Consider the following 243,793-nt stretch of genomic DNA (forward strand, 5'->3'; position numbering starts at 1 on the left):
ATTGCTGAATGAAATGTTTGACGCACTTTCAAGTTTATCAGAAAATCTATGAGCAGGGAATTGAGGATTCAAGGGTCATCACTTTGCCACGGTGGAGAGGCTGGTGAGTTCCTGAGGTCACAGAAACAAACCTATCTGAAGCTCACACTTTCTCCTGGTAGGCTCAACCTTGGCAGTAAGGTCGGTGAGGTGGTTTCAGGCAAAGAGCCCACCAATCAAGACCTCAGCAGTGGAGTTGGCAGAAGGTATGACACATCACCATGGCAGTGAAGGCAGAGGAAGGCTGCAGCAGTGAAGGGTCCCCAGTCATCTCACATTCCTTGCCACTGGACCCTGACCCAGATCTGTCAAAGACCGAGTGGCAGCTTCCCATGCTGAACTCGGAGTCTCTCCTATGCACAGGGCAACGTGGAGGGGCAGAGGGTGGGTGATGGGAATCTAAAGTATCACCTTTTTATCAACTTGTCATCGTTTTACTCAGTCAGTGCAATCTTTGCTGCCAGGTAGTAAAAGGGCATAACACAATGCAAGCAACACTCTTCCAGTTGCTGAGGAGTGAGGCTACTGATTGGATGGCGGCTACATTGACGGGAGTGGGGTGGAGGTGTACTGAGTTGAAGAGTCCGGAACACGTCCCACAGGAAGAATATGCTTTATACATGGGGGTCACAGGGTGCTGCAAGGCTTCCTGGAGGGAGGTTGCTAGGGAAGTTTCCACAAACATATGCCTGCAGAATACGAATGCCTGGACTTTGGGGAAATGTGCAGTCTAGGCAAATGTCTATGTTGCCTACTCCTGTGAGTTGAAGGAAAAAGTTGATGAGGTCTCTTTTGTTTAGCAGGCAACAGAGATCAGCAGCAGCCTGCATTGGCTTTGAGGTTTTGAGACGGAGGGTGGCAAGCGCCATTCTCTCTGTGGACAAAGTAAGGAAAGGGTATACTCTGACTCTGTTTGAGTTTTAGGAGGTCTCAAATCTCAGTGAAGAAAAAGGACACCATTTAGTGCTTCTGGTCAAGGAATAGATGTTTATCAGAACGTAACAGAGAACTGTCTTAATCTTTCTTTGAATGCACCTAGTCACTCATCTAAGCCACATTCATTCTGCAGTGAAGTGAACTACCAATATTAAATGATGTGCTCAGGTTGCTTGAGTGAGATTCGAACACTTGACTTCATGACTCAGTGACAAAAGCACGACCAACTGTGCCCTTCACCAGACAGCATCAAGATAATTAAAGTTAATTAATTGAATGAAAACTATAACAGGGAAAAAGATCAGGCACAGGATGAAACAGGGCCCATTTTCTAGTAACAGCTGAATTTAATGTGTTCTGCTTTATGACTAATCAGATCTGGACCTCACAGATGAGCCCTTCCTGCTGCCCTCAGCCAGGCAAACACAGCCAGCTGTGCATCAAGCTCAACAGAAAGACAGTCACAATCCAGCTTGATGATTTCTTATACTATTAACATGAGCACCTGTGAGCTACATGGTGCTGGTAAAGTCAGAAGACCAACGTTTTAAGGTAAGCTTAGACTGAAAATGCCAGTGGATTCTAACTTCATGGAGGATGCTTCAGAATTTCACGCTATTGATTTCATTGGAAATGATAAATTATAATAAGTCATTGAAATTAAAGGCCATTAAAAACATAGGAGCAAGAGTAGATCACTCCCTCCCCTACTAACTGAATATGACAATAGTTGATCTGCATCAGGCCTCAACTCCTCTTTTGTGCCACTACCTCACAGCAACTTACTGAGGCAAAATTCTAACTCAATGTTTCAGGTCGAGACCCTCTATTCGTCCTGTTTCAACCTGAAACATTGAATTTGACCTTTTATCAGAGATGCTGCTTGATCCATCGAGTTTTTCCACATGTTATTTCCTCTGGATTGCAGCACCTGCTGTCCCTTTTGTCCTCACTTCCTGTTATGTTCATTTCCAGTTGTGTGGCACTGTAGGTAGCAGTGCCACCTTATTTAATTTTGATTGTTTTGCAATTTTAGGCCACTTCAGTATAGGTAATTATGGGTGAATGAATGGATTAAAGTTTTTGTTTCATTTCACATTCTTTTCTCATAACCTACGTGCTGTTGGCCAGGCCAGGATTTATGGTCAACCCTTAATCGCTCTTGGGGTGGTGGTGGCCAGATACCTCCTTGAGTCGCTGTAGTCCTTCTGGAAAATGTACCCCATCGTGATGTTGTCATGTATGCTGCAGAATTTAGACACGGCAAAGTCAGAATACAAGCCCCAGAGGTTTAGATGACCTCGGGATAATGAACAGTGGCCAGGATTGCTTAGAAGTAGCCAGGGATTAGAATAGGAGAGTGAAGTGGTCAGTGTAGGCTATGGATAGAGTGGGCGAGGGGTCTATTATTGTGTTGAGCTACTGATGTCCATCATTCTAATTGCAAGGATAAGTGTTTTAACAATGGATAAGTAGACAGGGCAAAGTCAGTTGGATTATTCAACTTTTAAGTCTGCCAAAATGAGTCTGAAAGTCAGCACAAGATCAGATATGACACCATGGTTGTAAATAATCTGTGTCTGCTTCAGACAGTTGAAAAGCAACAACTGAAAGATATTAAAATACTAATCCTGGTCCTTTATCTACCAGCTAGTTTTTTCATCCAGGAGTGTAAATGTACCACTCCTGTACCATTCTGAAGCAGTGGAATAGATTTCACCTGAGGCAAAGGAATCAAGGATAATGCTGTGTTTATTATTTTTAGCCAAAAGGACACCTCACGTTCATGGTAAACTGCTCTTACCTGTTGCAATTATCTCAAGACATGGTAGCTAATGGAAAGGGAATATGAAATGTGTCACAAATGTATTCAAGTGGAAGAAAACAAGCTGGTTCTTGTTTATTAATAAAAAAACAGCATGATTATGAATCACAATGGAAACTCTGTATAACAGTGAATGATCAACCTTGTTTGTAAAACCACAATCATTCAATTCAGTTTTCAAACTGTAAGCCATAAAAAAGTACTTACTTATGACCATTTTGGAAGAGGCTCCTTTTAAACATTAGTCACATTTTGCTGGTGACATTTTATCACACTGGAAATTTTAATTACATGAATTTTCCCCATTTGGCATTCTAAATTCATCTAAACGGATTCTAAAAGATTAGGCTTACGCGATTGATCATGGGAATGAAAGGGTTTGATGGCTCTGGGCCTGTACTCACTGGAGTTTAGAAGAATGAGCGGGGATCTCATTGAAATCTGTTGGATATAGACATATTGAAAGGCCAAGATAGAGAATGTTTCCTATGTTAGAAGAGTTTAGACCTGAGGGCACAGCCTCAGAATACAAGAACATTCCTCTAAAATAGAGATGAGAGGTAATTTTTGTTTAAGTTCAAAGTAAATTTTATTATTCAAATACATATTCTGTCTATCACCATATACAATCCTAAGATTCATCTTGCAGAAACTTATCAAATCTATAGAATAGTAACTATAACAGAATCAATGAAAGATCAACCAGACTTCAGAAAACAATAAACTGTATAAATGCAAATATAAATAAATAGCAATAACTAACAAGAATATGAGCTAATGAGATAAAGAGTCCTCAAAGTGAGATCATTGGTTGTGGGAATATTTCAATGATGGGCCAAGTGAAGTTGAGTGTAGTTATCTTTAGCCAGAGGGTGCCGAATCAATGCTGCTATAGACAGCTGTGGAGGCCAAGTCATTGGGTGTATTTAAAGCAGAGGTTGATAGGTTCTTGATCAGTCAGGGTGTCAAAGGTTATGGGAGAAGGCAGGAGAATGGAGTTAAGAGGGTTAATAATCAGCCATGATTTAATGGCAGAAAAGGCTCAGTGGGCCAAATGCCTAATTCTGCTGTTATGTCTAATGGTGTTGTGGTGAAATACATATACCTGTTCAGACAGGTATATGTAGTTCACCACATTCACCCCCCCCCCCCTTGTTTTAAAAGAGAGTCCCCATGGGGCGAAGTTTCTTACAAGTATATTTACAGCGTCAAGTGGGCAGCGGAGTCTGTGGAAGCAGAGTCCTGGGCTTTGGCTAAGTGGGCTTCGGCGTAAGGGGACTTCGGCAAGCCTGTGTGATTGCTCGCTGAGGGGAAGAAGGTAAGGTCGTTAGGTGCTTTTTAGACTTATTCTATTAATCCAGTTCAGGTATGGGGGAGACAGTCAGAGCAGTGGTGTGCTCCGTATGCAGTATGTGGGAAGTCAGGGTCAACACAGTTGTCCCTGATGACCACACCTGCAAAAGGTGCATCCAGCTGCAGCTCCTATCAGCTAGGGAGTTGGAGCAGGAGCTGGATGAACTACGGATCATTCGGGAGGTGGAGGCAGAGATAGATAGGAGTTATCAGGAGGTAGTCACACCAAAAAACCAAGAAGTAGGCAGATGGGTGACGGTCCAGAGAGGCAGGGGGAGCAGGCAGAGAGAGCAGAGCACCCCTGCGGCCATTCCCATTAACAATGTATACCGTACTGGATACTGTTGATGGGGATGACCTACCAGGAATGAGTTGTAGTGGTCCTGCCTCTGGCACAGAGGTTGAACCCTCAACTAGAAAGGGGAGGAGGGAAGAGAAGAGAGCGATAGTTTTAGGGGACTCTATAGTTAGGGGGGCAGATAGGAGATTCTGTGGGGCAGATCGGGAGTCTCGGATGGTATGTTGCCTCCCTGGTGCCAGGGTCCGGGACATCTCAGATCGGGTGCAGGCTATTCTTGAGAATGAGGGCATGAACCCAGATGTAGTGGTCCATGTAGGGACCAATGATGTAGGTAAGGTGAGTGAGGGGGTCCTGCTTAGAGAGTTCAGGGAGTTAGGAGTGAAGCTGAAAGGCATGACCTCCAGGGTGACAATCTCGGGATTGCTACCTGTGCCATGTGCGAGTGAGGCGAAGAATGGAATGATTATGCACATTAATATGAGGCTGAGAGCATGGTGCAGGAAGGAAGGGTCCAGGTTTTTGGATAATTTGTCTTTGTTCCAGGGACATTGGGATCTGTTTCGAAGGGATGGTCTACATCTGAACCGGAGGGGTACTAACATTCTTGCAGGAGTATTTGCCAGTGCTGCTCGGGGGGGTTTAAACTAGATGTGCAGGGGGCAGGGATCCAGATCCAGAGGGTTGGTCAGAAGGTGCATGGGGTTAAATGTGTACAAGGTTTGGGTGATCTTGAGAAGGTCATCAAAATTCAGGGTGCAATTTGCCCGATGGAAGTTCAAGGAGCTGGGTTAGGTACAGTAGACAGTGTTTTAAGCAAAGAGAGGAGGAATGGGCTAAGAATTCTGTACTTGAATGCGCGTAGTGTCAGAAATAAGACAGATGAGCTTGAAGCTCAGATGAAAATGGGGAACTACGATATTGTTGGGATAACGGAGACATGGCTGCAAGGGGATCAGGCCTGGGAATTGAGTGTACCAGGGTATACGTGCTATCGTAGAGACAGAAATATGGGAAGAGGGGGTGGGGTGGCCCTGTTGGTGAGGAATGAGATTCAGTCCTTAGCAAGAGGTGACTTGGGAACAGGGGAAGTAGAGTCTGTGTGGATTGAGCTGAGGAACAGTAAGGGTAAAAAGACCCTAATGGGTGTTGTGTACAGGCCCCCAAACAGTAGTGTGGATATTGGGTACAAGTTGATTAGGGAGTTAACATTGGCATGTGCTAAAGGTAATGCAGTCGTTATGGGAGATTTCAACATGCAGGTGAACTGGGAGAATCAGGTAGGTGCTGGACCCCAGGATAGGGAGTTTGTGGAGTGTCTAAGGGATGTATTTTTGGAACAGCTTGTGCTTGAGCCAACCAGGAACGAGGCTATTTTGGACTTGGTGATGTGTAATGAACAGGAATTGATAAGTGATCTTGAAGTAAAGGAGCCATTAGGAAGTAGTGATCATAACATGATAAGTTTTTATCTACAATTTGAGAGGGATAGGGGCAGATCAGAGGTGTCAGTGTTGCAATTAAATAAAGGAGACTACGGAGCCATGAGGGAAGAGCTGGCCAAAGTTAAATGGGCGGATGCCCTGGCAGGAAAGACAGTGGGTCAGCAGTGGCAGATATTCTTGGGCATAATACAAAAGATGCAAATGCAGTTCATTCCAATGAGAAGGAAGGATTCAAAGAGGGGGAAGGGGCCACAGTGGTTGACAAAGGAAGTCAGAGATTGTATAGCATTAAAGAAAAAGAAGTATGACAGGGCTAAGATGAGTGGGAATACAGATGATTGGGAAAGTTTTAAGGAACAGCAGATCTTAACTAAAAAAGCAATACGGAGAGAAAAAATCAGGTATGAGCTCAGTCTAGCCTGGAATATAAAAGGGGATAGCAAAAACTTTTTTAGCTATGTGAAGAGAAAGAAGATAGTTAAGAACAATGTTGGCCCCTTGAAGAATGAATTGGGAGAAATTGTTATGGGAAACAGGGAAATGGCAACAGAATTTAATGCATACTTTAGATCTGTCTTCACCAGGGAGGACACAAGCAATCTCCCAGATGTATGGATGGGCCAGGGTCATAAGATATCAGAGGAATTGAGACAGATTGACATTCGGAAAGAAACTGTGATGAATAGACTGGTAGGACTGAAGGCTAATAAATCCCCGGGTCCAGATGGTCTGCATCCGAGGGTTCTAAAAGAGGTGGCTCAGGAAATTGCGGATGCATTGGTAATCATTTTCCAATGTTCCTTAGATTCAGGATCAGTTCCTGAAGATTGGAGAGTGGCTAATGTTGTCCCACTTTTCAAGAAGGGAGGGAAGGAGAAAACGGAGAACTATCGCCCTGTTAGCCTAACGTCAGTTGTGGGGAAGATGCTTGAGTCCATTATTAAGGACGAAATAGTGGCACATCTAGATGGCAGAAATAGGATTAGGCCGAGCCAGCATGGATTTACCAAGGGCAAATCATGCTTGACTAATCTGTTGGAGTTTTTTGAGGGTGTAACAAGGATGTTAGACAAGGGTAAGCCAGTGGATGTTGTGTACCTAGATTTTCAGAAGGCATTCGATAAGGTGCCACATAGGAGATTGGTGAGTAAAATCATAGCTCATGGCATTAGGGGCAGGGTTTCAGCATGGATAGAAAACGGGTTGGCAGACAGAAAGCAAAGGGTAGCAGTGAATGGGTGTTTCTCAGACTGGCTGGAGGTGACTAGTGGGGTACCACAGGGCTCTGAATTGGGACCACAGCTCTTTACGATTTATGTCAATGATTTAGATGAGGGCATTGAAAACTATATCAGCAAGTTTGCTGACGATACTAAACTGGGTGGCAGTGTGACATGCGAAGAGGACGTTAGGAGAACACAGGGAGACTTGGATAGGCTGAGTGAGTGGGCAGATACTTGGCAGATGTCATTCAATGTGAATAAATGTGAAGTTATCCACTTTGGAAGCAGGAACAAGAGGGCAGAGTATTGTCTGAACGGTGTCGATTTAGGTAAGGGAGAAATGCAAAGAGACCTAGGAGTCCTAGTTCACCAGTCAATGAAGGTGATTGAGCAAGTGCAACAGGCAGTGAAGAGGGCAAATGGAATGTTGGCCTTTGTTACAAGGGGAATTGAATACAAGAGCAAGGATGTTCTTTTGCATTTGTACAGGGCCCTGGTGAGACCACACCTGGAATATTGTGTACAGTTTTGGTCTCCAGGTTTAAGGAAGGACATTCTGGCAATTGAGGAAGTGCAGCGTAGATTCACTAGGTTGATTCCTGGGATGGCAGGGCTGTATTACGCAGAGAGATTGGAGAGATTGGGCTTGTACACGCTGGAATTGAGGAGATTGAGAGGGGATCTGATTGAAACGTTTAAGATAATTAAAGGATTTGATAGGATTGAGGCAGGAAATATGTTCCAGATGTTGAGAGAGTCCAGTACCAGAGGGCATGGATTGAGAATAAGAGGTCAGTTATTTAAAACAGAGTTGAGGAAGAGCTTCTTCTCCCAGAGAGTTGTGGAGGTGTGGAACGCACTGCCTCGGAAGACGGTGGAGGCCAATTCTCTGGATGCTTTCAAGAAGGAGCTGGATAGATATCTGATGGATAGGGGAATCAAGGGATATGGGGACAAGGCAGGGACTGGGTATTGATAGTGAATGATCAGCCATGATCTCAGAATGGCGGTGCAGACTCGAGGGGCTGAATGGTCTACTTCTGCACCTATTGTCTATTGTCTATTAGAGGTTAAGTCTATCAGGTGGTCGAATCTGTCGCTGCGATCTACGTAGCACCGGCTGTGATTGCACAGGTGCTGGTGGTGATTGCACCGGAGACGGAGGTTGTGCTGGTTCTGGCCTAACTGGAGGGGTCAGCCCACTAGGCGTCAGTGATCCCTCATGCATGTACGAGGCGCCTGGTATATGCGTGTATGAGACGCCCGGTATAGGAGTGTCGTGAGGAGTCTGTGTAGGGCTCGGTGTGCGCGGTGTCTCCTCGGATACAGGGTTCATAGTTACCATGGAGCGTTCAGGGTGGTGGTCTGCTGCTCCTGCGGGCGCCAGGTAATGGACGGAGACCGTGTCCTCCTGCCCATCAGGTAAGACCACTTAAGCATACAGGGGGTTCGCATGTAGAAGGTGAACCCTCTCGACCAGCAGGGAGTATTTATTGCTCCTCACATGTTTCTGGAGCAGCACTGGCCCTGGGGACGTCAGCCAAACTGGTAGGGTGGTCCCAGTGGCAGACTTCCTGGGAAAAGAGAATAGGCGCTCGTGAGGGGTGGCATTGGTGGACGTACATAACAGGGAGTGGATAGAGTGGAATGCCTCGGGGAGGACCTCCTGCCATCGAGAAACCGACAACCCTTTTGACTTAAGGGCTAAAAGTGTGGCCTTCCACACAGTGGCATTCTCCCTCTCCACCTGTCCATTTCCCCTGGGGTTATAACTCGTGGTCCGACTAGTAGCAATGCCCCTGGCCAGCAGGTACCGGCGCAGCTCGTCACTCATAAAGGAGGACCCTCTATCACTGTGGATCTAGCAGGGATATCCGAACAGAGTGAAGAGCTGGCGCAGGGCTTTTATGACAGACGTGTTAGTGGTGTCGGGGCAGGGGATGGCAAAGGGGAACCGTGAGTACTCGTCAATAATGTTGAGAAAGTAGACATTGTGGTCAGTAGAGGGAAGGGGGCTCTTAAAGTCAACACTCAGTTGCTCAAAGGGATGGGTGGCCTTGATAAGTTGCGCCGTTTCAGGACGGTAGAAGTGCAGTTTGCACTCAGCGCAGACTTGGCAGTCTCTGGTCATCGTCCTGATGTCCTCAAGGGAGTACGGCAGGTTCTGGGCTTTCACGAAATGGTAAAATCAGGTGACCCCCTGATGGCAAAGATGTGCATGGAGGGTGTACAGCTGGTCGAGCTGTGTGCTGGCACACGCTCCCCAGGATAGGGCATCAGGGGGCTCATTGAGTCTGCCAGGCCGGTACAGGATATCATAGTCGTAGGTGGAGAGTTCTATTCTCCACCGCAAAATTTTATCATTTTTGATTTTGCCCGGCTGTTGGTTGCTGAACATGAATGCAACTGAGCGCTGGTCGGTCAGCAAGGTGAACCTTTTGCCGGCAAGATAGTGCCTCCAGTGCCTAATAGCATCTACTATGGCCTGGGTTTTGGCCACTTGGGAAAATCGTTGGAGGTTGACGTTGTGATCCGACCAGCCGTGACCACAGATGGTGATGTTATCCAGATAGGAAAATGTAGCCTTCAGTTGGCACTGGTCCACCATCCGGTCCATTTCCCTCTGGAAGACCGAGACACCATTTGTGACACTGAATGGGACACGCAGGAAGTGATAGTGCCTGCCGCCCGCCTCGAAAGCGGTGTAGGGGCGGTCCTCTGGGCGGATGGGGAGCTGGTACCTCCTGCTTTTAGTTGCCACAGGTTTACAGTCGGGGGTCAGGTTGGCGAACAGCGGTGGGGGAGCCGATATCTCGCCTTCACGTCTCAGAGAGAGTTATTGATGGTGCATCAGGTGTTATGTTTTACAATTCACTCATTCCTAGCTGCAGTTCACAATGTGATGTTAAATAGATTAAGGGTTAAAAAGCTGGGGAGTTAAGGATATAAGAACTAGGAACAGGAGTAGGTCTCATTTGATTCTGTTCTGTGATGTTATGATATAGCCTCTTGAGAACTAGAGAAGATCATCTGAAACTCAGCTATATGGGAACAGGCTCCCTGAGTGAGGCATCAAGGGAAGCAGATTTGTCTGATGGGGCATGCCAGAAGGAACTGCAGATGTTACCTTGCTGTTACCGGGTTCGGATATGGCTCAAGTGCAGAGTGAGAGACACTGAAGCAGGTCGATAGATCACAAACTTTAATACGAACAGCGTTAAAGGGAAAATAAACAATAAACGCTAGGCCGAACAGGACTGTTAGCTAAAACTCTCAAAAAGGAAACGAAGCCTACACTGTGGCTGAAAAGAACATCTGAACATTAAACGAGTCCCGCTAGTCTTCAGAATCAGTTGCCATGACAGTCCAACATCCCAGGGAAGGCCGAATGCGAAGCAGCAGTGAAGAGTTACTATGCTCTGTCCAAGTCTCGACAAGCACTACGATGACAAGTATGGAGTTAAATACTATCACGATTAAATAATAGTTAGCTGACACGTGTAAATTCAGAAGTGCAATTGCCGTATCTACTGTGCTGCCGAATCCGTGGTTGTGACAGCGGAAACCTCTCAATCCAATTCTAATAGGAAAGAGAGCTTAACATCAAGAAGGCATTTACTGGAGGTACTTTGGGAGTGTTTATGCAGTGTTAATCCCTGGGAATACAGAAGGAAACTTCGGACCTTGTTCCACTTGGCAGCTTGGTGCAGTGGTTTAGAGAGTGTATGATCAGGTTGGTGAATAGATCGGAGGGGAATAGGGAAAGGAAAGAATAGAAGCTGCTGAGGGCAAGAGGAAAGGGAGGGATACCTGGGGTGCAAAAGAGAAGGAGGAGTTCTGAAACAGTCATAGCTAGCAGGTCTGAGGGAGGGAGTATAGAGTTAAGTGGCAAATAGACACTGGATATGAATAAGTTCTAGCATCAGAGGGTGGTGGCGAGAGATGAGACCTGAGTCCAATCCTTGTGTGTGTGTTGTGTGTATGTGTATGCCAGAATCAGAATTAGGTTTATTATCACCAGCATGTGTTGTGAAATTTGTTAACTTAGCAGCAGCAGTTCAACACAATATATATTCTAGCAGAGAAAAGAAATAATAAAATAAAAATAACAATAATAAACAAGTAAATTAATTACATACATTGAATAGATTTTTTAAAAATGTGTAAAAACAGAAATACTGTATATTAAAACAAAAAGTGAGTTAGTGTCCAAAGATTCAATGTCCATTTAGGAATCGGATGGCAGGGGGGAAGAAGCTGTTCCTGAATCACTGAGTGTGTGCCTTCAGGCTTCTGTACCTCCTACCTGATGGTAACAGTGAGAAAAGGGCATGCCCTGGGTGCTGGAGGTCTTTAATAATGGTCACTGCCTTTCTGAGACCCACTCCCTAAAGGTGTCCTGGGTACTTTGTAGGCTAGTACCCAAGATGGAGCTGACCAGATCTACAACATTCTGCAGTTTCTTTCGGTACTGTGCAGTAGCCCCTCCATACCAGACAGTGATGTAGCTTGTCAGAATGCTCTCCATGGTACAACTATAGAAGTTTTTGAGTGTATTTGTTGACATGCCAAGTCTCTTCAAACTCCTAATGAAGTATAGCTGCTGTCTTGCCTTCTTTATAACTATATGTTGGGACCAGGTTAGATCCTCAGAGATCTTGACACCCAAGAACTTGAAGCTACTTACTCTCTCCACTTCTGATCACTCTATGAGAATTGGTATGTGTTCCTTCATCTTACCCTTCCTGGTCCACAATCAGCTCTTTCTGATGTTGAGTTTCAGGTTGTTGCTGTGACACCACTCCACTAGCTGGCATATCTCACTCCTGTACGCCCTCTTGTCACCACCTAAGATTCTCCCAACAATGTCGTCAGCAAATGTATAGATGGTGTTTAAGCTGTGCCTAGCCACACAGTCATGTGTATATAGAGAGTAGAGCAGTGGGCTAAGTACACACCCCTGAGGTGTGCCATTACTGATAGTCAGCGAGGAGGATATGTAATCACCAATCCAAACAGATTGTGGTCTTCCAGTTAGGAAGATGGGGATCCAATTGCAGAGGAGGTATACAAGCCCAGGTTCTGCAATATGTGTGTATGACCATGTAACAGCACCTTGGGTCCAATTACTCTGGACTCTTCATCCCACTCAAATTCTTGCTGAGACCGATAAGTTGCCTTACCTTTCCAGGAGCATTGTTTCAGGTAACTTAATCATTCTCCATTCTTCAAGCACTTGAATAAAATGAACAGTGGACTAATTACTTTGTTTAGGTTGTAGAGGAGAATGACAAATTTGTCTGACAAGAAAATTACTGATTCTTAACTCTTTGGTATGTAAATAGTGCGCAGTAAAGCTCTCCTCAGCCAGCTCCTGAAGTCACTGTCCCCCATTCACTGCCAGGTTGCAGCAACTGTGAACTTGAAGTAAGTGTCAAAATTTGAGGAATAGAAATGGATAGAGCCTCCCCAGAGGTAACTACAGGAGAGATCTCTGAGCATTCAATGGTCACAATGAGTTGATATCAAGGTTCCATAGATTTACTGAGCCAAATCTTAACACCCACCTTTACCCACCACTGACCATCGTCAAGTTGACTGAGATCAAAATTACCACTATGTAACTTTTTATTTATATAAAAAATGTTGCAAAGCTTTTAAACCTGATCTCCAAGCTTTCCTTCGACATTTATACCAGAAACAATCAAGAGCTGAACAATAGCGTTCCCGTAGTAAACTGTCCAAGAGCAGCCTCTAGTAGCAGGAGACTGGCACACAGTTGGTGTACAGGATGTACTTTCAGCCTTCAGAATCACTACTCTCAATAAGTACTTCAGACCAGGTACTTGACCTTGGTTGCAAGAGCTAACTCTGCAATGGAATTCCTTCAGTGTTGTGTGCACCATATCCATCCTTCAGTATCTTTTGACACACAGAATACGCGAGATTAGGATCCAATTTATTCAAGACTACACAATACAAATATCAGCTTTACTGTGGGCAAGTGAGACCTTCAAATAAAAACTTACATAGAAGATTTAAAAGACACAAAGATAGCTTATTTGACAAATTAATGACTTTCTCAGAAAAGTATAAAACTTTAAAAATTTTAATCTTTAAAATGTTAATTTGGCCTTTAGAAATACTAGTTATTGAAAGATCCATGCAAATAAAATTAAGTATATATAATACAATTTCAATTTAAGACAGTGCAGGGTTTTATTTTAACACTGTGATTTGTATTAGACTATCTTAATGCAAATGAAGTTGAGTAGTTTGGAGTTAATGATATCATATTTTCTACTTGGGATGTTTTTAAATTAGGAATCAATGCAGTATATTATCCAGAAAGAATTTTAGTATATTGTAAATGTTACAGCATGGGCCGACAAATTTCTTTATTTTGTGCCATATGTTGAAACTTCAGCAAAATCTCAGTTGAATGCTGAGTGCATCAGTAGTACATTTCTGAACTTCTGTTCCAGTTTTCCGCATGCAGATGCCCACGGTCAACTGCGGTCCCATTGAAGGATGTGTAATGCAAGTTTTGATTTCACTTGTCAAATGCTTCTTTGTGCTTGTGAGGTCCACTGAAGCTGGGCTTAATCAGTCAATGGAGTCACAATTCAGTAATATTGACAGGAGACCCAAAATTATCTGACTCAGTGAAAAGAGTTCCTGATTGTTCCCTTTCCAAATATGTTCTCCTTTACATGGTTTTCTTCATGGTTGCTCTCACACTATCCCTTTCCCCACTGTTTAAGTCCTCATGGAAACCCCTACACCACTCACTCATCCCAGTCACCAAAACTAACTAACCTGCTTTTGAAAACCAACTCAACTAATCCCCACTTCACTCCTGGTGAAGGGTTTCAGCCCGAAACATCGTCACTACCTCCTCCCATAGATGCTGTCTGGCCTGCTGAGTTCTGCCAGCAATTTGTGTTTTTACCCACTTACCTTTTTGTGTTCTGCTGATCACTAAATAATCCTCTCTGCACTACCCTTGCCTCTCTACCTTCCTCATCTTCTCTTCCCGTCCTGTAACCCTTGCTTCACCAACACCACACCTCTATCACTGCTCAACTTACTTCCTTGCAAGGGGTTTACTAGCGTTTCTGTTGCGCAATGCCTATTCCTTTGCATATACACTTTTGATTTCATATGCGACAGAGTAATCTGCTGCATAGAATCACATAAAACGTACTTATGACCACACTCCCTGTGTACCCCACCCCCACACTTCGCAACAGTGTGCATGAACATACATTAATGCATTCTCAGGTGTAGTCCAATTTCTAGCAACAGGTATTTCTGATGATGAATTGGAGGATATTCCATGTTATACTAAAACAATAATAATTTTAAGTTATTTGTAGTAATTGATCAAATTTTTAAATTAGATTGCATTGTCAGGATAGCTACAATTTTTTGGATGACAGCATGGTCTTGCACATTGCTTTATGGAAATTCTATATCAGTGAATTTGAACATTATCTCTTCATACATCAGGAATAGCAGCATAGTGTGGTGCTGTTTTAGCAGCATTGTGGAGCTGGCTGTGTCCTGTGATGCAACACTATAAGTTTAACATGTCATGTATTCACATTGGGAGACTATTTTGTGTACGTCGAAGGGGTGTGGTTCAGTGATCAATAAGAAATCAGTCTATTAGATTTGTCTACTCCTAGCAATAAATTGTGGACAACTTAATGACGGAACAACATAAACAAAAGTTGCCCCATCGGGCCTACTTTATATATGTTAGTGCAAACGAGTCCCACAGGAACTGTATGTGTTGCATTAATTAGTTTCAAACCACAAGTCACTTGAGACTTTTTATGGCAATACTTAGTGTTATCTATAGTGAATTAATAATCACAAAGCTATGTAGAGTAATAAAGAAAAATATTTTGTTTGCAGGTTAATTTCTTTCCTTAAGGGATATCAGTGACAACTGCTTGGAGAACAGGCAGTTTGGATTTACGTTCAGAAGTCAGTTGTGATGCTAAAAGTGAAAGCATCCTGTTCTGTAGTTACTTTATACATTTCAACATACAAACATACTATTTTGTCCTATCACACCAGTTTGATGTTGATCCCCTACTTTAGAACTATTTTAATCCTATTTTTCAATCCAGCTCTAATTTGCAATTTCTAGCTTTTGAATTTCTTCTCCAGAAATATTGATTGGAATTGATCAGCCTTACTCAAAATGAAGTCCTGAAAATTTATGAGGATATTATTGATCAGCAGGTTATAGAGAACATCAAATTTCATAAAATTAGATGATAGATTACATAATTGTATAATCTTACAACACTAAAAGACAGTTTAATGAATTAAAGCAGAATTGTATCCTGTTGAATCCCATTCTGATTTTCTTTTTTTTTTTGAAAACTTTTTTTTATTGCATTTTTAAATAGTTACAAAGTAAAGTATGAAAAAAAATGTATATAACCCTTACCCCCTCCCCTTAACCCCTCCCCCCTAACTACCCTATAGAAAAAAAAAGAGAAAGAAAGAAGAAAGAAAGAAAGAAAGAAAGAATGCCTGGTTGTTGGAAGATCTCCACATGCTCCATGGAATTCGTAATAACTTTAATATGTATATTTATTTCTTTCCCCTAATAACCAATTGTTTCATCTTCAGAGCATCTATATATTTAATCCTGTCTTTTGTAAATAAGGGCTCCAAATTTTCAGAAATGTTTCATATTTATCTCTTAAATTATGTAATTTTTTCTAATGGAATACAGCCATAGATTTCTTTCTTCCAAGAGTCTATACTTAAATATGTATCTGATTTCCAAGTAACTGCAATAGCTTTTTTGGCTACTGCCGGTGCAATTTTTATAAATTCTTTCTGATATTTATTTAGTTTGAGTTTCGGTTTTATCCCTTCAATATCACCTAGTAAAAGTAATATTGGATTATGAGGAAATTGTGTTCCTGTAATTTGTTCCAGTAAAAGTCTTAAATTTGTCCAAAAAGGTTGAATTTTAGAGCAAGACCATGTCGAATGTAAAAAGTACCAGTTTCCTGGTTACATCGGAAACACTGATCCGATAAATTTGGATTTAATTTTTTTATTTTTTGTGGTGTGATATATAATTGATGTAGAAAATTATACTGCACTAATCTTAACCGAACATTTATTGTATTTGTCATACTATCAAGACATAGTCTTGACCAATTTGTTTCTTCAATTTTAATATTCAAATCACTTTCCCATTTTTGTCTTGACTTATGGACTCCTTGTTTAATTGCCTGTCTTTGAATCAAATTATACATACAAGATATAAATTTTTTAATATTTCCTTTTTGAATTAAAATTTCTATTTCATTAGATTTCGGCAATAACATTGTTTGACCTAATTTTTCTCTTAAATAAGCCCTTAATTGAAAGTAACAAAATAAAGTGTTATTTGATATTTTATATTTATTCTTTAATTGATCAAATGACATTAATATACCTCCTTCAAAACAATTCCCTATATATCTAATCTCTTTTTGAATCCAATTATATAAAAGTTGATTGTCCATTGTGAAAGAGATCTCAAAGAGATCTTTAATTCAAAATAGACTTATTAGCAAAGAGATCTTTAATCCATTCTGATTTTGAATTTTGATTTCACTGAAAATCTATTTTTAAATATTACTAGAAGATAATTATATAATATATGTTATAATTACTTAGAAGAAGAAGAAGAAGAAGAAGCATTTAGACAGGGAGAAGCAGATCAATGACCTTACATCAGGAAAGTTCTGGTGCTGCCTTACCTGGTGGATTTTTCTGGCATTTTCTGTTTTTCTTTTTCAGATTTCTTGAACCTGCAAATTAAATTTGCTTTGTTCTTTATGAGCTTTCTTCAAAGTATCAAATACTGAGCACAAAAATTAATGTTGTCCTATCAGGAGAGTATGTGAAAATCAAGGTAGACCACAGGTATTAGTTGACAATCAGGTACTTTACCTTGGCTGCATCTGCAAGGACATGGAATGGATGTATAGAGATCATGTGCTGGTAGATATGCTGTTTAAGCTGGCATCATGTTCACTGCAAGCCAAAGTGCCTGTTCCTATACTGTATTATTCTGTCAACAAATTTTAACTCATTTCTGGCACTGTGGGTGAGACAAAAAAAAAACTATAAAGTCATAATCCTTTTCTTCATGACTCCCATACCCTTCTGAATTGCAGAAGTTAGTTTTACTTTTACTGTGTACTGTTTTACAAAGAATACCTCATTGTTCTGAGCATTACATACACTCATCACAAGGCTTCCTCACTGGAGATGAAATGTGTCTTTCTCATGTAGTGTTTTAGAGTTATTGCATACTTTCTCAGTACTGCTTTCTCTAATTCAGTATTTTGAAAGTACAAGGGTAAAGAATCAAAGTGTTGAAGGGAATCTCAGGAAGAACTTCTTCATGTACAGAGCAGTTGGAATCTGGATACATCGCAGAAGGCGATGGAGGAGACTGATACACCCAACTTGCACAAAGTTATCTCTGGAATTTGTTGCTACAGGCAGCTGTGGTGGACAAGTTATTTGGTATATTTAAGGCAGAGGTTGATAGATTCTTGATTTGTTAGGGCATGAAGGGATACGGGGAGAAGGCAGGAGATTGGGGCTGAGAGGGAAAATGGACCAGCCATGATGAAATAGTAGAACAAATTCGATGGGCCAAATGGACTAATTCTGCTCTTGTATCTTATGGTCTTATAAGTATCTGGGCAAGCACTTGAATCAGCAAAGCTCAGATGGCCATGGACCAAGGGCAGGTAAATGAGATTTGTGCTATATGTTCCCTATTGTTGACATGGGTATGGTTCCCTATTGTTGTTGAACAGCCACTTTTGTGTTGCATGTCTGCATAACTCTATTTCCCTATAAACTCACACTGTGAAATTTACCTCTCTTTCTGCAAGATTTTGATTTTTTTTCCAACTTTCCATCTCACAAGGCTTCCTGCAAAGCTTAATCACATTGGCCAGGGCTCCATCCACTAAAACAGCTGTAATATTACATGTATGCCTGTTGCAATTACACTGCTCTTTCAATGTATGCTCACTTTTCAGCTTAAAGTAACATTATCATATATGGAATTACGCTTTAGTATATGTATATTGAAAAATTGTCTTATATAAGTTAAGTTAGGTTCAATGGAAAATCAGGAAATGATTATCCAAATTTCTCATGCCAGAGCATAATTGAAGAAACATGTGAATATTTGATCCTCCAAGACCTCGTTGTAGGGTTTGGAGGCTTGCGTGTCTCAATGACCTGGAGATCTATGTTGGCAGGAGTCAGGGCTTTATTCTTTGGCTCTTGGTAGGGTCACCCATGCCAAATAGGTGAAAGGGTAGAGGCCTGGCTAAGAGTGGTCCACCAGTCCTCCAGGTTCAGGGGTTCAGCTCTGAGTGGTGAAACAATATTGCTATGGAAACAGCGATGAAGAATCATTCTACATCTGTATGCAACCGTGTTCCTGAGTCTCCTCTCGGAGCTGTGTGACTGACAGTGATAAAAAAAGTATCAACATGATGAAGGAAGCCCTGGACACTGTCAGAGACAGAGGACCTTCCTTGCTGCTCCAAGTGCCAGCGTTGTAGCAGGCAGTAAAGAGAAAGAGAATATTTGATGAGGATAGGAGTGGCCATATTAGGAAGAACATAGGAAATTTTAATTGAATACAGGTGATCCAACATTGAAAAAAATAATTCCTACTTAGGTCAGTGTATCTTAATCTTGTAATAAGAGCTATTGAGATGAAGAATGGAACATTCTTCAAGCTTATCCACTTGCTCACAATCAGCATAAAGGGGAACCAAGTTAAGAGGAGCAAAATTTAAAGAGAATAACACTTATCTTAACTTGATTTTCAGAAAAATCTTATGCTATCCCAGTCTTTCAAACAAGTCTTTGAATTTCGAGACCAGATCAAAGTAGTTTTCTGCTGTTAGGCTGAACCATGCTGGATATGGGAAACGGACTTATTCAGCTTCTTTACCTTACAGCTAACAATAAAAGTTAAATCATCCCTGAGCTCACTATAAAGTATATATGAAAAAATTCAGTTGCCAAAACCAACACATATAACCTTTTCATTTGTGACATAAGGGAAGGGATAAACATTGGACAGGATACCAAGGAAACTCTCTGCTCATCTTCAGAACTTCACCTCATTAACTTTTTCATGCACAGATGGATCTGAGTTTAATGCCTTATTTGAGAGACAACTGCTTCAACAGCACAAAGTAGCCTTCGTGTTGTACCAGGATGTCATCAGAATCGTGTGGTCAAGTCTCCAGTTCTTGAGACCACAACCTACTGACTGAAAGATAAGAATGTTTCTTATAAACTAAGGATGTTGGAGGCCAAAGTCAGACTGTTTTACAAGAGGGTGAACCCTCACAAGTTGGAGGGGCCCAATGGAGTACCTAGTAAGGTTCTGAAAACCTGTAAAAGCCAATTGACAGGGGTAGTCAAAGATGTTTTTAAACTCGCACTGCTGGATTCGGAAGTTCCCACCTGCTTCAAAAGGGCAACAATTATACCAGTGCACAAGAAGAGCAGGGTGAGCTGCATAAACGACTACCATCGAGTAGTATTTCCATCTACGGTGATGAAATGCTTTGAGAGGTTGGTCATGACTAGAATCAATACCTGTCTTAGGAAGGACCTGGACCCACAGTAATTTATGTATTGCCGCAAACAGGTCTACAGCAGATGCAATCGCAATGGCTCTCCACACAGCTTTGGATCACCTGGACAATGGAAATACCTAGCAACACACATAGGTCAGGAGCTTAGGAGGAATAATGGTGCCTAACAGCAACTCCTTTGCTGGCATCTTTGGAAACAGTTCTATTTCCATCTTTAATATCTCTATTTTTCCCTTTCAGGGTTCTTTTGAAGATCCTGACCTGGAGTTACACACTGACTATGGTTCTTTGCGGGACTGGGACTTGCTCTCGAGGTTTCGCTACTGGACGTTATTTGGCACATCAAGGGCTTGGCCCAAGAGTTCAGCTCGTCTTCAGAGGACCGAGATCTTGTGGCTCTGGAGACGAGGATCAAAGGTCGGTGTCACGGCAGGAGATCGGTGTATCATTGGAGACAGCAACCTGAGATTTTTGGGCACAGAACTCGGGGGAAAAAAGCAACGCAATGGACTTTTAACATCGTAAACCAGTGAGTAGTTTGTTATGTCTCCCCTCTCGCTGTGAAATGGAAACACCTATTTGTCCCTTATTAGGAAGAGAGAGAAAGCCTGTGGTATGTTGAATGCCTGGTGAACAACGTAGTCTTTGGAGACTCTGCCAGTCTGTGTCTTTGCTGTTGTCTCGCTCATGCTTGAATGCTCAGTGGCATGTGCCGATGTGTTTTTTTGCCGGTGGGCAGAGGGGGGATTGTTGCTTGCTACCTCTTATGGGCGGGAGGGAGGAGAGTGGTGGGGACTTTGGGGTTTTAACATTGAACTGTCATTCATTCTTTGGGGCACTCCTCTGTTTTTGTGGAAGGTTGTGAAGAAAAAGCATTTCAGAAAGTATGTTGTATACATTTCTCTAACGTTAAATGTACCTTTGAAAATATTGGAGGAACTTAGCAAACCCGGCAGCATCTATGGAAAAAAGTACAAATACCTATGTAAATGCAAATACCTATATCAGGATGCTGTTTATTGACTACAGCTCAGTGCTTAACACCTGCAGGCCTGATTAAAAAGTTTTAGAACCTACGCTTCTGTACCTTCCATTGCAACTCGACTTTCTAACTGGAAGACCATAATCTGTGAGGATTGGAAATAATATCTCCACCTTGCTGACAATCAAAACTAGTGCACCACGAAACTGAAAAAAAAAGATAGCAGAAATTACAATTCATAGAATTAGGGATCCAAGAATGAAAATGATAAAAAATAAGCTAGGTGAAATTCAAGAAGTTTTTGAGGTGTTTTACAAAACTCTATATTCCAAAGTTCCAGGGGGAGGCATAACCCAAATTGGCACCTTCCTGAATTCTCTAGAGTTACCAACTTTAAGCAAAGAACAAAATAGAACGATGACTGCTGACATAACTGAAGTTGAATTAAAAGCTGCAATTAGTAGGCTAAAATTAAGCAAGTCACCAGGATCAGATGGGTATACGGCAGAGTGGTATAAAGAATTTAAAAATGAGTTAATTCCTGTTTTACTCCCCACACTGAACTGGGCTCTAAAAAAGGCACAAATGCCACCCAGTTGGAAGGAAGCGATAATCTCAGCTATACGGAAGGAAGGCAAGGATAAAATGGAATGCAGGTCATTTAGACCAATATCCGTTCTTAATGTAGATAATAGGTTATTTACCTCTATCATGGCGAAACGATAAGAGGAGTTTCTAACCATACTGATACGTAATGATCAGACAGGTTTTATACGACAATGCCAAACACAAGACAATGTACGAAGGACACTTCACATTATGGATCATATACAAAAAAAATAAAATCGAAGCAATAGTGATAAGTGTGGACATTGAAAAGGCATTTGATTTGGTTAATTGGAATTTTCTTTACAGAGTTTTACATAGATTTAGTTTCCAAGATAATTAATAAAACTATACAGACACCATATGACAACCCTACTGCTAGGATTAAAAACAATGGATATTTATCAAATAGTCTTACCCTAGAAAGGGGCACAAGACAGGGTTGTGCATGGTCACCACTACTCTTCATGTTATATTGGAACCATTAGCTCAATACATCAGACAAAATGAAGATATCAGGGGAAATACTATTAAAGGGACAGAGCATAAATTGGCTTGTTACACAGATGACATTTTGATCTATCTAGGGCAACCAGCATACCTTTTACCTAAATTGATGCAATCTTTTGAACAATATGGTCAATTATCAGGATACAAGATCAACATAGATAAAACCCAATTACTTTCATATAACTATAGCCCACCAAGAGAAATTGAGAGTAGATATTCCTGGGCATGGCACACAGAGTCTTTCAAATATTTGGGCATCATTACGCCAAAAGATCTGGCAAAATTATCAGAATGTAATTATCAGCCTCTATATAAAAAAATTAAGGAAGATGTGGCAAGATGGAATCTGATTCCTTTTTTCAGTCTCAGTTCAAGGATTGAGTCTATTAAATGAATATACTGCTCAGACTGTTATATCTCTTTCAGACCCTACCAATAGAGATTAATCAAAATCAATTCAATATATGGAACAAGATATTATCAAGGTATATTTGGCAGAGTAAAAGACCTAGAGTTCGTCTCAAAACTTTGCAATTAGCAAAGGAAAAGGGGGGATGGGGCCTACCTTCTCTTAGAGATTATTATTTTGCAGCACAGTTGAGAGCTGTGATATGTTGGTGCAACCCATCATATGACGCTCAATGGAAAAACATTGAGGAGCGGGTACTTCCCATCCCCATACAAGCAATTTTGGCTGATAACAACCTGCAAAGGTACATAAATACTATTGATAACCCATGGGTGAAATTGACTCTTAAAATATGGAAAACTACTATAAAAGAATATAATCTAGAGGGAGATATTGCAATTCTTAAATGGTGTGCATATGACTTGGAGTTTACACCGAATAAACTAGATGCTAGATTTAAGGACTGGACAGCTAAAGGTATAACAGTTCTTTGCAACATAATGAAAGAAGGAACACTGTTCAGTTTTGAAATGCTTAAAGAGAAACACTTATTAGAAAAAGAAGATTTTTGTCAGGATTTACAGGCGACAATATGTTAATAGGATGCTTAAAAATGTAACCAAGGCAAGTATATGCTTGATAGAGCTCTTTAGAAAAGCAGATAATGGTAGTAGAATCATTTCAAGCATGTGTAAGGTTTTGTCAAATCTTAAAACACATTCGACTTCATACATTAAAACAAAATGGGAGAAGGAAGGAGGGATAACTATATCTGAGAAAGAATGGACAATAATATGGAGGTATCAATAGAAGTGAACCGGTTCACAGAAATGGAGGGAGTTTGGATCGAAAAACTTGATAAGATATCTTATTACACCCTCTCAGAAATCCCATTATGATAGTAACCTCTTTGTTTGCTGGAGAAATTGTGGAAATCAAAATGCAAATCATTATCATATTTTTGGGACCGCCCTTTTATCAAAGACTCTTGGATTATCACAGGAGAGCCCAATGTTAAATACATGGATGGAAATTACAATGGACATTTACAAAATGGAGAAGATAACCGCATCTGTTAATCATAAGCTGGAACAATTTGATTCATACTGGGAAAAATGGTTGAACTACATAATGCCTCATAGGCCTGATCTTATTCTCACAAATCAATGAATATGTTGTAAAAAAAGATCACTCCCTAATTGTACATAGTTTTTTCCTTTTGCTTGTTTTTTCTTTCCACTCTTTTCTATAAGTGTATACCTCAGATAAATACTATGTGGAGATTTGTGACATATATGATTACATGATATATATGTAGAATGTCTGAAATACATCTTATGGAAATGTTTGTTTGATGATGAACTTCAATAAAAAAATAAATTACAAAACTAGTGCACAACAAAGATGTGTGCTTAGCCCTCTGCTCTACTCTCTCTGTATGCTCATGCCATCTATACATTTACTGATGATACAACTATTGTTGACAGAATTTTGAACTGTGACAAAAGGGCATACAGGAGCAAAATATACAACTTAGTTGAGCGGTGTCGGACCAACAACCTTGTACTCAACATCAGTAAGATGAAGGAGCTGATAGTGGACTTCAGGAAGGGTAAGACAAGGGAACACAAACCAATCCTTGTAGAGGCATCAGAAATGGAGAGATTGAACAATTTCCTGGGTGTCAATATCTGAGGACCTAACTTGGATGCAACATATCAATCCAGTTATAAAGAAGGCAAGACAGCAGCTATATTTTCAATTGGAGTTTGAGTAGATTTGGTTTGTCATCTAAGACACTCAAAAACTTCTACAAATGTACTATGGAGAGCATTCTGACAGGCTGCATCACCGTCTGGTATGGGAGGGGGGGGGAGCTACTGCACAAGTGTTGGAGAAACTTGTAAAATTAGTTAACTCCATCATGGGCACTGGCCTCCGTAGTATCCAAGACATCTTCAAGGAATGGTACCTTGAGAAGGCACTTGCATCATTAAGGATCGCAACCACCCAGGACATGCCCTCTTCTCATTGTTACCATCGGGAAGGAGGTACAGAAGCCTGAAGGCATGTATACAGTGATTCAGGAACAGCTTCCTCCCCTCTGCCATTCAGTTTCTAAATGGACATTGAACCCATGAACACTACCTCAATACTTTTATTTTTGCACTACATATTTTAACTTAACTATTTAATAGCTATGCATACATATACATAAATACATACTGTACATTGGTGGTCACCAACTGTTTTAAGCCCAAGATCCCCTACCTCGGCCTCAGTGAAAGGCGAGATCGACCTCAGATCGATTAGTTACACACATGCGCACCGGGGCAGAAAAGACCGGAAGTAAAACCCGCAACCCGGAAGTAGAAATAATGCATAAACACCAGGGGTACCTACTGTTTTTTTGCACCGCGGACCAGTTTAATATTGATAATATTCTTGTGGACTGGTCAACGGGGTGAGGGGGGGAGTGTTAAACATGACGGGAATACAGCGATACTCGAAGCAAGTTCCTTACATCCAGTCTATTCCACAATTCAGTTTTCGCGGCTCTCGGCACTTAGCTGCTGTCCCACGCTGCTCACGTTTTTTCTGCTGAAAAAACTCAGTAGGCTTGTCTTTAAGTGCAGGGTGCTTGGACTCAGGGTACCAAAGCAATTTTGAGGGCTTCATTGCCTCATTAGACAGCCTCCTGGCCCGAACTCCAGCCTCTGCCCACCCGCCACCAGATGCCCTGGTCATGGGTGGGGTGAGAGGACAAGGTCAGGGCTGGAGGTCCCTGTGCCAGGGCTGCGGCGAGAGAGTGACCAACCGAGTGACTAATGCGACAGGCCCACACCCGCCCCCCTTGTAGGATCTATCAGCCGACAAAAGTTTGGCTGGAGGGATGACTTTCAGCAGATCACAGCGAGGTAGCTGCTCTGCTACTTATGAAACCTTGAGCCCGAATTAGGTCGTCTGCGAATATTTTAGCCCCGGGTTCCCCCGAACATTCGATATGCTAAACAGGTTTAGAGCCGGCACCCATCTGTTCGTGCTCCGGGCCAGTAGCATTGGGGGTTCTCACCGGCCACCCTTTGGGCCAGTAGCATCGGCATTTCCCGCCGGCCGCGTTCTGGGCCAGTGGCATTAACGGTTCTTACCAGCCGCACGAGGTGACCACTGGTGCGAGGGTATCACTGCAGTTAGGCGACTGATGACCTCGCATAGGTTCAAGTTCAACAGTGGGTGTGACAGGGAATGAGGAAAGGTAAAGCTGACTCATACTGTTTCCTCGTGGCCCGGTGGTTGGGGACCACTGAAGTACACTGTGTAGTGCGGGGGAGCTAAATATATGCGCACTGGGCAGAAAGAATGGAACTAAAACCCCACAACCTGGAAACAATCTCTCAACAGTATTTATGTATTTATTTTTCATTTTTTTTCGGGATCTACTGGGAAAGTCTCAAAGATCGACCAGTCGATCATGATTGACAGGTTGGCATGTGTGTGTTTGTGTGTGTGTGTGTGCGCACGCTTAATGTAATACAGCTTTTTTTCTTTATATTTATTTATCATGTTTATCATTGTACTGCTGCTGTAAAGTTAACAAAAATTCACGACATATTCTGGTAATATTAAACCTGATTCTGAACCTGAATCTGATGTTTCATGCTGAGCTACATCTTGTACTTAATTAAAATTTGAACAATGCACTTTCCTACAGCTAAGTAAAACGGCCTGGCATGCACTTGGAAAATAGGCTATATTACTGTTGAAATTGTAGCTGTCGTCATTCATGGGTGCATTAGGGATTAATATTTACTCAACCATTATATAGTCAGGATTACTATAAGAAAGATACCGTGTCATTTCAGTAGCACTTTTCAACCTGCCATGGTACTGCATGCAGTGTGAAGTCCAGCTAATAATTTAAGCCAAGAAGAGTTTTTTAAATAGATATTACACCAGGATGACCAAACATAATTCAGTTTTAGTCATGTATGATGTCCTTACATCATATTTCTAACTGAAATCCCAATGTCTGAATGTAAAAAAGGAGATCATTAAGAGTGACATGAGGAAAACTTATTTTATACAACGTATGTTTGGATTCTGGAACATATTACCTGCAGATGTGGTGGAGGCAGGTTCCATTGTGGACATCAAGAGGATACATGGAGAAAAAGTTGCAAAGCTGCAAAGAAAGCTGATGGATAGAACTGCTCTGGTGTTGCCATGAACACGATGGTCTGAATGGCAAATTTTCTGCACTGCAAGCATTCTTTGATTATATGATAAAGACAACTGTCCATATAAACGTGTCCCAATGGGATTTGTATTTTGTATTATAGGATGCTAGTGTCACGTGCAATGCCCATCACAGATTACTTTTAGAATATGGTACTGAACCAGGTATTCTGTTCCATTGTTGTCTGTATGGTAAAGTTATTCCTCTTGTGGAGTTCTTGGATTTTCACCAAACAATGATAAAGGAAAGGCAACATATTTCCATGTTGGGATTGTATACCTGAACAGCATTGGAATTCCATTGTGCTATGTGTCATCACCCGTAATCCTTCTTGTGGTAGATGTTGTGGATTTGTGAGATACTTTTGAAGAAAATCTTAGTAAGATTCTGCAGTGCATCTTGTAGCTGCTATGGACTGCAGCCATAGTATAAGGGTCATGGAAGGGGTGAATTTTTGTGATGGAGCAATGATTAGAAGGGCTGTTTTGTCCTTTCTGCTGTAATGCATTTTGAATGTTGTTGAAGCAACTGAAGAGTTATTTCCACCAATTATTCCCTTCTCCACTACAGGTACCCCAATGGGGCAGATACCCCATTGTCCTGAGATCAGTTGATATCTGTGCACTGCTTTTTCCACTATTGACAATGTTTAATTAAATAAAAATAAAGCTTTACTTACCTTTCACTTGACAGATGAATTGTGCCAGTTAACTTGGCACAGGTGTATAGAAAGGTGGGTGATTCACAGGAGTTAACAGTGGATATGTCCCTTGACTACATAGTCAACACATTCAGCAGATTTTCCAATTATAAACTTAACTAAAGGAGCTTATAATGTAAAGAGGAGATTTTAAAGTAGTGATAGAGCTTTTAACAAACAGTGGACATATCAGTGTACACAACTAGTTACATTATGGAACCTCTGACCTCCTTTTTATTATTGTCTTCATCAACAAAACAGTGTTGAGTATCCCTCAATTTCCAATCTGCCGATTCTCAGGAGAATTTCTTCTCAGTTACTGAGCTATTTGTCAGCCGTGTAAATAGGGTGCCACTCTTCAATTATAGGAGTACTCTGTACTCAGACATGCTGAATATATTTCATCTAAATATTCAGATTTTCAAAATTTCACTCAGCAAAACATTTTTCAGTAAAAGTAATGTTGTCTTACCAGGTGAGATTTTTCCAGCATTTCCTATTCTGAAACAAACAAAGGTTTCAAAGGTGCATTAATGTCAGAGAAATCTATACAATATATGTCCTGAAATGCTTTTCCTTGCAAGAAAAAGGACCATCATACTGTCATATAGCAATCGTAGGGAATCAGGATCAAATAGAATTGGGATCAAGGAATGCCACTGAAAAAGAAAAGCATTCTCAGTCTCTATTCTTTTTCATTTAGGTAGCACTAAGGTCTGTGCATTGCATCAAACCATGGCAACTGAAGATAAGCACGACATGTCAACAATGTCAACAATGCCATAAATGGACAGCCATTCATGTGATCGTTGGCATTGTTGTGTGAATAACTATTTCCTATCCTCTCTCATAGGAAGCAACCCAGGAAGGTAAGTTAATCTATTACCTACATCAGAACTGGGGAGATATATTTCACTGACTTCCCTAAAAGGTGGAATATTGGGATCCACAAGGATGAGTACTGGGACCATAATCATTCATAATTTACACTGATGATTTGAAATCAAAATAAACTATCTGGATAGTTAGTTCACTTTTTCAACCAGGCTTGGAAATCATCTTTAAATCTTTTCATCTGTTTGCCCTGTAATCTCATTTCATGAGGGTTTGGAACAGATTATTTGTTTTGTAAATGTATTGGGTGTGGGAGATGGCTTTCTTAATGGAGGTGAATAAATGATGTGGGGTTTAGATATGGGGTATAGGTTGCACCAAGGTTGAATGAAATATGACACCAAAAAACTCTGGAAAACCATGCAATATTCAGCAGGTTTGTAGAAAGTGAAATGAACGTGAATAAATGGGTGGTGACAAACACTTGTATGAAAAATACAGAACATGACTGACACACAAAGTAAGAATCAGATTGGATTGGAACACCAACAGAATCTGTGGGCACAGCCGAGCTCATCGCTAACAGCAACAACATAATGCAAAGAGATAGCCAATAGAGTTGGTATTTTAGATTATGATTGGGCTAAGCATGAGAGCTTTTTCACCTGTAGAAGAAGTTAAAACTCAGGTCTACTGATAGAGTAAAACTGAACAGAGATTAACTCAAAAAGAGAAACAAGAAGCCACTTCTCAGAGAATGTTTTGAGGAACTTGCAACCACAAGATGTAGTTGAGGTGAACAACCTAGTTGCTTTCATTAGGAAATGATGACTGCATGAGAGGAATAATCGCAGATGAGGTAGATCAAATATGGAGAGAGTATGAACACAATCTTAGACTAGTTGGGTGGCTTCTGTTTTGAGTATTCTCCAAACCCACTGGCAGGATAAACAAGCCAAAGTGTGCTCTCCCAGGCCAACGTTTCCATCATCAAGGCCCTAAATGCTCTTCATCACCTCCATTAAGAAAGCCATCTCCCACACCCAATACATTTACAAAACAAATAATCTGTTCCAAACTCTGTCATGAAATGAGATTACAGGGCAAACAGATGAAAAGATTTAAAGATGTTTTCCAAGCCTGGTTGAAAAAGTGAAGCATCTCCACTGAATCACTGCGAATCCCTGACCCATAACTGCACAGGAGAAGAGGAAGTTTCAGGTGCACAAGAAGCACAGAGTAAACAGCATAATGCACACAAAATGCTGGATGAACTCAGCCGGTCAGGTAGCACCTATGGAGGGGAATAAGAATTAACGTTTTGGGCTGAGACCCTTCATCAGAGTTAACAGCAGAAAGATCGCATCATCTCCCACAGTAACCATGTGTTGCCCACTTCCTGTCTACCTGAGACAGTCTGTGGATCCCTTAATTGGCCTGATCTGCCATTTCAGAACCCTCAGCAATGCAGGTCATCCTCAATGCTGAAGGACTGTCCCAGAAGAAGATAATTTATGTTTCCAACATCCATGAAAATGACTGAGAGAAATTAAGCCATCAAATTTAAACTTTGTAATTTCTGAAGGGAATTTTAAAACCGGAAATCCCTGGATGATCTCAGCATTTCTGTGGCTGATTTTTTTCAGGGCAATTCACTTGAAAAACAACAATTCCAACTAGAGAAAAGAAAAGCAATGCTCATACTGACCAATAGTGTCACTGCTGTGCAGAGAACCGCAAGGCTTGTTTTGGAAAGCAGATGGAAGTATAGCAAGGTCTTTAATTTCCAGAATTGTTTCATAATTAAAATCTGATGACAAATGAGATTTACATTGGCTTTAACAATTTGCAGAAAAACTGCAATACTGAAGGGTGGCTAGTGATGGCAATGCTGAGCTGTTACATCATTGGACCATCAGAATGTTAAAAGAAAAACTGGTCGAAATCTTTTCCTTTTAATTCCTCCCACTTTCTTGCTTGTCTTCATAATACAGTAAAACTCTGACAATTCACTATCCAACCGTTTAGAAACTGTTCACATCTGGCTCGCCAGGTGGTTCTTTGCCATGCTCCCTGACCACTCGCCGGAGACATGTTTCCGCTGTTACTTCCACACATTAGAGCGCAGGGTCCTCAACCTCCCTTTCATGTTAACTTGTCCTGTTGGTTGTGCTGCCTTAAAAAATTGCTAGGGCCTTGTTTTTCACACTTCCTTTAAATTCACCAGAAAAATACTATTCTACTGTGTATCCCTAAAGAAAAAGTGAATTAAACATTAGTTGAACCATCAAAAGTGCAACAATAATTTATAAAAATTGCTATCTAGGCACCGAGTGTTCAAGATTAACAGTTTTACTGCATCCTGATTTGATGAATACTATGTATTATTTCTTCCATTTGAACCTCGAACTAGGGATTACTATTCAAAGATAAAACAGGAATTTTCTTTTACCCTCAGAGGTTTGTAAGACTTTTTAATTTTAATTTTGATGTGAACAGAAAGGTGTCAAATGTTAGCAGAGTAACAGGAATGTAGGTTTGAGGTTGCAATTAGATTTACCGCGACTTCATTAAATGGTGGAGCAGTTTCAAGGAAGTAAGGGCTTGACTTCTGCTCCTAAATCATATATTTGCATGTTGGTGCTAATTTTGTTTGGAAATATCCACAGGAAACATAATCTCTGGACATGCTGTTGTGTGTAGTCTGTTTCTGAATCCTGACATTTTTACACCTTGCAATAATGTGCAATAATTTAATGAAACAAAATGTTTCAATGCTCTCTGCTTCAACATTCTCAATTCCACTTCATCGCTGAGGCATGTTAGGAGATATTTCTATCAGAAGCATAAGCAAACTGATAAGTTTTAAGGAGCATCTTGAAGCTAGCAAGAGGTATAAAGGTTAAAGAAGGAATGGCAGATTTCAGTGAAAGTCAAAGAAAATTGCGGATGCTGGTAATGTGGAAAAATCGTTAGGAAATACTAGAAACACACAGCAGGTCAGGCCTTTTCTCTGGAAAGAGAAACACAGTCAATGTTTCAGATCTGAGATCCTTTGATATTGGATTTGAAATATTAAGCAACATAACAAGGTACTGGAGGAACTCAGTGGGCCAGGCAGCCTCTGGGGAGGGAAAAGGAAAGTAGACATTTCAGGTCAAGACCATTCAACTGGACTGGGTTTGATTAATTACGTTTGTAAAGTTAACTCTGTTTCTTGTTCCACAGGTTCCATTTGACCTGCCAAGCATTTCCTGTTTTTAATGCCAGATTTTAATTTTGAGACAACACAGGGTGCAACCAAACCATGAATGGGGGAAGTAAATTGGGGGTGCTCAAGAAACTTTTAGGAAATCTTCAGTAATGTCCATCTCTGAACAAAATTTTGTTATTTGGTGATGTGCTTTGAGTACAAGCTCAGCACAATAGGGGCAGTGGCCTCTGCTGCATCGCTCTCCTGAAGAATCTAATACAACTGGTTTAAGTTTTGAGCATTAAGCATGTTTCCAAAGTCCTGGGCCTCTTTGATATATGTTAGTTTGGAAAGCTGAGGCAAGTAACGCAAACCAATGGTGGTGAAAGAATTCTGCAAACCAATTGGATAATGTATATGCCACAGTACATACGAACAAATAACTGCAACCAAAATGGAACTTATAATGGCAAACCATTTTTCTCAATCAAATAAATGCCACACTAAAGAATCAAGGGAATCTTGAGGAAACAGTACTGCAATTAGTCCAGGAGTTTCATCTTGGCTGCTGCTGTTCCACTAAACGGAGCCTTCGGCTTTTTTAAAAAAAATACATTGTTGGCAGCTAGCAGTATCAAAAAATTATGTAACATGCCCTGCATGTTGTCTGTAAGGAAGATATGGGGGTGGAATTGAAGTGATGCTAGTTGTTGGAATATTATCCCCCTTCCTTTTTTTTGAAAAAAGCAGAGCAAATGTTAATTTGGTTGCGGGCTCCAGTAAGTTCCAGCTTTGTCTCCATGGTTGCACGGCATTGCCCTCGCTGTGATTGGTGGTTGTGCTGTCGGCTGCTCGGCTTTGGCGCTGGTCTGCCGCCCGCCGGGCGCTGCCGCCGTGCCGTGAGCCAGGCTCAGAGCCAGCGAGAGAGAGACACACAGCCCGGGAGTCGGGACAGCTCACGGCACCCAGACCTGTACCCACACCCAGTCAGTCAGCTGCTGCCTCTTCCTCTTCCTGTCCCCTCCTCCTCCTCCTCCTCTCTGCCACACTGCAGCAGCTCTGCCCAGATCCCTCTTGCAAAAGAATAAAAGCAGTGAACGGTGAGTGTTCCTTCTATTTGGTGTGTGTGTGTGTGTGTGTTTAATATTAAACTCCTTTGTCCTGGTGGCTCGTGTGCTTTTTGCAGCCGAAGGGCTGGGTGAGTTAAGGCGTTCGCGCTGAGATTTCCTTCTCAATGTCTGGTTGCATTCGCAACAATTAATTTGCAACACTTTATCGCTGGTTTCGTGAATTCTCCAGTCTTTCCTTAGTCTAATTCGGATTCGTCTTCAAAACACGGGACAAAAAATCTTTTCGAATAGCACGCAAAATGATTCATTTTAAATTGCAGTGATTTTTTTTGTTTAATAAAACTGTTTCCTGTTGGAGCAAGAAAAAAGGAGAAAATGGTTTATTTGCTCCAAAACGGGGGAAAAAATCCCGTTTAATGACTTATTTGCACGCAGCATTAGCCCAGCTTCGGAAGTGTGCTGAGATAAATCTTTGATTTTAACTGTTAATGCACAGGTCAGAACGTTTTCAGACTGAGTTTATGTGGGAGAATATGATTTTTAAAAAAATATATGGAATTGTTTCCTGTGGGTCAGTCCTTCGCAGGCCCCTGGGAGTCGATTGCCCTGTAGTTGGTGAGAATCTTGGCAAAATGAATGTACAGTCAGAAAACTACAGGGGCTTGGACCAAAAGCTATGGAAAGAGAGGTGCACCCAACTCGAGTGAACATCTACAGAGGTTTTTTTTTGGGGGGGGGAGCAAATTGGTAAATTCACGCGTAAATATTCGTAAAACGTATTATTTCCAATACCCTCGTTTCATATTTCTACTCAATTTTATGCCAGGATGTTGGGAAACCCCATCTTCATTCTGAGAAACACGAACTACTGTAAGAATTGATGAGTGAGTCACAGTTGAATGTGTAACTATAGGTCTTTATGAGAATTACTCTACGCCTGAGGGAGTGAGTGAGGGGGGGGGGGGTTCTAACAAATTCAGTTGGTGACTGGGTGATGTGTGCCTTGCTCATTGCAAGTTCTGGCCAGATATATGACATCATCTTTCCCATGTATTGTGTGGGTAAATATAACCAATGCATCAGATGCGCCTGCAAGTTTTTTTCTGTGATGTTTGAAACTGTTTTGCTGATTATTCAGCAACTGTTAATAATTTAACTGACACGACGGATTGCACTCCTCACCTGCAATTGTTCGCCGACAGGAAACGTCCTGATTTGGGAAAACTACTGAGTTACAGAAAGCACGCTGTTGCCAAGCTCAGTCTCTCCCCCCACACCCAGTTGTATTTACAATGGTCCCCTATTAATACATAGTTGTATTTTTGTGACAATTTAACAATATCCACTTTGTTGCTTGTGCGGCATCTCCATCATTAATTAAACGTTTATACATCATGCCAATGTGTTTGTGGGTTGATTTATGGTTTCTGCTTAAAATCTCTTTGGAAATTGCGGAAGGTAGTTAAAGTATATTTTGTTTTCCTGAGTGTGGGGATCTTTAGAATTTTTGAGGTTAAAATCAGTTGTTTTCAGTTATGCATGTAGGGGAAAAAATCCTACTCGCTTTATAGATACAGAATTGTTTGGCAAATGTTAATTTGTTTACTAATCTGACACTATAAACCTGGAGTCCTTGATGTGTGATGGAGAGATGGCCACACACCTGGCTTTTCTGTTGGCTCTTGTTGCTGGTTCCCTTATCTGCTTAAGAGCCCTCTATTAGTCTAACCTTTTTAATAGCCATAATGTTGGCTTTTCTGCTGTTCAGAACCCGCAGTGACTTGTTGACTCCTGATCCAGCATGCTGCCTATGATCTTCACTTTTATGGTTGAGGCTTTAGAATGCTTAGTTCAGGGCTAACGTTTTAGAACTTGCATGCAGCATTTTTCATTTTGATCTTTAATTATGTTCTGAAGAACACCTTAACTGTTCAATTCCTGCAAGCTTGTAGTAGTAAAAATTGTTAACATTATGCATAATTTAAAAATGAATGAAAACATCTGATTTTATTTTCTTACTAGACAAGCCCGGAATTCTCGATTCATTCCTGGATAGTGACTGACAATGTGGGTGTACCCTACTATTTTCTTCCTGTTTTCCCATTCCGCAATCAGTCCTGTCAGCCTGTGCTGGGATACCAGCTCGTCAGCTTTGCCTTCCTTTCTGCTTATCCCCCTATGTGCTGAAACGTGTTCTTCCATTTGAAATGCCAGGGCTTGTCATTGCTGCCATGGCAACAAGCATCACAGATCCTTGTCAATTTGCACTGTAGGAGGAGTTCATTGAGATAGTTGCACATGGCCTGGTTTTTCGGAAAAATCCATCTCTGTCTTTTGTCTGCTCACCACAGATTCCTCTTCTATAAATTTGCTGACGATCCAACTATTATTGGCAGAATTTTAGCTGGTGGCAAGAGGGCGTACAGGAGCGAGATATATCAGCTGGTTGAGTGTTGTTGCAGCAACATCCTCGCAGTCAACGTCAGTAAGACCAAAGAACTAATTGTGGAGTTTAGAAAGGGTAGGACAAGGGAACACACAACAATCCTGAGAGAGATCAGAAATGAAAGTGAGCAATGTCAAGTTCTGGGTGTCAGTATCCCTGAGGATCTCTCCTGGACTAAACAGATCAGTCGATGCAGCTCTGAAGAAGGCATGACTGTGGTTATATTTCATTATGAGTTTGAGGAGATTTAGTATGTCACAAAACACACTTGCAAATTTCTGCAGGTTATCCTGAAGAGCATTCTAGCTGGCTGCATCATCTCCCTGTTCTAACCCCATTCTGGAGGACCTGCCTCTCATCCCCATTCTGGAGGATCAGTCCAACCCAACCTCTCACCATAACGATTATAATGGATAACCCAACCTTCGGGAGCATGTAAGGAATCAGCTCTTAGTCTCTGGTAAAGTCTTTTGGATTCTTATAGCAGAAAGCTTATAGAAAAAGAACTAAACCGTGTCTATCTAGGGCAGCGTTTCCCAACCTTTTAACGCCATGGACCAGTAGGAGTCTGTGGACCCCAGGTTGAGAATCCCTGATCTGGGGTGCTTTAGACACTTTGTTTTCTATTTCTATTTAAATATTTTTAGAGATACAGCATGATAACAAGCTCTTCTGCCCAATGATCCCACACCATCCAATTATACCCATGTAACCAATTAACCTACAAACCATGACTGGAGCATCTGGAGGAAACGTACACAGCCACGGGAATGATGTGCAAATTCCTACAGACGGTGGTGGAAGTGAACTTGGGTTGCTGGTGTTTTAATAGTATTGCGCTAACTTCAGTGCTAACAGATTGACACTGTTTCTGTTGTGTCCTATGCCTGCCTCAAACTTCAAATATTGTTTACTGTACGAATGGGAGGGGGATCCATGGCAGCCTGAACCTGCTCTTTTGCTCCTCCTTTTGCAGCTGCAAGTAGAAAGGTTGGGTAGGGATCAGCTCTGCACCTATATGAGGTATTGATCGTCCTGCTTCCAGAGGGAAAGGTCCAGCGCACATTCAGTCCTGGCACCCAATATGGGTGCAGCATCTTGTTGTGGTAGCTTGGCAGGCAAGACTACTGTGTCTCGTATACTTAATGGCATGAGGATGTGTTTGCATGACTGCTAAACTCTGCATTGTCTCATTTCACAGAATCTGGGAAATGATCCACAATGCCTTCAAAATGCAGAGTTAACATAAGGACAACATAGCAGAAAATTGCTTTTGCTCCATGTGTTTTGTTCATGCTATTTCTTTGGTTATTTTCTGTCCTGTTTAGAGTCATAACACTGTTTTGTTAAAACTGCTTTACTCTGGTATCTGTTTTCTCTTCAGATCGTGTAACTATTGTTTGTTACGGTACATCTTACTCATTGTTAGTGAATAACTGTGATCCTTCTCTACACCACAGGGGAGCAATGATTCCACAAAAATCACACTGCAGATCTGGCTCATGAGTAAACCTGGGGTTAGTGACATTAGTTGGCCATTCAGCCCCTCGAGTCTGGTCTGCCCTTGACCATAGCTCAGTGGTATCATAACTCCATTTTGCTCTGTTGCTTGAATAATCCTCAACACACTTAGCTAACAAAAATATTTCTAACTCAGTTTTTACAAATTTATTAGACCCCATCTCAATGTTTTTGATCAAGGAATTGAGATGCCTGGGGAAACTCACAGAGGAGGCATTTGGGCCTTTGACAAATCAGCTGTAGTTATATTGAATTTTTGGACAAACTCCAGTGGCCAAGGCACCCCACTGCTTCTATTCATTGTGCTCCTCTGTTAGGATCTTTATGTTATTTGATAATATCCTTGAACAACTTAGCCCTAATTCTAATTAACCCTAATTATTCAAAGATTTGGTTCAAGACTATACATAAGGACTGATGAAGGGTCTCGGGCAGAAACATGAACTGTTTATTCCCCTTCATATATGCCGCCTGACCTACTGAGTTCCTCCAGCAGTGTGTGTCTTAATCAAATCCTGTAATGGCTGCCATTTCGATCTCTGATTGACCATAAGAAGCATGGCCATGGGAGAGGTTATCCAGTCCGTCCTGTGACCCTGTCACACTGTCTTCAAGAGAAGTCAACCTTCCCTTGAAGACCAGAGCTGGCATAATCCTTCATCTCTATACTTGCTGATGTTCTAGGCCACGATGGCAACACTCGTACTCCAAACCCTTTGCAATAAAGACCTTATTGCTTGCTGTATCTCTGTGAACCATCACACTGAGATTTCTCCCTACACAGGTATTTAATAGTTTGTCATTTCAAATATTGTTTTGTTTTCCTTTCTACCAATGTGAGTAAACTCACCTTTATTCACATGGTACCCCATTTGCCTCCTCACAACCCGCTCCTATTCCTTTGTAGGTGTGTTGCAGGTCACTTACCCAGCTGTCTTTCTATTGGCAAACCTGGGCAGGTTGCAGTTAGTAATTTAATTGTAAAAGGAAGCGGAAAGCTGGCTTATCATAATTCATTATTTAAATCTTTTCATCTCAGGTATCATGGCTGCCAACATATTCTTCCTGAGGTCCAGTGTCCTAGAGAGCATCAAACTAAAACTTTTTATGTGTTACATACCTTCCATCTCTATCTCCAGCATATCTGGTTTAAAAAAGCATTGTTTTGTTATCCTATTGGGTTCTCACCAACAACATTATATATTTTGTTCCCCAAACCCCTCTGCTCCTGCTCTTCCATTCTTTCTTATAGTTTTTCATGGCCTGTAGTTCCCCAAACTTTCAGCATTGTATGTAGTTCCTTTTTTTTATTGAAAGCCCCGATCTTTTCGGAGGAATCTCGCATGGCCTGCTTCACCCATTGCATTTATTTTACAAACTCAAGACCTTTCAGCATGTAAGGAGGTTAAAATACTTTAGAAGTACAGTCTTCACTATTACACTGGAACCTATTAATGTCTTTGCCACTTTCTGCTCCCAATTGCTCTAAATCCATGTTTGAAACAGCTTTGCCAGCAAACCCGGATAGGCTGTATTCTATTTCTTCATCTGAGTCATGTGAAATACTGTTGGTTCCAATTTAGTGTAGTATGTACAGCCAACTGGAGTGTGCATTCTTTAATGCTTCATGCTCTTGTGCTTCATCACAACTTCCATGCCAGTGAGTTAGACCTCTATTTTAAAACACTTTCATTCATAGTTTCTGAGAATAGATTTATTTTCTGAAAGTTCATATTAATATTCTCTCCATGGATGCACCCTCATTAACCATGCTGGTGATATCGTTATAAAGTTGTCTTGGTGAATTCAGTGTAACCTTACAAATCCAATTTAAAGTCTCCATTTGCTTAAATATGTAGACACTGCTAATAGATGCAGGGAGAGTCCATGCACAGTCATAAGACCACCAGGTCCATACCGTTGATTTTGACCTATGTTTTAATATGCTGTCATTCTTGGTTTGTAGGAATAGATTTGCTTTCTGAAAGTTCATGCTAAAGCTCATTTAATTTCCTGGTTTTTTTTCTCTTATTCTTTCTTAATATTGAAGCAAAATGGTTGTTTCCCAACGTAAGGGAATAGAAGCTGTTCCTATATGAATGGTGCTTTATTGATATTTTGGTCTTCACCTTGCAATTTCCTCACCTTCCTACCACCTCCAGGTTAAAAGGTATCAACTGCTCTTGATGTCTGTTTTTAAGTTTCATTGTTTTTACTCTTACCGGCTTATAAATTAAATCTCCTACGTTCTGCTATTTGATTATTCAAAGAAGTTACGTTTGTCATTTGTCATCACACAAATGGAACTTCCCTTTTGAGAGTATGAATGGTGACATAAAAATTTGAATGGGAAGAGTTACTGAAGTAATTTGAGGTCACTAAAACATAATTACAAAGAACATATCCTATACATAATTAGAACAAGGTACATGGCCTTTGCAAGATTTTAAATATGTGGAGGTGTTGATCCTCAGTGCTATAACTGATTGACGAAAATCTGAAATTAATCTTTCCTTTCCGAGAGTATTGTCTATATTTGCCTAGTAATCTATAATATGTTCTATTTTATATTTGTTTTATAATCCTATTGGTTTCTGTTACCTGTACCTCTCATTCTTTTTCCTGAAGAAAAGTTGTTTATACAAGGTAGGGATCTGTGAGAGAGTTGATGTAAGACAGCGGGCATCAGATTGGCCTATTGTTTACAGTGCCCAATTTCTAATTCATCTGCAGTTGATAAAAATAACATTAGGCATTACATTTAATCTACTTCTGTTCTATTATTACTTGTTTTGTCCACACCTCGGGCCATAATTTTTGCTTCTTAATAATCTTTTTTTTAATAATCAGTTCTGCTTTGCTTTTGTGAAAGGTATTCAAGCCATATGGAGACACCAGAGAAAGCAGATGCGAGAACCTGAAGCAAAAAAATTAAACTGCTGGAAGAACTCAGCACGTAAAGTCAGAATCAGGTTTAATATCACCGGCATGTGTTGCAAAATGTTATTTTGCAGCAGTAGTACATTGCAATTCATTAAAAGCTATAAGTTACAATAAGTACGTATAAAAAGTTATATTAAATAAGTAGTACAAAAAGAGAAGAAAAAATACTGAGGTAGTGTTCAATGTCGATTCAGAAATCTGATGGCAGAGGGAAAGAAACTGTTCCTGAAGCGTTATGTGTCTTCAGGCTTCTGAACCACCATCTTGATTGTAGCAATGAGAAGAGGGCATGTTCTGGGTGATGGGGTATTTAATGATGTATGCCATCTTTGTGAGGCATCTCCTTTTGAAGATGTTTTTGATGATGGGGAGGCTAGTGCCTGTGACGGAGCTGGCTGTTTGCTGTTTTCTGCAGCTTTTCCCCTGTGCAGTGGCATCTCTATACTAGACAGTGATACAACCAGTTAGACTGCTCTCCACAGTATGTATATCTAGAAATTTGTGAGAGTCTTTGGTGACATACCAATTCTCCTCAAACTCCTAATGAAATACAGCTGCTGTTGACCCTTCTTTGTAATTGCATCAATATGATGGGCCCAGGATTGATCCTCAGAGATGTTGACACTCAGGAACATGAAACTTCTCCCTCGTTTCACTGCTGATCCCTCAGTAAAGACTGGTGTGTGTTCCCTTGACTGCCCTGTCCTGAAATCCACATTCAATTCCTTGGTCTTACTGACATTGAGTGCAATGTTGTTCTGCAACACCACTCAACTAGCTGATCTATCTCGCCCCTGTATGCCTCCTTTACACCATCTGAACTTCTGCCAACAATAGTTGTGTCCTTGGCAAATGTACAGTTAGCATTTGAGCTGTGCTTGGCCACAGAGTCGTGGGTATAGAGAGAATAGAGCAGTTGACAACACACGCATGCTTGAGGTGTGCCAGTGTTGATTGTTAGTGAGGAGGAGATATGACTGTGGTCTCAGAGTGAGGAAGTCAAAGATCCATTTGCAGACAGAGGTACAGAGACCCAGGTTTTGGTGCTTTCTGATTAGAACTGCGAGTATGATTGTGCTGATCCCTGAGCTGTAGTCAATATACAGCAGCCTAAATTAGCTATTGCTATTGTCTAGGTCAGGGGTCGGCAACATTTACCACTAAAAGAGCCAATATGGACCCATTTCCCACAGAAAAGAAAACACTGGGAGCCACAAAATGAAATAACACTGCATACAACGGGTTTTTTTTTTTGCCTTTATGCTATGTATAAACAAACTATAATGTGTTGCATTTTTGAAATTGATGAACTCCTGCAGAGAAAACGAAATTACATTTCTGCATGCAACAAAAACATTTTGAACTCCGAAAAAAAGACGTTGGGTTGAAGGTTACTACATAGGTAGCCTACCTTGGATCGAAGAATTAAAAGAAAGCGCGCACTGGCGGGTGTCAGGCATTGGCAGTTGTGATGTATATTAATAGCGATAAAAAACACGTTGTAGCGGTGTAGCGCTACACGCAGCGCTAAAATAAAGACTGCAGTCAAAGGTAACTTTATTCGAACTAAACAGCCTTGCTTTAAAGCCTCCCTCAACCCGTCCCCGTGGGCGCGGATGCTCCAAAAGACACGTACTCACAAACCCCCGTAGGCTATCTCCCTTAGTCGGAACGGTGGCTAATTGTGAGCCGGTTCGGATGTGCCAGGAAACGGTGTCTCCGCAAAGTTTTCATATTGTACAAGATCACCATAATCTTCAAATTTCGAATTACATTTCAAAAGCTAACAAACCACGGGGAGCCGCATCACAGAGATCAAAGAGCCGCATGTGGCTCTGGAGCCGCAGGTTGCCGACCTCTGGTCTAGGTGATCCAAGGTTGAGTGAGAGTCAATGAGTTTGCATCAGTTGTGGGCCTGTTGTGGCGACAGGCAAATTGCAGCGTGTCCAGATCCTTGCTTGGGTAGGAATTGATTGCAGCCATGACCAACCTCCCAAAGCACTTCATCATAGTAGATGTGAGTATCACTGGGGAATAGTTGAGGCAGCTCACCCTGTTATTGGGCAGTGGTATGGTTATCCTTGACCATTCTTGCCAGTTGGTTGGCACTGATTTTCAGAGCCTACCAAGTACACCATCAAGGCCTAATGCCTTGGGAGGGTTCACTCTCTTAAAGACATTCTCACGTCGGACTCCAAGACAGAGATCATCAGAAACTGCTGGGATTTGCATTGGTGTGGTTTTATTCTCCCCTTCAAAGCATGCATAAAAGACATTGAGCTCATCTGTGAGTGAAGCATCTCTGCCACTCATGGTGTTTTGCTTTGTAGGAATTAATTGTCTGCAAACCCTGCCATAGTTGACGTGCATCCGATTCTTTCTCTAACTTTAAACAGAGTTGTTCTAACACCCTTAAAATTGCCTTCTGTAGGTCATACTTGGACTTCTTATATAGTTCTAATCACCAATCTTGAATGTAGCCCTCAGCAGCCATGGTTCATGCATGGCTCTTGGTTTGGGTAAGTCCAATATGTTCTTGAAGGCACACACTCATCCACATGGGGTGATGTAGTCGGTGACAACTGATGTATTCATTCAGACTCAAAGATCAATCTCTGGATGTTGTCCGGCCCACAGACACAAAGGAAGTGCTCTTCCTCCTCCCTCGACCATATCTTGGTCCTCACCACTGGTGCTGTGGTCTTTAGTGTCAGCCTATACACTGGGAGTAGAAGTACAACCAGATGATCAGGCTTTCCAAAGTGCGGGCATGGGATGGCACAGTAAGCGTTCTTGATGGAGGTATAACAGTGGTCAAGTGTGTTGGCTCCTCTGATTCCACAAGTGATACTTTGGTGGTAACCGTTCAGAGATTTCTTCAAGCTAACCTGGTTGCAAACCCTCACAATGATAGGATAATCATCACGGTGCGCTGTTTCTTGAGTGCTGATTGTTTCTCAGTTCCTCCAGTGTTTGCTCGACATTGGTCTGAAGTAGAATGTACCCCACTATCAGGATGATGGCAGAAAACTACCTTGGCAGATAAAATGGACAGCACTTGACCACCAGGTGTTCCAGGTCAGATAAGCAGAACTGTGCACCAGCTTATGCACTGTGATGAATTGGTCATAAAGCATTCTCCACCTCCTTTGCCTTTAAAAGACTTAGCTGTCCTGCCATTGCAGAAAATAGTGAAGTAATCAGGCTGTATTGCTGCGTCCAAAATGGCAGGGTGACATTGGTGGAGGCAAAGAGATGGTTGATGTTCCTGAGACAGAGGCTGATAGGTACCGATGGTGGTGGAATCAATGAGTGGGAACGAAGGGCTGAGAAAGGGATAGGAGAAAGTGAACAAAGGAAGAGAGAGAACAAGATGGACCAGGTTACCTTAAACTGGAAAATACAATCTTTATAGCATTGAGTTGTCGGCTACCTAAGCAGCATATGAGGTTATTTTACTCATTTGTGTTTGGCCTCACTGTGGCAGGGGAAAAGACCAAAGACAGACAAGTCTGTGGAAATGGGAAGGAGTGTTGAAAAAAATATGTAGCTGGAAATCAAGGCCTTCATTATGAGTGGACCATAGGTGCTTTGTAATTGCTTGGTCTCGCTGATTTAGAGGAGGCCAAAAGTAAACAGGTGTAATACCTCGTTGTCCACTTGGTAGCCTACAAATCAACATCAGGCCTTTATTGAACTTTGTTCATATTTTGTATCCCTTCCTCCCCTGGCACCCTCCCTTTTTTGGTTCCATATATTGCCTACCTTTACCTCGTCCCTCCCTCTCACATCTGTATGCCAGCATTTTCTCTGCGCTCTCAGTTTTGACCAGAAATGTCAACCATTCCTTTGCCTCTATACTTGTGATTTGTATGCGAAGTTCCTCCAGTAGTTTGTCGTTTTAATTTGACTTTCCATTCACATTTGTTTTCTCTTCCTGTTCAATATCCCACGGCCAATTCAATATATCATCCCTTTCAAGTTGAGATTTAGATTTATTTATTTATTGAATAAATGATCTGTATAGATTCATTATTTGGAGATACTACCAAGGAAGGTACTCCATGCTTACTAAAGTAGAGGTGAATCTTTATTTTCTATTCTATCGATTAACCACCAGAATTATATTTGTCATACAAGTCTTGGGCAAATTATTTTTGTATGGTTTTCATTTTTCCTAATCTTTTGAATGAAATGTTGTAAATTTTTGATTTTCTGTTTATGAAAGCTTTCATTCCTGTGTTCTTTGTTCAGCCAGTGCAAAATGAACTGTCAAAATGATCCATATTGTTAATTTGGTGGGTGTTTCTTTCATTACCAAAGGGTTATATTGAAAGTGGAAATTTCCAGCTAATGCTACAAAGAGGTGACTGTGCCAGATGCTAAATTTCTTACTTTCAATAATTGCTCCCAAAGTAAGTGCCAATTGGCACCAAAGCCAGTTTTCCTTCCCTTTTTTTTTGGAAAGACATAACTTTGAGTGACACATATATCTTTTCCCAAGTGCATATGGAAATAAGATGACCACAAGTTTCCATTTGCTTCATAGACTAATTGTCCGTACTGCTGTCACCTTTGGAAGGAAGAATGTACATTAGTCGTTTTCCTGTGCGTATAAAGCAACTCTGTCTGAATTAAAGTGCCTGATAATTCTGGACTTTTGAAAGAGGGCCCTGTACCAGAGTGCATCAAATTCTTGTGGTTACATTTTGGCCATAATTTGGTGAACAGTATTTCTTCTTTCTTAGCTCCAATACCCAAGCACCTACCTAGGCTAATGCACTAGTGGTTCTGAAGAAGTATACAACTAATGAAAGTTCCCTCGTTTGACATTAGACCGAATGTTCGCAACCTGGGGTCCATGGACTCCTTTGTTAATGGTAGGGGTCCATGACATGACAAAGGTTGGGAACCCCTGCATTAGACTGAGGCCCCTGCTGCCTGTTAGGGTTGATGTAATACCGCGGTTTGAGGTTCCACCAGAACAGGTTGTCCTCTGTTGTTGTCCTCTGTGCCAGCTAAATTACATCAATGGTTACACTAAGTAATGACTGTGTGGAATACTTTGGGGTACCCTGAGGTTGTGATAGTAACCGCTGAGAATTATTTTTATATCGCAGTAGTTCAATCTTTTTATTACAGAATTCTGGAAAAAAAAATCAGGTCTTTCAATGTTCAAGGAAAATTACAAAACAAATTAAATGATCTTGCAAGTTTGTGCTAGGTAAATGTGCAGGACTAGTTTCTGTTGGTTTGTATCCGATTACACTGGCCTACAAAGATATTGCTTCCTGAATACTTCTGGGTGTATCTTATGGATTTTTGGTTTTGGATTATGAAAATCACTATGAAATTTCCCTATTACGCACCATTATTTTGAAATCAAATATATTTTTTATAATTCAAGTTGGAAAAATGATGCCAAGATTAAGGAGGGCAATTTTATTGGTCCACAAATCAAACAGGTCATCAATGACAGGCAATTCGAGAACTTCTAGTGGGACTGGAGAAAATCACATGGAAAGCATCCAAGCACATACAACTATGAAGTGCAGCGTGTCACTAAAGATTCATTTTCTGCATTCCCATTTAGACTTGCCTGTAAATGTATGATCTTCAGGTGAGAACAATAGTTTCTAAAGGAAACATGGCTAGTGAATTGCTGACATTTTTGTTTTGACCTCCCACACAACATGCTTATGTTCAGGTGTGTTGTTGGATTTGCCACGTGTCACTCAGATTACCTGAGTGCCTTTCTTGAGGAAGCAATGGGATTTTGAAAACTGGTTTGTCATGTTAGTCGTGGGTGGTTCTTGGCCAAATAGATTGCTTGGTTCAATTAGGTTACCAATTGGAAAGTAACAAAGATGGACACCAGGAAATGGTTCTGACATTCCTTGGTATGTAAAGCAAGCACACAAGAACAAACTACAGTTCTTTTATTTTGCATTAATTGTTTCTTGGTGTGAATCCCTCTTGATGCATACTCGGTCAGTTCCTGAAGTCAAGGAAACTGGCAAAAACCATTGTTAATAATTGAGGGGCGGTCCCAATCATACCAGTGACTATTTGTCAAAAAAGCTTTGTTGCCATAAAGGTCTCTGAGATTTTCTAAATGAGCCGGGGGGTGGGGTGGGTTTGACAGGGGAGGTTTAAATTACTTTTTTTGTGTGTGAAGGATGGTACAGGAACTTGGACTTCAGTTGTTACTTTCCAAGTCCTGAGATTGTCTGAAAGTCTGCAGGACCTTGTGAATGCCTTTTGAAGACTGTTATGAACAAACAGCAAATTTGCATGAAACACAAACTGGTGGTGAACAGGTTGTTTTAATGGTGGTTGAGTGGGTTACATTTCCCAGCATATTGCAAATGCTACAGTGTGTCTTTTCTTCCCCAATTGGGAATGTAGATGGGGCCTTGGTTTGGAAAAAGTACCTGTGACAGAGCAAGATGCTAGTAGACATTGCCAACCTGTGTTTGTCAATAAAGTATGCAATACTTGCAGGACCATCTCTGTGAGGCTTTGTTTTCTTTCCACAAGTGTGGCTGAGATTGGATTCTTGCCAGCATGTGAATAAGTCCTGCATTTCTCTGCCAGAACTCAGCATGGAGAAAGATTGATTAATCCTGTGCTGGAAGAGGGAGCCATGCCAACAGGTCAAGGAGTTGCCACGGCTGTATTTAAAGTATTGCTGCTGATTCAAGGATGAGTTCTCAAAAGCTTGTTCGGGCATTTAGACTAAGTGGCTACTGAGTGGCACGGCGGGACAAATGTATTACCTAGATTAATAATGAGATAACCAGAACTGGATTGTTGAGTGTGAGATAACTAGCTCTTGGTAAACAGGCTGCAGTAAATCTGAGCAACTGGAATAAAGAGCTTCAATCTATAAATTCATCAATGACACAGCTGTGTTGGCGCAATCTCAAATGGCAACTAGGAGACGTATAGGAGTGAGGTTGGCTGGTCGAGTGCTATTGCAACAACAACGACCAACGTCAGTAGGACCAAGGAATTGATTGTGGACTTCAGGAAGGGTAAGTCGAGGGAATACACATCTATCCTCACGGAGGGGTCAGCAGTGGAAAGGATGAGCAGCTTCACATTCTTTCAACATCTCTGAATATCGATCCTTGTACCATGCTATTGATGTAATTACAAAGAAGGCATTCCTGTGACTAGATTTCATTAAGAGCTTGAGGAGCGAACTGACTGACTCCGTGACTCTGGCTTGAGGCCATCAGCTTCTGGACTGTCCTTGGCGGCTTGTGGATGTGGACTCTCCTTCAGGGACTCTGCAGTTTGTTGTTTAATGTAAGTGTGTTATTTGCTCGCTGCTTGTTTTTTGCACAATTTTTTTCTTTTTTTTCAGGCGTTGGATGTTTGGTCCTTGTGTAGAATTTTTCTTTAAATGGGTTCTATGCTGTTGGTTTGTAGATGCCTGTGGGAAGACGAATCTCAGGGTTGGAAACTGTATAACATTGATAATAAATATACTTTGAAACCTTGACATTCGGTATATCTCCAAAGACCAGCAAGTTTCTATGTATGTACTGTTGAGAGTATTCTAACTGGTTGCATCACCATCTGCTGTGGGGCACCAATGCACAGGATTGGAAAAAGCTGCAGAGGCCAGTTCCATGATGGACACTAGCCTTCCCATCATTGAGAACATCTTCAAATGGTGATACCTCAAGAAGGTGGCATTCGTCATTAAGGAGCCTTGTCATCCAGGACATGCCCTCGCTCATTACGCAGATTCAGGAGCCTGAAGATGCACACTCAGTGTTTTAAGAATAGCTTCTCATTTTCCACTACTTAATCATCTAGAGTAACTTTTATATATTGCACTTTACTGCTACTACAAAACAATAAATTTCACAACATTTGTTAGTGTAAATAAACTTGAATTCTGATTCTGCTCCTGATGGCTAGTCTATATTTGTGCACTCCTGGTGGCATCGGAACCTGTGCAGCAGTGATTCCTTGCAGCCTTCAGTTTCTTCTGCTTGGTTAACAAAGGAGACGTTGCTGCTAAGGTCAGCAGAAGCAGACCATTTGGCTTTGGCCCTTGAAATGAGTGATCTGCAAATACATCTCAGAGCGTGGTATAGGCCACACTTCAGTACAGCTGGAAGAGCCACTGTCTCACAGGGCCAGAAATCTAGGTACAATCCTGACCTCTGTCTTCTGTGTGTAGTCTGCAGTCTCTGTGGCTTTCCTCTGGGTGTTTCGATTTCCTCCTGCATCCCAAAGCAAGTTGCTCCTGGTGTGTAGTAAGTAGTAGAATCTATCGGGTTCTGTTGCTAGAATGTACAGAGAGTGAGATTGATGTAGTTGGTGAGGACTTGGTGGGATAAAGAGTCTGATCCCATACGCTGTCTGTGATTTTAATGCCTCTGTTGTAGGGCTGGAGTTGATTAAAAGTCCGGCTGTCAGTACACTGAAGGCCCTTTATTGGATTTGAATGAACATGGATTGGAGTTTCAGAAATATGAGAATCCACAGCAACGCACACAAAATGCCCAGAGTCTGCGAAAATGTCACCTGTCACCTGCCACCTTGTATTTCTTTCTCCCCTCACCTCAGCTTATAGCTCAGACTTCTCATCTTTCTTTCCATCCTGCTGAAGGGTCTCGGCTGGAAACGTTGACCGTTTACTCTTTTCCTAGTTGCTGCCTGGCCTGCTGAGTTCCTCCAGCATTTTGTGTGTGTTGCCACAGATTGGAGTTTATTAGAGTTGGGTAACTCTGTTGTCCCCGTCAACTGAGTACTAAATTTTCTGGCTACTATTGTAGGATTTGAACTTCTGCTGTCACATCACGATCCGGGCTGGTGTCTGGTTTAGTTGTTCACTACGATGCTACTGTAACGTGTCAGGGTCTCCTATACAATACAGTAGCAGACCCTTGGCACACCATGTCAGACTAACTAAGCAAATAATGTTTCGTTAAACTAATTTCTTTTGATTGCCTATGGTTGGTATCTCAGAACCTCGTAAACACCTCTTCTGAATTTGCTTTCACCCCCACCTTGGCACTTTTCTGGCACCTGTGCGCTCTTTGTTTAGAAAAAAATAAATCAACTTGCCCTGCACAACCTGTTTTGAAATCCTACCCTCCTCCCACGTGAAGTGCATTCAAGATTCAAGATTATTTATCGTTATTCTTCAGTTCACTAGTGTAAAGGATCTGATGTAGTACAAAAACACAATAAGTATAAAGAACACAGAAATACAAAAAAAACCTTCAAGATAAATATAAAAGCAATCCTATAAACATACTGTTCCGTAACTGTCATGCACATAGACAGTACATACATAAAGTGATGCTAGGTTATGTGTAGGTAGTGTTGGTGGGATGGGTTAATGTTTGGAGATGACTTGAGGGACTTCATTGTTTCCCTATCTATTGTTCCTGGGTGCATGTTGTGTAGCCTCTTCTCTGGGAGTGGGAGAAGCAGGTTGCGTGTGATCCTTCGTGATATTACTGCTCAAAACATTTCTGTATATATGCCCTTTAGTATAAGATATTTCAATCCAGTCATAAAGATATCAGCTGTCTATGATATCCGTGCTTTTATGACATCCTGTCAGGTGTCCCTTCACCCTCCACTGCTCCAAAAAAAAGCTCAATCTCTCATTATAGTACATTCTCTGTAATCCAGGCAGAGTCCTGATAAACCTCTTCTATACCCTCTCTAAGGTCTCCACATTCTTCTTCAAGTGAGTCACAGAATTGAATGTAATAATTCAGATGCTGCCTAATGAGAGTTTTATAAAAATGTAATATAACTTAATGGCTCTTGAACTCAATGCCTCGACTAATAAAGATAACTATGCCATCTGCCACCTTGCCACTTTTGGGACTATCAGGGAGCTTTGAACTTCGACGCTAAAATGCCTCTGTACTGTTCAGCTGAGAAATAGGGCTCTCGGTTTATGGAGGCAGCAGGAAAAAGAACTAGTGCTTTCTAAGATTCAAGATTGTCATTTCTAGTATACAAGTATAAAGGAGAACAAAATGATTGTTACTTCAAGCAAAAAATCAATAAGGTAAAGAACACATTAATAAAAACCTATAAATATATAAGGTCGCTTATATATATTGACTGTATGTCCACAAAGTGATGCTAGGCTCAGGAGCGTCTGTACATGAAATGACTGACAGGAAATGGTGGTTGGAAGATGTGGAGGTGTGAGAAGTGTTGATCAGACTTGCTGCTTGTGGGAAGTAACTGTTTTTGTGTCTGGTGGTCCCGTTGTGGATGCTATGTAGCCTTCTCTCTGATGGGATGGAACAAACAGTCCATGAGCAGAATGGGTAGGATCCTTCATGATGTTACTAGCCTCTTTCTGGCACCTTACTGTATGTACGTCCTTGACGGGAGTTTTGACTACCCATTGTTGGGCCTTCCTGTCTGCCATAGTGCAGTGTCCACTGTGAAACTGTGCAGAGTTTCCACTGCTATGCTGCTAATATAAAGAGGTGTGTGAGTGGTGCAAATTCTCCTGAAGCCAATAACCATCTCCTTTGTGTTGTTGACGTTGAGCAAGAGGTTATTTGCCTGGCACCAGGCCTCAAACTCTTCCACCTCCTCTTTATAGGTGGACTCATCATTGTTAGTGATGAGCCCCCAGCACTTTTGTCTTTGGCGAACTTGACAATGTGATCACACGGTTGATTGGCCATGCAGTTCGTGTGTGAGTATGGTGTATGTAAGTGGGCTCAGCACACATCCCTGGGAGGCACCCATGTTGAGAATGATGGGGAGGCAAGAGCAGTTGTGCATCTTGACCCGATTGTCAGAAGTCTGTTAGTTAGGAAGTCCCAACACCCAGTCGCACAGTGCTGTAGTTAGACTGAGGAGTAGGGGTTTGTTCACCAAGGTCTGCGGGACAACGGTGTTGAATGCCAAATTGAAATTCAGAAAAAGCATTCTGGCTTAAGTACCTTTGCTTTTTTAAGGTCTCAGGGCCAGGTGAATGACAGATAATATGGCAACTGTTGTAGAGTGGTCCTGTCGGTAAGGACTACTGTGCAAGGAATGGAGTTTTTGATTTGTCCCGTTACCAGCTGTTCAAAGCACTTCATGAAATTTGCTGTCAGGGGCACTGGAAAGTACAGGCAGTCCCCGGGTTATGAACGAGTTCCATTCCTGGGTCCGTTTTTAAGTCACATTTGTACGTAAGGCAGAACAGGTACATCGGTAGTATTTAGCGTCAGTTATTCAAATGTTTGTCTTAGTATATAGTATATATTTTTCCTTTCTATGCATATAAAACACAATAATTGCATCTATTTCAATAATTAAACCACTGTGTTGCTTAGTAATAATTGTAGTTTTCATCAGGGCAGGGCCTTTCACATGCTCCATTATTCTCACTTTATCCTTTATCCTTTAAAATTGTTCCGATCGTTGACCGACTGTAGCCTAAAGCTTTTCCAATGACCGATGGCATTTCACCTCTTTTCAATCGCAATCGTTTTCCGTCAGTGGAACCAAAAACTCCAAATTCAGCAGCAGCCGCAGGCGGGCAGGTCCTCTGCTCCCCAGGGTCCTAAAGTCCACCTGCACTGAGACAGGTTAAATGGGACAAATGGGGGTGGTGCTCACTGGAAAAGACGGGGATTCAGGGCGAATCTTGCTAAGAAATATTTAAGCCAAATCAAAGTTACACACTCAACACAGTGTTAATGGCAATGACTTAAAATGGCGGACGGCATTGTGATCCGACTTAAAATGGCAGACGACGTTCTCCTCCCTTTGGTCGTAAGTGCGAGTTGTTTGTAAGTTGGATGTTCGTAATTCGGGTTCTGCCTGTAGTTGTTTATTTTTGAAAGTGTAAGAGTTCTTTGGTACTGGGCTGATGGTGGCCGATTTGAAGCCTGAATGATTGAAGCACAGCACAGGACCTCGCCAAAGTATCAAAACCAATGAAGTGCAAGTCCAGTAATATTGAAATTGCTGGAAGTATGTTTGCCTGGTGAAGAAGTTCCGGCAGCAGCAGCACTGAGATGTGTCAGCAGATAATTCTTCTCAATGATGTGAGTTCAAGAATAAATATTGGCTGAGGGCACAACATGAAATTTGTACTCCATTTCAAGTAGCACTGTGGCATCTGGGTGCAGGCTGTTCAGCCTTCAATTCAGAAAAATGTACCACGCTATCTGCGTGGATACTGAAAATGTCCTGCTGAAAGAAGAGATGAAGCTGTTAGGGTGGAGGCAAGAACTCTGGGGAAAACAAGAAACATTCTTTTCAGCAGTTTTTATTGTGAGTGTTTATGCTTTCATTTGTTGGTATATTTTTTATATCCCTTGTGTCAATGGAGTTTTGAATATAAGTTAGTGACCTCCTTGTTTTAACGGTGTTTGCAGCTGCTTTCATTATTATAGTCTCATGTAATAATTATGAATGGAGGGGAGGAGAAGACTTCTATCAATTCGAAGCACATTCCAGTAGGATTACTGTAGTTCACAGATGATTCATAATTTTTGACCCAAGTCGACTAAGAGAGGCTTCTGCTGGATAAATGCTGAGCTTCAGATGCTGCTGTTAGAATGTTGCAGTCACGAAAAGTTGCTTTGAAATGTCCACAGATGGCCTTAAATGAAAGAAACATTCTGTTATGGAAACAGTTGTTTTGCATTTGTCACTGCTGTGTTCCATTCATTCTATCTAGTTGCTTTTCTGCTCAGTGGGAGACTGGGCAATGTGGAGAATGGGAGGGATGTTTCCTAATAAGTAGGAGTTTTAAAAAAAAGCATCTATCAAGTTGGAAAATAGTGTGTCTAGCATTTGGATGTGGACTTTTGCATTTGCTACATCACAGTGGAGACTACTCAATGGAAAATATGGTGGATTCTGATTAATCAGCCTGTTGGTTAATTGCCACGACCTCTATTTGGGACAACTCTTAAAGAACAAAAACTAATCGAGAGAACTGCTGGGATACCTTTTGTTTATTTGGGATACTATCCTGCTTAATTGGCGCAGGAGACGGTTGTTGAACTGGTTCCAGCTAGCATCAGTCACGTGCACTTGTGTGGCCGTTAGACACTACACCGTGCTTCAAGTGAACAGTTCTAAAATAATGTCACTTGTATGTGCTTGTGTTCAAAAAGCAGTGATTTTTGTCACTGAGAGTTAGAGAGAAATGTGCAGTAAGACAATTCAGAACTGTTTTTCTCACTGCAGTTTCAGGCATTCAGACTTGGAGATGCCAGAGACAGCTGGGAGTGAAAATGCAACAATTACCTTGAATGTTAGAATGAAAATGAAAATTTGGAGTATGTAATCATCTGAAGCATTGTTTGAAGGCAGTCCATTATCTGCACTAATTTTGTTCATTTACAGTCAATCTAAATAACATGCCTGCATACACAGAATGAACTCCTCTGTTGATAATTATTAAGAACATAAAAAAAGTTTTATAGTACTGCGGTAGTATTGGTAGTGTTTAAATTTGTTCTTTATTTTATATAAATACATAAATTGTTAATTAGTTTGTCTTTTTTTTTAATATACCTTTTTTAACTTCTTCCAAGAAAATCAAAATCTGGCTAATTGCGGCAGCAGCGGTTTAATTGGACCAAAATGTACTGGTTCGAATTGTCCCAATTAAACAGAATCCATTGCCCTTCCCCTCCCCATTTTTTTTTCCTCTCTCAAGCTGCCATGCAAGATGCCACCATGATTCTTGCATCATCTGCCTCAATTAAAAGTAGTGCTTGCCAATGTTGTGGAGAGATGCGATAAGATGCTTCACAGATATTGTTTATTCTTAACTCTAGTACTTCCTGCTGTCTGGTGACTCACTGAACTATGAGGACTGTTAGCTTGCATTTCTACGCCTAACAAATGCAAGCTGACAGGTCGTCAGCCTTCCTCCTGTCAACAGGATCATGACTGAATATGCTTTCTCTATGTTCTTCTTTCTTGCAGCAGTCCCACATCCTTCATTCCCTTGATATTTAAAAATCTATCAAACTCTGCCTTGAATGTATTACACAGATTAGGTCTACATACCCAACAGTGAAATATTGCATATCTTCACTACACTGAATGAAGAAACTTCTCTCCTCTTTTGTTTTGAGGTTGTGACTCCTCCTAAATACGCCCATCGAGGATTATCTGCCTACTCCATCAAGCCCAGTAAGAATTTTGTACATTGGAGCCAGGAGCACTGGTTATTCCTGTAAACTCTGCTGAGTGCAAGCTCCAGTATGCCTAAGCTTTTGAGTCACTATCTTTCCCTCCCAGGAATCAGAATGATGGACCTTTGGAATATTCTCTCTCTTGGCAAGTGTTTACAGTCAGCCCTCATCTGGTTCTGAGACTCCTCGCGGATACCAAAAAACGCAGATACTCGAGTCCCTTATTCAACCTGTCTCAATGCGGTGGACCTTGGGTCCCAGTGGAACCCCAGGCCTTACCTAACCAGAGGACCGGGGCGGTGGAGCTCTGAATCCGCAGAGTTTCTGTTCACGAAAATAATCACGATCACGATTGAAAATAAAGTGGAAATTATAAAGCGATCGGAAAGAGGTGAAACGCCATCGTTCATTGTAAAAGCCTTAGGCTGCGATGATCAATGATCGAAGCAATTTTAAAGAATAAAGTGAGAAAGGCTCTGCCCTGATGAAAGCTACAATTATTACTAAACAACGCATTGGTTTAATTATTGGGTTTTGGGGTTTCGCGTTTTTGATCCTCCACATCAATCCAGCACGTTCCAGAGCCTGGCGCTGAAACAAGTGTTCTATATGCATAGAAAGGTAAAATATATACTATATACTAAGACAAACATTTGACTAACTAACGCTAAATGGCACATGTTCAGGGAGGCTGTAACCGATGGCGACTCTACCAACTTAGAGGAGTACACAGCATCAGTGACCAGCTACATCAGCAAGTGCATTGATGATGTTACTCTGTCCAAGACAATCACTATACGTGCCAACTAGAAGCCATGGATGACCGCAGAGGTACGTGCGCTGCTGAGGTCCCGCGACTCCAGATCAGGCAACAAGTCAGCTCGAACAACAGCAAGGGCCAAACTGTCCCGAGCCATCAGAGGGGCAAAGCATGCACATGCCCAGCTAATCCACAGTTACTTCCAGGACAGCGGTGACACGTGGCGCATGTGGAAGGGTATCCAGGACATCACCAATTACAAGACAACATCACCTGTCTGTGCAGGTGACGCCTCCTTCCCAGATGCGCTGAGTAATTTCTACGCCTGGCTTGAGGCGGAAAATGACGTGGCGGCGAAGAAGTCCACCCCTCTTACAAATGACCAGGTGCTGTGTCTCTCCATGGCCGACATGAGAAGAACCCTGTGCAGGGTCAACCCACGGAAGGCTGCTGGGCCAGACAACATCCCTGGTAGAGTGCTCAGAGGATGTGCAGACCAGCTAGCAGATGTTCTCACTGATATCTTCAACATCTCCCTGAGCAGCGCCACCATTCCAACGTGCTTCAAGGCTGCTACCATCATCCCCGTGCTGAAGAAGTCTTCAGTGTCCTGCCTAAATGACTACCGTCCCGTTGCACTTACATCCATCATCATGAAGTGTTTCGAGAGGCTCATCATGAGGCATATCAAGACCCTGCTACCCCCCCTCACTGGACCCCCTGCAGTTTGTGTACCGTCTCAACCGCTCAACAGATGACACCATTGCCACCACCCTCCACCTGAACAAAAAGGACACATACGTTCGGATGCTGTTCATAGACTTTAGTTCAGCATTCAACACAATCATCCCTCAGAAACTGATTGGAAAGCTGAGCCTACTGGGCCTGAACACCTCCCTCTGCAACTGGATCCTAGACTTCCTGACTGGGAGATCTCAGTCAGTCTGGATCAGGAGCAGCATCTCCAACACCATCACACTGAGCATGGGGGCTCCCCAGGGTTGCGTGCTCAGTCCAATGCTGTTCACTCTGCTGACCCACGATTGTGCTGCAACACACAACTCGAACCATATCATCAAGTTCGCTGATGACATGACCGTGGTGGGTCTCATCAGCAAGAACGACGAGTCAGCTTACAGAGAGGAGGTGCAGCGGCTAACGGACTGGTGCAGAGCCAACAACCTGTCTCTTAATGTGAACAAAACAAAAGAGATGGTTGTTGACTTCAGGAGGGCACCAAGCGACCACTCCCCGCTGAACATGGACGGCTCCTCGGTAGAGATCATAAAGAGCACCAAATTTCTTGATGTTCACCTGACAGAGAATCCCACCTGGTCCCTGAACACCAGCTCCATAGCAAAGAAAGCCCAGCAGCGTCTCTACTTTCTGCGAAGGCTGAGGAAAGTCCATCTCCCACCCCCCATCCTCATCACATTCTACAGGGGTTGTATTGAGAGCATCCTGAGCAACTGCATCACTGCCTGGTTCAGAAATTGTACCATCTCAGATCGCAAGACCCTGCAGCGGATAATGAGGTCAGCTGAGAAGATCATCGGGGTCTATCTTCCTGCCATCGCAGACATTTACACTACACGCTGCATCCACAAAGGAAACAGCATTATGAAGGACCCCATGCACCCGTCATACAATCTCTTCTCCCTCCTGCCGTCTGGGAAAAGATTCCAAAGCATTCGGGCTCTTACGACCAGACTATATAACAGTTTCTTCCCCCAAGCTATCAGACTCCTCAATACCCGAAGCCTGGACTGACACCTTGCCCTACTGTCCTGTTTATTATTTATTGTAATGCCTGCACTGTTTTTGTGCACTTTATGCAGTTCAGTGTAGGTCTGTAGTCCAGTATAGCTTTCTCTGTGTTGTTTTTTTTTATTATGTAGTTCAGTCTAGTTTTTTGTACTGTGTCATGTAAACGACGGTCCTGAAAAAAATTGTCTCATTTTTACTATGTACTGTACCAGCAGTTATGGTCGAAATGACAATAAAAGTGACTTGACTTGAGTTGACTTGAAATAATACTGGATGTACCTGCTCCGACTTAGTAAGAGAACTATCAATTTTTTTCGATCCCGATCTACAATAACCGACGCACATCCTCCCATATACTTTGAATCATCTCTAGATTACTTATAATACCTAATAATGACAAGAAAAACTGTCTGTACATGCTCGAACAACAAGTGCTGGAAGAGCACTTCCGGGTTTTCTCAATTCGCAATTGGTTGAATTCGCGGGTGCGGAACTCGCGATAAGGAGGGCCGACTGTACCTTGTGTAGAATAAACCTGCACAGGAACCTGCAGATGTAGTCTCAGCAGGCTTTACATAATTGAAGCACATTTCCTGTACTCCCAATTTTCTGCAATAAAGAGTGATGCACTACTGATTCCTTAATTGTTTACTCGTATTTAACTTAAAGCACGAGGAAACTCTGTAGATGCTGAAAATCCAGGCAACACACACAAAGTGTTGGAGGAACTCAGCAGAAAAGGACAAACTTGATGAAGGGTCTCGTCCTGAAATGTCAACTGTTTAATGCTACCTGGCCTGCTGAGTTCCTCCAACGTTTTTCTTGAGCTCCCAGTGTTCTATCTGCCGTGCCTTTGCTCAGTCATCTAGCCTTCCCGTATCTCCCTCACAGTCTACGCATACAGTATCGTATGCAAAGTTGAATATATTGTCCTTGATTTAGTGCTGTAGGTTGTGAAAAGTGTGTTTCCAACACTGGTCTCTACACTGGCCTCTGATCCCTCTCTTAATCCTAAGTTTGTGAGGCAGACCTGTCTTTCATTTAGCCAGTCCCCAAACCTCGACAGTATAATTGCCTTAAACTATGCACTTGAACTTTATTTAGTCATCTCTCTTGGGCCATGTAACCAAAGACCATCTCAGAATCTGGATGTATGGCACTCCTTTATAATTTCTGGTAAGTAAAGAACTCAGTTGAATTTTCCAATCCAATCGCCGGGCTGAAATTCTCCACTCTGGTCCAACAACACCTGTAATCTGACATGATTTGAACTGGGCACCTTAGTTTGCAGGGCAGCTGTATTTGAGGCATCAAACCAACAAGGTTTGTTTACTTGCAAAACTTCGGGCACCCCGGTCAAAATTTCTGTTACTGTGAATAGTTAAGTGAGTAGAAGATGAACTGATCTCCAAAAGTCATAAAGTTAAAGATGAAACATTCTTTTCAACATTTTAAGCAAGATTAGTGTATTACAGTCAACCCTCCTTATCCGCGGGTTCAGCATGCGCGGCGTTTGAGCATGTACAGACTTTTTTTCCTGTCATTATTCCCTAAACAATACAGTATAACAATTATTTACATAGCATTTACATTGTATTAGGTATTATAAGTAATCTAGAGATGATTTAAAGTATACAGGAGGATGTGCATAGGTTAATGCAGATAGGGAATTGAGAAAACAATCAGAAGTTATCTAAGTCGGAACAGGTACATCCGGTATTATTTAACTTCAGTTAGTCAAATGTTTGTCTTAGTATATAGTATATATTTTACCTTTCTGTGTGTATAAAACACTTAAGAAACGTATGTATTTCAATAATCAAACCACTGCGTTGCTTAGTAATAATTGTAGCTTTCATTGGGGCAGGGCCTTTCACATGCTCCATTATTCTCACTTTATCCTTTAAAATTGTTCCAATCGGTGACTGACTGTAGCCTGACACTTTTCCAATGACTGATGGCGTTTCACTTCTTTCTGATCACTTTTTATTTCCACTTTACTTTCAATCGTGATCATTTTCCATCAACGGAACAGAAACACTGTTCCATTGATGGAACACTGTGGGTTGTGGGTCCCGAATCCACTGCACTGAGACTGGTTAAATAAGTTCAGGAGCTCTACTGGGTCCTAAAGTCCACCGCACCGAGACAGGTTAAATAAGCTCAGGAGCTCTACCGGGTCCTAAAGTCCACCACACTGAGACAGGTTAAATAAGCTCAGGAGCTCTACCGGGTCCTAAAGTCCACCGCACTGAGACAGGTTAAATAAGCTCAGGAGCTCTACCGGGTCCTAAAGTCCACCGCACTGAGATAGGTTAAATAAGCTCAGGAGCTCTACCGGGTCCTAAAGTCCACCGCACTGAGACAGGTTAAATAAGCTCAGGAGCTCTACCGGGTCCTAAAGTCCACCGCACTGAGATAAGTTAAATAAGCTCAAGAGCTCTACCGGGTCCTAAAGTCCACCGCACTGAGACAGGTTAAATAAGCTCAAGAGCTCTACCGGGTCCTAAAGTCCACCGCACTGAGACAGGTTAAATAAGGGACTTGAACATCTGCTGTTTTTGGTCTGCGGGGGGGTTCCGGAACCAATCCCCCATGGATAAGAGGGCCGGCTGTATTTTTGTTTTGTACAATTTTAGAGTGGAAAAAAAGGAACGGAGCACCATGCAAAAGTTTGGGCACCCCAAGAGATTTGAGCTCAGGTAACTTTTACCAAGGTCTCAGACCTTAGTTAGCCTGTTAAGGCTATGGCTTGTTCACAGTCATCATTAGGAAAGGCCAGGTGATGCAAATTTCAAAGGTTTATAAATACCCTGACTCCTGAAATCTTGTTCCAACAATCAGTAGCCATGAGTTCCTCTAAGCAGCCACCTAGCACTCTGAAAATTAAAATAAATAATCCTCACAAAGCAGGAGAGGACTAGAAGAAGATAGCAAAGTGTTTTCATGTAGCCATTTCCTCAGTTCATAATGTAATTAAGAAATGGCAGTTAACAGGAACAGTGGAGATCAAGTTGAGGTCTGGAAGACCAAGAAAACTTTCTGAGAGAACTGCTCGTAGGATTGCTAGAAAGCCAAATCAAAACCTCCGTTTGACTGCAAAAGACCTTCAGGAAGATTTAGCAGACTCTGGAGTGGTGGTGCACTGTTGTACTGTGCAGTGACACCTACACAAATATGACCTTCATGGAAGAATCATCAGAAGAAAACCTTTCCTGCGTCCTCACCACACAAGTCAGCATCAGAAGTTTGCAAAGGAACATCTAAACAAGCCTGATGCATTTTGGAAACAAGTCCTGTAGACTGATGAAGTTAAAATAGAACTTTTTGGCCACAAAGAGCAAAGGTATGTTTGGAGAAAAAAGGGTGCAGAATTTCATGAAAAGAACACCTCTCCAAATGTTAAGCACGGAGGTGGATCAATCATGCTTTAGGTTTGTGTTGCAGCCAGTGGCACGGAGAACATTTCACTGGTAGAGGGAAAAAAATTCAATTAAATACCAGCAAATTCTGGAAGCAAACATCACACCATCTAAAAAAAAAAGCTGAAGATGAAAACAGAATGGCTTCTGCAACAGGATAATGATCCTAAAGACACCTCAAAATGCACAATGGACTGCCTCAAGAAGCGTAAGCTGAAGGTTTTGTCGTGGCCCTCACAGTCCCCCAACCTAAACATCATCGAAGATCTGTGGATAGTCCTCAAAAGAGCAGTGCATGGAAGACAGCCCAAGAATCTCACAGAACTAGAAGCCTTTTGCAAGAATCCCCCAAACAGGAATTGAAAGACTCTTAGTGCAGAAAGTGTTTACAAGCTGTGATACTTGCCAAAGGGGGTGTTACTAAGTACTGATCATGCAGGGTGCCCAAGCTTTCACTTTGGGCCCTTTTCGTTTTTTGTTATTTTGAAACTGTAAAAGATGGAAATAAAAAAAGTAATCTTGCTTAAAATATTAAAGAAATGTGCTATCTTTAACTTTATGCCTTTTGGAAATCAGGTCATCTTTTACTCGCTTAGCTATTCACAGTAACAGAAATTTTGACCATGGGTGCCCAAACTTTTGCATGCCATTGTATATGTCTTTTCTCTTAATCACTATTGTATTATATTTGGCATTGTGGAGGATCAGGGGGATCTTGGGGTCCAAGTCCATAGGACACTCAAAGCTGCTATGCAGGTTGACTCTGGTTTAGAAAGCATAAGGTGCATTGGTCTTCATCAATCATGGGATTGAGTTTAGTAGCCGAGAGGTCATGTTGCAGCTATATAGGACCCTGGTCAGACCCCATGGTGTACTGTGCTCAGTTCTGGTCGCCTCACTTTCAGAAGGACGTGGAAACCATAGAAAGGGTGCAGAGGAGATTTATAAATGATGTTGCCTGGGCTAGGGAGCATGCCTTATGAGAATAGGTTGAGTGAACTTGGCCTTTTCTACTTGGAGCAACAGAGGATGAGAGGTGTATAAGATGATGAAAGTCATTGATCGTTTGGATAGTCAGAGGCTTTTTCCCGGGGCTGGAATGGCTAGCACGAGAGGGCACAGTTTTAAGGTGCTTGGAAGTAGGTACAGAGGAGATGTCAGGGGGAAGTTCTTTTACACAGAGTGATGAGTGCATGGAATGGGCTGCTGGCGACGGTGGTGGAGGCGAATACGATAGGGTCTTTTAAGAGACTCCTGGAAAGGTACATGGAGTTTAGAAAAATAGAGGACTATGGGTAACCCTAGTAATTTCTCAAGTAAGCACATGTTCGGCTCAGTTTTATGGGTTGAAGGGCTTGTATTGTGCTTTAAGTTTTCTATGTTTCTATCTGTTTTGACAGCATTAAATACAAAGGAAAGTACAGTACTCTCAATTATAAGCTTTGTGCTGTATTCCACCTTTATGAAATAGCAGTTAATGTGCAGTGAATTGGCAAACAGAGCTTAGGCAGGGGATTTTGGGTTAATTTCGATGTTTGGACTTCTGTAATCTGGCACTGGTTCGGTCCCAGAGGTATCAGACTAGTGAGTTTCAACCTGTATTGGTTTCTAAGTGCTCTATTGTGCTTTTCATCTTCAGCTGTTACACTTTAAATTCTGCATTGTTATTGTTCTACCTCAATGCACTTTGTAATGACTTGTTCTGTATGAACACTCTGCAAGACAAGCTTTTCACTGTCTCTCAGTGCACATGACAATACTAAATTGATACCAATAGATTCCAGCATCTTCACATTGCGGTTACTTCCCATTTCTTAATAAGGGTTCCCAACCTTTCTTTAAGCCATGGACCAATAACGTAAAGCAAAGGGCCTGTGGACCTCAGGTTGGGACCTCCACTCTGGTTGTTAATATTGTCATTTGTGTAGCATTAAAAGTTGCATGTACTTTATGCAAGTTAGCTAACCTAATGTCTGAGCAAATTTGGCAAGTTGAGTTTTGTGTGTTTTCATGCACAGGGCGCCAGTCAGTGTCCAATACCTGTGATGTCATTGCTTCAGTATTCGAGAGGAAATATTCATGTATGTAAGGAACGGTGCGGGCTTCAAACAAAGCTTGCCTGTAAGGAGATGAGCTCTACGATGTTTACAAGTGACCTGAAGTCCTTCATCTCCACTGCAAACTTGTCTGGTAGCTTTGCGTCCCACCTCCATTACCCCACTTGGGCTCACCAGCCAGGAGTTCTCAACGTGTCAGGAGACTACTATGGTATTATCCCTGGTGACTACTTTGGATCTAAAAAGCTAGAAGTTAGGCATTCAAAGTAAATTTATACCAAGTTACATCTATGGGTGGCACAGTAGCATAATGGTTAGCACAAAACTTTACAGTTTGGATGACCTGAGTTCAACTCGTGCTGCTGCTTGTAAGGAGTTTGTACGTTCCCCATGACTGCGTGGGTTTCCTTCAGGCGCTCTGGTTTCCTCCCACAGTCCAAGGAGGTACCGGTTGGAAGGTTAATCTGTCATTGTCAATTGCCCCATGATTTGGCTAGGGTTAACTTGGGAAATTGCTAGGCTGTGTGACTTGAAGGGCCAGAAGGACCCATTTCATGCTATATAATAAATAAAGTAAAAAAAAATGTCACCATATACAACCCTGAGGTTCATTGTCTTGCAGGCATACTCAATAAATCCTTAGAATAATAACCATAGCAGAATAAATGAAAGACTGCACCAACTTGGGTATTCAGCCAGTGTGCAAAAGACAACAAACAGCAAGTAGGAAAAGAAAATAATAATAATCAATAAATATTGGGAGCATATATTGCTTGAAAGTGAGTCCATATGTTGTGGGATCATTTCAGTGATGGGGCAATTGAAGTTGACCCCTTTGGTTCAAGAGCCTGATGATTAAAGGGTAAGAACTGTCCCTGAACCTGGTTGTGTGATTCCTGAGTTTCCTGTACCACATTCCTGATGGTAACAGCAAGAAGAGAGCACGTCCTGGGTGGTGGGGGTCCCTAATGATGGATGCTGTTTTCCTGCGATAGCGTTTCAGATTAATGTGCTCACTGGTAGGGAGGGCTTTACTCGTGATGCATGTCATCAGGGAATTGCTCCCTTGCTCTCGCACAAAACTACTTTCAGTCCTTGCAGAGCCACTTCATTGCATCTCTCTTGCAAGCATGGGAAAATTTCATGTGTCCTTTGTTCACAGTTCATTTAAGAATCTATTCTTAAATGAAGTATTAGAGGGGTATTACTGTCTTGCAGACCATCACTGCTTTGAGGGGAAAGCAAAGTCGGGCTGCAAATTGCCTATTTTCCATCAGATTTTAGTGAGCTTCCTTTGCGAGTTATGGTGGAGTGGCTGGTCTAGACCAATGGAATTGGTCACCAGTTGTGTGCCAGTTTGACATTGATGCATTTCCCTCAACTCCCAGCAAGATACTGGACAGTTATGACTGAGTGACTGTTTCTGCCAAGAGTTTTAATATGTAACAGTTACCAAAGCTGATCCTGAATAGTTCTCTTTTTTCTCTCCAAACCCTCAGGCATGCATATCAGTTCTAGCACACCAACCTGGGTGAAACATGAGTTCAGTTGCAGAAAGATGGAGAACTAAGTAGTGCTCTAAATTAAATTCCTTAGCTGTAACAATAAACCTGTTTTCCATCCATTGTTACTGGGCTTCCTTTGGGAGTTACGTAAGATGCTGGAGTGGACTCTTACTGAAAGTGGCAACAATAGCCAGGAAGCTTCTCCCTGAACTGAAACAATCAAAGCGCCAACTTAAACCAAATGCTGAAATACTTTCTCCTGCCATTGCACCTTAAAGGAAAATAGTTTCTTAAGATGTTTACCTATGAATGAAAAAGAGAAATGTTTTGGCAAAGCATTTTGCTTCATGTTACAGTTGGGTATGTATAATGTAGGGAGGAAAATGTATTTTTGCCCCTTCTGGAATATTTCAAAGCACTTTATAGTGATTGAGTTGCTAACGGTGTTAGAACACATACATTGCGTTCAGCAGAATTGCACCAACCTTGTGTTTATAACCAGGTAATCAGCTTTCTTAATTTTGGTTAAGATTCATAGTTATAAATGACAAATTACTGGAAATACCCAGTATGTCTGGCAGCATCTGTGAGGGAAAAGGTATATAACATTTTGGGTCTGCACCTTTCAGCAAAACTGGGAAAGGGAGGAAAAAAGCTTGCCCAAAATGTCGAGAGCTCATTTCCCTCCATAGATGCTGCCTGATCTGCTGTACCTCTAGTATTTCTGTGCATTGGAAGATACCTGCTGCTTACCAGTACTTTGGTGCACACTCCTCTTTATTTAAGAGGCCAAAGGTTGAATGTCATGTGTAGTAGAAGCCAGCTTTAGCCTTCATTATTGCACAGAGTTATGAGCCTCTGCTTTGTACTCCAGATTCCACAGTGAGGTTTGAGCCATCGACCATTTGAAATAGGTGAGAGTGCCATCAGCTGACTGGAAGCTGAATGTGGGTGTTCTTTAAACTGCTCTGAAGTGCATCTGTTGTATAACATGTTTATGCACTGCAAATCCCTATTTATGTAGACTGAGGACATGGGCTGTCCTCATTGAGACAGGAAACAAGAATGGCGATAAATGGAGCTCTGGATGCTGAAAGCTTCCACTCCCGACTCTGTGATACGGTGGCATGACATGAGTGTCTTAAACAAAGAAATTGGGTGTTTCCTAATTATTGCAAGGCAAGTATCTTTTGATGGATATTTGCCCTGCGATAATTAATCATACATGTCCCTGTGGCATGCCTTAACAAGGGGAGTCATTGACCTGAGTGCTTCACAAGTAGTGGTTAACTATTTGGGGAAGATTAGAATTGTCTTCACTGAGTGTGTTGTATGTTTTGAAAATGTATCCAGAGAGTTGTGGATGAGCAGTAAATGTGTACAGTCAAGCATAATCAATGGAATCTTTTGGTTGGATGAGACACAGATGGAGGAATGTGGTGGGAAAGTATATTTGAGGTAGAGTATAGTCATAGTCAATAAAATAATATTAAATAACGAAGCAAGTACAAAGTAATACCACATATATCCCTACTCATTTCTTTTGCAATTATTGTATGTTATTTGTAGAAAGAGGTTTCCTTTTTAAATGTATGTGACGAAACCACTGGAGACAAGTGACTGCAGATGCTGCAACCTGGAGCTGAAAGCAAAACGCTGGAGGAGCTCAACAGGTCAGGCAGCATCGGTGGAAGGAAGTGGACATTCAAAGCTCTAGGTGGAGACCCTACGCCTGTACCAGTCTACTTGAACCACTGAGTTCCTGTAGTATTTTGTATTTTGCTAGAGGGAAATGTCTTTTACCAAAAAATGTAACTCAGAAGAAAGTCTTGCCAAAATGAGCCACACTGTGTGAAGAACCATTTGTCTAGCTTTCGTTCATTGACGTGGCTAAGGCACCAAGGCAGTGAGTTCAGAGACATCTGTCAGGCCTTGTAGCTGTACGGATCACTTGTAAAATCTTTTAAAGATCCCAGTTCGTATTTTAAGAATCTCTGAAGGTTGAAAAGAAAATTAAAAAGACTAATTGAAAACTCTGTGATCAAATTATTCTTGTTGTAGGGAGCATTTCATTTTGAAAACGTTTTACAATTTGAAAGATGCTCTGTCAACCTCTCTTGCCAAAGTGCTTCCATATTTCTCTTTTCCAAGTTGTTGGCCTGTTCAGCTCAACAACTACCTGACTGAACTCCACTGCAAGATCAACAACACCACACCTCCCCTCCCCCACCCTCCTTGACAGGTGGACCATCTACTCCCACCTGAGATTGCAGCCAGCTTTGACAGCATGTTGATAATTACGTTGATGTACTGACGGGATGAAATTTGACTAATTGATGATAGACAGTGATTGGGAGTCTCTTCAGAGTTGCTGCTGTAGTATCTCCAGTACAGGAGAGGGCAGGGCACCATGGGAGGAGTGGCAGCGGGGGGAAGTGATGGGCAGGTAAAGAGAAGCGAAAGGGTGAGGCAACCAGAATGAGGAATGGTAAAAGGAGGGGGAAGTGATTACCGGAAGTTAGAGAAATCAGTGCTTGTGCCATCAGATTGGAGGCTACACAGACAGAATATGAGGTGTTTCTTCTCCAACCTGAGTTTAGACTCAGTGTGGCATTAGAGATGGCTACGGACAGACAAGTCAGCATGGGAAGTTGAATTGAAATGTGTAGCAACCAGGAGATCCCTCCCTTTGTGGCAGTCAGAGCTCGAGGTGCTGATTTTTAAATTTTCTTCATCTCAGTTATGTCCCCTCTGCTCCAAAGAAAGTAGCCCCAACTCATCCAGCCATTCTTTTGGCAATGTCTGAGTAAACTCCTCTGTACCCTTGTGCTTATACACCCACCAACACTATCTGTTAAACACTCTAACTTCACTGGTCTGAAAAGCATATCCACGTCAGTGGCTGTACCAAACCAATAATTTCCCTGTATTGAGGCCCTAGTTATATTCTGTATACTATATTGGGTAGGCCACATTGTTTTAACATTGCACACCATACTCTGGAAACAGATACTCCATGATCTCTGACATGGAAGGACATTGCCATGTAGAAGGAGGAAAAGATTCAAGGATGTTTTCAAAGCTTCTGTGAGGAAGTGTAACATCTCCGTTGATTCCCAGTCAAAGTGGTGAAGAGGCTTTGGAGATGGAATTGAAAAATACAAGCCATGCATCAGATGCACACAGATGGCCTGCATACGTTGTGGAAGGAGTGAGCCATCTCACAAGCTGCTCACCTGCTCTCCTTGTTGGGTAACTCCCACCTCCATCTGTAGAACAGACTGTGGTTCCTACAGTGGCTTTCTCGTGACCTTGGAACCTACTAAACCTGAGTGGAAACAAATTCTTCTCAATCCCAAGGTTCTGCCTAAGGAAGAAGGTGAAGTACTTGATCCTTGGGCAAACCAGTGTTACACACAGTTGTAGCATATTAACCTTTCTACTCACGGATTCTTTCCCTTGGCTTATAAAGGAAGCCATCTTGTCTGCTTTTGTTACCACCTTATTGACTATTCCTCTAAGCATCCGTGGATATAAGCTTAAAAGTCCCCTGCCCTCCACACCATTTAACATCCTCCCACTTAATGTGAATTCCCTAGCCTTGTTCAACAATACTGGAGAGTATTGTCCAAGATTTTTCTGTGATTTTGATATGGACTTTGGACTATAGACTCTATTTTTCATTCTTATAGTTTTTATATTCTGTAATTTCCGTCATTTCTGTCTGATCTCCTCATTTTTTTGTGTGGGGAGAGGAATTTGGGGGTTGATGTGCCTGTTCCGTTTTTATTCGTGATTTTTTGCAGGGAGGTGGGATCTGGGGTTGATAATTGTGCTGCCTTTCTTTTTCTTGGTTTCATGGCTACCCAGAGAATTGAATTTCAGAGTTGTACTCTTTGATAATAAATGAGCCTTTGAACTTCTCCTGAAAATTCCCACCTACTCCTCTGCCTTGAGACACAAAGGAGACTGCAGGTGCTGGGAATCCGGGGCATCACTTGAAATACTCCAGGAACTCAGTGGGTCTAGCAGCATTTGTTAGGGAAATGGGCAGTTGACGTTTTGGGATGAGACACTTAACTGATTTCAGATTTCAACCTGAAAGGTTGACTGTCCATTTCCCTGCTTGGATGTTGCTTGACACACTGAGTTCCTCCAGCATTTTATATGTTGCTTCGGTGGATTGAGTTCCATTTAATACTTTTCAGTAAAGTTTTCCTCCTTATTGTCTCCCACACAGCCAATTTCAGTATCACTTGCAAAATTATTTTCAGGTTGACATGCGCTGATATTGTCTGTCATTAATATGCACTGCAGGAAACAGCTCGAGACACAGTACTGAGTACTGTGAGGTACCCCACAGATAATAACTTCTCAGTTATTAATGATTCCTCTTCTACCTGCTACTGTGACAATCTTAGGTTCAGTTTGCCACTCTTTCCATGGGCTTTTGTTTCAGCCAGACTAAGGTGGGACAATAGAATTTTTCTTTTGTTTAAATCTACATAACAGAATGAAATCCCCTGCCCTCAGTAGTTGCTTCTTGATAACTCTTTAAAAATAATTGAATTAAGCTGGTTAGTCCTGACGAGAATTTAAAAAGCAGCACATAGTTATAGAGTCACAGAACAGAACAGAGCAGACCCTTCTGCCAATCTAGTCCATGCCGAGATTCATTGGCCTACACTTGGGCCATAGACCTCCATACCTCTGCCATCCATGTACCTTTCCAAATTCCTCTCCTGTTTGAATCAAAGCCACATCCAACACTCGTTCCACACTCTCACCCGTCTGCGTTGTAGTCCAGTCCAACCTCAGTGGAAAATACCTTGCGTTTACCCCTCATAATTTTCTATACTGTACCTCTGTCTCCCCTCAATCTTCTATGTTCCAGAGACCTATTCAACCCACTACAACTCGAGTCCTCAAGTCCCTGCAACAAATCTGTATATTTTCTCTGCACTCTTTAAGTCTATTTACATCTTTCTTAGGTAGGTGACCAAAACTGTACACAATGTTCCAAATTAGGTCTCACCAATATCTGATACAATTTCAACTCCCATACAAGAAATGATGAAAGTGCAGGAAAAATATATTCCAAGAAAAAAGAAAATCATAAAATGAAAAATGACTCAAATGTGGCTAATGAGAGAAGTTAAGGCTAAAATAAAAGCAAAAGAGGCAGCGTACAAGAAAGCAAAAATTAGTGGGAAAACTGAGGACTGGACGAATTTTAAAAATTTACAGAAGGAAACTAAGAAAGTCATAAGGAAAGAAAAGATGAATTATGAAAGGAAATTGGCAATTAACATAAAAAGGACACTAAGTTTTTTTTAATTTATGAAGAGTAAAAGAGTGACATGGGTAGATGTAGGACCGATTGAAAAGGATGCTGGAGAAATTATAATGCATAACAAAGAGATGACAGAGGAACTAAATGAGTATTTTGAATCCGTCTTCACAGTGAAAGACACTAGCAACATACCTGAAAGCCAGAGGTCTCGGGGAATAGAATTAGGTACAGTCAAGATTACTAGAGAGAAAGTGCTTGAGAAGTTAAATGGACTAAAGATAGATAAGTCTCCCGGACCAGATGAAGTGCATCCATGGGTTCTGAAGGAGGTGGCTTTGGAGACTGTGGAGGCATTGGAAATAATCTTACAGGCATCAGTAGACTCTGGCACAGTTCCAGAGGACTGGAAGATCACAAATGTAGTTCTGTTGTTCAAGAAAGGGGGGAGGGAACAAAAAGAAAATTACAGACCTATTAGTCTGACATAGGTAGTTGGAAAATTATTGGAGTCGATCCTCAAAGATGAGATTATGAATTACCTTGAGGTGCATGACAAAATAGGCCCAAGCCAGCATGGTTTCATGAAGGGAAGATTCTGCCTCACCAACCTATTGGAATTTTTTGGTCTTTGATAAGGTGCTACATAAGAGGCTGCTTAATAAGATGAGGTCCCATGGAAATACAGGAAGGATATTGGAATGGGTGGAACATTGGCTGATAGGCAGAAGCAAAGAGTGGGAATACAGGGATCCTATTCTGGTTGGTCACCGTTTACTAGTGGTGTTCTGCAGGGGTCGGTGTTGGGGCCTCTTCTTTTTACACTGTGTAGCGATGATTTAGATTATGGATTATAATGGTTTTGTGGCCAAGTTGGCGGATGACACCAAGATAGGTGGAGGAGCAGGAAATGTTGAAGCGGAAAGGTTGCAGAGAGACTTGATCAGTTTAGGAGAGTGGACAAAGAAATGGCAGATGAGATACAATGTTGAAAAGTGTACGGTTGTACATTTTGGAAGAAGAAACAATTGGGGAGACTATTATTTAGATGGGGAGAAAATTCAAAAATCGGAAGTGCAAAGGGACTTGGGGGTCTTAGTGCAGGATACTCTAAAGGTTGCAGTGGCAGTAAGGAAAGCAAATGCTATGTTGGCATTCATTTCAAGAGGAATAGTGTATAAGAGAAAGGAGGTGTTGATGAGGCTCTATGGGGCACTGGTGAGACCCCATTTGGAATACTGTGTGCAGTTTTGGGCACCCTATCTTAGAAGGGATGTGCTGATGTTGGAGAAAGTTCAAAGAAGATTCACGAGGATGTTTCCTGGAATACAGGGACTAACATATGAGGAGCGTTTGTCAGCTCTTGGATTGTATTCATTAGAGTATAGAAGAATGAGGGGGATCTTATAGAAACATTTCGAATGTTGAAAGGGTTGGACAGAGTAGATGTGGAAAGGCTGTTTCCCTTGGTGGGTGAGTCCAGGACAAGAGGTCACAGTCTTAGAATTAGAGGGTATCCATCTAAAACAGAAATGAGGAGAACTTTTTTTAGCCAGAGGGTCGTGGATTTATGGAATTCATTGCCACATTCAGTTGTGGCGGCCCAATCATTGAGGGGTTTTAAGGAGGAGATTGACAGGTATCTAATTAGTCAGGGTATCAAGGGACATGAGAAAAAAGCTGGAAATTGGAACTAGACAGGAGAATAGCACATGGTGGAGTGGCAGAGCAGACTCGATGCGCCGAATGGCCTACGTCTGCTCCTTTTTCTTGCGATCTTGTGGTTACACCTTCATCTGGAGTCTTTTTCCACAACTGCATTAAATAGAACTGAATTTTCAGAATTGGGTTAATATCACTGCTTACACACGCAGACACAATATAAAATGCAAACATTTAATCATTTTTAAATGCCGTAAAAAGTACACTTCTAAGAGACTATCTTTCCCTCCCAGCTTTATTCTGAAGTAAATCCAGAACTGCCCACATCCTCCTCTTTATGGGCATAATGCCTGCAGTTTAGAAATTCTGCAATCTCTACGCTGTTTAAACTCACTGGATCCTGGTTAATATTAGGAGAAGTTAAATCTTCAACTATAACTGGCTTGTTTTCTAGGATTCTCACATGGATTGTTTAAAGATTTTATAGTACAATCCAATGTTGTGGTAGCTCCTTTAATGTTGTCACTCTTCATCATCAACATAGAACGAAAGAACATTACCGCTCAGAAACAGGCCTTTTGGCCCTTCTTGGCTGTGCTGAACTATTTTTCTGCCTAGTCCATAGAACATTACAGCAATCTATACCAGCGATCGCTCCTCCATCTTTCAGACCAGTTGAAGGGACTCGACCCAAAATAACGGCTGTCTGTTTCCCTCCACAGATGCTGCAAGTTTCTAAATTCATTGATAACTTTGACAGAATGCAGAGCCCTGCTCTCAGATTTTTCTCTGCATTGCATCACTTGTAGCCAAGCTGCTATTTTGATCTTGTTGTTTGACTCCTGGGTAAGTTGGAGGATATTGAGACAGAGGGCTGTGTGCCTAGTCCCAGTTAGCCCAGCTTCTTCAGTGACTTGACTTTGTGTAATACTGTTCATGTTAAGAGCATTGAGCTGTTTCTTTGCAGTAAAGATACTGTATAACTGCTTGTTATTGATGCCATATTAGATCAGTCCTTTGTACTACTAAGCCAACAGTATAAATGTTTCCCTCACACGTATACCATTTTCTTTCGGAACTATATACTGTATATCAGCTGCTTGTTCAAAATGCTCTTCCTTTGATGCTTCTCCAATGATTCTTTACTGCCCAATGTCTCTGAGGGTGGTGCTATGTTGGAAATACCTATCCATTTCTCCTTCACTACATTGCATTTGGAGCAGTTGAGTTTCCTTCATACTGAAATGATGCCCAAATTAGGGTTACAAATTTTGAATGGTGATGCCCATATCAACATCTCTTCCTGTTGTCAGCACATTTGGACCACACCTCATCTTCCACATATATTTTTCCCTTTATGATATATTTATCAACTTATTGAGAAAGCGTGGAAAAAGGCCCTTTCAGCCCTTTGAGCCATGCTGAGCAGCAACCCCCTGATTTAATCCTAGCCTAATCATGGGACAACTTACGATGACCAATTAACCTACCAACCGGTACGTCTGCAGGCTGTGGTGGTGGGGGAGCTGGAGCACCTGGAGGAAACACATGCTGTCACAGACAAACTCCTTACAGACAGCAACTCAATTGAACCTGGGTCACTGGTACTGTAAAGAGTTGTGCTAAATGCTGTGCTACCATGTTGGTTCCTTATCAAGGAATTATTGTAGGAGCAAGTTAGCATTGGCAGTTTCAATACTCTGCATATTGTCAGTCACAGCTTATTTACAGTTTGCCTGTTTACAGAATTGGTGGTCTTGTACATGTCTACCTCAGTGGTCCCCAACCACCGGGCCGCAAAGCATGTGCTACCGGTCCGTGAGGAAACGATATAAGTCAGCTGCACCTTTCCTCATTCCCTGTCATGCCCACTGTTGAACTTGAACGCACGCGAGGTCATCAGTTGCCTAAACGTAGTGATACCCTCGCGCCAGGGATCACTCGGGTAACCGGCTGCCTTGTGCGGCCGGCGAGAAGTGCCATTGCTACTGGCCTGGAGTGTGGACAGATGGGCGCCACCTCTAAACCTGTTTAGCACACAAAATCTTCGTGGGGAACCCAGTGCTAAAATATTCGCAGACAACCTAATTTGGGCTCAGGGATTTGTAAGTAGCAGAGCAGTTACCTCATTGTGATCTACTGAAAGTCATCCCTCGAGCCAAACTTTTGTCAGCCGATAGATCCTACCTACCTACGGGGGGGGGGGGGGGGGGCACCCTATCGCACTCCTGGCTCGGTCGGTTGCTCTCTCTGGACTGCGACCGCCATGGCCCCGGTACAGGGACCTCCGGCCTTTATCTTGTCCTCTCACTGGTGTGTTGCAGTGATTTTATTTATCCATGCGAGGAAAATATGTGCTGTGTGTTTAATTAGAATAAATCCTTTTAGAAACAAAATTGAGTGTATTAGCCACTTGGAAGTGACTTATCACCTATATTCCAGTCATGATTAACACATCCCCACCCCGGTTGGCCAGTCCGCCAGAATATTGTCAATATTAAACCGGTCCACAGTGCAAAAAAGGTTGGTGACCCCTGGTCTATCTTATCCAGCAGCTGTTAATGTGTTAGTTTTTTTCCCTAATTACTCAAGTTCATACTGAAACAAAAGCCGTGAAGGTTATGTCTTCATGTTTACCATTTTGTTCTTTTGGCAATTTGTTAAATGGACAAGTAATGTTACGTCTAAATCCTTGCTTTTATTTAAACTGAAATTACTTGTTCGATCCCTTTCTTACTGCACAAGAATACATCAAATTAATGTGTGTAGACTGCAAGGGGAAGGTATTTGCAATATGATTGAATTATTGAAATCAAAGCACGTCGGACGTCTAGAAAGGTTTTTGGGTGAATTTGTTCAGTGGTTTATTTTGTGAAGTATACTGCTTCCTGCAGTATCGTGGGGAGAAGGGGAAGGTATTTGTACTTTTTAAAAAATTTAAAATGCAGCCTATAGAGTAGGTGATGGAAGTTGGTTCAATAGCGTCTTTTAAAAGGAAATTGGATTAAGGCTTGGATTTGTTGACTGTTACAGCACAAACGGAGGCATTCAGCCTGTTCTGCCTGTTTTGGGTCCAATCAATACCCCGGCTCTTTTCTCCAAAGCCCAGTAAATGTTTACCCTTCATGTAGTTTGTCCAATTTCCTTTTGAATGTTTCCATTCAAACTGTTTCTTTTGCCCCAACTACGTTGCAACTCCACTTGGAGCAGTTTCTCTTTATTTACTCAAACCTGTTCATAATTTGCACACTTCTAAATACGTTTTTAAACCACCTTTCAAAGAGACCATCCAGTTTCTCCAATCTCACAACATCCCTGGAACTATTCTAATGAAACTCTAATGCGAGCTTTCCAAAGCCTCTGTCGTTCCCAGCATACTTTCCCATAATTGTCTTGAAAGAGAGAAAAAGGGTCTTTGAGGTGTTTTGTGGTAGCCTGCGAACACAGACAAGGGTGCAGAGTTGAGAGCCATATCAACTATTATTGTTTAGACGAGGTTTAAGGTGCTGCATAACCTCCTAATGTTGAGGGAACACTATAAGTGGCTTCATTCCCCCTTGAGTTGAGACCTTTGAAATGGTGGAAAAGTGTATCGTAATGATCCCTATATCACGACAGTGACTGCAAAGTGAAAACAACTCATTGATTGTTGAAGGGCTTAAGGGCATTTTGAGATAATGAACATGGCTGTGTAAGTGAGTGTTTACTTTTCCCATTTCTATAATAGATTTTGGTGACGGGCGGGTCAGGAAGGTTGAAAAGCTCACTCACTTTCTAGGCTTTTAATGCCTGTGAGCCCTTAACAATCTTAGCTCCTTTCTAGACTGTGGCTGCACATTCTACCTGCACCAGTAGGTCATTGTGTTTGAACCCATGCATTAGAGCAGTGTTACTGAGTTACAGAGGATGTTAACGATGTTGTGGAACATAGTATCATAGTGCTTAGATCAAAAGTATAGATCAGTGTTTTATTTAAGCATTTCTTTTACTGCACTCGACTTGGTATCAGGATATTCCAGTTAGGGCTTGTTGCAGTTTTAGTTCCTTTTTCCAAAGCCTCAGGTTGTCAAGATTGGGAGCAGAGAGGTACTTGAAAAGACGTGTCCTCCATCAGGGATTTCAGGGTGGCGGGGGTTAAATACAATTCCACAAGTTTACATATTCCACTTTTCCTTATTGTCACTATCCTTTATTCCCAGAAGGAAATGTGTGCATGTCACAACTTAAATTCAGTGCAGTAGTGAAACCTGGTGAATAGATATACACAGATTTTTTTTGAAGTATTAAAACAAGTGAATAAGGTGCTTTTTTCCCTCTAAATAAATATATATATATATACTGTCTTGGCTTAATAAACTGGTAGAGGACAAAAGCGAAAAGCTGTGTTAATCCATCTGTAAGTCAGTGGTTAGGTCTGGGTGCTGACTACTGTTCACTCTAAGCTGTGTGGGTCCGTGGCCGCACTGTAACTGAAATGCTCCCGCACACATAGCCTTCGTTGCTGCACAGCTGGAATTTTCTTTTGTTTAATGTGTCGTGCAGTTTTCAGGCCATGTTTTAAAAAAAAATATATTCCTTGCTCAGAGCAATGGTTAGTCTGCACAGCTGTAAAAAGAGGGAATGTAGGTGCTGACCTCATCATATTTTTGGAGGGATGTTGAGGGTTTGGAAGGCTTGCTGGAATTATCTGGAGTGAGAAGCTACTTTTATGTGGATAGAGTAGAGAAAAGAGAGCAAATGTATTTAACAGATGTGTTCAAAGTTTTTTTCAAGAAGAAGTAAGTGAAACTGTTTCCAGCAGTAGAACAGTTGTCTTTGGAATTATAATATTATCAGCATAATTACCAGAGAGGAAACAAGTTGATTTTCAATTGCAGTAGCGTGCTGTAGGAGTGATGTCAGTAACGACTTTCAAGGGGAAAATATGTGGATACTTGGAAGGAAAATTCTTAGAGTTGGACTAATTAGAGCCGGTGTGGCTCAGTGGGTTGAATAGCCTTTCTGTGTTTCATGATTGCATGAGATAAATATATTATCCAATATTGTCCTTGGAGGGAAAAAGTGTTTAGACTACATGTAGTTTTGAGTATTTTTAACAATATTGACACAAACATGGATGTTTACTTTTGGGTATTTTAACATTTACCATTTTGAATTTTCAGCTTACACAATGATTGGAATATGGGACAGGCAGTAACAGAAAAGTAGACTTTACATAGTCAACTATTGGAAAAATAGGCAAATAAATATCATTTCACCTCTTTTAAATTGTTGATCCCATTTTGCATTTGTGCCACATTTGTAAGCTGCAATTGAAAAGTATGACCTCAGGCTCTATTTTAAAAAAATTGGGTGATGGTCAGTTTGTTAATATGAATTCTGATTATCAACAGTGAAATTCTTTTTCATTGATCTGTGGATGAAATGGACGTTTATTGATGTTGGCTGCTGTTTTTAAACAAATGCATCCTGCTGAGTTGGGACGATTAAAGGCCATGAATTTGTGTGCCGAAATGATTCATTTTGCATGGAGCAGTCTTGGGGGGCCAAGATGTCGGTAGTGATATACAGCGTTTTGTGGGCAGTTCACACAACTACTAGATGATCTACTAAATATACTTCTGAACTGTCCAACGAAGCAGCGATTTTATAATCTTAAGGATTTGGCTTGACTTTTGGGATTCAGATGCAGCACCTTGAAGATGAAGGGTGGCCGTTGCTGGGGTGGACTTCACACCAGAAAGCAGAAACCGAACCATTGTTCAGTGTTGTCTGCCCGTGTTTGACCCATCTCCCTCTCTTGCTACTACCATCGGGGGAGTGTAGGAGTCAAGGGCCCTGTCTCGCCACCTTGGGGAGTGGTCACCTCTGCTGCCATCTGGCTCGTGCTTCACTGTTGAGCTGACTGCTGTAGCTGTGACTCACTTTCAGGGACACTCCAGCTCATCATGTTCTGTGTGTTATTTCTTTGCCTTTTCTATTGTGTGATTTGTCTTTTTTTCTGCACATGCAACATTTGTTGTTTTTTTGTGTGTGGTTTTTCATTGATTTTATCGCATTTCTTTTTTTGTGTGGTTTCCTGCAAGAAGATGAATCTCAAGGTTCAAAGCTCAAAGTAAATTTATTATCAAAGTACCTATATGTCACCATCTACAACCCGAGATTCATTTCTTTGCATTCAAAATAAGTGCAAAGAAAGAACAATAGAATCAATGGAAAAACTTCAAAGTATAAAGATGGACAACAACCAGTATGCAAAATACAACAAATTGTGCAAATACTAAAAGAATAAATGATTAATAATGAACAAATAAGCAATAACAATCATGAACATGAGTTGTAGAGTCCTTGAAACTGAGTCCATAACTCTGAAACTGTTGTGGAACAGTTTAGTGTTGAGTGAGTGAAGTGAAATTATCCCCTCTGGTTCAAGAAATCTGATGGTAAGGGGTGATAACTGTTACTGATCCTGGTGGTCTGGGACCTGAGTCTCCTCTACACCCTTCCTGATGGTAGTAATGAGGAGAGAGCATGGCCTAGGTGGTGGGGGTCCTTGATGATGGAAGCTGCTTTCCTGCACGGCACACCTTGATAATATGCTCAGTGGTGGGGAGGGCTTTACCTGTGATGGACTGGGCTTTTTGTAGGCTTTTCCGTTCAGTGGCATTTGTGTTTCCATACTAGGCTCAATGCATCCAGTCAGTATGCTCTCCACTGTGCATGTGTAGAAGTTTGTCATATTATTAGATAGCTTGCCAATGGCAAGTTTCAGAATTAAAGGTTGTATATGAGATGTATACTTTGGAAATAAATTTGCTTTGAACTTTGTATTTTTCAGTGCCAAGGTTAATGGGAACATTATCAGAGAAATCTTGTTGGCTTTTGCCAAAGTCATGTATACGCAAGAGTTGTATGGATGATCAATTGGATCACTGATCATTTAATGGTGTAGCGCTATGTCAGATACAGCTGTTGGTTCCATGTTTGGTCCATGTTTTGTGCCCAGAGAGCCTGACAACAAAACCAAGTTCATGTCATCTTTTCTGATATTTGCTAATTCTTTTGAGTACATGCTTTCAGGATTGGTTTAGAGTTGCATTGTATGTGCAAGGACAGGAAGAATCACTAGGACTCGGATATTAAGAAATAGTGATTAAGACGGGTGACATACCATTGCTGGCGTCTGTGGAGCTGTGCTCTTGCACAGGAGGAAGAGGGAGGATAAAAAGAAAATGAGCAAAAACATCGCTTCTTTTTGATTCAGGAGGTGACGAGGTCAAGTCTGTGCTGGCTTGTATTAAACACTGTCGTAGCAAAGCAACGTCCATCATCAGAGTTCCTCACCACTCAGGCCATGCTCATTTCTTGCTGCTGCCATCAGGTAGAAGTTACCAGAACTCAGGACTTGCACCACTAGGTTCAGGAATAGTTGCTACCCCGCCACCATCAGGCTCTTGAATAAAGGGGATCACTACATTCACTTGCCATCCTTTGAGACAACCAGTGACCTCTCTTTGAGGACTCTATCTTGCTATTTCGTGTTCTCGTTATTTATTGCTATTAACTTATATTTGCATTTCCACAGTTTGTTGTTTTCTGCACTCTACTTGATCTTTCATTGATCCCGTTGTAGTTACTGTTCTGTAGATTTGCTGAGCATGCCCACAGGAAAACTTACCTCAGGGTTGTATATGGTTGCGTACATGTACTTTGATAATAAATATATTGTGAGCTATTAAGAATGCTCTTCTTTCTCTTCATCCCCCCCCCCCACCCCCAATGGCTCCACAAGTTATTCTCTCTCAGCTCCCTGTTTCTTCTTTGAACAAACTGATTCTATTTCCGTCATTCCTAGTTAGTAAATTCCAGATCAATTGCTACTTTTTGCAGAAAGAATTTTGAGACGTAGAGTAGATGGGTGCTATCTTTTTCCCAGAGGTGAAATATCTAATACTAGAGAGCATGCATTTAAGGTGAGAGAGGGAGGTTTTTTTTTAAGCAGAATGCACTGCTAGGGGTGTGTTGGGGGAGCCCGCAAGTCTCACCACACATTCTGGAGCCAACAAAGCATACAGTGCTTGGTAGAACAACGCAGAGCACAACAAAACAGAACAGTCCAAGCAACAACCGTTTCACCCACCCACTCTGACCTTGACCAAACCATGATGTAAACCTTTAACAAATCTCTATTTTGCTTCACTGTCCTTGGACTTTACTTCCATTAGTGGCGACCAAGTTGAAAAATTCAGTCCATTTTCAGCCTGTAACAATTTGGTATAGAAGCATCTATTCATGAGGATGTATTAATTATTGTGTCTATGCAGTGCATGCCTGTTAGAGTATAATTCTTTAAAACTTTTGGAAAAAGTAAAAGATTCTCTTGGATGAATACTCCAGTGCTAGATAGTTGTCCTGAAATCCTTTTTGTTCCTTGATAAGGCAAGTGTTAAATAATCTTGAAGGCGTCAAGCTTCATAATAGCACTTAGAATGTGCATCCCCTTTCAAAATACCATGATTAAAATCACAAGACAGTACTTGTTTTCTTTTGCTATTTGCATCCTGAATAGTGGCTTTTCAAATATAAAATCAGAATATTTTCAAAACATCAGCTGTGCATTGATGGATCCTCTGAAAGATCTATAGAATCATGCTTGTCACCATGCTGTAACTACGCTCTAATAATATGCTGAGGGATTTAACCCGTCAATACCAAATCACATACCAGGTTGAAGAAACAGACTTCTCAAATGGTAAAGATTAAAGATTTGTGTCTTTTGCCACTGCAACCAACAGTGTTGGAGTTGGCATTTTTTTAAATCTTAAAAAATATTGAAGGCTTAGTTTCTTCAACTTAGATATATGATTGTGGTACGGAATGGTTAAAACCTTCAGTACATTTCAAACCTAAAACATTTTAACAAACATGCGTGATAATAAATATGATTTTGTAGTAGATCTGAATAAATCATTTACTGAACAGTAAAGCTGTTGTGTTTTTCACATTTTGAACAGTCACATGGCCAGGATCAGTGAATTGGTTTGAAGTAATCTAATGTGTAAGTTAGAGTCAAGTTGCCAAATGAGGACATTGGGTAGTTAGATAGATAGATACTTTATTCATCCCCAAGGGGAAATTCAACATTTTTCCAGTGTCCCATACACTTATTGTAGCAATAAGTTGAAAACTTTTTAAGAATTCTTAACTGTTTTAACCACTTATGGCCTCAGGTTTAGGCTCGAGAGTAGTCAGCTGAGTTTTTAGCCAGATGAATTATTGCTTTATGGGTTTTCTTTTCAGTTACTCATTCTTCCATCTAGTTACTGTGTTATAATTCTGTTTGGAATCACCATCTTTTGTTTGATGATGTGAACTCGCACTGTTGCCGATCTCCAGTTTCTTCAGATGTTACAATCTCTGAGTGGTGAGCAGTTCATGTGTTTAGTCCATTTGCAGTCTGCATCAACTTTGCACAATTAATATGGCAAAATCCTCTAAAAGCAATTCACATGGACTTTATTGACAAAAACTTAGCTGCCTAGCTAAAAGAATGGCCGACATATCACAAAGGTATGGGTTCAGAGAGGGACAAGGTCACAGGTGCACGGCTGTAGAGGCATAATGGAGATGTAAGAGATTGTAGATGCAGAAAATCTGAAAAAACACACAGGATATCAGTTGGTATCCCACTCTTCTCCTCTCAACCCCCCCCCCCCCCCCCATCACCTGTATCGTAACTTCATAATTCACATTCTTCTCCCCCCTTCACTAGGATATCATTCCACCCCCCCCCCCCCAATCTGTGTCCACCAACTTATACTCACTCGAGGGAGTTCCCCTCTTTCTATCCAGCCCTGATGAAGGATCTCAATGCAAAACAGCGACTGTCCATTTCCTTCTATAGATGCTGCCTGACCTGCTGAGCTCTTCCTGCTCCTCTATGTGTTACTCTGAATGTATAAATGATTCAGTACAAAATGGTGCAGCTAGTAGAGCCACTGCCTCACCGTGCCATAGATCGGGTTCAATCTGTGTGCTTTGTGAAGTTCACCAGTTATCCCCGTGATAAAAATTCAAAGTAAATTTCATTATCAAAGTACATATACAGATTCAAGAAGGGTTTGTGAACTCTTTGCAATTACTTGGTTTTCTGAATTAATTACTCATAAAATGTCTGATCTTCATCTAAGTCACAATAATAGACACACACAATCTGCCTAAATTAATAACACAAACAATTGTACTTCTCGTCATTACTGAGTAGAACATTTAAACAATCACAGTCTAGGTTCAAAAGCATGTGAACCTCTGGGGTAATGCCTTCTACAAAAGCTATTTGGAGTCGGGTGTTCCAGTCAGTGAGATGACATTGGAAGTGTGGTTTGTAGAGGTGACCTGCCCTACATTTAAAAAAAAAACACAGGTTACTGATGGAGCCTGCTCTTCTCCAGAAAGATCTGTTTATGTGCACCATGCCTTGATCAAGACAACATTCAGAGGACCTTGGAAGAAGAATTGCAGAGATGCATGAAGCTGGAAATGTGAGAAAAGCATTTCTAAAGATCCGAGTGGTCATTAGTCCACCCTAAGAGAAATTGTCTACAAATGGAGAAAATTCAGTACTGCTGTTACTCTCCCTAGGAGTGGACATCCAGCGAAGATCACACCAAGAGTACAACATGCAATGCTGAAGGAGGTGAAAAAGTACCCAAGGGTAACAGCAAAAGACCTGCAGAAATTTCTAGAACTTGCTAAAGTCTCTGTTCATGTGTCTACTGTAAGGAAAAACACTGAACAAGAAGGGTGATCAGGGAAGGATACCAGGGAGGAAAACACTGCTGTCCAAAAGAAAACATTGCTGCATGTCCCAAGTTTGCAAAAGACCACCTGGATGTTTCACAATGCTTCTGATCAATGTTCTGTGGACAGATGAGACAAAAGTTGAACTTTTCAGCAGAAATGCACACCACTGTGTTTGGAGGAAACAGGGCACTGCACAGTAACATCAAAATCTTACCTGAAGCATGGTGGAAGAAGCATCATGGTTTGGGTCTGCTTTGCTGCTTCAGGGGCAGATTAGCTTGCAGTCAATTGAGGGAACAATGATTCTATCAAAGCACTTTATAGGAGAATGTCAGGGCAGCAGTCCGTCACCTGAGGCTTAATAAAAGTTGGATGATGCAACATGACAGTATTCTGAAACATATGAGTAAATCAACAACAGAATGGTTTAAAAAGAAGAAAATTTGTATTTTGGAATGGCAAAGTCAGAGTCCAAAACTTAACCCAATTGAGATGATGTGGCATGACCTGAAGATAGCCATTCCTGCGAAGTATCCCAGAAATATTGATGAACTGAAACAGTTTTGTATGAAGTCTGAAATAGTCTAAAATTCATCCTCGCCATTATTCAAGTCTGATCAGCAGCTAGAGAAAATGTTTGGTGGAGGTTATTGCTGCTAAAGGAGGTTCTACCAATTAGTAAATACAAGGATTCACACAGTTTTCCAGTCTGTACTGTGAATGATTAAACAATGTGTTCAGTAAAGACATGGAAAGTAGAATTGTTTGTGTGTTATTAGTTCAGGCAGATTGTGTTTGTCTGTCCTGTCCCATGATCCTTTCCCTTCTCTAGCTCTGTATTCCTTTTGCCAATCACCTGTCTGGCTCTCAGCTTCACCCCACCCCTTCCGGTCTTCTCCTATCATTTCGCATTTTCCCCTCCCCCTTCTACTTTCAAATCTCTTACTATCTTTCCTTTCAGTTAGTTCTGACGAAGGGTCTCGGCCCGAAATGTCAACAGTGCTTCTCCCTATAGATGCTGCCTGGCCTGCTGTGTTCCACCAGCATTTTGTGTGTGTTGTGTTTGTCTATTATGTCTTAGATGAAGATCAGACCACATTTTATGAATAATTAATACAGAAAACCCGGTAATTTCAAAAGGTTCACTAACTCTTTATTGCAACTGTATGTCACTATATACAATTGAGATTCATTTTCTTGGGGACATACTCAATAAATTTACAGAATAATAACCATAATAGAATCAGTATAAGACCAACTAACTAGGGTGTTTAACCAGAGTTCAGAAGACAACAAAATATGCAAATACAAAGAAATAATAAATGTCAAGAACATGAGATAAAGAGTACTTGAAAGTGAGTCCATTGGTTGTGGGAACATTTCAATGATGGATTGTGAAGTTAGCCCCTTTGGTTCAAGAGCCTGATGGTTGAGGGGTAATAACTGTTACTGAACCTGATGGTATGGGTCCTGAAGCTCCTGTACTGCCTTTCTGATGGAATAAGTGGGTTTACGCCAGTTTCCTCCCATATCCCAGATGTGTGGGTGGTTCATTGGCTTCTGTAAACTGCCCCAGTTTGTCAGGTTGTAAAATCAGGGAGGAGTTAATAAGAACACAATGTGAATCAATAATGTGTTCGTCAGTTCAGTGCAAAATAGTGGTCAGTGTAGCCTCAATGTTGTATATATCTCTCTTGACTCCTTTTAGATTTATGTTTTTTGGTTTGAATTCAAGTAAATGTCTGTTTCTCTCTTACTGTACCTGTGTAGTAAATGGCTGTTGTGTGGTCTTCATGCTGGATGTTGATCCTGGGAGACCCAGACTCTCCCAGCGAACTACATCTGCGCGAAGTGCATCTCCCTGCAGCTCCTTGAAGACCATGTTAGGGATCTGGAGCAGCAGCTGGATGTCCTCCAGCTTGAATGGGAGAGTGAGGAGATCATCGATCGGAGTTGCAGGGAAGTAGTCACCCCGAAGTTGCAGGAGGTGAGTAGCTGGGTGACTGTCAGGAGAAATGGAAATGTGAATAGGCAGTCAGCACAGAGCACCCCTGTGGCCATTCCCCTCAATAATAAGTATACCATTTTGGATACTGTTGTGGGGGTTGACCTCCCAGGGGAATGCCACAAAGACTGGGTTACTGAGCATAGGTCTGTGATGCAGAAGGGAAAGAGGGAGATGAGGGGAGCGGTAGTGTTAGGGGACTCAGTAGTCGGGGTTCTTGGATCATTGAGATCTCTTCTGGGGGAGGTATGACGTTCAAAAGTGATGGGTTGCACCTGAACCCAAGGGAAACCAATATGTTCGCTGGCAGGTAGGATAGGATAGGTGGTAAAGATGGTGTGCAGTCAAACTGTCAGGAAGGGCAGGCAGATGATAGGACAAAATTGTAGCCAGCAGGGTGAGTGTCAGTGCATTAGGGATGCAGAATCAAAAAGGGTAGCAAATACAGCATCCAAAGTGTTATATCTTAATGCTCGCAGTATAAGAAATAAGGTGGATGATCTTGTTGTAATATTACAGATTGTCAGGTATGATGTTGTGACCATCACTGAATTGTGGCTGAAGGACAGTTGTAGTTGGGAGCTGAATGTCCAAGTTTACATGTATCGGAGGGATAGGAAGATAGGCAGAAGGGGCTCTGTGGCTCTGCTGGTAAAGAATGACATCAGATCGATAGAAAGATGTGACACAGGATCGAAGATGTTGAATCCTTGTGGGTTGAGTGAAGAAGCTGCAAGGGTAAAAGGACCCTAATGGCAGTTATATACAAGCCTCCCAATAGTAGCTGGGATGTGGACCACAAATTACACTGTAAATAGAAAAGGTGAGTCAAAAGGGCAATGTTATGGTAGTCATGGGGGATTTCAACATGCAGGTTGATTAGGAAAATCAAGTTGGAAATGGATCTTGAGAGTGTTGAATGCCTATGAGATGGCTTTTTAGAGCAGTTTGTTCTTGGGCCTACTAGGAGATCAGCTATACTGGATTGGGTGTTATATAATGAACCAGTGGGACTAGGAAGCTTAAAGTAAAAGAACGAATCCTTAGGAACCAGTGATCACAATATGATTGAGTTCAACTTGAAATTTGTTAGGGAAGAAGTAAAATCTGATGTAGCAGTATTTCAGTGGAATAAAGGAAATTACAGTGGTATTGGAGAGGTTGGCCAAAGTAAATTGGAATGAGATGCTGGGAGGGATGACAGCAGAGCACCAATAGTGTGAGTTTTTGGGAAAAATGAGGAGGATGCAGGATAGTTGTATTCCAAAATCAAAAATACTCAAATGACAAAATAGTACAACCATGGCTGACAAGGGAAGTCAAAGCTAATGTAAAAGCAAAAGGAGAGGGCATATAGCAAATCAAAAATTAGTTGGAAGACAGAGGATTGGGAAGCTTTTAAAACCCTACAGAGAGCAACTAAAAGAACCATTAGGAGGGAAAAGATGAAATACGAAAGCAAGCTAACAAATAATATCAAAGTGGATAGTAAAAGTTTTTTCAAGTGTTAAAACAAGGCATGAGAGTGGATATAGGACTGCTAGAAAGTGAGGCCGGAGAAATAATGACAAGGGACAAGGAGATGGCTGATGAACTAAATGAGTATTTTTCATCAGTCTTCACTGTGGAAGACACTATCAGTCTGTCAGGTGTTGAACAGTGCGAGGGAAGAGAAGTGAATGTAGTTACAAAGGAGAAGGAGATGGCAGATGAACTAAATGAGTAGCTTAGAGTATTTTCAGAAAGCTGAAAGGTCTAAGGTCACACAGACCAGATGAACTGTATCCTTGGATTTTGAAAGAGGTAGTGGTAGAGATTGTGGAGGTATTAGTAATGATATTTCAAAAATCATTGAACTTTGTCATGGTGCCAGAGGACTGGAAAATTGCAAATGTCTCTCCACTCTTTAAGAAAGGAGGAAGCCTACAGAAGTGGCAAATGAAATACAAAGTCACAAAATCTGAGGTGCAAAGGGAGTCCTTGTGCAATACGCCATAAAGTTTAACTTGCAGATGGAGGAAGGCAAATGCAATGTTAGCATTTATTTCAAGAGGTCTAGAATACAAGAGGAGGGATGTGACGCTGAGGCTTTATAAGGCACTGGTGAGGCCTCACCTTGAGTATTGTGAAGAGTTTTGGATTCCATCTAAGAAAAGATGCGCTGGCACTGTAGGGGCTTCAGAGGAGGTTCACAAGGATGATTCCAGGAGTGGAAGAGTTATCATATGAAGAACATTTGATAGCTCTGGGTATGTACTCACTGGAATTTGGAAGGATGGTGGGGGGAGATCTCATTGAAACTATTTGAATGTTCAAAGGCCTAGACAGAGTAGATGTGAAAAGGATGTTTCCCATGGTGGGGTAGTCTAGGACAGGAGGGCACAGCCTCAGGATAGAGATGCAGAGAAGTTTCTTTAGCCAAAGAGTGGGAGATCGTTGAATTTATTACCACAGGCCTCTGTGGAGGCCAGGTTGTTGGGTGTATTTAAGGCAGAGCTTGAAAAGTTCTTGATTGGACACAGCGTCAAAGGTTATGGGGAGAAGGTCAGGGAGTGGGGCTGAGGAGGGAAAAAGAGGATCAGCATGATTGAATGGTGGAGCAGATTCGATTCAATTAAAAGAAGAGTCCATGGAAAAACTCTCTTTTCCCTCTGCAGTAAGGGTATGTACACTTTGAAACCCTGAAAAGTTTTGCTTCTCCTTAAATGCTCCAAACAATGTAACTTTGAAGGAGGTATATGTTTTCTAAATATAAAAAATATAAAACTTAAGTCTGTGTCTGCATAAGTTTGTAGTTTTCACTCAACCAGCTAAGCTTTTAATATACTCCTTAAAAATATCTTTTAGATAGATGGTTACACTATTTAAAAATGGGATGGGGTGGGGAGAGATCAGAATCAGGTTTAATATCGCTTGCAAATTTGTTGTTGTGCCGTGGTACATTGCAATACTTAATAAGAACTAAATTATATAAAGAATATGTGTTTAAAAAGTTAAATTAAATAAATAGTGCAAAAAGAGAAAAGAAGTAGTGAGGTTGTATTTATGAGTTCAGTACCCATTCATAAATCTAATGGCAGAGGGGAGAAAGCTATTCCTGAATTGTAGAGTGTGTGCCTTCAGTCTCCTGTTCCTCCTTCCTGATGGTAGCAATGAGAAGAGGGCATGTTCTCAGTGATGGGGGTTCACAATGAGGAATGCTGCCTTTTTGAGGCATCACTCATTGAAGATGTTCTGAATGCTGGAGAGGCTGGATCTCTCAATCTGTTGATCCCAATGCATGTATGGGTTTGGTATGTGGTGTCGCACATGAGGCTTTCTGTATCTGGAATTCTATATCATTCTTTTCAAAACAAAGCAGTTGGTGTTTCACCCTGTAACAACTGAGTTATTCAGCAGTTACAGGTTTAGTAATAGGTATTGATACAGCTCTTCCTGTTGGACCAGGTATTGATTTTGCTTTTTTTTGTAATTCCGTTCCAAGAAGAAATCCATTAGTCATTGAAAGAAGTTCTTTTGGAAGATTCTTAAAAGGTGTGGAAGATATAAAAGAGAAGTGAGATTTTTTTTTAAAAAAGAGATAACGGTGCCAGCATCCTCCTGGCTGACTGAAATTTTAAAGAAATGGGAGCTGTCTGACAGCGTATGTCTGAATGTTTGCAAAGAATTGCTTATGCATAAGCTGTATATCTAGATGCAGGCTGATGAATTTGTTTCTAGGTATATGGATGGGTGTATGAGTCAATATATCCTGCTTTTTTTCATGAATCTACAGAGGTCAGTTGGTAGTTTTATTTTATAACTAACTTTACACACACACACACACACACACACACCACCCCCCCCCCCCCCACCTCTGCTGCAGTAGCTTTTACAGTGAAGAATGCTTAGAGATCGAGTTTGTCTTCTTCATACTACAATGGCATAGAAGTTGTCCTTGAGCCTGGGGATATGTATACAGGTTTCCCCTGCTATTCAAAGATAGAGCGTTCCTATGAAATGGTTTGGAAGCCAGAATGTCGTAAAGTGAAGAAGCAATTACCATTTATTTATATGGGAAAAATTTGTGAGCGTTCACAGACCCTAAAAATAACCTACCAAATCATGCCAAATAGCACATAAAACCTAAAATAACAGTAACATATAGTAAAAGCAAAAATGATCTGATAAATACACAGCCTATATAATGTAGGAATACTTTTCCACAATTGTCCACAGTTTTCCAGCACTGTCCACCGCCGTGAAAATCTCACACGAGCGCTCTTGGCAGCACTTGCGGCAAAAACAGATGGCGCAGGCGCTCTCAGCAGAAACACACAGCGCAAACGTTCCCGCCAGAAACACACGGCGCAAGTGCTCTCGGCAGAAATACTCTTTCTAGTAACCTTTAAGCTAAGAAGCTACCAAATAACACATAAAAATACACAGCCTATATAAAGTAGAAATAATGTATGCCCAGTGTAGTTTCACTTACCGGAATCAGGAAGAGAGCGAGCAGGCTGATGATGATGTGTTAGGGTGAGTTGTCGGAGGTTGGGGTGGTGGGAGGTAGTGGAGGCTGGGATGTCATCTCATCGCCGTCTGTTTCCATCAGGGCAGGCAGGTCACCTTCTTCTATGTCTGCTTGCCTTGATATCGAAGGTTGAGATTTGTCGTCTGCTGTGGCTGATGTAGAAGGCTTCAAAAACGACAATATGCTTCACTGCTTAGCCTCGAGCATTTTTCTATCATACAGTTCTTTGTAAGCTTTAAACCATCCTGCAAATATGCCCTAAACCTTACATACCCTTTCAAAATTAAAGTCACACTTTTCTGCAATCATTGCAGCGTTGTCAGTCGCAGCGAAAATCTCACACAATTACTTCCCGTCTGTTCCTGGACGACTTCACTTTCGGGCCGTTCGCTACTGCGTTCGGTTTCAATTGTTATCCTTTCCTCTTCATCAGCTCTTCATCTGTCAGTTCTTGGTCATGGGATGCCAAAACCTCTTCAACATCATCTTCGTCAACTTCCACAAACCCTTAGCCAAATTCACTATATTGTTCACCACAATCAAAACGCTTTATTACATCTAGTTTTACACTAAGTGTAACACCCTTACGCGCTCTTTTAGGCTTTTCCAATACCTTAGAACTCATCTTGCTAACGGGTAAACAAAATAAATCGACATAAAGCACAGATGCTGACAGGCACGTGTTTAAGCAATGCCGGCTAGAATGCAGTTCCAGGGGATGAGCTCGGCTGCTTGGTGCGCGTGCTACCTTTCTTCGTGTCCTACCTTTTTCGGGCGCTGCCCTTTTCATAACAGTGAAAACACCTTCTGTTAGTGAAAACACGTAACTAATGTATGTCTTTCGTAACAGCGAGTTGATGTAAAGCAAAAGTTCGAAAAACGGGAGACACCTGTATACAGATTTACATGTCCTTCGCTTGATGGGAGGGAGACTGACTGGAGGGAGGGTGGTGGAGGGGTCAGTGATGAGGTTGGCTGCTTTCCAAGGCAGCAGAAACTGGAGGGGTGGTTAATTTTCATGATGAACTGGGCTGCGTTTACAACTCTCTGCAATTTCTTAGGCAGAGAATTGCTATACCAAGCTTTAATGCAGGGGTTCCCAACCTTTTTATGCCATGGATCCCTACCGTTAACCGAGGGGGTCAATGGACTCCAGGTTGGGAACCCCTGCTCTAAAGTATATGGATAGACGCTCTCTACAGTGCATTCTATAGAGCATCTGCTTTAGAAAAAACTGGTGAGGTTCATTGAGGACCCATGAATTTCCATAGCCTTCTGAGGAAGTAGATGTGCTAATGTGCTTTCTTGACCCAAGTGTCTATATGGTAGAAACAGTACTATTTATTGGTGTTATTTATACTCAGGAAATTGAATCATTTATAGCCAAGTAGAGTGCTGCCATCTGCAAACTTGTAAATGGAGTTGGAGCGAAATTCAGCCACATAGCCCTAAACTTATAGGGAGCAATGTAAAGGGCCTAGGACACAGCTTTGCAAGGCAACAGTGTTGAGGATAATTGTGCTGGAGCTGTCTGTACTTACTAATTGTGGTTTTTTCATCAGGAAGTCGAGGATCAAGTCAGAGAGAAAGAGAGATGCAGAGTCCTAGGGGAGATCTTGGAGTACAGTTTGTTTAGAATTATAATATTAAAGGCAAAGCTGTAGCCAATAAAAAGGAGTCTGACATAAGTATCTGTCTTATCCAGATGTTTTGGAAATTGGTATAGGTCAAGAAGACGGTGTCTGCTGTGGACCTGTTTCAGTGGTAGGCAGATTACATAGGTTGATGATGTCTGGACGGCTGCAGATCGTGTATGTCATGACCTACTGCTCCAAAATGATGGCTGTCAAAGACTTCAGCTCGTAGTCAATGAGACACTTTATTTTTCTTTGCCACCAGATGATGTTGATCATCTTAAAGCAAATGAGAGTCTCCGATTTGAATAGTGAGAGGTTAAAGTTGTTTGCAAATGCTTCTGCCAGCTGCTCCCTGCTGAATCAGTGGACAAGGCCAGAGACTCCATTGGGCTAGCCATTAACTGCCCATTCTTATCACAGATATGAAAAGTATGAATTTACATTTTGTGGATCCTCTGTTGTGAAATCAGTCTTTGTTTGAAGACTAAGAATTCCACGAAGCCACTCTGCCATGGGTATGATTTCAGCTACTAATACCAATTTTGCTCAGAGTAATAGGTGAACAAAGGAATAGTGACAGCAGGGTAAACTGCACCACTTGCTTAGCCAGCTGCCGAAACTGTTCGAAACATTCAAAAACTATTGAACAAATACTCAGTTCATTGACCGTCTTAAATAAAAGATTCAAAATGAAATGCTCAAAGCACAAACTTGAATGTAAGAACATTTAAAAATACTGAAGGAAGCTATAAAATTATTCTCTCTCAGCCCCCTCTAAATCTCCCCTTTGTTGCCTTACACCTACACCCTCTGCTATGGGAAAGTGTTTCTCACTGCGACACAGTAATGTAGCGGTTAGCACAATGCTTTATGGTATCAGCAATCTGGGTTCAACTTCCACCGCTGTCTGTAAGGAGTCTGCACATTCTCACTGTGACCCCATGGGTTTTCCTCCAGGTGCTCTGGTTTCCTCCCACAGTCCAATGATGTACTGGTTGGTAGGTCGATTGGTCATTATAAATTGTCCTATAATTAGGCTAGGGTTTATCGGGGGTTGCTGGGTGGCGTAGCTCAAAGGGCCTACTCTGCACTGTATCTTAATAAATAAATTAATTCAATTTTATGGAAAAATTTTAAATTCTGCTGCTTTCCTACATAGCCAGTTCTCTCTAATTTGTAATTTGTGCTTCTCTGGCATACCTAACGAATAAACTCTTCTTGGGTTTCCAGCCAGGTACAGATACCAATTTTAACTGAAGTTTTGATGACTAACCCTGCCTAGAGATGATAACCAGGCATGTCTAAACCGGTGGTATATATCTGCCCCACTGTCCATCCCTCCTGATTTGTTAGTCCTCATCTAATCAGGTTTCTGCTGTCCCATCTTGTTTATAATTGAATTCCAGTACTTAGAGTAAAACCTTTGTTAAAATTCTTGACACCACCTATTGTTAATTTCTACATGGAGGACTTTGAGGAGAGGGCACTGAACTGAGCTCATCACTGTTACGTCTCAAATGCTTCTTCAGATACGTCGATGACACCTTCGCAGTGTGGCCTCCTGGACTCCAGTTCCATGACCACCTGAACAGCATACATCCAGTCATTCAATTTACGATGGAGATGGAGAAGAATGGTTAACTCCCATTCCTGGTCATTCTAGTATGACAGAAATTGGATGCTAGCCTCGGCCATGGTGTCTATCAGAAACCCACTCACATGGACTTGTTCCTTAACAATAACAATCACTATTTCGACTCCCCGCGTAGAGTGGTCCTTTCTACTTTGATTAACTGTGCAAAACTATTTCAGCAGCTGGAGAGTCTCCATGAAGAATTAAGACGATTATGCACAGCGTTCTTACAGAGTGGCTACAAGGTGAACAAAATCAATTGGGGCCCTTACAACGGCCAGCAGAAAAACCAGGAAACCGAACAATGAGGAGGAACCCATTGCTACTGCCTGTCTTCCCTGTATTTCCGTGGTTCCTGGGAGAATCACCAGGATCTTGAAGTGATACTGGATTAATACCATCCACAAACCCATAAGAAAGCTCAAATTGCAGTTTATGCTGGTCAAAGATGACCTGCAACTCAGGGTAGCTGGCTTTTACAGGATTCTCTGTGAATGCAGAGCAGTGTATATTGGCCAGACAGGGCGCATGGTGGAAATCTATATCACGGAACACAGGATGTGTATCTGTTTAGGTTACCAGGAGAAATCGTCCGTAGCAGAACATTGTATTCACAGTGGCCACAGGGCTGACTTTTGGTACCAATGGCTCTTGGGGACTGCCTGGTGAAAGAAGCCATTGAAATATAGCTAGACGATACGAATTTTAACAAAGACTATGGTCTTGCTCTAAGAAAGTACTGGAATTCAATTATCAACCAGGTGAGACAGTGGAAACCTGACTGCAGGAGGACTAACCAATCAGCGACAAATGACGGGGGTAGATGTATACCACCGGACGAAACATGCCCAGGCATCATCCCTGATGAAGATGGCAAGAGTTTATCATTGAAATATCGGTTAAAATAGATACCTGTGCCCAGCTGGAAGCCTGAGAAGAGTTTATTCGTCTCTCTAATTGAATGGACTTGCTTTTCCTACTCGAGGTCAAAAACGGAACAGATTCCTATGTGTCTAAGAGAATAGTTACACAGAGAAATTGAAAACCTGTTATCCAAGTTCATCTGTTTTTCCTTCATTATAACTGTTTTTCATTGAGGGTCATGCATCAAAACAGATGGAAGGGTATAGAGTGTCTATACTTGAGTGGTGTACTTGCGAGCTTGTAATTGAAATTTTTAATGCCGTTACATCTTTAATTACAGCCAAACAAACTTGGCACTCAAAATTAACCTTACAAATGTGGAGTCTCTTTCCTCTGCGTTTGAATTATAGTTTTAAACTTCAAATAATTCCTAACACATCTGTAGTTCATGCGACATTCGTCTTTCAGGCTCTCCACTGTGGTTTAGAAAACTGATTCGAAGTTCAAAAGTTCAATGTACACTTATTATCGAAGTATGTATACATTATTCAACCTGGAGAATCATCTCTTAACAAGTAGCCACAAAACAAAGAACCCATTTTGGAAAAAGACTGTCAAACTCCCAGTGTGCAGACAGAATTAAACAACAAACTGTGCAAACAATGAACACAAGCAAGTAGTGTTCTGAACTGCAGTCCACAACGAGAGACTGTCGACAGACGGAAGTTCAGCTCAGACCAAACAGTGAGCTGAACTGGCTGGTCCCTCATCTTGGGCCCCAGCACCCTGACCTTTTCAGTCTGGCCTGGTGTCTAAATTCTCATCCAAGCATCGGCTTCAGTCATGATATGTTCTGGGGCCTGGATACCCTTGCCTCGATTCAGCCTGTACCCAACCTTTCTGATTCAGCTCAGCACTTAAGTCGTTGTCCAAGCACTGGGTTGAGTCACTTCGATGTGCTCTTGAGCCTGTACCCCACCATTCAATTCAAAGGTACATTTAATGTCAGAGAAATGTATACAATATACATCCTGAAATGTTTTTTCTTCATGACCATCCACAAAAGCAGAGGAGTGCCTTAAAGAATGAACGACAGATAAATGTTAGAACCCCAAAGTCCCTCCAACGAGTAAGCAACAGCAAGCAACAAACCCCCTCCCCCCACCAAAAAAGCATTGGCACCCGCCACCGATGACTCATGCATGAGCAAAGCAATAGTAAAGACACAGACTTGCTCTACACCAAAGACTACAATGTTCACCCGGCATTTGACATACCACAGGCTCTCTCTGTCCCTAATAAGGGAGAAAGGTGTCTCCGTTTTCACAGCGAGTGGGGAGACATAACAAACAACTTGCTGGTTTATGATATTAAAAGTCCGTTAACGTCGCTTTTTCAAGCACTGTGCCCAAAGATCTTGATTGTCTGAGCACACAGCCGTAGACATTCCGGCCCCATGACGACACACAGATCTCCTGACATGATACCAACCTTCGATCTACCCCGAGCCAGAGCCCCAAGATCCTAGGCCTCCAAAGCCGAGCCAGACTATTAGGCGGAGCCCTTGGCGTGCCGAACAACCGGCCAGTTATAAAACCCAGAGAGCGGGCCCCATTCCTACATAGTCAGGGTGTAACTCCAGGTCAGGGTCTTCAAAAAAAGAAAAGCGATATTAAAGACAGAAATTAGAGCTGTTTCCGAAGATGTAAGTGAAGGAGTTGCTGTTTAGCACCATCATCACTCTGCTCCTAGTTACCCCGATAAAGGTATCTCTCAAGTTCTGTATTGTTTGTTAACTTTATATTCCAGTGCAAAATAAAAATGATAGCAGACCTTTGACTAAGCAGAGGTGTATTGAATGGATAGCTCTGTTCACTGACTGTATAATCTAAGCCCTTCTCTTGTATCCAAAAGCACATTCCAACAAGAATGGCTAAATTATAACAACATTCTCAAAATGCTGGTGGAACACAGCAGGCCAGGCAGCATCTAGAAGGAGAAGCACTGTCAGGATGAAGGGTCTCAGCCCGAAACGTTGACAGTGCTTCTCCTTATAGATGCTGCCTGGCCTGCTGTGTTCCACCAGCATTTTGTGTGTGTTGTTTGAATTTCCAGCATCTGCAGATGTCCTCGTGCTGGCTAAATTATAACCATTTTAACCTTTTAAAGGGCTGTGGTTGTGCTGAAGACAGCATGAAAGAGATTCAGGGCTTTTCTGCTGCACTGAACAGTTACTTTGCCTACTCCAATCAACCCATACCTGGACCATAGCCCTCCGTACCCCTCCTGGGCATCCAGTTACCCAAAAATCTCTTAGATGTTGATATCAAATCCACATCCACCACTTCCTCTGGCAGATAGTTCCACGCTCCTCACTGTGCTCTGAGTGAAGATCCCCCTCCGATTCCCCTGAAATATTTCAGCTTTCACTCTTAACCTAAAGCCTCTTGCTCTAGTTTTACCTTAATGGAAAAATCCTGTTTGCATTTGCCCTTTCTATACCACTCACAATTTTGCGTAGCTCTGAAATCTCCACTCGTTCTCCTATGCTCCAGAGAATAAAGTGCTAACCTGGTCAACCTTCCCTATAACTCAAGTTCTGAAGTTCCAGCAAAATCCATGTTAATTTTCTCTGTATTTTTTCAATCTTATTGATATCTTTCCTGTAGATAGGTGACCAGAATTGGTCCAAATTAGGTCTCACCAATGCACTTAATACAGCATAAAGTGCATTGGGGGTCTTTAGTTATGGGGATGCATTAGATAGCCTAATTTTGCTTTTCCTGGAGTGAAGGAGTCTGCAGAATGACCTGATAGAAGTATAAAATTATCAGGGGCAGTAGATGGTCAGATTGGTGGTGGGGTGGAGATGCATATTTCCCCAAGGAGGTATATGGTGCTCTTTCCCTCCACTACCCTGAAGGTCACCCTTGGGCAAAGTGTATCGCCTGCTTAACCCGAGCCACCTGCCCCCCCTTCCAAAATCTGGATCATGTAAGGGAGACTCTGGTGGATGATCATATGAGCAGCTGGTTCATATCGGTCCTGGTTATGCAACCACTGATGCCTAGAAGAAGGCAATGGCAAACCACGTCTGGGGAAAAGTTTGCCAAGAACAATCATGGTCAAAAACCATGATCACCCATGTTATGTGACATGGCAAGTAATTATGATGAGATGGTCAGAAGTTTTTTTAAACCGTAATAGGGCTATCAGAAAGAAATGACATAAAATTTATGCTGAGAGGAAGGCGTATTAAAGGGGAAAAGTTTTTTTTCCTCCCTTAGTGGTTAATACCTGGAACTCATGATCAGAGACAGCAATGGAATCGGATACAGTCGCTTTGTAGAGGAGGCACTCAAACAGGCAAGGCATATAAAGTTACAAACTTAATGTGGGCAAGTGTGTTAGTATAGTTAGGCAAGAAAGTCACCAGTGACTTGGTGACTGAAGTATCTTTTTCTGTGCTGCATACTCTCCATAAGTACATGTGATGTTTTAACATAGTAATCTCCTGGTTTGTTTTAGCAGATTTAAACAAAATAGTTGCAATTATGGTAAATGTCAGCAGTGAAGTTGATTTAACATTTAACAGACTCAGATTAATTGGAAAAAAATTGGAGTATAAAATTGTGCACTGAGAAAGCAGGGGATCAGTGTACTCCAAAGAAGCTGTTCACTGACTCCTTTTTAAACGTTTTCATTTTGAATCCATTCAGTATTTAAACAAAAAGCCTGCATCTATAACCTAGAAATTTTAAATGAATAATTTGCTAAATCATTTCAGGTAACTATTAACTGTGCATATGGAATCACCTAATAGTTCCGCTAGAGCAGAGACATTGAATGTGTTTTTTCCAAATTGAGTTAGATGAGATTTTACAACAACATGCTAATTTGATTCAGAGTATCCATATTTGATCTTATGGCTGGAGTCTGTGCAAAATTAAATCAGATAATTAAGATAGATAGAAACTTTATTGATCCCAAAGGAAATTACAGCGTCACAGTAGCATTACAAGTGCACAGATATACAAATATTAGAAGAGAAGTAAGAAGGATTAAAAAACAAGTTCCCTCAAACAGACTAACAGGAGGGGGGGGGTCATCACTTCGCCTGCTACAGGTTGATTCATTATAGAGCCTAATGGCTGAGGGTAAGAATGATCTCAGGTACCAGTCTTTCGTCCAAATTAAGTTTGCGTATTAGAAATGAGTTTACGCAAGAATGTTAATGCTTGGATTTGTTAGACTCCAGTAACATTTACAGGTTTGAGGCAGCTCTGGGAGAAACGTTGCCAGTTCAAACTCCAGATATGAGACAAATCTCTTGACCACATGCAGACTGATTATGGAAAGAAATGAAAAGCAATAGGATTGTTGAAATGGGTTAGTTTAACTTCCCCAATATTGACTGGGACTTCCTTAGTGCAAGAGGCTTAAATTGGATAGAATTTGTTAGGTGCATCTAAGAGGATTTCTTGAAACAGTATGTGAATAGTCCCAACTAGAGGAGGGGCCATATGATAAGACCATAGGAGTAGAATTAGGCTAGTCAGCCTATTGAGTCCTCTCTGCCATTACATCATGGCTGATTAGTTACCCCTCTCATCTCCGTAACCTTTTTTTTGCCTTGACTAATCATGTCCACATCTGATATGTGGGAGCTGATTAAAGATCAGCTGGCAGAGTTCAGACCCAGTATATTCCAGTCAGTAGGAAGGACAGGGATGATAAGATATGGGAATCTTGGATGATAGAAGTTCTGAATTTAGTCAAGAAAAAGTAAGTGTACATGATGTTTGGGAACTAAAATCAGCCTGGGCCCTTGAGTAACGTGAAGAAAGCAGGAAAGAGTACAATTAGGGAATTAGGACAGCCAAAAGGATCTATCAAATACTCTTGGCATGTAGGATTAAAGAGAATCCCAACACATTTTATACTTGCATTAAAGCCAAGAGGATCACCAGGGAGAGGGTATAAATACTTGCGTATAAATCAGGGACTTTGTACTTGGAATCGGGGACGTGGACAAGGTACTTAATGAATACTTTGTCGGTACTCACCGAGGAGAATGATATGGCAATTATTGAGGGTAGTGTAACACATACTGATATGCCAAGGCATTTTGAAATCAAAAAGATAGTGGTGCTGTGTCTCTTGAAGAATATTAATGTGGATAAGTCCTGTAGGCCATGATGGTATATATCCCAGGTTACTGAAAGAGACAGGAGAGGAGATTGTTGAGGCCTTGATGAAGATCTTTGTATCAGCACTAGCAACAGATGAGGCCCCGGAGGACAGAAATGCAGCAGGTGTTTTTCCTTCAAGAAGGGAAATGAGGATAATCTGGGGAATTGGTGGCTGATAAGCCTCACATACATGGTCAGGAAGATACTGGAGAGGATCTTTAGAGATAGTGATGATGTGTTTTTGGGAGGATGTCGCTTTCTCAAGGATAGTCAGCATGGCTTTGTGCGGGGCAGATCATGTCTTACAAAATTGAATTTATTTTTGAGGAGGAGTTGAAGGTGATTAAGGGTAGAGTAGTGATTGTTGTCTGCCTAGACTTCAGTAAAACATTTGCCAGGGGCCCTCATTGTAAGCTGATCTGGAAGATCAAGCTGCAAGGGATTGTTAATGACTTGGTAGGTTGTATTCAGAATTGGCTTGCCTATAAAAGACAACACATAGTGGTTGAAGGATGTCATTCTGGCTAGAGGTCTGTGCCTATTGGTGTTCCTTGGGAATTGGTGCTGGGACCTGGAGCCTCTGTAATATATATGAATGAGTTGGATGAAAATGGGGCAGGTGGGATAGTATGTTTGCAGACAACACAAAGATTGATGAAGTTGTGCGCCATGAAGATTGTCAAAGGATGCAACAGGATTCAGATTAGTTAAAGATGTGCATGGAAAAATAGTAGATGCCACTTAATTTGGGCAAGTGTGAGGTGTTGCACTTTGGGAGGTCAAATGTATGAGGAAACTATGCAGTTACTGGCAGGACCCCAAACAGCATTAACGTATCTTGGACTCCAAATCCAACCTCCCTGAAAGCGGCCACACAAGTATAGATCTGGTGGTGGAGAAGGTGGTTGACTTTGTAGGTTAGGATACTGGGTATTTGAATAAGGAGTTCATGTTGTAGGTATGTAAAACTTTGGTTAGGTTTCACTTGGAGTATTGTGTGCAATTCTGGTCGCCCCATTGAAAGAAAAGTCTAGAAGCACTGGAAAGAGTACAGGAAAGATTTGCAAAGATGCTGCTTAGATTAGAGGGTAGAAGTTTATACAGAGAGATTGGAAAAACTTGAGTTGTTCTCTGCGGTATGTGAGAGGCTGAAGGGAGACCTGAGAATTTCTAAATCAGTGAGAGGTACAGATAGACCAGGCATTCCCACCCTTCTTTATGCCATGGACCTCTACCATTAACCGAGGGATCTGTGAACCCTGGGTTGGGAGCACTTGGCCTAGGCAATTTTTTTGCCAGGGTATAAATATCAGGTGTAAATTGTCCTTCATTCAAGGTCAGTGGGGGCTGGGTAGTGTTTTACACAGAGACTGATGTGTGTTTGGAAGATGCTGCCAGGTATAGTGGTAGAGGCAGATACAAGCATGATATTTAAGAGATATTTACAAAGTCACATGATGATGCAGGGATAGGAGGGATATGAATCATGTGTAGGCAGAAGAGATTTGGTGTAATTTGACATTGTGGTCAGCATTGCTATTAGGAGATGAATGACTTGTTCCTCTGTTGTACTGTTCTGTGTTTTGTTCTATTAGACCATTGCTTCTGCCCATTGCCAAAGTGTTTACTCGCATGATTGTGTCTAACCTCTGAGTAGTGGTTAGGTCAAAACTGCTGAATAACTCCTAAGGCTGCTTGGAGAATCCTTGTTTCCTCTTAATTACAAAGTATACAGGAAGCTATTTTTGAGTTTTTGCTTGTTCAAAGGAAACCCAGACAGTTAGCACAGGTTGTATGTTATTGAATGTTTATGCTGTAACAGGAGTTATACTAAGTTGCTGGATAGCATGGGGATTGGATGCCATCATGAGTGTTAATAGATTGTCCTTTTATCTTCCAGGGCCTGAGTGTGGATCCTGTCCAATCTGATGGAACAAGTATCTGCTCTATGTCATCTGTGAAGGTCTAGGAGCTTAACCAGTTCTGAGCAGGTATGGATTGCTTGATTCTCATTCTGTGCTCTAGTATAGATCTGCACTGCCAACGCTTCATGTGATTTTTTTTTTAACTTCAAAAGCTGCAGATCTGAAGTAAAAACAGAAAATGCTACAATCATTGAGTCAGTGGCTGTGGTAAGAGGAACCATCAGCATTTTGGGCTGAGGATTCAGCTGGGAAAGAAACTGATTATAGACGTGGATTGGACAAGGGGTGTATCTGATAGGTTGATACATGACTGCAGTGGGGATTAACTTGTGAGGTCATTCAGTTGTTCAGTGGATGCAGTTAGATAGAGAAAATAAAGCAGCAGCTATGAGAGGAGAGCAGCAAATGAGAATACATCGAAAGATGTTTAAAGATTACTGAATGCATGGTTATGGAACATGGCCAACAAGTCGGGCTGAGGTAATGGAGAGGGGAGAAGCTGAGCAAATACCACAGATGGATGGCTTCTATCAGAAATAGACAGTTCTGACACAAACAGTGAATGCAAGCTACAGTCATGAGTATAGAAGGCTGCCCAAGACAGAAGGTGAGGTGCTCTTTCCAAAGCTTACATTAGGACCTCATTATTGCAGTGATGTTCTGATACGTCAGCGTGAGATGGGATATTGAAGTGGGAGCAACTGGGAATTCTGAGTTCAAGTTCTATTCAGTAATCACACTATCTGAGCTTGGATTCTCCAGTGTAGACGAGATGACACTGAATGCAGTACACTAGATTGGAAGAAATACAAGAGAATCTCTATTTCAGTTTGGGACAAAATCCATCCCATGAATGGGCAAAAGCAAAGTCTCTATATGTATTGTGGTAGATTTGAAACACTGTAGTAGCATCCTTATGTAATGGCCGCATACATTTCGCCTTACTTGCCTCAGTTTCCCTGTGTATTTTCATTAGTAAAATCTTTGAAAGAAAGATTCACTTATTTATAATTCACCATTAATGTAATATAATAATATTTGGAGGCCACTCTTAAAGCCTATTTTCACTTAGTGACCCTGATATCTAGTATTAAGACTAGGAAACCCAAATTATTATGACCACAATAAATGTGTTTCAGTGAAGATTTTTGATAAAATTATATGATACAGACTTTACTAGTTATCACACAATAATAATGCTCAAGTAATTTCATGTGATACTAACAGAGTTTGATCAAGAACATGCATGGAATGTCCATTATTTTATGATCCAGAGCTAATGTGTCTCTGGGACATCAATGGAGGGTTTTCCTTTAGAAGACCTCTCTTATTTCTCCCCACTAATATGAGTTTCTCAAGCTAATTTGCGTCTCACTTACCAGACTTGAGAGTACCATGGCCGAGGGCACCAGCAAGATAAAGCTGAGGGAACTCTGATTTTAATGCAGGGAATCACATCGCACCAGTTCAGGTGGGAGAAGTAACTATCAGAACACAGATCAAGCCATTCACTTTTCCAATATAGTGAATATCAACAGATACACTTACTTCCCAGCTTCTGAACACCTGACTTGCGTACATCGCATATATCCGAGCAAACTTTTGGAAGACTGGTGGTATGAATTTACTGCCATCTGCTGTGTGGAAGCTTGATACATGGCTGCATTTCTGGTTGCAGACTGTGTAAGAACCTTACTATGGACTGGGGAAGAACAACAACAATAAAAGATTCTTAATTCCCCCCCCCCCCCAAAGTGAAGTGATTAAAAACAATATAAAATTAATTTTTGATTCAGAGTCCCAGCTTGTTTCTCAATGGAATCGTGCATCACTGGTCCCAGTAATCAGTGGATAGTAATTCACTGCTTTCCTTTGGATGGTGACTGATTGTCAATGGTTGTTGCATCAATAGAGAGATAAAGTTCAGAGTATCTTTGAGGCTATCTTAACCTAAAATAATTGAAATTATTCTCCATTTTATTATAAAGATGGCCCAGTGGTTCAACTTGTGTAGCCACTACCTCATATATCATGCAGCCTAGGTTCAATTATGACCTTCACTGTGGGAGTTTGCATATTCTCCCTGTGGCTATATAGGATTTCCTTTGGGTACCAAGGTTGGTAGGTTAATTGGCTACTGTAAATTGCTTCTAATATTATGTTTGGTAACTTTGTAATGATGCTTAATCTCTAAATACTCTCTGTCTCTCTCAATCTCTCTGTCTCGGTCTCAAATATTACATACACAACACCTAGTATGAAAGTGATAGAATCTGGGAGTATTGCATGTGGGTAGAACAAAATAGGATTAGTGCAGAATTAGTTTAAAAAAAGTTTTATGGCTGGTGTGGAATTAGTGGGTTGAAGATCTTGTTTTAATAGCAGTGTGACACTGACTGCATGGCAATGATTCATAATAGAAATTTATTTTCATACTGAATTAAAATTGACAAAGATAAATGAAGAGGCAAATTTCCAAAGGGTTACAATGATTTGAGTTGAACATTCTCGGCAATTAATCACATCCAAATACTTCAACAAGCATATTCATGCAGGAATATTGGCAGCAATTAATCCATATACGTCAAGGTTTTTCTGAACTATGCTTTCTTTTCAATATGAGACAAACGAGAGTGAATTTGAAAAGTTCTTATGAACATTGAAAACCATAAATTCAGTAAATGTCTTAACTGACCAGAATCTGTAAAAGTGTAATGCATCTAGTGTATAAATTATTTGCTTGGGCTTCCTGAAGGCTTCAATTGAAGTTCAGTATTGATTGTCAATAGTTATTTAAATAAGTCAAGAAAATGTTTTGCAGTGACTTCATAGCTCTGTACGGGGAAGGGAATTGCCTGTAATTGAGAATTTTTTGATTGAGGACACTCCTGCTGACAGTTTTTGGTATGGAGGGATAAAAGAGCTTTGGGAAAGTCACTCTTTTACACAGCTTAAGAGACTCACTGTCTCTCTAACCTAAGAAATAGGAACTGGAAAGCTCTTACAAGTCTGTTCTGCCATTCAATAAGACCACTGTTGACCTGGTCACAAGAACAGGTTACAGTAACACTTGGTAGGTTACAAATACAACTTTTTAAATCACAGACAGATACATGGATGGGGGGAAGGTTTTTAATATTATTGGCAAACCATGGCCAAATGGAACCAGCTTGGATGGGCTTGGACCAATTAGGATCAGGGGCCTGTTTTCATGCTCGATGACTCTAACTCAGTGGTCTTTGTCATCAGGGTCATTTTCCTGCTTTGATTTTTCTCAGTCCAGAAATATTTCCATTCCCACTCAAAATATACCTAATGTCTTGCATCACATGTTTCTCAATTAAGGGATTCAAAAAAACATACAGTTCTCCGATAACAAATCTTCCCTAGCTAAATGGCTCTCATATCTTAATGTTACTTTCCACACACACTTTCCACTGTGAAACATCCATCTCTCACCTGCACCATGAGTTTCCCTCTGAAGTTGTTATTTTGGTAACAACTTTACTTGGGATCGAGGCATTGGAGGCGAGTCCAGATGGGTTTGAAGCCCTTGTCCATGATTATGGTTGGAAAGATGCAGTTGGTGAAGCTGGGATGTAAAGAACAATAATACATTTAGAAGATGGTTTCATTGTTCATCATGGTGGAAGGAATGCATGTTTAGGGTAGTGGATTCAGTACCTAGAAGCTGAGGTTTTCTGGTTCCAGTTGGTGGCCAAGTACCATTGGGGTTGCACAGATGTAGTTGTGGAGAATATTAAACTGATTTGTCTCCTGTAGATAATTAAAAGGTGGTGAGGCAGTTGTGAAAGGAGACCCAGTGTCTTACCTGCTTCTATGTCCATAGTATTTGGCTGTCTTGGTGGAGGTGATCTTTAAATAGAGCAATAGAGTGACAAAAACTCCCAAAGAAATAATGACTGGGAAAAAAATTCAAAGCAGAATTTTTTCATTTTCCATTTCTATTTCACATTTTGAGGGAGATTGGATTTCTCATTAGTAAGATCTCAACTACTATTTTGAAACTTTTAGAAATCATGACATTGTCAGATGAAGAGTGGATGTAATCCCACTCCTGCCATTTGAGGAAAGTGAAGTACTGAGATGTTTGCATGGGGGAAGGGGGCATTATCCTGGTTAGTGCTGGGTTAGCTGGTCTGGCACCTGGGATTGAAAGCAAATTGGTTACAAATTATGTTCATTATTTTTTAGCTCTTAAGTGGAAATGTGCTCTTAACAGTTAGCAAGATTGAGTTTGGGAATATTAAGAGTTTAGGATTAGTGCTAGTGTGCCTTCCCCTCTTCACCCCTCCCTCCTGTCTGTCTGTCTGTCAGTTTTCTTTCTCTTCTTCCCATCTACCACACCCTAACCCCAACCCCTCCAGCATTCTGTATGCTGACACCAGTGGAATAAAACATAGAGAAATTGTGTTGGAGATCATCTGAATCAGTTTTTCAAATAAATCTTGGCCATTTTATTATTATTCTACTTAGGTGTTACTGATATCAATGTGCTGTTGAAATTATGCAGTTGCCATTCATGATGCCTGGAGCTGTTTCACTAGTGCACTGGGAGTGGATAGAAGTGATAGTATAATTGTCTTTTCTAGTATTCACCAGTAAATCTGCCTAATGGCTAGGAGCTGGTCAGCACTAAGCTATTTGTACTACCTTGTTCGTTTGGCACAAAAGCAAATTCTGCTTATCATTTGCTGGTTGTTTTTCATAAAATGTCCTTAAGTTCTTGGCTATTTGCATCTCAGTGATAGGTAAATATCAAGTATGTGGATTCATGATCTGCAATTTTTATGCTACCTTTAATTATTGTCATGTTCCGCAATTGTTTTTCCTTTTCATTTATGGCCTTGTATCTCTGCATTTGGAGTGTTGCATCTTGGTGGAACACACTGCTCCTAATTACTAGCTGTCAATGACTTGGGCTTGGACGTTGGGTCATGGGAATCAGGGTTTCTTATTTGCTTTCTGTTTGTTTCAGGTGAACTTTGTGCCTTCTGAAGTGGCATTTTCATTTACAGTGCCCAAAGCAATGGGGAGCAATGACACTGATGTCCACATTCTTTTCCAGTGGGGGGGGGGGAGTGGAAGAGTGAATATATTTAACATGAAGATTTTAAGACTGTTTAATTCATTTATCCACAGGTTGCATCCATCTTACAGGGAGGGAGGAGATTTCATCTTAGAGATGATCTGTGGGCAGTGCACATTGAAGCCATTTGCGTAGAACTATGGGCTGTGCCTCAGCCAAGCATGTCTCTACTGTTCAAAATGAGGAGGAAGCGCAGAAGGGAAAGAACTACCAAAATGGCGATGTCATTGGGGGTATGTACTGAGGATGACTTGAGGGATACTTAACAGTTGCCTTGAATGTGTTAACCATTGACAGCTTAAGGCATAAATAGAACTGTTTACAAGAGCAGAATTAAAATAAGAGCTAAAATACTTGTGGGCAATTTAATGCAAAATTGTCGTGCTGGAGATTATGCATTTTGCTAATGTATAATGGCTCTGATCCATATTTGAAATGTTTCCCATGACTTTAGAGTCACTATAAAGCAGGTTAGAATTGATTTCTATGGTTTGCAAATCTTTAACTTATCTGTTTTAACAACACATGCAAAATATATATTTAAAAACATGGTTCTGTGCGGCTCTGGTAAAAGACGACAGCTAATTGTCATCTGTAACCGTGAGGGCTGCTGTGTAATACTTGAGATCAAGATTTAACCTCTTTCTAAAGAGATATTATAGCAAAATAGAATTATTCTATCCTTTCCTGTTGCTGGGAGTTATCCATTACTCATTTTAATAGTTTATTGGAGGCTGCATTTGATTTTATTGCTGAAGTTGTGCAATTCCTTCTGAAATCTGATCAGTTTGAGACAGTGTCAGTAAGCCTGGAGAATGAGCACTGATAGTACTGTGTGCACTGAATGGGAGTGTCTTTCCCTAAACCTGATGTGCATTTGCTGTCAGTGGCTTGCAAAGTACTCACACTCAAATTGAAAATCAATGGTTACCTACTGAGCGCATGTAGTGTATTTATACAGAATGCGAAAGAAATGTATACGTAATTTTGAGGATTTGTTGATGGTATTAAGAGCTATTTGTTAAAAAAGAATATTATATGTAACACTCTAGCTTCTCTTATGAACCAATGTGATAACTATATTGGGATAAATCTGATTAAACTTCATATTTGCATTATGCTGCTGAAACTACTGTGATCTTAAAATTCAAGTTCACATGGGGGGGTGGTTTAGAAATTTGAAAGTTGTTGAATTCATGAAAACCAATCAGAAGTGATTCTAATAATTCAGATCATGAAATCAAGGAGGTTCCTTGCTCTGTATGAGTTCTTAAATATTTTTCAGATTTAGTTCCCACTAACTTTTGATCATACTGAAGCAGATACCTATTGCTGTTCCATATGCTTTGGAAGTAAATTTGAATCATTCTAAAACTTGATTGCAAAGCAAGAAAATATATTTAAATGTGCTGTGTACATTATCCCTTGTGGAACAGAATAAATTGGATGTGAGTTGGATAATATAAAATTGTACGAGCTCAGAAAGCATCGCGATTAATTGAATTAATTTGATTTTATTTTCTCACATGCAGTTTTTAGTTTCAAGTAGTGTATTGTAGGTGGTCTATTTCCTATTTGTTATTGCTTGGTGCAATGAAGTTTATATGAAGTTCATTTAGGAACCTTGACAAGACTTCCAAGTGTTCAAATTTATGGGTGGCAGCAATATTGGTAAATCAGGTTCTTGGATTTGCCATATTTGGATCATTTGTCTTGAAAGATATATTGCATTGTTTGCACTGTCATCTAATCTGAAGATGTGCAATAAAATAGAAGGTCTGTGAGTACCACGTATAAAATCAAGTACTGTAAATTTGGTATCTAAGTTAGGTTTGGGATAAAGATGTGCAACACATTCTTCAGTTTTTCTAAAAGCCCCATAAGAGATCAACCTTAGTCCAAAAATGCCTAAATTGAACTTTCTCATTTGAAATTTGAGATTTTTTTTCCAGGTGCCTTTTATTTTGAGCAACTAAATATTTTGATGGACCTGACTTTAGTACTTTTGTTCTACCTGAACCACAAAAGTAAAATTGAAAAAAAATCTGTGTATCTGCTGGAGATCAGCTATGATGAAAACCAGTTAGACCAAACAAGAACGAAACAAGCTCAGTAAGGTATCAAAGAAATGTCTTGGATATTATTACTGAGGCTGCTTACAGTGATGAAGGAATCTTTTTTTTTGCTAGAATGCAATATCCTTCTTTAATAATCTACTTCTGACTAAAATTCGAAGACACAAAATATGGTGTCCTTGGCTATAGCATCATCAGACATTGCTTAGACAGTTTTGACCAGGAGAAATCTCCCATTTAACGTTGACAAATGTGGAGACTTTAACCTACAATGTCAGTCACGGAACTACAAAGCAAAATATTTCTGCAAGATTGAAAACTTATTGCTTAGAATGAATGCACAAACGCTCACAAAGCAGTAGATTATATGCTGCAAGATCTTGTACGTAATAAATCAATGGCAGGTGTTTTTGGTGGTGGGGGTGAAGATGTGTCTCTACCAAAGGAGGTGAAAGTAACTCTTCTCCACTAGTCTGCAGGCCACCTTTGAGCAAGGTGTAGCAATTGCTTAGCCCTCCCCTGATCAGGGTCACATGAAGCCACAGGAGGTGATGGACAGTAGTATGAGCAGCTAGTGCATATCACCTCCTGGTTATGCGACCACTGACAGCAGGCAGACAACCTCTGGAGGCTATTGGTTATGGCTGGGTAGGAAAACTGAAAAAAATTCTGGATGTATGCACAAAAAGGTGAATGCTCATAGGTACTAATTTTTGTACGCCTAGTGGGTGTTTGAAGGTGACAGATGGATTGATACTCATGAATGTGGATGGCCCACCAATTATGAAATCAGAAGTTAAGGCAGCAGTGGGGAAAATGAAAAAGAATATGACATTACGACCAGATGGCATTGAGATAGAAATTACTCAAGCACTGGAAGATTTCAGGAGTGAAAGATTGATGGATATGCTGAATAAAATGTATGATAGTGGGGAAATACCTGAGGAAATGGGCAAGTCAGTATTGCACAGCCGAATAAAACCCAGAAGAATTGGATGCAAGTCACACCGAATAATTATCTTGAGTCGTGTTGTGAGCCATCGTAACGAGAGCAGGAAACGACATGAAACAGGAGATCGCGCAAGAGCAGTATGGTTTCGGTAAAGATAATGGAATGCAAAATGCAATCTTCATCCTTCAAATGATTTGTGAGTATGCTATAGAGGTGCAGAAAGATCATACCTATGTTTTATTGATTATACCCAAGCTTTTGATAAGGTAAGACATAAAGAGCTGATGAGAATCCTTCAACACTTGGACATTGATGGGAAAGATGTCAGAATCATCAGAAATTTGTATTGGGAACAAAGAGCAGGAATAAGAATTGAAAACGTGATTTTGTAGGGATTAAGAGGGGAGTCAGACAGGGTTGTGTTCTCTTTCTTGACCTATTCAACCTTTATAGTGAGATGATTCTAAGAGAAATTAGCAGTATGCCACAAATGATCATTGGTGGATCCAATTTGAGCAACCTAAGTTACACAGACAGCCCAGTGCTGACAGCTACTTCTAAGAAATACTAGATAAAGTCTTCAAGGAAATTGTAAAGAGAGGATTGACCATCAACTGCAACAAGACCGAATAAATGGTTGTCACAAAAAAGAAATACAGAAATTGGAGCTTATTGGTCCTGGTTTTAATGCTGTGGTACCGTTTCCTGGATGGTAGCAGCTGGAACAGTTTGTAGTTTGGGTGACTCAGGTCCCCAGTGATCCCTCGTGCAGTTTTTACGCACCTGTCGCTGCAAATCTGTTTGGTGGGAAGTTCACATCCACAGATGTGCTGGGCTGTCTGCACCACTCACTGCAGAGTGAGGGAAGGACAGTTCTCATACTAGGCAGTGATCCAGCCAGTCAGGATGCTCTCAATTGTGCCCCTGTAGAATGTCCTTAGGATTTGGGGACTCATGCCGAACTTCTTCAACCATCTGAGGTGTAAGAGGTGCTGCTGTACTTTTTTTCACCACACAGCTGGTATGTACAGACCAAGTGAGGTCCTCAGGGATGTGTATATCGAGGAACTTAAAGCTGTTCACCCTCTCAACCCCAGATACACTGATGTCAATAGGGGTGAGCCTGTCTCCATTCCTCCTGTAGTCCACAATCAGCTCCTTTGTTTTTGTGACATTGAGGGAGAGGTTGTTTTCTTGAAGCCACTGTGTCAGGGTGATGACTTCTTCTCTGTAGACTGCCTTATTATTATTTGAGGTAAGGCTAATCAGTGTAGTATCATCTGCAAATTCAATTAGCAGACTGAACCTGTGGGTGGTGACAGAGTCATGGGAGTACAGAGAGTAAAGGAGGGGGCTTGAGACACAGCCCTGGGGGTCTCCTGTGTTGAGGGTCAGAGGGGAAGAGGTGAGGGAGCCCATTCTTGCCAGCTGCTGGCGATCTGACCGGGAGTCCAGGATCCAGCTGCACAAGGCAGGGTGAAGGTCAAGGTCTCTGAGCTTCTTGTCAAGCCTGGAAAGAACTATGGTGTTGGATGTTGAACTGTAGTCCAAGAACAGTATTCTCACATAAGCATGTGTAAGGACGGTGTGTAGTGCTATGGCTATTGTGTCATCTGTCGATGGGTTGTGTCGGTAGTTGAATTGTAGGGGGTCCAGTGTGGGTAGTAGCATGCTGTAGTTGTAGTCCTTGACGAGCCTCTCAAATCATTTGCTCGTTATTGAGGTGAATGTGACAGGGCACCAGTTGTTCAGGCATGTTACCTTGGTCTTGTTAGATACAGGGACAATGGTGGATGTTTGAAGCAGGAGGACACTCTACATTGAGAGAGGGAGAGATTAAAAATGTCGTCCAGCCCCACAGCCTTGTGGCAGTTCACTTACTTGGAACACCTGCCTACTTCAACCTCTGAGATGACCAAGGTGCAGGTAGCATTGGCGGCATTGAATTGAGCGTAAGAAAGATTTAACTCATCTGGGAGAGAAGCAGCGATGTCGGCAGCTCCACTGCGTTTAGCTTTGAAGTCTATGGTGGTGTGCAGACCTTGGCATAAGCTGCGTGTGTTGTTGATGGAGAGTTGTGTCTGGATCTTGTCCCCGTATTGTCGTTTTGCTGCCTAGATGACTTTATGTAGAACGTAGCTGCTTTACTTGAGTTCCTGTTGGCTACCGGTGGCGAAAGCTCTGTCTTACATGATAAGTGCAATGTGCACGGAACTATTAATTCAGGGTTTTCTGGTTTGGATGGACCCTGACTGATTTTTGGGGGACAATGTCCTCGATGCACTTCTGGATGAAGCTGGTGACCCCTACCATGACCTCAGTAATCTTCATCACGAAAGATATTCCAGTTAACATCATCAAAGCATGAAATAGATATTCTTGTAGTGAGTTGTATCGTCTGTAATTGAACCAAGGTCTTTGCAAATGAATGTTTAAGCTTTATGACTGAGTGATAAAAATTTCATGTCTCTTTATTTGCTTGTCCTTCCCCATATCATAGCAGTAATGTTTACATTATCAAATTTAAGAGTGATGTGGGTAAAAATTTATTTAACATTTGTTTACAGTGGCAGAGCAGCATGACATTAAGCTAGTTTGTAAATAATGGCAGTTTGAACATGAGGATTTGTTAACTGGGAGTATTTGCTCATTCACAATATAAGTATTTGTGGGTTTGTTTCTTTAGCACAATGTTCCCTGGCAGACCAAGAAGGCTTCCTGCAGAACCTCCTGACTTGAGTGGTAAGACTTCATCCAAGTAATGCTTTGAGGGAAAAGGGAATAAAATGTTTGCAGCAAAATTGGCAAAGTTATTTTATCCCTACTGCTGCAAACAGTAAGCAATCTATTAATGTGACTTGGTAATCAGCGAGCACTCATTATGTTGGGAATCATGGAAAGTTCATGGGGTTTGCATGGCAAGCTGTCCCAATTTGTTAGAGACAAAGGTGAAATGCATGCAAGGGTCAGGTTTTAAATAGAAAGCTGCAAAGTGTTGTCTGGATTTTAAGGAAAAATAAATGAGATTAGTAATGATTTATTTGGTGTAGGAGTTGAACTCAACAGACCAACTAATGTCCATGTCTGCTCCTGATAGTCGTCAAGTACCTACTCAAATCCAAACCCGCATCTGTCAAATTAGTCATAGGCTGGATAGTTAATGACCCAGATTAACATTTTTCATTTAAAATCTTGATTTTCAAAGTACGAGTAATATCCTAAAATTTGGCATTGTCATAGTGAAACAACAATGATTCATTTGAGTATTGCAAAAATCAAAGCTGCAGTTGTTTCCTGTGTTCTGTTCACTGACAAAGAACTACCGTATGGGAGCTCTTTTGTAGATCAAAATTATGCTTTCATGCATACCATCTGTCACACCTCAGATGCTAGCTATGGAAATAATTATTACAGTTATTTTGAAACATTGATTATACTTTGTTTTTGAAAGGCAAAATCTGATCTGATATGCAGACATTGGGGAAACCTTCCAGCTCCATTGACAGCAGATGCTTAATTAATCAACTCACTCAACACAGGCAAAATCTTTAGCCATTATGAAATAGCACAATTAACATTTAGAAAATAAGCTTTATATTGAATGAATTCTCAAGGATTCTGCACTTGGTACAATAACTTAATTTATGAATTCCTGAGTATGAATATCCTTCCCATTTCTAATGCACAGAATGGTTAGATACAGATAAACTGCAAACCAGAACTTTGATCATCAAAAGGCAAGTTAGACTAAGGCATGACATTTTAGGAATACTTTGCATCTGCAAGAGAGAGCTGATCAGAGCCGGTCAAGCTGCAAATGATCTTAAATGTATAAGAGTCCATGGTAAATCAGCTTGCCCAATGCGGAAGCAAACACAGTGAAATCATCTGCCCACTGATGTTCGAGGAGTATTTTTTTTACGCTGACTGTAGACAGATTAAAATTAAGTGTTCTATCTTTCTCAATATTCATATTAAGGTCAGACTGTTCAACTATCAATTAGCCTGTTTGTATTTAGTTGCAGAAGCAGAAACCAATTATAGGAGCCATACTAGATGAAGATAGATAAATAAAGAGTGATAGGGGCCACAATAGTTAGCGCGACAGACAGGAGATTCTGTAACTGCAAAAGAAATGCCAAGATGGTCTATTGCCTCCTGACTGCCAAGGTCAGAGATGTCTTGAAGTGGCAGTGGAACATTGTCAATGAGGAGAGTGAAATGCCAATGGTCACGGTGCACGTTGGTACCCGTAGTATTAGTAGAAGTGGTAAAGGACATTGAGTATACTAATCTGTTTTAATCCCTGTGTCACATGCTAGTGAGAGTAGAAATTGAAAGACAGCCTCGATCGGGGGCGGGGGGGGGGGTCCCAACCTCTTTTATGCTGTGGACCTCTACCGTTAACCAAGGGGTACATGAACCCCTAGCACAGATGAATGTGAGGTAGGGATTCAAGTTTTGGGATCATTGGGATTTCTTCAGGGGTATGGGTTACGTGTACTTGAACTAGATGGGTATCAATATCCTGGCTGGGAGATTTGCTACTACTACTCAGGAATGTTTAACCTAGAATATCAGGGGTGTTGGATCTGAGCAGTTGAGTGGTTGTTGAGAAATTGGGAGATAATGCTGTAACCATTGAGAATAAATGTATTCATCAGGAGCAATATGGAGAGGAAACACAATTGGTTTAAACTGCATTAATTTCAGTGCAAGAGCTTGGCAGGTTAGGTAGATGAACTTGGGGCATTGATTGTCTCTGATGACTGGCCTATCACTGCCATTACAGAAATGTGGCAGAGGGAGGGGCAGCACTGGCAGCTCTGTTCCAGGTTACAGATGCTACAGGTTTTACAGAGATGCAAGTAAGTTGTTGTGATGAAAACAAACTCAACAGTGGTCCTTGGAGAAGATGTTCTCAGGGGATCATTCAGTAAGGCCATATGGGTAGAAATACAAGGGACTGGTCACTCAGTGATTATTATAGGGCCCCAGTAGTCAGCGGGGATTGGAGGAGCAGATACATAGAGAAAGTGCAGCTAGTTGTAAACGTAGTTCAAAGATCACGTTTATTAGCAAAGTAGGTGCATCATATACCACTTTGAGGTTCATCTTGCAGGCAGCCGCAAAACAAAGAATCAGAAGAGAAACTGACAAACTCCAAATGTCAATAAAGGGCAAATCATACAATTAGTTTAAAAAAAAGTAAACAAATAATGCACAGACATGAACTGTAAAGTCCAAGAATGTGAGTTCACTGCTTAGAGTCAGTTCAGCGCTGAGGCGCGTGAAGCCCATCCAGGAGCCTGATGGCTGCAAAGCAACAACTGCTCCAGAGCCTGACGCCGTGGAGCACAACACTCCTGTATCTCCTGCCTGATGGTAGTAGCAAACACTAAGGGAGGTGGCTTAAACACAGGCAGGTGTTGCTGAACACCAATTCGTTTTCCACTTTCAGGTGTCGACAGAGTGCCCCCCCCCCAAAAAAAAAACCCTGGCAATGGCTGTATCTGCATTCTCGAGAGTCAAGTTCGCTGAATTCTTAAGGAGATCGTAAAATCACTAGTCCATTTAGATGGTTCAGAGATATTAAAGGGAATTTACAGGCTGTGGATTGCAGCGATTGTAGTTCAAATGTATATTGATTAAAGTATCTCGTAGTCTTGTGAGCTGCCTGCAAAATGTTACCATATACCAACAGCACCACCTTATTAGTGGAAGATTTTTAATTCCTTAATGTTAATTGAATTAACCTTCATGTGAAAGGCTTGGACTGAGTGGACTTTGTGAAATGTATCCAACAAAGATTTATTTATCAATTGCAAGAAGGACCAACAAAAGAGGTATGGCACTGGACCTCCTCTTGGCAAATGGTGATAGTGTCTGTTGGTGAATACTTTGTGTGCATTCATCATAGTCTCTTAGTTTCAAGTTAGCTATGGAGAAAAATATAGTTGGTTCACAAGTTCAGTTTCTGAACAGAGGCAGAGCTAATTTTGGAGCCATTAGGTGGGATCTTGCAGAGAAAGGAGTGTCTGTCATGTGGGAGGCCTTTAGAAGTCTGATCTCCTGAGCTTGGCCTGTATGTTCCTGTTTGGGTGAAGGTCAAGGCTGGCAGGTTTAGGGAAACCTGGCGGATGATATTGAGGCTCTGGTTAAGAAAAAGAGGGAGGCACATGCTGCACGTAACCAATTGGGAACGTGAATCTCTTAATGGCTACAAGAACTGTAGGAGTTCATTTAAAAGAGAAGTTCAAGTAGAAAGAGGATATGAGAAGGATTTGGCAGGCAAAATGAAGCAAAATTAAAAAAGATTCTGCAGGTATATTAGAAAGGTTACCAGTGAGAGAATCGATCTCCTTAATGACCATCTTGGCAATGTCTGAGGAACCAAACAAAGTTTATTTATATTATTTATTTAGTATTGCAGTGCAGAATAAATCCTCTGGCTCTTCGACCTGCACACCCAAGCAACCCTGAAATAACCCTAGCCTAATCACAGGACAGTTTACAATGACCAGTTAACCTATCTAGTCTGTCTTTGGACTGTGTGAGAAACCAGAGCGTGCAGGGAAAAACCACGTATTCCACAAGGAGAACATACTCGTTACAATAATCCCTCTAATTTGTCATGACCAGTGTGCTCAAAGATCTTGTGCTGTGCAATTTTTTGCCCAGTGACACTGAATTTTTAAGTAGAAGTAAACCTGAAGCTATTATGAGGATAATAAACTACCAAGTCCAGTTCGTTGTTTATTGTTTAAAAGAAATAAAATAACTGTCAATAAAAGCTTTGTTTTCTTCTGAGTTTGATCATTTTTGCTTTTGGTCATCTGCACCCTCACAAGACATACGGCAGGCCTATAGCAGGCAATGAAGGATTTTCTCTCTGGAACTTTTGCACGCCGTCCATATGCGATTTGCTTGCTGAATGACACTTTAAAAAGTCAAAACAGAAAAATACAACTGCAGATGCTGTGGATCAAAGAATACGTACACAACGCTGGAAGAACTCAGCTGGTCAGGCAGCATCCGTGAGAAAAGAGTAGCCAACGTTTCGGGCCGAGACCCTTCATCAGGAATGGGGGTGAAGAGAGGGCCAAAGCCCAGTAATAGAGATGGGGGAGGGGGTAGGGCCTAGAGGTGCCAGGTGGAAAACCAATCAGAGGAAAGATAAAGAGGGAGGGGGAGGGGATAAGCACGAAAGAACTGTAGAGATAAAGAAGCAGAAAGTTGAAAGGGGAGAGAGGCAGAGAGAGACCTGGGATAGAGGAAGGGGGAGAGAATTAGTGGAAGTTGGAGAATTCAATGTTCATACCACCAGGCTGGAGGCTACCCAGATGGTAGATGAGGTGTTGTTCCTCCAACCTGAATTTGGCCTCATCATGGCAGTAGAGGAGGTCACGTATGAACGTATCTAGATGGGAATGAGAGGCAGAGTTGAAATGGATGGCAACCGGGAGGTCCTACCTATTGTGACGGACAGAGCGTAGGTGCTCGACGAAGTGGTCCCCCAATCTGTGCCGGGTCTCGCCGATGTAAAGGAGGCCGCACCGGGAACACCGGATGCAGTAGGCGACTCTAGCAGACTCGCAGGTGAAGTGTTGCCTCACCTGGAAGGACTGTCTGGGGTCTGGAATGGTGGTAAGGGGGGAGGTGTGGGGACAGGTGTAGCATTTGCGCTTGCAGGGACAAGTGCCAGGTGGGAGTTCTGTGGGGAGGACGTGTGGACCAGGTAGTCGTGGAGGGAACAATCCCTGCGAGAAGCTGAGAGGGGTAGGGAGGGAACGATGTGCTTGGTGGTGGGGTCCTGTTGAAGATGGCGGAAGTTGCAGAGGATAATATGCTGGATCGGGAGGCTGGTGGGGTGGTAGGTGAGGACAAGGGGAACCCTGTCCTTGTTGTGGTGACGAGAGGATGGGTTAAGGGCTGAAGTGCAGGGAGTGGAGGAGATGTGGGTGAGGGCATCTTTGATGACACCAGAAGGGAAACCACAATCCTGAAAGAAAGAGGACATTTGATAAGTCCTGGAATGGAAAGCCTCATCCTGGGAGCCGATGCAGCGGAGACGGAGGAACTGGGAATAGGGAATGGCATTTTTGCATTGGGCAGGGTGGGAAGAGGTATAGTCAAGATAGTTATGGGAGTCAGTGGGTTTGTAGAAGATGTCAGTGGATAGTCTGTCTCCAGAGATGGAGACCGAGAGATCAAGAAAGGGGAGAGAAGTGTCCGAGATGGACCAAGTGAATTTAAGGGCTGGGTGAAAGTTAGAAGCAAAGTTGATGAAATTGACGAACTCAGCATGGGTGCAGGAAGCAGCACCAATGTAGTCGTTGATGTAGCGGGGGAAAAGTTGGGAAGTGGTGCCAGTATAGATTTGGAGCATAGACTGTTCCACATAACTCACATAGAGGCAGGCATAGCTGGGGCCCATGTGAGTGCCCATGGCTACGCCCTTTATCTGGAGAAAGTGGTAAGAACCAAAGGAGTAGTTATTGAGAGTTAGAACAAGCTTCGCCAGCCGGAGGAGTGTGATGGTGCTGGGGAACTGGTGGGTCTGTTATCCAAAAAGTCAAGTTTCCAAATAGCACTCCACATCTTCCTGCTTGCAAATTCTCCCGCAACGTCTACATCACGGCAGTGCTCACAGATAACACCAGTTTATGTATTCTACATAAATTGTTTCCTGCAGCGTCACGATCCTGACCTCATGAGCTTTTGATGTGGCAATAGTTACTGTTTCATTAAGCCATTCTGCTTTCAACAAACTAGCAGTTCTTTTGCTCTTCGTGCCCTTTGCTGCTTTAGAATTCGACAGTGCATCAATAACTTCTTCAAGAAAAATTGTATAAATAAGTCGGGTGTAAAATCTACAGAGAAGTCATTGCAAATTCCACATTGTCAATGCCGTCTGCATCGGAAACTGGAAAAGGAAATGTGATAGTGTACAAACATGAAATATACTTAACATGCCAGCGAGGTAGAGGGTGACAACCTTTTGTGCACAGTTTAAATTCCTTTGTGTACTAGTAGCAACAGATGTGTGTTTGCGCGCACACACCTTGGAGGGAACGTTGCTTAGAGATGACAACGGAATTGAATGCTGAACTCCAATATACTGAGCTGTAATCTTGTCGCATAAACTTCTACGCTGCCATGACACACAAGTGGATAAAGTCTTTATAATGAATGATTTTCTTCAGTTTTTACGGTTTGGGGGGTGGTAGAAAACAATGGAAGTTAAATGTTGTAAAAGAGTGGTGCTGTCTTGGAACACATGAAATCAGAGACACAATCCAATTCAAATACAACTTAGCAGGGAGTAGGTATTGGAGGCCTTGCAGTGCCTAATTCAGCAGTGCCTGTCATGCAGTCTCAGGATAATGGTTATATTTGGGTTTCAGTCGGCCTATGTAGTGAAGATGTTATTAAACCAGAGTGAGTGCAGAAAAGTTTTACCAGGATGAATCCTGGACTTGGGGTCTTACAAAGAGGTGTTTGTACAGACTTGGACTTTATTCCCTGGAATGTAGGAGATTGAGGTTGAGGAGATGTGTATGAGATTGTGAGAGACAAGATGAAAGTCCAGTCTTTTTCCCAGGATGGGTGATGTTGAATATAGGTGGGCATAGGTTTAAGATCAGAAGGGAGAGATTTAAAAGGGATATCAGAGGCAGCAGCTTCGCACAAAGGGTGGTGTGCATTTGGAATGAGCTGCCAGAAATAGTAGTTGAGGTGGGCACATTAGCAACACTTAAAAACTATTTAGATAAGTACATGGATAGGAGAGGTTTAAGGGCTGTGAGCCAAGCATGAACAGATGGGACTAATTGCTCGGCAATGCAGTCAGCATGGACAACTGGACCAAAGGCTCTGTTTGTGTGCTGGGCAGTGTGACTCTTGACTCTATTTGTGCATTTTAGAATGTGGTGTTGGATTCAGTAGGGGGATTTGTGAGAACACATGTCTATGAATAAGTGATTAAACCTTCAATCAGCCCTGAAGTAGCCCTCACATCTCCTCTTGTGGTTTCCACACAGATTACCTTTTCTATCCATAGATTTTCAGACGTACAAAATTTGGCATCAGTGACAAGAAGGCATGCAATTTTGGCAACGGGACTGCATGATATGTCTTGTGTCTGGTCCATGCACGCACATGCACATATACACAGATCCCAGGAGCAAAAAAGTACGCAACTCATGCACAGAAGCCCTCGAGTTGTGCTGCCAGATTTCAAATTCATTTTTTCAAAAAAGTGCATTTGGATAGTAACTGGGTGTGGGTGGCAGAGGTAAAATTAAACTGAGGAAGAGCTTTTATCCTTCCTTTATGCTCGGAAGAAGCGCATAGATATTTGAGCGGTCTCTCTCTCTCCTGCTGCGATCCTGCTGACCTTGTTCAGAGGGTAGTGAGTAGTTGTGCCATGAGACACTGCCAGCTGTTCTGCTCCAGTTGGTGAAGTTCAACATGTTTCTATTTAAAATCTGAAATATTATGGCCTGGTCAGATCCCCTTGCCAAACTACTGGTTGCCTCATGGGGAAATTCATTATGATTTTTTGAAACATAATGCGCGTGTCCTGATTTTCCTGTCTGTTACTGGTTCAAGGCAAATATCTAAGTTTGATAAACAATGGAATCAAAATTGGCTTTGACTTCAAAACCAGTTTGAGCTGCTGTACCAGTTTTCAAATCAGTTACCATTTGGAGATGCAGTTAAAGGTATAGTGTAGTCACCAAACTATTCATCGGTGAAAGTGCCCACCTAAGATATGTTTAATCAAAAGAAAATGCAAAATGCTTGCAATCCATGCAAGGTCTGCTCTAATTGATCTACATATCTTTTGCAATTCCGATTAGTGATCTTCTCTTTGTTTCTGTTTAAGATTACTGGTGCTGAGGTTGTCAAATCTACACTTACTTGAGAGCTTAATTTGCATAACACTTAAATATCATTTTATAAGAGTGTTCTCAAATTTCTGATTGAATAATGAAACATGCAGAGGCTTGAAGGTTGTCAGCTTTCATCTGCATATCATTCAAAGCCTGAACAAAATGAGGAAGTAAATTCAACTCTGAGTATCACAGCCTTGACTCTAGTTTGGCAACCACTTTATTGGCTGAACATAAAACATCCAAACAGAAATGAATAGATTTAAGGAAATGAAATAAAACTGGATTAAACAGTCTCTTTGATACTGTTCGGTTGCTTACAGGAAATAGATAACTTTTCTGCAATTTTGCACCAGATTGGTCCAGCATATGAAAGACTAAGGTAAATTAACCTTGTATATGAGGGTGCACTAGCGCTAGAGTGCTGATAGTCTTAGATGTGGGCATGTGTGTGTGTCTATTATATATATTACAAGATCTCCATTGACTCTTGGGAATCTGCTCCCTCACCCACTGGTAAGGCACATTCAGGATGGGGTTGAGAACATTGAGTCCTCATGCTGGGAACACATCCGAGCCCTGTGTGCAGTATTACTCAATCCTCCCAAACCCAACCCCACCGCACTTCAGGTACTCATATCCTCCATCTGCGCTTCCCACAGAATACAGGCCTCAGGACACAACTCAGAATAAAGGGTCGTCTCTTTCTTCAGCTGGAGGTTCATTAATCTGTGTAGTTTGTTGCCGCAGAGGGCTGGGAAGGCCAAGTCTCTGCGTATATAAGACAGAGGTCAATAAGTTTTTGACTGGTAAAAGGCTAAGAGCCATGGAGAGAAGACAGGATAAAACCTGTAAAAAAAAATCAGCCATGATTGAATGGCAGAGCAGGCTATACTGGCCCAGTGGTCTAATTCTGTTCATGTATCTTAGTCTAATGGCCTCATTACCCATCTCCAAATCTATAAAACAAGCAAGTCATTATTCCTGAGGGTTTGCCTAAGAAAAGAAGGAAGAAAGCCAAGAGTGTTGTTCTGGAAGAAGTTGAAGAGAAGACCTAAATAATGTGTACCTATTTGGCACATTGTTATTAGCTCTTTGACCTGCACAAACACTGAAGAGCTTCAAAGCTGCTTTTTTATTGTGTATGCCAAGCATCATAAAGTTAGACAAGCAACAGAAGAGTAAATAGCTTATTTGTTGGTTCTTACTGGAAGAACTATGAGCTGTGTTGAAAGTATTATAACTCATTTTATAAATATCTCATATGAGTAGTTTTTGACCATTATAAAATCTCCATTTTAACGGGAAACTCGGTCCCTGAACACTGTTTGAAATGAAATGTTTGTCCACAGTGCATCTTAAACCCAAGTAATCAATGAGATAGAGGAGCTGTCACAAACTAAATCAAATGCGTGGATGAAATAATTAACAATGACAGGTAACTGTTTCGAAGATGCATTGAAGTTATAAATCAGCTCAGTGCATTTATCTGATGGCATAAGGATCTGTTCTGACCTCTACCTTGCGGAAGGTAGGCAGTGCAAATAGAAAATCTGGATGGAGGCGAAAATAGGCAAGATTGTTCACTGCAACACATGTAGAGTGCTGGAGCAACTCAGCAGGTCAGACAGCATTGTTCACTGTCTTAAATTGAAGTGGATTGTAATTAGTACTTTGCTGAATTATTGTATGTGTACAAAATAAATTCATACTTGGTACCTTGAGTTAACAAATTCCCAAAATATTCTGCTCGTTTGTGTGCTGCTGAAGCAGTTTGGGGTTCTGGTAAATGCTTTCATAGCTGACGGTGTTGTTAATGTTGAAAAGCTCAGATCAAAAAGGATTTCTGATAGACTGCAAAGCGTCCAGCTGAGTTTAATTTTCCCCACACTCATTCTGTCATCAGGGTCTACTACAAAATAAGCACGTTAATATATTTCATTTGCTGATTCTTTTTTTCCCCTTTTGTAATCATAACCAACAGTTGAGAACTTGATGTGCAAGAGAGGCTGAAATTGGAGGACTGTAGTGATAAAGGAGTTTAGGTTATACAGGGAGGTCTGAGGGCTTAGAGGGGTATGCAAACATAGATGAGAGCTTTAAAATCTGAGCGCTGCTGAAGTCGGAGCCCACACAGGTTAATTTGCTACAGTGCTGATGAATGGATAAGATTTGGTGTGGTGGAATAGAGCGGCAGAGTTTGCCGGGTGTGTATGGTTTGCTAAGAGGGCATTAGAGTAATTGAGGCAGGAAGTGGTAAAGACATGGATAAGGGTGAACTTGAGGCATTTTTAGAGGCTGATGTAGTTGGTATTGGAAAGTAGATGAGGTCCGTGTACACCTATCGTTTCAGTGTGGCACCAAGTGATATTAGCAATGAAGTAGATAAGGCATCAGAAGCACAACTCAGGATAAAAGAGGTTGCTGAGGTTGTGAACTCTTCTACCTTAGCCACAGGACAGATTGAGATCAGCAGCTAGTAAACAGATGGTTTGGTAGCTGTAAAAAAAGGTGGCTTCAGCCTTTTCAGTATCTTGTTGAAAGCTGGTTGTGCACTGAGCCTTAAATTTCCGTTCTTAGAAAACCATGCAGACTTGTCCAGATGTTGCTGGGTCTGCATATGTCCACAATCTTTTAGTGCCATTGCATTCCCCATAACCCTTCCACCCACTAGGATTGGGGAAGGGTTTTGCCCAGCTCAGCAGCCAGACCTACAATGTCATTCTCCCATGGCCTTCTCTCTCTTTCACCAATCAACTTACTAGCTCTTTGCTTCATCCCTCCCCTTCCAAGTTACACCTATCTGCCGCTGTTTCTCTCTCCCCTTCCCCCACCCTTCAAATCTACTTCTCAGCTTTTTTTTCCCATAGATGCTGCCGGGCCTCCCGAGTTCCTCTAGCATTTTGTGTGTGTGTTATGCAGATATTCAATGCTGTTGAGGAGTTGTGAGCTGAAAATACCTGTCCCTGACAATGAATTGAGGTTGGAGCTCAGCTCTGAGTGTTTCTTATTCTACTCTGTAAAGGAGGATTTGACTCATTTCCCCCAGTAGTGAATAGGGTGAGCTTTAGTAGGGATGCTCAGTGAATGAAGCAGCTCACTATTTCATAACCTTTTAAGTTTTACTCAGGAGTATTGTAAGGGATGTTTTAACAGAAAGCATCTTATATTATTTTTCTTTATAAAATGAGAGGCTATTATTTAATGCATGCATTAATGACCTGTACAGTTGACATTTGTGTTAACAAATTATATTCACCTGCACTTTCTCCATAACCCTTCACTTACTTACAAGTCAAGAACCCATCAATCTCTGCCTTACGATACACTTAGTGATTTGGCTATCGTAGCCCTCTATTGGAGCAGATTTCAAATTCAGCACACTCTGGTTGAAGAAATTCCTCCTCACTTCAGTTCCAAAGGCAACATCTGTCTTTAATCTTTGGCTGTGCCCCTGAACCTTTGAATCTCCACATCTGCTGTATCCAGGCCTTTTGGTATCTGGTAGATTTTCAGTGAGATTTCCCCACCCTCAATTCTTGCTGAAATCAACAAAAAAATGAGGGTTACCTTTGACCTCTCACCGTTTCAGTGATCCAGAGTGGTAGAATTGAAGTGATCTGGGGGCTCAGGATCCCCCTTGTGTACTGAATAGACATGTTTTGCAAAGTACCCACTAAGCTTCACGAGTTCTCCAAAGTGGATGGTATGCTAGCTTTATAAACCACTTCCTATGATCAAGGTATGTTATCAATGAAATCTGGTCTTCACAAAGAAGGAATAATACCAAATTTAAATGTCTGATAACAAGCCTTGAACAAGGAATTCAACACTGTATAAATATCAGTGCATCATGACATGTTAAAATGTTCCCGAATGCAATACAATTTCAGGTTGCTTGCCAAATGCGGTGATTTTCTGATTTGTTTTTATTGCGTGTTGTTACCCAACGGCTCTTTATATCATGATTAATGATTAATGCACCCCCAGCTGTTCGTTTTCCATTTTGAAACATCTGCCTCAACATAGTGCATTGCAGTCCTTCAAAGTGCAGGATGATTGCACAGCCACATGTAATACTACGCAAAGGTCTTAAGTACATATATGTAGTTAGGGTGCCTAAGACTTCTACACTTTTCTGTATTTGTCTGCAAAGCAGTGAGTGAGTTTGTAAATCTGGTGGGAGCAAAGGGTGTTGGGACTGGCAAGGTGGAGTGCCATGGGAGGGGTGTGGGGCAAGTATCGGAGAAGGAGTATTAAGGGCAGGGGGTTGGCACAGTGCAGACACACCCTGCTTGGAGACACCAGGGAAGGTTCATTTGATTTCAAACAATTTGTTTATTGATCATTATGCAATGTCCTTCTGGTGCTTCCCGCTCCCTCCCCTCTCCATTCTCCTTTACCCAACCATGATTCCCCCTTACCACCATTCCGGGCCCCAGACAGTCCTTCCAGGTGAGGCAACACTTCACCTGCGAGTCTGCTGGAGTCGTCTATTGCATCCGGTGCTCCTGCTGCAGCCTCCTCTACATCGGCGAGACCCGACGCAGATTGGGGGACCGCTTCGTCGAGCACCTACGCTCTGCCCGTCACAATAGACAGGACCTCCCAGTTGCCACCCACTTCAACTCTGCTTCACATTCCCATCTAGGTATGTTCATACATGGCCTCCTGTACTGCCATGATGAGGCCAAACTCAGGTTGGAGGAGCAACACCTCATCTACCGTCTGGGTAGCCTCCAGCCTGGTGGTATGAACATTGAATTCTCCAATTTCTGCTAATTCCCTCCCCCTCCCCCTTCCCCTATCCCAGGTCCCTCTTTGCCTCTCTCCCCTTTCAACTTACTGCTTCTTTATCTCTACAGTTCTTTCATGCTTATCCCCTCCCTCCTTTATCTTTCCGCTGATTGGTTTTCCACCTGGCACCTCTAGGCCCTACCCCCTCCCCTATCTCTATTACTGGGCTTTGGCCCTCTCTCTCCCCCCCTCCCCCATTCCTGATGAAGGGTCTCGGCCGGAAACATTGGCTATTCTTTTCTCACGGGTGCTGCCTGACCTGCTGAGTTCTTCCAGCGTTGTGTACGTATTCTTTGATCCACAGCATCTGCAGTTGTATTTTTGTGTCATGATTCTCCTTTCCACTCTCAGTCCACAATAGAGACCCTTATCAGAATGATGTTTATTATCACTCACATGTATCGTGATTTTATTTTAGCCCCAGCAGCAAGACAGTGCAATGCATAAAATTACTATAGTACTGTGCAAAAGTCTTAGGCATGAGAGAGATAGAGTTTTGACTTTTGCACAGTGTTTTTGAATGAATAACCGTTTCTGGAATGCAAAACTGCTTTTCAGAATTGGTTTAACTGCATTTACATTGAGTTTTCAATTTTTTAATTTTAATTAAGAACATTTTGCACCCTGTGTGTATGATTTTCAACAGATAACTGCTAGTTAAGGGATCCCTGCTGAACTGAGTGAGATGGTGACCCATTAAGGTAGTGAGGAATGTAGTTTCCAGGCATTTTGAGTGTGGTATCATTGTGGTAAAGTATTGCTATCCATTTATAATATTGGTGACATCAAGACCAAATAGATCATCCATTGCATTTTTATTATTAGTAAATGCAGTCTGTTGCTACAAAGAAGAAACAGGGTTGTAGTTGGAAACTTTTTGTGTCTATAATTAGAGATATTTTAAGTTAAAGGGACAGAGATTTGGAGAATATCTAAATTTAGAGGGGACTATAGCACAGCATTTAATATCCTCATTCCCACAATCCTGATTGAGAAGTTGCAGAACCAGGGTGTCTGTACCTCCCTCTGCAGTTGGATCCTCGAGTTCCTAACCGGAAGACCACGATCTGTACGGATTGGTGATAACATATCCTCCTTGCCTATGATCAATACTGGCGCACCTCAAAGGTATGTGCTTAGCCCACTGCTCTACTCTCTATATACACATGACTATGTAGCTAGACACAGCTCAAATACCATCTATGAATTTGCTGACAATACAAACGTTGTTGGTAGAAGCTCAGGTGGTGATGAGAGAGTGTACAGGAGTGAGATATACCAACTAGTGGAGTGGTGTCACAGCAACAATCTGGCACTCAATATCAGTAACATGAAAGAGCTGATTGTGAACTTCAGGAAGGGTAAGACGAAGGAACACATACCAATCCTCATAGAGGGATCAGAAGTGGAGAGAGTGAGCAGTTTCAAGTTCCTGGGTATCAGGATCTCTGAGGATCTAACCTGGTCCCAACATATCATGTAGCTATAAAGAAAGTAAGACAGTGGCTATACTTCATTAGGAATTTGAAGAGATTTGGCATGTCAACAAATACACTCAAAAACTTATAATGATGTACTTGTGGAGAGCATTCTGACAGGCTTCATCACTGTCTGGTATGGGGGGGGTTCTACTGCACAGGACCGAAAGAAGCTGCAGAGGGTTGTCGATCTAGTCAGCTCCGTCTTGAGTACTAGCCTACAAAATACCTTCAGGGAGCGGTATCTCAAAAAGGCAGCGTCCATTATTAAAAACCTCCAGCACCCTTTTCTCACTGTTACCATCAGGTAGGAGGTACAGAAGCCTGAAGGAACAGCTTTTTCCTCTCTGCCATCCGATTCCTAATTGGACATTGAACCCTTGGACACTACCTCACTTTTTTAAAATATATAGTATTTCTGATTTTGCATGTTTTTTAATCTCTTCAATATATGTATACTGTAATTGATTTACTTGTTATTATTTTTGGGGTTTTTTTCTATACTATATATTGCTTTGAACTGCTGCTGCAAAGTTAACAAATTTCGCGTCGCATCCCGGTGATAGTAAACCTGATTCTGATGAATAATTTTATTATCAAAAGGTGGTTGCAGTCTGCAGTGCACTGTTTGAGTGGATGATGGAAACAGGTGAAGACATTTCAGTCCAACATTGCGTGGTCTGTCAAAATCCCATGGGCCATCATATTTGGAATCTGTAGTGTCGGTCTGTACTGATTAATTCTAACTGAGATCTGTACTCATCTGTAGTTAAGTAATGTATGAGAGCACTTCTGCAATCTCAGTCATTGATGTTTCTAATTTGGGGAAACTTGGGGTTCCAACAGGTTTTAGAAACCCCAGGCATATCTGTGCTTAAAGACAATACTGCTCAAGGAAGTTGATCAGGGCTAAATTTCTGTGGTCTGAAACCAGTCACATCCCTAAGAAGCCAAACTGGAGAGTTTCAAGCTGTGCTGTTCCAGAGCATGAAGTAATTAGGCAAGTAGTTGAATCACTGTTGGTTAGGAGCTGGTAAATAGGATTAGGGAAGATAAGTATTTGATGGTTGGTTTAGATGTGATGGGCTGAAGGGTGTCTTTTCATGCCTCATGAATCTGTTTCTTCATCTCGATACATCATTAATTGTGCTGTGGCCCATTTGAACCTTGAATTTTGGTACCTTTGGGTACAGAACAGTTGAGATTTGGCTATATTGGTTTCTCTCATTTTTACCATTGCTATTCATCAACACGTGAACAGACCAGAGTCCATTGCTGTCTACCATTAGTTTTGAACCTCTTCTTGCATTGTGTGGGGTGTTTGAAGTAAATAGTAAGTGGATCATTTATACTTAATATGGTTATGCTAATGATATCTTATAGTGGCCAGTCAGTGAGTGCACTTGCTGTAATAAAATAGCTTCTTTGTTGTCTCTGGAATAGCTAAAGTGAAGAGCAGTTAGAAATACAGAAATACTGTTAAATAGGCTCCTTCTGTCTTTTGCAGCTTGAGTTACTCAGCTTGTTTTGTCAATCCATTGTCAATTTCCAACCTACATGTCATGTTCCATTATTTTAATTGATGCCCAAGGATTTTCCAGATGGTTCAGTCATCTGGGTAAAGCACAGCAGTGATTTTTCCCTTCAGATTTAAGGAAGCTGTAAAATATTTTCTAAATTCTTTCTTAAACGTCCTGACAAATGATTTTTGTGTCCACAGCTAGCCAAATGGAAACAAATTTAATGATTAAAATTTGCCTTCATTTCAACTGAACTGTGATATTCTTGACACTATTCCTAGAGAGGGAGGCTGCTTGGCTTACATTCTCAACAATTTTCTAATCCTTCCCAAGGCACTTAAACTCATTTCAAGAATATCTACTTATGAAAATTAGGTAATAATTCTCTGGATTGTTCTTTGCATAGGAGTGATTTAACTACTCAGTTCAAGTTCTAGGCTTGTAAATTTGTTTGCAGCTGGGAAATTTAGGCCTCGACATGCAGACTCAAATTGTTTTCCTTTTGCATGCTTTACTCTTCCTCAGCCACCACCCACCCACTGCCCCTCCCCCCAACACACGCCACTTCTGTCAGCAACTGGTAATGCTGTCACAATGAATTTGCATGCTTTCTAGACATCTAGGTTTTGCAAAATAACTTTGGTCAAGTACAATCAGTTCGCTGTGTCCATGTGATTTGTGTGCTGAAAAACACTGCTGTGTTAAGACAGGCCAATTTTTGTTTGTGAAATCACAAAAGACAATTTAGTTATAAAATACTGTGAGCTTGGTAATACCATAATTAGATTGCTAAGAGTAAACGTACTCCAAAAGGACTACAACCTTGTCGTAGAGTTTGGAGGCTTGTGTGCCTCAATGACCCAGAGAGTTTTGTTGGCTGGAGTTAGGCGCTGGGTATGGTGACCCATGCCAAACAGGTCAAAGGATAGAGGTCAGACTAAGAGTTGTCCACTGGTCCTCCAGGTTCAGGGGTTCAGCTCAGGGCTAACAAATTTTTTCTTGAGGAGTCAGGGTTGTCATGGAAACAGCATGAAAAATCCTCAGTGTGTGACTGAGGACCGTGAACCACACCTGGGGCACAAAAGAGAAGATGGCCAGGGGCACTATGCCACTAGCTGTCCTAAATGCTAGTGGCATAGTGAACAAGTAGGTAAGTAAATGGAAACCTGGGCAGGCAAGGTTACTTTTGTGTCTCAATGTAAAGAAATTGAAGAAACTATTCAACCAGCCTTGTTTAATCCTCTACCACACACCACTCCTCATACATACATGAAAACCCATGAACACATCCAAATGAAACAGTGTTGGTCCAGGGGCAAGGTGCAAAACACAGTACTAACAGTTGTACACAACACAGAAGATAGCAGTAAACATATGGTCACACACACAAAACAATATATAGCCCAAGTCCCTGAGTGATATATTGTGTAAGTTGATGGTGCGTGGACGTTGTTGGCAAGACAAGCTCTCAGAAGTCTGTAGACAAAACCACGCAAGCCTGTTGTCCACCGAGCAAACACTGGAGAGCGGCAAAAATGGGAGGAGCCTGTCACCAATCCAGCATAGACTTTGCGTTACGTGGTCTCCTGCATCTCCTCTCGTGAGCAGCTGCTGCATGAAGTCTAGCCTGTGCTACAACCGAGGCCACGCAACTCCCCTGCTGCCCGTCTCTCCTATTAACCAGTGAACCAGGTGTGCCGTATTCTACCTTACCAGTGTCCAATAGGGTCTTGTGAGCAGAAGGAAAGCATCCATAACAATTACTTGTTGGACTGCACACTGCCTTTGCTGATGCCTTTCTGTAGCAACACGGTCTGCACTAAGTCCTGCTCCTCCACTAAAGAGCAACTGCCTGATAGGGTAGATTTGCAGTACTTGAAGTTCTTAATGTCCATCAGTGTCTTGCGATCATGAAAAGAAATGTTTATAAAAGATAAAAACATCTTTGATTGGCCCCAGAGAGGCTGCTGCACCTGAACACGCTGCCACCTTACTGCTTTCCTCTGATATGCTGCTTAAAACCCATTTCTTCCAACAAATTGATTTGATCAGCTATTGCTTATTTTGCAGCTTTGCTTTGGAGGCTTATGTAATGGCAGAGTTGTAAAAGTTGCTGTTGAATTGAAATGTTAATTCTTCCTCACACTTCCAAACTCTATTTTTGAATAGTTGGGTTGCCAAATTCTTGTCAAGTTCATTTGAGGGCTTTCTCCAAAATTTCTTTTATTCAAAGGAAACTATGCCTCCTATAATCAAATGGAATTCAACAGAACACTGCACACCACATTTGTGACATGGCAACTGTCCCCCCACAGTACAAACCATGAAGGGCACTGTGCAAAGCCAGGCATGTTCTATAACCTCTCAGCTAAAACTAATAAACTTATTTATAGCTTTGACCACTTGCATTTATCAAACACCTTTCTTTTGAAAGCTTTACCGTACAGAATTTGACACTGTGTAAAGTATAAGATAAAGTTGAAAGCTTAGTTAAAGAGCTTGATTGAAAGGTGTGATTTGAAGGCAAGGTGAGAAGGTTGGGTAGGAACTTAAAATGGGAAACAATTTAGCTGAAATCATGAGTTTAGTTGATGTTTCAAAGCAAAGCTGAGATGTTAAAGATTGCAGAATTGGAAATGTGCAGAGTTGAGGGATATTTTGTAAATCCAGATAAGGTTACACAGTAAGAGGTGGGGAAAGGCAGAGAAGGAAGTGTGAGCATGGGTATGTTGAAATTAGCTCTGGATTTAGCAACACTTTAATATATGTGTGAGTCTGGGCAAGTTTGAATGTGGGCAGCAGAGGTTTGACCAAGTATTTGTGGAGGGTAGAAGGCTGGCCAAGAAATCATTATGTAACAGCTTCTGTTAATTTCTGAGCTTGAATTTGGCAACTGGTGTGATGTGACGGGTGTTATTGGTAAATGGCAAGGTGGTGGTTTTGGTACAGAGCAGGTAGAAACAGGTGGGATGCCACAGGTGTGAACAGTGTGGGTCAGGCTTGAATCATGGCCTATTCAAAGGAGCTGAATTTAGAGACTAGAGAACAGAGTTTGTAGTATTTGCTAAAAGAAAATACCCAAATAAAATAGTGGAAGAACAGTTTGCATTGAAGGGTGAAAATATTGCTTCAGAATGCTGTACATTTTGGCAGAGGTTTCAGATTAACTATTCTTTACTATATATATGTTCATCACTCTAAACTCCCATCTGCTGTATTGCTCTGTCATTCACCTAGACTAGGAGTAATTCACAGTGGCCGTTTAACCTACCAGCTTGCCTGTGGCACATTCTAACGATAATATGTATTCTTCTCCACAGTGAGATCAGGGTTGAACGTGGGTCATTAGAGCTATGAAGAAACCACTAATTGTAATGTTGTTGAATTGAAAAATGGTGGAAGTGCACTTACCCTTCCCAGCCCCACTTCTAATAAATGATGCTTAATTCTATATAGTTCCAAAGAAGATTTTATTTTATTGTGGTACCTCTTTGAGCCACGCTGCCCAGCAATGGTCTGGTTTAATCCTAGCCTAATCACGGGACAATTTACAATGACCAATTAACCTACCAACTGGTAGATCTTTGGACAGTGGGAGGAAACTGGAACACCCAGAGGAAACATATTCAGTCCCAGGAAGAACGTATAAGCACCTTATAGGCAGTGGCAGGAATTGAAGCAGGGTCACCTATACTGTAAAGCATTGTGCCAGCCACCCTATGCTACCATGCTGCATTAACTAGGAATAATAAGTATAAAGCAGTGCAAGAGCATTCCAGTCAAGTAGAATAAAGAGCTCCTCCCAACAACCTTCAGTAGTTCGCTCAGTGCCAGGTTTTCCATGTTTCATGCACTGCTTAAATCAGTCAGGACAAAGAAACCTAAATCAACCTACCTGTCCATGATTGAACCAAACTTGTGACATATCCACAATAGGGCAACTGATGCTTGTCAATTGGCAATATTGTCATTTATTCTCATAAGATGGATCCTTTTCTATTGATAATGTCACCCCCCCCACCAAAGGAAACTAATTATATACTTTAAAGATTTAATAAATTTATTGTAAGTTCAAATCCCACAATAATATCAAAGAAGTAACCATGAGGGATTTTTTTTTTGAGTTTACAAACAAGATGTATTGATCTGCAGACACACGATTTGATGAGAAGCTAGGATGCGTTTCTTCATAATTGAAGAATTATGCACCATCAACATTTGGAATGCAAGTAGATAGCTTTGAATAACAGGCAATCACTTTTAATACTAAAACACAAGAATTCCTTCAGAGCTACAGCTGCTAAGTGCCAACTTTTAACTTTTCCTTGTATCAGTCTATCTAATGTGATTAGAAAATCCATAAAATTGATACCAAATTGTTTCCTCTGCCATCAATACTTCATTAAATGGCATTTTTCATATGTAATAAGCCTTTAATAAAATCAAAGTTTTGGCTTTTTTACTAATTTGTTATCATTGCAACCTTTAAACCTAGGTGGAAAGGAGCAGGAAGAAAGACTATTAACCCCCATCAATTCTGCCAATCAGTGAGGTCTTGTCTGGTGTATGATCTAACTTTGCTGTCTGCCTTTGCCCCATTTCCCTTCCTAGCTTTGGTTGACTATTATCAGCGTCATCATCATTATATGTTCTGTCTGGCTATCATAGATTTAAAAATCAGCAATTAACTTGGCTTCAATTACTGTTTGCAGAAGAATGTTTGTAAACAGTGTGTAGACGTGGTACCAAATGCCATTTCTGAAAACCCCAGCTCTAATTTCTAAGATTCTGCAATCTGGAGAGTGTAGGACTAAATTTCTCTCTCACTGCCTTCTCTAATCTTAATATTTGGACAACTTGAACCAAATAGTTCCTTAATCAAAATTCCAGAGGATGCGACAGAGTCTATTTAATCTCATTTTATTAAACCCTTGGCATCCACGTACTATCCCAGTGATTCTACTCTGCTCACTGAAGGCAAAGGTAAGTTTTGTAATGTGTGGTGCCCAGATTTCTTCGCCCTGTTTCAGGCGTAGTCTAATTAAGACCTTAAAGTCCAGCCTTTTAATTATTTTATCCTTATCTTTGGATGCACATGACCTAATCAATATATCCCTCTAAACACTGTTTACACTATTTGGCTAATCATTAACTGCTTTATCATTCTATAATCCAAAGTGAAAGGACTCAAGTTTGCCTTTATTGAAATCCACTTGCCTTAGCTTTCTCCATTTGCTCAATCCACTAGACACCAAACAACCAGGCTCAAAGAAAGCAGGCAGCAGGGGTCTCCAGTCATTCTCCTTCAGCTCTTTACGTTTTTCAGCTATCGTGTCCCTGATTCTTAGTTCGTTTCTCCTCCCCCACCCACCTGGTTTTCATCTATCACCTTCTAGCTTGTCCTTCTTCTCACCCCTCTTCCTTTCCAGTTGTAATGAAGGGCCTTGGCCCAAAATGTCGACTGTTTATTTAGTTCCATAGATGCTATCTGACCTGCTGTGTTTCACTAGAACTACCCTTTCTGATGTCTGTCTGGTGTCAGCTGTGGTGGTTTGCTTGTGTCCTGTAATAGTCATGTTATCAGGCTGAAGTAAAGGAAAGATAATTGAGGTGTAAAAAATCTTTTGGAATTTTATTTTCTGAAGTAGTATAAGATCATTAAATTGATCTTAATTCCTTGGGGTCTAAGTTTGGGTGTTTTTTTACCTGAGGTTTGGACGATTTAAGCATTGGGCCAGAGTAAAAAAGTTCAGGGTGTCAGACTGGTTCAGCTCGCTGCTGCTCTGTGAGCTTTACTTGTCTCTGCACTGAACTGAAACTGTGGCCTGCAACTAGCCAGTTCCTGTGGAGTCGTGTGTGTAAACTTTAGTTTTGAATGCTGTTGGCTCTCTTGTTACTGTTTGTATGATTTGTTTTTGGTTTTCTGTTTACATTGGGTGTTTGACAGGTTTTTTAATGAGTTCTGTTGCATTTCTCTGTGTTTTGTGGCTGCCTATAAAGAGACAAATCACAAGTTGTATGTAGTATACATACTTTAATAATAAATGCACTTTGAGTTTTGACTTACTAATATTGCAAAAGAAGAGCTGCAAAACTTAATGCAGCCTGTGGAGGAACAGGAAGCCAACGACAGCAGCTTCTGAATTTCCACATCTCACAGGGTGTGTGTATGGGATAAAAGTCACTGTGGCATTTATGGTGTAGTGACTAAGTCATTGTCATAACAGCCACAAATGTCGTGGGCTGATAATGTTTTACAGTTGAATACTTTCATGTACATTGTTCATGTTGCCATCTAACTTCGTATTTTTAGCAAGTTTGAATGTGATTTATTCTTATCCCAGTCTAAGTGATTTAAAAATGGCAGTGAATTGTTGAGGTGTTAATACTAATCCTTGTGGAAGATCACCTACCCATTTATTCAATCATCTTTCTTAAGTTCAACAAGTTCAAATGGTTTCTGGAAGTTCCTAAAACTGTGGTGACTGAAAATACTGATAACACTCAGTAGTCTTGACAGCGTCTGAAGAAAAACAAACTGTTAGCATTTCAGATCTGAGACGTGTTGTTGGAACTGGAACTGCTTGATTCATTAGTTTTTAGACAGTCCACTGTCCATACGTGTCCATGCTGGCTAGTTCGAAACAACTGAAAGAATTCAACATTATCAATTTCTCTATATCCTTAATTGTACATGAAAATAATGGTCTATTAATAGATTGTAATATATTTATAGCCTTTTGGGTTCCCACTCAATTTTGTTAAATGGTAAGGATATGCATCACTTTCCAGCCAAAGAGAATAGCCCTCTCAATGAGAAAGGAATGGTTAAAGTTTATATCTGTTGTACAGTTACACTACACTATTTTCCTGCTTGACATGACTAGAAATTGAAGTAGCCACAAAGGTAAACTGATCTCAGAAGTTATGTGGATTTTTTAAGTTCTCAGTGTTGCTATAATGTTGCTATATGATGTGGCTATAATACCCGCAAACTGAATCTTTTAGATTGAGGGAGGAATTACAGATCCTTATTCAATTTGGTAAACATGTAGGTTGGGTGATGGGGTGGAGATGGAGATGTAAAGGACTCCTTCCCTCCACTACCCTGCAGGTCATCCTTGACAAGGTGTAGCACCAGCTTAGCCCCCTGGATCAGGGCCGTGTGAAGCCATGGGGGCAGGTGGCCAGTAGTCGAATAGCACGGGTTGTGGTTATGCGACCACTGATGTCAGGCAGACAGTCTCTGAAGAGTGTTGATAATGGCTGAGGTCACCCGTCTTGTAAAGACATTGCCCAGGAGAAGGCAATGGCAAACTACTTCTGTAGAAAAATTTGCCAAGAACAGTCATGGTCATGGATAGAGAGAAGTACAACAGTGTGAAGGGGGGTGGGGGGTCAAACAATAGATGAATGACCATGATCACTCACATCATACAACACAGCATACAATGATGAAACATCTAGGGATAAAAAAAAACAACTGCTTATACGCCCCACACTGAACACATTGTAATGTAATAACTTCTTTAACTTTGGTCTAAAAGCATAGGAAAAGAGGTTGTAGGAAATAATGGCTTTATCATGCTGAAAGTCAGTAATGTAACATTAGTAGGTTCTGTCCTGTCCTAATTTACCTTACCAACACAGCATTTTCTGTCAGGCAGTAGATGGAGGCTTAGCACATGGAAATGCATGCCAACAAGCAGTTTTATTCCTTAAAATAAAATGGATCTGCTGATAAATTATGTTAGATTGACAAGGTCTTTGTACTTAAACTTTGCAGTGATTTGTACCAATGTAATTACACTGAATCAGGAGGGAGCAGCATGATTAGATAAACAGTTTGTAATGAAAGGTTTCTGCTCCTGAATATTTTTCATTATTTGATGTTCCAAGGGAGAAGTAGCAGAGTTTGGGGATTATTTTATGAGGGCAGAAATTGGTTAACAAGCTGTAATTTGGCTCACCATATCATATAATACTTGGGCGAGATATTTGATAGATTATTTAGTGATGATACTCAATTCCTCTGCAGAGCGAACCAGATAATGCACAAATCCAATAGTTTAATAAATTGTTAAAATTAAAATTATTATACCATTATTAGTGGTAGTGAATTATAATAACAAAAGTAGTAATGCCTCACTGCTGGCATATGGAAGCCCCTTCCCTCCACCCACCTCTCTGTCTCTGATCCCTCTGAGTTTGCTATTGAACTCCATGTATCGTGCTCCTAAAATTGATTAAGCCTCCCTCTGACTTGGTGGTTGGAATTTAATGGAATGGTGCAGTGACAAACAAACAAACCCAGAAGACTCGCGTGGAGCCTTGAGGCTAGCCATCGGCTGAGAAGCACAGTGACCAGTCAATGCCAGAATGTGATTACAGTGAGCACCGGGACCCTGGGGGGGCAGTGCAAGCAGGCAGGCTGGATTAGAAGCATCCTATCAGCTGGCTGTTGTGTAATACTGTTGCTTAATTTTCACCAGCACTTATTCAAAGCTTTACCGTGATCGAGTGAGACAACTGATTAATCACTTCAATTACTGGTAAACATGTTCATTTACTCAGCTTTGATTATGAATATATATGGCATGCATCTTCTGAATTCTAAGGATTAGCTTGGTATTTTTCCTCTTGCTACCTTTGCAGATTCTCAGAATTATTTCTTAACTTTCTGCAAATGAAATGTTTGATGTTATTTTTTTGTGTACGTGAGTAGTTAACTCAGGCAAAGTTCCAGGGATGTTGGTTAGAGCTGCAATAACCAAAAGCAAGTAATTTGGTTCAATTTGGAGATTGAGTGGAGTGTGGATTGGTTTGGCCAATTGGCCTGTTTAAATGCTATTTTTTTAACATCTATCGATCTGCACCCTTTGCAAATGTGTTTGCGCATAGTTTTATCCCAGTGATGCTGTATTTACCATGAAAACCATTGGTGTTTTCAAGGCCATACAAAGGATGAATAATCTGAAATGTGCCCTCACTCTTGACCATTCCCACTAATTTCTGTTTAACTTTGGAACACGAGCATTATGCTGTTCATCAATTCAATTTACCTGCTAGTATTTGTGTGACTGGCTCTTGTCTTGGTAGTGGTTAACACAACACTACTACAGCTCGGGGCATCGGAGCTCAATCCTCTGTAAGGAGTTTGTACGTCCTCCCCACGGAGCCTGTGTGTTCTCCCCGGGTGCTACAATTCCCTCCCATCGTCCAAAGATGTACAGGGTTAGGTTAATTGGTCATTATAAATTGTCCCGTAATGGGGTTGGGGTTGAATCGGGTTCATGGGCGGTGTGGCTCAAAGGGCCAGTAGGTCCAATTCCACTCCGTGTCGCTGAAAAAATAAATGCGTCCAGTTTTGTTTACCCATTGTATGATAGATTGCCCTTGTCAACGTACAACAGAAAATTTGGTCTTGATGTTTGACTCTTGTACACACTTTTGAATATCAGTGCAGAGCCATTTGATGTGTAGTAGTGCATACTGCTGGCATGGAGAGAATGTCTGAAAATTGGTATCCATGGTGTACACTTGATTGTTGCTATGGATTTTCCATTTTGTTTCAAATAGTGAATTCTCTCTCCAAAAATGCTGGAGTGAAACTGGAGCACTTCACTTGAATTGTCCTTTACTCTAATCACATCTTAACGTTGGGACTTCTAATCAGTGCGTTACAAGGAAAGCAATATAGCCCGGAACCTGTATGTACACACGGTGATAAGGATAATTTAGAAAAATGATTAACAAAGCTTGGGATTTTTTTTCCAAATTCATTTAATGACACATCAAAGGTTAATGTTGCCATGGGCGGCTGTGGAGGCCAAGTCATTGGGTGTATCTAAGGCAGAGATAGATAGGTTCTTGATTAGTCAGGGCATCAAAGTGTATGGGGTGAAAACAGGGGAGTAGGAATGACTGGATGAAGTGGATCGGCCCATGATTGAATGGCAGAGTAGACTCAATGGGCCAAATGGCCTACTTCTCCTATATCTTATGGTCTTATGATCTTAATAAAGAAAGTAAAGCTCATAGCATAGGAGATAAATTCCTGTTATGAACAATACAAATATCTATGTTTGTTGAACTCAGCTCAGCATTTAACACAATCATTCCTACAGTTCTGATCGAAAAGCTCCAGAACCTGGACAACTGGATCCTCGGCTTCCCCAACCAGTAGACCACAATCTGTGCAGATCAGAAATACCTTCACTTTGCTGACATTCAACGCTGGTGCACTTCAGGGATGTGTGCTTAGCCCACTGCTCTACTCTCTCTACATCCATGACTGTGTGGTTAGGTACAGCTCAAATGCAATCTCTAAATTTACTGATGATGTAACTGTTGTTTGTAGAATGGTGGTGAGCCGGTGCACAGGAGTGAGATATACCAGCTAGTTGAGTGGTGTTGTAGCAACAACCTTCCACTAATATCGGTGAGACCAAAGAACTGAGTGTGAACTTCAGAAATGGTAAGACGAGGGAACATAAACCGATCCTGATAGAAGGATAAGAAGTGAAAAGAGTGAGCAATTTCAAGTTTCTAAGGTGTCTAAGATCTCTGAGGATCTATCCGGGATCCGACGTGTTGATGCAGCTTCAAAGAAGACACAATAGCGGCTGTATTTATTTAGGAGTTCGAGGAGATGTGGTATGTCAGCAGCCACCCGCAAATTTTATAGATGTATTGTTTAGTGTGGGGTGGGTTTACTGCACAGGTTTGAAATAAGCTAGAGAGAGTTGTAAACTCAGTCAGCTCCATCATGGCCTCCGTAGTAACCAGGATATCTTCAAGGGGCAATGCCTCAAAAAGGCAGCATCCGTCATTAAGGACCCCCATCACCGAGATCATGCCTTGTTCTCATTACTACTATCAGGAAGGAGGTACAGAAGCCTGAAGGGGCACACTCAATGATTCAGGAACAGCTTCTTCCCCTCTGCACTATATATTTAAATTAATTATTACATATATATGTATTTTTTTACTGTAATTCACAATTTTCTATTATTTGTGCTGCAAAGACAGCAAATTTCACGACATATGGCAGTGAAACCTGATGTTGATTCTGAATTCTGTGCTTGGTTAACAGGAAACACAATTAGACATAAATATTTTTTCTGATTGATGTGACATGGTGAATGGTGTGCAAAAGCAACAGCTACAAGGTCAGCTTTAGTTCCATGGATTAAATGCTACATTGCTTGAATAGACAGAAGTTTTCTTTTACTCTGTGTGTGTGTGTGTTACTTTGAATTTCTACCATCTGCAGAATCTCTTTTATTTTACTTAGCTGCTCTGTGACTAATTTAAGTAGAATGGATTGACCACACCCCCTTGATTTGTTATAACAAAGGTATGGGTGGCTGATTTCACTGGTGACTGAAAGTTAGGTAAGAAAATAAATTGTGTAGGAGACAAAAGGAGCCTAGAAAAGGATCTAGATAGGTCAGTTGAATGGACAACGTTCAGACAAATGAAATATGATGTAAAATTCTCCAGTTCTGGCAATTTTTAAAAAAAAATATTTGTGATGGAATTGGTGATTCACAAAAAAATAGAGCTGCAGATAGCAATTATCTAGATGAACACGAATTAGTGAGGCAGGGCAGGTTCTGGACCCAATGCTGGGAGATGGCATAGGTAGGTATCTACTGGTTGGTGTGGACCGATTGGGCTGAATAACCAATTTTGATCCTGCACGGTTCTGTGACTATTTCACCAATGCTCTGGCCGTCCCAGAGCATTACTCACAATACAGTGGCATTCAGGTACAGCAGTAATTAGGGATGTTAACAGAATTCTGTGAATGGGAATTTAATAGAAGCAGAGAGGTGATACTTCAGGTATCTAGCATGTTGGTGAGAGCACATCTGGAGTACTGTGTGCAGTAATAACCTCATTATTTAAAGGAGGATGTTAGTACTTTGGAAACGCACTTCCCAGACGATTTTCTACATTAACACCTGGGATGGGTCTTCTGAGGAAGAGCTGAACAGGTAAAGGGGAAGTCAGTTTCTGGTTTACAAATATGGTGAGTTACAGGTCCAGTGGAAAAGCTTGTGGTAACATCATAGGTGACATGTCCATTCAGACAACAAACCAAACATAAATTTTTACTGGATAGTGAAGAACAAAAGACTTGGTGCAAAGCGCCATGGTTGTGCAAGAGGTAGCCCATAATGTTCTATTGAGAAGATAAAATTAGCAGTGTAAGTTTGTAACATGACACAGTGCAGAACTTTTCCAGTAAACTAACCATATTTAGATCAAGTTATTACAGTGGTTCATTGAGGTAGTACAAGTTAAAACAATAATAAAGAGCAGAATAGTGTGTTGCAATACATGGAAAGTGCAGTGCAGCTAGACAGTAACATGCAAGGTCACAGTGTGGTAGATTGCGAAGTCAAGAGGCCATAAGAAGCAGAATTAAGCCATTTGGCCCATCAAGTTAAGCCGATCGGGCTTAGTTGGTATTGCTCAAAGAGCGAAAGAATTCCTGTCAAATCCAGTGCTTTCGCACAACCAACATCCGAAAAATACGCCTTCTTTAGAAAATTCTTCTGAGACCTTGTGTGAGAAATACCTGCTGCAAGTCTAAAGAAGGGGTTCCTAATGTTTTTTATGCCACGGACCAATGCCGTTAAACGTGGGGTCCATGGACTCCTGGTTGGGAGCCCCTGTTGGAAAGAGACTGCATTTCAAACCATTCTGCTCTGTAGTCTGAAGCTGCAGTCTCGAACAGGATATGCAGCAGGTATTTTGCTTGGAATGTCTCATCGCAAGAATGGGAGGTATTGAAGATATGAAAGTTCCTAATCTTGCAATGCATGCAGTAGAATTGAAAGCTCATTCTGATAGAATGCAGGAAGGTCAATGAGGATCAAAGTTTAATGAAGATGCACATCAACTAATTAAAGATGCAGAAGCACCCTTGAATTGGGAAGCCTGATTCATTCCGCATGACTCAAATAGTTCTGTCCAGAACTGATTAGTCTCTAGAAGTTGATTGTCCCTGTTTCATTACCTTGGCTTCTTTAATTCCAATAATTAAATGCAACGTTGCTTGAATGGACAGAAGTTTTCTTTTCCTTTCTGTGTGTGTTACTTTGGATTTCTACCATCTGCAGAACCTTGTATTTTACTTAACTGTATTGAAGAATTTACGTGGAAAAGATTGAGGGAGTTCAGTTTGGAGGCCAACTGTCCAAACTTTCCTGTAATTTGACAGAAGCTGGTGTGTACGCAACAGTGTTATTTTGGGCTGCAGAGAACACTTGGAGAAATTATGAAAGCAAGCTCAATGTTGCATATGTCAAGCTAAATAATTAAGAAACTGACTTAATCAAATAGGGTGTATGCTGTTGGCTTATGAAAATTTGCTAGGATATTATCCAGAGTTAAACCAGCTCAAAATTACTGCAAAGTATAAATCATCTGAAGCAGCTCTAATGCTGCAGTGTAAAGAGGCCTAGAAGAGCCAAATTGCAGGTTTTAATCCTGTATTTAGGCGTGGGTGATTAAGGCCTTCTTTAGTAAAACAGTATTTTGCAGGAGACCAATGCAATTAGTATACGTGGAAAGGAATGGCTTGTGTTCAGGTAATGTGGGTTGTAATTTTGGATTATGTTTGGAGGTCACGCTCCATTTTTTGAGATTTGTTGATGGAGCAAATAGCACATAGTCAGTATTCAGGGATCAGCTCGATGAAACAAGTTTTCTCCATAATGCATTCTAAAGGTCACATAACTGTTAAGCTTTGAGGGATGCAGCAGTCTCTGCCATTGCGAAAGAACTAATGGAAGTTCCAACACATTTTACACACCTAAAGTAAATTAACCCTTTTGAGCCTGAGACATCCATCAGTTCATCAGTTCTACCTGAAAAATGTAAAACAATCATTTATGAGGGTGTATGTCATAAATACTGATTTTTCAAGTAGGTGCTGCATAAACATGGTGTATACAACTTGTAACTTGTTTTAATATAATCTTAAAAAGTGGTCTAAAATCAGAGATGTAAGCAGAACTGAAAACAAAAAGTTAAGTGCACTTTAAAAGTCAGATGGTTGATGAATCGTTTATTTTCCTCTCCCTCTCCCTGGCTCCTCCTCCTCCTTGCCTTTATCCTATCCTAACCTTCCCTATCAGATTCTTTCTTCTCCACTCTTGACCTTTCCCATCCATCTGGCTTCACATACCCCTTTTCAGCTAGCCTCATTTTTTTACCTCACACCTTTTTATTCCGGCATCTTCCCCCTTCCAGTCCTTCCTTGTGTCAACTGTTTATTCATTTCCGTAGATGCTATCTGACCTGCTGAGTTCCTCCAGCGATTTCTGCGTTTTTGGTTGATGAACAAACAACTTTTTAATGAAGTATAAATACCACCAGACTAGACATGCCTATGCATCATCCTGATGAAGATGGCAGAGTCTGTCATCAAATCATTGGTCAAAATCGATACCTATACCCAGTTGGGAGCCCAAGAAGAGTTCATTCGTCGTATACACCAGGAAAGCACTAGATCTGTTTTCAACTTTTTTACAGGTTGTTAATCTCATGGGTGCAATGCTTAAAATCTATAAATTTGAAAATAGGTACCTATAACATGACAGCATTCTGATAGTTGAACTTTTGCAAATGTCACTTGTGCTGGGAGGTGAGCTGTAAGCTCATATTCAAATACTTCCCCTATGGAAGATCTAAAAACGAAGCACTGCAAAAATTCTGCTGTTCACCGCGTCCTCTATTGTGAAGGAGAAAAGGCGTCGCAATTTGAATCAAGTTTCCCTGTTTTGTTTTTGATGTAAGAGTGGTCTGCAGCGAAGATCTTTCTGCAGAGGGTGTTAAAACATGGAATTTTTGACAAATAAGTAGACGTCTATACTTTTTACAGCATAGTAAAACAACAAATGTTGCAATTTTGAGGCAGAAGTGCATAAAACTGATAATGCAGAACTATGGTGAAAGTGTGCAGCTTTGGGATGAGTTTCAGATTGCTGTTATAAAGATGTAGCAGAGAATAAGGTGAGTGGGACATTGATACAGAGTTTTTAAATGGATTATTGAAGTTTCAGATAATTGGTGGAATTACTGATTTTTATCTCAGATTCAAATGGATCAGTAAACTGTTAGCAACATGTTTTTTTTAGGTCAAGCTTTTAGTTTACCTATTACTGCTCTGCTTGTGTGCTACTTGCCTTTCTCTGTAAATAAATCTGACAATTGTATCTTAATGGGATTTATATTTTTTAAACTGACTCCTCACTCCTATTAGCTTTTGTTTTGCAGGCAAGAACTGTGATGTTTGAGTGTAATTCAGAAAAGTCTTTTTCAAGCCTAGTCCAGTTTCTGACAGAAGCTAAAGAAAGGAGACATTGGCAATTTCTAAAATAAAAATCAAATGTTCCTGTGTATTCTGTATTTGAATTGACTTTATTACTTAAATCCTTAATATACACAAGGAGGAAATATCTTTACGTTATGTCTCCATCTAAATGTATAGTAAATTTATAGTAATTTATAATAAATAGTATGTACAACAGGACAGTCAGTATAACATAGAAATACAATTGTGTCAGCGTGAATTAATCAGTCTGATGGACTGGTGGAAGAAACTGGCCTGGAGCCCGTTGGTCCTGGCTTTAATGCTACGGTACCGTTCCCAGATGGTAGCAGCTGGAAGAGTTTGTGGTTGGGATGACTCGGGTCCCCCATGATCCTTTAGGCACTTTTTACTCACCTGTTCTTTGTAAATGTCTGGAATAGTGGGAAGTTCACATCTGTGGATGTGCTGGGCTGTCCGCACCACTCTCTGCAGAGTTCTGTGGTTGAGGGAGGTACTATTTCCATACCAGACAGTGATGCAACCAGACAGGATGCTCTCAGTTGTGCCCCTGTAGAAAGTTCTTTCTTGAGAGGTGATTTGAAATTGTTTTTCAAATTACAGGAATAAGATCACAGCTTTTGTCAATGTTTGCTTTTTACAAAAGACATCCATGAGTAAGTTTATGAAATTTGTTTTTTGGAAATTTCAGGATGCCAGGAGCTATTGTTGGTTTAGAAGCGATGTACAGGGAGTCAGAAAATGCATCATACCTTTTAAGGTCATCAGGAAGACTGCCCTTCAAATTAATAGCTTTTTGATCAATGAAGAACCAATAATATTCACTCGGTAGCTGTGAGTGGAAAAAAGATGAACTGCAATGATATAATTGAAGGAAGAACATTTCAGCTTTTCTTAAACGCAAAGTACACTGCAGATGCTGGGGTCAAAGCAACACGTACAAACAAGCTGGAGGAACTCATCAGGTCGGGCAGCATCCGTGGAAATGAGCAGTCAGCGTTTCGGGCCGAGAAACATTGAATTCTCCAACTTCCGGTAATTCCCTCCCTCTCCCTTCCCCCATCCCACTCTGCCTCCTCCTCCAGCTGCCTATCACCTCTCTCATGATTCTGCCTCCTTCTACTACCCATAGTGCTTTCCCCTTACATTCCTTCTTCACCTTTCCTGCCTATCCCCTCCCTGCTTCCCCTGCCCCACCCCTTGATCTTCCCCCTTACTGGTTTTTCACCTGGCACCTGTCAGCTTTCTCCTTCCAACCCTCCCCCCACCTGCTTTATAGGGCCCCTGCCCCCCTCCCTGTTCATTCCTGATGAAGGGTCTCGGCCCGAAAAGTTTAATGCTCGTTTCCACGGATGTTGCCTGACCTGCTGAGTTGTCTGCTTTTCTTAAACCTGTTACAATTGGTGGTGCAGTAGAAGTGGAGACATTAAGTTTTACTGTGTTCTCAGACAGAAAAGTCAGAAGCAAATAGTGCAATTTTAAAAATTTATAGTGCTGTGCAAAAATATTCAAATATATGTACAACTAGGGTGCCTAAGACTTTTGCACGGTACTAGAGTAATTTTATGTATTACCATTTAGACTTTTCCCTGCAAACCTTGGTAATGTTTGTGACAAGCATGGTGAAAGGTTTCACCAGGACATTGTGGTGATGGAGAAATACTATCAGGGCAACTGGAGTCCATCATTGCTGGCCGATTGTTGTTGGACACTAAAGCGAGAGCCTCGGACACTGAGTACAAGTGAAATCGTCAACAAAGCATTCTTAGCTTAGTTGAACTATTGCAAAGCATCAGCACCATTGTGCAATTAAACGCATTATATTCAATAAAAGTTAATTTCTGTGTTGCAAGTAGTCAGAAGTTGTTTGTGTCCAGCTTCAAGTGGTCTGTCATAAATGAAAAATATTCTGATGACACAACATTTTTGAAAAGAATTGTTGTCCAGGTTATTGCTCCATGGAGTTTGTACTTTACTGGGTGTTCTTGTATTTTTAATCAATTAAGTTTATTTAGTGAAAACTCTGATCTAACACTAATCTAAAGTGGATGAAGTGCATTAGTAATGTTAATCCAGTTAACATATCACCGAAAGACAACATATTCACTAATCTTCAAATCAGTTTAATTTATCACTGAGGGCACAGCTTCTTTATAATATCTTACAGGAGTTACTGCTGTGTACTACACAGTGCTTAACGAGAAAGCTGAAGCTGGTTTACTATTTAGTGGAAGGTTTATTTCAGTTGGCAACTTGGTGATCATAAGGTGCTAAAAATCTCAGAGTATTTTTGATATTCTCATGAGTTCATTTGCACCAGTCAGTCCCAAAAGTGGGGTGAATTTATTTGTAGCAATTCAACTTGTGATCTGCTGCAACAACTTCTAGATTGACATATCCCATGCACCACTTCAAACATGCATTACTTTAATCTGTCTGAAGGCAGAAAATAAATATTTGATGCAAAAGTATTAGCTGTTTTTATTGTGCAGAATATGAACTTGAAGGCAACAGTTGTATTTTGCCTCTGCATCTTATCTTGACCTTTAAGCGCAAGATAGAATGTGCTAAATTTGTCCAGGGTTATGGACATGCACAGCAGTCCCACTGTCATTAGAAGCAAAGAGCACATTCATCCCAGCATGTCAGTCTTGTTGTATTGATCTTTGGCCAGGACATGAGGATTTCTCCCTCTAACTTCATGTCCAGTTCTCTTTCTCATTTACTAGCTCACAGAAAGAAACCACCTGATCCATGCCAGCACTCAACGGTGCAGTCCCATCAGTCATGTTGCACTCTTGGTGCCTTGTAACCGATTCTCTGTCACATGCTCGTGAACTCCCCTTCTAATAGTTATCCAGGAAAATGAGCAATAATTTAGTGGCCGTTTTGGGGTGCGGGAGAAAACAGAAGCACCCAAGGGAAACTCTCTAAGTGACAATAAAGATGTGGAAAATTCCACGGCATCAGATTTCATGATGGATCCAGATCCCTGGAGTTAGGAGTTGCCAATACTAAGTGTTAGACTACATGACATCTCTTTCAGAAGATCTTACTCAATCTAAGTTGTACTGCACCTGTATTTTCCCAGAAGTTTCTATCCATGATCATATTTTAATCAAATATCCCATCCTTCAGCCAAAGAGTTCAGTACAATGACCTTGCTGCTCAGACACTTATAGCAACATCCATCAGCTGAAGCTGTGCAGTTGCAGCTGCAGTGAGCATGGACAACCGTAAAAATATTATATCATCTTCTTGAAGAATGTGGGGTCAGGCATGCTGTAACCTAACCTGCGTCTCTCACTGTGGTCCATTTACAGCAATATTAACATGTAAAATCAAGGTCAGTTTTGTTGGTGTTGATTCTGAAACATGGAAATCAGTAGCAGGCCTTTAATTGAACTGCGTATTCCGATGTTTTCACTGTAGAACTGAATTGGTTGCTAGCAGTTTCTGTGTTTATTTCCTTTAGTCATTCAGGAAAATAATTCCTGCTCTTTTGATAATTCACTGACGGGCTTGAATCCATTATTGATTTTCCTGACTAATTTTGCTGTTACCATTTTACAGAGGAGTTCAGGATTAGAACAGTTGAAGAGGTGAAATACATGAGGAATGTTAGCCAGGATGAATCTGACTGGAGTGAGAAGCGCCATGCAGGTCATGAAGATGAACAAAAGGTTGCTGCCAGGAACCAGGAGAATCTGGTAAGAAGAGCTCCTGTAATTCTAGATCTCGCGTGGAAAACCCATTTAGAATGCATTGTAATTTATTTCTACATTTGATGCTGAGAAGATATCAGGTTATGTAGTTAAGGTTTCCAACTCTTTTCTGCCATGATTGTTGCTATTGACAATTGCCATCAAGATTTAATTATCTGTTAAATCTATCAAATATAAGTTCTATTTAGCATTTTGTAGTGTTCCTGGATATACTTGGCACATTCGCCTGTTCTTATTAAGTTTAATACATAGAACCTGTTTTATAGAAATAAGTTATTTTGTCACACAATTTTTAAAATATCATTTGAATGTAGCTTATCTTGCATTCTGCACAACTGAAAGCCATGCCCTGAGAAAAAGAATATCAGGGTTGTATGTTCTGACATGTATGTACTTGGATAATAAATTTTACTTTGAACTTTGAACCTCTGTTATAATACAAATAAATTACATCAAGCCTCAAATTTCAAATGAGAATTGCTACTACCAAATAAAGTTCAAAGTAAATTTATTATTAAAGTTCATACAGTATTTCTTACCATATACAAACCTAGGATTCATTTTCTTCTGGGCATACTCAATAAATCCATAATAGAATAATAACCATTATACAATTATTGAAAGACCAAAGGACAACAAACTGTACAAATACAAAAAGAATGGACTAATAATAATAAATAAGTATGCAATAAATAACATGAGATGAAGAGTCCTTGAAAGTGAGTCCATAGGTTGTTAGAACATTTCAGTGATGGGGTTAATGAAGTTGAGTGAAGTTATCCCCTTTAGTTTATGAACTTAATGGTTGGGGGGTAATAACTGTCCCTGAATCTGGTGGTGTGAGTCCCGTACCAGCTTTCTGATGGCAACAGCAAGAAGAGAGCTTGACCTGGGTGGTGGGGGTCCCTGAAGTTCCTACTGCTTTTCTGCGAGAGTGCTCCGTGTAAATGTGATCAGTAGTTGGTATGGACAATATCTCCTACATTTTATAGGATTTTCCATTTCTGATGCATGATGCCTTATTTCCTTTCATGAGTAAATTTATAATTCATGGAGCCAATTGTAATGAATGAAAGGTAATCATCATACAAAGTGTTTTGGAGAAACAAGCGTTGGAATAGCAGTTTTGGGAATGCACTCTACAGCGAGGAATTAGGATTAAAATAGAACAAAGTTATTAATGAATGGATAATGAGTTAGGTAAAAAAGAGATGGAAGGGAAAGACTGAAATTAGATTGGAAATGTTGGCTTAGCAGTTATCATTTGGAGAGATTTTTGTCATCCTCAGTTACTATGTGATACTGTAGCATAGTGGCCAGCATAGTGCTTTACAGTACAGACGACGTAGGTTCAATTCCCGTTACTGCCTGCAAGAAGTTTGTACGTTGTCCCGGTGACTGAATGGATTTCCTGCAGGTGCTCCTACAGTCCAAAGATCTACCAGTTGGTAGATTAATTGGTCTTTGTAAATTGTCCCATGACTAGGCTAGGATTAAATTGGGAAATTGCTGGATGGCATGGCTTGAAGGGCCTATTCTGCGCTTTATCTCAATAAAAACAAATAAAACTATGAGGAATAAATGAAGGTTTCCTCAACATGCACTTTCCTCTCATAATAGCAGGAGTACTATAATAGCAGGAGAACAGATGAATTAAATGTGAGCACAACAAAGTAGGGTATAAAACTATGTAACTATGAGAGGGGTGGCTGCTGACTGAAGGGTCACAAGAGGAATGTATGTAGGTGAAAGTATGGAATAATTCTGTTACAAGGAAGAAAATTACTTCCTAAATACATAGAGGTTAGACCCCAATTAAAAATTGTTGAGAGCTTTAGGACCATGAAAATCATAAAATATTAATGATGTGAATAAATAACTCAAAGGGAACTTTCTCATTAAAGTAATAAATTAATAGCACTGGTAGAAGTAAACAGGTTTGATCTGATAGCTTGAGAACTGTAGTTGTAGTTACAAAATTTACTTCAAGTTCACGTTTATTGTCATCTGAATGTACATGTATATAACCGAATGAAACAATGTTCTTTGGACCATGGTGCAGCCACAAAACATATACCACACAAAGCATATAAAAGAAATATTATCGTAAATAAGTTAATAAAATAATCAAAATGCTTGTAGTGCACAGCACAGGTAAACAGTGCAATAAACAAGTCATTGCCCTAGTGACAAGACCTCAGTGGTGGCAGGGTATTCATTAGTCTCACAGCCTGAAGGAAGAAGCTATTACCTAGTCTGGCAGTTCCAAGTCTTGAATGTTTCTGTACCTCCTCGCTGATGGTAGTGGGTCAGAGATTGAGAGCTGACTGGTAGGGATTCTCAATAACGTTTGGGGACTTTGTCTACAGCGCTTCCGGTAGCCGTCACAGATAGAGGGAGAAGGAGACCCTGATGATCCTCTCAGTGGTGGTTTACTATCCTTTATGATGCCTTGCGGCCAGACTGGACATTTGGATTGTGCTTCTGTAGGAAGCCATTAGAAAGGGCGCAGGAAGGCTTGCACACCTCAATCTCCTCAAAGCTTAGATGCTGCTGTGTGCCTTGACTAACGCGTGGGTCCGTAGGTTGGATCGTCCGTTATGTGCACAGCAATGAACTTTGTGCTCTTCACTCTCTCCATGGCAGAGCCATTGACATGCAATGGAAAACGGTCGACCTGAAGTCCACCAACATCTCTTGTCTTGTCCATGACGAGAATCATTGTTGTTCTCACACCATTTGACAGTCCTCTCTACCTTCCCCTTGTCAACTCATTGTAGATGAGTCCAACTACTGTTGTGTCATCAGCAAACTGGATAATGTGGTTTTGTGCTGGATCTGACAGTGCATTTTTGAGTCAGCAGTGTGAGCAACACCAGGCTGATCACACAGCCCTAGGGTCACCAGTACACACTGTGCTGGAGATTGAGGTGTTGCTGCCAACTTGAGCTGATTGGGGTCTTTCCATCAGGAGGCAATATCGTTTTAAACATTGAGATGTTGAGCCTCAATGAGGACAATTTACCCACCAGCCTGTGAGGGGTGATCATGTTAAATACGGAGTTAAAGTTGATGAACAACATCCTAGCATATGAAGCATAATTTTCTAGGTGGGACAGCACGGAGTGCAGGGCCATAGCTGTGGCATCATCAGTGGAGCAGTTTGAGCGATAGGCAGACTGGAAAGTGTTCAGTGTAGGTGGAAGGTGGAATTTCATATAATCTATTACCAGCTACCTCAAAGCACTTCACTATTGTTGAAGTCAGTGCCACTGGGTGGTATTCGTTGAGACCAGTTACTGTCACTCTCTTGGGCACCAGTTTGGTGATGGTAGCTTGAAACCTGCAGGGACAGTAGACTGCTTCAAAGAGATATTAAAGAGATCCATTAAGGCCTCTGTTATGTTGACTGCACAACACTTCTGTTAGCTGGGTCACAAGCAATTTAGCTACAAAATATTCCAAGGTTTTCTATTTTGGAAGAGGAACAATTGAGGGGTTGGACGAGAGCCTGACAAACAATGGGTTAGAAAGGATCTTGGCCTGGAAAATTAAAAGGGATTGTTCCTAAAAATAGTGGTCGGTGCATGTAGATAAAAAAAAGACTTAACAGCTTTTCTATTAGGAAGAATGTAATTTTGCAACTTAAAGGTGTAGTAAGAATAATAAAATCCTCATAATATTTTAAATAAATGGGAGGACCAAATTTGCATAAAAATTAAACTTTGTTGGAAGAATCTTTGGGTGAATCCAAGACCATTTATTGATCTTTATAGCAAGGAACTTAATGCTTTATACTATTTTAGCTCTGCAATTGTGTGATGAAGCAAGGTTAATAATGTTGTCATTTAGAGGGCCTCTGAGAAAGACTGATCATATCAAAAAAATCCTTTGGTTGGTTTTACATACCGCCAAAAGATGGTTGGTTGCTTAGAAGAAAAAAATGTGTATGTATATAACATATATATATGTGTGTGTATACTCATATAAATTAAATAGTATCCTAGTCAGCCCTTGTTTTATTTTTCATATACATCTGTAACATTATATTTAACATAATTATTCCTATAACCTGTTGAAGCATAAATATTGACCAAAAAAAACTTTGGCAACTATTAGAGACCGTGGAAGGTGGGGACCACAGAGATAAATGAAAGTTACAAGTGGGTCACAAGCAGGAAAGGGTTAAGAACCACTGTAGTGGACTACTGAATATTTTGTATACTTTCAATCATCTTAACTGAGGAAGCAAAGACTTACATTAGAAGGGTGTGCAATGAATAGTCACCATTTGGATAGTATTATACTGTAAGACGAGGTTGAGTTTTGAACTCTGAGGAGTGATACCATTAATATTTTTCAGGGGCTTGATAGTAATTGGAAGGGCGTTTGAAATGGCTGGGAATTTTATAGCAGTGAGTCAAAGCTCACAATAAGGAGTTGATCTTTGGATTGATAGCCAAAACTTGTTTCTCAGTGGCCAGTAGAGTTTTGAATTTCAGTGACACAGCGGTGAAGGATCAAAATCAACACACACAGAATGCTGGAGAAACTCAGCATGTCGGGCATTTTCCTCCATTAATGCTGCTTGACTTGCTGAGTTCCTCCAGCATTTTGTACATTGATCCAGGTTTCCAGCATCTGCTCCCTGTCTTATATCTGTCAAATATTAAGATGTGTTTTCACAAAGCATTGGATTCCAGTAAAGTATATTGGGATAGGTGACACTGAGTGAGTGTGCAGCCTAATTGAACTGTTCTCATCATTTCTAATAGTCACAAAATGGGATAGGTTTAAGTTTTTGTTTCAAAAGATGAGATCTGAAACAATTGAGATGAACTAAAGGGAAGTATTGAATCAAGTGGTTACAATAGATTGAATGAATATGATGCTAGGACCTGACTAGATCAGTCAGAAATCAAGATAATGAAAAGAGAAATCAGAGGTCTTACAAAAATTATTGTTAGAATGTGGCAAGGAGAGGAAGGGTAATTAGGTAGTTCCTGTTTTGCACTAAGCTTGATATTAATGAGTGAGTTAGATTTACTACCACAGCAAGGTTTAGTTGTTACTTGGAAATCAGATTCATACTTAATTATGGACCGTTGGAATAATGAAATATATAGCTGCATTCCACTTGAAAAAATTACTTATAATTTAAGAAATGAATATGATATATTTTTGAAAATTTGGCACCCCTATCTACAAAAGATAGGATTAGATATATAGGTCCTTTGAAGATAAAATTATTAGTTATTTGGGGGAAAAAAATAAAGATATATACTAAAGTTATTTTGAACTCCATGGAGCATGTGGGGATCCTCCGATATCCTGGCAATCCTTCCTTCTTTCCTTTTCCTTTTTCTTGACGGGGATGTAAGGGGGGAAGGGTTAAGGGGAGGGGGAGGGCTAATATTAATTTTCATTACTCTATTATTCTATTCATTGTATACAATTCTCTTAAAAATTTAATTAAATATATTTTAAAAAAAGGTTTAGTTTAGTCTTTTAGGATAAATATTATTTTGGGAGTGGCAGAAGGAATATGTGAATGACTCTAATAACATCTGAGAGACAAGCATTGCTCTTAATAGCTTTTCTTGTCAATGCAGCTTCAACCTTTCCTAGCTACACATCTATTGCAACAGCTACGCAATTTACATTCATTCATGTGGTGCCTTTACATGGGGGGATAAAAACACAAAAGTGTTTTGCAGCATTGTTATTGGGTAAGAACTGGTGAACAAACACTTGGTCATAGAATCATAGAAGCAGGTTTGAACAACACTTCCGAACGTTAGTGGGGAGATTTGGAAAAGAAATCCCTTAGTTCAGATCAGTAAGACGTGAGAGCAGAGCAGCATTAATGGGGCAGTGGGGTTAGTGGAAAGACTTCATTTGCACAAGTTGTTAAACTTAATGATATAGAAGGTTCAGTTGGAGGAATCTAAAAGGAGAAATGATCATTGACAGGCTACCCGTTCTTTAAGTAAAACATTTGATGGCTCAGAGGAATTCTTAGGGCAGAGTACAACTGTACCGCATCACGTTTGATGTATCCCATTTTCACTTTGAAATCAACTTTGGCTACTATCTTTTGTCATTTATGTTTCAATTTCTAAAGTATGAGTTGACATCTTGATGAAAGCACTATTCTCCTGAACTTGGGGTGTTAAACCTTAATGATACTGTTACACTTGCTGTCTTGATTACCTGTGTGTGCCAGGATCAAAAATGACAATATTGATTTTTTTTTGTTTGAATGCTGCACTACAATTCTTGCATAATTACAAGCTCACAACAGATGAATAAAGATTTCTGCAAATTAGAACCACCCTAGATTTGGAGAGATATTTTGAGTTTTGAAAGCTGTAAAGAGTTGACAATTCCTGTTTAATACACCAAAAAATAATGGGTTGAAATTCCTTTCAGAACTAATGTTTATCTCTATATCATTTACAATTATGTTCCTGAGTCAAGCTTAGCAATTACTGTAAGTAAGCTGATAAGTAAAACTCTATTAATTGGCACCCTTAGTTCTGGACATTTTCTTTGAGGTTTATCAACTCCCTCATGAGATCAGCAACTTTTTTGTCGACTCATTTGTTGTAAACTTTCGAAGTTTTTGCATTCTGAAGGTGAAGGGTGCAATATGTTTGTATTCCATTGTTGTCTCACAATTATTAGCTGCCAGGAGTTAAGCAATATGACAGTGCTGTCCCTTGATGTCTGCCGCAACAGTTGTCTTTTTGGATGCTCCAGTTAAACATTTAAATGTGATTATCTGTTTAAGAATGAAAATTTTGAACTGGTTTTTCTTTTGAATGCTTGTCAAAATTTCAGGATATCAGAAATTGAGAGAGTAACTGCAAATGACTTGAGGCTGTTGTTAGGGATCCAAAAAACTTTCTGCTGAAACTATGGCAAGAAATGAGAACTAAGAAATGTCTTTTGTTCAAGATCTTGGGAAGTACAGTATTTACAGTAAATCCAGTGTAATGCTGAAGACTGGGCATCCAGAGGAGTTTTACAGGTTGAGAGAAGGTAAATGGTTAGTTTATTAATGGGAATCAGGGTTCTTAAGGAATTGAATAAAGCTTTCATTGGGTGCAGCAGGGATCTTCACAGTTGTAGTTGTTTTCTCCTTTCTAAGTGGGCATAGACTGCGTTCAGTTTATCTGGAAGTGAAGCAACGCTGCCTGGCACTGAGCGTCAGTAAGACGAAAGAGCTGATTGTGGACTTAGGAAGGGTAAGATGAGGGAACACATACCATCCTCGTAGAGAGATCAGAAGTGGAGAGAGTGAGCAATTTCAAGTTCCTGGGTGGCAAGATCTCTGAGGATCTAACCTGGTCCCAACATATCTGTACAGTTATAAAGAAAAGCAAGACAGTGACTATACTTCATGAGGATTTTGATGAGATTTGGTATGTCAACAAAAACACTCAAAAACTTCTATAGATGTACCATGGAGAGCATTCTGACAGTTTGCATCACTGTTTGGTATGTGGTCACTACTGCACGAGACAGAAAGAAGCTACAGAGGGTTATAAATTTAGTCGGCTCCATCTTGGGTACTAGCCTACAAAGTACCCAGGGCATCTTCAAGGAGTGGTGACTCAAAAAGGCAGCGTTCATTATTAAGGACCTCCAGCTCCCAGGGCATGCCCTTTTCTCACTGTTACCATGGTAGGAGTTACAGAAGTCCAAAGGCACACACTCAGTGATTCAGGAACAATTTCTTCCCCCTTTGCCATCCAATTCCTAAATGGATGTTGAACACTCCCTCACTTTTTTAATATATAAATCCCATTTCCAGAAAAGTTGGGATATTTTCCAAAATGCAATAAAAACAAAAATCTGTTGCAGCCATCAAATTCTAAATTTGTGTATATTTACAAAATACAATTGAGTTGGTCAGTAAAACTATTGAAAATCTTTTCTTTGTACTTTTGTCAGTTAAATAAGGGTTCACGTGAATCTAACATATCACAGATTTTTGTTTTTATTGCATTTTGGAAAATATCCTAACTTTTCTGGAAATGGGGTTTGTATATTATCTCTGTTTTTTGCACGATTTTTAATCTATTCAATATATGTATACTGTAATGATTTATTTTTTTCTATATTTTTTTTTGCATTAAACTGCTGCTGCTAAGTTAATAAATTTCTCAACACATGTTGGTGATAATAATCCTGATTCTGACCCTAATATTGAGCAGCCCTTGTATATTTTATTTGTATTTTTTCCATTCTTTGCCCAATTTCCTGCTGCTTCCCACTTCCCCAATGCCACACACCCACACACACACAGACACTCAGACAACTTCTGCTTTGCTGTATTTTACCACTAATTAGAGTAGCTATTGTCCCACCACATGCCGGGTGTCTGTAGACTTGAAGGAAAACATGAGCCACCTTGTTAAATACCGTTCAGACTGCAAGAGAAAACATAAAGCAGCGTTTGTCCTTTGCAACTTTGCTCATGTTTGGAGAGAACACGTAAAAACAGGTGAAGGCTTTTACTGGTGGTGGGAGCAACCCAAGTTTAGGAGCTGAGTGTACCATGGAACATTAGAGGGGACTGGCATAATTCCTATTCTTTATATAGCTATCAGAAATAAGCTGAGCAATCTTATTGGAAGTACTTGTGTATTGCTTAGCATAACGCCACAGCCCTCCCTAAACTATTTATAATTAGTTAAACACGCCTGTGTTTTAACCTGTCTCTATAGTTTCTGTTCTATTTTTGTTTAGAGATTCTGCTATTAAAGATCAGCAAATCATAGTGGAGTATAACCTCATGATGCATGGAGCCTAGGTTTGATATTACAATAGTAGTTCAACTTAAAGATAGCAAGCTTTTAAAATGGTGCTGGTCAGATTATCGCAATTCAACTTCCAATTTACAGATGGATTTTGACTGGTGTATAGAGTCTTCTGTATGCTTGAAGTACAAAGCAGGGGAAACTGGTTCAATTTTCAAGATCAGAATAATTGTGAGATAGCATACATAGATTCATTGTCCATTCAGAAATGTGATGGATGAAGGGAAGGAGTTGTTCCTAAAATGATGAGTTTATGTCTTCATGATCCTTGATGGCAGCAATGAGAAGAGGGTGTGACCGGGGTGATGGGGGTCTTTAATGATGCCACCTTTTTGAGGCATTTCCTCTTGAGGGTGCTGGGGGGGACTAATGCCCGTGATGGAGCTGGCTGTGTTTGCAACTTTCTGCAGCTTTTTCTAATCCTGTGCCCTACCATATGTTGGTGCAACCAGTTAGAATGCTCTCCACGTTACATCTGTAACAATTTGCACAAGTTTTTTGGTGATATACCATGTCTCAAGCTCCTTGTGAAATACAGCTGCTGTCATGCTTTCTTTATCAGTTTGTTGGGCCCATGGTAGATCTTCAGAGATGTTGACATCCAGGAAATTGAAACTGCTCTTCCTTTCCACTGCTGATCCCTCAATGAAAACAGGTGTGTGTGCGACCTTGACTTCCCCTTCCTGAAATTCACATTCAGTTCTTTGGTCTTACTGATATTGAGTACAAGGTTGTGGTGTTGTGATGCCACTCAACCACCTGATCTATCTCCCTCCTGTACGCCTCCTTGTCACAATCGGAAACTTAGCCAGCAATATTTGTGTCGTCAGCAAATTTATCGATGGCATTTGGGCTGTGCCTAGCCACATGGTCATGAGTGTAGAGAGAGTAGGGAAGTGGACTGAGCATGTGTCATTGATATGGCCCAGTATTGATTGTCAGCAAGCTGGAGAGATTATTTCCGATCCACGCTGTCTGTGGTCTCTCAGAGGGAAGTCAGGTATCCAGTTGCAAAGGGAGGTGCAGAGGCCCGGCTGTAGTTCGTTGATTAATACTGAATGCATGGTGCTGTTAAGTGCTGAGCTATAATCAGTGACGAGCAGCCCAATTTTGTTCAGGTGATCCAAGGCCCAGTGTAGAGCTGTGAGATTGTAGACCTAGTGTGGTGATGGGCAAATTGCTGTGGGTCCAGGTCTTTGCTTAGGCAGGAGTTGATTCTGTCACGAACAACCTTGACATCTATGAACGATTTATAATGCATTGGACACTGGTCATTGAGGCAGCTCACCGTACTCTTCTTGGGGCACTGGTTTGATTGTTGTCTTTGTGAAGCAGTGAGAACCTCTGACTGCATCAGTGAGATTGAAGATGTCCTTCAATCACTCCTGCTAGTTGGTTGGCACACATTTTCAGTGTCCTACCAGGTACGCCATCAGGGCCTGACGCTTTGCGAGGGTTCACCCTCTTGAAAGATGTTCTGATGTCAGCCTGTGAGACAGAGTGTTGCCATATACTGCTGGGATTTGCACAGACGTGGTTTTATTCTCCCTTTCAAAGCATGCATGAAAGGTGTTGAGTTCATCCGAGAGTGAAGCATCACAGCTATTCATGATGTTAAGTTCTGCCCTGTAGGAAGCAGTAGCCTGCAAACCCTGCTTGAGCTAACATGCATCCGATTCCAATTTAATTGGAATTATTTCCTTGCTCTTAAAATAGCCTTCAGTAAGTCTCACCAGGACTACTTGTATAGTTCTGGTTCAGCAGCATTGAATGCCACAGATCTAGCCCTCAGAAGACAATGAATCTCCTGGTTCATCAACGGCTTTTGATTGTGTATGTCTGGTGTATTCTCGAAGGCACACTCTCATCCAGGCAGGTCTTGACAAAGTCGGTAACAACTGTGATGTATTGTTTCACACTTGAAGATGAATCCTTGAACATCGTCCCATCCACCAATTTAAAGCAGTCCTATAAGTGCTCCTCTGCCTCCCTTGATCAAACCTTTTTTCATCATCCCTGGTGCTGTGGTCTTTAGTCTTTGCCAGTTTGCCGGGAGTAGAAGTACTGCCGGGTGATTGGACTTTCTAAAGTGCAGGCGTGGAATGGCCTGATGAGTGTTCTTGATGGTGATGTAATAGTGGTCAAGTGTGTTGGCTCCTCTGGTTCCACAAGTTGGTGGTAGTTGTTCAGAGACTCCTTCAAACTGGCCTGGTTGAAATCCCCCCCACAGTGATAGGGGAGGCATCAGGTGCGCAGTTTCATGACAGCTGATCACAGTGCTCAGCTCCTCCAGTGCCTGTCTGACATGGCTAGAGGTAGAATGACACATGTACCAGGATGACAGTAGAAAACTCCCTCAACAGATAAAATGGATGGCATTTGACCTCTGGATGTTCCAGGCCAAGTGAGTAGGACTACACCAGAACTGCCACATCTGTGCACCATGATGAGGTAATCATGAAACACACTCCACACCCTCTACCTTTATAAGACAGCTTTTCTGTCTTTGCGGTGGGTGCTGAAGCCCTCAGGCTGCAGCGCTGCATCCAAAATGGTGAGGGTGGCCATGTTTCTGTAAAGCAAAGTACACAGCAGTCTCTGATGTCCCTTTGGTGCAGCAATCTTGCTCTGAAATCTACAGATTTATTTTGCAGAGACTGTACAGTAAGATAGTTGGGTATGTGGATCTAAGGGCTCCTTAGAAGAAATCAAAGAAATTTATTAACTTTATTTTAATGCCACATGAGCCTTGAAGCTCACTGATGCATACAGTATCCTTTATCTTTCATACCTGGTTGGTTGTTTTGGCTTCACCAGTAGTAGAAGTTAGTGTTGTCTTATTTACTGCATTTAATTATCTGGTCTCAAAACATTAATTGGAAGAGCAGAAGATGTAGCATAAGGTGAAAGAGAAATTGAAGTACATTTGAAGAGAAGAAATATAGAAGTAAAACACTTAAGCCACTGAAATCAAACTTCAGAACTGGTAATCAACACCCCAGCCACTACCATGTTACCCATTTAGCACAGATGTCTGGCACGTAGGAATCGTGTTTCAGAAAAGGTTACTTCAAATCTATTTATGTTCCCTTCAGATGATAGATAGGGCTAGGGATTCCAAGTCCAAATGACATTGAACCTACTGTGCATGAGATTAATTTTAAGGACCATATCTCTTAAAGTTGAAGGGTTGAGTGCTTCCAATGGGAATGTAATTCAGTATTTATATCACTGAGGAGTCTATATCAGGAGGATATGCATTAGCTAAATGGCAGGAGATTCAGAGAAGGTTTGAAGAAGAATCTTTTCACCCAGAGCATAGTTGAAATTAGCAAGGCAGATACTCAACACAGAACATAGACCAGTACAGCACAGTACAGGCCTTTTGACCCATGATGTTGTGCTAGCCTTTTAACCTACTCCAAGATCAACTTAACACTTCCCTCCCACATTTTAAAAACATTTAGATGAAGATTTGGAACACTGTGATGTGGAAGGCTGTGGGCTGGGTGCTGGGACATGGAACTGGTATACATTGATGGCAAAAATGGACACAGTGGGCTGTAGGGCCTGTTTCTGTGCTGTATTGCTCATTTCTTTCATTCCCATACAGAACCTTATTATAGTAGTCTATACTCTTATATTTCCTGCTTGAAAATAATTAGCTTCGTAGCTCTTTAGTTTAATAATTTATCCTGTGGAAAAAATTTAGTGATGCTGAACGTACTCTGTAATTAGTTTTGTGAGTTAAGGTTCTTAGGGATTGATTGATCAACCCAAGATTCTGCCCATGGAGAGAGTGAACATCAAAAGCTGTAAATACAATATTCACTTTCTTAAAAATGGTAGGCTTACAGCAAGTTTTGATCATTGCTGGATAGTAGTATTGCACTTAGCTATAATTTTGGTACTGTTGCATGTCCATTTATGTTCAAAAGTAAAAATTTGATGTTTGCCCTTTATGGGCAGTGCAATTTACCAAGTAGAAGATCTAAAAACTAGGTTATTGCTGATGGTATCATTCTCGGGAAATTTAAGTTTTAGTATCGGTGGTACTGCTGTAAAGTAAAGATTCTGTATAGATGTACAACAACTTACACATCAACTTCAAATAATTTCTTGACAACTCTTCACTTGACATGGATAGTTAATGTTCATTTTAGGCTACTTGTAAAGAAAGAATTGGCAGTGCTACAGCCCTCTCCTGGTGTCCCCAAGTACAACACAGCCCATAAAGTACTTTCAAATTGACTTTTTTCCTTGAATGAATGGAGTATAGTAGTCATTTTGCACCTAACATGTTGAGGACAACATTGTGGTAAATGCCTAAATAAGCTATTCCATCTGTGGGGCAGTGAAATTTCTTTCACAAATTTTCTCTAAATTTCACTTTACCTTAACCTAAGCTATCTTGTTATTGGCACTTCTGTTATTTCATGCTGTTAGCAATTCTTATTGGGCACATTCAATCGTTACGAGATTAGATCCTTAAGATTAGGTATGTGCATTGTGATTTAGAATCCCTTGGTTGCACAGTAGCATAGCAATAGGGAAAAGCTTCATAGCGCCAGAGATTGGAAGATTGGGGTTAAATTCCCAAATTATCTGTAAGGAGTTTATATTTTCTCCAACCTCTTCAGGCTGTGGTCATTGATGCAAATGCAAATTCCACTTTGTTTCGATGTACATATGACAATAAAGCTAATCTCTCTTCCCTTTTTTATTAAATAGGACTTTAACATTTTATGTTCCTCTAGTTCTGTGGGGCTCTGGGTGAAAGTCAACCTTAAAATTGTATCTCTAAGGGCATACAGCCCCCTCAGTTGCGCTGCAGAAGGTCAATCTGAATTGTGTAGTTATTTTTCTGGGCTGGCATTTGAAATTGCTTGATTTCAAATGTTAGCCCATATAAATTTTCTCCCAGGTGAAATTTGTGCCAGTTGACTACAGGAAAGTGGCACAGGTACCTTTCCTCCTGTATTTTAACTACTTTTCGTACAGGATGTGTTTTAATTCTGTTTGGCAGTGCATGCTACTTGATAACTTCAAGGATATGCCTTCAACAGTGCTAGAGGATTCAGTATGTTGAATCAATAGCTGCGAAGTTGCAAATATAATCTTTTTACTTTGTTTACCAAACACTAAACAAGTTTTTATATGCATTATATCACATGATTATCCAGTCAAATCACAGCTTTGAATATCACTTTACATCTTTCATTCTCACTTATGTTTTTATCCTTCAGGCACTTTAACCCAAGGTGGCCTATGCCTCATAGCAGAATGTTCTGTAATTAAATTGGGTCGATCTCGAACTAGATAGCAGACGGTGGCCGTGGACGCAAAAGCAAGTTAAATATAAAATACAAAATGTGCAAAGTAAAATGTTACTATTCATTAGCACACTCATAAATATTGCACAGTGTGAATAAAACAATCTTCAGTTGGTGTTATTAATCATATGAAGGGACAAGGTTTGTCACTGGCATATAGATCCAAGTCTGATATTAAGTGGAAATTAATTAGGCAATCTGCATGATCGGTTCCATATAGTGCAAGCAGATATCTAAACATCTAGTGGTGTAAATTGGGTTTAAACATTGGCCAGGACACTGAGAGAATCTCTCCTACCTAAGAGTGTAAATGAGTTGTGCATCTCCTGTGGGACGTGTCACATTTGTTAGTGCAGCACTGAGCAGAAATATCGGTCTACATTTTCAGCACAAGTTGCTGAAGTACTCCGGATTTCAATGCAGGTGGGTCAAGATTAGCTTGAGGGCAAAGTCTCTTTTTTTCTTAATCAAGTGTCACGTCCTTTTATAAAAAGTGAGGTTTTGGATTTTGTTGCTTGTTTAGCAGTGCTCTTGTGCAATAACTGTGAATCCACCAAGTTTGTTTTGCGATGTACAGCTTTCCAAGCACAACTGAGCTAAATACTGCAGATAGCAGATGTCTGAGAGAAAGTCGAGACTCTACATGTAGTCAGCATGTTGGGCAATGTGTACAAGAAAAGTAATTTTCATATTGATGTTTCATGAGAATCTTGCATAAGAAAGCAATTTCCCCTTCTATGGGCAAGTATAAATTGATGTACCAGAACGAATCTCAAAGCTCCATATCAGCTAAAAATTAAGGTGAGGAAAACTAATAATAAATTAATTTGTGTTTTTAGAAATGATAGAAAGTGCTGGAAGCATTCAACACATCAAGCAGCATTTATAGGGAGAGAAATTGAATCAACATTTTGTGCCTCAACTTGAGTGTAAATTGTTTTTTCGTGTTTCTTCTACTTTTGAGCTAAACAAAAGGTCTGAGATGCTGAAAAATTTAAGCCACTTTTTAAAGATATATTGACAAGAATCGAAATTGTACACAGTTTTGAACCCAGGTGATGCGTATTGTATCTTGATCTGAACATGAACGATTTTGTGCACATTTGGTTGTCTAGCATACACATTTTTGGTAGATGCCCTATTGGGGTACACAGCTCTAAATTATTGTTGGGCTGAGTGCAAATAATAAATAACCAAAAAAATAACGTTTGTAGCCTTTTATTGTGTAAAACTGTGGAACTGACGCTCTGCTGGTTGTCATCTTTAACACAGGCTGTTATGGTAATACATTCACGGGGCAGAGGAGGGCATTTGTAAAAGAGGCTTGTGGAATCTGAGGCAGAAAGAATCAGTTTATCTGTTTGAAATTTTTTCTCTGCTGCTTGTATTAATTTATTTCTTTGTTCTGCATGTTGTAATTCCAGTGAGAATCATTCTAAATTTAGAATCATTCCTGGCAATATCTGATAGATGGAGTGTGGGAGTAGAGACTGCTTTTGACAAGTGGCTGCCAACAATATTGCACGCCAACAATGAATGCTAGAAGAGGGTTAAGTAGACCTGAGATGAACTAGCCATTTAGGCTATATTTGCACCGGATATGACAGATTTACAGCCATCTCCTGACTGCATTGCATTGTCTAGCAGCGCTTGCTACCATGCATCAAGCCTGACTCATAAAATTTACAGCCAGTTCTCCACCATCTGTTCTTTGCACAACAACCGTCTGTGAGGAATTTTCCCCACTATCGATAACACCTTCAAAAGGCAGTGCCACATGAAGGAGTCATCCATCATTAAGGATCTTTACCATCTGGGACATGCCCTCTTCTTATCATTACTATCAGGGAAAACGTACACGAGCCTGAAGATCCACACCATTTTACGAATAGCCTCTTCCCCTCAGCTACTGGATTTCTGAACAGCCCAAAACATACCTTTCTATTCCTCTTTTGCTCTATTTATTTATCGGAATGTATTTTTAATAATTTGTTTTGTATTGTTGCCAGAAAAGCAACAGACTTCATGACATATGTCGAAGATAATAAACCTCATTCTGATTCACAGACTGATTTATGGCCCCACCTGGCTTTGCTCACCCATCACTCATCTTGTGTAAGTTTTTGATCTCTCTGATTGCAACAAGTTGCTCACTGATGCCTTGTCTTGCTCTTGTTGCTACTCCAGCTCTCGGCCTTCCTACCTAGGTGTTTTGCTATCTCTTGTGCTTCTGATTGTACTGAAGCATAAGTGTGCAACCTTTTTTAGGTTTACTCCCAAACCATTCAGGGGCACCCCAAGTTCTGTTTTTATTTATTTTTTTTAATTTAGCAATACAGTGTGGAATAGGCCCGCACGGTCCTTTGAGCCATGCTGCCCAGCACCCCCTCAACACAGTTAACCCTAACGTAACCATAGGACAATTCACAGAGACAGATCAACCAACCTCGTCGGTCTTTGGACTGTGGGAGGAAACCAGAGCACCTGTGGGGAGGATATACAAATACTTCTTGCAGAAGAGCGCCAGAACAGAACTCCAGAACACTCTGAACTGTAATAGCGTCACACTAACTGCTATGTTACTGTGGCATCTGCTTTATTTAGGTTTATTCCAAAAAACAAGTCCATTTTCTTAAATCCTGGACATTCAGATCTTCCATGAACAATCATTTTCAATTTTTATCAGCAAGGAAGTTGAAAACCTTCCCTTTGTATCCACCTTAAAAAAACACACACACATTGTCCTTTAAGTTCCTATACATGTGCCTGTCTCTCACAAAAGTAAAGTTAGGATAGAGGCTGTGACAGGGATAACATTTTGAAGAATCTCTTGCTGGTGAGCTGTTTGAACTTAGCTGCAACACCAGCTGACGAAGTTCATTCTGGATCATTGAGCTGGATTTTGCACTGGAAACTCAGGAATGAGTCTTGAATTCTTGGCCGTGAGAGGTGAGGATGACAGTGCTATCATGCTGGAAAGAGCAGAGACTGTTGGGAACCCTCGGGTCAGACAGCATCTCTGGAAGGAGATATCAGTACTTACAAACCCCATTTCCAGAAAAGTTGGGATATTTTCCAAATTGCAATAGAAACAAAAATCTGTGATATGTTAATTCACATGAACTTTTATTTAACTGACAAAAGTACAAAGAAAAGATTTTCAGTAGTTTTACTGACAAACTTAATTGTATTTTGTAAATATACACAAATCTAGAATTTGATGGCTGCAACACACTCAACAAAAGTTGGGACAGAGTTAAAATAAGATCGAAAAGTGCACAGAATATTCAAGTAACACCGGTTTGGAAGACTCCACATTAAGCAGGCTAATTGGTAGCAGGTCAGGTATCATGACTGGGTATAAAAGTAGAGTCCATCAAAGGCTCAGTCTTTGCAAGCAAGGATGGGTCGTGGCTCACCCTTTTGTGTCAAAATTTGTGAGAGAATTGTTAGTCAGTTCAAAAGGAACATTTCCCAATGCAAGATTGCTGAGAATTTAGGTCTTTCAACATCTACAGTACATAATATTGTGAAAAGATTCAGAGAATTCAGAGACATCTCAGTGCGTAAAGGGCAAGATCGGAAACCACTGTTGAATGCGCGTGATCTTCGAGCCCTCAGGCGGCACTGCCTAAGAAACCGTTGTGCTACTGTGACCATTATAGCCACCTGGGCTCGGGAGTACTTCGGAAAACCATTGTCACTTAACACAGTCCGTCGCTGCATCCAAAAATGCAACTTGAAACTGTATTACGCAGGGAGGAAGCCATACATCAACTCTATGCAGAAACACCGGCGAGTTCTCTGGGCCGAGCTCATCTCAGATGGACCGAAAGACTGTGGAACCGTGTGCTGTGGTCAGATGAGTCCACATTTCAGCTAGTTTTCGGAAAAAAATGGCGTCGTTCTCCATGCCAAAGATGAACACGACCATCCTGATTGTTATCAGCGAAAGGTGCAAAAGCCAGCATCTGTGATGGTATGGGGGTTCATCAGTGCCCACGGCATGGGTGAGTTGCATGTATGTGAAGGTACCGTTGACTCTGAGGAGTATAATAGGATTTTAGAGAGACGTGTTGCCATCAAGGCGACGTCTTTTCCCGGGACGTCCATGCTGGACAATGCCAGACCACATTCTGCAGGGGCTACAACAGCGTGGCTTTGTAGACACAGAGTGCGTGTGATTGACTGGCCTGCTGACAGTCCAGATCTATCTCCTATTGAAAATGTATGGCGCATCATGAAGAGGAGAATCAGACAACGGAGACCACGGACTGTTGAGCAGCTGAAGTCTTATATCAAGCAAGAATGGACAAAATTTCCAATTGCAAATCTACTACAATTAGTATCTTCAGTTCCAAAACGATTAAAAAGTGTCATTAAAAGGAAAGGCGATGTAACACGATGGTAAACATGCCTCTGTCCCAACTTTTGTTGAGTGTGTTGCAGCCATCAAATTCTAAATGTGTGTATATTTACAAAATACAATTAAGTTGGTCAGTAAAACTATTGAAAATCTTTTCTTTGTACTTTTGTCAGTTAAGTAAGGGTTCATGTGAATTAACATATCACAGATTTTTGTTTTTATTGCATTTTGGAAAATATCCCAACTTTTCTGGAAATGGGGTTTGTACATTGATGCCAGGAATTAATAAAACAATGATCATTATCTTTTAAAATCACATGATTTCCCCCTTGCCATTTCTATAATCTCCATTTCTACAAATTTTGCATGTCTGCTTTGCCAGTTATTACCTCTGGAGCAGAATCATTTTCTTTCCCCGTTATTGATGATCATATTATTTGGCTGAGCCCCACAATTCATCTTTCTTCCCCAAAACTAATCTGCCTCTATTTCTTGTCAAAACTATTTGACAAACCTTTGGGTTGCCTACCATCGTATCTCATCCTGTGCACAACATTAAATTTTATTTGATGCTGCACTTCTATGAAAGCACAGAACAATATCTTGTGCTTTACAGCATTAGACACCAAAATGGTTTCCACATCTCTACTTCTGATCAGTTTATACTCCCGTCTAAATGGTCTCCTGACACAAGTGGCCCATCTTAAAACTCCTGACTTGTTGGAAAAACTGGGCCAAAAATCAAAAATGAAGGAGCCAATAAGGAAGGAAATTATTCCATTTATCTGCCAGTTTTTAAAAAGGGGTCATGGCAGGGTTTTAAATTTAACTGGCTTCATGACGTAAGATGGACTTGCCTAGGTCATATTTTGCTTTTGGTGCTTTGTCATCTGAAGCCCTCACTTCCCCTTCCTCTTCCCCCCTCCCCTCCTTTCCCCTCCACTTCTTTCCCCCTCCCCTCCATGTCAAGCACAGTAGAAGATGAATTCATTAATTGCTTACACAAGCGATAATATCCTTGTTACACCTGCAATCCCTGTGTTACAGTCGAGTTATGGAAGTTTTCCCTTACAAAATTCCTAAAACTTTGCCCAAAAGTATAAGATGCAGAACAGAATTTGCTCTTTTGGAATTTGTGATGGGGATGCAAATAAGTTAATTCCTTCTTTTTGAGCTTTCATTTCTTGATGCAGTGTGCAGATAATGTAGCTTTCTGTTGCAGCAAATCATGATACGGATGGTTTTTTAGAAATGCAACTCCCTTTAAAGTGCAGTGGGGGTGGGGGTGAGTCGCCTCTATGTGAATTAACTTGTTCTTCTCGTACTTCACACATTAACTAAAAAAATTCCACCAGATGGTGCCTTACTTTCACTGAATTACTATCCTAAAAGATTATTTAAATTTTGCAACTTGGCCACACAGTAGAGCAGCTGTGACCCAGGTTCAGCTCTGACCTCAGGTGCCGTCTCGGGCTGCTCCAATGTCCTCCCACAGCTCAACAACGTGCATTTTGGTTGGTTAATTGCCCACTGTGAGCTGCCTCTAGTGCAGGGTTCCCAACTTGGGTCCACAGACCCTTTGTTTAATGCTAGCGGCCCATGGCTTAAGAAAAGGATGGAAATCCCTGCGGTAATGTATCGGTGAGTGGTAAAATCTGGGGTTGGTGAGAGGAATATGGGGAGGAAAATATGATCAAAGTCAGAGCAGGTGTGGGTAGTTGACAGCACCGAGTCAGTGGGGAAAATAATCTGTTTCTGTGCTCTATTTCTCTTTGCCTCTCTGACTAAATGTAATGGAACCATGATGCGAATAGGGATGCAGTTTTATTTTATTTTGATAATTTTCCGGTTACTTTGGAAACTGAGATTTATATCAACCTGTAACAATGGAAACTTTATTACTTCTACTTTTGAGTATTGCCACATATGAAGAAAATGAGGAAATGTTTTTTTATCTGAATCAGCAGTTAAAGTATTGATTCCTCTGTAAGCAAGTTGAGAAGGGTAGCATTTTGCATCGTGGTGTTAACCTGGTAGGAATCAAGACAAAGCCCTGTGCGACACTAGTGTTACACTTTGCTCAGTTTTATTCTCCATTGATTGCATTCGAAATCATTGATGGTGCCAGGCTTTCGGGTTTCTCTCCCCTATCGAGGAGGCTATTTGAAGTTCAACTCAACTTACTGCTCTGACTTTGACAGGTGGAAAATTGTGTCTGGGGGCTGGCTGGGGGAGGGGGTTGGGGCTAAAAGTGAGGCAGGAAACTGGGATGGAAGTTAAAAGGTAAGGGTGAGTAGAGGGTAGGTGAGGAAGAAGACAAATCCAGCCTTGAATTGTGCTCCTAGTAGCTGCCAAATGACACTTGCCTTATCACTGCTTCTCCTTGTAAGGCGACAATAACTGGGTCAAACTGAAGATCATAAGACGATAAAATATTGGAGCGGAATTAGACCATTTGGCTAATCAAGTCTGCTACGCCAATTTATCGTGGCTGATCCATTTTTTCTCTCAGCTCCAACCTCCTGCCTCCCCCGCCCCCATTTTCCTTCATGCCCTGTTCAATCAAGAATCTATCAATCTCTGCTTTAAGTATACATAGACTTGCGTCCACAGCTGCCTGTGGCAACGAATTCCACAGATTCACCGCACTCTCACTAAGACAGTTCCTCTGCATCTCCATTCTAAAAGGACGCCCCTCTATTCTGAGGCTGTGTCCTCCAGTCTTAGATTCTCCCACCATAGGAAACATCCACTGCACATCCAATCTATCAAGGCCTTGCACCTTTCAATAGGTTTCAATTAGGTCATCCCTATTTATACTGAAAAGATGAAAACTGTCAAATATTTTCAACCCTGATGGTCTGGCCTCTGGAATAATTTCAAGGCAAGAACTTAGATTACTGTTGGAAATTGGAAAACACATAATGGACCTTGTAACGAAGTTAATTTATTCTCAAAGTATGTACATGTTAAGATATACTACATTGAGATTCATTTTCTTGCAGGCAGTTAAAGGGGGAAAAAAGAAATGCAATAGAATTTTGCCAAAAACATATAAACAAAGACTAACAAAGTAAACAATGTGCTAAAGGAGATAACACAAAATAATACTGAGAAAATGGGTTGTACAGGGTCTTTGAAAGTGAGTCTTTAGGTTGTAGAATCAAGTTCAAAGTAACTTTATTACTAAAGTGAATATATGTCACCAAATACAACCCTGAGATTTGATTTCTTGCAGGCATACACAGTCAGTCCAAAAAGCATAATAGAACCCAACAGATAAAAAACACAAAATGCTGGCAGAACTCAGCGGGCCAGACAGCATCAATGGGAGGAGGTAATAACGACGTTTCGGGCCGAAACCCTTCAGCAGGAGTGAAGTAAGTACTTTATCCCTCCCCCCACTTCTTATCCCCCCCTTGACCATCCCATGTTACTTCACTCCTGATGAAGGGTTTTGGTCCGAAACGTCGTTATTACCTCCTCCCATAGATGGGAATAAAATGCCAACACCAAGGAATTTAAAGTTGCTTACCGTCTCCACCTCTGATCACCTGATGAGGTCTGACTCATGGACCTCCAGTTTACTCTGCCTGAAGTCATTAGTCAGCTCCTTGGTCTTGCTGACGTTGAATAAGAGGTTGTTGTTGTGTCAGCTCAATTTTCAACTTCCCTCCTATATGCTGATTTCTCACCACATTTGATTCGGCCTTCAACAGCGGTGGTGTCAGCAAACATAAAATATGGCATTAGAGCAGAGGACTAAGCTCACAGCTTTGTGGTGCACCTGTGCTGATAAAAATTATGGAGGAGATACTGCCAATCCAAACTGACTGGAGTTTGCAAGTAAGGAAATTGAGGATCCAATAGCACAAAGAGGTATTGTGGTCAAGTTCTTAAAGCTTTTTGATTAATTCTGAGGAGATGATGGTATTGAATGCTGAGGTGTAGTCAATAAGGAGCATCCTGATATATGGATCCTTGCTGTCCAGATGTTCCAGGGTTGGGTGAAGAGTCAATAAAATGGCATTTGCTGTGGACCTGTTGTGACTATAGGCAAATTGGAGCTAACCCAAATTGCTTCTCAGGCAGGAGTTGATCTGTTTCATCACCAGCCTCTCAAAGCATGTCATCGCAATGTATGTAAGTGCTTTTGGATGATGGTCGTTGAGGTAGGTTACCACGTTCTTCTTAGGCACTGATATAATTAAAGCTTGTTTGAAGCAGGTTTGTACCTTAGATTGCTAAAGTGAGAGCTTAAAGATATAGGTGAAAATTCGGCCAGTTGATCAGCGCAGGTATGTAGTACTCAGCCAAGTACCCCATTTTGGGCTGGATGATTTCTAGGTGTTCACCCTCCTGCAGGATGATCTCACGCTGGCCTCGAACTGAAATCATGGTCATCGAGGACTTTGGGAGTTTGTGAAAGTTCCTCCATGTTTTAATGGTCAATAGAAGGTGATAAGCTCATCCTGGGATGAGGCCATATTGTCACCTATGTTGCTAGGTTTCGTGTTGTAAGAGCTAATAGCATTCAAGCCCTGCCACTGTTGTCGAGCATCCTTCAATGACTCAAGTTTGGTCCAGAATTTCCATTTTGCATGTGAAACTGAAATCAAGGATTATCAGGGGCTGTGGGAGTTTGTGAAGTTTCCTCCATGTTTTGATAGTCAAAATGAGAATAGAAAAACATGGAGAAGGAGGAACCTACATGAAGTCTCACAACCCTTTGATGACCCTGTGATTTCAGTCTCTGAGGCTGACGTGAGAGCAACCTTCAGGAGGGTGAACCGACGGAAAGTCAGTTTAGAGTAAAGGTGATTGACGTTATCTACGTCAGTTCAGGAACCTGATGGTTGTAAGGTACTAATCTTCTGAACTTGGTGGTGTGGGACCTAAGGTTTTTGTACCTCCTGCTCAATGGTAGTAGTGAAAAAGGGGCATGAGTGATGAGGGATGCTGCTTTCTTGTAGCAGCACTCCACGTAAACGTACTGAGTGGCAGGGGGCTTTGCCTAGGTTGTACTGGGTTGTATCTCAATGCAAGTTCCAGATATATGGTATATATTGTTCTCAGTTTGTCTCTCTCTCTCTCTCTTCCCCCCCTCCCCCCATCCCATAGGATGCTGATGGGTCCTTTCAGTCAGTTAGTGGGGTTTGATATGTGCGTCCTGGAGTAGCTGTACTGGTCGATTCTTGACAGGCACTGCTTGCCACATACTTGGCAGGTGAGGCCTGGAGGGGCAGCAGGGACAGAAGCTCTGTTGTAGTGCTTTCTGTACCTTTCCTCTGTTGCCTCTATGAGCTCGTTCTCAACAGCGTCTACACCTTTTCTGTTGGTCTCCCTCCACTGGAGCCAGATCCTCCCATGTTGATGGGGCAATGTCAGCTTTCTTGAGGCTCCTGTGAAGAACATCCTTGTACCGTAGTTGCTGGCCTCCTCGTTTTCGGGTACCACTGGACGGTTGGCCATAGAAGGTGTCCTTGGGCAGTCTTCAATCAGGCATTCTGACAACATGTCCTGCCCAGCGCAGTTGGGCTGACATCACCAAGGTTGAAACTGCTGGCACTCTGGCTCGAGAGAGGACCTCGGTATTGGAGAGCTTGTCTCGCCAGGTGATCTTCATCAGAGGACGTAGGTGACGCTGCTGCAGTTGGTCAAGCTAGCGTAAGTGACTCTGATACAGGCACCATATCTCACATCCGTATAATAAGGCTGCTATGACAACGGCCCTGCATACCTTGCACTTGGTGGCCAACCTGATGTTCTGTGAACAAACTCGATCTTTCAGCTGACCAAAGGCAAAGCAGGCTTTTCTGGTTCTTGACTCAATCTCTACATCCAGAGAAGCTGAGGATGTTATTATGCTGTTCAGGTAGCAAAACTTTTTGACAGCATTGAGACGAGTGTCATCAATGAGGACAGTTGGTTCTTCGTAGCTTGAGCCAGGAGCCGGTTGGTACAAAACTTCCGTCTTTTTCAGGCTGATTGTCAATCCGAAGCTTTTGGCTGCACTGGCAAAGCGATTGGTGATCTCCTGTAAGTCTTCAAGAGAGTGGGCGACCACTCTCAGTTTGTAAGTGCATTTTGAAGGGAATTTCATGATTACATGCGCAGTGTAAATGCAAAATTATAACTGTATGCATAATAGATCAATAAATGAGCAACAAATCATTTATAGTTTTCAGGAAAACTATGTTAGAAGGCAGTGGCACATCTACCCCCCTCCCCACTTTTCTTTCTTTCTCTCTCTCTCTCTCTCACTCTCATATAATCTCATCTCTGTGCAAAAACTTGCTTCTCAAGTCCCTTTTAAATGCAATTATTTGCTGATTATTGGCACGCACCAAGATACATTGAAAAACTTGCCATGCATAGGGTCCTTACAGATGAAATCATTGCAAAGTGCACAGATGTAGAACAAGGTAAAACAACAACAATGGAGAGAAGAGAATGTCCAGGTGGGTGGTCTCTTTGATTATGCTGGCTGCTGTATTGAGGCAGTAGTGAGAAGTTCAGGTTTCCCCTGCTATTTGAAGGTAGAGCGTGTCTATGAAATGGTTCGTAAGCCGGAATGTCGTAAACTGAAGAAGCAATTACCATTTACTTATATGGGAAAAATTTGTGAGCGTTCGCAGACCCAAAAAAAAACCTACCAAATCATGCCAAATAACACATGAAACCTAAAATAGCAGTAACATATAGTAAAAGCAGGAAAGATCTGATAAATACACAGCCTAGGTAAAGTAGAAATACTTTTCTGCAATTATTGCAGCACTGTCCACTGTAAAGAAAATCTCACACAAGCATTCTTGGCAGAAACACACGGCGCAAGTGCTCTCAGCAGCACTCGCGGCAAAGAACACTCGGTGCACGTACTCTTGGCAGCACTCGCGGCAAAAACACTCGGTGCACGTACTCTTGGCAGCACTCGCGGCAAAAACACTCGGTGCACGTACTCTTGGCAGCACTCGCGGCAAAAACACTCGGTGCACGTACTCTTGGCAGCACTCGCGGCAAAAACACTCGGTGCACGTACTCTTGGCAGCACTCGCGGCAGAAACACTCGGTGCACGTACTCTCAGCAGCACTCGCGGCAAAGAACACTCGGTGCACGTACTCTCAGCAGCACTCGCGGCAGAAACACTCGGTGCACGTACTCTCAGCAGCACTCGCGGCAAAGAACACTCGGTGCACGTACTCTTGGCAGCACTCGCGGCAAAGAACACTCGGTGCACGTACTCTTGGCAGCACTCGCGGCAAAAACACTCGGTGCACGTACTCTTGGCAGCACTCGCGGCAAAAACACTCGGTGCACGTACTCTTGGCAGCACTCGCGGCAAAAACACTCGGTGCACGTACTCTTGGCAGCACTCGCGGCAAAAACACTCGGTGCACGTACTCTCGGCAGCACTCGCGGCAAAGAACACTCGGTGCACGTACTCTTGGCAGCACTCGCGGCAGAAACACTCGGTGCACGTACTCTCAGCAGCACTCGCGGCAAAGAACACTCGGTGCACGTACTCTTGGCAGCACTCGCGGCAAAGAACACTCGGTGCACGTACTCTTGGCAGCACTCGCGGCAGAAACACTCGGTGCACGTGCTCTCAGCAGCACTCGCGGCAAAGAACACTCGGTGCACGTACTCTTGGCAGCACTCGCGGCAAAAACACTCGGTGCACGTACTCTTGGCAGCACTCGCGGCAAAAACACTCGGTGCACGTACTCTTGGCAGCACTCGCGGCAAAAACACTGGGCACCAGCGCTGTTAGCAGAAGCACATGGCGCAAGTGCTCTCAGCAGAAGCCTTCTTTCCAGTAACCTTTAAGCTATGAAGCTGCCAAATCATACCAAATAACACATAAAAATATACAGCCTATATAAAGTAGAAATAATGTACGTCCAGTGTAGTTTCGTTCACCGGAATCCGGAAGACAGCACACTGATGATGGTGTGTTAGGCTGAGTCGTCGGAGGTTGGGGTGGTGGGAGATAGTGGAGGCTGGGGTGTCATCTCATCGTCGTCTGTTTCCATCAGGGCAGGAAGGTCACCTCCTTCTATGTCTGCCTACCTCGATGTTGAAGGTTGAGTTTTGTCGTCTGCTGTGGCTGATGTGGAAGGCTTGAAAAATGACAGTATGCTTGACTGCTTAGCCATGTGCATTTTTCTATCATACATTTCTTTGTAAGCACTCAAACCATCCTGCAAATATGCTCTAAACCTACACACCCTTTCACAATTAAGTCATGCTTTTCTGCAATCATTGCAGTGCTGTCAATCGCAGCGAAAATCTCACACAATTGCTTCCCGTTCAGTTCCTGGACGACTTCGCTACTGAGTTCGGCTTCAATTGTTATCTTTTCCTCTTCATCAGCTCTTCATCTGTCAGTTCTTGGTCATGGGATGCCAAAACCTCTTCGACATCATCTTCGTCAACTTGCACAAACCCAGCCTCCTCAGCCAAACTCACTATGTCCTTAATTCGTTCACCACAATTGAAACGCTTAATTATGTCTCGTTTTACGCTAATGTGCAAGAAGAGCCTTTACGGGCTCTTCTAGGCTTTTCCAATAGCTTAGAACTCATCTTGTTAACGGATACACAAAATAAATCGACCTGAAGCACAGATGCTCACAGGCATGTGTTTAAGCAACGCCGGCTAGAATGCAGTTCTGGGGGAGGAGCTCGGCTACTCGACGCGCGAGCTGCCTTTTTCGTAGCAGTGAAGACAGCTAATTAATGTAGGTCTTTCTTAACAGCGAGGTGTAGTAAAGCGAACATTCGAAAAACGGGGGACACCTGTATAGACAGTCTGTCATGGGGAGACCGGTTTCCGTGATGTGCTGAGCTGTGTCCATAACTCTGCAGTTTCTCGCAGTCACAAGCAGAGTCTTAGCAAGCTGTTATGCACCCAGGTGGAATGCTTTCACTGGTGCATGGATATAAATTGGTATGGGTTGATGGGACATGCCAGATTTCTTTCCCATCTCACAGTGCTCTTCGGATTTAGATTTATTTACACCCTAGCAAATACCTACTTTCATAATTGCATAATACTCTATATCGTCAGTCCTCATATTCCTTCAATCCAAGGAAAACAGACCCAGTCTTTGCAAACTCTCCTTATAATTCAAGCTCTCCAGTCCATGCAACATTGCTGTGAATCTTTCCTGGACTCTCTAGCAGTGGCAATGGCAGAAATGTGGGAGGCACTGTAACACAGCAAGTAGTGTCGCTGTCCTTTGGCTCCAGTGTCCTAGGTTTGATACTGACCTTTAATGTCCCCTGGGGGTGGGGGGGGAAATTAATAGAAATTTTGAGAGAGTTTATAAAGACTATAAGGTAGGAGTCTACGGCACAGACTCAGTGGGACAAAGGGCTTGTTTCTTTTCTATGACCCTGACAGTCTCTTAAAGTCTGTTTCCTATAACTATTTTGCTTTGGTCTTCAGTTTTGATAAATATGTTTGAAACTATCAGTCTCTTTACAGAGTGTTATTTACTCGTCACTTGGTAACAGCTAAATGCAGACAATGCTACAGGGATTGTAAAGTGAGATGAACCATGACCTTAAGGCAGACATCAGTCTTATCAGCTTGTATGCACTGCTAGTGAGGGAATTGGCTATAAACGTAATCTGCAAATATCAGTATTGTGAATTTCACTTCAATTTGACTTGCAGCTGACTGTTAAATAATGAATATTTATATAATGCAAGTCAACCACCTACAGCTACAAGAAGTCATTTATTAATATGATGCTTAAGATACCTATTTGGGATTGATACTTTATTTCTTAAAATTTGATAAATGATGCAGTGAAGAAAAGGATACTCCTTTTTGATGCAACTCCTTAATTAGATGTAGCCAATCACAATAATTTTAAATATTACATTTATATTTCCCCGACTAGATGTTCCTATAAACTGATAATAAGACTGATGTCTGCCTGTTGGTGGAAGTTAATCTTATTTTATCATCCCTGAAGTGGTGTCTGCATGTGACTGTTACAATCTGACTTGTAATTGATACATAATCTAAAAGAGTTGAAAAATACGTAATAAAAGTAAAGACTACAGCGAAGTATGGAATGAAGTGCTACACAATGTCTAACCTGGACATAGTACACAGGTTTAGCACAGTGGAGTTTGCATAGTCTCCTTGTGGCTGTGGGGTTTCCTCTAGGTACCCTGGATTCCAGCCTGAGACATGAGAAATGGTAGTTTATTTGGCTCCTCTAAATTACCCTGAGTGTGCGGGTAAGCGGTAGAATCTAGGAAGGAGGAATATGAGAGAATCAAATGTAAAAATGTGAGCTGTGTAAATATGTGCTTGATTGTCAGGGTAGTTTTAGTGGGTCAGATAGCCTGTTTTGTGCTGCATGAGTGTAATCATCAGGAATTTGGGACAAAGAATCCATTACACTGTGGCATCTTTTAGTTGTGCACGAGGTTTCTAGTTTCTCCTCAGCAAATACACTGTTCTGCCTAGCATGCTCTCTATTCACTCAGCCAGTGTCATTACCTGGCTTGATAGTGATGGGAGAGTGTAGAGTGTGTTGGATCATGTAGTTACTCATATTTGCTCAGGACGAGGAAGGTGCCGTTCAGCTGTTTAAGTTAATGCTGACTCCCAGTACAGCCCCATCCCCCTGCAGCATTCCTCCCCAGCCTGTTACCTTTAAGATCTGCTTGCAGTGGCAAACGGAACTACTGACCAGATTGGGGTGTACTGACCAGATTTGGGGTGTTGTAGGAAACCAGAGTACATGGATGACAGCCAGGGAGGTGGTAAGGTCCACATAGACTTCATGAGAGGTTGGAATTGAACTCAAGATATTGGGGGGGGGGGGGGGGGGAGGTGCAAAGAATATTTCAATGTAGCGATTGATAATGACCTCCTCAGTAATAAGCAAATGCTTGGAGAGATTGGTCAAGGACTACTTGTGCAGCATGCTACCACCCACACTGGATCCCCTACAGTTCGCCTACTGACACAACAGATCGACAGATGACGCAATAGCCGTTGCTCTACACACAGTTCTTACACATCTGGAGAAGAAGGATGCTTATGTGAGAATGCTGTCCTTGGATTACAGTTCCCTCCAATTCCCTCCCAAGTTCGAAATGAAGTTCAGAGGCCTCAGCCTTCACCCTGCCTTGTGTAGATAGATTTTTGACAGGTGGTAAGAGTGGGCTCCCTCACCTCTGCTCCTCTGACCCTCAACACAGGTACCCCTCAGGGCTGTGTACTAAGCCCCCTCCTTTACTCTCTGTATACCCATTGCTGTGTGGCCACCCACAGCTCCAATCTGCTAATTAAATTTGCTGATGACACTACACTGATTGATCGAACCTCAAATAATAACGAGGCAGCCTACAGAGAAGAATTCATCACCCTGACACAATGGTGTCAAGAAAGCAACATCTCCCTCAATGTCGCAAAAACAAAGGAGCTGGTTGTGGACTACAGGAGAAATGGAAATGGGCTAACCCCCTATTGACATCAATGGATCTGAGGTTGAGAGGGTAAACAGCTTTCAGTTCCTCGGCATAAACATCACCGAGGGTATCAAGTGGTCTTCACATACTGGCTGTGGGGTGAAAAGGGCACAACAGTGCCTCTTTCACCTCAAAGTGGAACAAGTTTGGTATTGGCCCCCAAATCCTAAGAATTTTCTATAGGGGCACAATTGACTGGCTGCATCACTGCCTGGAATGGGAACTGTACTCCCCTCAATTGCAGGACTCTGCAGAGAGTGGTGTGGACAGCCCAGCACATCTGTAGATACAAAAACAGGTGTGTAAAAAGGGCCTAAGGGATCATTGGGGACCTGAGTCACCCCAACCACAAACTGTTCCAGCTGCTACCATCCGGGAAACGGTACCACAGCATAAAAAGCCAGGACCAATAGGCTCCGGGACAGCTTCTTCCACCAGGCCATCACACTGATTAATTCATGCTGACTCAACTGTATCTCTGTGTTATATTGACTGTCCTGTTGTACATAGTATTTTTTATAAATTACTATAAATTGCACGTTGCACATTTTAATAGAGATGTAACAAAGATTTTTACTCCTCATGTATATGAAGGATGTAAATAATAAAGTCAATTCAATTCAATGACTCTGACTGCAAATGCTGGGAATTTGAAATTAAAACAAAAAATGATGGAAATGTTCAAATGATCAGCAATATATAGTTAGTATTTCAGGTCAAAGAGCTTTCAGCAGGTTATACACACTAATTAGTGATAGCAGCCTTCTTGTTCTGTCACAGTGAGCTACTTGTTTTACACAACGGTTGTTTTCTGACACCATCTAAACATGTATTCCTTAAAATTTTTGACTGATGTTTATAGAATTTTCCCTGGGTGGTCTTTAAAAAGCATTTTCCATCTGCCTCATGAGTGTGCACTAATGGTCACTGTTTGTACAATGTTGATTGTGTCAGCTTTAAGAGTTTTGTTTTGTCATTCTGCTACGTCCTTTGTGGAATGTGAAAGCTGTAATGTTGTTACAACATAAGTAAGTTTGCAGAAGGATTTGGTTAAAACAAGCTTGGACTTGAGACTTCTTTTCTCAAAACTTCCTCCTCCAAAATTGGCTGAGGTCGTAGTAAACATCAGGTGCTCTCTTGAATACTTGAATTTAAAGCCTTTCTTGGTGGGCTGACTAGTCCATCAGGGCTTTGGAAGGGGAGCTAAGTATTGAGAGGTGTGCCAGTTTTTGAGTGGTCATTAGAAAATGTGGCAACACCCTTGCTACTGCTTCTCCTCTGTTTTCTACTGCTCTCCTCTTCGCCCACGTTCACAACCAGACTTGCTATTCCCTTTTCTTCCCCATCTGTCTACAACTGGCAAACAACTCTCCAGCTGTATCCGCATGTTGCTTCCCAGCTCTTGTCCCACCCTTTTCCGCCTCTCACCTGTTTTATACCAGTTATCTCCCTCTTTGTTTCAGTGACAAATGCCAGTTGTCCATTTCCCCTAATGAGTTCCCCTCACAGTTTGATTTTCACTCCAGATTCCAGGATCTGTTGCATCTTGTGTCTGCAAACTTTACTGGCGATCTACATGGTGTAGATCTTTAATTGTATGTCCCAGTGCAGACCGTGTTTCTTGTGAGAATGGAGCATAGACTTAGTGCCAGAACAAAGAACAATACCCTGCCATCAGTATTTGTATATGCCTTCAAATACTTATTTTGATGTAGCTTTTCATGCATGTTTGAGCACTAAAATGAATTGTTAAAACCAAAATTAACCTGAATTTGGCCAATCCCAGTGCAGTTTGAGAAGTGATTAAATTTTAAACAAATTGCATTAGTGAAAGGTGGAGAGATTATTAGTTCATTCTGATGGTGTATGAATATCTTTTCACTTTCTTTGACGTTCAGATTTACAGTCTTCTGATGGTTCCACAGTCCAACCAGCACACATGGTTAGAGTAGAAGCCTTGTTCCCATGCAAAGATTTTTTTAAAAAAATGAATCCCACTTCTCAGCTTAATAAAGGTGCCAGGTCATTTTATAAGCATGGTCAAGCTGCCTTAATCTGGCACACTCCTGAGTTTTGTGGTGCCATACCATTAGGTGTTATTCTAATAACACTGCAATATAATTATTTTACTTTTCAGGTTACACTACAGGATAACTAATTTTACCCATGCACCTGATGTTTCAATGAAGCTCTGGAACAGGGGTCCCAGTAAAAGGAGAAGGAATATGCGATTCAGGGTCCTACCTAGTAAGGCAAGAGTGTGGGATTCGGTGCCCTAGTAAGCTACGCACTGAGTCACCAGAATTTCATTGTATAAAGAGAAAGATGAGATGAAAACTATAGTGAGATAGTGTACAAAGGTTCAGACAGACAGACATACTTTATTGATCCCGAGGGAAATTGGGTTTCGTTACAGTCGCACCAACCAAAAATAGTGTAGAAATATAGCAATATTAAAAATCCATAAATAATAATAAGTAAATTATAACAAGTGGAAATAAATCCAGGACCAGCCTATTGGCTCAGGGTGTCTGACACTCTGAGGGAGGAGTTGTAAAGTTTGATGGCCACAGGTAGGACTGACTTCCTATGACGCTCAGTGTTACATCTCGGTGGAATGAGTCTGGCTGAATGTACTCCTGTGCCTAACCAGTACATTATGGAGTGGATGGGAGACATTGTCCAAGATGGCATGCAACTTGGGACAGCATCCTCTTTTCAGACACCACCGTCAGAGAGTCCAGTTCCACCTCCACAACATCACTGGCCTTACGAATGAGTTTGTTGATTCTGTTGGTGTGTGCTACCCTCAGCCTGCTGCCCCAGCATACAACAGCAAACATGATAGCACTGGCCGCCACAGACTCGTAGAACATCCTCAGCATCGTCGGCAGATGTTAAAGGACCTCAGTGTTCTTTGACCAGTCCAATTTATTGTCCATTCGTATCCCCAGGTATTTGTAATCCTCCACCATGTCCACACTGACCCCTTGGATGGGGTTCATTGTCTGTTCAGGAATTGATGGTGGTGGTGATGTTCCTAAAATGATGAATGTGTCCCGTCAGGCTCCTATGCCACCTCGTTGATGATAACAATGAGAAGAGAGCAAGAGGGCATATCCTGGGTGCTGGGGATCCTTAATGATGGATGTTGCCTTTTTGAGGCATTGACTTTGAAGATGTCACAGTGCTGGGGAGGCTAGTACTCATAATGGAGCTGACTGAGTTTTTAACTTCCTGTAGCTTATTTTGATCATGTGCAGTGCCCCCCCCCCCCCACCATACCAGAGAGTGATGCAAGCAATGAGATTGCTCTCCATAGAAATTTGCGAGTCTTTGGTGACACACCAATTCTCCCCAAACACCTAACAATAAAGCCGTGTTATGCCTACTTTGTAATTACGTCAATGTATTGGGCCTAGGATAGATCTTCAGAGAGGTTGACACACAGGAACTTACAACTCTCACCACTTCCACTGCTGATCCCTCAATGATGATGGTGAGTGTTCCCTCGACTTTCTTTTCCTGAACTCCATTATCAATTCTTTGGTCCTACTGATAAGGAGTGTAAGGTTCAAAGTAATTGGCTAGTGAGTTGTTGGAGTTTTGCTGTTGTGGGTGCTTTGGTACTATAGAGAGTTTGCAGTTCCACTTGAAACAAGAAACTGCAATGCTGAAAATTAAAATTCATGAACTGGAAATGGTAAATGGGTTGAGCAGCATCTGTTTGGAGAAAAACAGGATCAACATTTCCGTTGGTGGTCCTTCATCCGAAAGAGTGGAGGGTGAAGAGAGTGGAGGGAATGCTTGTGATAGCGTTATCAGACTAACGTTTATAATTGATAGCCAGACACAGAAGAGAAGAAAAAGCAATGTATTGAAGCAGAGTTGCTACCACTTGAAGAGAGGAAAGTAATCAGATACTTGAAATTGGCTTTCCAAAGGCCACAGTGTGTCTATTGTGTGTCAAAAAGGATGGGTTCCTCTTGTCCTTGCCTTACATTCTGCCAGTGTCTATTTTGAATGGATCACTCAGCACCTTCCACCAACTCCTATGGGACTCCATTGCCTGACATATCTTCCCCTGTCCTGTCAGTATCCAAAGGGGTTGTGGCCTTTGCAATTTCCTGTTGCCACCAAGTACTCCTTGATTATGGATCTTTCTAGAAAAGAGCAAGTATTTCATAGCAGCCGTTAGTGGTGTGCTGATGACCTGTATTCCACAGCTACCTCTACTTGGAATTTCAATTGTTCCTTATAGGTAACATTCAGATTGTGCATTAGAGCAAGAAACATTCTGTAAGGAGAGGATACAGTCCATCCGGTGTCAATTGCACGTCAAATTTCACAGTATTCAGAAACTAGCCATTCAGTCCAACCTGTATTTATCAGTATTCATGCATTGCACAGGCTTTTTCCCAGTTCATGCTGTGTGAACAGTGGCTGTTCATATCCAATGATGGTCTCTCTTCACAATCTCCAGTAACCCTGATGCACAAACACTATTATTTTGCATGCTATTGTTTGATAAATTGCAAGTTCAGGTTACTTGCCAATGCTGTGATGGAATCATAATTATGTCAGATAATGCAGAATCAATGTAGCGGATATTACGGCCTGAATTTGATTAAGGCTTACACGATCATTGTTAATTTCAGGGAAATAAAAGTCAACAGTTTATCCTCCAATTTTTAATTGCATGTAGTATTTGAAATGAGTTAGTTCCAGCAAAGATGATTATTGCTACCTGTTGGACTGTTTATATCCTCTATTTATCCAGTGGCCACAATGTGTTGGCTGAGATCAATAAATCCGTATGACATGCTGTTGTTGGTCAATGAAATACAGTGCCTACACTTAACTAGCTGTGATACAGCTTTCCTTTAAATAACAAAAATAATTTAAAAGTGTTGGTGATGTTACAAAGCCGAGAGCAGGCATACTGTTGCTGGTTTCAGGTACCAGATTCTCGCTCGAATTTGACTCGTGTTCCTTAAGGAAAAATAGTACAGAGCATGAAGTGAAAGTCTGGTTAGGAATAAGCATCACATTATTATTTTTTAAAGCCTGGCTTGTTTTTTGGAATAAAAGTAGGCAACCATAAGTTGGTAGTAGATTGCTTGTTTAACAATGTGCTCCTATTTTTCCAGAAGATTGCTGTGTTTTGAATTGGAAGATCTCTGACAGTTTGCCACGTGTTGCTTCATTGAACAGGATAACAATTAAAGCTCCCTCCTGCTGTTAAGCCTCTGTGGGAGTCATTCTGTTCCTTCAAAGATGTCTTGAAAAGAAGTGCAGGTGATTCCTGCTAGAGTATTATCACAAGGTCAAATATTCCAGGCACCACTTTACCATGAGTATTTCTGGTAGAGTCAACTCATTTTAAATTGAAGATTGTTAATTTGATTTAACCAGTGAATATAAATATAATGGGGTCTTGATAAATCCAACTCCCAATGGAAGACAGCACAGGCCTGGAAGTTCCACATTGCTGTCAGGTGAGGTGTTACCTTTGCTGTGCATATTGGTGAATACTAGCATGTTGACATAGGTTGGAATAAGCTTGTAAAGTTGACTAAAACTGTTAATACCATCTGCACTGTTATTAATCAGCTGTTTACTCAGTGTTCAGGCTGTTAAGAACAGACAATCCCATTTTCCCCCTCTCACCTTATCTCCTTACCTGCCCAGCACCTCCCTCTGGTGCTCCTCCTCCTTTCCTTTCTTCCGTGGTCTTCCACCCTCTCCTGTCAGATTCCCCCATCTCCAGCCCTTTAGCTCTTGCATCAATCTGCTTCTCAGCTCTTTACTTCATCCCTCCCCCTCTCCTGGTTTCACCTATCACCTGGTGCCTTGTACTACTTCCTCCCCTCCCCCACTTCCTACTCTGACTTGCCATTTTTTCCCATCCTGATGAAGAGTCTTAACCCAAACCATCGACATTTCACTCTTTTCCAAAGATCCTCCTTGACGTGCTTAGTTCCTCCAGCATTGTGTGTGTGGTGCTCAGGATATTCTCGACCAGTTCATGAACTGGTGTGGATTTGGACTCGGTTGTGCCCTATAGTGACAGGTGTTGGTGAATGGAGCTGCATTTGTTGAAAGACATGCACTTTAATGACAGCTGCTGTAGCTAGTGGTGAGAGCAATTAACCTTCCTGCAGTTCTGCGCCATCAGTACTGCACATCTGTTTGCTGAACATTGGTTAAAAGGTGCCATTCTTATCTTTGCTTCCAAGTAAGTACAGTCAGCCCTCCTTATCCGCGGGGGATTGGTTCCGAGACCCCCCCGCAGATACCAAAACATGCGAGTGCTGAAGTCCCTTATTTAACCTCAATCAGTTCGGTGGTATTTAGGACCCAGTGGAACCCCAAGACTTTATTTAACATGTCTCAGTGCGGTGGACATTAGGACCCGGTGTAGTTCTGAATCCGCAGTGTTTCTATTCACAAAAATAATCACGATCGCGATTGAAAATAAGGTAGAAGTAATAAAGCGATCGGAAAGAGGTGAAACGCCATCGGTCATTGGAAAAGCGTTAGGCTACAGTTGGTCAACGTTCGGGACAATTTTAATAGAGCATTTGAAAGGCCCTGCCCCGATGAAAGCTATAATTATTACTAAGCAACGAAGTGGTTTAATTATTGAAATATGTATGTATCTTAAGTGTTTTATATGCATAGAAAGGTAAAATATGTACTATATACTAAGAAAAACGTTTGACTGACCCTAAATAATACCAGATGTGCCTGTTCCGACTTCAAATCCGACTTAAAGGCGGACTCAGGAATGGAACTCATTCATAACCCAGGGACTGCCTGTACTTTTAAGTCATCTCTAGGTTACTTATAGTACCTAATACAATGTAAATGCTATGTAAATAGTTGTTTTACTGTATTGTTCAGGGAATAATGACAAGAAAAAATAGTCTGTACATGCTCAAACAATGAGTGCTGGAGAGAACTTTCGGGTTTTCCCGATCCACGGTTGGTTGAGTCCACGCATGCGGAATCCGCAGTTAAGGAGGGCCGACTGTATATGGTATCGAGGAAGCAACCTAGGAACACTAATGTGCTGATACCTAATTAATAGATGAAAAGTTTGTGATTTTTAAAAGAATATATATTGTGTGTACACTACCCACAACAGGAACCTGCAAGTATGATCAAGAGTTGATACAATAGCCACAGTTCTACACACCATCCTTACACATTTGGAGAAGAGGGATGCTTATGTGAAAATGGTGTTCTTGTACTACAGTTCAATATTCAACACCATAATTCCCTCCATGCTCGACTAGAAGCTCAGAGACCTCAGCCTTCACCTGGCCTTGCGCAGCTGGATTCCCAACTTCTTGTCAGCAGGTGGTAAGAGTGAGCTCCCTCACCTGTGCCCCTCTGACCCTCAACACAGGAGCTCCCTCCTTTACTCTCTGTATACCCACCACCCACAGCTCCAATCTGCTAATTAAATTCACAGATGATACTACATTTATTGGCCTTATTTCAAATAATAATGAGGCAACCTATAGAGAAGAAATCATCACCCTGACACAGTGGTGTCAAGAAAACAACCTCTCCCTCAATGTCGCAAAAAACAAAGGAGCTGGTTGTGGACTACAGGAGGAATGGAGACAGGCTAGCTCCTATTGACATCAGTGTATCTGTGGTTGAGAGGTTAAACAGCTTTAAGTTCCTTGGTATACACATCACCGAGGACCTCACTTGGTCTGTACATACCGGCTATGTGGTGAAAAAAGTACAGCAGCGCCTCTTTCACCTCAGATGGTTGAAGAAGTTCAGCCTGAGTCCCCAAATCCTAGGGACATTCCACAGGGGCACAGTTGAGAGCATCCTGACTGGCTGCATCACTGTCTGGTATGGGAACTGTACTTCCCTACAGAGACTGGTGCAGACGACCCAGTGCATCTGTGGATACCGAGGATACTCTCATTAGGTACTAACCAAGTACATCTTTGGAATGGGAGAAGAAACTGGAGCACCTGGAAGAACCCACATGCACAAGGGGGGAACACACAGAGGATAGCAGAATTCAGCTCTGAACTCCAGTGCCCCAAGCTATAATAAGATCATGCTAACTGCTTAACCTACTGTGTTTTTTTCAAGTATCAAGTTACAGCCACTCTTCATCACGATGCTTGAGGAAACCAGGGAACTTATGGAAACCTATGCCATCACAAGGTGGGGGGGGGGGGGGGGAATGTCCAAGTTCTGCAAAGATCATGTCACTGGAGCTGAGGCAACTCGTTCTAGCCGTGTTGCTCTTTCGGGCAGAGCTCTTCAAGAACACTGTTTATTTTCCTTCCTGTTGTGGTACTTCAAGTTCAAGTTTATTGTCATCTGACTGTACATGTGCACAACCAAACGAAACAGCATTCCTCTGGACCAGGGTGCACCCATAAAACATAACACATTAAACAAGCATTGTTCAAATAAATTAGTAAAATATAATTAAAGGTGCCTGTAGTGTGCATCACAGGTGAAGAGTAAAATACACAGCTTACTATCTTGATGAGAAGACCTCTGGTGGCAGGATGTTCAGTCATCTCACACCATGGAAAAAGAAGCTGTTACCCAGTCTGGCAGTCCTAGTTCTATTGCTCTTGTACCTCCTTCCTGACAGTAGCAGGTCAAAGAGATTGTGGGATGGGTGGTAAAGATTTTCATTCAATGTTTCAGGCCTTTAGTATATGATGCTCCCAGTAAATGTCACAAATCGTGGGGGGGGGGGGGGGGGGTGCAAGACAGAGATCCTGATGATCCTCTTGGCAGATTTTACTATCCTGTATGGGGTCTTGTGGTCTGATGCCTTGAAGCTTCCATACCACACAATGATACAGCCAGACAGGTCACTCAATGGTGTTCCTGTGGAAAGTTTTTTAGAATGGGGCCGTGGAGGTCTCAAGATGGCGCTTATGGAGTGAGACTGTTTTAGGCTTTGCTCCAATCCTTTTTACTTTTTTCTACCTACAAGCACCCCCTAATTGACCTGTTTATACCTATTCTAAAGGGGTTCATACTAATGAAATCTTTTTCAACTGTTTGAATCATTTCCAACTCGTTAGAATGTCTAAACCACGAGAACCTAAGGAATCGAAACAGACAAAAGACCCGTTAACTTTGGAAGCAATGGCGAAACTTATGGACAAGAGACTTGAAAAACTGGAGAATAAATTAACCTCAAAACTTTCTACGCTCGATGAAATTTTAAAGACAGTCGATGCAAAACTTCAATCACTTACACTGGATTCACAACAACAACAAGAAGCAAGAATTTTAGTTCTTGAAGATGCCGCTTGCCAGAGAGATTGCAAAATTGAAACTTTGCAACAACAGCAAGCTTCGACTTCTCCATTGCTGGGTCATTATAAATCTAAAATCACTGATCTTGAAAACCAGTCTCGGAAGACAAAATCTCCAGATATTGGGCTTCTGGAAAACATTGAGAATCGTGATCTGACTGTATTTTTCTCTAAATTTTTAATGGACATCTTCAGCTCAGAAGTACTGGATATCCCTCCAATAATCGGCCGTGCACATCGCATTTCTCATTTTCACCCGGCTCCAGGTACGAAACCACGACCAGTGATTCTCCAGATTCATTATCCTCATACCAAAGAACGTTTGATTTGGGCTGCCCGGAAAAAGGGTATGATCAGCTTTCAAAATTTCTAATTTCGTATTCTGGAAGACTATAGTCCCGAAGTTTTAAGGGCAAGAATGGCTTTTAAATCGGTTATGTCGGAAATTCATCAGAAAGGCTACAAGCAAGCGCTGTTATTTCCAGCACAATTGAGAGTTACTCTCAAAGATGGGACTTATCGGCTGTTCAAATCTCCAACAGATGCTCAAAGATTCCTTGAAGAATAGTACTTTTTTTTACTATGAGTTGACAAATGTATTGTAATTTTACTATTTGTATTAATTTTTTTTCATCATGCTAATAATTAGTCTATAGATTTAGATCTTTTATAATTTGATGATTCTTACGTGATGGCTAACAGTGTATTTCTTACACACGGTAAAGGTTTTTTGTATATCCTGAGTTCTTTTTATATTATTATTCTGTTAGTTTTGAAAGTAACTAATTAGATTTTTCTTTTAAGTTCATATACACTTTTTAAATATTTTTGACGCTTAAATATTAAGGTTTTATTTTAATAAAAAACTTTTCTAAGATGTCGTTTCTTTTCCCCAAAAGACCTTAGTGCTTGGATGCATCACATCCGTTTGGATGTGTCTGAATAAGTTTAAGGACTTCCTTTTAAAATACTAATACAATATTATCCATTTATGGGTTTTAACGTTCTGTTTTTTTCTTTTTCTTTTAATCCTTTTATATATATATAACACTAATTTTATAGTTTAATCTTTGTTATATTAACCCTTTCTTAAAATATGGGTGGTTTGTATCTGTTTTTTACTTTTTTGTTTGAGTTGCCATCTTGAGACATGGGGGTAAAATTAGTATTCGATTGCCTGCTTGCCTCTTTTTGGCTTTTTTCCTGGGGTTTTGAGGGTGGAGGAAGGGGGACTTTTCTGTTTGCTTGCTTCACGCTTAGTTTTACTTCATGGGCTGACTCGAAACTACAAAAATTGTTGCAGTGTCATAACTTCCGGTTCCTCCTTGAACTTACTTCCCTCTTACGGATCCATGAGTTCATCTTTTTTTTAACCTACATATATGTGTTAATTGTAATAAATATTGGCAATATGGATAAGATTATTAATTTTGTTTCTTGGAATACTAATGGTTTAAATCATCCGATCAAACGGAAAAAAGTATTCAAAGTATTCCTCAGAATGAATGCTAATATTATCTTTGTACAGGAGACTCATGTGAGGAAGGTGGATAGTCAATGTTTTTTTAGCTTTTGGAAATGCCAACAGTATCACTCGAATTCCCAAGCCAAAGTAAGAGGCGTTTCCATTTTTATAGATTCTTCAACCTCTTTTATACACTATAAAACAATTTCGGACCCACAAGGTAGATTTTTGCTTATTACTGGTTTACTTTTTAATCAAAAAGTTGTTTTAGTTAATGTTTATGCTCCAAACACTGATTGTCACTAAATTTTTTAAGTGTCTATTTACATCCTTTCCTAATTTGAATCAGTACATGCTGATAATGGGTAAGGATTTTAACTGTTGCTTAAACCCTTCGATTAATAGATCTAAGCCCACCCAAGCTCTTCCGAATAAATCAGCCTCTCTTATTAATTCCTTTATGGTTGATTCTGGAATTTCCGAAATTTGGTGTTTTTTACACCCCAATGATAAAGAATGTTCATACTTTTCTCATGTTTATCATAATTATTCAAGAATTGACTACTTCTTTATTGATCATTGTTTACTTACAGATGTTATTGATTGATCTGTTAAGACAATGGATTCATCTTCTAATGCTAAATCTTGGAGGTTCAACTCTATTTTATTGCAGGACTCGGAGACTTTATTAATTTTATTATACAACAAATTGATTTGTTTTCAACAAATTCTACAGAAGAGATCTCTAGTAGAACATTATGGGGCACTTTTAAAGCATTTATTCGTGGACAGATTATTTAATACTCTGCTCGAGTTAGGAAACGAACTAATTCTGAAATATTAACATTGGTTGATAAAATTAAAGCAATTGATAAGATTTATTCAGTGACCCCCAGCAAAGAACTTTATAAAGAAAGAGATGAACTTCAAATGGAGCATAGTTTGTTATTATCCTCTTCGATTGAAAATCAGTTAATTAAATCTAGAACCCAATTTTATGTACATGGAGATAAATCTGGCAAATTATTGGCTCATCAATTGAAAACTGCTTCGGTTAAACGACAAATTACTAAGATTCGTAAACGAGATGGCACTTTGACGATTGATCATAAAGAGATAAATAAAGCCTTTCAAGATTTTTATAATTCTTTATATCAATCAGAATTTGTTGAGGATTCTTCTATAATGGATGAATTTTTAAGAAAATTGAATATCCCAAAATTAACAACAGAAGATAGTGTACTTCTAGACGCACCTATTACGGAAACGGAAATAAAAGAGGCTATTTCTTCAGTGAATTCAGGTAAAGCCCCTGGTGTAGATGATTTTACTGCAGAATTTTTAAAATCCTTTTCCTCTATACTCTCTCCTTGGCTTTGTAAAATTTTTAAAGATGTGTTAACTGTAGGTAAATTGCCACAATCTTTTTATGATGCCTCTATTTCTTTAATTCTTAAAAAAGATAAAGACCCCACTGAATGTGCATCCTATCGGCCTATATCCTTGCTGAATACAGACTCTTTAAGATTTTTAGTAAAATTTTGGCCACTAGATTAGAAAATATATTACCTTGAATTATCTCTGAAGATCAGACTGGATTTATTAAAAATCGTTATTCATCTTTCAAAATCAGAAAATTAATTAATATTATTTATACTCCTTCATCCAAAATACCAGAATGTGTCATTTCCTTAGATGCTGAAAAAGCATTTGTTAGAGTTGAATGGCCATATTTATTAAATACGTACGTTGCAGCATTTTAATTTTAGTTTGAAATTTATATCATGGATTAAAATAATATATTATAAACCTTTGTTTTCGAACCTTTAGCTATTGCCATTCGTGAATCACCTAATATTTTGGGTATTACCCGTGGGGAAGGGACTTATAAGTTATCATTATCTGCTGATGATTTGTTACTATACATATCTGACCCTGAGAGATCTGTTCCTGCTATTTCGTCCTTGCTTGTTCAGTTTAGTAGCTTTTCAGGTTACAAACTGAATTTTAATAAGAGTGAATTATTTCCATTAAATATGCAAGTTCTAATTTATAAACACTTACCATTTAAAGTTGTCACAGATCATTTTACTTATTTGGGTATTAAAACTACCAAGAAACATAAGTTAGTTTAAAGTTAACTTATTTAAAGTTAATTTTTTATTTTTAATTGACCAAATTAAGCAACTTGTTACCAGGTGGTCCCCATTATCTTTGTCATTGGTTGGTCGAATTAATGCTATTAAGATGATAGTGTTACTCAAAGTTTTATATTTATTCCAAGCATTACCAATTTTTATTCCTAAATCTTTTTTTGATATTATTGACTCTAAAATATCCTCGTATGTGTGGCAGAATAAAAATCCTAGACTAAGCAAAAAATATTTACAGAGGCCTAAGAAGGAGGGTGGTTTGGCTTTGACAAACCTGAGATTTTTCTATTGGGCAGTTAATATTTGATATTTAATATTTTGGACAAAAGGATCGATTATAGCATCTTGTCCACAATGGGTAAATTTGGAATGTAAATCTGTACAAGACTTTTCATTGTTTTAAATTTTAAGATTTTCACTTCCTTTTTCTTTATCTAAATTGAATAAACAAATAACTAATCCTATAGTTAAACATACATGGCGAATATGGTTTCAATTTCGTAAATTTTTTGGCTTGAATAAGTTTATCTTATCAAGCCTTCCCATATCTAACCTTTTTTTTTCAGGCCTCTTTTATGGATCATGCTTTTGTATTATGGAAAACAAAAGGTATAACATGTTCTCGTGATCTATTTTTAGATAATAGTTTTAATGTCCTTTGAACAGCTATCTAATAAATATAATTTACCTAAAACTCACTGTTTTAGATACTTGCAAGTTAGAAATTTCTTGATTAATATGTTAGTCTTTTCCGAAGTTATGTCCAATGGACATTATGGAAATTTTTTTAGCTCTAAATCCTTGCCAGAAGGGTTTAGTAGCCACCGTTTATAATATGATCATGAAAATACAGCCAGAAGTATCAGAAAAAATTAAGGAGGAATGGAAAAAAGAACTTCATTGTTTTATACCCACTGAGCAATGGGAGAAAATTTTACAATTAGTCAATTCTTCTTCTGTTTGTGCTAAACATGCCCTAATACAATTTAAGGTTGTACATAGGGCTCACATGTCCAAGGACAAACTTGCTCGATTTTATTCTCATGTTAATCCAACCTGTGACAGATGTCATTCTGAAGTTGCTTCATTGACCCACATGTTTTAGACTTGCCCTTGTTTGCAAAATTATTGTTAAGATATTTTTGGTATTATTTCAACAGTTCTGAATATCAAATTGCAACTGCATCCTATTACTGCAATTTTCGGTTTACCAATGGTGGATAATAGTTGTTTATCCCCCTCAGCTCGGCGGATGATTGCATTTGTTACATTAATGGCTAGAAGATCTATCCTATTGAACTGGAAAGAAATTAATCCTCCAATTATATTTCAGTGGTTTTCTCAAGCTATCTCTTGTTTGAGCTTGGAAAAAATTAGAAGTGGTCTTTGATCCTTCAGTTAAATTTGAAGAAACTTGGAGACCATTTATTCAACATTTTCATATGAGTTAAACTGACTTTTCCTAAACCCTGCTTCTATTATCCTTAATTATTTGGATGGAGGTGCAGAGTTATTGACGCTGCTGTGTATATTTGACATAATGCAATGGCCCATGTTGGTTAGGTTTTTCTTTTTTGGGGGGGATTTTTTTTTCTTATTTACTCCTTTTTTCGTAATTACTATGAGTTTGGGAGGTTATATATGGATTATCATCTATTTGAATGTATACTTAACCTATTAATTATGTACTCTCAAACTCTCTGTATTCATGTTTCATTTATGTTTGTTTAAAATTAATAAAAAGATTTAAAGAAAAGAATGGGGCCGGGGAGCCTTGCGTGCCTCAGTCTCATCAGAAAGTGTGGATGCTGTTGGGCAATCTTGCCTAATGAGGAGGTGTGGGTCAAGGTTATGTCATCCATTATGTGAACACAAAAGAATTTTGTGCTCTTCACTCTGTTCATTCCAGGACCCTTGGTGTGCAACGGAGAGTGATGAACCTGTGCCTTTTTTAAGTCTGCAATCATCTCTTGACTTATCCATGTTGAGACTCAGGTGGTTGTTCTCATTTGACAAGCCTGTCTGCCTCCTCTCTGTGTACCGAGTCATCATTGTTGTTGATGAGACCAGCCACTGTAGTATCATCCATGAACTTGGACTTTAGTATCCCTTGTGTGCACTTCTTGATGTATTTTTAGCCTGTAATGTCACAGTTCAATAAGAACAACAAGCAATTTATTTCAACTGTAAATCATAACAATCTCTTCCACATGGATTTAACTGCCAAACACTTGAGTAAATAGAGTCTGGAATTATCTGCAGTATAAATGCTGAGTTTTGGATCTGTTTTCAGTCTCCTTGATGCTTTTCGTAGTTATTTTATGTCTAAATCACTACTATGATATTACATCTGATAAAACCAAATACTCTGATAGTAAATTAAGATCAAAACACGAATTTTGGATTTCAAGATGTATTCAGTGGGTCTGTGGAGAGAGAAGTACCATGTTAACCTTTTAAGACGGTGACTTTTCATGTAGTAGGCAATGATAAAGGATTACAGTTTTGAGACATTACCTCTGTACACAAAATGCTGCCTGACTTGCTGTGTGTTTCAGCTTTTTTCATTTTGACAACAACAAGCTAGTTGCTGACTCTTCTATGTTGCTTACTTGAATAAGTTTTTCTTATTTGTTACAGTTATATATTTACCAGTCTGGTATCTTTATTAATGCTGTGAAAAGCATGCTAGCTAAATATCTGTTACTCCACAGTAGAATTAATTGAACTTACTTCCTCAGGTAGAGATATCCACAGTAAACACAACAGCAAATATATAAATCTGTTTATTATTGAATCAACTTCTTATGCACATACCCATTTTCCAGAAAGTGCCCTGGTTTTTAGTAATGTGCTTGTGACCAAAGCAGCTGCTGTCAACCCATTCAGACTTGCATGTGTTCTTATTTCAAACATTCAGCATGGTGTTTTCCTCCTCTAGTGTACATAAGAATGAAGAGTGAATCATTGCCCATAACCTCAGCTTTCCTGTGTTAAATATAGTGCATAAACCTTTTGCCAAATCCACTCATTGATGGTTTTGACTTGCCTGTTAATTACTTGGGATTATGTTTGGACTTGTGTCAGCATGAGGCACTACTCCACTCATGTCAATTCTTGGCAGCTACAACCCATTATATATCAATGGTAGCACAAAGCCTAGTGACTATTTGTGATCATTTTCCAGTATCTCCACAGCAGCCTGGGATACTGGTTGGGCTCATTTTGTTCAAGAAACCAATTAAGATCTTGTTATCAATAAATGGTGTGCATTTAGTGCTTTAAAACTCCATTGTTATCAGCACAAAGAATGGTAATGGACAGACATGCTTTTATACCATGCCTTTCGTCACTTAATATCCTGAAGTGCTCCACACCTGGTGCAATATTTCTATAGGAAAATGATAGTCGATTTGCTTACAGTACGTTGGATGGTCAGGTGAAAAAATATCATGATGCTCCTTGAGAGACATACTGTATTGGCAAGGTCACTGCAGCAATAACTCCCATGCTGTACTTTGGAAAAAGTACTGTGGGGTATTTTAACCTGAGGGTTTGGACAGGAAACATCTCTAGTGCCTCTTACTGTCCTGTCCAAGATGCTGTAGTTTCTCATTCAAGACTTGGGTTTAGAGATTCAGGATTGTAGTACATTTTATTTATTGGCCTTATACATACATATGAAGATCAGTTCGACCATCCAGGATCAAGTTCTGCCACTTGAAAAATTGGACAGGCCACATTTGTAAGTGAATCATATTTGTTCCTTTGTAACTTTATAGATGAAATTAGTGCTTGCTGATCAGATGTGTGCATTTCACTGGGCATACTTGGGGGACAAAACAGGTTTAGAATCGCCACTGTCTGCAGCTGTATGATTGAATGAGGAGCCTTCCTATGTTGGTGGGTTCCCATTAACTTAATTACTTTTTCACATTCCTTTGTGCTCCTTGTCCCCTTAAACAGTCTTCACTCCTAGACACATCTGCTACCTTTTGCAGTGGTTAACCAGCGCCTCTTTTCCTTGGACCTCTGCTGGCTTTGTTTCTGAATGTAATATTAAAATCACTGTTTAAAGTTCTAGGCAGCCAGAGTATATGCTTCTAAGCTTGCTGCATTTTATAATGATCAGCCCTAGGTTTCTGCAAATCATAATTAACAAAGATAATTGATTTCCACTATCTGCAGAATTTTTCGAGTTAGCTTATTGATTGTCTTTTTGACAATCATTTTCTGCTCCTGTCCTGCAGGTTAACGTAGCAGTTAGTGCAGTTGCTTTACAGCACCAGCAATGATCCATCAGGGCTCAATTTCCACCACTGTCTGTAAAGGAGTTTGTATGTTTTCCTGATGGTCGTGTGGACTTTCTCTGGGTGCTGTGGTTTTTTTCCCAAATTCCAAAAACGTAAGGCTACTGAGTTGTGAGCACATTATGTTGGTACTGGGAGCATGCCAGCATTTGTGGCCTTCCTCCAAAACAATAAACTGTGTTGATTTTTGATGCAAAATAATACATTTCTCTGATGTTTTGATATTTTTGTGATAAATAAAGCTAATCATCAATATCTTTAATCAATTAAAATAGAGGAAAACTGCTGGTTAAGTGTATAAGGGGAGAGAGTCCAAACTCGGTTCAGTCATATCTATCAATAATGGTTTGAAGAAATTTGGAGAGAAATAATTATTAATGACTTAGCCCACTGCTGTACTCTCTCTACACAGATAATTGTGTAGCTAGGCACAGCTCAAACAAGATGCATAAATTTGCTGCAGACGCAACTATCATTGGCAGAATTTCAGATGGGTGACATACAGGAGCGAGATAGACCAGCTGGATGAGTGATGTCACAATGGACAATGGAACTGATTGTGGACTTCAGCAAAGGGAAGTTGAAAGGGCACACAACAGTCCTCATCGAAGGAACAGAAGAGGATAAAGTGAGCAGTTTCAAATTCCTGGGTGACAATATCTCCGAAGATCTGTCTTGGTCCCAGCATATTGAAGCAATTACAAAGAAGCATGACAGCGTCTATGTTCCAATAGGAGTTTGAAGAGAATTGGTGTGCCACCAAAGACCCTTGCAAATTTCTGCAGATGTACAGCAGAGAGCATTCTAACTGGTTGTCTCGCCATCTGGTATGGAGGGGCCACTGCACAGGATTGGAAAAAGCTGCAAAAGTTGTCAAATCAGCCATCATCAGCACTAGCCTCCCCAGCATTGAGCTCACCTTCAAAAGGAGATGCCTCAGAAAAGTGGTATCCACCATTAAGGACACCCCTCACCCAGGACATACCCTCTTCTCATTGCCACCATCAAGGAAAAGGTGCAAGAGCCTGAAGAACATTTCAGGAAAAACTTCTCCTCGGCCATCAGATTTCTGAATGGACAATGAACCCATGAACGTGACTTCAGTATTCCTCTCCTGCCCCCCCCCCCTTTCTTTTGTGCAACTTATTTAATTTTATATTTATTTATTTATTGTTTGTGTGTGTGTGTTACACACACACAAATATACACACTGATATATTCTAATATATATAATTCCGGAGTGCTTCTCTTGCAATATTTCTTGGGTGTCCCCAACTTGAAAAGGTGATCTTCCCCTCCTCCCCTGTATGTCACTTCTGGTTCTGGCACTGTGTGGTTAGTATACTGGTGGTGCTAGCATCTGTTCTTCATCTGTGCATTCATCTGATTATAAGGAGCAAGAGGTAATCAACATAATTACACTAAGTAAATGCTTCTTGATTTAAATCCTGTAATTGCTGAGAAATGCATTCAACATTGCTGTGAAATCCTTTGCCTTTTTTTGTACGGGGAGAGGTAAAGAATGCTTTTATTTAATAGCAGCCCTCATGACATAAGTCATAGGGTATCACAGCCTTCACTAGCACTGGAATTAATTGTTGTGGCAGAAGATTATAGATTTAGTCCCAGTCTTTTCTCAGTTATCTGTTCTCAGCACAGCAGAAGAACTGGCAGCATAATTGCTCAAAATTTGCATGGACTGAGAGAATCAGAATCAGGTTTAATGTCACTGACACATATTGTGAAATTTGTATTGTGACAGCAGTGTAGTGTGGGTGTAACAAATTACCATTAAGTCTCAAAAAAAATTAATACTGCCAAAGGGGATAGCAAATTCATGGACCATTAGGCAATAGGATTGCAGAGGCGAAAAAGCTGTTCCTAGAATGTTGACTGTGTGTCTTCTGGTTTCTGTACCTCCTTTCTGATGGAAGTACTGAGAGGAGTGCACGCCCCAGATGGTGAGCATCCTTAAAAGTGGGTGCTGTCTTCTTGAGGTAGCCTCATCACCATCTGATTTTCTAAGAGCAGTGATGTCACTGGCAAATTAGAGAAGGGAAATTTATCCTTATTTGACATTATCTGCATGGGTGTAACTGTTGTCTCAGACTCAGAAGATTGTGGGTTCAAGTCTTACTTGAGAGAATTAATTAAGGCTTCCAATTCCAGTATCCGTACCGAGGGAATACTCCACTGTCCAGTTTGCCGTATTTCCTTGTGACACAGGAGGCCATTTTGCTCATTGACTCTATTGTAGTTTATAGAGCAATTTCATACCCCCACTAATTTTTCCCTTTATATATTCTTACCCATCTCTATTCTTCATCTCCCCACAATTTCAATCACTCACCAATGCCAGAGGCTGTACACTGTGACTAGCTAACCTACCTAAACCATACTGAGAGTCCTGGCACTGTGATGTGGGAGGAAACCAAAACATCTCTTGGTTAAGGAGTAAACAGAAGCCCTGATAGCCCTTTCGACTGGGAAAAAAAGAGCTTATGACATAGTTTGCCAAAAACACAGGGGAGCTCTTATTTTCCTGGCTTTGTAACCATTGTAAGCTGCTTATGGGATTGTTGTTTACATAGTATTTTCTTCTGTACAGACTTCACTGTATATGGTTGTAAAGCACTATGGAATGTCGTTAGGGTGTGGAAGGGTGCCCTATGGATGGATATAAGAACTCTATTTTGGTTTTAGTTTATCAAACTTAAATTTTTTTTCTTTGGCCAGTTTCACGTGTGTACTTGGCTCTAATAGATCTAATTTCTGGCTTTAGAGCAAGTGCAACAAGGTTTCTGCCTATTTTTATTTTTAAACATGTTTAATCAAACATCATCTCAAACAAATGCCCTTGCTTACACTTCAGCCAATCCCAATCATACTAACTGACTTGCATGCAATCAGGTGACCCTCAACTAGCTTTGTGATCGTACTGATTCATCTTGGATAGTTGTTATGCTGATCATATTTTTAGGATTGAGTGAACGTTTTAAACTGTGAAGATGGTGCAGTGTTTTGCACCACTGTATTAACATACAGAATGAGAAGGAAACAAGCCAGTAATCTAAATAGTTATGACAGTTTCCCTGATGCCAAGAACAAGTATATTGTGCCGTGTCACCAAAGGAAAACCTTGAAAGGAGGTGAAAAACATCTCAAAATTACCTGACCTGGATGGAATCAGAATTAGAAATACCGCAAGGGGTAGTTGTGGAGCTAAGAATTAGATTGCAACTCCAATGTGAAGATTAGCGGCCTGGATGAAGGAAGCAGAATGGTGTCACTATGGCAGCATACAAAACGAAGATGATATAGTTTTTAAAATGTTGAATGCTGAGATTTTAATTGTGTGAATTTTGTGTTTCAGGACAGAAGCGCGTTGTCAAACACAAAAGCTAAACTTGGCAAAGAGGCACCAGTTCTAACACATGCACCTAGAGCAAAGTAAGTAGCATATTTTATTGTATTTTATGGGCTTTGTTGTTTCAAAGTTCACAGAATATTTAATGCTAAGACAATTGTATCTTAGTGCTGTTGCATAATTCTGAAATTGAAAGTTAATTATTTTATAAAGGAATAAACCTCTTCTTAATTCATGTCATTTAATTCAATGTGTTTCTTTTTATTTAGCTGCTACTTCAACACACAGTAATTTTGTCTTTCATTTAATAACTGTATTCCAGGAGCATCAAGCGTATGACCTCAATTTTGACAGCCTATCAAGAATGATTGAAAATAATTGCACACAAATTCACATTAAAAAAAAAACAAGCCTTGAATTTCCTCAGTTCAAGTCAAGTAACTTTTATTGTCATTTCGACCATAACTGCTGGTACAGTGCATGGTAAAAATGAGACAACGTTTTTCAGGACCATGGTATTACATAACACAGTACAAAAAAACTAGTCTGAATTACTTAATATAAAAAAATGACACAGAGAAAGCTACACAAGACTACAGACCTACACTGTACTGCATAAAGTGCACAAAAACAGTGTAGGCATTACAATAAATAATAAACAAGACAGTAGAGCAAGGTGTCAGTCCAGGCTTCGGGTATTGAGGAGTCTGATAGCTTGGGGGAAGAAACTGTTACATAGACTGCTTCGGAGCCTTTTCCCAGACAGCAGGAGGGAGAAGAGATTGTATGAAGGGTACATGGCGTCCTTCATAATACTGTTTCCTTTGCGGATACAGCGTGTAGTGTAAATGTCTGTGATGGCAGGAAGAGAGACCCCGATGATCTTCTCAGCTGACCTCACTATCCGCTGCAGGGTTTTGCAATCCGAGATGATGCAATTTCTGAACCAGGCAGTGATGCAGCTGCTCAGGATGCTCTCAATACAACCCCTGTAGAATGTGATGAGGATGGGGGGTGGGAGATGGACTTTCCTCAGCCTTCGCAGAAAGTAGAGACGCTGCTGGGCTTTCTTTGCTATGGAGCTGGTGTTGAGGGACCAGGTGAAATTCTCCATCAGATGAACACCAAGAAATTTGGTGCTCTTTACGATCTCTACCGAGGAGCTGTCGATGTTCAGCGGGGAGTGGTCGTTCCGTGCCCTCCTGAAGTCAACAACCGTCTCTTTTTTGTTCACATTAAGAGACAGGATGTTGGCTCTGCACCAGCATTAGCCGCTGCACCCCCTCTCTGTAAGCTGACTTGTTGTTCTTGCTGATGAGACCCACCACGGTCGTGTCATCAGCGAACTTGATGATGTGGTTCGAGCTGTGTGTTGCAGCACAGTCGTGGGTCAGCAGAGTGAACAGCAGTGGACTGAGCACGCAACCCTGGGGAGCCCCCGTGCTCAGTGTGATGGTGTTGGAGATGCTGCTCCTGATCCGGACTGACTGAGGTCTCCCAGTCAGGAAGTCTAGGATCCAGTTGCAGAGGGAGGTGTTCAGGCCCAGTAGGCTCAGCTTTCCAGTCAGTTTCTGAGGGATGATTGTGTTGAATGCCGAATTGAATAATAAACAAGACAATAGGGCAGTATGGTGTCAGTCCAGGCTCTGGGTATTGAGGAGTCTGATTGCTTGGGGGAAGAAACTGTTACATAGTCTGGTCTCATAGTTGAATGTAAAGGAAATGCTCTTTTACAAAGAAGAAGAATTCTCATTATTGTCCTGAATGGTGTTAAGTTGTAATGCAGTTTGAGTGACTGTATAATGGGGGTTTCCCTATCAATTTTGAGATACTGCACAGAACATTACATTTAGAAAATTTGGCAAGCCTGGTGGTTTTTCTCTGTTAATGGATTGCATTTTATTTCAGCGAAACATTTTGGTTTTGCCCTAATCATTGCATTATTCCTGATCTGTATCAAAACATGCTTTAGACTTGCCCTGCCCAGCTGATTTTCTTTTAAAATGTTTCTCTCTGCAACCTTGATGCATTTGTTTTCCTTTTTCCCAAATTCACTGCAATGGGCCAAAATATGAATCCTGTATGCTGCCTTGACGCTACTTGTTGACGTTATTTCCCTTCCCTTGTCCAGGCCATTAACCTTGAAATTGGAGTTACATTCTAATTCGTATCTTCATAACTACCCCTTGAAGCTTTTCTGTTTCAACTGGATCCAGCATGAATCATTTTTGATGTTTTGCATCTCCTTTCAAGGTTTTCTTCTGGTAACTCAAGTCTACCTTGCTTGTTATCAGGGAAACTATCGTAACTTTTTAGATTGCTGGGTTGTTTCTTTAATATTCTGTACATTAATAAAGTGATGTAATGCATCTGTGCCACCTAGAGGTGTGGAAGTAACAGGCACTGGACCTTTAACATTGTAAAATTGTTAACCTAAGACTGGCTTTAGAGCCAATGTGGAAGATGGTTTTCATCATCTTAAGAAGACCCTTCTCGGGATATGGGTATCATCAGTAAGACAGACAATTATTATCTGTGCCTAATTGCCTTTGAAACTTTGCAGTTCCTGTGCCCTTGATTTTGGCTCTACCTCATTGAAGTACAGAATTCCATTGTGAAATGGGACAGACCATTGAGTCTTGCCTCTTGTGAAAATGGAGTTACAATGCTTCACTAGAGTGCTGAATCACAATTTGCCTTGATCATATTATCTGAATAAGGGGGCAATCCTTTAATCGAAGTTGTGTTTTCTTTTTGGTGCGTGGTCAAGTGGATAAGGCGTCAGTCTAGTGATCTGAAGGTCGCTAGTTTGAGCCTTGGCTGAGGCAGCATGTTGCATCCTTGAGCAAGGCACTTAACCACACATTGCTCTGCAACAACACCGGTGCCAAGTTGTATGGATCCTAATGCCCTTCCCTTGGACAATATCAGTGGCGTGGCGAAGGGAGACTTGCAGCATGGGCAACTGCAGGTCTTCCATACAATCTTGCCCAAGCCTCAGTCATCGTTGAAAATCAATGGACAGTTTAAGAAGAATTTTCTTTTTGTTGAATATAGAAATTGAATTGATATTTTCACCATTTAATAACTAAAACTAGTTTCCCCCAAAATTTCAAGTCTGCTGTGGAAGATTTGCTTTTTGGTATTTTAATCAAAAGGCCTAGAAAAAAAAACATGTTCAGTGAAGAAGTTTTCTTTTTGGAATTAGTGAACTCAATACTGTTGAAATGAACATGATTGGATTCCTGCATTCCTCTGCACCCAACCCTTCTCGAGCTGGAGATAGAATGGTTGTGGCAAGATGGTTCCTTAATCATTATTGTCATTAACTACCAGGTTCATTAGGGCAACCCAAACCTTGCCCATTTGAAGATGTATCCTTTTATTCAGTTCATCTCTCTCCAACCTTTTTGGCAGTTTTATTTCACATTTCTGGCACTTAGGAGCATAGGTAAGTACTAATTTAAAAGAAACTGAACAAACAGCTTTTTAGATTTTAAGAAATAATTAGTATAGGATCATGGATTTGCTTCTATAATTTGGCCAAATTTAGCTGTGGAAGGGTTTGCAGAGTGTTACTTCTGGCCTTTATTTGGATTTTTGTTGTGAAGAATTAGTTCAGATTCTAATATCCAGTAACTCACTTGTAGCACTTACTGAGAAGACTGACTCTTGTGCTGGATTTTTGCATAGTGCTGCATCTGATGAATAGTTCAGTCTAGATTAGCAGTAGGAGAAGAGAAAACTTTATGTGTGTGAAATGGCTTTGTGTAGGAACAGAATGTATCTGATTTTCTTTATGCCTTATATCCTACAAAGTGCTTTTTCTCGGTGCGGAGGTAATTCTTTTTTAATGAATGCTAGCATCCATAAATTGCTTTCCACCAAATCTTCTTCTAACACTAGAAATTGCCTTGATTGTGCCTTTGTGTTTCTTTGAAATAAAGGAACAGGGTTTTTCTTATTTCAGTTCAGTTGGATTGGGTTCGATAGCTGGGATCTCAGTTCTTCTGGATTCAGTCTGCTGCACAGGAAGGAGCCACATATTCATTGAACCCACATGGCCTTTTATGAGATAAAATTACTTACTTCAAGAACTCAAACAACACCTTCAGAATTGGAAACTAGCTAACATTTCACATCAGTTACCCTTCCTCAGAAATGGAGGAAGTGTGAAGGATTTATAGTTATAGCAGGACTGGGGGAAATCAGAGATGTGTACTTTTGAACCCATCTGGTGGAGCAACTCAATGGGTCAAACAAACTTTGTGTTTTGGGAGGGGGGAGCGAAGTGTTGGGAGGAATTGCCAACATCTAGAGTTGAGACCCTGCATTCAAACTGGGAGTGGAGTTGGAAGATTGCCAGTATAAAGAAGAGAAGGGGAGTGATGCAATGAGTGTCATTAGGTGATGGATGGACCAAGATTGAAAAGGCGAAGGTGGAATCAGAGGCCAGTTGGTGACAAGGAGGGACACAAAGGCTCCACATGTGGTATCTGATACATGAGAAAAGTAACACTGGGAACGATTATGGGAGAGGTGAAGGGCAGATGGAACCGGAGGGGGAATGTGCCAAAAATGGGTGTTGTGGGACTGGAATGGGTGTTTGGAAATGGGGACATGAATGGGAGGACTGGAGTTACATCAGAAAGAGTGTGTTTGTGGAAGATCAGAAGGGAAGGATTACCTGATACTGGAGAATCCAATTTTCATATCATTAGATTGTAGACTACCCAGGCAGAATGAATTGTTGTTCCTCTTTGCATTGGGCCTAGGCAGGGCAGTGGAAAAGGACAGGGTTGTCAGGAAGAGCAGAGGGGTTGTTGAAATGGCTTGTCACCTTAAACTGGGGATGGCCATTGCATAAAGTGTAGAGTGCCTCACAAACCAACTGCGTAGTCCAGGCTTGGTCTCTCCAGTGTAGAGGTGGCCGAATGCAATAGCCAAGGTTGGAGAGGTGCAAGTAAATCCTTGCCTCGCTGATAGAGGCTTTTTTATTTTCTGAATGATGGTGAGGAAGGTGGTTTAGGAATAAGTATTACAGCTCCTGCAGTTACAAGGTTCCGGAAAGGATGGGTGGAGAGTGGTTAGCAGACCAGAGAGAGAACTTGGATAATGCAATCAAATTACCTAAATGTACTTGTTTAACAACTTGGTACAGTTTACTCTTCCTTAAGTCCCAGACTTTTTTCAGATATATAAAGAGTAAAAGAGACGTGAGGTTTGATAATGGACTGCTGGAAAGTTATTAATGGAAGACAAAGAAATGCCAGGCAAACTTAAGTATTTTGTGTCAGTCCTCACTGTGGAAGACAGGAGCAGTCTGTACTAAGTTCAAGGGTGTTGGGCAGAAATGAGTGCAGTTCCTATTACTAGGGAGATGAGGCTTTGGAGGCTGAAAGGTCTGAAAGTGGACGAGTCATCTGGACCAGGTGGACTACACACCAGAGTTCTAAAAGCTGCAGCTGAAGCGATTGTGGAGACATTAGTAATGATTATTCAAGAATCACTAGATTCTGAAAAGGTTCTGGAGGACTGGAAACTTGCAAATGTCACTTCACTCTTTAAGAAGGGAATGAGGCAAAAGAAAGGAAATTATAGGCCAGTTAGACTGACTTCAGTGCTTGGGAAGATGTTGAAGTCCATTATTAAGCATGAGGTTTGGGGGTACTTGGGGGCACATGATAAAGTAGGCCAAAGTCAGCATGGTTTCCTTAAGAGGAAACCTGTTGGAATTCTTTGAGGCAACATAGACAAAGAGTCAATGGAGTTGTTTACTTGGTTTCTCAGAAGACCTTTGAGAAGGTGCTGCGCATGAGGCTGCTTAACAATGTAAGAACCCATGGTATTACAGGAAAGAATGAGCATGGATATAAGATTGACAGGAGGCAAAGAGTGGGAATAAAGTGAGCTAATCTCTAGTAGGCTGTGTGTTCTGCAGATTTTGGTATTGGGATTGCTTCTTTTCACATTACATGTGAACAATTTCAATGATGAAATTGATGGCTTTGCTACCAAGTTTGCAGACAACACAAAGGTAGGTGGAGGAGCAGGTAATGTTGAGGAAGCAAGGAGACTGCAGAAGGACTTAGACCAGGGTGGCCAACCTTTTACATTCCATGTGTCAATTTTTTCACACACAAGTTCAGGTGCACCATACAACTCTTGTACCCCCATTCAATTCTTGTAAAAATATGTTAATATAAACATATTTAGCATTTTATATGGTATATTGATTTAATATCAAAACGAGATAAACATTACTTACCTTAATGAGGCTTTTAACATTTTGTCTTCTTTTGATTTCTTCCTTTTTCTTCATCACATATTCTTTCTGTAACTCAGACACAAGCACTAGCTTCAGTTTTCCTTCTATTTCAGTCTGCTGTGTTTTATAGTGTCTGTTAAGATCATGTCTTCTATTATGTGAGGAGGTGTTTTCACAAACAATGCATAACGGCTTTTCTGACGGACCTGCTGTAAATAAGAACTCAATTTCCCTCTGTTCATTGCGCCACTTCTAATCATCCATTGCACCATAGGTTGACCATCCCTGTCTTAGACAGTTTGGGAGAATGGGCAAAAAAGTGGCAGATAGAATGTAGTGTAGGAAAGTGTATGGTCATGCACTTTGGTAGAAGGAGTAAAGGTGTAAACAATTTCTAAATGGGGAAAAGTTTCAAAATTTGGAGGTGAAAAGGGTCTTGGCAGTTCTTGTGCAGGATTTCCTAAACGTTAACCTGCATGTTGAGTCAGTGGTGAGGAAGGCAAATGTATTGTTAGCATTCATTTTGGGAGGACCAGAACTTAAGAGCCCGGATGTGATGCTGAGGCTTTATGAGGTATTGTTCAGACCACACTTGGAGTATTGTGAGCAGTTTTGGACCATTTATCTAAGAAAGGGTGTGCTGTTGTTGGAGAATGTCCAGAGGAGTTTCACAAGAATGTTCCAGGGAATGAAAGGGTTAACATATGAGAAGCACTTGATGGCTCTGGGCCTGTACTTGCCTGAGTTTAGAAGAATGAGAGAGGATCTCATTGAAAGGCCTAGATAGATTGGATATAAAAAGGATGTTTCCTATAGTAGGGGAGTCTAGGGCCAGAAGACACAGCCTCAGGGTAGAGGGACATCCATTTAGAACAGAGATGAGGAGGAACTTCTTTAGCCAGGGAGTGGTGAATCTGTGGGATTCATTGCCACACCAGCTGTAGAGGCCAAGTAACTGAATATATTTAAAGTGGAGGTTGATAGGTTCTTGAATAGTCAGGATGCAAAAGGTTACGGGGCGAATGCAGGAGAATGGGACTGAGAGGGATAACAAATCAAGCATGATGGAACGGTGTAGTGGACTCAATGGGCCAGGTGGCTTAAATCTGTTCATGTGTCATATGGTCTTATTTTGAGGTTTGAGTTTTCTAGTCCTTGTTTTCATCCATCTGGTAGGAAATGGAAGGAACTTTGAGAGTCAGAAAAATGTACAGTAGTCTTTCCAGGTTTGGGATGGGAATAGTTTATTCCATAACGATGAGAGTTTGGATGTTCTCCTTGCACAACTCAAAAGTTTTTTGAAGTCACATAACTAGTCGTTAATGTTAATATTTAATTAATCTTTTTTACGATACCTTGTAAGTTATTTTAAGTATCTGCAGGAATTAACTTGTGGAATGAAATTAAAGTCTGTATCTGCCCCACAAGTTAGAGTAGTTGCATCTTCCTTGGCTTGGTGATGTATCTGTCTATATCAAATTTACTGTAGATACTCTCTCCACAATGCATGTACAGCTTCCTGCTGATTGATGCAAGAAGACTGAATTTAAGGTCACTGTATCCAGAAAATAAGAGTACTTGATTAAAAGGGAGGGTTCAGAGAGGTTCAAGTGCTGTGAGTGGAGAATATTTTTTGAAGTTTCTTCTTTATATTTCCTCAGGAGCTTTTAACTGTTGGCGTTCTGACCTTATCATGCCACTTGTATAATTTCCTGCCACTACAAGGTTTTATTAAGCTCTGTCTGGTCCTGCACTACATTGGTTAGGGTAAATGCCTCTTTATAGAGTTATACATCACAGAATGGGCTTTTTGACCCAACTTGTCCATACCAGCTAATAAGCCTGCCTAAGCTAGTTCCAGTTGCCTGCATTTAGCTCACATTGCTTTAAATCCTCCAGAAACACTCCAATTCTGTCGGCTGCGTAAGTCTAGGGAAGACGATCTCCAGCTCCGCCAAAGAGATTGAAGTACAAGCCCATCAAAACCCCCTATTTATGTGGATGCTGCGTGGTTCGTTATCCTGTTACAAATCAGTACCACGAAATAATGGACAATACACCGCATACAATTGCACAATTTATCTTTATAGTTAATTAACTAAAGGGTTAGTAAAGAAAGAGCAAAAAAAAAGAAAAGGGCCCATTTTAATGAAACAGTCTAATATGCCACAACTTGGAGCTCACGGTTTCCCCTTCGCCGATCTTCTTCAATCTCCCCAGGCTTCGCCAAATCATGGCCCCACTCCAGCTCGAGTCCTACAACCTCTTCTCTCCAGCATCTTCTCCCTTCATCTCCCACACAGGTGTCAGGCACACAACACGAAAAACACACTCCACTGGACAGCTGACATTCCAAAGCACCCGTAATCTCTAACCATAACCCAAACACTGCTTCTGCTGAAAGACCATTACGTTAGCAGTGAAACCTTTCCCAGGGTGTTACACTCCTTACCCATGTATCTGTACAAATACATTTTAAACCTTGTAACTGCACCCACCTCTACCACTTCCAACAATTCATTCCATTTATCCATCACTGCCTTTCTGGAAAAAATTGTCCATCAGATCCTATTTCCATATCTCTTCTCTCACTTTGTTTAGACTGTTGTACCATTGTCTCTCTAACCTAACAGTGCCCCCCTTGATTTTATAACCCTCTAAGGTCGACCCTCAATTTCCTTTGCTCCAGGAAAAACCATCCCAGCCTACCCTGTCTCCACTTATCACTCAAGCCCTCTCATCCAAACAGCATTCTTGTGAATCTTCTCTGTACCCTCTTAGCTTTTAATTGCAATTCTTCCTGGTGTGGCAATCATAATTGCACAGTTTACAGTGGGTGTGATCTACCCAGTATTTTATACAACTTTTCACACAGGCCTTTTCTTCCCACCACTTTTATCTCTGCTCCAGACAGACAGATCACTTCCTCCTATTCTACAACTTAAAAGCATTGGGTTTCTTGTTTTTCTAAGTACCCAAGAAAATTAATTGAACCAAAGTGTTAATTTTGTTTCTGCCTCCGCTGATGCTGTCTGACCTGCACATTATTTTCATACCAAATTAGAATGCATAAAAAGTTTTTTTTCCTTGATTCCACAAGCAATGAAAATCATGAAATCACAACACATCATTTGGTCTGAGACTCCCATAGTTTTGACATTTATCCCCATTTCAAGTATGTATCCAATTCCAGTTTGAAACCAGCACCACACCAAAATGGAGGATATATAAACTAAATTCATCCCTTGACTTTCTCCACAATTATCCTAAATTTGGGCCCTCATTTAAGAGCAAAGAATCTGTGGAGCTTCACTCACTGCTTTCCAGGAACAATTTGTTTTCCAGTCTCAAGGGAGGAGATCAAAACAAGGTATCAATCAGCTGTCAGTACAAGTTGCTGCCACACTGCATTGTCCCATTGTGGAGACAGACTGGTTTGGGTCTCATTGATTACATTGTGAACTGGAAATTCAGGCTAGTCCAAGGGCATGAAACAGCCGTCTGGAAACTGGTCAGTCAAGCTGACAGCACAGCAGTGCTCAGTTAGTAGTCCATGAAGCCTATAAAACATACAAGCAGGATTAGGTCTTTTGACCCATTGATTCTTAGTTGAGTTGACATAGATAGTGCTGCTAGATGCCAGCTCCAAATTAGATGGGTGGAATTGTTCTGTAGAGATGAAGGAAGGTGTAAGGGTGAGGGAAGTTGAGGGAAGGGTGCTGGATGGCAGCAAATGCAAAAACACGAAACTGAAGGTACTGCAGATCTAAAATAGGCAATGCTGGAGACACTCAGTGTGTCAGAGAGCATCTGTAAAATCAGATATCAGTATTTCGTGGCCATGTCAAAAGGTTTCAGAGATAAACCTTTCTCCTTTCACAGATCCTGCCTGACCTGAGTGTTCCCAGCATTTTCTATTGTGGTACATGGCAGTGTTACCGTTCAAAGTTCATTTTCTTGTGGGCATACTCAATAAATGTATAGAATAATATCTATATCAGAATCAATGAAAGACCGTCCAACTAGGGCGTTCACCCAGAGTGCAGAAGACAACTAACTGTGCAAATACAAAAAGAAGAAATACTACTAAACAAGCAAAAAATATTAAGAGCATGAGATGAAGAGTCTTTGAAAATGAATCCTGTGGATATAGGAACAATTCAATGATGGGACCAGTGAAGTTATCCCCTTTAATTCAAGAGCTTGATGGTTGACGGATAGTAACTATCTGAAACTGGTGGGGTGTGTCCTGGGTGGCAGAGGTCCCTGATAAATGGAAGCTGCTTTCCTGCGACGGCATTTCACGTAGGTGTGCTCAAATTTGGGAGCACTTCATCTGTGATGGAGTGGGCTGAATCCACGACTTTTTATAGGATTTTCCATTCATATTGTCAATACAGCTCAAGTCATTATTCAATGCATCAAATAAATCTATTAAAGAACTGCCTCGTGTATTTTTTTTAAAAAGGAATAACACACGATCTTTTTCAATAAAACTTAACGTTTCAATATCCCCGAATAAAATGTAAAGAAATAGTAAACTGCTTCATTTGCAGAGCATGGCCCAATCCCTGCCAAAGCCCATTCTGTTCACTACTGGGGAAATTTTGTGATGCGTTAGTACAAACCCCATTTCCAGAAAAGTTGGGATATTTTCCAAAATGCAATAAAAACAAAAATCTGTGATATGTTAATTCACATGAACCCTTACTTAACTGACAAAAGTACAAAGAAAAGATTTTCAATAGTTTTACTGACCAACTTAATTGTATTTTGTAAATATACACAAATTTAGAATTTGATGGCTGCAACACACTCAACAAAAGTTGGGACAGAGGCATGTTTACCATTGTGTTACATCACCTTTCCTTTTAATAACACTTTTTAATCATTTTGGAACTGAGGATACTAATTGTAGTAGATTTGCAATTGGAAATTTTGTTCATTCTTGCTTGATATAAGACTTCAGCTGCTCAACAGTCCGTGGTCTCCGTTGTCTGATTCTCCTCTTCATGATGCACCATACATTTTCAATAGGAGATAGATCTGGACTGTCAGCAGGCCAGTCAAGCACACGCACTCTGTGTCTACAAAGCAACGCTATTGTAGCCCGAAAAGAATGTGGTCTGGCATTGTCCTGCTCAAATATGCATGGACATCCCGGGAATAGACGTTGCCTTGATGGCAACATATGTTTCTCTAAAATCCTAATATATGCCTCAGAGTCAATGGTACCTTCACATACATACAACTCACCCATGCCGTGGGCACTGATGCACCCCCATACCATCACAGATGCTGGCTTTTGCACCTTTCGCTGATAACAATCAGGATGGTCATTTTCATCTTTGGCACGGAGAACTGGATGCCTGTTTTTCCAGAAAACTAGCTGAAATGTGGACTCATCTGACCACAGCACACGGTTCCACAGTCTTTCTGTCCATCTGAGATGAGCTCGGGCCCAGAGAACTCACCGGCGTTTCTGCATAGAGTTGATGTATGGCTTCCTCCTTGCGTAATACAGTTTCAAGTTGCATTTCTGGATGCAGCGACAGACTGTGTTAAGTGACAATGGCTTTCCAAAGTACTCCCGAGCCCAGGTGGCTATAATGGTCACAGTAGCATGACGGTTTCGCAGGTAGTGCCGCCTGAGGGCTCGAAGATCACACGCATTCAACAGTGGTTTCCGACCTTGCCCTTTACGCACTGAGATGTCTCTGAATTCTCTGAATCTTTTCACAATATTATGTACTGTAGATGTTGAAAGACCTAAATTCCCGGCAATCTTGCATTGGGAAATGTTCCTTTTGAACTGACTAACAATTCTCTCACGAATTTTGGCACAAAGGAGTGAGCCACGACCCATCCTTGCAAAGACTGAGCCTTTGATGGACGCTACTTTTATACCCAGTCATGATACCTCACCTGCTACCAATTAGCCTGCTTAATGTGGAGTCTTTCAAACCGGTGTTACTTGAATATTCTGTGCACTTTTCAATCTTATTTTAACTCTGTCCCAACTTTTGTTGAGTGTGTTGCAGCCATCAAATTCTAAATTTGTATATATTTACAAAATACAATTAAGTTGGTCAGTAAAACTATTGAAAATCTTTTCTTTGCACTTTCGTCAGTTAAGTAAGGGTTCATGTGAATTAACATATCACAGATTTTTGTTTTTATTGCATTTTGGAAAATATCCCAACTTTTCTGGAAATGGGGTTTGTATTTCTATTCAACATCAGCTACTAATAACATTCTCTTCCCTGTTGCCTCTTCAGATTTCTTGCTCTGGTCAAACAAAGAATTTGGCATTGCCAGTTTGGTTGTTTTCAGTTTTTGCTGCATCAGATTAGTCTGGCTCTCGGCCAGACAGAAACTTCCCCCAACACTGGTGGGTGGAGGGGAAGTGGTTTATGGGAAAAGCAGAAGCAAAGTCCTCCACAATAATGAATTAAAAGAAAGTGGTCATGCGCAAACCCAGTGACATCAGGACAGACAGGTCTGTGTGGCTGTTTAAGAGCAGGAAACAACCAGGTATTGGAAAGGCTTGAAGCCACCAGCTTTGACAGTTGCCAAAATGTCTGTTTGGAGACTGTCAATCAATGCGGATATTTGCAGAGACAGATAAACATCCCCTTGCATTATAACAGCATGTAACCCTTCTGAAAATACATCATCAGCTGGTGGAAATTCTGGGTCACCCCAAGGTTATTAATGGTGTAGTATAAAGGCAACCCTTTCTTTCATGAAGAGCAGGAAAGCACATCATTGCAGCGCCTCAACCATCTTTCAGCTCCCTTTGGTCATACTTCTTGCACCCTGATTGGTTGTATCTAGTTCTGAAACTTTGATCCTCCCTTCCAATTCCCCTTCCACAAGACAAAACCAGATCTGCTGTTCTTCCATCTCTGATAGTTCTATGACTCAGTGACTCAGCCCCTGATGACATTCCCTCCTGGTCAGTCCAGCAATGGAAGAGCAGTGAAGAGGTCCTTCTGCTTGCTCTGGTTGGATCACTGCTCGTTGCAATTCCTTCAAAATACTTTTCCTGTTTGCTCCCATTTCCTATGTCACAAATTTGGCTGTGATAGGATTTTGTCACTTATGGGTAAATCTGAATCTTCCTTGGGGTGTTCAGGCAGGCAAGGTTTCATTCCAAAATAAAAGATTTAGTAATTCCATGTCATCTGTTAAGTGAGTCTGGATTTTTAACCCTTTTTAGACCTTATCCTTAATTTGACAGCAATGGTAGTAGTAGTTTTGATTATGAACATGCACTACACTCTTTCCCTCCCCTTCCCCCCCCCCCGTTCTGCTCTCCACTGCCCTAAAATAGATTCAAATTATACGTGAATATTTTTTTTTACAAGATGTTGATAGCATTTTGGTTAGTGGACATTGTGACCTATTACTGAAATTTATGGTTCCAAGGTCATGGGCTTGTATTTGACTCAGTTATTTTGTTCCCTAGTTGATTTATGAAACAGGTATACTCCTTGCTGAAGTATTCCAGTTTAACATTGCACTACCAATGTGCTTTATCTAGATTAATAACTGGCAGCTTTCAGGCTCAGTAGTGTTTGATAATGTACTGGTTTTGAGACTGTGTGAGGTGTGACTTTCAAGTGGACATGGAGGTGGGGAGGACAACAGCATGTACTTAGAAAATGCAAAAATAAGAATGCCAAAATATTGAAATCAGCGCATCAGGAAAAAATCTGTAGGCGATGCCAGAGTAAAATCTTTCATAAGGATTCCAAGCCATTTAGGTTGGACAATCCCACCTGGAACAACTTTTCCAATTGTTTCTCATTCATTCTTTGGGAATCAAGTGTTTAGGCTGGGCCATCATTTAATTCTCAAGATGGGCCACCCTTGAGAAGGAGGAGGGGCGTCACCACTTTGAGCTACTACATCCCTATTTCCACAGGGCTACTGGGTCTGAACTTCATGGATGTAGGCCCAGTAACCATTAAGGGCCAGCGAGATATTTCCAGGTCAGGCCAGGTTGATGTGCTACTTGAAGTGAATCCTTGGGTGATAGTTCTTCCTTTCACCTTTTTCCCTTGTCTTTATCGGTGGTTGAGGGTGGGGATTTCAGAGGTGGTGCCAGAGTATCTTGATGAGTATGTCAGTGCATTTATCGCCAATAGTTATTGTGAAGATGTAGTTGGGTAAGTTTAAGCAAGGTGGAGGTTAAGGTTATAGGTGCTGGTGGGACATTGAATTTGAAATGTGAAGTAGATTGGGAGATCAAGGCATTGAGGTTGATTACTATAAAAATGACCTCGGTCCCATTCTTCCCTTGGCCCATCTGAGTACATTACAGCTATGTTCTTGCAGACAAACATGTACTCTTTCAGGAATCAGAATCAGGTTTATTATCACTGGCGTGCTATGAAGTTTCTGGGTTTTTTTAGCAGTAGAGCAGAGTAAAACTTAAACAGTTACTCTGTGTCAGCATGCATACAGCAAAAGAAGAATAGCAAGGCAGTGTGCATGCGCCATTAGAAAGCTGATGGCACTGAGGAGGACGCTGTTCCTAAAGGTTGAATGTGGGGTTTTCAGGCTCTTGCCTCTTCCCAGATGGTCATAATGAGAAGAGGCTATATCCAGGACAGTAAAAGTCCTTCATGATGAGCCTTTTGTGAAGTCCTCAATGGTGGGGAGGCTTGTGGCCATGATGGACCTCATGCTAGCTAGACCCAGTATAGGAAGAACAGCTTGGAGGTGCAGGAGTTCAGAGATTAATATCTACTGTGGTCCTTTGGTCAGAATTTGACATTTAGTAAGATATTGGGCAGTTGTTTGTTGATACCAAATAGCTGTCGAGTTGGAATTCAGTATGCTTTTGTTTTTTCGAGTTGTAAACCATTTATTTATGGTGGAAAACAGTAACTGCAGAATGAAGAGGACTAATCCTACCTCCTCTTAATTAGACTGGAGATCTTCATTCAGAACTTGTAAATGTTGAATTGCAGTACCCGAGTATCAGTACAAAGATCTTCGTCAAATTTAAAGACCTTTGTTGTTCATAAAATATGTAAATTCTTATCCTAGTACATGGTTTCTGAATTATGTGTTTGTTCACCCGAGGGAAAACCATCTGCCACCTGGAACTATGCACAGACAAACGGTAGCTATTGAGTTAATTAATATGTTTCTAAAGCAAGGAAAAAATACTTATCAGTAATCAAAGACAAGTGGTTGACATTTAGTTCAGACAGGCAAGCATATGGAAGTAATGGATTGAAGTTTTGGGCGGGACACTCCATCACAACTTGATAAGAATAATTTGCCTGTTGATTCCTCAGATGTCAGACACTGATTGCAGGGTTTTCACTTTTTTTTCATTTCCCAGACTTCTGTTGCTTCTTTTTACACAAAGAAAAACTTCAAGGCTAACACCAAAGGTTGTACCTTCATATTAATGGCACTGAAAACAGCCCTTTCATTTGCAAGGAAAGGGAATATTATCTATTTTGTTTAGCAAGGCTCTGTCAGCTGCTAGTCTCATGAATGTTAATTGAGCAGTGTCAGAATTGCTAGAATTGATCTAATACTCTTGAAATGATAAAAAGATTATTCTGTATTTGATCTGTATTGAATCTACATAATCTGTAGTTCTGTTACTTTAAATCAAACGGTTTTTCATGCTTAAACAAAAGTAAGACATTGAAGATCAGTGTCTAATGAGTAATTAGATGTTTTTGATCAATTTCATGCAGCAGCCACTTGATCTAATCATGTTCTGGTGCAAGGCTTCATATTTATTGTAAATGTTTTGTACATAAGTTAGTGGCCCTATTGAATTACTAAATAAAGCAAGTGAGGAAACTCCACAGTTACCAAAGAAAGTTGAGATCAAGCTCTATGTAAATATGATACTCAGCAAGTACAAATGATACTGAGTAAAGTGTAGTAGATCTGTGGGGGAGAGAGGAGATTGAACATTGTTAATTAAAGTCTTTTGTCATGGAGTATGGTTTACTGTGTTATACAGATACCACAACTTGTTTCAGAAGATTAGCAATCTATATTGTTGTTAGTTACTACTTTCCACCTACATGGTAGGTGCATGGTACATCGAAATTTTCTCAGATTTTTGTCCATTTTGGATCAATGCTGTATTTTGATTACATTAATGGTGACTGTTTCTAATTCCTTTCATAACAAAGTTTTATTTAAAATGCAGTTTTTTTCACTTTGGGATCTCTTAGTACATGTGTGACCCTGCTTTGTTCATTCAAATAATACTTTTTTGAAAAAAAATCTACTTCTGCCTTCTAATCTTGCAATTTTGAAATGCATGAAATCCTGTTTGTTGTGGGATGCTGGTTGAGATGACAATATCGGACAAAAGAATAAGTGCTGAGAATGAAGTATTCATTAATGAGAACTGGTTTTTCTTTTGCATGTTTTAATAGAGTAATATGTGGATTCATGTAACAAAATGTGGACTGCTTATGAATAATTGTTACCTGGAAGAGGCCACCAACCCTGAACTAGTTTAATAACATAATTGTATGTTTTGTACAATACTATGAGTATATAATCATCATAGTGTAGACTCATTCCTGGGAAAAAGTATGAGTGTTAAATGCTGGAGTTCCTTGCACTGTACAGAATATATTATAATTCTGTTTTTAAATATTCCTTTTAGTATTCACACTTCAGACAGTCAGCAAGAGTTCTTCAAGATGCTGGATGAGAAGATTGAAAGGGTAAGTTTGATATTTAATGCTCTTCCTGGCTAATTCTAGTATAGACTTCCTGTTCCCCATTTCTCCATTTTCATATCAAGATTGGCTATTATTTAACTAGGTACAGCGAAACTTCTTCCCCCACAGAGTAAAATGATGCACCTAAATTGAGTATGTGGTTTTAATCTATTTACTATGTTTTCCAAGTTGGCTTTCATTGTTATATGGTTAGAGATTTTATATCTTGCATGCATACCTGCAACCAGTGGGTAATTTATCAAAGTCCAAAATACATGTTGCTCTGTCTGCCAGTAAATCTCATCTTCATTAAAACACCAGCTGAGAAGAAGCTTCAAAAGAGAATAAATTGAGTTTTATGAATTAAGGAAATGGAATTAAAGTTGTTATGTGCTTTTCATAGCTTTGTGTAATCAAAAATTAACTCATGAAACGTTGTTGAAATAAACCCAATAACAGATTTAAGACTGTTTACTATGCGTTCTGTTGAACACTCCCAGTAGACAGATGGTGAATTTAAGACACTACACATGCAAAACATATGATTTAGCTGTGCAAAAATAAAGCTCTTAAGATCCTTTTGATGAAGTCTGCAATGACTGTATTCCTTGTGGACTTTGATGTTAAATTATTGTAGCTTGTTTTGTTAAATACAGTCAATTCCAGTTAATTGAGATACATTGGGGCCAGTACATTTTGGCCCAATTAAGTGGATGCCCACGAGCCAAAGTTTCAAGGAAATAGATATAAAGGTACAACAAAGACAAACTGAGTACCAAATTATGTATTTAATTTAAATACAGAACAAATTAGTACACTACCAAAACTGCTATGTACTACAAAACTGTATTAGTTCCTAATAGTTATCAACAGAGGAAATCATCCCATGTACTGTGTTCTTTTGATTGACTGTAAATGTGCAAAATCAGTGCGGGCACCTAGTGCAGATAATGAACTATCTTCAACGAATGCTTTCAGTGATTGCCACCTCCAAATCTTTATTTTCATTGTAATATTCAAGATGATTGGTGATAATTTCAAATTTTTTTGTAGTTCCTTACTTGTTGAAGTAGTGAAATTGCTTTATCTTCACTTCTGGCCGTTCTGGCACCTCCAAGCCTGAATGTTTGAAACTGCAATAAACAAGACGGTTCTGAATTGTCCTACTGTTTATGTCTCACCAATTATTAGTGACAAAAATCACTTCTTTTTGAATACTAACATAGGCAACTACCAATATTTTTAAAACTGTTCCCCCTAAGCATGGTGCAGTGTCTTAAGGGCCACATGACATGAACACGACTAATGCTAGTTCAGCAACAGTCTCCTGTCCCAGTTAAGTGGCATAGTGTCCCAAATATTGAAGGGAAGACAGCTATTTTCTTGATTTGCTTTTGTTCTTTAAGGGCTGCCCAATTAAACAAAGGCCTAAACTGGAATCCACTGTATTCCATTTGGCCACAGAAAAAATGCATTGAATATGCTGAGCAATCTATGTCAATAGATTGTGTTTGTGTTTGTTTATTGTGTGCAAGATTTGTGGAGTGGCGTTGAGGCAGGGGAAAAGAGATGGTTAAATGCAGAGCTACCATGAAACAAAATAACTATGTTTTATTTAATCAGAGTTTTTCCACATTCCAAACTATCCATCCCTCTGTCCTTCATTGTATTTCTTATATCCCAGTTTTGGCAAAGGGCTCATATCCGGTTTGTCAAATTATCTGGTATTGGTTCAATGGAATCACATGTACTGAGTTACAGTGAAAAGCCTTTTGCTTTGCGTGCCATCCAGAGAAATCATGCCATACTTGCCCATAGTGAATTAGTAAAAAATTATATGGAAGTTGCCAGGCCATTTCTATCTTGTTTTCAACACCGGCAGCATTCTGCTTTAGTTTGTACTGCATGTTATCTCTGTACACAGCTGTTGTTCAAGTGGATATGGCTAGCCAGCTTCCAATGTTTACCACATTTCTTACTCATAACCCAAATAATTTCAAATGGATGGTTTTCTTTTACATTTCCATCCCATGATAAACACTACTTGGTTGTGCATCCTTTTGTTATTTAGCATCCAAATGTAATTTACATTGAAGGGGCAGTTTTACCGTGGCAGTTGTACCCTAGCCTGTGTTAAATCCTACTCATTCAGACCATAAAGCTGGATTACGTTCTTGATCAAAGAAATGATTTATCCTGTTTGGTGTTGAATTAAACATTTGCCTGATCTCTGAGGCTACTTCTACTTTTACTTGTAATTGATAGAGGTTAAGATTAGAAATGTATTATGTGTAGGTCTCAGGTAATGGATCTTCTCAGGTATTTATCCATTTGTAGTTGGTATCATGTAACAGTGAAGCCTTTCTTAACATTTCACTTCTCTTACCGCCCCCCCCCCCCCCCATTAATAGTCCACTACCAAGAGCATGCCATTGAAAAGCAATAAAAGCTTTGTGCATAGAGAAATGTGCATTGGTGACAGAGTTCATATTCTGCAGAGTAGGAAGGAGAAAGCTAGAAGTGGGTTTCTACCACTGGACTGAGATGTCCAAATGTCAGTGATCAATATTAGGTTTAATATCATTGGCTAATGTCATGAAATTTGTTGATATGTGGCAGCAGTACATTGCATATGTAATAAAAACTAACTTATAGTAAGAAGTGTATATTAAAGAATTAAATTAGTGCAAAAAAAAAGGGAAAGAAGTAGCGAGGTAGTGTTTAGTGTTTATGGGTTCAATGTCCATTCAGAAATCTGATGGCAGAGAGGAAGAAGCTGTTCCAGAATCATTGAGTGTGTTCCTTCAAGCTCCTGTATCACCTCCCGAATTGTAACAATGAGAAGAGAGCATGTCCAGGGTGATGGGAGTCCTTAATGGTGGATGCTGTCTTTTTGAAGCATCACTCCTTGAAGATGTCCTGGATGCTGGGAAGCCAATCCTATGATGGAGGTAACTGAGTTTGCAACTTTCAGTAGCTTATTTTGAACTTGCGCAGTGCCCCCCCCCCCCCCACCACTATATCAGATGGTCATACAACCTGTTAGAACGCTTTCCACAGTACATCTAGAAATTTGAGTGTCTTTGGTGACATTATCAAATCCAGTGTTGTCTGAGTGGAGTCATTTAGGAATTGAGTGAGCGTTACTGCACTTAGGTCAGAATATCAACCATTTCCATTACTTCACAGGATTGTTACCCGTAACCATGGCGATCCTTCTATAAGGATCCTAAAGTCTCCCAGAATCCTATTTCTCTGGAATTAGTTCTATCCAATTAAACATTTTGTCAGCTCATTTTATAATCTCCAGTGTCTACTAATTCCATTGTGACTCTTGCTTATTAACCACAAATTCCATCTGATTGAGCCTCTGAACCTAAGTTGGTTGTATTATGTCCACCAACTCCTTTCATTGACTGGCATGTTACCCAGCAGAACCTCTGCTCTGCATTCTATTCGCTTCCACCTCTCATCCAACCAAAAATTACTACTTGTACAAACCATTGACTTTGCACTCATGGTCTTTTTTTTTTAATTGGTTTATTGCAGATGATACTAAGATAGATGGCGTTGTGGTTAATGAAGTTGATTTTCAAAGCTTGCAGAGAGATTTAGGCCAGTTAGAAGAGTGGGCTGAAAGATGGCAGATGGAGTTTAATGCTGATAAGTGTGAGGTGCTACATTTTGGTAGGAATAATCCAAATAGGACATACATGGTAATGGTAGGGGATTGAGGAATGCAGTAGAACAGAGTGATCTAGGAATAATGGTGCTGATGCACCATCAATAACTCACACTGAGACGTAAGGCGAGATATCGGCTTTTATTGACTGGAAGAAGGAACCAGGAATGAGTGTCTATCATACAATGTCCTGGAGACTGAGGCCGAGCGTCAGGCCTCAGACCTCCTTTATACAGGGCCTGTGGGAGGAGCCACAGGAGCAGTCAGCAGGGGCGTGTCCCGACAGGCACATAGTTCACCACAGGTGCATAGTTCCCTGAAGGTGGAATCTCATGTGGATAGGGTGATGAAGAAAGCTTTTGGTATGCTGGCCCTTATAAATCAGAACATTGAGTATAGGAGTTGGGATGTAATGTTAAAATTGTGCAAGGCATTGGTGAGGTCAGATTTGGACTATTGTGTACAGTTCTGGTCACTGAATTATAGGAAAGATGTCAACAAAATAGAGAGAGTACAGAGGAGATGTACTAGAATGTTACCTGGGTTTCAGCACCTAACGTTCAGAGAAATTTTGAACAAGTTAGGCCTTTATTCTTTGGAGCGTAGAAGGTTGGGGGGGACTTGATAGAGGTATTTAAAATTATGAGGGGGATAGATAGAGTTGACATGGATAGGCTTTTTCCATTGAGAGTAGGAGAGATTTAAACAAGAGGACATGAGTTGAGAGCTAAGAGGCAAAAGTTTAGGGGTAACAACAGGGGGAACTTCTTTACTCAGAGAGTGGTAGCTGTGTGGAACGAGCTTCCAGTAGAAGTGGTAGAGGCAGGTTCGATTTTGTCATTTCAGAAAAAAATTGGATAGGTATATGGACAGGAAAGGAATGGAGGGTTATGGGCTGAGTGCAGGTAGGTGGGACTAGGTGAGAGTAAGCATTTGGCACAGACTAGAAGGGCCGAGATGGCCTGTTTCTGTGCTGTAATTGTTATATGGCTATATATTATTGTCACCTGCACTGAGATACAGTGGAAATCTTTGCTTTGCATGCCATCCATACAGATCATTTCAAAGCATCAGTACACTGAGCGCTAAGAGAGTGCAAAATAAAGTGTTACAGTTGCAGTGAAAGAGTAGTACAGGCATACAGTACAGTACAAGAGCTCTGTCAAGGTAAACTGTGAGGTCAAGAATTCATCTGAAAAGACTCCCCATTATGAGAGTTTGCTTAGAATCCTTGTTTATCAGCTAAATTAGTTTCAATGAAATGTTGATAGATACCTTTTAAGATGTATTGGTATAGCATGTTGAAGACCACCACAGATAATTTGGAAAACAGTATGGAGATTAACCATACACAATCTGCTTCAGTATAATATTTGCTACCTTAACATTGTGCAGATTATCAAATTTGTTCCAGATAATTACTGCCCTAGGACAGAATGACAATTACAATTGACGAGTCATTCCTTATATAGCTCTATTAATATTCAATTCAAAATCTTATGATGTGGCGTATTCTGTGAAGTGATTAATAATCTGCAGTTTGTTTCCCAGTATCTAGTTTATCTGTTGCAAGAAATACCATTCATTGAAACAGAATTAAAAACCAGAACCACTTCTAACCTTGTCTTGAATTGCTTCTCATATTGGCTTTGTTTTTCTAGCTATTATGTTTGCTCAGTAACTATTGTCAGTCACACTCGAAACACAGGCACATGGCTAGGAATTCCAGCAGGGCACGACAGATATGCATGACAGTCCTAAGCAAGCAAAGGGGATTAAAGTTGATGGCAAAGTAAAAGGTCAGCATGGACGTGGTGGGTCAAAAGGCCCCCTTTCTAAAGTTCAAACAAAATTTATTATCGGAGTACAAATATGTCACCACGTCCAACACTGACATTCATTTTATTGTAGGCATACTCAGTAATGGAATAATAACCATAATAGAATCAATGAAAGACCACACTAACTTAGGCGTTCAACCAGTGTGCAAAAGACAACAAACTGTGCTAACATTGTGAACCAGCTATGTCTCCCCTCTTACTGTGAAACGGAGACACCCCTTTCTGCCGTATTAGGGAGGAGAGAGGGAGAGCAAGAGACTGGGCTATGTCGAATACCTGGTGAACTAGTAGTATTCTTTGGAGTACTGCAAGGCTGCTGCCTTGCTCACGCTTGAATGCTTGGTGGTGGGCTCCCATGCTTATTTTGCCAGAGGTGGGAGGGGGATTGTTGCTTGCTGCCACTTTCGTGCAAGAGGGAGGGGAGCTGGGGGGTACTTTGGGGTTCTAACATTTAACTGTCGTTCATTCTTTGGAGGCACTCCTCTGTTTTCGTGGATGACTGCGAAGAAAAAGTACTTTAGAATGTATACTGTATACATTTGTCTGACAGTAAATGTACCTTTGAAATACAAAAAGAAAATTTATAAAATAAATAAATAGATAAATAAGCAGTAAAAATCAAGAATATGAAATGAAGAATCCTTGAAAGTGAGTTCATGGTTTGTGGAAAGAACTCAATGATGGGGCAAGTGGAGTTAACCCCTTTGGTTTAAAAGCCTGATGGTCGGGGGTAATAACTGTTCCTGAACCTGGTGATTGTGTCCTGAGGCTCCTGTTCCTCCTTCCTGGTGGCTTTTTGTGCGGTACTCTACAACAGAATGCTGATCCAAAGAGCAAATATTACAGATAAGGTGAAAATAATTTCAACCAAGTCCTGCAAGGGAGAAATGCTCTTTTTTTTAAACCAGATTGTGGGACCAGGTTTGCCTGGTTTCTCATTCCATTGATAGGCTCCATTCTGCAGTGATGCACCTCAGTGATCATCAGTGGTTTATAAATGTCAGAATTCTGATTTTTTTCACAGCGCTTGAGGAAGACCAGTTAGTGAATATGTTTGTAGCTAAAATTACGACACGGAGTCGGTAACTGCAGTCGAAGGAAAAACTTTATTCGAAAACTTCAGCCTCACTTTTAAGCCTCTGTCAACCGGCCCCCCATGGCGAAGAGGCTCCAAAGCTCTGTGCTCGCAAACCCCCGTAGGCTATCTAATTGTGAGTCGGTTCGGATACGCTAGGAAATGAGGCGCTACATAACCCCCCCCCAGAACCGGCGATACACCCCCCAATGTCCACAGCCTGGGCCAGAACCTGCTTGGGAGGTCGGCCTCTGCGCCGAGGCGCCGGAAACTCGGCCGGTTGCGCCAGGTCCACATGGGCCGGCTTGAGGCGGTCCACCGTGAAAACCTCCTCCTTCCCCCCAACGTCCAGCACGAACGTGGACCCATTGTTCCGGAGCACCGTAAACGGCCCCTCGTATGGCCGCTGCAGCGGTGGCCGATGCCCGCCCCTTCGTACAAACACAAACTTACAGTTCCGTAGGTCTTTGGGTACGCAGGTCGGGTGCCGCCCATGCTGTGAAGTGGGTATGGGGGCCAGGTTACCGAGCTTCTCGCGAAGTCTGCCCAGGACTGCAGCGGGTTCTTCCTCTTGCCCCCTCGGGGCTGGTAGGAACTCCCCGGGGACGGCCAGGGGCGCGCCGTATACCAACTCGGCCGACGAGGCGTGCAGGTCGTCCTTGGGCGCTGTGCGGATGCCGAGAAGGACCCAGGGAAGCTCGTCCGCCCAGTTGGCTCCTCGCAGGCGGGCCATGAGGGCCGACTTCAGGTGACGGTGGAAACGCTCCACTAGCCCGTTCGACTGTGGGTGGTAGGCAGTGGTGTGGTGCAGCTGAGTCCCCAAAAGGCTGGCCATAGCTGACCACAGGCTGGAGGTGAACTGGGCGCCTCTGTCGGAGGTAATGTGGGCTGGTACACCAAAGCGGGATATCCAGGTGGCGAGCAGGGCTCGGGCGCAAGATTCGGAGGTGGTGTCGGTGAGCGGGACCGCCTCTGGCCATCTTGTGAACCGGTCCACGATAGTCAGGAGATAACGCGCTCCGCGCGACACTGGCAGGGGGCCCACGATATCCACATGAATGTGGTCGAAACGCCGGTGGGCGGGATGGAACTGCTGCGGTGGGGCTTTGGTGTGCCGCTGAACCTTGGCCGTCTGGCAGTGCATGCACGTTCTGGCCCATTCACTGACCTGTTTGCGGAGACCGTGCCAAACGAACCTGCTGGAAACCAGCCGGACAGTTGTCCGGATGGAGGGATGCGCCAAGTTATGAATGGAGTCGAAAACATGTCGCCGCCAGGCTGCGGGGACGACCGGACGGGGCTGGCCGGTGGCGACGTCACAGAGTAGGGTCCTCTCACCTGGGCCCACGGGGAGGTCCTGGAGCTGCAAACCAGAGACTGCAGTCCTGTAACTCGGAATCTCCTCATCTACCTGCTGTGCCTCTGCCAGTGCCTCAAAGTCTACCCCTTGGGAAAGGGCATGAACGGTAGGGCGAGAGAGCGCATCCGCCACGACATTGTCCTTACCCGAGACGTGCCGGACATCCGTTGTGTATTCAGAGATGTAGGACAGGTGGCGTTGCTGGCAGGACGACCAGGGGTCGGATGCTTTCGTAAACGCAAAGGTAAGCGGTTTGTGGTCCGTGAACGCGGTGAAGGGCCGACCTTCTAGGAAGTACCTGAAATGCCGGATTGCCAGGTAGAGCGCCAACAGTTCCCGGTCAAAAGCACTGTACTTGAGCTCGGGTGGCCGCAGGTGTTTGCTGAAAAACGCCAGGGGTTGCCAGCGACCTGCGATGAGCTGCTCCAGCACCCCACCGACTGCCGTGTTTGATGCGTCCACTGTGAGGGCGGTAGGGGTGTCCATTCTGGGATGTACTAGCATTGCGGCGTCAGCCAAAGCTTCCTTCGTTTGAACGAAAGCGGCGGCGGACTCCTCGTCCCAGGTAATGTCCTTGCTCGGACCCGACATCAAGGCGAACAGGGGGCGCATGATCCGGGCAGCTGAAGGGAGGAAGCGGCGGTAGAAATTGACCATACCTACGAATTCCTGAAGGCCTTTGATCGTGGTGGGTCGGGGGAAGTGGCGGACCGCATCTACCTTAGCGGGCAGAGGGGTTGCCCCGTCTTTAGTAATCCTGTGGCCCAGGAAGTCAATGGTATCAAGTCCGAACTGGCATTTGGCAGGGTTGATTGTAAGACCGTACTCACTCAGTCGGGCGCAGAGTTGACGGAGGTGGGACAGATGCTCCTGACGACTGCCGCTGGCTATGAGGATGTCATCCAAATAGATGAACGCGAAGTCCAGGTCCCGTCCCACCGCGTCCATTAACCGCTGGAACGTCTGTGCGGCATTCTTCAGGCCGAACGGCATGCGGAGGAACTCGAAGAGGCCAAACGGGGTGATGAGAGCCGTTTTGGGGACGTCGTCAGGATGCATCGGGATCTGATGGTACCCTCGGACAAGGTCGACCTTGGAGAAGATCCAGGCGCCGTGCAGGTTTGCCGCAAAGTCCTGAATGTGCGGCACAGGGTAGCGGTCCGGTGCGGTAGCCTCGTTCAGCCTGCGGTAGTCGCCGCACGGTCTCCAGCCCCCCGTCGCTTTGGGCACCATGTGCAGGGGGGAAGCCCAGGGGCTGTCGGACCGCCGGATGATCCCCAATTCCTCCATTCTCTGGAACTCCTCCTTCGCCAGACGGAGCTTGTCCGGGGGAAGCCGCCGAGCACGGGCATGGAGGGGTGGTCCCTGTGTCGGGATGTGGTGCTGTACGCCGTGCCTGGGCATGGCTACTGTGAACTGCGGTGCCAGAACCGATGGGAACTCCGCCAGGACCCTGGTGAAGTCGTTGTCGGACAGCGTGATGGAGCCGAGGTGAGGGGCTGGCAACTGGGCCGCGCCCAGGGAGAACGTCTGAAAGGTCTCGGCGTGTACCAGTCTCTTCCTGGGCAGGTCAACCAGCAGGCTGTGAGCTCGCAAAAAATCCGCACCCAGAAGCGGTTGGGCTACGGCGGCCAGTGTGAAGTCCCACGTGAACTGGCTGGGGCCGAACAGTAGCTGCACCTGACGGGTGCCATAGGTCCTTACTGTGCTGCCATTCACGGCCCTCAGGGGGGGACCCGGTGCCCTGCTGCGGGTGTCGTAACTCGTCGGAGGTAAAACGCTGATCTCAGCCCCAGTATCGACCAAAAACCGGCGTCCCGACCTTCTATCCCACACATACAGGAGGCTATCCCGATGGCCAGCCGCCGTAGCCATCAGCGGCGGCTGGCCCTGGCGTTTCCCGGGAACTTGCAGGGCGGGCGGCAACGGCGGGCTTCTGCGCCCCACCGCTGGTGGTAGAAGCACCAGTGGTCATTGGGCCGGGGGTTAGTGGGCTCTGCGGCCGGGCCTGGACTGGTTTGCTGCCGGGAGCGTGGCTGGGAGATCTGTGCGATGGACGCCCCGCTCACCTTTTTGGCGTTCCACAGCAAGTCCGCCCGGGCTGCCACCTTCCGGGGGTCACTGAAATCCGCGTCGGACAGCAGCAGGCGTATGTCCTCGGGCAGCTGCTCCAGGAATGCCTGCTCAAACATGAGGCCTGTGTGTCCCTCGGCCAGAGACAACATCTCATTCATTAAAGCCGATGGAGGTCTGTCGCCCAAGCCATCCAGGTGCAGTAAACGGGCAGCCCGCTCGCGCCGTGAGAGTCCGAAAGTCCTGAGGAGCAGGGCTTTGAATTCCGTGTACTTGCCGTCTGCCGGGGGCGACTGTACGAACTCCGCGACCTGGGCAGCTGTGTCCTGGTCGAGGGAGCCCACCACGTAGTAGTAGCGGGTGTCTTCTGAGGTGATCCGGCGAACGTGGAATTGGGCTTCGGCTTGCTGGAACCATAGGTCCGGGCGCTGTGTCCAGAAACCCGGCAGTTTCAACGAAACCGCATGAACAGAGGCGGCGTCGGTCATTTCTGGTCCAAAAATCGTTTGGACCGTCGGGGTCACCAATTGTAGCGGTGTGCTACAAGCAGCGCTAAAATTACGACACGGAGTCGGTAACTGCAGTCGAAGGAAAAACTTTATTCGAAAACTTCAGCCTCACTTTTAAGCCTCTGTCAACCGGCCCCCCATGGCGAAGAGGCTCCAAAGCTCTGTGCTCGCAAACCCCCGTAGGCTATCTAATTGTGAGTCGGTTCGGATACGCTAGGAAATGAGGCGCTACATGTTGTCCTTTAACCCTCATTTATACTGCTATCTCAGAGGTTTTAAATTCCTTTGCTTGGGCACTATTAACTTGGTCAACATTCTAAATATTTCAAGGAAATGTTCATTCATAAAAGTTTTTCCCTTGTTTTCATTTGATCTGTTTTAGTGATTTCATCTTTCCTTTGACTGCCTTTCTACAAAGCAATTTCGGCATTTGTTCCTTGATTTCTTTATATCTTTCCAGTTTCTGCTTTCTCCCATCAACATCCTACTCACTTTCTTCGTACAGGATTTAGTTGAAATTATTGACCTTCTGTATGTTCATTGTACCCTACTGTTATTGATTGAGAGTGCATGCATTTAGACAGCTGCCTCAAAGTCGTAGCGACCCACGTTTGATCTTCATCTCAGATGCTGTCGCAGTGAAGTTTGTCATTCCCTCTGTAATTGCTCATGTCTATTCCTGGGTGCTCCAGTGTTTGTCAGTGTCCTGTAAATGCTTTCTTAGGTTAACTAATGTAAATTACCCCTTTGTGTAGGTTGATGGAAGTAACTATCAAAGGGAAGTTGATGGACATGTGTGAGGGACTAAATTGCAGGGCAGTGTGAAGAGGAGCAATGGGACTAATGAGATTATTTCCCTACGAGATGGAATTGGAACTGATGGGTTCAGTTGCCACCTCTTCATTTTGTGGTGAAAGATGCATTTACCGTCTGCTGCTGTGTCCTTATTGCGATTTTTTTTTGAGTACAGGTGTCCCCTGTTTTTTGAATGTTCGCTTTACGACAACTCGCTGTTACGAAAGACCTACATTAGTAGCTGTTTTCACTAACCAATGAGGATTTTTGCTTTTACGAGAAAAAGATGCCCGCTTTATATGTGTGTTTACCCTGAGAAAGACTACAATGACCATGAAACCTTGTGCGGGCAGTTGTTTGCACATGCGTGTATGTGCGTACGTATGCGTGTACGTGCCGATTTTTTTTTCTCCAAATCAACTTTGGCTCGCTGTCTTCCCGATTTTGATAAGTGAAACTACACCATACATACAATATTTCTGCTTTATATAGGCTGTATATTTATCATATCACTCCTGCTTTTACTATATGTTACTGTTATTTTAGGTTTTATGTGTTATTTGGCATGATTTGGTAGGTTATTTTTTGGGTCTGGGAACGCTCAAAAATTTTTCCCATATAAATTAATGGTAATTGCTTCTTCATTTTACAACATTTCGGCTTACAAACAGTTTCATAGGAACGCTCTACCTTCAGATAGCGGGGGAAACCTGTATACATGACTGGAGTAAAAGAGTATCTAGGCTTAAACTGTCTACCTAAAGTTCATGCAAAATAGGGGAAAACACTGAGTAGAATTAATATTTTGCATTGAGCTGTAGAAGCAGCTTATAGTATTAATTAACAATATCTTGCAATATTTTTTCTTTTATACAAGTGATGTCCAAACTGTAACAAACATGCATTGGAAAATAGTCAGTTTAATTTTATAGGTAGGGTCATGAAATGTTAAACCAATCATTAACTTCATGTTTCATTCTTTATTTTCTGATAAAGTAATTGGGATAGGGGGAGGAAAGGAACTATCATTACTGGAGGCCTGAAATTTCTGAAGTTGTTACCAGATCTGTATCACCTGCAATATTTTATTTTAGAAATTTCAGTTAGTGAAATTGTTGGAAAGTTAATCCGCCTTACACTTCGCTTTTTTTTCCAATTGCTAAGCCATTTTATACGAAACAGTCCTTGACCTCTAATTTCAATAGTATGTACAATAAAAGGAACAAACCAGTTGCAGGTATTGGAAAATTCTCTTCCCATTTCCAAAATCTGTAATAATAGAAATTGGTAAGTTAGCTGACAGAATCTGTAACAGACACACAAGCCAATTTTTGTCAATCGTTCTATATCACTCCCTATTTCCTTGCTTTTTTGGTAAGGAGGCAAGTCAATTTAAATGTGATGCTCAGGTAATGTTGTCTGTGGGTTTTAGTAAGGTGTTTGATAAGGTCCTTTGTGGGAGACTCATCCAGAAGATTAAGAGGCATAGGGTCCTTGGTGTTCCACACAAAACATACTGGAACCTCTGCTGTTTGTGAAATGACCTAGAAAACGTAGGTGGGTTGGTTAGTGAGCTGCAGTCGATACAAAGGTTGGTGGTGTTGTGAACAACATACAAGATGAGGCAAAAGATACAATGGGATATAGAGCATTGCATATATGGGCAGAGAAATGGCAGATGGTGTTTCAAACTGCCGAATTTAAAGTGTTGCACTTCGCAAGATCAAATGTAAAGATCCAGGGGGATCTTTTAATGTTAATTGTTAATGGCAAGATCCTTAACAGTATTGATAAGCAGAGGAATCTGAGGGTAGAAGTTTATAGCTCCATGGAAGTGGTTACACAAGTTGTTCAGGTGGTTAAGGAAGAGATATGGCATGGTTGCCTTTATTGAGGAATTGAGATCAAGAGTTGAAATTATGTTAACAGTTTTATAAAACACTAGTTAGGCTGCATTTGGAATATCACATTCATTATCATATTGCCAGTTATAGGAAGGATGTTGGGGCTTTGGAGAGACTGCAGAAGAGGTCTACCAGGATGCTGCCTGGATTCGATGGCACATGCTATAATGAGAAGTTGGACAAATTTGGGTGGTTTTCTCTGCAGGGGTGGAGGGGAGATCTGGTAGAGGTTTATAAGATTATAAGAGGCATAGGTAGAATCGATAGCTAGTATCTTTTTACAAGGTTTGTCATATCTAATACCAGATGACATGCACTTAAGGTGAGATGGGGGTAAGATGAAAGGAAATGTGCAGGGCAAGATTTTTTACACAGAGTGGTGGGTGCCTAAACTGCATTGCCTAGGACAATGGTGGAGGCTAATACGATAGGGGCACTCAAGAATCTCTTAGATAGGCACATGAATCAGCAAGAAATGAAAGAATATGAACATTCTGTAGGTAGAGGGATTAGTTGGGCATTTGATTAATTCAGCACAACACTGGGCTGAAGGGCCTGTCCCTGTGTTCTACTCCACTAAGTCCTTTGTAGTTGAAACAAAGGTAATGGATTGGATTAACAACCATCTGTTATTGAACCCCACTTAATATTGTGTTAAGTACATACAGTACAAGAGCATCCTCCTTGCTTCCTATCGTAAGAAATAGAGAAGGTACTGATCCTTCCTATCAATGTGAAGGACATCGTCCACTGGGTTTTAGAAGCTTTTTAAAAATCAAATTACTATGTTAAAACTAGCACTGCTGTTCTGTATACATTAATGATATTACAATTCCTGATTCTCGATATGTGTATTTGCATGGCCTGAGTTACTATGTTGATAATAAGCTTAGTATTTTTGCGCTCAAGTGGCACTCTGATGAAAGACCACATTAGCTGGTGGCTGACACTGGGTCTTGATTTGTGTTGAAGTTCAAGGAAGAGCTGTTAAAAGATTGGTCAAAAGTCCTAATATGGAGGCAGTGGAAATTGTATAACAAAACATCCTATAAATTCTGTAAAAGGCATTTCTCTTGGAGTCAGGAAGCAAAACTTAATTAGGCAACAGAGCATCTGCAGCAGGACAGGATAAAGGATTGAGTATGAGATTTTCAAACGCTGATTAAGACATTTGACTGTTTTCCTAATTCTCCAGCTATTAAATAGGTTTATGCAAAATATTCAAATATTTTCTTGAAAAAGTAATTAAAACTGCTTTAAATACTTAAAAGTAATTGCAATGTTGAAACTAACCCATTTGTGCAGTTTTCCTGCACTTTACTCTTCCAAGTCTGCATTCTCCCCAGCTCATCACTTCTCTCTGATAATGGGTTCACCATACTTAAAACTCCAAGCTCATCTCAAGTTTCCATGTTTGTCCAAAACATGCTGATAGTTTACGGCCAAAGTTTTCCTCTCAAACAGGCAGCTCACTTCAGTCTGCATTTGCCCTTCATCCTTCACAACAATTTTATTTCCTTAAACATGGCAGCATGGACTGTAGGAATAATAGACATTGAAATAGCTTAAATAACAGAACCTTCAATAGTTCCTGTGAAATGGTTCTCTTTTGTAGTTGCCACCTCATTTAAAGTGTTCTTGAAATTTTTGGGGTTTGTTGTGTTGAACTATGTCCACAAGTAATTACATTTATAATGACTTAATAGGTTCTAAGTGTGTTGATTACTATAATTATATAGAAACATAGAAAACCTATAGCACAATACAGGCCTTTCGGCCCACAATGCTGTGCCAAGCATGTATATACTTCTGAAATTACCTCGGCTTACCCATAGCCCTTTATTTTTCTAAGCTCCATGTACCAATCCAGGAGTCTCTTAAAAGACCCAATTGTACCGCCTCCACCATCGTCACAGGCAGCCCAGTCCACACACTCACCACTCTCTGCATTTTTTAAAAAAAACTTATCCCTGACATCTCCTCTGTACCTACTTTCAAGCCCCTTAAAACTGTGTCCTCTTATGTTAGCCATTTCAGCCCTGGGAAAAAGCCTCTGACTACCCACATATGTCTCATCATCTGTAGATTCTTCCAGAGTTGCATCTTTACCACTTTGCAGATGCTTGAAGCTGCTGAAGGATCTCAGCCCGAAACGTTGACTGTACTCTTTTCCATAGATGCTGCCTGGCCTGCCGAGTTCCTCCAGCATTTTGTGTGTGTTGGATGGTGCAATGAATTTGTGCAGTGAAACTTACAACCTCTGGTAAATTGGTAACAGCAAGCATCAAGTAACCACTTGCTTTTTTCCCATGTGTTCAACTAAAAGGAAGACGCCAAAGCATGTCACAAAGGAAGAAATTGTGTCTTTCTGTGTGGGAGGTTTAAGCAATGTGGTTGACAGCTGGGAGAATGGGATGTACTTTATTAATGTCAGGATGTAGTGTAAGTAGAGCTTATATTCCCTCATGAATATCCTGGGGCTTACTGCTGATCTGAAGCTTAAATGGACTAGCCACATCGGTCCCAAGAATAAGTTAGTGGCTGGATATCTTGTTGAAAATGATAAACCTTTTAACTCCCTTTCCATCAGCTTCAATTCAGGAATGAAATGTAAAGGAATAGCATGATCTCCACTTGATTGGATAAGCAGATCTTCATTGGCACTCCAGTTGCCATCATCCGGGAGTAATACTGTCTGTTTGATTCATACCCACTTGTTAACAATCTCTATTCCTAACGTGGCCGCAGTGTGTTTTGTCTGCAACATGCTGTAGTTCCTCCCAAAGCTGCATCTATACCACTTTACAGGTACTTGAAGCTGCCACCAAACTTGTAAATTCCTCTCCCTGAAAATATCTTGCCTTTTCTACATCGTTGCTTAGTTTGTTCTGTGGAACTTCCTACCTGACATTACACGTGAGACTTGATGGACAAAGCTCACCATTACTTTCTCAAAAGAGGTTTGGAATGACTGATAAATGCTGAATTTTTAAAATTATTTCACCACCCTCTGAGATCCAGTGTGTTATCACAAGGATGCAGTTGGAAGGAAGTTTATATTTCATTTGGAATCACAGAATAACTTAGCACATGATGCAGTTAGTGAGAAGACAAGCTACAAGCAAGTCGTGGAAGTCAATGTTCAAATGTTCAAATTAATTTATTATCAAAATAACATAGATGTCACCAAATACTACCCTGAGATTCATATTCTTGCAAGCATTCATAGTGTGTCAGAGAAGTACAATAGACTCAATGAAAAATAACACAAAGACTGACAAGCAACATGTGCAAAACATAAACTGTGCAGATACCAAAAGGAACTAATAATAAATAAATGTTATTGAGAAAATGAGTTCCAGAGTGTGTGAAAGTGAATCCATAGGTTGTGTTCAATGATCAGTTCAGTAATAACTGTTCCTGAATGTGGTGGTATGGGACTTAATGGTAGCAACAAGAAGAGAGAATTGCATGGATTGGGGGGGGTCCTTGGTAATGGATGCTGCTTTCTGTGGCAGCACAATTTGTAGATGTGCTCTGTGGTGGTGGGGGGGGGGGTGGCATTTCACATGATGAAGTCAGCTGTACCCTCCACTTTTGTAGGCTTTTCCGTTCTTGAGGCACTGATGTTTCCGCACCAGGCCATGATACAACCAATCAGGATAGTCTCCACTGTGCACTTATGAAGTTTGTCAAAGTTTTAGATAACATGCTGAATCTACACAACCTTCTAAGAAAGTAGAGGCGCTGCCGTGCTTTCTATGAAATGACATTTACGAGTTGGTCCCAGGTCAGATTATCTGATACAATAATGTCCAAGAATTTAAAGTTACTGACCCTCTCCAGCTCTGATCTCTGAATGAACACTGGTTGATGGACCCCCAATTTCTTCCCCAAATTTCTTAGGTCAATAATCAACTCATTGGTTTTGCTGATATTAAGAGAGAGGTTGTTGTGGCACTACCCAACCAAATTTTCAATCTCTGTCCTATATGCCAATTTGTCAGTATTTTGATTCGGCCAGCAATAGTGATGTAGAGCAGGGAACTAAACATACAGCCTCGTGGTACACCTGTTCTGATGGCAATTGTGGACAAGATGTTTTTGTCAATCTCTAATGACTGGGGTCTGCAAGTGAGGACGTCCAGGATCCAGTTACACTTTGAGATATCAAGACTAAGGATGTTATTGAATAGTTTAGAGGGTATGATAGTGTTAATTACTGAGCTGTAGTCCATGAAGAGTATTTGGATGTGGGCATCTTCACTGTCCAGATGTTCCAGAGCTGAGTGGAAAGCCAATGCTCTTGACCTGTTGTGACAGTAGGCAAATTGGAGCAGATCTGGGTCACTCCACAGGCAGAGATTGAAATGCTTAATGGCCAACCTCTAAGAGCACTTGCATCTTCTGGACAATAATCATTGAGACAAGTGTAACCCCCTGGGTCGCCTCAGGCTCGCTCAGCTCGTTTCGTCTAGGGGGAGCAGCCTTCGGCCCCGCCAAACTGGGTAATCAGCTGATGTGGATGCTGTGTGATGTCCCCGCCTCGCCCAAAAACAGACAGGACACCATAAGCGATTAAATGAGTACAATTTATAAAGGTTACTATAACTAAGTGATTAATAACGATACAGTATATATGAAGAGAAAAAAAAATAAAGAAAAGGCGCCAAACTTATCAAAGTCCAAACCACTTTATGCACAACCGTTGGAGCTCAATTTCTGAAGTCTTCTGGCCACCATTCGATCCCCTCCGAACTCCTAGACTCACAGCTCAGGACCCTCCGAACTCCTCGACTCGCAGCTCAGGACCCTCCGAGTGGTCAACCAAGCACATCTAGCTTCATCCCCCCTCCTCGGAGTACCTCCCGGCCTCGGACCCCCCTTTGGGGTCCGATCCTCGCCCAGCTTACAGCATTGCGTCCTCTCTCTCGACCCCCTCGTGCCGATCTGCCCAAAAGCCCGTCAACAAAAGCTTACAGACTCAGAAGAAAGAACATTAATCCCCATTTGGTTTACAAAGGAATACCATTCTCGTTATCAGTAAATTAGCATTCCTGCTAGTTAACAAAATGAAGAAACCCTTTCCCAACAGTAACAAAGAAAAAAGAAGAAACCCCTTTACACAAGTTACCATATTCTTGGGCACCAGGGTGATTGAAGTATGCTTGAAGCGGCTGGATACCTCTGACTGCTAAAGTGAGAGGTTAAAGATCTCTTGGTTTTGCTGTGTAGGAAGTGATGACAGCCAAGCCCTGCCACAACTGTCGAGCATCTTTCTGCGTTTCAAGTTTGGTCTGGAATTGCCACTTTGCACCAGAGATGGCTTTCCACAGGTCATACTTGGACCTTAAGTACTCATACTTTCAAGGACTGGTGATGGTAAATTGTAAGGAGATAAAAGCTTTTTTTCAAATCCAGACCAATAACGAATGCCTAATTAAATCAAAGTTGTTTCATTTAGTTTTATAATTTGCAGCATGCAGTATGAATTGGGGAAAAGTAAGTCTGAATAATAACAAAATCATTTTATGTTGGATAGCATGACATTAGTGAATTGCCACTAATTCCATTTGTATTAAGTGACTTAATGAGAGAACATGCATTATTGGATTTAAAAATTTATGCCATTTATTTTTTTTTAGGGACGTGACTACTGTTCAGAAGAAGAGGATGTTACATAGTGCCAATACTTTCACATATTATACGACTACCACTGTGTATATAGACTAAAGCCAGATCAGTATGTTCAAGTTACCACTGCGAATAAAACTGCATTGGAGGTGGAAGCCTGTTTGCCATGGTGTGCTACGTTATGGGACTAATGTTTCCTTGCAAACGGTGATGCAAACATCCTTGAGGACTATCAATGCTCTTTGCTGCTAATCATTTCCTTTCTGCATTCATTCTTCTCGTGCCCACAAGAATGGCAACTTTGAGTGTTGCCTCAAACACCAAGGAAGAAAACAGGTGATATAAACAAAACTTCAGAAATCTGCTTGGTCCTGCATGGATCCAGTCACATCTGGAAACACAAGTTTTCTCTGATGAACTTTCGAAATCTGTGAAAGGCCTTTGTCAAATCTTGTGAATTTGGTCAACGGGTCTACGGATGGATGTCCTGTTGATTCCTTCAATTGCGTCTGCAACCAGTCATTGAATTGTGCAACAAACAGTGAAAAACCTGTACCTTTTATGGGAACGCAACCTAATAAGCCAACCAGTCGGCACACACAATTGAATATAAAACTTCTTTTCTCTCTGGAACTGATAAGCACCTGTTCTATCCAAAAAAATATATATATATATAAAATGCTTTCTGTCTCGGTGCTGGATAATATGGTTGCTTTTAGCAGATAATGGTGTTGCCAGAGATATTTTGATTTTTTCTATTAATAAAGACATTGTAGTTTCTTTCTGTGATTTGTTATTGCTTTTTTATCATGGGGTGGAGGAACTGATGTCGATAAGTATGATTATGTATAGCACTCACAAAATGCAGGAGGAACTCAGCAGTATCTATGGAAATGAATAAGCATCCAACGTTTTGAGCTGAAACCCTTCTTCAAGAGTGAAAAGGAAAGGGAAAGGCATCAGAATAAAAATGTGGGGTGGAGGGGAAGAAGGACTTGCTAAAAGATGATGGGTGAAACCTGGTGGATGGGAAAGGTGAAGGGCTGGAAAAGAAGGAATCTGACAGGACAGGAGAGTGAACCATGGGGGGAAAAGGGAAGGAGAGGCTTGGGGGGGGGGGGCCTCGACTACCACCCCATGAGCCTCTGCACTTGCTTTTACCACTCTCAGGTTGGAAGAGCAACACCATATGTTCTGACTGAGTAGCCTCAAATCTGATGGGCATGAACATTGATTTCTCCTTCCGGGAAGAATTTCCCTCGCCCTTCCCCACTCTGGCCTCTTATCTCGTCTCCTCACCGCCCTATACCACCTCCTGGTGCCTCTCCTTTTATTTTACTCATGGTCCACTCTCCTCTACTATCAGATTCCTCCTTCTCCAACCTATTACATTGCCCATTGCCTATCACCTTCTAACCTGTCCTCCATCCCCTCCCCTTCACCTTTTAATTTTAGTGTCTTCCCCCTTCCTTTCCGGTCCTGAAGAAGGGTCTCAGCCCAAAATGTCAATGGTTTATTCATTTTCAAAGACGTGCTGAGTTCCTCCAGCATTTTGTGTGTGTTGCTCTGGATTTGCAGCACCTGCAGAATCTCTAGTGTTTGTGATTATGAATAGACACTTTCCCTATGTTATTTCTGTTAACAGATTTTTTTTGGGACTTTACCTTAGAGATCAACCTTTGGAGTAGAAACTCACTAAATTCAGCAAACCCTTGGTTATTATTGAAGAAACGTAAAGATGCAGTAATCCAAGACAAAACTGTAAAACGAGAGAGAAAGAGAAGTGAGGATGAAAAAGAATGAAGTGAGACAAGGAATATCAGTGCATGTGTATTACACCCTGTTCTACTCAACACTTGCTAAATCTTGAGTATTGCTCATTTAATACCAGCCAGGAAATGAAGGACTGGAGGTGCTGAGAAAGGGAAAGGCATCAGGGTATGAGACGCTGGCAATGGGTAAATTGTTTATTTAAAAAGTACAGAACAGAAATTATACATGCTAATCTGGATGCATGTGGTGTAGATGACGAGACGAAGCCAGTAGGAATCTAATTTTACTTTGGGAGAGTGGGGGATGAAGGAAGTGCTGTTGAGCTTGGGTGGCAATGCAACCTTGAAAGAGCTGGGGGCAAAGCAAAGCAGAAGTTGCAAAATGGTGAATTATTTGAAGAGAACCAGGGTCTTGCATGGTGCCAAGGTGGAACATAGCTTCTCCCTGCAAGTGTGTAGGGTTCTGGAATTGGTTGAAGTATCCATTCGCAGGTACAGCCTTGGTAGGATGTATTCCTGCAGGAAACACTAACATATTTCTGAATGTGATGCTACAAAGCTTAAAAAAAGTACACAATACCAAGCAAAGTTGATGCCTTATATTTAAAGAGAGAAATACTAATGAATTGGAAAGGCTTAATTGGCTTTAGTGGTATTAAAACTGCGAGTCTTGATTTAGTCTTCAAAATGGGATGTAAGTTTCATTCCATTTATTGCGAATTGAGATTTGTTACAATGAGGTATAATTGGAAGAGTTTACCAGAAATGTACCAGTGTGTCACTGACTATGGGGAACACGGTGGCACGGCTGTTAGAGCCACAGTTTTACAGTTCCTGCAAACTGGCTTGGATGCTCCAACTTCCTTTTGTATTCCGAAGACTGCAAGTTGGTAGGTAAACTGGTCAGTCTAAATTGCACCTGTGTAGATAAATGGTAAAACCTGGAGGAGAGGGAAGTGTGGGAAGAAAATGGAGTTAGTGTAGGATTAGTTCAAAGTAAATGTTTGAGGTTGGCGCAGACCTGTTGGGCAAAACTAGCCATTTTTGTGAGTTATGACTCCACAGCTTACCATTGTGTGTCCCTTTGAACAAGTAGAAAAGTACCCATTGAATTATCAGTAGCTTTGGCTTCCTTTCAAAATTTGACACAGTATGAAGAGAGTAATAATTTATAGCTTTCAATTTGTATTCAGGTTTCAGTGTTTTAATCTTAAAGGCAAAACTTCAGTTAGAATTCTAAGTAATTCCCAAGCTGCATGTTATGTTTTAAAAAATGAATTAGAATTCAAATTTCAAGAAAGGATGTGGCAGAGAAGAAAATCCAACTGAGAAATTATACAGAGACTGCATGTTACTTCCATCGAAGCTACGAGTGTATGTTCAGAACAGTAATTTCATCAGGCACTTATAAGCCACCTTCCAAAATTGTTTGCAGCATTCAGACAGATACTTGTATAAGCAATGCTTAAAAATATATGATCCTAATTTTATCAAATGGGGTTAATGTAGACAGGCAAAAAGGTTGACCTGGACATAGTCCATAAACACATAGTCTGTGTTTTACAACTAACTCTGAGAAGCAATGACCATTTACATGGTTTGTCTCATGTCTCCAATCCAGGTAATATCTTTCAGTAGCTGAGCTTGTAAATCATATTATGACCCATATGAGTGACTTGGAGGAATCTGATGTGTCTTTTATTTGATTACCTCCCTGTTTTACCCTCAAGTTTTAACAGATTTTGCACATTGGAGCATTTAATATTTGGAGCTTGCTTCTCATGTATACAACATGGTTTTCCCATGTGCAACAATTATTCAATTGTTTCATTGATTAATGTATATGTAGTCATAACAGCCATTTTCAAGCTAGTTTAGAGTACTTTTATTGTCTCTTGTGTTACTCAACTCTCAGCAATTTACTAATTAACAGGGGACCGAAAGTAATAGGAGTAGGGTTATTGTGTGGATCAGTAAACTTGTTCTGCTGGTTGTATCATCAAGGAAGATATATGAATGGTGAAGATTTAAGTTCCTCTTAACATCTGAGACTGTTGACCCAATTGGACACCAAATTTCTGTTTGATACTCCAATGGTTGATTAAGGAGTTATAAAAAACTTAACATGCAGCTTGCAAAATGCTTACTTGATTGCATATTTCCTGGTAATGAATCATTTACTTCCCTGTAATAATCGTGTCATACAGAAACAATGTTCCCCTTTTACTACACTGAGTAGCTGCTGCTTTCTCAAGGCCAATGACAGATGGACAATAAATGCCAGCAACACCTCAACCCTGAAAATGGGTTTGAAAGAAAGCCCTCTTGAGTTTCCCAGCCAGCTGCTGCTCTCATTAACATCATTCAGTCTCCATCAACATCTGCGGCCCTTCCAGTTGTGATATGATTGTCGTCATTTGCCAGCATCTCTGCATACTCTTCATTTTCTCCTGCTCATCTCTCTTGCTGCTCTAAATCAAATAGGAGTCGTGGCATCTGATGGGACCACTCACCAGCAGATCACTGTTGTTTGGGAAATTGACAGCAAGTTAACTTTAAATGCTAAAGCACCAGTGAATAAACTTAAAAGTCCATTTAAAATACGGCCAGTGAATACAAGATGCATTCTTTTTTTAAAAGAACTTGCCTCTCAGCTTGCTGCTGCATATTTTTCTCAACAGGATGTTAGAAGGGAAGATATGGGTGAATGGGACCAATATTTTATATTTCATCAGGATAGCCTCCAATACATACTCACTGTCTGTTTGATCTGTCTTTGAGTGACAATTGAAACTGTCCTTTGGAATTGATTCCAATAACTTGTCTACTACCAATTTTTATTCCTATTTCTATGTAACTTTTCCTCCTGCTTGTAGTCCTGTATTTAGGGAGGATGGGTGGCCAGAGCACTTGCTATTTCTTCCCTCACCATTTTTAATACAATGTTAAATTTTATTTAGGTTGGATTTATCCACTTTGAAAGATGTAAGCCTATCAGTGATTCATCGTTCCATATGTCTATCCTGACCTAAGCAATGCTTCTCGCTCCACATTTTTCAACATTAAGCCTTCTTTTGTGGAGAGCACCACCGACTATTAAGAGACTGTCTCCACACACAGGTTGCCTCAATCCAAATTTACCCTCTTACTCTTTATGTAGTCAAAAGAAAAGCGGATTTGAATTTTGATTATACTTGATGTTTTTTTAAGCTCTCCTTTCTTTCTTTCTTTCCTAATTTCCTTTCCTTCCAATTCCACAGGGTTTATACTCGTACAGCAACAGGCCCGTCGCCCCACTGAATTTTTGCTTACTCGTGTCCTAAACCAATCTTTTACCTGGCAAGCATGTTCTTTCTGTCTTATTTCAACCTGGGGCTCTAGATTTGGGTAAATTCTGTTTTATGGGAAGGTAAAAACCCCGGGCCAGATGAATCTCATTCATGAATACTTCCCATTGCTGCAAGAGTGATTTATTGTCAAACTGGTTCCTTTTCAGTCTACTTTTCCCAGTGAAGTTGGCCCTGCCCCAGCAGAGAACTTTTCATGAGCGATACTAAATCTCACCAGATTTGAATCAAAATCTTAAACATTATCCTGCTAATACTCTTTCCAGCTGTCCATCTTCATTCCCTAAAGGAAATCCAGAATTTTGCCTCCATTGTTCTCGATGTGCACAATAGTGTTGCCAAGTACCACAGAGGGGCTGCACTATCGGACTAAATTGATATAGATTTAAGAGAAATCCACATGGATTGAGAATATGGCAACCCACTTTAAGGATGGGGCAGTTTGAGATGAGCAAAGTGGACTAGAATGAGTCATTAAGGAATGTTTTGAAAAAGCATGGAACAGCAGCTGTGGGGAAGGCATTATGCACAATCTCATCAAGTGTTGCCAAGTAAACAAGATAATCACAACTTTATTTGGTATGTGGATCAGGTTACAATAGGACACAGTGCAAGTTATAGTTGGCAGTAAACAATGTGCCCACAGTTTATAGGGAGTTGAGCAACATAAACTAGTGTCTAAGAACACAATCAGTGACAACAGAACATATAATGAGAAACAGAGTTGGAACCAGTTTTAATATCACTGGCATTTGTGATGATAAATATAGAACAAAAAACTGAATTAAGTTAAGTATGTAAGTGTGTGTGTGTATATATAGTAGTAGTCTCTCGAAGTCCGAGGAAGATGAATGTGTTGCGTAGTCAATGTCTGCGGGCACGCATATGACTTCTGAGGCCGAAGTCCAAAGCGCAGATACGGTCGCAGATGGGGCAAGGAGCACCGCCTGTTGGGGCAAGAGCAGACGCCTTCTTGTGTCTTTCTTGACTCAGTTAAAGATAAAATATAAGTAATGCAGGTAAAGTTCATGGGTTCAATGTCCTTTTGGAAATTGGATGGCAGAGGGGAAGAAACTGTTCCTGATTCAGTGTGTGTATACCTCCTTCCCAATGGTAACAATGAAAAAGAGGACATGTCCTGGGTGGCGGGCGTCCTTAGTGATGGATGCTGCCTTCCTTGAAGATGTATTGGATCCGTTGGAGACTAGTATCCATGAAGGGGTGACTCATTTTACAACTTGCTGCAGCTTGGTTCAATCTTGTGTACTAGCCCCCGCCCCCCATACCAGACGGTGATGCAGCCTGTCAGAATGCTCTCCACGGTACATCTATAGAAGTTTTTGAGTGTTTTAGGTGGCAAAACAAATTTCCTCAAACTCCAAATGAAATTTAGCTGTTGTCTTGCCTTCTTTATAGCTGCATTATCAGGTTAAGTCCTCGGGGATAGACACCTAGGAACCTGAAATTGTTCTCTCTCTACACTTCTGATCCCTCTGTGAGGATTGGTTTGTGTTCCCTCACCTTGCTCTTCCTGAAGCCCACAGTCAGCTCTTTGGTCTTACTGGCATTGAGTACAAGGCCGTGTCCAATGAATCGTTTTCCTCTGCTCTGTGATTCAGTAAAATCATGATTGATATTTTACCTTAGTCTCACTTCCCTGGACTAATTACATATAGAGTGGTATATGGAGTACAGTGTTGGGAAATGTATGATAATGCATTTTGTTAACGAACAATAGTGCAGACTATTATCTAAATGGGGAGAAAATTCAAACATCAGAGGTGCAGAGGGACCTCTGTGGAATGTTCTGCCACAGACTGCAGTGGAGGCCAAATCTGTAGGTATATTTAAAGCAGGTCGAGAGATTCCTGATTGGTGGGGGCACCTAGGGTTATGGTGAGAGCACAGGTGTATGTGGTCGAATGGAATCTGGGATCAGCCACGATGGAATGGTGAAGTGTACTCAATGAGCTGAATGGCTTAATTCTGTTCCTATGTCTTATGGTCTTGTAACACTTGATTCCTTTAATATCCAGAACCATTCGTATTAGGAATGGAGGCTGAAGATGTGAGGTTGTTAGATGCCACAGAAGGATTTCTCAAGGTACCAGAAATATAAACAGCAATAACTGGCTTTCAGATTATTTTTAAAAGAAATGTTTCTGACCACCAGTAAAAAATGCAGGAACGACCTCTTGTGTTCACCAGTTTTCAATGGTGGTTTTTTGTTTGTAATGATCTCATAAAACAAAATAACAATTGTTGATGTGGTTTTAAATGTCAGTATTTATTGGGGGGAGGGGTGTAATGTTTTTGAGAATTAAGTTTCCATGCTTTTCTTTAGAAAATATAGAATGAACTCTGAAAGAAGATGCCCCTTCTGTTTGAACTTGATTCTTGTCGGTGCTAAATTGTGCTTGCTCTGGCTGCAAAGAGCAGAGACCGTCAAACCTGTCAAAAGGCTGGGAATGTATAAATGTGATGAAAGCTCTGGGCAACTGCTTTGAGATAATGAGCAATGTAAGTATATGAGAGCGGGCTGAGATCTTGAAGTTCAAGTTTATTGTTGTCATAGGCAAGTTTCCACAAGGTATCCATGCCATGAATATGTGCAGCTGCAGCACGGTACATTGCAAAACGAGAACAAACATAAGTTAACAAAATTAAATTTGCATAAATTATATGTGCAAGTGCAAAGTAAAAGCAATGCCACTAATTTCCAGCATCCGCACAGTCTCTTGTGTGCGTGATAATGACACTACTGCAAGGTTGAGAGAAGGAAAAATAATATAGTCCGTGATCGTGTTAAGTTCAAGATCTGGGAGTTAAAGTGTTAATGAAGGTACTAATATCTTGGGTAAATTTAATCATGTCATTATGAAGTATTTAAATAACCTTTTAAATCTTGTTTAAAACCTAATTTTGTACATTACAGATGCAGCTGTTGCTCAGCAGGGTTGCTGCACCTGTTTAGGAGAGTTCAGAAGGCTGCTACAGAACTGGAAGACGATGCCCGGAATGGAGCAAGTGTGTTTGAAACCCCTCGCTCCAGCAGACCATTCCACTGAGCTGTTTGTTTTCCTGTCCCCTCCAGCTGACGAGTGGAAGTGGGTGTCATTCCATCACCAAAAGTGGCATTTATTTAGAGCTAAGCCCGGATCAAAGTGCAGTGATACTCCTCAGCTGTCTCCCAACCTGCAGTTGAGTTGCTCCTCCGCTGTGTATTTACAGAGATAACCATTGACGTTCTCTGATTTATTTATAATAAAACACAAGTTGGCTTAATTAGTCAAATGAGAATTTGCATTTAGTACACGTCCTTAAGATGCTCCAAGCTTCATGGATTCTGAGGTATTTCAGCAATATCATCTTTTAACATGTGGGACAAGTGCTCCAAATTCCACTCAATTCCCATTTACCGTTCAAGTTCGCTCCATTCACAAAGTTGTGCCACTTTTTGTTTGCAGATCATTCTACCCAAACCTTTAAAACATCTGTTCAATTTTTCTATTTCAACAGCAGACATCTCCAAGTGCAAAATGGTCCCAAGCAAAGGAATCAACAATTTCAAGAGAACATTGCATTTCTTGGAGCCTTTTATGATGTTTAATCTGTTATTAAAACTGGCTTGAAGGACTCTGCATTTCACAGAAGTTTGAATGTGGTTTCTAGATTTTTCTCCTGACGAATATAGATAGTTGATGGCTCCCAGTTTACTTTGATGCATTAATAACATTTCCAGACCTGGACTGCTGAAGTGGGCATGAACAATTGCGCAAAGCTGATTTCAGACTTTTTGGAATAATAGTTTTGAAAAAAATTTTGAGAATTCAGAGGAGAAAAAAAATCTGGGTGTTAAAAGAGAAGCCATTAGTTTGTCCTGCTGCTGTCAGTAAGGAGTCTGTACATTCTCACCGTGACTGCGTGGGTTTCCTCCGTGTGCTCCGGTTTCCCCACCCAGTCCCAAGATGTACTGGTTATTGGGGTTTCTGGGTAGCATGGCTTGGAGAGCCAGAAGGGCCAACTCCACACTGTATTTCAGAAAATAACTGTTAAAGAGTGAGAATGAACTCTGAGCCAAGATGCAGAAATATTCTCTTTGAATTCTCAACTTCAGTGTACTAAGGCACCAACTGAGTTTGAGTTTGATTTTCTTTTAAATTAAAAGTAGATTGTTGAAAATTTTCAGTTCTTTATAATCCATTTGCCAGATTTTTTTTAACTCTAAATATGTACTGCATCCATGAAATTTCACATCTGTAATAGAATGCAGTCAGATATCATTTAGACATAGTATTATACGCATTCTCTGTGGAACTTGGTACTACAGGGTTCCCTATTCCAATTTCAAGGTTAATTTTACATCAGCATGCCATGTTACTCCTATTCCATTCCCTTGCAAACAGTCCAAGGAGCTTCAGCCTTCAGTTACATTACAGTTAGGCCTCAACCTGTGGCCTTCCCCCATAAAGACTTTGGATCACCCCCACCAAATTTCAGCACTGTCCTCAGCATATTGTCCTGGATCTTGGAATGTACCAGTCCACAGCTTACAGTTGCAGGCAGCTCTCTGCACAGGAAAACTGCAGTACATTTTTCACTGCTCTTATTATCTTACAGACAGCAGGTAATGTTAATCGTGATGTGGACATCTGATAGAGCAGAGTTTTATGCAGTTGTTCAGGATGACCTTCGATACAAACCCCTCAGGACCTTTCTGGCAAATTCACAGTTTGGACAGAGATGGATGGGCTTTTTCACCCCCAATGTCTCAGAAGCCGTGAATGATGGTAGTAGGGTTCCAGATAGCCACAAAGAATCAGGCTTCTTGTATACAAAGATTAGGCACTTGAAGGTCCTGTGTGTACTCCATAACTCAGTCAGATTTGTCAGTGCCCTGTGCCAAATATTCTCTGATTACTGCCTCCTGCTAACAGTCACCTACATGAATACGGCTGACCGATATGGAAATTAATGAGAAAACAGTGACCCCAGGAAGTTTTAAAGGGAAGACACGTGTTGTATAACCATTCTAATTCCATGTTTCACTGTTTGGAAATAATCAAGCTGAGCATGAGGGTCACACATTCAGGAGAGAGAGAGAGAGTAGGAAATATACTAATTCCATGAAAAGATGCAAAGGCTGCTCCTCTTGCAGCTGATGGGATGTGAAGTTGATGACAGGGTCCAAGAGGTAAAGCAATAGCTTTGCCTATTCAGGAACACAGTCATCTACATGCAAAATATTGGGTAGAATGTGATACATCATCTTGGACACTGAGAAGACTGAATATGGTGAATGGGCTTTTCAAAATGAGGGGAATCAACAGTTGGATGTGTCTTTTCTGCAGGGACATCAGTTGTGTTGTCCAAACCATCGATGGGGAGTAGAATGTAATCGAATCTGGAATCTGCTTGCTTGCTTGTGTATATATTAAGTCTTTTCACATGTCCATCAGGGTGACAAAATGTCAGTATGGAAGGTGATGATGCCAGGCAGTAGAGGCACTTCGGTCAAATCTTCTCCATATGTGGATGACATCATCTTCTATTCAAATCTACTTATAGTTATCAGTTTGATGAGCACCTGTTGCCCATTCAAACTGGTCTTGCAGGCGACATTGGATAGGTAGGTGAATCTCAAGGTTGTATATGGTATATATACTTTGATAATATATTTGAACTTAGAACAGGAAGCCCAAGTTCTTTGACAACTGTGCCAAGTGATCTTAATAGGGAAGATAGTTAATACAAGGATTCCAGTCGATTGAAGCACGTTGGAACCAGTGCATTTTGACCTAATTAAGCAGCTGACCCAATTAGCCAAATTTCCTGGAAATAGTTTTAAAAGGTATGGGGAGAAAAAGACAAACTGAATAACAACTTATGTATTTAAATTTAATACAGAACAAATTAGAACACCACCAATATTATTGTTCCTCAGGGGTCAATATTGGGACGGCTACTTTTCCCGTTGTTTGTCCATGATTTAGATATTGGAATTGGTGGCTTTGTGGCAAAGTTTGCAGATGATACGAAGATAGGTGGAGGGGTAGGTAGTGCTGAGGAAGCAATGCAATTGCAGCAGGACCCAGACAAATTGGAAGAATGGGCAAAAAAGTGTCAGATGGAATACAGTGTTGGGAAATGTAGGATAATGCATTTTGGTATCACTGTGGACTATTATGGGGAGAAGGTTCAAACGTCAGAGGGGCTGAAAACTTAGGAGTCCTCATGCAAGACTCCCAGAAGTTTAACTTGCAGGTTGAGTCCGTGGTAAAGAAGGCAAATGCAATGTTGGCATTTATTTCAAGGGGAATAGAACATAAAAGAAGGAGATAATGCTGAGCCTTTATAAGACACTAGTCAGTCCACAGAGTATTGTCAATGGTTTTGGGCCCCATATCTCAGAAAGGTTGTGTTGTCATTGGAGAGAGTCTAAAGAAGGTTGACAAGGATAATTCTGGGGATGAAGGTGTTAACATATGAGGAGTGCTTGGCAGCTTTGACCCTGTACTCACTGGTGTTTAGAAAAATGTGGAGCGATCTCATTGAAACCTACCAAATATTGAAAGGACTAGATAGGGTGGGTGTGGAGAGGCTGTTTCCTTTGGTGAGGGTATCCAGAACTAGAGGGCACAACACCAAAATTGAGGGAGACTGTTTAGAACAGAGGTAAGGAGGAATGCTCTACTACAGACAGCGGTGGAGGCCAAGTCTGTGCGTATATTTAAGGCAAAAGTTGATTGTTTCCTGATCAGTCAGGGCAAGAAGGCAGGCATATGGGGTTGAGTAGGATCTGGGATCAGCCATGATGGAATGGCGCAGCAGACTCTATGGGCTGAATGGCCCAATTCTGCTCCTATGTCTTATGGTCATGTCACAGTATTATAAAACTGTATTAGTTCCTAATCGTTATCCACAAAGGAATACATCCAGTGTACCTATGCACGGTTGCGTTGTTTTGATTGACTGTAATTGAACAAAATCAGCGCAGACACTTCATGCAGATAATGCACAGCCTTCATACAATGCTTTTGATGATTGCCTCCTCCAAAATTTCATTTTAACTTGTAATATTCAAGATGATTGTTGATACCGAATGGTTGTAGGTCCTAACTTGTTGAAGAAGTGAAATCGTTTCATCTTTACTCCTAGCCTTTTCTGGCATCTCCAATTCTTAAATGCTTGCAACCGCAGAGAACAGAACCATTCTGAATTGTCTTGCTGCTTATTTCTTGCCAACTGTCAGTGCCAAAAATCACTGCTTTCTGAACATATGCACATGCAACTCATGTTATTTAAAAACTTTTCTGTCTATACATGTATAGTGTCTTAACAGCCACGTGTGCACACAACTGATGCTATTTAGATACTGTTGGTTAACAGTCTCCTGTCTCTATTAAGCAGCATAGTGACCCAAATAAATTAAGGGAATCCCAGCTATTTTCTCAACTAGTTTTTTTTCTTTAAGAGCTACCCGAATTAACTGATGGCCCAAGTAACTGGAACCCACTGCATGTGGTATCATTGAAAAGGACAACAAAGAAAGTTGGCAGATCTTTCCTTGACCATCTAAGTTACATGAGATATTAATCATATGAATGAGATTTATCTAAAAAAAAGCTCTGATGATCACCTGCGTCCTGATTTGTAATCTAGACTGTAGAAAGGAGAGGATGTAGAAGAATAGCTGCAGTTCTTAACAGCCTGAGTTTGATTTCCTCCCAAGGCTCTCCACCTTGCTATTTTACCCCCACTTAAAGCATTCCATAATCTCTGCCTCCTTTATCATGCTTTCAAACATCTTCCTTAATACCTCCTCAGAG

General features: G+C 41.2%; 1 protein-coding gene and 2 long non-coding RNA genes across 4 annotated transcripts; 2 read left to right on the forward strand and 1 right to left on the reverse strand.

The window, feature by feature from the left end:
- The first annotated feature begins 32,096 nt into the window (after positions 1–32,096).
- LOC132402167 (uncharacterized protein C1orf21-like) lies at positions 32,097–231,625 on the forward strand. Of its 2 annotated transcripts, none has more exons than XM_059984845.1 (7): positions 32,097–32,361; positions 98,411–98,501; positions 103,599–103,778; positions 144,188–144,324; positions 194,990–195,066; positions 211,915–211,975; positions 230,857–231,625. In XM_059984845.1, exons 3-7 carry the CDS (start codon positions 103,685–103,687, stop codon positions 230,893–230,895), a joined length of 408 nt encoding a protein of 135 aa, XP_059840828.1. In that variant the 5' UTR covers positions 32,097–32,361; positions 98,411–98,501; positions 103,599–103,684; the 3' UTR covers positions 230,896–231,625. The 2 variants fall into 2 exon arrangements, with proteins under 2 accessions (XP_059840828.1, XP_059840829.1); XM_059984846.1 differs by lacking the exon at positions 32,097–32,361 and adding an exon at positions 32,440–32,459.
- On the reverse strand, positions 192,951–206,846 carry LOC132402168 (uncharacterized). Its single transcript, XR_009514821.1, has 3 exons — positions 206,508–206,846; positions 201,252–201,317; positions 192,951–192,999 (listed from the first exon to the last, which is right to left on the reverse strand). It is a non-coding gene; the product is annotated as an uncharacterized LOC132402168 (long non-coding RNA).
- Positions 231,626–236,710: 5,085 nt separating the features above from the next.
- Positions 236,711–239,586, forward strand: LOC132401618 (uncharacterized). The gene is made up of 3 exons (XR_009514635.1): positions 236,711–238,068; positions 238,309–238,484; positions 238,900–239,586. It is a non-coding gene; the product is annotated as an uncharacterized LOC132401618 (long non-coding RNA).
- Positions 239,587–243,793: the final 4,207 nt, after the last annotated feature.

Source organism: Hypanus sabinus, chromosome 11, assembly GCF_030144855.1.
Source record: "Hypanus sabinus isolate sHypSab1 chromosome 11, sHypSab1.hap1, whole genome shotgun sequence".
Classification (NCBI taxonomy): domain Eukaryota; kingdom Metazoa; phylum Chordata; class Chondrichthyes; order Myliobatiformes; family Dasyatidae; genus Hypanus; species Hypanus sabinus.

Coding starts and splice junctions, on each gene's coding strand:
- LOC132402167 (XM_059984845.1), top strand. CDS start 103,685: ATGGGCTGTGCCTCAGCCAAGCATGTCTCTACTGTTCAAAATGAGGAG. Junction 195,067..211,914: donor ACACATGCACCTAGAGCAAA/GTAAGTAGCATA, acceptor TATTCCTTTTAG/TATTCACACTTCAGACAGTC. Junction 211,976..230,856: donor TGGATGAGAAGATTGAAAGG/GTAAGTTTGATA, acceptor ATTTTTTTTTAG/GGACGTGACTACTGTTCAGA.